We start from the raw sequence: 269,347 nt of genomic DNA, 5'->3' as shown, positions 1-269,347 counted from the left end.
AGTACGTGGTTCTTAGTTGAAATTAATATACATTTCAATTCACTGACAAGAGTAATTGCCGTTTATCGTATTCGTATTTTCCAACTTCGGTAAACGGCGCCAATAAAATAAGTATCTGCTTCACCGGTTGCCATATACCTGTAGCGGTCTACGTGGTATTTTTTAATGCCATTACATCATTTCTCGCAAAAGTGTTTTCTAGTTATTGATTGAAGTTTATAAAATTGTTTTTCGATAAACACTTTAACTGTCGATTGATATATAATAGAGTAGTCATTATGCCAGACTAGATAAGGTTTCGAAAGATCATTCTGAATTTTGGTTGTTTAAATTTTCCTAATTTATACTTTTACTTTATACTGAAGTAAGAAAACACCAATAGCGTAGCCGGCTAGCCGTTTACCGAAGTAGTTTTTTCAAATTCGTTTACCGGCTGCCAATGAAATAGAAGCTGCCTTTAATTTAGGCTATATCCTAGCTTAAGTCCTGCCTATACTCGACAAAGGGGCCTAAACCTAACATCAAGCGCCGGTTACCGCGGTAGTCTTTACGCATGTTCCGATTGACACACATTTTTATTTTGTTATTCTGATTTGTTATAACTTATAGTATTGCCCGAACTTAGAAATATTCACCAGGTCTACGGAACTGGAGCAAGTGTAGTAAATACATTGCCCAAGTGCATCACAACGGTGTGGTGTCACTGAATATAGAACACGAAGCACATGCCGCATTTGTTGCGATGCCAACGCTCTAACCAGTCGGATGACGAGCCGAGTTCAATCGTAATATCAAACAATCGTACCTAATATTCAATTCATAAATAGTGATACTGTAAATGATAAAAAAAAATTATTCAATAATAATAATAAATCAATTAAAAAATATTTTGCTATATAGAGGGAGAACACAACATAAGCAGCCTCGTGAAAGTTGCCCAAACGAAAAACCCTACATCTCCCAGAAAAATGGTGGTTCACCGAGACTAAGCCATAAAGAACAGACAAAAAAAGAAGACAAAAAGAAAGGTCGTAAAGAACCCCAGACCCCTATAATATATGAATAAAAAATATTGATATTCTAATACGTATAATCATTATTATTCCGTTACCTTATATAAATACATAACTTTAAGTTATCAATAAATATAATAATAATATAAATGAATAATAAATAGATAAAGTAATAAATATAATTAATCGTAATTAAAATTACCGATATCTTTTATTTCATCTATTTATCGTACATCCTAATGGGTAGGCCTAAATTTTATGCTTAACTGAAATAAGTTAACACAGTTTAAAAAAAACTATTTCCAAAATTATTTGAAGCTTTTTCATTAATCGAAAAAATACAATAAGGGTCAAAGCGAGCTTTTACAAGGGTAGAATTGCTTATTTCTCACCTATTGATTTGTTTGTAGCAGCATTATGCCACCTAATAAAATAATATACAATACATGTTTTGTCATGTATTCTCTTTATATTAGCATACCCAGCCGCGATTTTTGTGAAAACATAAGCATACTCCAAGCTTTAATAACCAGCTATGTTTATTCACTAATATAGAGACTAGGTATCTCTATTTCTGCAAATGCTCTCTGTCAATTATTTTTACATCCTTCTCGGTAATTACTGTATTTTAATATTCTTCCTGCATTCTTTTTTTAATACAATCTTGCTTTGTGTATTCGATAATTTGAACATGTTGAGTTAATTGAGCCTGAAAATTACAGACTGCTAAGCATAATCCAAGGTCAATCTCCATATTTGATACGCTCAAAAAATTATCTTTAAGTTAATATTTTTCCTGAAATATTAATTTGTTTCATTATGTCTTTATTTTTTTTGTAATGCTGCAAACTCTTCAACACATTAAAGGGTGGAAACTGGCTATTTTTTGAAATATTTTAATAAGCTATATCGTGTAGGAAACTGCTTGGAAGTTGTTATTAAAGCTATGTGCTAACCACAACGTATAATGCCCAAGTCCGGTCATAAACGTTGTTCGAAAACTAAGTCTGTGACACAATCATCATCATATAACTTATATATATATACCCTGAGCACAAAATTAAAATGAGTTAGTAAAAATCATTGCGCCAAAACAGCAACATTAATTATTATCTGTATAATATTACTGCCGCAATATTGGGAAACTATATTAGTTTCATATTAAGCAATTTTGTAGCTGTTGTATCGTATATCACCTGCTAAATCTCAGCTTAAGCCTTACAGCATCAGATTATGTTTGTGCAGCTATTTTTTGATGTCTCTTTTGCATTCGAAGATGTTGAAGTTGTCTCCATTTAACCAGAAATTCAGATTTAAGCAATTCGATTCGTAAGTAGATTTCTCGGATACGAACAGTAGATGAGGCTAACTAAGTTACATTATCGCCAAGATAACCTGTCTGAAAATTGTTAAAAATCAAATTTTGTTAATCAGTGTTTCACTTTTGAAATATTTTGGTAAACTGAAACAATCAATTCCGAGCATAACTGTTAAATTTTGTTCAAAAATTTCGATAAGGTAAAGCGCGTCTATATTTTCATAAATGACCTTTCAGTCCTTGCTTAGTTATAGACAATCATAACTTACAAAGCGCTGCATCCCAGTCAGAAATTTATCTTTGGCCTAACTATGTGATATCTACCGCACATGTTAGGAACAAAGTTGGCCCAAAGTACGTCCGCCATTCAACAACCACAGATATATGTTAGAAAGAGGTCAGGAAATTTGACAATGGGCAATGCTTGGCCCAAGTATGGCGACCGATGATAAGCCTTATATAACCATGCAAGAGCCTGAGAAAAATTATCTTATATTTTTCTCTGGGCCTAGTCTTTATCTGACATAAAACCCTTTCAGTAACATTACTAATAGCTACGATCATTTGCGGTTTAATGCAACGTATACGTTTTAAATGACATTTATTGAAAGTTTTACTTGACAAAAGCAAGAACGCAGGAAATTAGAAAATGAAACGAAGATAAAATACGAAGTAAAATAGGAATTCTTTATAGGTATTTCTTCCCCACTGCTGCAAGACTTGTCCTCTGGCAAAATGTCAGAAATGTTACACTCTAATGCGGCTCTTTTGGTCGTTAGGATATTGTCACAGCAGTCTACTGCAGCCCTCTTTGCCCTCAAACCATCCCAATCTCCCACTTCACTAAATACAAATTGGTGTTAAACATTGACATTAGGTTTAGCATAGACTAAAACATTACACATTTTCAAACATCTACAATAAACACACACGAACCAAGAATGAATGCCAGCAATTTTCAGCAATGATAACAGTAAATGGAAAAGTATTTACCTTTCATCATCAGTTCGTACAAGACTTAGGCTAATAGTGATCTTGTATTTTGGTTACATTCCTCATCTGGCTCACTGGACAGCGCACTGGTTGAGCACTGCTGCGTAGTATACGCTAATCGGCAGCACTTTTCATACAAATCTAATAAAAATAATGGAACAGGTAGTCTAAGTCTCGTTAATCTAAATGAGTTAACACAAAAAAGTTTGCTTCGGGTAAAATGATATTTTTGTGATGTTTTGTTTCTCCTGTTAGCGAGTTACATGCTACAAGATTACAAAACCTCACAAAAATGTCTCAGTAATGCCAACTAAACAATATTTGTATTACCTGCGTATAGTCATACACAACAATTAATACTTAGGCCTATGTACTCACTTGACTGACACAATACATTGCAGCTAAATAACTTCCAATTCATACTAAAATTGGCTGGGATTAAACTGATTTGCTAACACAAAGAACTGGGGGTTAACTTACAAGCATTAGCGCTAACTAACACTAGCAAACAAGTCACGGCTCATCAGATCTAAGGACAGGAATTCAAAACAAAGAAAAAGAATTCCCATGAGGCTAGATTTCGTAAAAAAAGCGCGGAATAAATCAATGCCACGCGATTGGTCAGTGGGAAAGACCTCATTGGTAGAACTATGGGTAGAGTGATGACGTAGTTACTCTTCGGCGTAAAGAGAACAACTATAGTGGTTTGCGATTTGGTCGCCATGTTGAAAATGAATATTGTGTACGAGCTGTTGAAAGCGTGGCAGTGAGTTCGGTTTTATAACTACAAATGATTCCAAAAGGAACAATTTTGCGTTTTTACATAAAATTTCGAAAATGTACGTTCCATCTTATAATAATAATTTATAATTAAGTTAACCGGTTAATTGTTCTACTTGCGCCTTGCATTTTATCGCGACTTATTGTAATATCGAACCACCACAATTATCATTACAATACAGTACCTACTGTGTGATCATTATCATATCATAGCTTACAATTTTCACACCTACAATGTTGGTAATCACCTATAGTCCATATACAATTAATTGTTTCCAATTACCTGGTAGGCTTACAATGACATGCAGAAATAAGGTCTTTTAAGTTTGGTAAAAGGATACGTAAATAACAATACAATATTTTTGATAAAACGTAGGCCTACATAAAAAATTTCGATTTTTATACCAACATTATGCAAGAAAATCTTACTTGACGCAAGGTTTAGAAAGGTACCATGAACCATCGATGGGCTGTTTATGATAAACTAGGATATATGTAAGATTATGTAACTCTTTCTTACTAACAAACATATTACATACATAATCTGTTATAATCAGACATAAGTGATCAATTGGCCATACATAATCTGGTATAATTTCCGACTGGGATAAAACGGAAGCGTTAGAATATAACGTAGAAGCAGACTTTTTTGAAATGAATGTATTAAATCAAAAATAGAATCAATTAATTTGCTTCCACCAAATGCTGGGAGCATCCGTCCAAACTTTTATCAGCTTCTTAAGTTTCTTCGGCAATGATTTTAATGAAAAGTTCAGATCAACGTTAATCCGTTTCAGCGACAAACATTTGGAAGTTTTGTTAGAGATTCGAATCCCCCTGAAATCATGCAGTTATAAAATAGCCCAAAAAGCGTAAATTACATATAGTTACTAACATTTTTAGCAAAATTTCTTGATCAGTTTCTTCAGTTTATGATGCTCTTTAATATTAAAACTACCTTACCTGTTTCCATAAATATTTAAAACTTCCAGTCCGACAAGTTTTACGACCGTACTTGGTACCATTGATATATTGTTTTGTTCGATTGAAAGGTATTTGAGTTGCTGGATACCAAATACGTTTGAAGGTATTTCACACAAATTACAGTTTTTCATCAACAGCACCTTGAAAAGTTAATTTTACAAGTGTGTGCTCATTTGAGATTTTAGACATCTTTCTCAACATGAAGCTGTATAGCGAGGCGTTTTTGTTACTTCGTGTCTATTCGGTATACATTGGGGAATAAAAAGTCAGAGATTTCCTTACTTGCAGTTTTTCCAGATAGGAAAAATCACTGACAATGACTTCAAAAGGATTGTCATCCAAAACCAACACACGGAGTCTTCGCAGATGTAATACTTCTTCAGGCATTTTTCGGAGCTGGCAACTTTTCATAAAAAACAGTAAGAAGGCTTATACCAGAATAAATTCATCATACAAGAAATAGCACGTTAAAAAATCTCAAGTCTTTGGATACTTTTGACTGCCTGGTCACTAGTAGGCTATTACGAAATTGAAAAAATTGCCAAAAAATTTTAGTGGACTTTTGATACTTTCATTCTACGCAGATTGGACTATACCAAAGTGAGGGACTAAGGTAGCTCATACTAAAACGACCAACAATAACGAAGACTCTGTCTCTTGTGACTCTTAAAAAAAATTAGTAGTTTTCCATGCATTTTTTAACGTTCAAACTAATCCGGTAACACTTGAGCTTGCAAAACACGGCATACCCGCCTATGTTTAAGTATTGTAGTCGATACAGCAGTCTGATGTCTGCAAAATCATTGAGATTGGGATTATTGCCGAGCTCCAATGCAAGCAAAAGACTTTCCGTGATTCCGGTACTGGAGAACCTGCCCAACCGAAAAAATTTTACAATATCAGATTTGCTGCAGCGGTAAGCTGACATTGTGGGCGTTAGCAAACAATGGCTTACTTTTTGACGTCACAACTCTTCAGTACAAGAACGCGTAGTTCTTTTAGTTGACCGATTAAACTGACATCTTCAAGAGATTCGTTGTTATTTAATCTCAGAGCTTGTAGTTGATTTAACAGAGTCGAGTTGGCTGGAATTGTTTTTAGCTTAGATTTGCGAAGGTCGAGCGTCCTTGAAATTTAAAGTTGTGTTATTTCATTGCTCATGCATCCGGAAAGTGCCTTATTCGAACAAAACCCACAGTAAAGCGTCGGTCTATCAAGCGTCAAGTTTTATATGAATTATTATTTCAATATTGTTCCCTGAATACCTTGGAACAGTGAGATAGAAAACTGAACTTAATTATCCATGAAACAACTGGTCAACGTTTTCGTCTTTAATTTTAAAACAGCATCCCGAATACTATAGCGTACATGCACCTGCATGTACCGTAGTTAAAATCACAATCATAGGAAATAGGAATCGAATAAATTTGCCTTTCTTACTGATAAGTTTTCCGGACGTCTGGTGATACAACCCAGGTTCGTGGCGCAAGAAAAGATCGAAGAAGCTTCACACTGTAACTTGGTTCGGTTTTTTGTTTCGGTTCTTTCATTTGCTTCTGTGGTATTTGTTTCTTCTTAGATCTGAAGTTCGGGTCCTGGTACATGTGGCCTTCGCATATCACAAAATACTTTCCACATGCTTTGCATTCTATTACTTTGTCAGTCATCGAACTGGCCATTGTATCACACACTTAGTAGTATATACCGGATGCCTTCCTATAAAATATCAACGTAGATACATATAACCTAAGTACGAATAAATCCTACATTGTTGCGTATATAATTAACTTTACACCAGTCTAATTAAAAAATTAACGTAATTGGCGTTACTCCCTTCGCAATTGAATACAGGCTACGTGTTTCTCATCGGACTGCTAAACTAACTTTATAACAATATTGGTTTTCTGTTGTTTGCCTAATACCATTATATAGATTAGGCTACTTAATGTACTTCGATACAGCATCTGAACTTAACAGGCTGAACAATTTGGTGCTGAATACAAAACTATCATCTGTGATAAATTTACTTCAAACTCTTTCCTTAGATTTTCTGTACTTATACTTGAAATTATTCTCGAGCAGTTATTGGTGATTATTTCTTCATGAGTATATATTGAATGAAAAAAAATTTATGCCTTTCCCTTATAAATGTTTCATAGCAGCGTTGTAATTAGAATTTATGTTAATGCTGGGAACTGTCAAAAATGTCCAAGTTATCTTAATGCCTCATCCATCATCGATATGCACTGGTGCATGTATTCGTGTTTAGAAGCACTTCAGTTTAATTCCCTGGAATTTCAACTTTGCTGGTTTGAACCTACTCAAACGTCAAACATTGCGCACTAAGCATGGCAAATGAATCGGTTCAACACGAGATTACCCGTAAGAATTTAATTTGCGGTAAAGGATTATATCTGTATTAAGTCGCTGTTTTCTGATCAAGAAACTTAATGCCGTCGAATACGATTAGTCGTCTACGCTGTACTATTGTTTACCAATCGCCTTAAGCACCCACCAAAAAAACACATACATTAATGGATTCTACTACTTCAAAAGTATAATCGACTTAACTCGCCTTAACTGCGTATGTTTGCGCTACGTGAAGTGACATAGCGGTGTGTTGCAAAACAACACTCATTTGCCATCATCTTTAAATTCGTAAGTTCCATCATAACTTTCTGGGTTAGGCGTCGCTCATGTGATTATCAGCCCTCGCCGTGCAATTTTTACTATCCAATGATAACTCTCAAAGATCCCATTCTGGCTAAGAATCAAAATCTCGTTAAAACTTACATCAAAATAATTCAGATTAACCAGTAATGGGATCTGTGTTATTGAAACCGCAAAACGTTATTCGCGTATCAGTCTACAATTGTTGCATGTATATTATTATTACAATGCCCTTACATGTACTATAAACTCGGCTTCGCTGTTCATGGTAATAATTTTCAGCAATTATTTGGCCGTAATGGGCACTCTGCGTTACGTCACCTCAACATTTTTGAAATACTTAACTTGCGGGTGTTCGTCAAAGTCAATTTAGCATCAGCAGAAGAGACTTTCGTCATTCATGTAACATTATACAGCCAATTTTCACAGGTTAAGAAGTACTGAATTTCACATTTCGATGCACGTATAGCAATTCAGTAATAACAATTAAAGACTTCAAGAATACTTAGAAAGATTTGCCTAAATGGAGTTAGAATTTCTTGCATGGTGTCGAAGCACGGCTGAGATTGATTGGCATAATTGATATAGACTTTAATAATTAATGTGATCTGTGAGAAGAAAAAAATTAACCCTATGCTGGTATATGCTACCACCGCTCTAGAAATCTATACTACTGCTGCATTCATCAGACTTTCTAAAATATTTGTGTAGATATACTGCAGTATATGAAACTCCACAATTGCTGTGCAATTGTTTTCAAGTACAGTCTATTGCCGAAATTTTTCTGGTAGTTTGTTTCTGTAGCATTGTTTTATACAATTAACTACACCGTAACTTTTAACGCTTGGATTTTAAGACATAAACAGTAAATGTTACGCTGATAATAGAATGAATTTTGTTTATCTGTTTAACAGGTGTTTAAAATATAAGTTGGTCACAAACATGCGATAACTACTGTATAACCAATTGATGTTTAACTCAGACTTATCTGACACTTTAGCAAAGTTAGTACTTTTCGGTAAGACCAGATTAATTTAAAAAGGATTTTAATCAGTTAAACCCCAGTATCTTTGCTAAACAATCAACAAAAACCTGCGTTTTTAACAGTACATGAATAATTTTGTCGCATAGAGTATTCTCGATTGATTTGACACGAAAACATAAATTACAAGCAAGAATACGCAAGCTTGTCACTTCTTTTGAAACAAACCTTATAAGCTATAATATAGCTGACAAGCATGAATAAGTGTTGTGACAGAAAAAGAGAAATAGACTTTTTCATCGATGTCTGCAACTGTCATATTAATAATTTATGCTTAATAGAAACGTGAAAATTGCTAAATCAAGCATGGTATTGCTAATGAAGTTAAAATTTTAAAAACGCTTTATAGAAATAATTCAACTCTTTATATATAGCAAAGTAGTCTGATCATATAGGAATGTATAATAGTGTAGTCAAAAGGGTAGAAAGCAACAAAAATACAAAGCTATTTGGCAGTCAATATTCCTATAAAATCATTCAAACGTTAATACGTAATAACCACAAAATGGAAGACTGAGATACTATAGTAATTTTAAGAAATTAAGTACCTTTTTCAAGTTGTGATGGCTTAACCGTTATAATTTGTGAGCTATTCAACTTCAAAAGCTACTTTCAGTACTTTAGGAGTAGGAACCAACACAAACAGCCTAAGATATTTTATTAATTCAATAATTTCGCAAATTTTCACAAATTTTGACTAACTTCCTGCTGTTATCTAGTTGTGGATTACATGTGAATATCTGCATAGCAGGCTTACTGCCGGTAAAATAAACGAAATCTGGAAGAGCAAATCTGCAAAATAACCTGGTTGTGGATGCGCATAAACTTTGCTTAGGGGGAATTGAACTTTCCTAAAATCCACATAGCTTTAAAAGAAATTTCTAAAGTGTCGAAAGCTAGCCAGACAGAGCAGACTTTTAAAGTTAACCTTCGAGGTCAACCAACACCCAAATGAAATATGAGATGCACGTGCAAAGGATTGGTGGCAAACGTTCAAAAGGTTAACCTTAGAAGGATTGCAGTTCAATAGAAGCGGGAAAAGTAAAAATTACTGCAGTCAATTTCGCACTTGAACCACCAAACTTTTTATATATGTGTATACTAATTTGAAATTTGTTTGAAATTGAGAATAAATTTTGTGCTTATGTAGGTGTATATAGAGAGATGTTAACAAACCCACACACACACATATATATATAGAGTTTTAGAAAATGGATTTAAAAGCAGCGCTTTTCAACGTGGTTTGCGAGGTCGTGTGGCTTATTTGTGGTTAGCTCTGTTGATTTATGCCACAGAACTTAAACAAAAGTGGGAAAGCTGATATAATTAATTGTAACCTCTGCCATTTTTGACTTTTTGTGTCGCACAAAAAGCCACTGACGTTCAGTTCAGAAAAAATATGGTATTCTCAAAATTTAGCACTACCTTTACGAAAACAAAAATGATCAGTTTTTTGAATGTTTATAGCGACAACACCGAGTAGGTGACTAACTTGCATACAGGTGCTATCTAGCCCACATTAAAATTGTCAACTTGCGATCAACTCCGCTATTTGACTCATTCATAATAACCGGGTACTGGTCGGTTAAGTAATGAAAGACGAATGTAAAAACAAGTTCAACTAAAATCCTAGAATAACATATTGTCAGTCAGTATAGCTGAAAAAAGATTTTCAGTAATAGTTAAACGCTAAGCAGTTATTGCCAAACACAGTAGGCCTATGTCCCGAAAAACGCAAATTTTCAGCTGATTATGACATACGTGGCGGCAATTACGACTTCACAGTGTAAAAACAAACTGCAAGACTCTAGTGATCTGGTCAGTAGTAGTGCGTGTGAATAGAATGTGTTTGTGGGCAACAAGTAACAGATATTGTTAAAGATTAGATTATATACGTATTTAAGTATATTAGTATAAAAGACTATAGAGAGTCTATGGTTAAAGCGAACTTATCATCATAACGCAAACATCTATTTAATACGGGGTAAAAAGAGGAATTTTAATCAACCTTTCCAAAATGTGACCTCCTCAAAGCGATACTAAATACTCCATTAGGCCCACCCACTTCGAGAATGAATCCGCTATTGTTGAATTCACTTAGTAAATGAAATGTCAAATGTCACAGGTGACATTTTTATGCTGAAACTAGGCGTCAACCGCAACTAATCGCCTCCCTGCGTGATATTGTTCCATGCAAAGAGCTCAGCCAGTAGCTACCCTTCCATTAGTACCACACTTAATTCAAACGTCAACCATGACGCATGTGAAGTTACAATCTTTGCAACCTTAATCATATTTAGCAGGAAATTTGCCGCACATTTTCTGCAATAACTGCTTAACGATTACATATTATTAAAAAATTTTATAGCTCAAGTATATACTTACTGACAGCTATTTTTCGATTAAATTTTGTTTTTGGATTTGCCCTTCACTTTATCTAACCGACAGCTCGATCCAGAACGATTCAACTAGGTCAATTGTAAAACTTAAGCCAATATTCGAAAGCGACCACAGGTATTTCGCCCTATAAGTATAAGGTAACGTAGCCCGTTGTTGTAGATATAGAGTATAGACAGTTTGCTAGGAAGAATGAGGTACAAGTCTAATCCGCTTAATTCGGACACCGGATAACCCGGACAACCGCTTTATTCGGCCAAAATGCTCCGGAACGGAACAAAAGTAAAAATTGAACGTAAAAAACTCCTGTTAATTCGGACAATTCTCCGCTTAATTCGGACACGGGTTGGCAATTCCTATCGTTAGGTTACGACACAATAAACAGTACTTAGTTCGTTTTAACACAAGATGCAATTGTATTATGAGTGATTATGGTGAAACAATGACGATCGATGCAGTAACAATCGACAATGAACTCATATAAGGCCGTGCCAATTTCATAGTCGCTTTTACTTCGGTACAATTGCGTCTATCTTGTAGAACAGAATGGTACAGCAAAGTTTAGCAGAAAAAGTGAAATTGCTCACTAAAGTAAACGAAGACGTTTTAAGCCATCAGTGCCAATTACTGCAGTATAGCCCAGCTGCAATTCATATATTACGCAACAGTACAGTATTTTAAATGCATTGTCTGCCTTTACGCATGACCATGAAACGAACAATTGATTTTCCGCTTAATTCGGACAAAGCCGTTTCTCCGCTTAATTCGGCCAAAAGTGAGCGGAACCAAAGTGTCCGAATTAAGCGGAGTCGACTGTATATACAAAAAATTGATTTTATCTTTTTAAGGTTGAACTGAAGTTAACTTTGAATTGAAAGGTAGAATTAGGTTAGGTTCAGGTTGCTACCGTATAAGTTAATTTTAATATTTAAGCAAGATTAACAAAAAGCTGTAAAAAAAACATTTTTGAACATGCAACTATTTTTCGAAACTCGCGAAATAGCGACAGCCATATTTCAAATATGAAAGTCAGCCTAATTGGGTAACCTCATTCCTCAATTTATTCGTAAGAAACTTCAGATAACATCAAAAGCTTTGGGAGTACATGCAACTGATCCAAGTCTGAAACTGACAAATATGGATGGGAAGTCAATGAAAAACATGCAATACTAACTACAGTTTATCGCAGAAAACCACATGATAGAAATTCAGCCATTGTCAAACCTGAATAAAAAAAAGAGTATCCGCGACAAATGAATCAGTAAACAATTGATGGTGAATCTAGCACAGCACGGTAGTACGATTATCTTTCCTTTTATTGATCTTCCATTTTCCATTCTTTTTGTTATTGCGTTCAACTTTTGGAACGGCTTTTGCAAGCGAAATTTCATTTGTAGGCTCTATGCTTAAGAGCAACGATTCTTTGTCTACGGTCTTAGCAACCAAATATAAGGGACTAAAATGTTTAAAATTTAATATCATTTCGATTTCTACGAATGTCGAATGAACGTCCTTGAGTTTAATTGTCCATGCAGATTGTAGAGATATCGGTAGATATAAGTGCCTTACAGCTCCAAATGTACCCAACCTATAGTGCATCTATATATACGAAAAGCACAGAACTCCTGAGCGCTGAAGCTGTCAGCTCATATTTATTCCATCAAAAGGCTAATAGGCGATCATCCCGGAAAAAGAAGCGTTGAGATAAAACAATGACTGAATAGATGAGACCAGCAGCATTGAATTAATTATAGAAAAATAAGTGAAAATATCTTTTTGTTGGAATTTTTCAGGCCCAATTTGAAATTACATTTTTTGGCGATGATTTTACCTTACAATAGAAAAAACCGAGTTCTATGCAAAGCCGGTTATTTGTAACATCACACTTGGCCTGTGGGTGAGAGACTTTACTAGCCTATGCGAAACTGAAGGAAAAAAATTGCTAGACATATTCTGTGATTAGTTTGTTCCCAATGGAATGCAATAACAAAAAATCGATTAAAATCACTATTTAACTCGAAAAATCGTTCGTTCGAAGCTATTTTTAAGATTTTATATTGACTTAATTTAAATTAGCATCATAATAAGCTAAACCCAATTTAAATCTTCCTTCTAATGTAAGTCTAAGTTCAATTAAAAGCTATTTAAACATATAATTAAAATCAACTTTTGGCATATATACACATTCTGCTAAACAAATTTAAAGATCTTGAAGCATCATGCTTGATAAGATTTTATTTCCTCGTTATGGTTAGGAATACAAATTTTTCCGCTATGTTGGGGGTTGCCATGTTAACATAACGCGTTTTTCATATTTGGTGTTATGTTTTTCAACGTCGTACATTGCAGTTTAACATCACGACAAATCTTATATGAATGTACGTTAACGTTTATATTATAAACTTGTTATATTTAATTTAATTTAGGCTGCCATTATTTCACCGCAAAAATCGTGCGTTCAAAGCTAGTTTTCACAGTTTCTTGTTAACATAACTTACTTGTTGAAACATAGCAACCTAAATGTACCTTCTAACCTAAATCTAACTTCATTAAAATCTTAAATAGCTAAAATCAACTTTCTGCACACCCAATCTCGTAACCTAACCGCCTATCTTTAACAACGGGCTGCGTGACCTACTACGGTGAAATAGTCGCTCTCTTTAATTCATTGATGTTAGGAATAGGTTAGGTTAGCTACACGTTATTGTATATAGATTGTGTTTGTATAATGTGTTTGTAACATGCATTGTATACACAACCTACAGTAGTATGAGATAAATGCAGCAAAATACATTACATAGATAGACAAAACCAGTAATATTTACACATTTTATGAAAAAACAATTTATATACAAAACGAACCTTGTAAGTTTAATCCACACAGAGGTTTCTCGCCTGCGGATTTAACATTGTTCAATTTAATACTTTAACTTGCAAACTAATAAAAAACGCCCGCAAGTGGGGCTAACGCAACGCGGGCTAACTATAAGTATAAGCCCCTTGTCACACTGCAAAGTTAATATCAAGATATAATCCAGTCAATCACAGACGACTTTTTTTTGTATAAAATTATCCCTTTCTGAGAATTTTTACTGCATACATGTACGCTAACTCATTATCAGTTGTTGCTTGTAATGTGTTATTATGGTTGCTATGACTTTAACAACGAACCAGACAATTTATTCCTTTTTTGTCTGAAATTGGAATGCATTAAAGAGAATAAGAAAAAAATCTCACCTGGCTTTTTCGTTACTTATACAGAAATGTGTCCCTTGACCCATCCTTTATAGTTTATATAACCAACTAAGGTCTATGCTGATATATTAACATTTGCTTGAACAGGCAATACGCCTTATGATTTATGATTACAATGATGATAACCTATAAAATAATACATTTAGGTGAAAATAAGCAAAGGAATACAAAACTTACCGCGGCTGAGACAGGATTTTTGTTGCTTAACATATTTACAAACTATAAACTTAGCCTCGCAGGTCTCAATTCTTGTAGGCACCACATACCCGCAAGCCTGTCATGGACTGAGGTCGAATCTTTTCGGAAAGAAGCGTCAGTAATCAATTCTCTCGTGCTGATGTGCTTAATGTGCGTGAAATGATCTTGCTGCAGGAAAACAGTATAGTTGCTTGTTACTGACTAACTAAAATAAACAAATCTCATACCGTACACAACGATGTTGTTTTCCTTTTCCAGACACCGATTTGTTTTAAGTTTATTGTTTTATTTCCGCAATCAGGGCTTTGAATCAATATAGGTATGTTTGCTCATAGGACTAAGACACGAGTTAGCAAACAACGGCATATGGAATAAGCTAACGTAAGATAGCAATTTCAAGCATAAGTCTACCACAAAAAAAAACAGTGCAAAATCAACACATGGCTATAGGCTATAAAATAAACCAATACGTTTGAATTAGAGATTAACAAGTGGAACAGAAGAAAACCATTTATTTTAATCACATTAATTGGTTACAACCACAGCGGATACTTTTTTATTTACTCATATAATTATCACCTAACTACCAAGACTCATTTGGTGTGATGACTAATATTTTTATGTCTATGCTCAAAGAAATTTTGAACTGTGTATTGTATAGCCTATAGGTTATATTTAAGTTAACATCAGACTTTTTATTTGCAGTAAACGTACATTTACATTTACAGATAACAAACACAAGAGCTAAAACAATGTAATACGTTATTTCCAAGCGCATTTTCGGTGCTACAAATGTACTTATGAATGATCACTGTGACAGAGAACTAAGTCATAGACTAACTTATAAGCAATTTTCCTTCCTTGAAATTGAAACACTGTACTCAGGTGTATACGATATACCAGGGGTGGCCAGACCTGCTTCATGCTCGAGCCGCATATTATCAATTTGAGCTTTAAAAGAGCCGCAACACAAACACAATAAAAAATACGAATTTATTCACTCACAACGAAGTGTAGCTATTGATAAACATTAGTGCTGCATGGTGATACTATGAGTCTCCACCTGGGCTTCACCAACTCTTTTTGCAATTATTAGTGTAACCGTAACCGAGACTTAAAACTAGGTCAGCCCTGAGGTACAGCTTCAAACTGACAGTTTACTTAACTACAGTGTACAAGTTAGCACACTTCTGTACAATAATGTCCTTTTTGGAGTGTAATTTGATTATTAGTTATTACTAACAATGAGTCCATTGTTACTACGTGTGATAGAACGCATTGTTTCATAATCTGATCAAACAACTCGTCTAGACCGGGAAAATGCATGTCTAATTCAACAATGCAAATTCATTAAAGAGCCGCAATTAAAGGCTCAAAGAGCCGCATGCGGCTCGAGAGCCGCAGTTTGGCCACCCCTGCGATATACGGTATACATAATAGAGCCTATGTCATTAAGAACAGGATGGACTCTTATTAGAAATAGTTGATGACATATTGATTTTATGTTTAAAATCTCAATTAATTTATCACTTTACAAATTAACAAGTTGAGAGGTGTTCCTTCTATGGATATTGCAGTTCTTTCATGTTGTTTTTGTTTGTTTTTGATGCTTCCTGGATTTGCAAATTTTACCATTTTGGCCTGAAATAAACCACGATTAATCGAAACACGCGTCGCAATCTTTCAGTTATATCATCATCAGCGTCTTGTTGGGTTCGCTGTAAAACACAACATCGAGTTTGAAACGATTAAAAGTATGCACAATTAGAGCTAAATTATTCATAAAGTTGGCCTTACGCGGAAGCAGAATTTGCTTAAAGCCGAAGTAACAAAGTTGGTAGCCTATATAAAGCTTGAAGTTAAAAGAAAAGTGCACTATAATGCACCGGAAATCAAAATAAATTTAGTTCAGCATGCACTTATTGATATAGGCTATACTGAAAAAGAAATCTCTGGTTTACATAGGCACAGCAAGTAATCAGGATTTCACGGAAATTTTGTATAGTTTTATAATTTCTCTCACAAGTTCTGTCATGTATAATTTTTGTTTCGGTGTTATTTGTTTTTAAAATAAAACTGTCAGATTTAATTGAGTTAAATTCTTGATGAGCCAGATTATTATAACAAAAAAAGTGAATTTCTTCCAGAACTTTTGTTTTATAAAAAGACGTTTTCTTAAACGGAGGGCCACCAAAATACATCAAAGAAACAAGATGGAAGTTTCCAGGTCATAGCCGGCTCGCAATATGTGAAGCAACACCTAACCCATAGTAAATAAGTAGATAGTGATGTATCATAAAAACACCGCACGTTGATCAGGGGTGCTTGGATTGCAAGCTACGTTTAACAGCCAGTTCAAAAAATTTCACTAGTAAAAGATATAGGTTATTATGTAGGCCAAGCTGACTTAACTTTACATAGAAACTTGTCTTTGCTTTATATTTAATAAAGTTTCAACAAAGAGCGCTGGGGCAATCTCTTATAAGCCAATATGGGACAGCTGAAAACGGGTAATCATTGGAACATTTTTGAATGGCTTGCAACTAACTCTTTGCGATCGACCGGTCGATCTTGATAAACTTGCTGGGCACTCCTGTGATGCAAACAGTGGTTATGAAATCACCGAGGTAAATACTTATGCAGATGTTTAAGCCGCAAACATTAGTGAAAAAGCATATGCAAAAAAATCTATAGATGGTTCGATTTTTATTAGGGTTTGAGTTTTAGACAATTCGTTGTTAGTCGTGACCAAGATTGTGATTAGTCTTTACAAGAGATTTCTCTTTTATTGAAGTTTTTGACGATAACTGCTAAGTAACCAATAATTAATACATAACGTAAATTTGTTTTTAGAAGTTATTCCGTTTTTTCAGGGTTTGTTAGCACAGCAATACGCAACAGGTAAAGTAACGTTTGGTTGCAAAAACAAAACGTTTAAGTAAATCAATGCATTGTTAGTGGAAAAAGGTAGGGTAGACACTTCGTGTCATGTTAAAAAGTTCAACCGGTTATTATGTGCTCAGCTGTTGTGTAATCATAAATGGTTAGTACGGCGGTACTATAATACCGAATTACTGTACCGCGGTATTTTTTCAGTACCAATATACCGAATCTCTGTAGCGAATTACTTTTTTCTAGAAATTTTAGTCAGTCCCGGAACTCGGTACTTTTCACGTCATTATTTCAAAATTTTAACAAGCTTGTTTTCAAAAATACATCTCAATTAATCCTTAATACCAATTTTAGCATCTGTTGATCTTCATTGATTTAGAAATGTCAAGCAAAATTTCAAACGAGTAACGTCACATGTGTTTTGACCTGGAGTAACCTTTGCCGGGTTCATAATAGCGGCAAACATTGCATTTGCAGCAGCATCTCTTACAAAAAAAGTACCGGTACCGACAAAGTACCAAACTGCTTTTTTAAAATAGTACCGAATACCGAAAACGTCTGTACATTTTTTGCCAAGTACCGTTACCGACGATACTTTCTAAATACCGACTGCCCACTTCTGTGTGTAATCGAACTTCAGATGAAGGCAAGCGAGGCAAAACCAAAGTGGTTGATATTGGTCCTGAGACACGTGGTGCTTGCGGGTAACAACAAAAAAACTAATTCTAAGTGACATAACAACAAATCTATAATTTACTAAGTGTTTGCGAGATCTGATACTTTGATATCAGAATGGTTTCTTATATGCCAGTGCAAGATATTGTACTTAGCATAGATCCATTGGTAACTATAACGTTTTTGTTGCTGGTTAAATTTGTCAGTGATAATTAAATGAAATACAAGATTCATATATACTTGAGTAAATAAAAGAAATCATTCAACTGGATTACTTAAATGTTCTTGGCTCTGATCACGATAACCACTCAGCTGCAAAACGTTTAACGTTCTATTGACCTGATACTTCCACATAAGACGAATTCATATTTAGCAAAAGCTGGAAATCGCAAACCGTCTAAAATTAGCGTGCTCTGTTAATAAAACTCACAGTTGATGGAATAACAAATCTATGATGAAAAGAATATGCATAGACTACATAGCAGAGAACTTGTTGAGAAAGTTTTGCAATCAACCGTATAAAAAAGAAAAAATAGCCTACTTTCTGAAAAGTAAAAAGTTTTGAAAGAACTCCTCGAGTTCAAGAAGAATAAGTAATAAAATCCTTTTCACTGATGCAAATACAAGGTTTTATAGTTGCCAAGAATGTTACATATCATCTGATTTTTATCTATAATGTGCCATAAAATCAGGAGCAAGGATAGAAGTTCTCAAGCATATAGAAGTAATATTATGCAAAAAAGCGTTTAAGTAAGATACTTCAAATGATAATAGAGACAAAATAATTAATAGCAAACAAATATATCCTTATCGTTTAAAACTCGGTTGCTGAAAAACACCCAAAGCATTAACATAACCAGTCTGCGATCACATTAATCGCAGGTTAGCTTTTCGTTAAGTGTATAAGCGGAATTGCGAGCAGTTATTTTAGTTAGTGAAGAAGTTGTTGCAGCACCATCGCCAATAACCCAAGAGCCATTACTCGAATCGGGTTCGAAATCATTTCAGGTGTGCCGCTGCGCGTTCCAACGATGTTTGCACCTATCTCACTGACGCACGATGAAGTTGGGTTGTACGGGCTGAGACGAGAATCGGTCCCTTCTAATAAGATGTTTATCCTTTCTTGACTCACAGCACCTGAAACGGTGAAAACAGCATTAAATTTTATCCATACTCGTAGATTTTCGACGTTACTTGCTACGAGTTTATCAACTCGCTCCACACCGGCAATGTGCACCATGACTTGAGCGCAGTTGTTGCGAACAACCGGTACATCTGTGTTGTACATCACCACAACACGAAGGCGAGAAATCCGCAACGTTTCTGCAACGGCCCTTGTAAACCGGTAGCTGAAAAAGAAAAAAAAACTCAATTTTGTCTGCGCCAAGAAAACTCAACAACATTTTAAGAAGTTATGAAGACAACCAATCAGAAAAAATATCACTTATAAACGCTTGATGTGGTCAATGTTTAAGCATGACGATGTAAAGTGCATGAAAAGTGTACCATATATATAAAACATTTTATACAAACAGTAAAATATTTTACGTAAAATGCAATTACATATGCGTTCATTACGTATTCAGACAATTTTTAAAGTTTTAGAAGATGGTAGTTTTATAGGGAACAAAACTCCGTTTTGACGAAATAACAACATATTGATATAGAAAAAAAAAACAAAATGTAGCCTATATAAGCGTTCGTTAAGATGTTAACATTTTGTCGTTAAGATGTGATAATTTTCGCTGTCATGAAATACATCGTCTGTAATTTCATTATTTCCGATGAATGCTTGTAGTCTATAGTAGCATACAGAATTTGATCCCACGTAACATAACAACCTACGCTATATCGCGAAAACAGTAAAACTATACTTCCGTAGTGGCTTGGCAAATAAAACATTACGTTGCATGGTTATTGACTAGCAATAAGTGGTTAGTCAAAACTTCTAAGTTGGTCATTCACAGAACGCACAAGGTCAACTTACTAATCAAATTCCACTCCATCAGCGTTGTAAGCCAAAGTGAAGGCAACATTGGGAAGAATATTCGCACAGACCTGCCTGGCTGCACCGGCATTTTTCACGTGGAACACGATAGATCGACCAAGAACTATAAACACACGAGACACAAAATTAAAGTTAGGAATGACAATAACAAACATTACATTTCACACATTAACAACAGTATAGGTCACGCTTGTTGTCATTAAGGAAATGATATTTTTTGTTTACCAGTTAAGGAGGTGTGCAGCGGAATGTCTTCGTCGAGGTAGAGTTTCCTCGAACCGTCGAAATCGTGAGTGGTCTGTTACACGAAAACGCTATAATTAACTTAAGATGTTTTTTTCGCACAATAGGAATGCAACTGAAAGTAGAATAAGTTTCAAATTAATTACATGTTTCTTGCTTAGATCGCCGACTTCGCAAGCCAATGGGTTTCTTGGGTTACATTGGGTCGCGTAATCTGAAGCAGTTGCGACCGCCATATACGGGTCAAAATGTCCTGCAATATTGCCATGTGTAGATAGAATATACTAACTCCATCTACTAACCACCGGTTAAAACAAATGTTTTTAGTCCACATCGACAACTTGATTAAGAACAGTGAATGATGTTTGTTTACAACAAATAAACCTTATGTGTACCTTGTGCAAGTCCGCATTCACCTTGGTTTAAGACGGGATCAACATGTACGTGCCAGTTGTGGTCAAGCTTAAGAACACAGTCGTAAGTCGCATAGTTTTTACCTTACACTTTAAATGTTAAAATTGATATTATTTGAATAGAATGAGCAAAAGTGGGGAGTTTGCTTCGAAACTCGGTCTTACCGTCATAGTTCCATTGACGTACGCCATGGATAATTCAATTGACGTCAGAGAGGAGCTTCCATCTTCATAAACTATTTGTCGCTGTTGAATAATACGGAATATTGTACAACATTTCAATTATATATCGCTATTATACGATACATGTCTGAATTTGTATGACTGTTCAAACAGACTATATATTCTTACGAACCAGGTTAACCCAGCCAGTATAGGGAAAACTAAACTTGGCCAGAGCCTCTATCACATAACCGGTTCCGTCACCAGGCTGCATTTGGAGAGAGTTGCATTTCCACCGACTGTAATAACACAAAGCAACGTTTAAGACATGAGCGTAGATCAAAACAAGTTTGGGTGATTGCTGATAATTACTGCATATTAATCGATATACCTTGAATCTGGTCGGTGTATTACAATAGAACGGTCTAAGACGCTAACCAAGCCCGTAGTTAGGGGCAAGTTATTGTCAGCGATGTCAGTCAACGTAATATCATTTTTACCATCTATAAGACCGTATTTACTCGAAAGGTCACCAACTTCGTAAAGGTCATATGTGTTTGCTTGCGCTGGTAAAACTGAAACAAGCAGAATATATCATGCTGAACGAAAATTAAATATATATAATGTACCTTATGAAAACCTGCGTTGCAAACACGCCTGAAGTATTATAAAAACAAGCAACCAACTGCTAGGGATGTTGAACGGATTGAAATGGCCTTCAACTGAGGATACTGAACATTGATCGACCCCGTTAACTCCTTCTGGTATTGGAAGCACGTGAATGTGATATTGACCGGCCAATGCATTCAGTCCAGACACGGAGGAAGTTACCTTTGAAAGCAGCTTAACTTTATTACAAGGAAATTAGTTTTCTTTTCAAGTGCAGTTGATGGAGTCTTAACTATATCTCAATACAGTAGAAACCCTTTCCATTGAAAGGTTTTTCTCCTTTATCTTTTATTGGGAACTTATCCGTTACTTAACAACTGGTAAATTGACCACTGGGTTATAAAATTATAACTGATCATCAAAACCATATATTTTTGATATATCATTAAAACTAACACCTCGGTGCGATCGTATTCGCTATTCTGTACAAAGCTAAGATGACCGGTAACATTTCCATCATTGTTATCTCCTGCCCAAGTACTTGATACCGTGCGGACAGTAGTTGAATGCAGTCTGGTTATATTAGCGCAGCTGTATCTTGGAGCGGCTGCATTTGGATCATGGACAACTATCGACCTTAAACAAACAAAAACGGAAAATTATAAGTTTATGAGTTTCAAACAGGTTTGTTTAAAGACACAGTCTTTCATTGTTTTCTAATACTTACCTTCCAATGACAGAGTACGCGCCTAAAAGCGGTATATTTTCATCGGTGAAGAAATACTTTTGGCTTGTTCTCAAACTGGAACCGATGTTAATTCGACCAAGTTTTGCAGATAAGTCGCCCAGCTCGCAATGAAAAGGATTTTCGATCGAGCACGTTTGAGAATAAGTGGCCACGGTTGCCGCCTGTCGGTTACGAAGTTCAATCGTTAGTTATCAATTTCGCAATATTTAAGTGTTGGATTAGTTCATACCTCTGCAGGATCGTAATGTGGACCGGCACTTACACAATCTGCACCAATTGGATAGACATGGACGTGGTAGTTATGGGACATGGATACACTGCCGTTCTAAAATACAATTCCAATTAATTTGCATTAAACATGAAGCAATATTAACATTTAACAATCACACAAAAGACTCTATGCCATATATTTTCTGTTTGCGTGTAGCCTATACTATAGATATGATATGTAACCTACTAGGTATGACACATAGATACGTAACTATTAGTTGTCAAAGTTGCCAAGGGCTCTAAAATAACTGTATACTGTACACAAATGTCTTATACTAGTTAACACTTTTACAAACCAGATTTGCGAGTTCAACAAACACAGTAGTATCATCGTAGGGTTTATCTTCAACTTGACGTAGGTACATGGTGCCGTAGGCTGGAACTTTAAATTTAATCACTGCGGTTGTCACCTGGCTGGGATAGCCAATTGTGGCACACGCGACCCTAGACACAAATGCGCAAACAATGTGCGCTGTTAAAGAAAAGGCCTAATTGACATTTATGGAAAAGTATGGTTCAATTTAGAAAAGTAGTAATCAAGGCTTAATTTCGCATATTTTTTCGTTAGTTAACGCTGTTGTGTATAAGATAAAATTTTCAGACAGCAAGTAATCATTAATACATTTCCAGATGCACTATTCTTCATGGCAAAAACAGATTTCATAAAACATATCTGAGATACACCCTGCTTTCAGCCATAACTATATCAATACAGTCTACAAAGCTTTACCGTGATGTGTCACTTCTGTGAACGACAATAGACCGACCAACTACGCTATTATAACCAAAAAGAGGCAGATTCCAGTCTTCATATGTACCCATGTGGCTGGCATTCGTCACTGAACCGTATTTTCCACTCAAATCCCCTAAAATAACCAAACAAAAAGTCGATTTATCCTATCTTAATTTACACTGAAATAGAATTAATTCAAACAAAATAAGTTCAGCATATCCGTTCACATCATATAGGTGTGCTTTACAGTATTAGCAAGTTTTATACAGATATCCTAGTTTATACACTTATACACGCAAATTTTATGGTAAACCTAAGGGTAACTGAACCAAAACAGTATGTGTAGAATTACGAGAGCCCCAGGCCAAGCTGTTTGATCTAAATTTCTTTTCAAGTACGAATTCATATTATACAAAATGACATATTCATCGGTGGAACAGCTTATGTTTACCATACTACAGTGTTTGGTAAGAACAATGGAGATAACATTTGCTGCATTTTACCAATTTCATATTGATCAGAAGTTCCATCTTGTGGACTATCTGCAACGACAACACCATAAGGATTGAAGTGTCCGGCAACATTGTCATTGCTGCATCTGTCATCGCTTTCTGAAAGTCTTTGAGGAACCGGGAATTTGTGAACATGGTACTGAGCCGGAATACTCTGGACGAATATGTTTATGCAATTGTAATAAATGTCTTACTGCTGCCCTTATATATAACCTAATGCAAAGTCGAGACAGAAAAAAACACTTCAATTGTAATAAAAGACTTGTGAACAACCAGAATAACATATAAGAACCTACTTGTATTCCAGTGAAGCTAACAGTCGTTAACGTGGGATCAAACGGAGATTTTTGCGTCATCGAAATGGTTCCGCGAATATTTAGCCAAGACAAATCTGCCTGCACAGTTTTAGTGGATACCACATGAAGATTAGCACAAGTGATCATCTCTTGGCTGATGTTTGTTAACCCTAGGTACGCGCCCGCGAGGAAGGTACTAGCAAATATTGCTGATATTTTACCTGGAACAGGTGATGTTGCATTTAAACAAAAACCGTTTATTTTTCAACGCAATGCACCAAGAAATCGCCAAATCGGGTTTTAAAAGAAAACTAAGTTCTTACACAAATTTCTGGTATTTAACTTAAAAATTTAACTATTTAATTTTTAACTCAACTGTATAACAAGTGAACAATGTGGCGCTCACATTTTCCCTAATCAGGTTACAAACGAGCGTAGACATAGGCCTACGACGTTATCTGTTATACAGCGCTGTTTTCAGTTTGACATACCAGAGGAAAATGCAGAATTGCCAACAGCAACTATTAAACTAGTAAGGGGATCCGAAATTGAATTGCAACGTGAAGCGAAGTCGTCGTCCCCAATGACACCGCCATTGAAAGTGCCTAACGTCAAAAACGTTGTACCATTTGGATTAGGTTCTGGATTGGTATAGGAAAGCTCGGATAGTATAAAAGCACCAGTTAAAGAATCCCGCGTTCTGTAAAATACAATTGTTTTTAACCATTCATCTTACTCGTATAAGGGAGCTTGCATAAATTCTGCATCCAACAAGACTATTCAAGCGATAAGGTCAATGATGCTACAATGATCAGTTACTCTCACACGTACCTCATCCATACGCTACCGGCAACGGCTCCATAAAATTTTGCTCGATACGTTTGTGTGTTTCCGTCAAATAAAATAGTACCGCAAAGGTTTGGTGCCCCATTTTGCCCGGGCATAAGAAAGCCTCTGTTGAAAATGTCATCTCCACGGATATTGTTCAACAAGAAAGAGGAGTCGTTATCGAAACCTACGCGTTTAATATAATTATTCTTACCTTAAAACCACTGGGGACACGCTACTATGCTTCTATTAAATTAACGTTTGAAAACATGCATTTACAGGAACTCACTTGCTCGTTCCAGTAAAACGCCACCAAGGTTCGAGCAAACTTCCTGCGCATTCTTTAGCTGCCTATACGCCAAAAAGGTGTAAATTACATGCAATTCGTCTTTTTAGAACACTTATGTTAATACTGAGACCTTGGTGTTGAACATAATATAAATTAATGATTATACTAAAGATATAAAGAATGAAAACAACCAATAAATGAATAACTGTTCAAAGTTGATTAAAAATTTGTGTTTTTCACTAACCCAAATATAGCTGGAAACTGAGTGATTTCAAAAGTTGTGTAATTGGTTATATTTCCTGTGTAGAATTTTACATTAACGTTAATGTTATCCCCTTGTTCTTCGAAGGTAATAGAACCTTTATAGCCAGCGATGTCGATCGTCGCAATATATCTCTGTGTCAATCCCAATTGGACAGCTGAAACAAGAAAGTATTTTTAGGGAACAAACAGCGTTTTTGAGTTAACGTGTGACAAAATTCCGGGCAAGGAGTTATAGGATATCGTAGCCTATTTATAGCGTGATCTTGAATTAATATACAACTATTCAATCACTATATTTAAACTTCGACAAATAGACTCAACACTCAATTATGTTTTCTCAGTTATCATTATCTTATGTGCACAAAGAATTATTTGAAGCACCAAAATATATACTGCCTGTATGTACTCATTGTATTGTATATACAGTATATACGCTGTAACATCAATAAATCTGTGTACTTACCTACTCCAAGAAACAGCAGAAATTGAATTCCATCGGTTCTAACCATGATACTTGTTTCAACATAAATAGATCTTGCATTAAATAGGTTAATGAGCTGCAACTAAACAGAAAAACGTAGATGTACAAACACATATATTCATGGCAGTCACATGAAACCGGAAAATGGTATGAAACGATTATGGATTATGCTATTGCAACCGTTCAGCATTACTGGCTAAATATTTTAATGTTCATATTTCGTCAAAATGTATAATATATGTTACAAGTGCGTTAAAGTGTTCGTAACCCTAAACAAACTTTCTGAAACATCCTATACATGTCTATTCTTATCTAAAGCAAAAAAAATTCACCATACAGCACATGCTGGCTTATGGTAGTTGTACTAGCAGTGCTATAGTAGTATAGTAGTTCCACGATAGTTTTTATAGTAGCTCTTCTACAGACACACCACCTCTGTCAAGATGCGCAACAAATGCAAGAAACTGCTTCTTAAGCACAACCATTGTTTTGGTTTCATGGCTGGCTGCTGACTAATGAGTAATGACATACGTCATGTTGAAAACAATGAAGAAATGACAAACATATATTCACTACGCACAGCTGAACGACAAAATCTGTCCCACGTCGACAGCTATTCGTAATTTCGTATAGGCCCTGAACGAGCCAACAAAGATATCTGGAATTGGAAGCAGGAAGTAGAACAAGTTTAATTATTAAAATAAATTGGTAGTTCAATTAGCTTGTACTGGTAGTCGATGTCACAAATACTTCAGGTATCATAAGTCTCCGACTGATGTTAAATCAACTACAATAGCAACTCATAGCACAAAAAAGACGTCAGACCACCTAGCGCTTGCCCATAGCTAACAATTCACCGAACTAAATGTTTGTTAATGTTTATCATATCTAGCCACAAGTCAAAATTAGACGTGGACGTTATAGCAAACGTAGCTATCGGCAAACAACTACACGCGCCACCCACTATAAGCGCATTTCTGCATGCACTATGTCACTAAGCATCAGAACTAAAACAAACTGAGACCAAAGCTAGTGCAGGGATGTTTTGTCCACATAGTACGTTTTGTCCACGTTTTTTATGAATAATAGGGTGTTGTATTAATATTAGCGCTATAACTCCAAAGTCGCCTGAAAATTTTATAAAAAAAAACAAGTTTACGTCATCTTAATGAACTCAATATATTGCTGTGCTTGCTCCAATCAAGAATAATCTTATTCCAATATTTATGACTTCTTTCTAGTGCATGGAACAATCTTATTCTTTTGAGGTGGTTAATTTATACGTCTGTCTTCACATACATTTTCATAAGCAAACTAAAAAACAATTTCCGCCTGGGGACAAGAAAGTGCAAACAATCGCTCCGGTTCAGTGATCTTGGAATCAATCACAAGTCAGTCAATGTACTCAAAGAACGTCACTGTCCCACGAATTCCAACAAACGTTAATAGCGTTGTTGGTGCAATAATCTTGCTAAATTGAGCCTTGCCAAAGCGGTCAAACATTGGAAAACCATCGTGTAATGAAGTTAATTTAGGAATAATACCAAATATCTTTAGAATAGTATCAAATACATTGATATTTCAGTCAGATCGGTGTAAACTTGATTTGATTATTCCAGCATTGCATGTTTTAAATCGTATACACGGACAACGTTCCTTCTTTTATTTTCAACATGGTGCCGACCAAAACCTTAAAGTTGATGTTACGCCGTTAGAAGCTTCAAAGTTTTCAAATTATCCGTATTCATACTTTGCACTACACCATGAATATGTAGCAGCAAACATCAGCAACATCACATGCTACTCTTATCACGATCAAACACACCTTGCATATTACGTATGGTTACCAGCAATGGTAGCATCATATTATGTCTACTTATTTTTGTATTCCAACTAGCAGCAACCTAGTAAGCCTCAGTTTAAATTATTTGTTACCATATTACTGACACCTGCAACAGTACGACTTGCAACAAACACGTTACATCGTTTCACCTTTTTCACTTCGATCGGTAAACGGAACTATTTTACAGGTGAAAACAAACACCATTAAAAACCATTCTACCAGCCTGCTGCTACACAAACAAAAAACGGTTTTCAACTTTTCAGTTTAAGGTTGGTTTAACTCAATGCGACGCGAGCTTTTTTGAGTCTGACGCGCGACGTTCACGAACTCTGACTTTTCGGGATTGAAAGCTAAAACTTCCGTACATATTAGTCAATTGCTATAGCCAGTGCTACTAACAGTGTTGTTTTAATACAAGCAAGAAATAATTACCAGAAGCAAGTTACTGCAAATCGATTCTGCGTTTTTAATTAATGAAGCGCTTTTTATCGCTTGCTAACCTTTGCTTTGTGACAGAATTATCGGCTCAATCTACAATCTGGCCAAAAGGCAACCTTTCCGCGGTTACTGCAAGATGTATAAATATGCTGGAAATAAAAAAAAGTGGCCAATCAAATTTGCTGAGTAACTAAATACCGCTTTGGATGATAATATCTGTAAAAAGTGTTCATAAAAACGCCACTCTTTCACCTGAAAAAATCGTACGTTCGAAGCCAGTTTTGACAATTTCTTCTTAACTTAACTTAAATGTTATAACATATCTAACTCCAATAAAACCTCAAATGCTTAATTGCATACCCATTCTCCTAACCTAACCGCCTATCTTTAACAACATGATGAATGAACTACATATGGTAAAATAGTTATTTCGAAAAAAAAAAACACACCGTAGTTTCTGTTTAAGAAAGTGCGTTTTTGTTCTGCGTATGTCGGTAAATTAGAGAGGGTCAACCGCAAAAATGAAACCAATTCCAAAACAATATTGTTCATAAAAACGATTGGTTTTATCTCTCGGGTCTATTTCGTCCACAGTCGAAGCCATATCACCAAGGTCAAATCAAGTAATTTTCCTTTTAAGGCTTCTGTCAAGTCGGGTTATTTGGTAAATAAAGCTGGAATTAAGCCTGGTCAATTGATATTCGAAACCAAACCAAACACAAAGTAAAAATTATTTTCTGTTCGGTCAACCGGAAACATTCAGGGTTATTACAAAGTATGCTTCTTTTGGCTGCGCCGTATACGCGGTTGTAGACAAGTAAATTTCTTTTAAGTAACATTTCAATTTTTCCGGACCAAAGAATATATTTTCGTTTTACATTTATCCTTAAACCTGATCAAAAAGAACCGACTCGAATGAAGTCGAACCATTTAAAATATTTAGCCTACTCGAGTCAAGTCATTTATGTGCTTTCTTACAACAGAAAGGGACTCGAGTCAATATTTAAAAAGATTCGATCTGACTTGAGTCCATCCTTGTTGATTACATTTCAAAATTCTATGTAAATCGGTTATGGAATTGTTAATTACATGTAACGGAATGCCTCTTTAGTAAATTTACTAATCCAACCCTTACTTTCTAACCATAGTCTGCCTCAGCTTAAATGCTAAAACAGGACTAAAATTCTGAAATACAACGTCTGAAACAAAGGAACAGACAAGTTATGAAACAGACTGAGATAATGAAAGACGCCACAAGATTTTCCATGGACCACTTATTGAGAAACGCTGCATCAAGGTGTAACTTGAAATGAAATTTGTTTTGTTCATACAAACGCGTCTGGGGCCTTACAACGAGGCAAATTTTTTATATGTTTCTTGATTGATAGAAACGGTGTTTTTACGCCTGGAATGACTTGGCTTCAAATATCATTTGATTTGATTCAGGTGTTGAGTGAACTTGACGGATCACTTGTTCTGAAAGACTCACCTTGAGGTTTAATAAACGGTAAGTCAATCGGTGTCAATTTTTGTTTAAGCGTGGTTAATGCATGCTGCATCAATGGGCTTCAGCAAAGGCGTAAGCAATTACGGTTGTCGTTAACAACACTATAGGCCTATATCAATTTGCAGTAATATCAAAAAGTTTAAACAATGCATCAATCGGTACATATAAACAAACAAGTATTGGAATCGAGGTTTGATCGCCGAGTTTAAGTCATGCATAGATTTTGTAATCCATTTATGCCATATTTTAAAGACAAGTAAGCAAACAAAGTTAAATTAGAATAAGTGGCCAGAGGAGACACTGTAACCTTGATTGCGAAATTTTTGCGTAATACAGCACACAGATATCTTGAATTGGAAGCAGGAAGTCAAACTAGATTAATTATTAAATTAATTTGTTAGTTTTTACAAGAAATCGATGTCAAAAATACTTCAGGTGCCATCAATTGTTGTTGTCAAACCAACCATACTTGATCAATTTATAACATAAGATAGCAAACACCTTAGCGCTTGCCAATAGCCAACAATTCGCCGAATTAAACTTACCTCCATTATGAAAAATCAACGTTGACGTAATGATTTAGCAAACGTAACAAGAGGAAAACAGTTAGGCGCCACCACGGCAAAGGTAAGTCTATACATTTACTTGACGATCGTACTCATTTTTTATATTTCATTTTTGCATTGCAACTGGCAACAACCTAATCTAATCCTAATCAGCCCCAGTCTAAATGACTTACTGTATTGCTATACTACAAACGCGTGCGTCAGTTCACCTTTCACCAAACATGTGACATCGTTTCACGTTCTTCACTTTGATCCGTGAACTGTTTTAAAGGTAAAAACAAACACAATTTTGAAAATATTCTACTAAACTGCTGCTGCACAAACCCAACATTGTTTTCAGTTAGCTGAAAAAAATCTGTTTGCAGTCACGAATTTTGACATCTCCAAAATGAAAGCTAAAATTTTCGAATATATAAACTAAATTACTTTTTCAATCAATCACCAGTTTAATTTTTGTAAAAAATGTGGTGGGGAGAATAAAATTCATATCAGTCAATTTCTAGCTGGTGCTTTGAAATGCGTTCATTATATACAAGCAAGAACTATTCACCAAAAGCATTTAGCTTACCCGTGTTCTGATTGTAAATAAACTATGCCCCTGTCTGAGTAAATCCTACCAGCATGTAAAACAAGATTCCAAACTCAGATCACGTTCACACTTATCATGATAAACGTGCTTGTGTCGTACTGAAAAGTTTTACTGCTAATAATGCAATTGTTCGTGCGCCCGATAAAACGAGTAACGAACGACTTGTGGACTCCAGTTGGACCACACTGCCCTTTATCATATACTATTTCTTTATAAATAATATTATTTACACAATTATCAAGTTATATACCTTTTAAACCTGGTAAGGTAAGTGCACACACGTTTGCATGGTTGCCTTTAAAGAATTTCAGCACAGTAAAAGCGTATCGACTTGATGGATATTGAACGAAATCACAAATTTGTCCCCAACCCTAACTTAGCCAGTTCCATGACAGCAGCACGAAAACGTTTGTATTATGTTTTCTCATTCTACTTTTGTAGTACTACATCAAACAGTAATCCCTTTGCTTATATATCTCTGTCCGGCATCTTTAGCGTATATCGTACCTTATCTATTTTTAACGTTTACAGGCCAATTCTATCACGCGTTTTCAATTTATATAACTTAGACAAGAAGTGGGCAATTCAGCGTAGGTTATATTTGGATATTTATAGATAGATGATCTAAATCTTATCAATTTTTTTAATGTTGTTTCGCTGTTGGTTTTTACAAATTCATCGTGACATTTATTCCGGTAAATCTCTCTCGAAAAGTAGGGACACCCTTCCATATCATGAAACTGTATGACGCTTCTAAAATTATAACTTCGATAAAGCTTTAGTATACTACACATTTTTAGGACTGAAATTGAGCGGGAAGTCCAAAATCAATCTGACCTTAAATCATGTTCAATTTCGATAAGTAGCCTATATAGGTGAAAGAATTTTCCAATATTTTTCGCAGGTTAAGCGGTTTTTACAATTATGACGTCACTTTGTAAAATTTTATGTAGGACGCTTGTAAATTTTATGTGAACTACTATACAGGTGGTCGTAAACACTGTACTAGTATCCATAAATACTTTAGTTACAGGTCAGTCTTGGCTGCTGGTACTAGCAAAGTTTGTTACCTGTAATTGGCTTAAGCTTAAGACGCATGACTAGTTTATGTAGTCATGGACTATCACCTGCAACATTTCTCTGCTGAAAATAAACATCAACTGCAATTAATCATTGACTATTCCTACGAAAACGTTTCCAATCCAAAACACTTATTAGCAGAGGTGGGCAGTCGGTACTTTGAAAGTACCGTCGGTAACGGTACCGGTTGTTGGAAAAAAATAAACCGACGGTTCCGGTACTCGGTACTGTTTTAAAAAAATGGTTCGGTACTTTGTCGGTACTCGGTACTCGTACCTTTTTTGTAAAAGATGCTGCTGTAAATGCAATACTTGCCGCTATTATGACCCCGGTAAAGGTTACTCCAGGTCAAAACATATGTGACGTTACTCGTTTGAAATTTTGCTTGACATTTCTAAATCAATAAAGATAAACAGATGCTAAAATTAATATTAAGGATTAATTGAGATTTATTTTTGAAAACAGGCTTGCTAAAATATTGAAATAATGACGTGAAAAGTACCGAGTACCGGGACTGACTGAAATTTCTTGAAAAAAGTAATTCGGTACAAATATTCGGTGCTTTTTTTCAAAAGTACCGACGGTACCGGTATCAGTACTGAAAAAGTACCGCAGTACAGTAATTCGGTACTATAGTTCCGCAATACTGCCAACCTATGCTTGTTAGCTACGTTGTATTGTATTGCATTGTTTATATTTCGCCATTAACTGTGCGGAGTGAAAGAAATATTAAGAAATAAGAATAAGAAAAGCAAATAATGCATTTGCAGCAGCATCTTTTACAGGAAAAGTACCGGTATCGAGTACCGACAAAGTACCGAACTAATTTTTTAAAACAGTACTGAATACCGGAATCGTCGGTACATTTTTTGCCGAGTACCGGTAGCGTTACCGACGGTACTTTCAAATTCTGACTGCCTACCTTGGGTGTTAGGGAATTATGTACACTGTGCAGCGCTGTACTGTACTTGATTCAAATGTTTGCCATCAAGCATGTTCATTTCAATCTGTGACGTCATAATCGTTTCCCCATTGTAAGTACCAAAAGTTTGCCAAACATTTTTGGTAATTGCCAACTAGGCCTACGAATAAGTGAAAAATCTCCGGTAATTACTCTACTTTGATTCAAGGTCAGTTTGTTATTGTATTTGTTCTTCACTTTGCTTAAAATTTCAAAATTCAGCTTGATTTTCAGGAATTGATGGGACGGTTTTAGCCTCGAAAAATAACTACTTTTAGGGAGTGGCGTTTACGCTGCCGGCAAATAAAATTGTGGCACTTTGAAGCTTTAATAATGAAAACGCGTAAACTTGTTTTCTTGTAACTTGATCCGTAATATTGCCATATTGATATGACTACTCAACGACCACGTAACAGAGTTTTCAGATGAAAGCAAAAATTTCTTTGGTGCGGCAAAGACAAGCTAGACATGTTTGGCAAAATACTATTACGTATACATGCATTATTTTTCGGATCATATCACGATTTCCGGAAAAAATACAATTTGAGACTGTATTTTGTACAACATAGAATAGATCATCAAATGCATATAATGATGTTTTGCAGCGTCATCCAGCGTTTAAAAATTTTTGCACATGATTGTTTGGATGCTTATTTTGAGCAGCAAGAATCTTTATGGCAAGATCAGTTGTTTGCGAACCTTGTCAAGCTATCTTGGCTTATACATTCGTTTAACATACTGTCGTTTTATACACTAGTTTCAGCGCTCGTTATAAAACTTTTACAATTACACCTATTCTCTTCAAAGCTTAAGTTCGATATAAACGCTTTGCTTTTAAAGCTCAAAAGAATAAGACGAGTTTTCATCATAGTGCCGTAATTGACTTCACGTTGCCGTTAATTTTGTAACTTAACCAACATATGTTTTGAACTTAGTGTGGCACGTAACTAGATATATATTTATGTAATCTAAGTGCCGCGTGACTGAAAGTAATTACGTAGTTTTTTTCTGCTACTGCATGCGTTGTTTTATGGTAATGCTGTGATATCATTGTTTCTTATTGATAAAGTAGGTTTATATTAAAATTAATTGCTTGATATTGAGTTTCAGTTTAGATAAATTTGCGTTTCTTTCCATGGAAATCACTAGAACTTCCCCGAAAAAATTCGTCTTCTTGTTTTGTTTTCTGTTGAAGTCATGTTGAAATGTAAGTAAAGATTGTTCGATAAAGTCGTTATTAATCGGACTTATTTTCTGACAATCGTTTTCCCCAGCTTGATTGCTGTATCGTAACTTATCGACGTAGTGTGCGAGTGTGACCTACTTTGCAGGAGACGTGAAAGCAATATTCCTCGATGGCATCGTGTAGTCACTGTAGTGTGATATCACTTTAACAGTTTAGCGGTGTCGCTGCCATACTATCCAAACTCTCTATGCTTGATTTATTGTCGTAGCAACAGTTGTTAAAGAACGGTTATTACACACATCAGAAATATTGTTTTCTGTTATTGCCCGTTTTCGAAAAACGGCTGTTTAAGCCAAGAGCCAGGTGCAGATATCGCACACATTTCAATTGCGTGAACATGGTAGATGTATTCAGGTTAAAATCTATAGTTATCGATGTTTTGTGTGCATAAAATATATCGTAATTATGTAAGTTTTTGTAAGTATTGTCAATTACGTGCAACACTATTTGAAAGAGAAAATATTAAATTGTTGAACGTCGGCATCTGTAATTCTGGAAGGTTCTTGAAGCTCTACTCAACTAATAATGATTTGTGGCAGGTGTGACCATAACAAAACTGAACTTACAAACAAAGCTTTTAAAATTAAGTTACGAGTGCGAGTATTTACCTATAGTGCGAGTTATGGTTCATAAAATGTCATTTGATAAGTCACTGTTTTTGGCTGGAGGACTAACTAAGGGAACCTAAGATGTTTATGGTCTACTGCTTGCATTAAAGCAATGCCTTTATAATACGTATTATAAGGGCATTGATTAAAGCCGTAAACATAATATAAACACGTCTTTATATTATGTTCATTATAGCTCTCTTAGTCCTCAAACGGTGTTTAGAGTTCCATTCGAAAATGGTAAATCCTATAGTTTATAATGCTTGTGCCAATTTACCACTACATGCAAGATTTATTGCATTATTTGTTGATTAAGGAGAACACCGGATACAGGTTACTTCCAAAATAGCACATTGTTTTCCCTGGATTGGAACTTATAAATATACGTATTCTATATAAAGAATTACACCCTGAGGGCAAAACGACTTACTAATTTTGAATGGCATTTTTAGCAACGTATTTGGCAGTTAATAGTATTTAAATACCAAGAATATAGGGGGTTTTATGAAGTTATGCCAATAAAAATTCCATCAAAAGTGCATGTCATTGCAGCCTTAACTTCTATTTACTTGCTAATTTAATTCAGGTCATACTTTAAAGCTATTGTACACATGGTAAACATTCCTGCTCAGTAAGGCTCATCACTTACGCTGCACTTTTGTCGAGGTGTATTTTATAGAAAAAGATTGCAAAAAAAGGAAAAGATTCAAAATGAATTACATGTCGCCAACGCTCCACTTATAATATTCATCTTTGTATGCTTGATTGTCTGAAAGGGTTTGAAAGTATTTCTTTTCGAAGCCGTTGGATCGATCCACACCATCCCATCGGTATCCCGGCATGATTTTAAACCGGTTAGGCGCAGGAGCCGGGCCTTTGTATTTCGGATATTCTAAACAAAAAAAAACGCAAAAAACAACTTGGTTAAGTTGGATTCACAAAGATTTCTAGCGAGCGTATTTTACGTTTTTTTAACATAGACAGCTCGAAGACTCGGTTAAGTTACAAACCAAGTTGCTTGTCATTAACAGTAGCAGAAAATCGAATGCTGGTTAGCACTGTTAGGTTAGGTTAGTTCAGTGTTCGCGCATCACACAACTGGTTGCACTCAAATATCGGTTTCCACTACCTTCAAATGAATGAAGTATGCACAACCGAGATAAAAGGTAAGCAAGCGCTTCAAGTAGTGAATGGAATCCAAAACCCGAACTCTTATTGAGCCCAAAATTTGAAAGACTTGAAAATGCTGACAAATCAATAGTTAAATTGAGGATGACTTTATGATCAGCCTTGTGAAACGGTTACATACTCCAATACATGTGCTGCCAGCCTGCAACGTTTTCACTTCATCATTATTTTTAAAAAACTTTCGTATCCCATTCATTCATGAAATTATTATCATACTGCTGATTCCATGTCAATGTTCTACGTAATGGCGTAATGCTTTGCTATTTGTTTTAACACTTGCCCCTCACCTAAAAGTTAAACGTTTTCATTGAGATTATTGTATGATTTGTCAGAAAGTCCTGCATTGAGTCACAAGGTACTGCCAAAATGCAACAGTGCCTAGCTCTAGACACACACAGCATAACAGCTCAAACATAATGTTTGTGGCTATTTACCTTTGGAGGCTCCTTTTTCTTTTTCTTTTTGTTTTTTCCTGGCCATATAGGCGGCCATCGGGTCACCGTCTCGAATGGCAGCTTTTCTCATCGCTTCAAGATCCTCATCGTCATTGTAACGAGTGAAGGACTTGTTTGACTCATGCAAGGTGTCAGCAATTGCATCTGCCTTCATTGCAGATTGTTTAAGTCTGTTATGAAATCAAGTGAACAAAATGTAGTGTCATATGTGAATGGTTTGTTTATAAGCATATGAAATCTTGAGGTCAGGTTTGGGTTAAACTTGAAGAGTTTGCAATTTGAGGCTCAAGTCATGCTGTACCTATGCTCAAATTATTAAATGTATGAAGTAAGGTTGTACTAAGAATGTATTTAAGAACAACGCAGAATCATCCCTTGGAGTTACATTAATTCTACAGCATGTAAAAGTTTGCATGTGTGCAGTTACAAAACAATAAAATATATCAAAAAGGATGTGAAAGTAATTCGAAAACTGATATGTGCATTTGCATAAATAGCAATCATTAGTGCACATGTGAATAACACATGGTTGAGCAGGCTGACTATTATTCTTATACTTTCATAACATTAAAGCTGGGGGTGCTTATAAAAATCATATGCATGTACTCTTCAGGTTTAAAAAGTGAAAGCCTGAAAAGATCACAGGTTCCTGTCATTAATGTTAATTAAAGTTATGGAAGCAAAGAGTTTCGAGTTAATACCGGTATATTAAAAATACAGACCCTTTGCCCCATTTGTCATATTGCTCTTCCTTTCTTTTCCTCTTTTCTGCTTCTTCTTCATTTTCCTTCCTCTCTTTATTTAAATCTCTTTTCTTGCCACTTCCTCGCTCTCTGTACACAGTCGCTGCAACAAAACAGTATTTTAAGCACAATTTTTACTATGCCAGAATATTACAGATTAAAGCTCTGGATGTTAATTAATGGTTACAATTCTGTCTTCAAGACGAATAAACCAAGAAAGACTTAAAAAGGTTCCAGTCAATAAAATTTTATATTCTCAGATCATTCCTTCAAAGTTTAAACTAACAACTGTTGGAATAACATATTATGCTATGAAACAGCAAAGATGGCAACTCACTGTTATCTTTTGTTTCTTGTGCAAGTTGGTTAATTTCCAAGTCCTTTTTCTTTAACTTGTTCATTTCTAAACGAAGCAAGTCAACACTTGTCAAACCTCCTCTTCCACCACTTTGCATCTTATCCTTTAACATAACAGCCATTTCACATTAAATATAATAATAATTGCAGAAAAATGCAGCTTACAAAAGTTAAGAAACAAAATTGCACAAAAGGAATAATCTTGTTCCATTTATCTTTACTCCATGGAAGCTGGTGATTAAAGCGACGGGCAAGTGCAAAAGCAAACTATTAAGGTCACAATGTGAAATTAACATGCTTGATGGCTGATGTTTGAAACAATTATAGTAGTACCAGCAAAGTGGCTAAGAGTCTTTAATAAAGATCAACTCCACAGGTAAATGATTTGTTGCAGTTGATGTTCAAATTTATTTATCTCGGTACTTGGCAAAAAGTATACTGACGGTATTAGTATTCGGTACCGTTTCAAAAAAGTAGTTCGGTACTTTGTTGGTACCGATACTTTTTATATGAAGGACGCTGTGAAGTGCAATTTTTGTCCATATTCGGGCTCAGCTACTAGTTACTCTACGTCAAAACATACGTGGTCTCAGTTCTTGCAGCTTTGATAGATATTTGTAGATTAAAAAACAACAAGGAATGATAAAAGTTGGCACTAAATTTTCAGTAAAATGAGCTTTTAACAACATACTTCTAAAAACCTTGCAATAATCACTTGAAGTGTACTGAGTACCGGAACTGATAAAAAAATTTTGAAAAAAGGAATTGGGTACTTCTATTCCAGAATTGACGCGGTACAGTAATTCGGTACTATAGTACAGCAGTACTGCCACCTCTATATGTCCTAGTAAACCATTTGTGCTTCAAGCTTTGGCACTGAACTTGACTTGAACCAAGAGCTGAGCTTAGTGAGCTGCAACTTAGCATGTTCCTTTACCAATACATTAGCTGTAAGTTAGGTTAGGCTTTATTAACAAACTTTATTCTGTTTAACCATATGTATTATTGCATAAATATGCTTTAACCATATGTATTTCTTTTTGCCGACACAAAACGTTCTAGTCAAACTTGATTCGAACACCAGGCTCATGGATATTGTTTCTCATAATCATCATGTCATATTTTGTGGAAAATATGGGGCAACATGCTGCATAATAGCTTAACCAGTAAATACTTTAAAAAAAAAACAAGTAAAGTAAGCAGTGGCTGACTAACATATTTAAATTATCCAAAATCTAAATGTATTATATATATATACATATACACCAGATAAACACACCTTGTTCAAGTCTTTGATTGTTGATGGATTTCTTTCAATATCTAGATCTGAATCACTGTCATGTCTTGCTTTAGATTTTGACTTCTTTGATAGTTTTGTTTTTCTTTCATGTTTGTTATTTACAGGCATTCTATCTACACTTATATCAGAGTCAGAGTCGTGCCTTACATTCTTCGAAGACATTTTAGACCTACGAATGTCTAAGTCGCTATCAGAATCATGACGCTTCCGTGTACGTGCAGAAGGAATTTCAAGATCACTGTCTTGATTTCTAAAATCATCATCGTGCCCCATGTTGACAGATTTCCTGGGTAGCTCTAAATCACTGTCAGAGTCATGTCGAGTTCGCTTCTTAACGTCACTTTTATCTCCTTCATCTGACCCAAGTGTTTTCCACATGTTACTCCTCCTGTAGGCATCTAACTTTTTCTCTTCTTCAGTTCGAACATCCACATCAGCAATAACAGGTTTCTCATCTTCAGTCTAAAATAAGAAAACCACAACCACACTTAGTATGACATTTACATATAAGTAGAAAGAAACGTTGCAACGGATTGTTAAACAGCATAATTAAAGCTTGGGTATGCACTACAGGACCAGACAAAAACATAATATGCATATAAATATTTTATGATATTGCACAAATAAGAAACTAGTTTTGTAATTTAATTCCTTTGGGTTAAACAATGCAGTGTGATAGACTTTACAAACTGTAATTGTGGTGTCTGTGCATTTTCGTGAAAATTTTTTCACCTATATTTGCTTTCATAATTAAATACATTCAAAAAACTTTATCATGGGCATACCATTGAGTATTAAAGTAGACAAGCATTTAAAGAATACAAACATTGGATGCTTAGGCCACTCAGTAAATCTACAGAACTATTTAGCATCAACAAAATTTGACCACGTTTTTTCATTCTTTGTTAAAATTCAAAGTTCAAATGTCGAGACAAAGCTTGTTTGCTGCAGTATATTGTTAGAAAAGGTGCTGAATATAGGCCAATTTTATTACATCAAAATTTTTATTGCAAAAGTAAATTGATACTCAGGACTTATTTCCTGTACCATTCTTGGTTGCTAATTCAAAGACCAGAAATTGATAATTTAATCTGAAAGTAAAGTGTGTTTTGCACAAGAATTCAGATTAAGTATCTTCATTTTTACTGTCTTTATTTTGGCATGTTTTGTCATAACTAATTTACAAGTTTTAAGTTTTCAAAAAATATTATCAATTTGTAAAAATTCAAAAATTCCTTATATGGCCAAAATGCAACCTGCAGACGTCATATCTCCAAATAATCCGCCTATACAGTCAGACCTCGTTAATCCGGACCACTTTGTTTCGTCATAAAATGTCGGTTTAGCAGGGTATCCGGATTATCAGAAAGCAAAAATCAATCAATCTTGCAAATGTAGCACCCTGTTCAAAAAGCTGAATGCGCCTTACTCTAACTCAAAGTATGCGTAGGAGTTTAAAGAGTGAAACTGCAACATTATTATGCATAGATAATTAATCGACTATTGTGTTCGTCAACAAACTACTGTGTCTAGGACAATCGTGAATTCTCTTCACTCTTAATAATCCGGTCTATCGAATTTTATTGCTATTTGTGTAGCACATTTGTTCCAAAACTTTTGTGTCAGAGTCGGATAGCGGGGTTTCCGCATTAAAGTCGTAAAATGCATTGGAAGAAATTCGTTTCTGGCAGTTTTGTGTCGGATAACGGAGATTCTGGTTGTTCAGGGTTCGGATTAACGAGGTCTCACAGTGTATGTATAAGCGATATCCTAGGTAATTTGAAAGAAATATCATCACATTGATATTTTAATAATAATCACACATTTTTGCCTCGTTCAAAATACAGGCTTTTATGACAAATAGAATATATCAATAATTTTAGAGGGGTTAGCATTTTTGTTTTCAGTACAACAGCAACTTTCAAAAGAAGCAACAGAAGTTTAGAGTAATTACAATGTAAGATTTTATTTTGTTTCAGACAAGATTTCTTGTTTGAAGTCAGTAATAGTTACAGTAATAATGACATATAGTGGCAAAGTGCTAGTAAACATATGATATTTTACCTCTACAAGTTATTATGCAGCATTTACAAAATAATCGGAATAAACTTAGATTTAGCTTACTAAAAGCTTACTAGCCAGCTCATCAAATTCATCATCCTTTGGAGCATAAGTATTCCAGCCCACATCATCGTCAACAATCTTCATGCCTTTATTTTTTCTAATTCAACAGAAATAATTGAAAAAATACACAAACCTTTTAATTTAGGTATACAATATAACTAACAACCATTCGTTACAATTTCAGACTGCAATGTTATGAAATGTGCAAAGCAATACCATACCTAACAGATTTTAGTGGATCGTTTTTCTTTCGTTTCTTTTTCGTTTTATTGCCTTCATCAGCAGGTGATAAATAACGCTTCAGATATTCTTCTTTACTCAACGATGTCATGTTATTGCTATTATTCGAAAGCCAAATGGGTTTCCAGGTACGAAAATTTTTGTATATAATCTAAACTTAATTGAACAATTTACAATCTTAAACAGTTTTCAGCATTCACAATCAGTTAATATTACAGTCTTACAAATTAGCCACTAGTCTAGTACAGTAATGCCTGAAAATTCAAACTTACAGTAATTTCTTCTGAATATGCTTTTTTGAGTTTCATAATAAGGTTTAATTTCATTGAACTGTTTTCCAAAATAAACAATGTAACTTAGTGAATTAATACGTTGCCTAATAATGTTCAAGCCAATTCTAATAAGTAACCATAATTTAGACCAGGGTGGTCCAAACCTTGGAATGTCAGCCGCATGTGGTCCGAGGACAGATTTTATGTGGCCCACAAACACTTTCCGAGTTTTGTTACACTGTATTTTTCAGTGCAAAATTCGCAGTTATCAAAATACACCTGCTTTTATTTAAATAAGTCGCATTAGCCACAGAGTCTGAGCTACGTCACACATAACAATTGAACAATTACATTAAACAATAACAATTGAACTGCAAGTCAATATGTGATTATTATGCGGCGATAATGCCTTTATATGGCTAATGTCACAGTACAGTATTATGTGACAATACACACATACAATGATTTTAACTTTTTGTTGCAAGCAAGTAGAAAGTATCAAAGAGTGATGTTGGTGAGTGAGTGAGATGCAGCAAAGCATCAAGTTAGATTAAAACAGCAACCTAAGATCTTTGCTGACATTGAAGTTTCCTCATTTGCGGCAGTTTTGAACCACTCTGATTTAAACAATGAGAAATCGGTGTAATGCCAAGCATGAACAATAATAGCATCACTGCACACATAGCGTTAGAAACTCAAGAAGCATGAAGGAAAAACACGAAAAGTTAAAAGCGTTAAATGATTTTCAAAAAAATTATACAATCAGAAAATTGGGTATAAATGTTCAGTCATTAAAAACAATCAACTACAAATTGAACTAATCAGCATTTGGAACCAATGAAATTTTTGTAACATTGGTTATGGAAATCCAAAACATTTTGTCCAATATGATTTGACTGAGGTGGGCAGTTGTTACTTTGAAACAGCGGTAACGGTACTTGGCAAAAAATGTACCGACGGTTCCGGTATTTGGTACCATTTCAAAAAAATTGTTTTGTACTTTGTCAGTACCATTATTTTTTGTGTAAAAGATGCTGCTGCAAAAGCAATGTTTGCCGCAATTATGCCCCATATGCCCTAATTTTCTTATATGAAAATACACTAAGTAGTTTGCTGAACTTATGTTTATATGGATTAATTCTTGTTCTGGCAGATACCTCCTTTTTACTACCTTGTTTTGAGTTATCCAGTTTAAAAAATTTCTGCATAACGTACTAAAAGTTAATGTAGTTTGTTTATTTCCGTTTGAATTTTTTCGGTTTACTCATTTCTTGTGTAAATGTCTAACCAATACTAGGCCTAATTTTTTATTTTAGTGCTGGGAAAGTAGAAGCTTCTTAAAATCTGTCTCTCAAAATTTTAGGTGCTTTCACTCACTCTCACAGACTGGAAAGTATACGGAATAAACAACGCTTGCTTCTGTCCAGTGGTTTTGTTGGTTGAACAGTTCAAAATTTGGCCAATACAATATAAAAACTAAAAAAAAATAATAAAAGATGTATTGTCTATTAAAACTAGCACAAATTCCAAGTCACTGAAGAAATTAGTACTTTAAATGTGCACTTGTGTGGAAAGTATGCAAGGGCAATCAGACTGCCATATTATCCACTTTGAAAACGCTCTCTCTGAAGTGCGGTGCCCTGCCCATGCCCTTCCACTCTCACAACATTTGTGTAAGATTTATCAAATTCCAATTCCTAAATCGTGACTGTGGCGTGCGAAAACTGGTACTAACCTGGTTATGTCATGGTGGTGAAACAATAACATGCTCAAAAACAATAAATGAACAGGAAAAAGCGGTAAAGCCCAAGAGCCGAAAGTAAGGGATATCAAGTTACCGCCCATTGCCCAAGCCCAACAGGCGCGTGAGTGTGGCGCACGTAAAGCGCTAGTAGTATGACCCGTATGGAAAATGACGCGTAAATGCGGCGCGCATAAAACATCTTCAAATTTGCTATTTCCAATTTTTATTGATGAACCAATATTAACGCAGGATAAAAAACATTTTCAAATGGATAGTGACGATAGTAACTAACATTAGCATTGCGCACATTCCTTTACACGACACAGGAGCGCCCATGTCGTTCTGTGCCAATTTTGGTGCGGTATTAGAATCCTTATACTCGTACCAATGGCATATAATGCAGTAGCCTACTAGTAATATATGTCATTTCTCGGACTGAGGAAAGGCTCTGTTCGACTTAAACTCCGCAATGATTCTTCATCGCTCGAGCCCTGGTCACCGAGGTCGTTCGAGTTCCCATAAACAGACAAATTTTTCATATCTATTTACGTACAGATTGAAATTAAAGCAACTCACTGGCAAAGAAAACTTAGGAGACTCCTACAAAAATATAGGTGTGGAACTTGTTTTATATTAGGCCTAATTCTAAATAGGATATAATGTAGTCTAACCTGCGATAAAAAAGAGACACTCTGTATCTACAATACGTTACCTACGTAAAATCGTCTTAGGTAATCTTGTGCGGTTAAGTTAACTTTTCTTATTCTATGTTTTCCGGTTTGCTATCTAATTTTGCTACGTAACCATCGTTTCTAAATAATTTAGCTTCTGCCCATACATTTTTTTTGTAGGTCTATTGTAACTTAGTTGTTAAAGAAGGCCGATTTGTTATTTTTTTATCGTAATTTCGACATCATAATCTTTATTCTCGGACTGAGGAAGTCTTTGCATGTCTTTAACTTGGTGATGTTTCCTCGCTCAAATACCGAGCTAGCCTTTGTGCAAGTTTTGATAGACATGTAACATTTTGGGATGTGTACTGCACTACTTGACATTCTGTAATATCATCCATTAATGTTACATGCCGGCTTTGAAGCTTCTGTCATTTCAAAAACTTTACCAAAGCATACCAAATTGTGCATCCTATTACAAAGCAATTGGCTAAAATACCACACACAGTTATTGTAAAACTTCAGTCCCTAGAAAAAATTCTATCAAAAGTACAAAGGGGTAGTGAAAACAAAAATCATACCAACATAAAACTATGGCTAAGATTTTAAGAATCGAATTGCACAGCAGTACTAAACAAATAAAAAAGTTTTAGATTAGAAAACTTAAGTAGAGTCAGAAAACTTCCAGTATCAATGCTGTAAAGGAAGTTTAAAAAACTTCTGAAAACAGGGCTAAATAGTGGTAAACTCCAAGCCAGTTTCATTTAATAGGAAGAGGCTTTCATTTTCGTGACTTTAAGTGTAGAGTTGCATTGGGTACCAGACCAGATTCTTGCAGTGTTTTTTTAACGTCAGAATGGACCCTTTTCGGGAAAGTAGTTATGATTTCATATGGTGCACGGTGCCTTGGCCTGCAACAACAAATAATGAAAAATCTTTGCAGAAGTTTTGTGGCATCTCTCAGGTAATGATGTAGCAATGCTTTTATTGGCTTCAGTTAATACTTTACCTTTGTTGATTAATATATTTGCGAAGATCACCAATGGTGTCTAAAAATTTCATTTTCAAAATGTAAGTGTTCTTGCCGTTCTCACATTTCACTCGAATAGTGGTAACATCTCGGGCACTTATAGGTCGGATACTTTCTGGCATATTCATTCTACCAGATAATCAAAAATATTACACGATGAAAAAGTATGTAACTAATGTATTCCTCGATTAATGTTTTATTACTATAACACACCTATAGTTTAACGTTTTCACTTTATAAAACATGTTTTTAAAGAGATTTAAGCTTTCGAAAAACATGTATGATATATTTAATTGAGTTGAATGCTGAACAAGTTAGCATTAAAGAGAAGCTTAAGCTCAAAATAGATACGCTTTAAAAATCTTACCTATTTTGCATTTCCTGAACGACATCAGTTTCCACAAGAACAGGCGAATCACTTCCTTTCTCTAAATCAATTGTGAGGGCATCTTTTAGTGAAGATCTGACATCAATCACCTTTCCACCACGCACAACGCTTTTAGGAAGCCTTTCAAGAAATTGGTCGACACTGATTTTCTGTGCGGGTAACTTGCTGGTGACTGTGCATGAAGTACCTTGCCAAAAACAAACTTAGAATTTTATGCAATAAACTAAGGAGGATTTAGAAAACTATAAAGTGTTTTTGCACAGTATTTGCGAAGTTGAAAAGTACGACGTTGACAACTGGTCAGTGGAAACGTTTTTTGAGGAGCCAGAACATTATTAAAAATAGAAGCAGCGGTGGAGGCAAAGCCAGCACTTTTTAATGAAAGCTCCAGCAACGAAAATATTAGTTGCACTAGTTCCAAACTAAAGGCATTTGCATTTTAGTTAATATCTTGGCGTACAAATATTTAGTATTTTTGTTAAGGACATTTGATTATTGTGTGAACTACGTTTTGTTCAACGTTGTTCTCTCACATGAGTGTTAATCGAAAACTTAACTTACTGCATAGCAATATAGGGTAATCATTGCATATAAATATACTGAAGTTATTTTGAAGTTATATTGAAGTTCGACAAAAGCGTGTTTCATTTGTTGCATTGCTCCGCTTTGGATACTATTTACAGTCTATTTTAGGATACTTTAGGAGAGATCAGATATGGTTGCAAAATCTTTTCTAATGTACTAAAACTCCTGCATAATACGACAGCATACTATTGGTGATTTAGTTGTGTCAACAAACCAAAACGATAGACAAGAAACTCAAATAATATGCCAAGGAATCAGAGTAATTGTAAGGTCCGCGCCAGACACATGCACTTTATAAAAAGTAATTATGACCAAGGATATCACTACAAAACAGATTTTGTTTAGGAACGTCCAATACCAAGTGTATTATATTAACAACAATGATGTTTTATGAATAGAACCGTTATATACGACGTATTTTATTGAATTTTGAGAGAATTGGTCCGTTGTATGGGTGTAGGGATCCGCCATATCCGAGATAGAAACGCACCAAACAGAATGGGAAACCACCCGGACCAGATTTTTTATATGTTATGTAAGCATCCAGCATACCTACAGTATATGCGAGGTCGACTTTACAATGAAATACTTATTTTTCAACCAAGGACAGAATGGAGTGGGAACTAATCACAGCTTTTAAAGGAGCTCCGAAGCTGAGCGCATTCATATTTTCCCCGGTTCAACAGCACTATTTGTCATGAACTAAGTTACCTTCTGTGCTGCTGCAATTGGTGTTTGTTTGTTTTGAGGCTGTTGTTGAAGACGTTATAAACTCAGGAAGGTTTTCAGTTTTTTCACCTTGTAATGCTCTTCCTATTCCAGGAAACATTTCCTTTGATCTTGGATCCTTGAATATCACATTCCTGTTGTCGGTTACCTATCATTGTGAAGCAAAAGCCTGCATTAATGACAATCAAGCAAAAACCAGTGTTAAACAATTCTTAATTTATGCTTAATAAAAAGATACGCAAAACTACATCACGATTTCTAAGTTTAAGAATGATTATCACGTTACGCAATTGTCACAAATGAAAACGTTGTACCTTTATAGGAACGCCATCGGGGTACTTTTTGTGCAATTCGGATGGAAAGAAACCATCCATTATATCAGAAAGACACCGTCTAGTTGTGATGTCTGAGTAAGGTCGAAAAGGGCCACTGAACATGACAAATCCATTTGCATAAAGAGTAAGAGGAATAGTATCTTGCACCTGCAAATAATGAAGAGCGACTGGTCTTTACAAGGTTTGATTCCATCAACAAAAGCAATGTATTATTTAAACCTGTGATTTTCAACAACGCTATCTTTGTGGCACTTAGTTGTAGACCTAATGTAGGAGCACCAAACACTTCTCCCAACCTAACCTCCTATATTTATTATCCTTGATTTCTGTAGCTACTAAAAGTACAGTGGGTGAAATTGACATTGGCAAAATTGGAATAATTTGTTTCTTAACTACTCTTATATCAAATAAAAGAATAACCTATTACTACTAGACACCCTTGCTTATTACAGTTTTTTACCTTTGGGTGCTGTGGAACCTCAAATGGAAACTACAAATCGAAATCCATATTTCTACAGATCCCACATGTGAGTGATATGGCTACATTGCAGTTACCTTTAAACGAGCCCCATCTTTTGTCTTTTGAATGATGGATTCACCTTCCCCAGCAATAATATTGAGATCTTGAATGTTCTTGACGATAAGATCAAAATCCACTGCATAGGACTTATCAGGAGTGATGAACTCTAATATTTCAAAAATAATAATTAATAAAACAAATTAACAATAATAGTCTGAGCAACGTTCATAAGGCTATGGTTCTTAAACTTGCTGGAGATAGCAACTTTAACGCAAACATTCCTTGAACCTCTTTTTTAAATTCAAGAACATACGTTACACAAACAACGTGTAAGTCTTGGTATTCGCCAAACCCCACACAGTGACAAGTCCAAACACCTTGAGTTTGATAAAACCCAATTTAAAAAATATTGCTATAGGGCAGTGGTCCTGAACCTTTCATGGTTTATGGCCCCTTTACAGCGATGCTCAAAACCTGTGGCCTGACACTCAAAATTCCTGCTCATCAATAAAAAATACATAGATTGTTAATTGCAAAACACTTTTTATTTCACTGCTGCGTGTGCGGTAGCCTTCACGGCGCTAATTTTTGCACAGCAAGCACTGCTTACTACGTGTTTCTCCGGAAATTAGACAGGGCTTATGTTATTTTTCGCTTAAAAATATGACACCAGGGCTTATTTTAGAGGATGTCTTTTATTTTCATTTATTAAAAACAAAGTTGAGAATTATGTTTATTCAAACTTCAAACGCGTAACTTCAGGTCATTGCACATTTGCGCTATCGACTAGGTCTTATTTTAAAGGTAGTGCTTAATTGCTTATATCAAAATCATTGTTGAAATTCAGGCTAGTTCTTATTTTTAGGGTAAGTCTTATTTTTGGAGAAACACAGTAGTAGCTAACAAATCCTTCTGGGTCCAGAGAGCCAAAGATTGAAAAATGTGAGATACTTGAAGTGTCCCGCTGTGCCCTGCATCCCGCATTTCCTTATCTTCCCCTACTACTACATTATAGCTCAGTAGTGACTAGTGAGGTCTCAGCTCATGGCCCCCAGAAAATGCCCTGTGGCCCTCCCTGCAGGATCATGGGCACTGTTTGAGAAGCCCTGCCAAAGAGAAACAATAAATTACCTGGGTGTGATGAATTTGCAAACATTGCAACTGGTGAATCTTCCTTGTTGCCATCGATGTATTTGTCGGTGAATTCAGACTTATCACCAACCCATATCATGCCATAGTCAGCTAGAAACGTCTGCAAAATAAAAAAAGATTTCATATTTCTACATTTCATGCACGTTGTATAGTAATGTTTATAAAATGCTATTCATTTTCATTTAGAAACTCTAATTAAAGATTCTCATCTTGATAAGAGAGTTTGCTTATGATAATAAAATCATCCTTCAGTGATCCTTCAGGAAAGCTGACATTGCCATTTCTGATAGATAATTAAACCCAAGAATGATAAAATATCATCACTGCATACTGATTCTTAAGCACACCAACCTCCATTTCATGTAGCTGGTGTTGCAGAAAGCCACATTTTGCTTCTAGCTCACTTACTCTGCTTGGACTATCATTTTGAAATATTTCTTTGTTTTTATTTAACAAAGTTAGCTTTTCTTCAAGAACCTAGATCAAACAATGCTAATCATACAACAGTAAAAATCAAGATCGATGTGTGATTTCATTATCGATCAAACACTACATTATAAGGTGTTATATATCAAGTTTATTATAATTTGCTTTATCATAATTTTTTTGTTATATTATTCATGCTGTAGAATTTTATCTCATAAGTATATTTTATAAAGTATATTTTAGGTTTAACTGCAAACACATATGGAACTAAATATATTTAAGCAGACAATGTACATAATTTGAAGCACCTTAATTCTTCTATCTTTTTCTAAAACCTCTCTACTGTAATAAGACGTTTGTTTTTCCAGTTGAGTAATTCGTTTCATCATGGTACTTATCAATTCCAAGTCATTTGGAGGTGTTGCTTTTTAGACATGAGAACAAGAAAATGTAAGTGATAATTCCAATATCAACGATACACAAACAACTATGGAAAATCCATGACTGAGCTAATAGAGTAAAACGAGCATTAAATTGATCTTTTAATTCAGAGAAAGTTTTATCTTATGGTGGTAAAAACAGAATCAGTTTTTTTCCAAGAAATACTGCTACCATAATGTGCACGTCAAATATGCTATTTAAAAAACCATGGCAAAACTACACTTTAAAAAATTTGCAAAGTCATTCAAGTTAGAATCAAATTTGAAGTAAGTAAATCAGATATTAAAATAAGCAACAAAAATAGAATTACACGTTTAAGATCTTTGGGCAACGCAAAATAGCCTATTTTGTTAGAAGCCTCAATGAAAGATGCAAAACTAAGTAAACACAAAAAATTGGAGCAATGATTTTAAAAATGTCCAAAAGCAAATACTTAAATACAAATCAACCTCACGTGGTTTTGATAAAAACATGACTTTTTAAAATATTCACCTCGAGATGCATTTCCTTTTACCGGTTTCACAAGAGGATTAAACATTGGAGAAGATCGGGTATTAATAGGCCCCAGTATACTCCGTGGTGTTAAACCTTCTAATGGGGAATCAGCAGAAGTGACTGATGCAAAGTCCATAGATGAATTAGTGCTGAGTGGAACGAGCTGAGGCAGTGAATCTTTACTAAATTCATCATGCGATTGTCGTTCATTATGCCTGCTGAATTCATCAAGCAACTCTTGTTCTTTCATATATTCTGATGAACGTAATGGCATGCTTCTTTTCCTATTTAAGATAATCAGATAACAAACAAAATCATCAATTTATAATCCAAATAAAATATATGATCAAATAACCTACAACCCATAAAAATTTTCAACAATGTATACAAGATTAATTGTGAGATTTAGGTAGACCAAAATACAACGTGTTTCCAAAATCATGAACAGTATTAGCAGAAACATATCATCTACCACTACATATCTTTTATCAAATGAATGCTTGCCATCAAGGCAGAATCAAGAATACTTTTGTTAACAGAAAAAATCACCAAGCGATTAGTCTTACTTGACTAGCATTATGTTAAAAATCAATACGAGCAATGCTTTGATAACATATTTTTGTGCAGTACTAATCTGAAATAAACATACTTGGTATTATTTGCATCAAGGTACTAGGAATTTGCATTAGTACATGCTCATTTACATCTCAGCAAAACTCCAGGCTGCATGACAATACTATTGTAATCAAATACTGTTAATGTATAGTGGTAAGGTAAAATAATACGTTGATCGCAACATCAAGCAGTGAAGTGTTTTTTTTATGAAAAACAAACTTGTAAACTGAAAAACTCCAAAAATGTGACACAATGTAACTTACAGGTATACAACCAAAGTATTTATTTGCAAGCTTAACTATCAAAAACTTACCCAAACTTTCTTGATGGATTTGAATATGCTTTCTTACTTCGGTCAAGACTACTTAAAGGTGAGCTCATAATTTGCTAAATTAATGGTTCTTAATAAAACAACTTCAACAAATGAAAAAACCTATAAGCACTTGCCCTATAAAAAGTATTTGAAAACGTTTTATATAGATAACAACATAAGTAGCAGAGTTACTACTACCTACTAAGTTGGCAAGTGTATGTAAATGATAGCTCCTGTTATGACAAATGACACTGAATGCTAGAGTGAGGTGCAACACATTGAATTTCTGTGGTGAACTCGCCAGATTAAGATAGAATGAACTTAATTGTGTTCAAATAGCTTGAAGCACTGATAATAACGAAACTTTATGGTTGTACCCACAGTGTTTTCAAGATGTTTTTGGGATCGAAACAGTCTCTTAAGATTCTCAAACCCCTCTCAAAATTCATACTTCTTCAAATCAGCAAAAAGTTAGTTATTAGTGTTTAAAAGTCACAGTCTCTTGAAATTTGTTAGTGGTTGCCCAAGTCAAACTTTAAAAAAAACATGTTGTAACAATTTTCAATAATGGTTTCTTTCCAAGCCGTGTCATTTTAATTACGTTTCTAGTCGAGTCAATTATGTTTATCAAGTTAAAGTCTTAAAGCCTCTGATTCCAAGTCATAAAGTCACAATTTACATCATATATACTTTTTGTTATACATTGATACCATTGATATTCAAAATATATATACATACTTTGATATTCTAAATATTCGTGATGTACTTGCCTATTTGCAATGCACCCTTAACATTTAAAATTACCTATACATGACATTTCTGTAAATTAAATAGAATATACTGCAGTGTGATTTTTAAACAAAATATTTCACAATTAACAAACCGATTCTATGACAACTTAGATTAATTTTGTTGGTAACTTGAGTCAAGTCAAGTCTTGAAGTGGATAGGTTAGACTACCGCAGGCCACCCACCATCGATTGTTGTAATGACTTGATTAGCATTTTCAAGCATAATAAAGTAGATTACAGCATGCTACAACTGTTTGACCAAAGAATAAGCTGAGCAAAAGATGCATTAGAATGTTATACCTAGCCTATACATAATATAAAACTTTTGTGTGAAACTTAACTTGTTAAATTTTTTTGTTTTGGCTTTATTATTGTATTCTATTGTTTATTTTTCTTCGCTATCTGAAAGGGAAAAAAAAATAAAATGCTATCCAATAGGCCTATAGTGTGATAAAATAACAATGGCTGTCAGTATTTCACTAGGAAAAAATTGTGTGTTTGAAGTTATTTTTCACAGTTTCTTCTTAATCTAACTTAAATGTTATAACACAGTAACCTAAACCGAGAAATCTACCTTTTGGTCTAAATTTAACTCCAATAAAACCTTAAATAGCTTAAGTCAACATTTTACATACCCATTCTCCTAACAGGTTGTGACATACGATGAAATAGTCATTTGACTAACAATTCCACCAGCAAATAATGAACCGGAAAAACAGCAAAACCCAAGGAATTAAAACATACAAGACAGGAATAATGATAAAGATGGCTAATGGTTGACACGGTCCTACACCCAACATACAATAAACAAGTTCAGAAGGTGAAAAAAATAAAAAAACAAACAATGCCACGAAACACAACCATACATGCAGATATAGGCCTATAGAATAAGTGGGTCTAGTGCAGAAGTGCATAACCACAGGATGCCTTTGCAAACTAGACCAGCTGACCCTAGCTACTCAAGTTGTGACAATATCTGATTGTGCACTTCTGCAAAAGACCTGAATAAATTAAACAAAATTGGATAGTACGTAATCTGAATCCTCCTACTTTACTTTAGGTTCCAGCCTCTCCGGTGAGACAATGATTGTAGCCTCTGGAACGATAAACGCTGAAAAATGTGCAGATAAAAAATACAACGAAAAATTGTTGTTTATAAATGTAGTCATGGTGGTTAACCGCTGGTTGGAGATAAAGATCATAGAAATCCCAAAAATTAAAGCAATACTCCTTAAAAAAATTAAAATAAAATAATGCCATAAAAACAAAATAATAATACCTACACCTAATAATATAACATAATACTGTACATAATCAATACAAATCATACCATTGGTAACATGGACACGGTTGTCACTACTATTTCGGCGGAAAAAGTCATACGTGCGAAGCGATTTTTAACAGTTACTTAGACTTAAAAGTTATAACATAGGCCAGTGTTTCTCAAACTTTTTCCGATCGCGTACCACTCATTCGTTTTTTTTACTACACTGCGTACCACCTGGCTCCTGAATGACTTACTTTACTCAAATGTACCGGTATTTATAGTTATTACCGTTATTACTATACCATAACACCAATGAATAACAAGAAAACACAATATAATTTGATAGATGCAACTGTTTCTTCTGCTCAAGCTTGTCTATCCAGGGTAACACATTACTCACAGCACATCGAAAATCATGTTCAGCGGTACGCGGTACCACTTAAAAAGCTCTCGCGTACCGCTAGTGGTACGCGTACCACAGTTTGAGAACCACTGACATAGGCTAATACAGTTAACCTAAATTTCTATTCCATTTAAGGGACCAAAATCCCATTTCTATGGCCAGCACAGAGCACGATAGCGGTGCCATCAGGTACGTATTCGGATGCAATCATGACATGTAGCCTATGCATTGCGATTAATTCAGTGGTATGAAAAATATGAAAGATATAAAGAAGCTTACATCTAGGTTGCAAATAACAGTTAGGCCTATGTATAGATGGAATATACCTGTAGATCTGGCTATCATTAGCCCACTGTGTAGGCCGACATAAATGATTGACTTGGTTGTGTTAATTCTTGGTTAATTTACGTTACAGCAAAAATATTTTAATTGCATAATTTCATTTACTTACAGTACAGAGCATAGCATCATTAAAGTATTTTTAGTATAGAATTTTGTCGGAAGACGGTTATAGACCCGATTTTCAGCCGAAGACTTAGGCCTACGCTAGAATTATCAACGCTCAGGGAGAGAAGCAGTCTTTTCGCAACCACTCGTCAAAATAAGTGAGAAAAATGAACACCGAAAGGGATAATGGAGTCTGCTTAGTTCCGGCGCGAGGCCACCTTGCTAAAAATGCGTGAAACGCAACAAATTTTGAATTTTTGTCTCAAAAATTGCTTAACTCGAATGTAGGCTATTCTAGTACTATACATACAAATAAGTGGGCAGTCGGTATTTTGAAAGTATCGTCAGTAACGGTACCGGAACTTGGCAAAAATTTTACCGAGGATACCGGTAGCCTATTAGGTACTGTTTCAAAAAAGTAGTTTGGTACTTTGTCGGTACTCGATACTCGGTAACGGTACTTTCTGTAGCATATGAAGAACACCGTTACAAATCCAGTTTTTGCCCCAATTATAATAATAATAATCGCCCTAATTATTATAAATAGATTTTTTATTTTTTTGTTGGATTTTCAGGGCTCATTGAGAGCCGCAAGAAGGCTAGCTTGGAGCCGCGGTTGGGAACCACTGGTCCAGACTGTCAAAGTGTTGAATTTAGTTAAACAATTTTAGACATGTCGTGTTTAAAACTACCACAATAAGCAACCAGTTGTGCAGATAACAAATGAGAGCATTTCGTAACTTTTCGTCTTTTCGTTATATCTTAATAGGCTACATGAGTTTCTACGCTTACAGGAGAGCCCTTTACTTTACAGCTAATTTTCCTGTAAAATTAGTACATTGCCTTTAAACACCAAATTCAGTAGAACTAAGAACATTCCTCCAAAATACTTTCTTTGTGCTTTTACATATTTTTTATTTGAATGTCAAGACAACGTTTTTATGCCGTCTTGCTCATTCATTCCTTTCAACAGTTTTTCTTTCTTCTTGTCATCCAGTTCTTTTTTCTTGTCTATACAGGCCATAGCAAACATTTTAAACTCTTTGTAATCAAGTTCTTCGTCTCCTGAAACGTCAAATTCGAAAAATATATCGCGAACGGAATGATCTTTCAAGTTGAAAAGAAAACCATATTGACCAAATTCATCTGCCGATATTGTCCCACCACCATCCTCGTCCATCATTTCAAATACTAATTTCGAATGCCGAAAAATAAACTGCTTTTCTACTCTGTCTTTTAGCGCTATCAAAATGCATACAAGTAAATAGAACTCTTGAAATCCTATATATCCGGTAGCTTGTTGATCAAGCATATCCATAACGAGGAGAATCTGTCTTTTATCTAAGTTGGTTACTTGTTTCAAAAACTGGCAGAACTGGATATCGTTCAGTTTGCCTTTTCTATGTACGTCCAGGTAATTGAAATATTCCAAAACTAAGCGGGTGTTCTTCACTGTCAGCAAGCTAAAAGATCTATCTAAATGCAAATAGTCAAAAGTATTTGATTTTACTTTCATGTTTTCGGAAAACTGTATTTTAAAGATGAATTTCAACAAAATGTGATATTTTTCCCTCAAAACTTAAAGTAATACATACGTTGTGATGTCACAAACGACCTCTGTCCGGTCACCGATATTAGAAGAAGTTTTCTTTAAATTTTAAGCAGTCGAACCGAAAATCGTTTAACTCAGGACCGGTTCTACTTCGGTTCAGGTTTGCATCGGCCGCACACACTCACTCCGCTCCGGGTTCGAATGACAATATTCAGCTAACCATTTTTAATTTCTTCAACTACACTGCCCAAGTAGCAATTTGTTACCTCAAGGAATTTCATCTTGAGTGATATTCCTTAGTTTAGGCTTTCTACGTTTTGAAATAGGAAAAGAAAACACGTTTTCTATAAGTCTTGAATGAAATTATTGTACCGAAAATATGGTTACAATAATCGAGAAAGAATCGACTCCGGTTCGGGTTTTTTCTCTTAGTCTTCAATAGTTTAGGTTCGATTTGGGTTCAGACAAATTTACTATATAGGGCTATGGTTCCGGTTCGGTTTTAAAAAAATATCCGCTCAAACCAGTTTAAAGGTTCAGGTTTAATACCGGTTCGACACCCTGTTTTTAACTTTAAACTTTGCTTTAAACTTATTTAAACTTTTACCTATACAAAGCATTTGTTTCATTAAGTTTTTTGGGTTTTTATTAGCCCTAATGGAAAGAAAACGGATGTATCCTGTTACGAACTTTACCGTGCAATAAGATAGATGAAATAAATTCAATTTGGTTAAAATTTCGAAGTGTCTGAAGTAAGGACCGCGTAGGATTCAATTCATTTGATTGGTAGCGCAAAGCTGTCACACTTTATATCTAAAATCTGGAATAAATCACTTATTGATAAACAGTAAAAGTCATATGTAGCAAATATAAATTGAATTTGATGTGGATTTTATCAGAAACTAGACAAACTCTACACTTTGCTTGAAAAAAATAGTTCTTTATTTTTCAATTACATTTGTATTGGGCCACAAATCCTTAGGGACACTAAAGGTCTTAACTTAATCTGGGCCTGCTCTTTGGGTAAACTATCATCGTAAAGTTTTAATAGGACAAAATTCTTTTTCAATTTGAAGATAAAATTTTCCATGCCATATCACACTATACTAAAAGACTAAAAGCTGTTAGAACTGTAAATTTTCCCGATGAAAGCTGAAAAATACAAATTTTTCGAACTCTAGTAAAACTTGCTAATTTGGGTAAACCCCTTATATAGAATGAAAACAACAGCTGTTTGGTTAACAAGGGGTCACTTCTCAATAGGGAGAGAATTTCAAGCGGGCAACACAGTGTTTATGACGATGTCCCGCACTCAAAGCGTCATAATAAAAAAACTAAGAAATGTTCCGTCGATATGGGCTGGTTTGTTATGGCTTTGGCGATAGCTGGTTGCAGGTCCAGGCTAAGTTGTGAATTTCGTGTCGGTTGGAAATTTTGGTTTTTTGGAGTATTTTTCCTAAAATTTTAAGATGATTGTTATAGAAATTTTATTACAAGGATTCTGTCCAAACTAAGACTGTAGGTAGTCCTACCTTAGATCTCGTTGCAAGCCAAAATTTAGGGTAGGTTTATGATGTGGATTTGCGATAGTAGCTTCTTGATTTAGGCTAATGTACTTTGCATTGAAAAGCCTATATCTTTAAATTAGGTCATGAACCCTTAATAACTAGGCAGGCTACTATAGTTGGTAAAACCTGGAGGTCCGGATCTCGCAGATGTTAGATTAAATAGCCCATACACCCGCCCGGAAATCAATAGTGCATGGCCATGACCAGGTTTTTCACAATTAATTGAGTATCAGAAAATCAATGAGCATAAAAAACTGGAAGTTAACTTAAACACTCCCATTACTGTAGTAGGCCTGCATGTTCAGTTATTTGTGTTTGTTGCTTTAAGTAACGGCTATGCTAAACTTCACCATTATGATCTTGGAAAATAAATAATCGGTTAGTTTCGCCGCAAGCTGGTCTATGGCAAGGGTTTTAATATTATTTTTATGTAGGCTCATTACTGGAATGGTTATTGCACCATGACACCATCTATCATAGGTATTTTATGAAATGTTGAAAAAGTATAGAATGCTTTGCAATGTTGCGATAGCATTTCCAGTAATTACATAGCCTAGCTACTGTTTTAACCTTGATAGCCAAAATTTACTTTTTGAATGTTCTAATCAAATAGACTCTTTCCGAGTTACTATGTCTGGGTGGCAAGATATTTTTGATTGCCAATACCTAACGATGGAAATTGTCGACCCACTTTGATTCTATTTTAAATTGCAAACGTGTTAGGCATCGGCCGGTTTGTTTCTCGTGGCAGCTGCACACCCGAGGTCAATTTTAAGTAAACTTTCTGCACACTTGACTATGTAATATATATAGTAATATAATAATAATAACTATGTAATATACATACCTGCACATACATAATGGTTTAAATTTAATTTCATTTATAAAAGTTTGTTCAAATGGTGTATAACCTTATGTGGTCATTTTTCATTTGTGGTACCTACCATAGGGAGATGCTATCTCGCTATAGCGAATTGCTTACCACTACCGGCACTACAGTTTCATATTGAGATGAGACCACACACACAAAGTCTGTGCAGCTTATTAGTGTATATATTCGACTATGAGTAGTTTTTGCAAGCAAGTACTATAACCATAATGTATTGCACAAAGCACGAGTAAAAACATATTCGTAGCAGAGAAAAGGTCACATGCAACACTGTAAAAAATGTTTACGATCATCAAAGTGTTACTAATGACCCATAATAATTGGCCAAATTTCGATTAGAATTGATGAACATTTTCTGATTACTGAGTATATATCCGATATTGGATTACTGGATAGATAAATTGATTCAGTAATGTATAGTTGCAAGCGTTAGCCTAGAATTGCACCGGGGAAAGATTAAATAGGTGCACATTTGGCTAGTCATTGTACACCTGAGATCTCGGCGAATTATGCCATGAAATATAGACTGTGGCATCAAGTTGCTAAGATTTCACTTAAGTAATTAACATATGAATTTCTTTTCACTATGAAGAAAAAATATTGAAAATATGTTTCTTGGTTCTTATTTTACAGCAAATCCTACACACTGGACTTGTTCGACATGACTATGCTACCAACCTGAGCGACCAAATCATGCTTTGCTCAGAATGTTTGCAATTTAAAAATGAATCAAAGTTTGTCTACAATTTCCACTCTTAAATATAGGCAATCAAAAAAATCTTAGCACTCAAAACAAGATGATAGCTATAACTCGGAATGGGTGTATTGTAACTGTATATTTTTAACTGTGATTGAATGAGCTGCGTACTTACACACAGTGGAACAATCATCTTTGTTTTCATTTGGTGGATCTTTTTAGGGTACACTGTCCTTAACAGAATTACAACCTAACAGCTTATTAGTTAATACATTTTAAAGTCGTGAAACAGTTATGGAGTCCCTTCCTGATGTTGATGTATTTGTTGGCAATATTGTGTCCATTGATTTTGCTGCATATGAGCTATGGCTGGAACAAGCTGAAGGTAAGCTTATAAAACAAATTACATTCTAAAGGCCTATATTGTGTGTTGATGTATATTAATTTTTCAATTGGATAAACAGCTGAAGAAGCCAGAGATTATCTCATGAAACTGGATAAGGATGAACACAAAGAAAAAGAAGGAAGAGAATTTCTATTCTACAGCTATGTACTGGATCAGTTTCGCATATTTGGAATGTTAGAGCCAATGCTGCACTACCCAACAATGTTAGCAAACCAAATGACATATCAGATATCTATGGATTCTCAAAAACTTGTGATATCCAAGTAGGATGTTATTTTGTCTTTTTGTGCATTATGTGAGATTGTTAAGCTTGTATGATTATATTCTTCAATAATGTCTAAAACTTTTATGTATTGCTGATCTATTAAAAGGTATTATGCTTTGGATGAAGTTGTTGTAAGAGAGTTCCTTGGTAAAAAACTGAACAAAAGCACTCGTCGGGATCTTGATGAAATTTGTGCAAAAACTCAGAAGAAATTAAAATATTGTCAACGACAGGTAACAGTTTACATGTATGCTATTCTTTAATTTATTGTCCCTTGCATGTACTTTAATGGTGTTGAGCAGATGCCTGAATTACATTGTTGCTTGCTTGTATAGGTTATTTCTAATTTTGCCGATTTTCTGTGTGAATGAGGTGACACCAACGCGTCATTGGCTTTCTAAATTGTAGCAAATCTAAAGAATGAATGTTAATTTTATGAAATAGTGATCATTTTTGTTAACCAGCCAGTTCTTTCTAATCTTTGTTGTCTTTATGATATGCCACAACTGGACTATTAATTATTAGTTATCAAACAAGGAGAATTAAAGTTTACTTTGCTTGCACATTGCTGTTCTAGAGATATGTCGAACATGAGCCCGAAAGCTCGCCGCGAGCCTCACCAACTTTAAGTGTATTCACAAACTCGAGGTTTACTGCCAGATTTACTCAAACCTAAACTTTTTGTGCAAAAAAGCAAGAAATATACTGTTGTCGGTATTGTTTTCAAAGCAAACTTAAAGATTTATACTGCTTCGTAAAATTTGCTCTACAGGGTTAGTTATTTCTACACTTATTATGTAGTATTTTGGCCCAGTTTATGACATTTAACCTCATCAATGGTTCGAGCAAGCTTCCTCTTGTTTTAAACACTCACTGCACCCGCTACGGAAGTGATAATGTGCTGCGCAGGGTGTCACACGCAATCTTTTGCTTTGTTTATTTTATATGTGTCATACAAAAATGCATTTTTAGTTTGACAACTGTCGAAGGATATTTAAGGCGGTGGAAGACATGTCTGGAAGTTTAGTAAAGAATATACAAAAACACTTTCAGCTTCCTCTCAGTCTATCATGGTAAGCAAATAGGTATATATGATGTGTTAATTTTTTTATGACATTAATGTCTGACAGTGCTAACAGTTTGGATGCCTTAAGGCTTAAACAGTTAATAATCTTTTTCATTTCTACTTCTACTTTTTATGGATGTGCTTTATGCAAACTTGAATATCCAGGGATTATGCAGCAGTTGTGTTTTTGGCAAACCATCGATTTGACTGTAGCAAACGAAAACTTTCCTGTTTAGGATTTAGAGATTTTGTTGAATGTTCGAAATTCTTAATTGAATCCTGGACACATTCACAAACAGGTAAAGAAAGTTTAATAAATAGGAGATAGACATACTCACATGACTTTTTTTTATGAATTAGTGATATCACAGTACTTGGATTTTAACTTATAGTCATATTCAGATTGCACAGATTTGCCACAAGAGATTGATCCTGAATTTTTGCATGATCTCAGAAGCGTTAAAATCTTGGTTTCAGAGCAAAAATTGTTTGACAAACACAAAAACACAACTGTCAATAAAGCAAGGGAGTTACTGCATCTGGTACAAATTTTTTAGAAGTTCTTATGTTACTAACTATTCCTGATTTTATGACATCATTTTCTATTAGTCCGAGCTGAAAGGATCAGATGAGTTGGCAGGTACACAATGGTGTGAAGCATCATTTCGTCCTCTGTCAAGAGGAATAGTTGGAATTGCTTCATGTTTATACAAATCGAAGGAAATTCGAGACTATTTCATTGATATCTTTGAAAAGGTAACCAATTTCTACCACTAGCTGTACTGCATGGTGGTGGTTTGAGACACATTTGATTCCATCATATTAACCCTTGAACCACAGGTCGTTGAGCCATGCAGGACATGTGGATGGGACAAAGAACGAGTAAACATGTTTCTGCAGTGCTATGCAGCAGCAGCAAAGCAACTTCCGCAAATAGAGCAGCTTAGCTTGACATGGGACAAATATATCAAAACTACGACAAAATGTATTTTGCAAATATATAAGAAATGACAGCAATGATTTTTTTCTTATTTTGCGAATCAATGGTGAATTATTTCCATTGTTTTTATGTATATTATTCTTCAGTATGTGTTTGTATACAAAGATTAATGTTTTCAAATCTTTTATTGGTAATAAACTTAACTTCAATTGATAACAAAAGAGCAAAATGCTTCTCATGTATTCTTTGATTTTACATCCTTTTCTTTTTCTTTGAAAGCAAAGTTCCTTCTTCAAAGCGGTTTTGTAACAATAAGGACGGCTGAAGGAGTTAAATCTAAAACATACAGACAAGATAATTATGCTTATTTTATTATATGGTTTAAATTCTGACACAGTTACCATAAAAGCAGGTATTGACATTATTGAGATTACCAAGCATTTGCAAAGTCATTTGGTGCTCTTCCTCAGTAAAAACTTTTTTTGGAAATGCTGTCATCAAATTAAATGGTTCATTACTTCCATCCTTGCGATTCAAATCAATAAATAAACGCACTGCTGAAAGCTGTTCTTGTGCACTGAACTTCTGTACCATTTGTGAACCATTTGGTAATCGTATCTGCAGAGATTTCATCATGACAGAAATAGCCTTTGAAGCAATGGAAAGCGATCATTACCAAAGATAAGAACTGCTCACCTGTATCCTAGCATGGGTGTGCTCAGTTTTTGAAGCAGATTGGGTAGAAGTAGCTTTTCTGTCGATGCTAGCTTCTTGTTCAACTTTTACAGATTTCTCTTTTTCTTGCTGAGCTTTTTTCTCGGCACGATCTCTTGCAATTTGTTCTTTTACGCGTTGTCGAGCTAACATATCTTCTCGCTTTTCACGTTTACGAATTTCAGCTTGTTTCTGAGCTTCCTTCCACTGCAGTCTTTAAGGGTGAGTTAAAAACATTAAGCGATAGAAACATAAGATAGAATACAATGATTAAAAAGAAAATGGCGAAAGCATTACTCAGATTTTATTTTGGAAAGATCTTGACCATCTTTCCTCCTCATTTTTTCCATTTCTATTTTATCTTTCTTTTCTTGAGCTTCTTTTTCCTCTCTTATTCTATGTATTTTCTCTTGAATTCTGCAAGTTATATATAAATTGAAGTTAATGCTAAAGATAAATATCACTTCAACCTTTTGATAAATTATTTATAGGTGAAAGAAAAGTTTTAAAGATTAGCACTTTACCATAATTTTTAATACAGCCAATCAACCATGATGATGAATATCAATATCAAAATGTTTTTACTTTCTGGCCTGTTCTTCCTTTTCTTCAGGTGAGAGAATCGTTTTTTCAAGGGGTTGTTCAACTTTTTCAGTAGATGCTTCCGGAATTTGCTCATCTGTCCATGAAATGCATTGAAAGTGACTTATTTGATTAGGTGGGCAGTTGGTACTTTGAAAGTATCATGAGAACTTTTGAATAATATACTTCAAAAATCCTTTGAATAATCACTCAAAAAGTACCAAAACTGAATAAAATTTGTTCAAAAAAGTAATTTATTAACAGTATTGAGTACTTTTTTTGAAAAAGTATCGGTACTGAAAACGTACTGCAGTACAGTTATGCGCTACTATAATACTGCAATATTACCCACCTCTGCTTATGTGTTACTGACCTGCTGTTACCACATACAGTACATGCATGCAATCCCAAACGCTCTCATAAATATCTTCATCCCTAACCTATCTTCAAAGTTAAATTTTATCTGTATATGTGTTGCATATATTTATATTAAGCGCATTTTACATATAATTCATGGGCTGTGCAACCTACTAATCACCTAGCAAAATCAGTAACAATGGCCAGTGTAACTACCCGTATAACATCATGGTGCAATCTGTCTTTTCATTCTATATGATATGACCTTAATCATTCTGGTACACCAGATGAGCAACGAAATGGCATATACGCAATTTCTAGCCATTTTTCCTAATTTCAGTGAAATGCATTTTCAACTCTTTTTTAACATTTGTGGCAGTATTTTTTCACTTAGGCGAGTAGCATATAAATTTCTTTATTGTGAAGGAAAAAATATTACCTAGCTTTTGTTTCTCAATTCTTTGAATCCTATGTACACTTGACTGCAATATGGCGTCTGGATATATGATAAGCGAAGTATGCAACGTAAAACCAAATTTACTTCTAGTGTTTTATTTTAAACTTTGCTTGAAATGCATGGAAAACTAGTTCCACTCAAACTCATTTTATGTTGTATGCTTCGCTAACCACATATCCAACAAGTTTATTGTATAAAATTTAAACTGCAGTAACATAAGAAATATCATATTTTTTCCTTTTGGAGTGGGGAAATTCATATGCTGTTCATCTGAGAGAAATTGTTACAATACAATGCTCAGAATGGCAATCTCCATTGCTAAGTAGAGGCAAAAAAAAATTTTGCCATCTAAAATAGTTAGCAGCGGTAACTTGGAATGGGTCTATTATAAATGTCAGTACTTAGATAGTTAAAACTAACCTGTTCCAGCAGCACCCTCTTTTCCAAGTACATGACCCTTTGGTGGCTGGTACGGTTCATCAATATCTGCATCTTCATTGTGTTCTAATAACCACTCCATTGCTGCTTGCACACCTCTGTCACCGATAATTGTCCAAGCCTTTTCCCTTATGACCACAGAAAACAATATTCACAGCAACCACACAAATTTGGTTAAGGTCAATTACTTAATAAATGACTCACGCACGGTTTCTAAGAAATCCCATTTCAACTAGTGTGTCCACTCCAGACATGCTTCGTTTCAGTTTAAAATATGCCCTTCTTGATACTTAGACCTCATGAACAAGCGTATAGAGTGATGTTGCATTTACAAGCTACTAACAACAGGTCTATTCGGCTATAGCTTCTACACAATTGTACTGTAAATCAGCAACTGGACAAACTGAAAATATTAAATATATGTACTCATAATACTTAAAGCTTATAAGTTTTAGTGCAAACTTTTATAATGATTTTGGCAGCTGGGGCAAGATAAGTTATGAGCTGGACTGCAGTTTCTGTTTGAGTGTTTAATTTCACTCAAATACTGAAATTGGTACTGCAAAAAATGGAATTCCCTTCCCGTTAGCTGGCATGAAACTGCTGGGAACAGACTTCTTTCCATGCATTTTACCCCTCTAATCTGTAAACTTCGCTATCTGACATGACAATTTTAAAGCGTATACGCCAAACCAATAGAAAAAACAAATTCATAATTCAGATCACGAAAAATGTTACATATTTATACGTAAATTTTCCATACTTCTACTGCTCCAGTGCTTGTTTTAGACAAAGTCATTGACCAATCATCAAATTTTTCCATGACACAAAGTGGTCTGAGTTAATGAGGTCTGACTGTATAACCAATAAATTACAAATTTTTTCTTCAATTAACTTTTGCCTAAGTTTAAGACAAAGGTAGTGAAGTACCAGACTATCACTAACTGACTAACCTATAGTTTAACCTGTTTACAGTTTGCCCAAAGCTCAATTGATGCCCGGTAGTACACTGATCTGGTTGTCCCCTATTAGACTGGTTAGAGATAGAAAAAAAACATGTCGCTGAGACATTGTGCTTACTGTTCTGCCAGCCATTGACATGATCAACACCACATACCGGTAATACTTTCAAGAACAATAAAATATAGCGTTGTCAAAGAAAAATTCACAAATATGTACAAGCCAAATCTTCTTATGGCTAAGCAAGAAAGGGGCAAGATAAGGATTTCAAAATTACTTGGCATTTGCGCCATACTAAATGAGTCTTATTTCAAATTATAAGCAACTTGTCTTTAAGTGGTTTGCTATGTTATTGTTATTAAAAATATGCTCAGCTCAATAATTGTAGTGTTGTGCAGGCTAGGATATAATCAAAGTAAGATAAACTTCACACGATTGTAATCGGTTATTATTTTACTAACAATGGCCGGTAGTACAATTCTGTGACGCCATACTTTTTTCTTAATCTTCAACAGGAAACGATTGTTCTGGTACGCGTTTTATCTTGCTACATTGCATGAAAGCTTTTGTTTTAATGCCAGGTTGGCAATCCTGTGTCAGTTAATAACTCACGAAAATTTGGGGACTCGTCCGAGATCTTATTTTACTTAGTACTTATAGCACAGCTAACCAATACGGTGTCTAAGGTTGAGGCTGAAGAACTAGATAGAACTATGCATAGGCCTAATTAATTTAATGAAAATGAAACAAAGGAATAATTTGCTTTTAAGTTTTTTGCCATGTAAGTTGGCAATTACCATGTTCTCAGATACATCTTGCAAATCGTCTTTGATAGCGTCTTTAGTGAAGAGCACTTACTTTGACTATGCTAGGAAATTCGTTTTACCTTAACAGTTTAAATAAAAGTAGGCATAATATTTTTCTTGGGACAAGTTGGAAAAGCAGGCCAGGTCACTTCATAAAACGCATTGTGAATGCATTACATAACTACACTACAACGATAATGGTAAAGTGTGCCGATCTTGCGCTCTCATAATGGGGAAATCCCTAAGTTTAAAAACGATACGCTGCACCATCAGTTTTCTTTTGAATAATGGTCGCCTATATCTTCTTCATTCTTTTCGCCCTCGTAGTCCTCTAGTTAACGGCAACGGTAGCCTAGCTGTTTAGGCCTACCTGATGAAGAGAAATCTTCAGACCATGAAGGAGTTACTAGTTAGGGAATGTGGCAGAGCAAGTACCTTGTAGCCATAGATATTATATAAACAATCATGGACATCGGAAATAAAAATTCTAGATGCCCGACTCACGTACAATGGAAATATAAACATATTTATGTAAACCTGTTTATATTTCCAATGTGTGTGGTCATAATTCAGACTCAACAAAAGTCGCGACGTACAAACGGCGAGATAAGACTACGAAGTTCCGGTGTTTGAATTGCCAGCTGCTCAATCACAGGCCAGCTAAATATTTGTCCCGGTCAAATAGAAGAGGCAACCATTAAGTAAGGATTACGATTAGGATTTAGGAGGGGGCAATTTGACCGTTTAAGGATCATCACACAGAATAAAGCGGGATGCAGAATGGTACGGTCACTACTAGGGTAGAGACCATTCACTTTGAATCTTATAGCGCTGGGTACGCATAGCAGGGCGGAAGCTCCATTGAAATGCAAATGAGTTAGACAAAGAGTTTGTAGAAATTATATCCGATAAAACTAGTGTTGGCCAGCCAACTTCAATACGGATCGAAATATTAACGCGGTTGTTATAGAGGTGACAAATATTCCTAGCCAGGTCTCGCTTTTAAACTTATACACAGTAGGTCCACCCGCTTCGTCAAGGATTAGCCCATAGGAAAGGGAAAAAAGAACGCACGGATTACCCATTCGTATGGGCTAAAAAGAATATTTCCATCTCTTAAAATAATTGTTGGAAGGTTAATCGTGTTGGAATGAGTAATCCAACCGAGCGATAGGTCGAATAAGTAATCCAGTCGAACTGCTGTGGCTGGTCATCGTACGGTACGATTGGATGGCTTAGGCTACTGTTGTAGACTACTGAGATCTATACCGGTATGTATGGATAAGGTTTGTATAGTGATTGATGCATGTTGGAATGCCTTGCACAAACTATAAACGGATCTCACTAAAAATCTGAAAAGGCTGAAATGAACAAAATAGCCTAGTTTTCGATTTCAGTTCTTTCATGCGTTTGGTGTGTCTGGCATTAACGCTGCTTAATCGGTCCTGTTTCGTAGACAAGATATAGGTTATCTACCTCGGGCTTCTACTTACTGAATGTAGAATCCAAGCAAGTTCTAAAGACTGCTTAATTGTTGCACAGTGCAATGCACAATGGTGTTTGAACTGGCAATCCAGCCAACGATAGACCGGTACTCTAGTAGCCAAAAGTCACTTTTTTGGGTTTGCAGTGCTCATGCAATGTATTAAATTGAATTTTGGTAATTGCATGGTGCTTTTATTCAGCATCAGGTTGAAATAGTTTTGCATTCAAGCTGGTGTGATTGCATCAATTATATACAGGTGGCATACCACTGCTGTGGCATAAGGTCAAAGCGTTTCACAGCAATCAACATGGTTTTCTTTATTTGGCGGCTAGGATAGAAGTATAACTTCATATGTCATTTTAGTTCGCTTCCATTAACCTTTGTGGTAATCTTTAATTGCTCCAGCCCCACTTATCTGGCTAGCTCTTAAGCAAGTTCGGAATGATACACATATGTTTTTTATTGCTTGAATTTAGGTATGTTTATCAGAAGCACTGAACTGGAGCAAGCATTGGTAATACCCCAAGGGCATAACAATGGTAGTGCTACTGGGTAGTGAACACTGCCTAATTGCCAGCTCTAACCATTCGGCTACAAAGCTGGCTACTACTCAACATTGCTGCTTTCTTACATAACGAGCTTGCAGAGTACAGTGATCTTGTGTGATTGTCAGAGAACTTCGAAATCCTGAGTGGAGTGAATGAACAACTTAACATTGTAGTATTTCAAAAAGGAAATCCATCTGATATGCAGATCATAAGCAAAAGGCAATCATTTAATTTGTCTTGACTTTCGATAAACGAAGGTTTCAATCGTTCTCAAAGAGTGCTATTTGTCGATTATATGCATTCATGAGTTTGCAGATTATTACAAATTAAAAATGATAATAAACGGCCTCTAGAAAATAAATGTCTTGTGTAAAAATATCCCTGTTTTACCATCAGCCTGCTTCCTCTGAGCAAGATGTTATTTGGCAACACAAACTAGATGTTTGAGCTTGAGTCAAGTAACAACTGGGTAATGCTGCCATCCAAAAATTGATGACTATGTATTCCATGGGGAACATGGGGATACAATAGCTGGATATGTTGTAATCTTTATTTTGCAATCTTCTTTGTGCTACGTTCACAAGTTACACTGTTTGCCATTCCCTATTTTTACAGGGTTGAACAGAAACAACCATCTCCAGATAGCAGGCAATTAAGTCCCCCACGCCATCCTTAGCAGTGTAGAGCCAGTGAGCAATGGGTATCTTGATTTTATTTATCCGGCTTGCTTTTTTGCTGAGGCAAATAGTTTTGGGAGGAGCAATCAGAGTGGCTCCGCTTCATAATGTGCAAGGTAAAGAGTGACTCTATCGCACTGAAGCCCAGCAGGTTCAATGCTCACAAAAACAGAAAAATTGTCATGCTGTGGGGTTCTATAGGTCTACATCCAGTCACAGGACGCTGTTTACTATAACAGTGTAGATTTGGTGCCCAATGCCCGTTAGTCATTTTTTGACCAAAGATTTAAATTTTCTGCAAGGTGTCACAAGGTGAGCTGTTGATGTTAGCTTTAAGCTCACGTTTTGCTACCTTGGTGTTAGGGTAAATGGATGCTAACACTCATTGGTAGCTTTATTCTCCAATTTTGGATATATGCATTGGCCAAGGGTCAGCTCACTGTTTCCCAATTTTTGGCCGAGTACCCGATCTCTTGGTGGGTCGTTATTTAAGTTCACTCACCACTTGGCTCAACTGTGATGGGTAATTAATTATAAATTATTTATCTCCATTCATTAAGAACAATTAGTCTATTGGCAAAGATGCTGTCATTATCACAGTCATGTGTCATGAGGCAAGGTCCATATCTGCTGGGGACTCGCTCAGCATACATAACTTGCTCTGTTGACATTGTTTGCGCTTACTCAGTCATGTGAGTCACAGCAAGAATGCTGATATACTTCAAGACCTTCTATGGTAAACAAGCCACTAAGCGATACTGTGTAGTTCGTACCGCACTACACATCAGGGATGTTTTCAAACGTACCCAAAAAGGACAGGCATCAACGCAGACATCTGGGAAGTGCTTGTTGATATGCAGATCATGCTGTTAGTAGTGGCATCAAGTGAGATTAGGAGAAAATAATTTAAAGAGAGACAACAAAACATAGTGACCAACCAGCAGTCAGAGTAAGTCAGAGCACACGCTGTGGCAAAAACTGCTGTCCGAGAATTTTTCTGCTAATCGATGTAAGATGCTGCGCTTAGCGAAATTGATTACTTTTGAATGTGCTTCATTGCTTTTTAACTTAAGACAAAAGAAGGTTTTGTTAGATTATGCAGAGTTTTTTTGATGGTAATAATTATTGTCAACAGTAAAATATTTTGATTTGATTTCGTATTTTAAATTCTTAAATTAAAACTATTTAAATTTTTTAATTTGTTTGGAATGCAACATTATCCACCACCAAACATTGTTTGCCAGCTGAAATCTTCTGTTTGATGCACATTGTGAATGACTGAAACTTGGTTATTTTGGGAGAAACTTCACTTGGAAGTAAATACATAATGCATGAAGTTGTTTAATTTGGAAACGTTTTTTCATGTGTACCCCTTTACTGACCTTTGTTGTTGTTGTTGTACCAACTTTACCCTAGTTTGGGACCATGAAATTCTGAAGCCTGTCTTGACTTTTTTATTATCTGTTTTACATATTCTTGTAATTATTTCAAAATATACCACTACCTCCGACTAAAAAGTGTCAGTAAGATTTGTTCTACCTTTCCAAGAGAATGTTTAGAGTTATTACTGAAATGTGTACTTTGGCTCTAGTGCTCTTGATTTGAATCTTAGTCCATGCGAAAGCAACCATCTCAAGTGGCTGCCATCAAAATTACGACAAATAATAGGTTGTTGTTGTCTAAACGATTGCTTTTCTGCGAGGATTGAAAACAGCACTTCATTTTGGTGTAATGTTTTCAAAATAAAACTCAATTTCTTCCTGAAGCCACCTACTTTGTATGCTTTTCAGACCAAACATTTCAATTAAGAAAGTTACGATTAGCAAAGTTTTTGAAGGGCACCGGTTACTACAATATATATGATATAATGGATTTTAGTTAAAACATCCTCTTAAAAGTGCTTGTAAACAACTTGCCACCTCTTAAAAGCCATCCACTTTGAACAGTAATGCTGGCAATTTATTCTCAACTGCATTTAAGAATGGCCTATTTAAACAAAAATCTGGTCAAAGAAGTTGTGCAGATAAATGGCTATTTACTCCGAAAAACAATCGCTTATTACAAACAAATATCAAGTAAATTGATTTGGAACATTTGTCATTTCATGTCACAGCTACTATCGCTTATATTTTTACATTTTTATAGCATCAATGCCCATAACTTGGTTTTGCTGAGACAGACAATGACCTCACAGATTAAGTGTTTAATTCACATCAAAGTATGTGCATATAAGCTATTAGCCTAAAGAACATTGTGATATTGTAATACTATAGTGCTGTAGGAAAAGACTTACGTGTACCATATACATAAAAGGGTTGGCCAAACTTCTTGATAATCTTTGAAGCCTTTATGATTTGAAAAGGAGTTGCAGTTGGAACATGGCGCTTACTGTTGATTACCAAGCACCAAGAAAATCATATCTGTGCACAGTAAATTTTTGACATCTGTAAGACTTTAGTGTTGAGCGTTTGCTTTTAATGCAACATGTGCCCTAAGTTATATTATTTATTAGGACAACTATCTTTATGTGTGTATGTTCTATTCTTAATTCATATTGAGTGGTGATTACTTCTTACAAAACTAATTTTTATCCAAACAGTTTAGTTTATTGCATGTTTTAATTTTTGTAAAATTGTTAAAATTTTGTCGTACTATTTGCTCTTTTCTGAGTAACATGGCAAGCACTAGAAGATCTCGGTTAGTTCTTCATGTATAATAGCTAACTTATATGTATATATCTGTTGTATATTTAATTCGATCTTTGGTCATAAATAAGTAAATGTTAGTAATAGTATGGCATTTTTTTCATGTCACTCTGTTTATTTGCATGCAAGTCACTAAAAGTGTTAATAAAACGCTATTCTGAATTGCCGTCCAGATGGACGTAAGATATTTCGTGTAGATACAGACAAGCTGTGTTTTCAATTTAAAAAAAAAAATTTTTGTGTCTCACTTATTAATGATTTGATTTGCATTGTTCAGTAAGGACATTTCACAAAGCCAGCGGGATATGCTTATATCTTTGTGGGAAACAAAAGGTATGAGAACTGCAAAGTCAGAGCACCTCAATGAAGCAACCATTAATACTGGTTTAAGTAAAAACCAAATCAAGGTTATTCATCGTAGATTAAAGTTTTATTTGCCATAATTCATACTTGCTATAGTTATCAGCTCTTTCAGTATTACCGCAAGCTGTAGAACTGCACTCCCTGCTTTACAAACAAGTTACAGTTCATTACTGTAACTCTATGCTGTAATTTCCGCATGAAGTAGGCTATTATGATAGAACTCTGGTTGAAAGATGCCATTACGTACTTTAAGTTCAAAGATTGCAACAGTTGTCTTCGCCAAAATAATCTTGTTGGCTGACAAAAAGCTCTGTTCCTTGTCCGGGACAACTCTCCAACTTAAAGTAGTTATTGCATGTTTATTGCATGATCTTACAAAATGATTAAAGTTTGTCCCTTTCTCAGATCTCTTGTATGATGGTATGTTAAACTGCCACTACTAAATACTTTTGCCGCTTGTTTACTAGCGTTTTGACAACTGCTGTGTTTTAGCGCTGGATTTACAATTACAATGCATCAATAAGGCGAAGGGTTCAAAAAGTTAAACCTTTTCGAAAACGAAGAATCACAGGCTACAATCTATTTTGTTCTTCCATTAAGAAACAGAATATTGGTATTTTTAATACAGTTGCATGATTTCTTCCCAAATTTTCAAGGGAGAAGCTTCTAGACAGCATCACATGTGTTTCATTTAAGATATGTACAAGGTCTGATATTCTGGCTGGTTTGCTTAATTGATCGCTTGCTTCATTGAGTCATTAGCATTATGTCGTTAAATGCACAAATGTAGTTCTCACTGAAAATAATTTTCATTGTTTTTCACCCGATAAATTGCATTCATTGATTTCATGCTTACTGTGTTCGTTACTAAATTTGCATGTCGTAATTTTTTTTTCTCGGTTTGATTGTGAAACTTGTGTCACAGTGTTAGTTGGATTAGTGAAGAGCATGATACATAATGAATGATGCATGACTTGAAGTGCATGCTATTTGTGACCTCACATGATACGTGTGTAATGAATTTCCAAAAATGTGTTTACTGTTATGTTGGTTATTAGAAAGCCTTAGATATCGAAGATGTTAACATTGATTGACGCTGTTAAATCTTAAGAGGTGTAAGCTTCTACTCAACTTCAAAATTTACATAAATGAAGGTTTCACTATGTTAACAGCTGAACAATGAAAGTACTAGTTTAGACAAGTTATCAAAGTGTTTTGCATGAAGTAAGGTCTTGCCTGTTTTCAGTGTTCCTTACTTTCAATTTATGTTCATTTTTTTATAAAGCTTTCAAATGTTCTGTACTAATTTTTAATTGCTGTTTTTCAAGATTTCAAACTCTGGGGTAGCAGGTGGAGAGAACTTCCGAAGCAAACGAAACAAGTTTGGAAAGAGAAAGCAAAGACCTTCAATTCTGAAAGTTCCATACCACCAACTGAAATGGATGGAAATATGAAAAAAAAACTTAGACAAAATGCAATTGCTCGAATAATTCAAGCTGTATGTTGCTGTTCATATTATACTATGGTGTAACCGTGCTGTACACGAAACAAAGGTAACTTGTTCCTGTTTTAGTGTGGTGAACTTGAAGAAATTGGTGTGGCGGTTGGTGGAATGGCATTTGTTAACGATACATTCAATGCATTTGGAAGCAGGGATGTAAGGCCATATTTCTTGGAGCCAAGTGTTCAAAGTGGCTTTATTGAGATTTTACATGGCGGAAAAGGTAATTTTATGTAATTTACTGTGATATTTCTAAACATTTGTAAGAACATGATTAACTACAGTTACATTTACTGCAAGCATATATTAAAAGGAACTTTTATAGCACTTATTTTTTAACTTTAACTCATTGAAGATTTTTTTTGCATATGAACCTGAATGATATTAGTGTCATTATTAATCACGTTAATCATAAAGTATGAAAAAATTTTCATTACAAGTAACGTATGCTATATATTTGTATACAGCTTGCAGTACTTCAAGACAAAAAAACACCGAATTGCAAATGAAAGTTCGAAAAATTTTTAATAAGAAATATTGTAAGTCTTTTTATGACAACAAATTGTCTTTCTTTAGCCTAACGGTGTGAAATAAAAAATTTTATTATTAGTGTTGCGTATTTTTCCAAGCAATAGAATGTAATACAATAGAATTGATGCTAATTGTTTTATCTTAATTATATTAAGTTGTGTTTGTGCATGCCTTGGTATCTTTGCTCTGGTGCTTTACAGGTGAGACAATGCACAAATCCAATGGACGTATGCCGTATGCTAAAATTAACGAGTTCAGCATCACTGGAATGCCTTGTGGAATCCCCTTTCGAAATCCTGGCAGTTATGGTCCAGTCGATTGCCAGAAAATTATAGATGAGCAAGAAAATATTATAATTATGAAAAGGGGGTAAGTGATGGGATTTCTGTAATCTTTGCATGCATAAAGGGATTACATTGCAAATTTTACGCTGTGCGCTTTCTGTTATTCTTGTTGCTCTTTATAGTAATTTGGAGCTGGCAGAAAACAATTTAGTTCTTTTGGTGACAACGGAAGAATGTGAAAATGAGGAACATTTGCACTTTGCTGAACCAACACATAGAACAGTAGATTGGTAATTTGTTCGTGATTCAGTGTTATATGTATAACGAGTAAAAATTCCCGTATTATACGGAACATAAGGCGCACTTTAAATCCTTTTTTCTCCTCATAGATTGATCGTGCGCCTTATAAGCCGGTGCGCCTAATGTATGGATCATAATGCGTATGCGCATGCTCACAACGTATTTTAATGAGCTTTATACGGTAACACATGTGCCTTATAGCCATATGCCCTTATAGTCCGATACGCCTTATGTATGAACAAAAAACTAATCAAAGCAATTTATTGACAATGCGCCTTATAGCCCGGTGCGCCTTATGGTCCGTAAAATACAGTACATCATTTGGCAGTTTCGTTTTGGTAATGTTTGTTATTTTTACATTGCCGTACAACGGTGCAATGATTTCTTCTGACCAACCTATTGTGCTAATATACTGTACAGTATATAATTATATCACACACGTATTGATGAGCGGATAGTTACTTTTCGCTAATTTTCCTTATTTGTACAGTTAGATTTGTAGTGTGCCTCTTTTATAGTCTTTTATTATTAACGTAAGTTGCGATCATTCATTCCATTTTAGCACCTCATCCTTTATTTATGTCCGCATTTTCGTCATTGTATAAAGTTAACATTCGTTAAAATTGTTTGTTGTTTTTTTACCTATTTCACCGTCTTCAATATTTTCATAATTTTGCTTTTCACTTTTTGACTGCGCTTTCGGAAAATATACTGTGCTGAATCAAAGCATTTTTAGTGATAATGACTCACTGCTGTATTTTGGTACATTGATTTTCTATTAAGGCTTAATTTAACATTAACGTTTAACTTAATTTAACAAAATTCCATAGTAATATGGGGGTTCAATATCACTTTTCGTGACACTTTCACTAAAAAGTAGTTGCAATATGTGCAAAACTTTGATATGTAGCCTAAACGAGTCAAACTTGTAAACGATTACGTTAAAAGTCAATGAAGTGACGAATACAAATGGACGTAACATGATAAGAGGTTTCTTTGATAAGTTGGTCGCATGCTAATTTTGATGTGGCCACATTAAAAACAGAAGATCGTGATGTTAACTTCAAAATGTTACTCACACCTTTTTAGGAAGGTTAAATTAACCACTTTAAAAAGGACGCAACCTAACAATGAAAATTCTATGCAATATAAGTTGAAAGCTCTTATCTCTTATTGACGTGTGGGTCGAACACATTTCATCGTAATAATCTCTTCTGTCGTATGATATGATATTATGACCTGATATTATTGAAGAGGTAGGCGAGCTCAATCGCTGCAAGGCTATAAAATTCAAGTTTGTCATAAATATCTCCAACAATATCATGTCGGAATTTAAAATGCTTATTAACACTCAACATGCGTTTATAAAAGTAGCCTATAACCCTTTTGTTGTATGACATTTTGATCCTCTTTCTGGTTCACATGGTAAAACAAGATCAATAAAACGCATTTTTAGATCTTTTTGCCGGTTTTGCCAACTATTAAAATTATGAATAAGTTTAACGAAAAGAAAATTTTCTCAAATGGTTAGTTTTTTTTTATTAAATCTGTATTTTAATAAAATATCAAAAGAGAAACCTTGGCAAGACTTACAACCTACTGTTATTATTTATTGCATCGCTTCAGCAATTATAACTTTAAAACTTAGTGACACACCACATCACGTCCTTTACCGCCGTTCTTTTCTCTTGACGCTCTTTTCTCTTCTCTTGCAGAGACCCAATCCCAAGAAGCTAGCGCTGTGGACAGATCTATAAGCTCAATACTATCAATACTGCTCACAGTGTCTTGAACAATTTCGCTGGCCGGTCAGCTTAGTCAATACGCCCGCGCTTTTTCTCATCCAACACATTCGCCACGCAACTGACTGAATGCGGAATACACGAAAAGAGGGACCAAACTTGTTGGAAAAGAAGTGTCTGACCTTTAGAGGTTAGAAACCCCTGATGGCGAAAACATCTCTGGCCATTTCTCTCCAAATGACTTCGCTGCTGTGCTCTATCAAACAAAGCCAAGCAAGGTTCTGGGTCACAAAATTTCAAGAGCTTTTATCATCGTGATTTAGGGCCCGAAGATTTGTTGCCCCTATCTCTTTTGTGTGTCCTCTTGAAAGTCCGCAAACGCTTGGTCTACCCCTGCGTCGAAACCATAATCGACAACTTCTCCCCTGGTTGAATTCCAGGTCACCCGTATGACCCAGAACATCGCGAAAAGCTTCGGGATTAACAAAAAGGCTGGTGCTGCACTTCATAAACTTACAGCTGCCTATGATACAGTATGGCACCGAAGCTTTGCCTGCAAGCCGCTGCGTCTACTCCCAGACGAAACAGGTACATAATCCGTATAACCATGGAGCTAGTTTACAAACGGAGCTTTACCTTCACCCCAGGTCACAATAAACGAAACAAGCTATGACGCCTTAAAGACGGGATCCCACAAGGATCGATGGCACTCCTTCTTAAACATCTACGCGCTCTTCTGTCCAGTCCCCAAATAAGTCGGAATAACAGTTCGCTCACGTTTTGTCGAACTCGAACAGTTGGCTCACGTTTTGTCGACAACTTGAGTCACTACGCAAGAAACGAATATCCCGGATCGCCTTGAAAAGACAAATGATAGCTTTTGCTCGGGCACTAGGCTGCTACTCTCCGTAAAAAAGCTATGGTTTTATCGTTTTTGTTTATTAAGCGCTCTTAAACGATTAAGGCACACTTAATAATAAAAATTAAAAAAAATCTGCTCGTGTAAATGTCGGAAAGAAAAAAACACGGGTTTTTATCGGAGGAAAAAACACACACAAAACACATCTATAATCTTTAATTTACAGTTGCATTAAGGTCTGCTGGATTGGGTTCGTAGGTGTGTTCACATTTTTCGCATTGGAATGATTTAAATCTGTTATTGATACGTATTATCGAGAAGTTTGTACAAGTACATCTAATAAAGGCTGTTGTACAACGTTCACAGTAGATCGGTTGATGGAAATTCGGAGTTGTTTTCCGTGAGCTCTTGTTTCTTCGGATTCTAATAAGCTGTCCGCATGAGCAAGGGATCAAGCGTGATAGGTTAGGTGGTATCGAGGAAGCATCGTGTGGAATTTGTTCGTCCATAAATCCTGGTTCTTCTTGTTGTTGTTGTTCATCCGATTCTCCGCTTATGTTTTTTCTCTTGTTTCCTCGGATCTCGCTGTGTTCTCGCTCCGAGGATCCCTCATAGGAGTCGGGCTCCCGGCTATTTTCTTGTGGATTCTCTGTTGTGGGTCGACTCTTTTTTGCATCCTTGGCACTCTCTCGTTCTGTTCCTCGTCGCAGTTCTTTTGTTTCGGCAGCAGCATGGTCCACTGTGCTACTTTTGTTGGGGGGTGTTGCTGGTTTTTCATCGTCTGGATCTATAGCCCGCGTAGGTGTTTTCGGAAGTTCCTGTTTAGTCGTGTTGTCGGTACTTGGTTGTATCCTGTTGGGGCATTCTTTGAATTTGTGGCCCTGTTCAGTGCAGTAAGAACATGTTGAGATTTGCCCGTTGTAACTTACCGCACATCTCAGTTTTCCCAGGTATAGGTACGATGGGTGTTGGTGCCGCTCCATCGTCTTCTTGTTGACTTTGTATATCCTTCTTCGGTCTTTGATGCCATATTTGTCGACACCCAGTCGGGCTGGGGCTTGGATTTCGAATTCTTTGAGGATTTCGTCGAGGTCTTTCCACGTTTTAGGTCGACGTGCATTGCTCCTTTTTGCAATCATCGTACTCTTCCTTTCCGACAATTAAAGGCGAAATATTTGATAGACTGCCTACTGCCTAGGAAACGTGTCTGAGGCAAAACAAACATATGGCAAGTATATATGTAATGAACGTTTAATAACTGAAATGCGTACAAAAAATGGAAACAAATGCAGTTGAACGTAATTTTGTGGCATAACTGACTCAAGGACACGGGTTAAAACTAATTAGTTTAAGCTTCATCTTCGTTATCTGAACCTTCGCTTTCCGAGCCAAATTCAGTTAAAATGTGTTGAAGCTCAGATAAATTTATTGGTGATTCACTTTCATCATCTTCTTTCTCCATTGGGTCCAATTTTGCCATATTGGAAGTGCCTAGCTTCTCATTGAGCAGAGGTGTATTCGCTTGAAAAGGTACTGTGCCCTTAATGTCATTTATGAAAGAAAGAAGTTCGATCTCTGCTTGCAACTGATGGGTAACCACATATGGTTCCACAACCTCACAGCCTTCTACAAGATTAGACAGTATGTTTATTTGCTTTTGATAGAAGTTCATCACACTTGTCATATCTTCTTTTAAATGACACATTTCTTCTTTGCACCTTTCCCGAATGCAATGTTGTTCCTTGATTTTTTTTTCAATAAAACCAGGTATGTTTTTAACTGGCCCAGACCCGACAACCATTTCAAAAGTTATGCTTTTCATTTCATTTTGTGGAACATTCTGGTATTTATTATACATAGTAATCTGATGACGAATGTTGTTGTTAACCTTCCTGATGCTTCGCACTAGTCGTTGAACAATTGTTTGACCAGCTGAAAAATCATCATGTACAAACTTGAAAATAACAGAACAGTAGCTTTATCGATAATGTAACCCCATGCATAGTGCATGCACAAATTACCTGGGTATTTTTGAATCAAAGTAGATAAAAATTTTCTTTCGATATTTAATTTATAAATGTTCTCCAAAATTTCTGCTCTTTTTTTCTTCACAGCACTTGACAAATATTTAAGCATCATATCATCTTTTACATCCCAACGAATCAATATACCGTTTTCTACTTCAACTTTGGAAAGATGACTGTCAAGTCTACAAAACAATGCATACAATATGTAAAATAGAAGAACATGCAATACATCGATGAAGAAAGCATATATCATGTCCTGGCAAACAATACTCTTGGCAATTGAACTCCCATATACTGTATTTTCACCATCATTGTGTGGGTTTTAACTTTATCACAGTAAATTTGGTGGATACACTGTTGTTACTGTTTTATAAGCTTTTCTAAGGGTTTCTGATGTTGCAGCAGTGGGAAGTAACAATATTCGTTTATGTCTGGGGAATTATTGTAGTAACTCAATTTAACATTGATATGTCCTTCAGCTTACTTAGCAATTTGGTCAACTTTTCCAGAAAGTATTTCAGACGTTATTTCCTTGGTCAAATCTTCAACTTCTTCTCTACAAATTAACAAAATTATATAGTTTCCTATACAATTATACAAAATTCTATTCCTAAAGGATTCAGTACTTAAATTTGTATGTTCAACAGTTTCGCAATTTTCACTTTTGCAATACAACCCACAAACAGTAACTAGCGTGAATTTTATACACCACAAAATTGTATTGAAAAATGTATCATTCAGAAAACATTTAGTCAACTCACTTCAACCAATAGTATTCTTGAAGTTTAAGTGAGTATTCTTCTACCCAAGAAAAAGATGCCATTTCTGCAGAAGAATACGGCTCTGGTTGCAGAGCTATTGCTTTTAATTGATGTTGTGTTAATGTTCCTGTAAGGTTTATTGTATAATGTTATACTCTCATTTCTGAAAATAAATAACATGGAATATAATAATTCAAATATATGATACAAATACAAATATACAAAGACACATAATCATACATACCACCAGGGTAAGAAGCTGCCATAGCTTCTAATTCACTCTTGGCCAATTCCATTTTGCAGCTAGCTCTCTTCAGCTTGTTCATCAATGCACAACCTTTGAAACAGAGCTTAAAGCTTGTCATATTTGTTTTAGTTATTTAGTGCATGTTTGAAAGCTGAAGAAAAAGAAAACCTAAATCATGCAAGTTTACTTAATTGCGTGAAGATATCTTAAGTCAATCTGGACCAAATCACAAACAAGGCTTACCCAAATTTTTTTTGATTTTGCGCCCATAATGAATCAAGCCATCGGTAAGCAAATCAGTACGATGTTCCGGTTTCATCTCTTTTGAGATTTTGTTAAATCCACGAAGGTATGCCCATAATCGCTCCACAGTTTCACCATCCGTAAGTCCAAACCCGTCCAGGAACCTCGGGTTGAATTGTTTCTAAATTTTAAACAGAACAAAAAAACTGAGAGATAACTATCTCATTACACTTGAATACATCATTATATAAAGATTTTGTCATACAGACAACAAGTTTTTCAAAATTAGACCTTGATATTTTCGCTGAATTTCTTGTGCTCAGTGTAATAAAACTAAAAGACTTTGACCTAACAGTTGTACAATATATAGGTATAAAATATCATGTTTACCTGACAAGAGAAAATATGGCCATATGAATGAAAAACAGGTACTGCAAATGTTATTTTATTAAGAATTGCAAAGTTTTTTCGGACCTAAATAATAAAATCATATTGGAATTCAGAAAGAAAATCACAAAATCTTAATTATTATTTAAACATAAATGCAGTATTTTATGTAAGCAAAAATGATTAACTAACTTGCACATACAGCATCGTCTGCAGCATGCACTAACATTAAGAACACTAATGACATGCAATCAATGACCCAGGAGTAGATTGCTTACAAATAAAATATGTTTCGAAAAATGGGTTGTATACCTATAATTTAAACGTATATCAATGTTGCCATACTAACACAATATCATGTGTAAATTCTTAAAGGTATACCTGAAGATGACCTTTCAGTTTGCAAGCTATGTCATAGAAAACTCTTATTTTATTTTCGTTTCTTTCCAGAAGTTTTTCAATAGCTAAAACTGCATATGCTAGCCTGCAACAGAATCAGTTTTAAAAACATTGTTTACAATTACTAATACACAAATTCTACATATACCGTAGTAATACACCTTCCACAAAACAACTAAAGCAAGAATGTACACTTTACCTTTCACCATGTTTTAAGTCAAAAAACATTGTCGGAAACTCATGTTTACAACAAACACCAAATACACCTTTGATAGCCAGTTTACTGCTTTTAGATTTCGATCTAATGATGCTGCCTGCTTGAAAGTCATTGCAATTTTTGGACTAAAAATAATGATTCTAATTAATGCATAAGTATGCAGCATTTATTCTTATAAATACGCATTAAATTCCTTGAAATGTATAATAGGACCATAACAATATGATTGGAAATCAATTGTTGAAGTTATGTACTTGATTTAATATTTTTAATGCATTTTGGTACATACTGTTAAGAAATAACTTACAGCCGAGCCATATTTGTTTTCATCATAGGTGTCTACAAAGCTGTCGACTTCATTTTGGTTTAAAAAAAAAGATTGTTTGTGGTGAGGATCACAGCTTTTACTCCCAGACAAAATTCTTCTCACCAAACCAAAATTTGCATCTAAGCAATATGTCCGCATACCTTCAGGATTCTACCAACAAAACGCAGTTAAAGCCAAGCATTTACACTCGATCAAAGAGGCCTGGGAACTTTCAATCACACTTCTTAGCTTTACCCCTTCACATGCTGGACACAGGGTACCCGTATCTATATCATCAGAAGAGACCAAACCATGCAGATGTTGCAGCTTATAGACATGGTGTCTATATGCCTCAACCACTTCTTGTAGCAAAACTCTTGACAAAGACTTTACCTAAAACAAAAAAAAACAAGAAACATCCACAGGTTGTTTCGGATTTTCTTAGAAATACAAAACACTAAAAAGTGCTAACCCCTGCTGTATATCCAGGTACTCGCAAAAATCTATTTTCAAGAGCATGGCAAAATCCTTCAGTGGAAAGATGTTTTTCGAGACACAAGGCTCGAAAGTATTCCAATAGGTCAATGGATACTGCTAGTTTAGGCTTTTTGGGCGAACAGGTCCACAGATTTAATCTTAACAGAGTTTCAGGCTCACTCTCACAATAGCAAAATTGTACAGAAACCACATTTTCAAAACCTAAAATGCAAACTTTGCCAATGAACAAGAAAACAATGGATGAAAGAATGGCAGAGATGATTTATAATAAATGCAAAGGAATAAAAAAAATTATACCTTTGTAATCAACCACTGTAAGGTGTCGAGTGTAACTTGACTGACATTCATGACCATCAAATCTCTTCAAAAGTCGTACCGGAGTGACCATTTTGCAAAACATGTTACCCTGTAAAGTGTAAATAATACCATTAACAATGTGTTACAAGTAATATGTTGACTAAAATTGCAAGAGGGTGTTTGGATATTTTAACTAAGTGATATTGGTACATACACAAGAAATACAGGAATAGTTCTGTAAAAAAACTAAGTCTGTTTTAATCAACGATTTTAACAGGGGTAGAAGCTTACCGCTTAATTTTGTTTTCCTATGTGGTCAAATACCACAACAACACATTTTTTTGGTTTCGTGTAACATAGCTTCTACACTGAAATATTTAGGCTGTCTCAAAAAGCAATCATTTACAACCTTATCTTACTCCAACTGTCTTCTGTGATACATTGTGAGCAGAAGCAGCTAAACTTTAACGAAGAACTGCAAAACGTTTTCCCTAAATATATGCTTAACTTAAAATCTCCTTCACCACTTTAATTCTATAATTTCATCATGCCTGGATGCTTCACTTTGTTGCACAGAATTTTTTGTTCCAGATTTGTCTGAATAACTGCCTATCATTGATATAATTGATGACATTGAGCGATTTGAAACAACTTACAGCTAAAAAAAGAACAAGCACAAACATCATTCTCCAGCTACCAGTCTTGCTATTACTGATGTGGCAGAGACCTGGAGATGTTTGAGCATTTAAAAAGGTGTTATTAGTAAGTAGTAGTGGTATAATGGAAGGGCTCTGAAAAATGTGTTGGAGGGGAATCTTTTGAAGGCCATGAAATAAAATGTGTCATACATATGGCACCAGTATTGTCTTTTACTTTTTATACTTCAGATACATTTTTGACACATTTTGTATTTCTCAGCTGTGAAAATGTTTTCAACAATATTGTAAACAGAGATCTAAGTTCAACATTATTCGATACATTCCGGTAAAAATGTAGGAATAATTGCAAAGATACTTCGTTTACAGTATTAACCCAAACAGTTTTTACATTCTACTGCACAAAAAGCAACTATGACATTGTTGTCTAGACCAGTTTAAAGAAATGTAAGCTACTGTTTCTTTTCCTCTAATATTCTGCCAGTGACCACTTTTTCTTGTGGTAATTAATTAAAGGTATGATAAATTATTTTATGTAGACGAATGTATTTAACTTATTATATATATACATTTGAAATAATTATTGTTGATTATCAACAGACAAATTAATAAACATTTCTTAAGACTGCCTACAGCACTAAAATGTTTACAAACATTAATGGCCTTTTATATCCAGATAAATGAGTGGTCTTTTTGTGAATAACCTTTACAAAAATAAAGATATTTGTATATAATTATTATTTACCATCCATATGTCTGGCAAATGATACCAAACAAAAGAATGACAGTTATCCCAGCACTGACGACAGTAATATACATTTGGCCCACAATCTCCACAACGAATTATGTTGGCAACTTCTTCAAAGCATACACAGCAAGTACGTCGCTCAGGAGAATAGAGGGTTATGGACAACTTAAACAACTTTTCTTCAACTAATCGCCAATCTGAAGACAGCTTCTCTCTTCTGATTTTGTAATTTAAATTTTCTTCCAACTCTGTGATAACATGAAAATTAAAATGCAGTATTCAATATGACTGTTAAGTGATTATTTTCAGAAAAAATGTAGCATAAAAATGTGAAATATATTGTAAATCTCCTTATATTATTTCTTTCATTCACCTCCACAAGAACTGTTAACATTACTAGTGCTTGGTATTTCAGGATTTGTAGCAGTTAGATCACCTTCCACAGAACCTCTTGTAACTATGTGACTGTTTGCATTGGGTTTCAACGCTGGACCAAATGTTTTGCCAAAGAGGTAAACGGGTCGTTTTCTTTTTTTGGGTTCTTTTACCCAATATCGAAACTTAGCTTTTGTAATTCCCTATGCAATGGAAAAGATATATCAATATATTGATTACTCTAACCACTATTATTGCTGCCCCATGTAGAAAAAATAACAGGACTACCCTGATTTAGATTAACAAATTCTTGGTATTAACGCTTGAGATTGGTATGAAAAGAAACTAATTACTATCTTATTAGCTATCCCATTTAAACAGACGTTAGATAAAAAACGTAAAAAACATAGTAAAATATAGTAAACGTACTTACTCCTTTTATTTTTCCCATTTCTTGACACGTAGGTCAAGTTTCCATTTGCAGTAAACATACAGGCAAATTCTTGTGCTATAGATATTTTTGTCTAACAATAACAACAATAAATTCAATCCTACAAAGAGGGAGGGGTTATGTAAGAGTATGCAATATTCATTTCAAAGTTAGATCACTACTAACTCAGTTAGATTTTGTAGTGTAATTTGAATCAGCTGGGAAGCCTATATCTGAAAATAAAGCTAAAAGGAATACATTCAAATGTATATATAAAATATACTGCATATGATTGCACAAAAGTTGAGAATAACTGGTCTCAATAGCTGTCTCAGTTAAGAAAAAATTATGATCCTATGTCATGATTCATAATTTACAATACAGTGTTGCAGATTATAATTATTATTTAATGTAACTATATTAGCGACTTTTTCAAGTACTGTATGTATAAATTACCAAACTTACCGGTGATACGAATAAACAAGGCATTAACATGGAGGTACATACCATAGTGTAGTCTATTGTTTATGATACCTGCATACCATGGCAGCGACTTGCTTGCCCAGACAATTTGATATGATATATGCCACAAACATAAGGTATACATATCTCAGCAATATATTTAATACTTGAAAGTTCTTATCAGTGAGATGTGAGTCATCCACATCTTTTTGGGTCTGTTTAGCCAGTGGCAGTAGCCTACAATATATACTCATAAACAAGAAAACGTTTTCGTGCAAATAATTTTTGTTCATAAAAGGATTGCATAGGTTAGTAATAGCCCATTGGTTAAGATCTGCTCATGTAGACCAACAATATATAATAAAAATTGAGTAAAATTCTATCTGCTTATGAAGTAAGTAACATGGAATTCTAACATTTTAAATTAAATTTAAGCAATTTAAAGTAAGTTAAGTCTTGCACCACACTTTCTACTACGGTAACCAGCAAATATTTACAAGGTTCATTTCATTACAATTGGGTACACAGGGCCTGGAGAATGAACTATGCAAGACTCACAGGAGCTCAACCTGCTGACCCATGATGCTTAATCTAGCCCTTGAAATCCTGTAACGGTAACAAAAGTCTGTATGATGTGTGGAAGACCTTGATTTTCAAACAGTCAGTACTTATAAATTAGCTCCTGCACAAAATGCCAGCTCAAAGATGTAGCAGTTAAAGCACCTGGCTCAGCTTGCTACCGCTCGTAGTTAGCTATTTCAAATTCACTATACAGTTTCAAATTCGAGAAATACAATATAAAAAATTCAAATAAAAAAGTTGAAACTTAGACAAAAACAAGTTCAGTTACTAAACTCTAGTCACGCTGCGCAAAGATAAAGGTTGTGATTCTGTAACGAAAAAGTTGATTATTCTGTCTAACGCTGTAACCGTTAAGTTGAAAAATTCCAATGCATGCAATCAATGTTATATTCACAACTACCCAACTGTGAACCGTAAATACTGAGAAGCAAACCTTCCACGTGACAGACTAGCCAAACTGCCATTTTTCATATTTGTATTTTCTTACTTCGGCTACTGGCACCTAGTGAAATAAGTGTCTATTTCAAGACCCAAGTAGACTGGCAAAATACAAATAGCGTAAGCTGCAACCGACTAGGCATGTACAGTTGTAGTTTTTTTCTGAATTTAGAATCTGACCACACTGAAATCATTGCACCTTTCAACGAGATCTTAGAAGTGCAAGATGGCTGAAACTAGAATGACTAGGTGGAGGATGAGTAGGGGTGGGGTGGGGTACACTTTGCAATTTGGTTGGCAAAATCTAGAAACTGTAGCCTGTGTTTGCAAGAGGTAGTGTTTACATGTGAAATATTCGGGTGCAGCAAGCATAGTCTTTAAAAACCTTGATTGTGTAGTTGCCACGCATTCCACAATGGGTATAACTGGCAGTCGGTGAGATAGATGTCACCCAAATTGCAAAGTTAGGCACGAAAGCACCCAATATTGTTTTTCATAAACGTTAATGTCGCATATTGGGCTTGACAGCTTTCGGTGAATTTTCATACTTAATGATGTGGAAAAAAACTCCAAACTCAATTACTCAGCAGTTCGGGATGCTTACCACCACTAGCTGACAATCATTTACAAACATATTTAATATTCTACTGAAGTGTGTTTCAAAGTTAGTTATAGGGCATATAGGCCTTCTTGCAAACATTTTAGTGTGTCGGTGCAGTACTGGAATACTGGTAGCCTGTACTATACGGCCTACACTATATACCTATATAATCTGTAGGCATAAGTCATTTCATTACAAAGGACATTATGTAGGCTATAGGCCAATACAGGGTCCTGTATTTCAACTACCGCCAATTGTTTTAGGCCTATGTAGGCCAAGCACCCTAGCTTATATGCGGGATGACACTATTTATTACACTGTAGATGCAATGAAGTCACTGTAAATTCACGTATGCTGTCTGTTTTCTACACAGCTACCAGCAATGTGACGTGCCCAAATGGATTACTCATTCCAACACGATTAGCCTTCGAACAATTATTTTAAGAGATGGAAATATTCTTTTTAGCCCATACGAATGGGTAATCCGTGCGTTCTTTTTTCCCTTTCCTATGAGCTAATCCTTGACGAATGGGGTGGTAGGTCGTAGCAGTCACAAATATTTGCCATGCAAGCCATACGGCGGTTGCAATCGGCCGAATTCCTAGAAATTCAAAACAATCACTTAAAGCTTAAAGAACTGTTATAACTGTATAAAACGTCAAAAGTAAATTTAGTTGAACTTCCTGTATTACGAGATACAAAAAGGGGTAGCCTAAATAGGTAATTATGCTGCAAAGTTAAATCTTAGAAGACGAGTAAAATTCAATGGGGATTTACTGAATTAAGAATGTTGTAAACCTACATCATAGCATTTTAAAAAATCCGTTTTGCCGTGGATGTGATAGCAAGGAAAAAGGTAGTACTTAAAAAATCTTTAAAAAAACTTTAGGCATCCAAATATGTATTAACATTGTTTCATTCAAGTTCCAATAGAAAATTTTCAAAATAAGATAAATTTATGACTTAAACATGCTGCTGGTCCTCGATACCTATATTTCACACTTTGTTGTAAGTTGGAATGGATTTAATGTAACGATGTTATTTGTAAATATGGTCCAATTCGAATTCAACTAAATAAACTATGTTTAGGGATGATTCAACAGTAGTTTTTTTTGTTCACTTCTTTTTTTTCAAAAATTTAACAACTTTTTTTGATAAATTTTTCAACAAATTCCGTTTAAGTTTCTTTTTTTTTAGCATATTATACATATAGGCCTAACTTGCAATCCCGTAAGCTTGATTGCTGATGTTGAAAAATGATAATCCTGTAAAACCAAATATTCAGTTGTGAAGTCAGCTAATGTATTAACGTTACACCAAATAAAACACGGCCGATTGGCAAAATAGCATACTAACATAACTAAATCGTAATTGTCGTAAATATACATAAACATCCAATGTCAACCCGTTTGATTTGTTTTATTTCACAAAGTTACAAACTAGCTTGAGAATGAGAGAAACAGAACTAAACTTTTTTTCATGTCATGAAGCTGCCTTTTTCTACCTCGTCAGCTTCAATCACATTGTCTGTGCATTAACTAAGAAAATACAATAAAATAACGCATTCAATGCGTACAATCATATTGGTGAACTAAACTTTTTTCAAATAATGCAATAAGCTTGAACAACTATATGCATGCTGGCTATGCTAAAAGTTTAACCAAGACGTATTACATTATATCCGCTATATGCAAACGTTTTTATATTTGAGCTCAAGCTGTAGCCTAATTAGTAATTAGATCTTACCCTCATCCGCAAACCTGGATAAAATATAAAATACAGTATAAAGTGAAAATCAATATTTAAGCATCACACTTGAAACAACATTAATTTTACCAGCTTGTTCAATTCCAATTGCAAATATAAACTCTAAACTTCCAAATTGAAGAATTTTATTCGAAACCAGGCTAACGTCCAAATTAGCATTTTTGTGTTTTCATGGTTCAAATAATAATGACTTATATGATGTCGTTTCGCCCAAAACTCCAAATGTCGTCGTCGTTGCGTGTCTACAGTCGTGGTAATTCCCTTTCCTTTGTAATAAATTCCTTTGCTTAGATTTCGTGAGCCGTGACCCAGTTTGCTACCATGTGCTTGTTAACGCCCAGTTTTTTTGTGTCATATCTAGTCGCGTATCAGCTAAAATCCCAGCCAATTTAGTGTAGTGTATGTTGCAGTTGTTTGACTGACTTTGTTTAATTGATTGTTTGCATGCAGTATCATAAGTTAGTTGCCAGTAAACTTGTTTTAATGTTTATATTTGTTAGCCACGTGATTGAAATCTAATTTACCAGTATTGCCGATTATTGCTATCGTTTTTATTTTAACAGGATAGTGTCATTTCCCTTACTTAGTCCTTGTTTGTGTTTTCAGATTATAAGTAATATTACCCTGGGATCTGTACCGATAGAAATCACACGTACCGCACGTACACATACGAAATTAACCTACGTTCCTTGCTCTCATTTGTAGCTGTTCTGTTTCAGTGATCACTTTCAAGCCGTTCAATATAAGACTTTCAACAAATCGTGTGCATTTCTAATATCCAGGGTAGGACAGAATTCAGGCTTTGCTGGCCCGAAAGACACCACTTAGGTGATCAGCGTCTATAAATTTGCCGATTAGAATCAGTAATTCTCATTGGGTATAAGCCTATAGTTGGCTATATTTCAGAGAGTATCAGAAACTTTGGAGGTTACTACAATCATAAAATGTTCGAGTATATTTATAAATATTTTTACCACCTATTATTTTTTTAAACTTTAACCGAACTGTAACTTGATATTATTATTTAGACATATTTTGAATGATCATGTCGAGATCAGGCACTAGATAGCTTTTCCTACAAAAGACACGGGCACATTATGCTCGTAAAGTTTTCTATTTTCTTCTTTGTTTAGCAAATTTTTGTTTTAAAAGTCAACTTCTGGTCTATTTCATATACACAACATAGTAGCTTTAATTTCACTTGCATGCAAAAATTACAAACGACTTACCTGCTTTATTTGTTTCATTATGCATGCACTTTGAAACTGCATCATTCTTACATGTTTTCATCCAATTCCATATCGATCGCTTCGACGCTTCTTTTCACTTTCCGGTTGCTGAAGTATCGATGCTTTCCCCAACCTTCTGTGCTTGTAGTAAGCAAAAGGCACATCAACAAAGCGACGATGATCACCTTGTTCATATTTTACCTTAAGTTTCTTAAGTTTTTGTTGCTTTTTTTTGTTGCTTTAAAGATAAAGCTTACATCAAAATTTAAATATAACATACTGTAGTGTTAGCGTTTGTTATTAGAATTGTTAGCAGCATTTGTGCCACAAGTAAGCATGATGTACACTGCATAGCAGTTATATAAAACACCAAATGGCAAAAACTTTTTTTCCGAAAATAAAGCATTTTTCAGCAAACATTTACTGGGTAGGAAAACTTCCTTCAAGTGACTTGAAAGACAACGGAAAAGCTTCACATAAGCGTTTTGTCATGTGGGCAAAATTGATTAATTACAAAACTTGATTAATTGAAACTTTGCATGGGTCTTCACTAAGCCGTATTTTTAACTAAAAGAAACATTTGCATTTGTAGCCGGATTATTTTTTCTCTTCTGTTCCTTAAAATTAAAATTTATCCTCCATTTATAATTCTCGCTGATACGTGATGTCTTGTCGTGTTGAAGTGGAACATCCTCTCAACTTCTTCAATAGTTTCTTATCGGCTAGTTTTTAATTTGTATATATAATGCATAAGTTTTAAACTATAAAGTAGGTTGGCCTAAATATTTGCATTTTTGACTGTAGCCTATATTAACACGTTTTTCTTGATGACCTGGCTATTGACTTTTGCACCTTTCGTCGCTTAATTAAAAATCGTCACGTTACAGACGAGTGAGGCATTTTCGTGTTAATTTGAGACAATGTCGCTATACGTATACTATACTTTTCAAACTAACGTGTACAACTTGTCGTTTTTTGATAAATATTTTTTCTGCGTCGTGTTATGTTATTTCCTACTTTGACTGTTCCATGTGAAGCAAAAATGTCCTTACACCTCCTTAGTTCTCCTTAGAACGTAGCTGAAAGGTTGTAACTTATTGACCTTAGTTAGCTGTTATAAATACAAAAAATACCTGCTTGCTATTGCCTATAAAAGGAACCATTTGGGTAGAACTAATCGTCCAGTAATTTTTTCACAATTTTTTCTCGACGTTTAGCAAATAATAGGATAAGTGTTCGTGAATACTGATACTAATCTAACGTTTAGGTAACGTTTATCTAAGTTGTCACAAACGACAATATTCGCTGAAAGTTAAGTTATAGGTTTAGTGTGCATGGGCTAATTTTGATTGCAACAGGCCAGCCTTCTGATGCATAGAATGTCATTTATAAAACATTGTAATTTGTAACAAGTCAGTCTTCAGAAGCTGTCATTTGCAGCAGGTTGGTCTACTGAGGAATTTGAAAAGTGGTTATGTGTCAAAAGTCAATCTTGTGATTACTCGATACGCAAAATGTCTTTGAACTTAAAAACAAAATAGCTTATAAAAAACTTAAGGTAGCCTATAACATAAAATGAATAAAGTGATCATCGTCGCTTTGCTGATGTGCCTTCTTCTTACAACGACCATTAATTGGTTGTCATAGGGTAAAAAAACTAAAAACTGGCAGCATCCAGAAAGTGAAAAGAAACGTCGAAGCGATCGATATGACATTGCAGGAAAACAAGTAAGAATGATTTAAAGTGCACCCAAAAATGTAAAGCTTAGCTAAGGTATAAAAACTGATATGTGGCAAAAAAGCGGCGTTTGGAGTATACCTGAATATCTTATGAGCATAGTACATTCAGAATACACTCGAATGCATATTAATAACGTATAGCTGACTTCTTATTTGGTAAACTCTAGAATGTATTATACTGTATAGGCCTACGCCCGTTGACAAAAACTAGCTAGTACAACTCATTAATTTGAGGCTTAAGAGTTGACATCTGAAAAACTGATAAATTTAATTTTTTATGTTAAGTGTGGCATCTAAAAATTAATTTTAATTCTATTTTTTATTTTACCGTTTATTCAGGTTTGTGGATGAAGGTGATGGGTTTTAATAATAACAGCTTCAGTTCCAAATTAAATACATTTGCGAAGTGGACATAATACAGTAAAGTATTCCTTGGTAGCATAACCAGCATGTACAAACTTGTTCAACTTTAGTTCATTATTACAATAAAGTTTAGTTCACCAATACGACTGTATGCATCTATTGTCTTTAAGTATTTCCTTATTTAATGCACAGACGATGTAGTTGAAGTTGGCGAAGTAGGCCAATAGCAGACGGAAGGCAGTTTTATGACATCACAATATAAGGTATTTTCTGCTTCTCTCCGTTTCAAGCTAATTTGTAATTTTCTGAGACAATGCAAAATAAACGGACTGGCATTAAATGCATATTTACGAGTTAGTTATATGATACAACTTATATCAGTATACTATTTTTCCAAAAAACTGTGTTCTACTTGGTATAACGTTAATAATTGATTTTACAAAGGAATATCTATTATTGCAGGATTTTCACTTTTCAACATCAACAATCAAGTTTATGAAATTGCAAGTCGTAGGCTATGTATAATATGCTAAAGGAAATAAAAGAAAACATAAACGGAATTTATTGGAGAGATTATTTAAAATAAATTGTATAAAATTCTGAAAAAAGTTATGTGAAGAATAAACAAAAATATTGTAGCCAATCAACTGCACAAAAAATTTACTCATATTAGATTTGAATATTACGAATTCACACAATTAATCAGAAATTTATACGTGAGAAAAATTTTTGGATTTGTAAATAGAAAACAATTTAAAAAATTTAACAACCTTTGAACACATCAATAGGCCATCATATATAAGCTTACAGAATTTTTATTAAAATTTATTATGGTTATGGTTGTGGCTTGCCACTGGGGGCGCAGTTGACCACGCAAAATTTGTGCTTGTTGCGAGGTGAAGTGGGGTCAAACTGTTTTGTTGTGTAATGCGATATCTGTAGATATACACACATATGATCAAAACGCCAATAAAGAAAGTACACACATAGTAAGAAATTCGATGGTGGCTGAACCGTGTTAACCCGACATATAATCAGTAATATAAAAGCAAGACATAAGAAAAATTATTAGCAGAAGTTGTACCACAAGTAAGCATGATATACACTGTATAGCAGTTATATAAAACACCGAATGGCAAAAACTTTTTTTCCGAAAATAAAGCATATTTCAGCAAACAATTACTGGGTAGGGAAACTTCCTTCAAGTGACTTGAAAGACAACGGAAAAGCTTCACATAAGCGTTTTGTCATGTGGGCAAAATTGATTAATTACAAAACTTGGCTTGTTTTTAAGTTTGCCAACAAAATGAGTGGACTAAATATTTGCATTTTTGACTGTAGCCTATATTAACACGTTTTTCTTGATGACCTGGCTATTGACTTTTGCACCTTTCGTCGCTTAATTAAAAATCGTCACGTAAAATCATTTTCATGCTAATTTGAGACAATGTCGCTATACGTATGCTATACTTTTCAAACTAACGTGTATAACTTGTCGTTTTTTGATAAATATTTTTTCTGCGTCGTGTTATGTTATTTCCTACTTTGACTGTTTCATGTGAAGCAAAAATGTCCTTACACCTCCTTAGTTCTCCTTAGAACGTAGCTGAAAGGTTGTATTGACCTTAGTTAGCTGTTATAAATGCAAAAAATACCTGCTTGCTATAGCCTATAAAAGGAACCATTTGGGTAGAACTAATCGTCCAGTAATATTTTCAAAATGTTTTTTCTCGACATTTAGCAAATAATATCACCGAGAGAAACTTTCGCCTCTTAGTATTACAAACCGTATGGAATAAGTTTGATAACTAGTTTTAAACGTGTTGTTATTTGAGCAAATTAATTAATTAAGTGGGAATTACGAAAACAACAGAATTTTCAAACCGTATGGAATAACTAGTTTTAAACGTGTTGTTATCTGAGCAAATTAATTAATTAAGTGGGAATTACGAGAACAACAGAATTTTCTGAGTATCGCAATTTCACCAAACGTTCTTGTCTACAGCTCCGCTGCAAAAAGATAACAGAAATTATAGAAAACATTGTGTTTATTGGAAACTAATTCATATGAACAGTTTGTGACAAATTCAGCATTATTTGCAACATCATCCACTGCGGAACCAGAGAATAACGTTTTTCGGTGCAGCGTATTACTCGTAATAGCTACCCCAAGTCATCTGCAATGCAAAATATAGTTACAATCAGAAAACTGAACAAAGCTGTGATAATCATGATCATGTGTATTGCTACTCTTTGTCGTCAGACATACCATTGGGCCTTTCTTGATGCCTACAAAAACAGTTGTTGTTACCAGATTAAAGCTAAGCCTTGTATGGTCTATAGGCCTATCACATTAATAATACCATAAACATTTTCGCTTCTTGTTGTATGGTTGAACAATTCAAACGTTATGGATTGGATTCACTTTAAAACAAGCAAACTGTCATGGGTGCAGTTTTTGCGAATTCCTGCTACTTATGCAAAGAGTACTAAGGCTCACCGACTTCTTCTAAATGCTGATGATCTGCTTCTCTTTGCTTTGCTTCGACCTTCAAATGGATACAAAAAGTAAAAAGAATTTATTTTATCTTCATATTTACTGCTACAATATTTAGCTTTCCGTTTATACAATAGGTCTTCTGGTGCTCATGTGCTACAGCTATACATGCTCTGTCATTTGACAATGACTTGTTCTACTTAATTCATTTTATACGTGCCTGTACCATGCTTATATACGTACATTGCTCGCAGGACAGAATTGCATTCCTTAAAACAAGTTATTAATGCTTCCGTTTTAGTTTACATTTACTAAAGACACTGAAGCACAATTCCATGCACATCAATAGCTCAAATTATTAATCATTAAAAGTGTTGTACATGTGTAACATCAATATGCTATCGCAGGTGAAGCTTTTCGATACACTTCTATTTCAGAATGTTTTGTCAATGTCAATGAACTTCATAACTTACATTTATATAGTGCTCTTTCAATACTACTAAATATCCTAACTACTAATTTGGTAATAAGCACGCTCATTTCAGTTACTGAACGATGTTTCGTTTCTAGATTTCAGTGACCAATCACCATTGTTATGCTACACACACCTATAAGACCAACGGAATTCTCTTCGTATTATTGCAACACAGACGCACTGCCTCGACACTGGATGTGTTACAGAATAGGTGTATTTCAGAATTTTGCGTATTAATTTTTGATCTTTCTTCTTCCTGAAACTACAAAAATTTGATTTTCCAGATTTAAAACCACTGTAACTTCGAATTATAAAACCATTTGGTAAAACTTGCATATCGAATTGATTTAGCAAGTATATACTCTACCAAAATCGAAATTAAATTGGTTGCTTAAAGCGAGAATGCTTGTAAATCTTGCAAAATAAAACTGAGTAGCCTAGTTCACAAAAATCATAGATGTCGTATTCCAGCTATAGATAGTCTTAATCAGCACCTGAAGAACTTCATTAGGCCAAAAATGAGGTAGTAATTAATATTGCACTTTTCTATAGGGATATTTAACATAAATTGCTAACTCTTACCAGGAGATACAAAACTTTCAAAAGTTTGTTTTTAAACAAGCAGTTAAAATTTATTGCGACTTTAAAGTGACAGGCTTTAAACAAAGCATAAACCTTTTCCTCGTCAGCTATACTTTGATGAAGCGAAATGAGAAAAGTAAGCAGTTATGGATTTGCATAAATATCAGTTTGTTCTTTAACCTGCACCAATTCACTCTAACGCTATCCTTTTTTTGCTGTCTTAATCGAAACTTGACCAGCTCGCTCGACTACTTTGGTTAAAAGTTGAACAAACGAAAAATTTGCTTCTTTTTCGAGATCATAATAATCCGTATCGAAATCTTCTATTTCGATCTGTAATATTAAGGGTAATTTGTGTCAGCCCAGCCAGGATAACCAGGAACCGGATAGCCTTAGCCAAAGAAAGGAACGCAAATATAATTGTCGAGGTGCCAAGATACAAAATAATTCAAACTCTGGAGGATTGGATTAGATAGAATGTACGCCTAAAGAAGGATCTTGTCCAGAAGGAGAATATAGACATATAGTCGGCTTGTCGGCTCGGTGACTGAGTGGTTTGAGCGCAGGGGTTTGAGCGCAATAATCACGCGGTTTATGTTCCGAGTTCGATACCCAGTGGTGCAATGTTGATATGATGTCCTTGGGCAAAGCAATAACGACGCTTGCTTCTCTTCCGTGGACCTGAAGGACAAATCTAAATTCAGGCAATATAATATGCTACGTCATAAAAATAAAAAAATAAAAACTGTGTGACAATCGGAACTTGCATAAAGGCTAACTCGGTAACCGTGGTTCGAGTTATGAGGTATCATCGCCGGGATTAAGTCGTGGAAAGACTTTATTCAGTTCGAGGATGAATTTTTATCTTACCATACATACCTACCTAACCGGCCGCAAAGGATAGCCTAGTTGTGTACGGTTGATTGAACCTTTGGCGAGATTTATACCGTTCGCTACTTATCACTGTACACATTCATATTTGCAATTGTTTCTTAAAAGATTGAGTGTGAAAATGGAGCTTACAAAAACTGTATTGGTCGAATGCCATAACATAACATTAGATTATATAACCCAACAGTAACATTTAACGAGCTGCACAAAATATTTACATCAAAATAACTATAGCGATTATCTGTGGTTTGTAATGTATAGATGATCTGGTTTAGCTACAGGTAAAAAAATTTCTCCTGTTTTTGCAGCAGAAAAAAAGGGTACTATTTTACATTCTATGCGCACATATAGCCGTTAGGCTCCTAGATAAAGTGTTCGGTGGCATCATCTAGTGGTTGTCTCGTTAGTCTTCATAGATAGAGGTTGTGAAATATTCGTGCTTAAAAACTGCATCGTATAAGACTAATCCGCAGCTCGTACAGAATTGGTTAGGAATACTGTTACAGTTAGGCTACTGTATCTGTTTCTGAGCGGGATAAGTAATTTGTGTATTGGTGAAATGTTTTGTTGTGGCCGGAAATTTCTAGAGCAGTCGGTAATGGTTCTCAATGTCAAAATTCTATCCCAGTTCAGTGCATTTTAAAGCCACCATATGTCCATACGCCGTATTGGTGATGTTTTAGCTCTTAAATCTGTCTTCCACGTATTGGTTGAGACTTGATTGAGAATAAAGTTAAGTGTATTTTCGCCTTAACTTAGAAAGAGATCTCCTCAGCCTTGTACAACAGGAATAAAATGCGACGTGTAACACAATTGATGTTTAATTCAAAAAACTTGTATAAATATAACAATAAGAATAACAAGGGAACTTGCAAATTTTGGCGACCTATGACTAACCTGCGTAGGCTAATACAGAATGTAGTGTATCGCCATACTCATTTCATACACAAAATGTTTGCAATAATTCTTCTCGGCATTCTTGGCATTTGACTTTACAACACCATTCAAAAGTGCAATTACATTTTGTCTGTTTAACAATTCTTTTTCTTTCAAATCCTCGATCGCAGCACATAATACCGCACCCATCTGTACCTTGGCTAGTTTCGTTACACAAGCGTCCACGAGTTCCATACGACCCCAGTCTCAAGTTCTTTTCACAATAATCAGTTTCACGTTTTTTTCGAATGTAAACTAAGTCATTAGCGGTGGGATTAACATGGTCTTTTTGAGCCGGACGAAGTTTCTTTCCAGGTTTCACCCGTGGTTTTACGGCAACAGCACCATCAAACTTCTCTTTGAGAATTCGACTGACGTTACGAAGTCTTGGCATAGCTCGCCAGCACACATTTTGCGTGCAAGCGCCTGACAGGCCATGACACTTGCATACTACACGATTGTTGGCACGAACCGTCTGAAAAATCAAAGGAACTTATTAACAATATGGAAAGCAAGTTTAAAGCAAAATTATTTTGCAGTTTTTTTACGTATATAACAGACACCGGTTTTTTGAGTTGTTTTATTATAGCCTAAGCAAAACTGCCTTCCCGTAAAGTTTTTTACATTTTTAACGCTCAAAGTCATACGGTAAAAAAGTTTTTGCCGTTTTACGGCCTTGACTAATGGTTTGAAAATTTCCAACAAGTCGTAAAAGCGAGAAACAAGATACTTTATACATATTCACTAATCTATCACCAAACGGTTTTCAAGTATCCAATTTTAATCTAAACTATTATTATCCGGCCGTGTGACGCATTATTCGCAATGCAGTTAACCTCCACTTGACTCCTAATCGGATGCGCAAAAGTCCATACATACTAAAGGTTCTCACGCCGTCAGTCAGCTTTATCAAGACACGCCATGAATTATGCCGTAACAGTGTTAAAACGCTGAAAGATGCTGATACCGTAATTCCACAGACATTAAAGCGCTTCGCATTAACTGCACTTCACTGCAGGTTAAAGGTTTTGAGCTGCGGAAGGATCCGCGTCACTGGGAAACGAAAGCGAGACGTCAATCAAATATCTGTCGACGGAAAATGATAAGTGCATTTACTAAGTACGTATTAAATTATTTGTAACAGGTGTTGCAGTCACGATTGAAAAGCTACACGAATTTCGTTTAAATGTGAAGAATGTCACACTTCAGCACTTATCAAGCTCAAGTGGCCGAAACCCGGGTGCAATTAACCTTGCAAGTGCGTCGGTTTCCGTATCATATTAACGCTCCTGAACTAGGTCATAACCCTCGAAAACAGCACAGACTTTAGGCTGAAATAGGTGATAAACGTTCCATATAGCTTAAGCGTTTTGGGCTTAACCGGATAATGTAACGTCTATACACATACAAATTTCTATTGCACATGTCCGATTAAGCTACTAAACATAAGTTTATCTTGAGGCGCTGCACAGCTGGCCATAAGCGGAGAATGATCTATTACATTATGAAATACGACGCATCTAGTCAACTCCATTCGCTAATAGATGATTTTGCCCAACAACGAAAAGGTGTCACTAATAAGTAATAAGCCGTAAAACCTCTTAATCGTTTAACATGTTTAGCTGTCACATAAATGTCAGCGAGTGATTACCCTTCTGCCGGCTTCACCGTTGTGCAACATTAGTCTGGCTTTGGCTGAATTCGGTTTTGATTCAGTGAAAAACTCTTTTGAGATGCTGTCGCCAAACCTTATGTTGTCCGAACATCCTCCCCAGTGGTTAGAATCTGTCTAAAAATTATGGCAAAGGTTAGACTATATCTAAAATAACTTTGAAAAACAATGAAAATGCTGTTAGAAATCATGTCATACTCTTTTGCCTATCTTAGCGCATCCACATTCTTCAGGAACATCTCCGGAACTACAAGCTCTGGTAACTTCATATGATACACTGGCTGCAAATATTGAATGGATGTAAGCAGCTTCGCGATTTGCTGTAAAAAGATAAACATAGGAATATGCCAGCCATTGGAACGAAATAATAATTTCTTTCAATAAGTAGCCTGTCTGAGTAATGAAGCCAATTACGCCAAACAGAAACAGTAGTTGTTGTTGCTGTGAAAGCTGTGGCACTGGCATCCTATTTCTTATCTACTTGACCTAGGCTTTGGCCTTATAATAACTTAATGATTTTTCACCGGCAGGTTGTGCTAAGAGTCGGTTTTGTGGTTTTGGTTGTCTGCACAAACAAACCGGCGCGATTTTCACACCTGCTTGTCGTGTAATGCCTTTAGTGAGGCATTATCTTACGTAAAGACTTCGGATGGCGTGGCACTGTCGTGGTAAAATACTTGAAATTGTCGTCACTCATCGTCACGCCAAATATTTCGGAAAAACATTATACGCTTACAAAAAAATTGTACTTACGGTATTTATGCAAAACTTTATGATATAATCTCAAAAAAAATACAGCACTACTCAAACTGTAGCCTTCATATTTATGAAAATAAAGGCAATCGCCAATTTAAATTGCAAAAATACATCAATAAAATTAGCTTAGGTGAGGTAAATATTAACAGCCGTGTTTTAAATCCGTGAGAACTAGCCCGTGAGCTCAAATGGACATTATTTGAATTGCGGGTTGATGACCTTAAAATAAAACGGTGAGGCTGCTTTATTACTTGAATTTTTCAAACAGACCAGCAACAATAATTGTCTTCTTCTTTGACAACGGATGACACAAACCCATATATGATTTACTGAGCGATTAATTCGCTGTCGGCAAAAGGGCACAATTAAAGTAACTTGATTGATGATATGTCTATAAATGGAACTGACCGGCACGCTTATTCCGAACTCTGGGCACAGAAAGATGCAGATTAATCATTTGTATTGGAGCGTCACTCCTTTATACGTTATTAACAAAACCCCTTTTGTTGAACTAAACTTATTTGTTAAGTCTTGTAGTAGGCTGTCTCACGTATTCAATAATTTCGACAGGTCTTGGCAAACCTTTATGATGTGTCATCTGTTAATAGTAAGCTACTTAATAACTTTAACTTTTCTTGTACAGCTCAGAAGAAGAAAGTGCAATCCCGTAAAATTCGTAAAAGAAAATGCTGGAACACTCATTGAAAGATTATTGCTCAGAGTTAACAAAGTTATGTATTTGATTAAAGTTTGCAACTGCAAAGTAGAAGTGCTAAAGCGTTTACCCTTTTTCCTCAGGTATCCTATTTTACTAAAGAACTCGATTTGTAAAAGAGCTCATCTTAAATTTGCCCCACAAGACACGTTTTATTTGAAAATGAAAAATGTGCACTATTTAAACGCGACATCTCGTACAATATCGCTCAGCAAACACATTACTTGTGTGCTCTGACCATTCGAATAATGGCAAAGATAAGTGATATCTATCGGAACCAACTTTCAATTCCTGAAAACATGTTTACTGGGGCATCAGGTGCAACGGATATATCAAATCTAGCCTTGTGTAGGCGTTCGCTCATATTTAACTCGGAAATGATTGATAGAAAGGCTGGGTTGACAAGGAAATGACGCCTATTGTACGTAAAAGACCTTGCGTCTTCATTGCGTTGAATGCGTCAAAGAAAAAGGGTGCACGATTTACAAACTTAAACGTTTTCTCGATATTATTTCTTCGAATTAAGAGGAACTTTACCCACTATGCCACAAAAGTCACTTACTTTCAACACAATTTCATGGGGCGTATATTGCTGAAAGAAATAAAGGGTATAGCCTAAAGTGGGACTTGTGGCGCGGAAGACGTTTTGCAGAGAAATCGATCGCGCATAATTTGCAGTATATTTTCTGCAACAGAATATTTTCGGATACAACATATTATTTAAGACACTTAACTATATGATATGTAAGACAATGCACGCCGAAATCATTTAGACACGTGATATGACGACAAGAAAGATGAGCCTTGTATAATGTAATGTCCTTAACTTCAACATAGGTTTGATACACTATACTTGAAAAGAATTTATTTCTTTTTTTGTTAAAGATGAAAACGAAGCCAAACAATAGCCCAAGTCTAATGCATAAAAGAACGTTTTGTAATGCGACCTTACTTGCGTGCTAAGATAGAAATCGTATAGGCATAGTTGAAACAAACTATCGGATATGATTTTATCCTCGTAAGCCGGTAAGTGTCCATTTGAAATCACGGATAATTCGTGGGGATCATTACATCACGTTCAACGAAAGCTTTGTTTTGACAAATTCTGAAAATTGGCCCATCCCCCTTAAAAGGTGGTTTTGAATACCACTTTTGCCCTAAACTGAAATGCAGTTGACGACCGAAAAACTTCGCCCAAAATTAAGTTTCACGTATCCGTTTGTTGCTTTGATCTTTCATGCATTAAACCAGCCACGAATTCATTAAGAACACTTTACGAAGTTTATGTTTCGACGGAGGCGCAGCTGTGATAGATTTTTAGAACTGCTGTTTTACCTAGAAAGGGCGTTGTCTGTTGTTTGTTTCTTTTGCTAAGGACATTAAGTAATCAAGGCCCAATCAATGCTGGTTTTGTGCACCTAATAAGGGTCCTCTAACCCATGGGACACGCGATTGCCGTCTAGAGTAAGGTGATACCCACACATACTTGACATTATGGGCGAAACCCGACAAAGAAATAATCAATATAGAGTTTTAGCAGGGTTATATTTCCTTACCCACTTGTTGTTTACCATTAACGCTGCGCGTGCTGAAGCGATTAACGTTGTTGGATTTTCAAAAATGTTGTAACCACATTTCGCCTAGTGTCAATTACTGGACAAGGTTGCAATACGGACCGTGTTCTTCCGACGCAGTCACTGAAACAAGGGTTTTACAAGCAGTTGACCATTCAAAAACGTATAAAGTACGTCAAAATTCTAATCTTACGACATTTCAATTCTCATCCGTGTGAGAAAAATAACAAATTTTAATGAGTTGAATTTCATACATTCTTACACCCGATTAAACCAACTAAAACTTGTCGTTTTGAATGGTGTACAAGTTTTAGACTTCCTGCGTAACTGATTTTAGTCCAAATGAAGAACTTCCTTCCTAATGAAAAGATCTCCAAAGTCATCGTGATACTTGTGGGAAGATGTATAGACCAGGTCAGGTAGTGTGTGTAGATGGTATGAGTGTTTTTATAACGTTTGATCAGTTAAGTGTTATGGTTTTATACACCCCTTAAAATACTGTATAAGGGATTTTTCAATGATAATATTAAACAAAGCACTTTTTGTTTCATACCGAGTGTTCTTATTTTTCACACTAAAATCGACTTTTTTAGAAATTTACAAACCATCGCCATTTTGAAATGTAGGTATTTTTGAGACCTTCCGTTTTATGCATTATTAGTTTAATTTTCCAAGAATGGTGAAAAAAACAAAACTTTCGATAAATTAGCTGTGGTTGGGTACAATGCTTTCCTAAGTAAAAAGTCAATGCAAATTTTAAAAATCGCAAACACTTACATGATTTTATAATTGGCTTGAAGGCATGGTACTTGGGCGCAGCTGGATAAATGGAACAGTTCCATCTGCTATTTCTGCAAACATACATATTTCCAGTCAAACCTCTGTTTAGAAGTTTGCAAAAAATACACAATTATATTAATAAGCTCCTTTGCTTATGGGTAAATTTTCGGTGGAATTACAACAGCAGAGGAAACTTGTTAGAAAAAATATGATTTTTGTTCTATGTTACAATCAATGACTGCCATGGTACTTACGGTTCCAAACGTTATAAAATTACAACTATTTTCTAACCATTCAACTAAAAATTACAACTTTTGTATCTCGTTTTACATAAAAACAATGGCAACATTATCCAGCATATACAGTAACACTCATCATTAGAGAATAAAACTGTATCTTTATACCTGAATTGGTACTGACATTCACGAACGCCATTCTGCAAGCCTTCGCTTACTTTTTGCATTAGCGTGGGATGTCTCAAGCAGAATTCGCTTTGGGAAGGTGTCATTAAACGAAGTGAGTCGCAATATTGTTTGGCGTCCACATCTGCGCGTTCTTTTCGGAATTCTTCGATGGACGGTACTGTGAACAACCTAATAAAATATCATTGTGTAAACTGTAGGTGTATAGCTTCTTCCAGCGGTCGAATATAGATATGTAGGCTATAATATACAATACATGTTAATGACGATTGTATAAAATGCTGTTTTTGCTATTCAGTAACATAAACTGTATCATAACGTTGTGATTTTACAGTACATGTACAAACAACTAAATTATGTGAGCACCTATAAATTTATAGTACTTCGTGAAGTACAGACGGCCTGCTATATATGGCACAGGCCAAATATGTAGCGCAATGCATGTCTCGGTAATAATGAAGTATAACCTCTCCGTTCATATCACAATTACATTGTTTCATTTGCAATGTTGTTTGGTGGTATTAGACATATTTTCCCTTACATTATTCTGTTATCAGTTATGAATATTACACAAAATAAAGGAAACCAGAAAAAATGTAGTGATGTGTAGCCTATACGTCGCGATATTTGAACATGTATGACTTTCACTGTGAGGTGCCAGATGTCAGTCCCAACACTACGTTGCTGATTTTACAGTAATAATTATAGCCCATTTGTCTCATAAGCGTGGAGCGCAACAGGTCAGAATAAGTGTTGAGTATATACAGATATAGGCTATGCGTAAAACGTGCACACCTTCCGATGGACCTTGCAATTAAGAGCTACCGGTACTTTTGGGAACACGACTGAAAATCAACAGTAAACAACACATTGTTTACTGAAAACACACTTCTATAGCTTCGTTATTTACTAACTCAAATGCAACATTAGCGCTTTTGTCGAAGGCTATATCTTCTAAATGTATATGTTTTGTTATTACAAATATGTTTTATAAACTTCTTCTCGGTAAAACTCGCGCAGAAGATGCAACAAACATAATAATTAATGTCAAATAATATAGTTATGCATTTATTTTGGGAGCTTTTCATGCAATTTATTAACGATGATATGATTGATATTAACTGGCAAATTGAGGTAATTACACGACAAAACGCGAGCAGTCAACATGAAGTACATATAGATCTCAAGGTCATAAGTTGTGCATAATTTCCCAAGATCTTATTCAATTCTAGACAAGCCAACTATTTCAAAAAGCTTGTGATCGTAGAGCCAAACGAAAACTTATTCGCTAACTTAGTGGTTTCGTAGTTAGCTTTAAAAACGTTGAAAAATGATTAAGTTATGTGTTGTCGATGAAGCAAACGAATACAATCGCATCCGTTCTTGGGGTGACGTAAAGTTCTTGGTTGAGGATCGAGAAGACAATGCGTCTTATACATGAGCAACAGATAATAGCACATAAGTGTCAGATCAGGGATCATGTAACGCACCTTTTAGATTCCAAGACGATATAAATAGACGAAAATCTTGCCAATTACTCTCCGTGTTGCCAAAATAGGATCAGCAATGACGTAATCATCGAAAGATGATGGACTTGTGCCCTTGTGCCCTTTGAGATTTTATTTTATGGGCAATAAACTACATATCGGAACCTTCTTTGAGCAATAAATATTTCGGACGTATTGCTCCTGTGAAAATGAGTCAGTTACCTTTCATTTAACGTCTCACGCCGTACCCCGCATTTGTTTCGGCTGCCTTTTAGGTTGCTCTAAGTATACGTGACAAAAACGTTTGATCTTCCAGCAATATTTACGGCGAAGTAAACAAACAGGAGCCAAATATGTGTCCATCGGCCAAATGACTTCCCATTCATTGCCTACGCTTTGTTTGTTTTATTACACTGCAGCAGTAAACCGGTTGAAGTCATACAAAACTATACTGTCATATGTCATGGATACAATAGAACTCGGAAAGTGATTAAGAGAAAGTAATTTTTTACTAATTTGCCTTTAATCAATCTGCTATAACGATATAGGGTGGTCACTGATTAAATAAAACATAAATTTTGCAATCGATTTCTTCGGAAACGCTTGAAGATCTATAAATTATACACGCCTAGTGATCATTACTCACTTTTCTTTCTGTAACCAAATAGAATTCTGTGGGGTTACTACTGTTAAATTTAGTTAAGTTGAGTAGAGTGGAAATTACCCTTCTTGTGACGCACTCGCAGAACTTGTCGTTTGTTATGTGAACATTTAAATATTGTATGCATTTTAAAACGGTGCCTAATTCAAAGGACAGTGAGAATTGTCCGCTATCTACCATTTTCTAAGGACTACTCATATTTAATTAACGACAACATTTATATATACAGCAAACACAAAAATCTGTGAAATTTAATTACTATCTATATTCAACTATGATGCAACGTTTCGTGCTATTTAAAAAGTTAGTTTCGACGACAATCAACGCGACGTTCCAACCATAAATGTTAATTTTATATTGCCGCACTTCCAGACAGGTGCAAATACCACAGCCCGGAGCTGCTTGTTCTCTTGCTATATAGTAGCTGGCACGCAAGGTGAACAACAAATAAAGTATCAAGGAATTCCGTTGGGCAATGGTGGGAGAAAATACCTCGTAAATGGCCATAAAAAATACCATCGCCCTGAAAAGCCGAGGTTAATGAGCCAAAGCCCTTTAACCTGAACTGTCCAGCTTTCTTTGGCGAAATAGAAAGTCTTTTTGACTGGCGTAATTAGCCTTCTTGTACTTTGTTAAAATCAGCACAAATTTGGAATCTCGATGACTTTTTTTGTAGTTTATTTCATTAAAACTTACACTTTTTATTTATCTACATGTTTTTGCTATGATGAAAAGAAAGAAAAAACACCATTCAATTCTATTCTACTCGAAATTTCATTTCTATGTGTTTGATTTGCGCAAAACAAAAATTGCTAAAAATAAATAAATAGATAGGCCAAAATATCTCAATAATTTTATTTCAACCAAAGATGTTTACATTTTTATTGGTTGCATTTTTATAAAAGCTCGTTTGTTGAAATCGTAAGCTCTCTTGTTTTCAACGCAGCTGTAAAAGCAAGAGATAAGACGATTAGAATATTGTCTTTCTATGCACAAAAAGCTATAAAGCGCTTTAAACCATCGTCGTTTGTCAACACATTAGCGATTAGCCGAACAAGACAGCTTCATGTCAATAACACATATATTAGTAGGTTGAAGTGTGTTGGAGCTGGCGAAACGTAAAATTAACCAGGATTTTATTTAGATATATAACAGCAATGATTTTGTCTTATATATCTATCGTATCGTTTGCTAAATATTAACAAGTGCATTCATCATTTTCGTTCCCTTCTATACGTGTTTCCAATTTTCCAATACACGACACTGTATATACTGACGGAACTTCTGATCCGTTTTGAAAAATCATGTTAATATTTCAAAACATGAAAGCGCGGCAATAAAAAAAACGAAATATTAATTTTTTGTTGTGAGTTGCGACATTAATAAACATGTGCAAGGGAAATATTTTATGAAAGGGAAAAGTCTAGACGACCTTCAAACAAAAGTAGGCACACGTCTGAGCAATCATCACCCAATTAGAAACGCCATCTTTCAGCGGTTTCAAACATAACCTCGGCAGCTTCGTTGCTACAACGGCAATCGAACGTGACTTTTTCGGAGTAGCTTACGGCCGGGAATCTGAAAGCCTGAGAAACAGCCTATACAAGACTATAAATGTTGACGATCTGCCGAAGAGCTCGATATTTTCCCATGACTATATGGGGAATATTATTGTTTGTCACACACCTATAAAGTCATATAATTCTCGATCTTGGTAAGTATGCCTTTTAGGATTATTTGTATTTAATCCAATTCTTCCGCAGTTATGGAACCACGACACTAGCATAAACGCGTGTAAAACTCATAAAACTGCCTTAATAGGGCATAGACAGAATTATAGTATCCGTGCGGGAACCTAAACTTTTGTCGGTGTGGCGGTGCAGAGTTTAAAAGTTTGGAGAGTAAATCCATAAATCGCATCAAGATTTGGAAGTATGTGACAACTGGAATATCGCAACACTTATGATATTCATAACAACGCTTGAAAATAATCACAAACAAAGAGAAACCAGGGCTACAACCTTTGCATTATTCAATACAATGTCAGTCGTTTTGGACGCTCATCGCAATTTTCTTAACGCTCATAAGTTAACAGGTTCTTAATAATATTAAACTTCCAAGCTTGTCAATTTTCTTAGCCCTCTATTGACATGATACTCACACTCATTAACACAAAGTATAAGCTTTTCGTGCACTAAAAATTGCAATTTCAAACATACCACCATGTAGCGCTGGTGAGAAGTGCACTCCAACTCCATATAAAGTAGGTCAAGAGAATTGAGAGACGGTTTTTCTTGTGTATTTTCATCGAAAATTCTTCTGTTAACCTTGAATGTCATAAACATTCAAATTTCACTTTTAGGCAAGAGTCACCCTTGCAAAAACTAATCAGTTTCTAAACAAAATGATCAACAAAAAACTTACAAACAAGTTTTATTTTTACAATTTGCTTGGTTTTAATGATTTATATTTTTATACTAATATTTTGTTGATGAAGTATAGTGTCTAGTTTAGAGAGAGAAACATTTGTTTCGGCAAAAAGAGTCCTCTATTATCCCAAATACTGTGCAGAAATCAAACTTTGTTCTTATAGCATTGCATCTCCATTTACAGAAAAATAAAGTAAACGCTCTTTAGCTTAACACATCGTTTATCAAATTTTTTAAACAAGAAAGAATGACCCTTTTAAGTAATTTTCACTGTACAACTGAAATATAGCTGATTTGCTGAAACTGATTAACTTTAAACTCTTTTTGATTTTTTATTCTATTTAAACTTTCCAGGTTTTGCAAGGTATTCTTCGGTTTTGGACTGGAAAATTTCATCTATGCTACCTCTAACATCACACACCCTTCCTAAAAATTAACCTCTCCTCACTAATTGTGTTGAAAAATACAAATTATAGCTGACTTGAACAAACTTTAAATGAATCAGAATTTGACCAAAGCATTATTATTATTGAAGATATTTTGCAATATCCAGGTCATGGCGATGTGTGATCGTTATATGACAAACCCGAATATTTCGCACATCTTTTTTGTCAGAAAAACGTCTGTCGACATGTAAGCATTACTCAATCAAAACATGTCTGTGTGAGCTCGTCGTTTGAACGTAATTAATCTTACACAGCAACCGAGGTTCGTAGCGTATCCCCGCACTGGTCGTCTAACACGTTAACATTTTAAAAAAGATTTATTCGACGGGATTGTTGTGACAACGCACGAACTCACTGCTTTAAAAGACAGAACTCTGCGAGGCACGAGTATACGATTTCGCTATCACTCAAAATGAAAAATGTCGAATGTTCATAGCGAAGCTGTGCTCTGTAGTCATAGCAGATGTTGTATAGTCTTTTGTACGAAATGCAATAAACCTTATATATGGCTTGATGAAATAAATAACAGGTTTTTCCATAAAAACGCATTTTGTATTCTTCATTGCAAAACATTTTAGAAATGGAAATCGCCAGTGTATATATAAGCGATCGTTTACAAATATACTCAATCAAGTCTACGTCAAGCCAAAACAAATGAAAGTCAACAACCAAATTGTGCAGATTTATGTAACATGGCACTTATTTTTAGCAAACGCGTCTCTGCGAATTTAACGGATAATAATTTACCGGGTATTGAGAACGAAAGCTGCCGCTAAACTTCATGAATAATCCCGACCCTTCAGATAAAATGCAAAGGCAAGACACCACAGTGGTGTGCAGCACTATATTTTTTACCACGAAGCCGTGTAAATGCGGCTGTGGTTTACTAATCCAGCGCATGTTGAGCGTTTTTATACCCCGAGCGTATGACGTCATTAAAAGGTTATTTTTTTCGATCGAGCCTCATAAACGAAAATCGGTATGTGAAAAATGTTGCTTTTACGCTTTTCATCATGAAAGACGTAAAAATCAAACAAAATAAATTTATTTTATCTTGATAAATTTTATAGACCGAAAAATTTCTAAACATTTGTATTTTTTCTGGGGTGTACGTATGCTGTGGACGATAAATTTAATCGTTCCATCGTTACGGAGGTTTTTGCCCTGACGACAATTACGTCATGCAACAAAACAATGCTTTAAAATTTAAATTAATCGATATCGTTTTTAAATTCATTGCACTGTTATTCTTTTCCTTAAACTACAGCTCGGATAATCCTGGAATAAAATCAACATCGGGAATTCTTTCTCATCAACAAAATCCAACGAACTCATTGCATGCTGCCCTCAAAATAATTGAAAGCTGTCCACAAAAGAGTTTGGGGGTGTAACGTCGTTATCTAACTTTTGCAACTTGCTTGCTACTCAGATTATTAAGTAATAATGTTGACATTACAAATAGTTTAAAGTAAAGTTTTCCAATTTGTATGAGCTTAAACATAAGCATGACCTCGGCAAAAGACTCCTTTGATCTATGTTTGAATTGATCGAGTAATTCATTGGTTACTTTTGCTCTTACAGTACTGAACAAACCTCATCATCTGAGACAAACATAACAGTGTAAAAATAACTTTCCACCCTATGTCTTTTGTTGCAACCTTGCACGCCTACCAAAATACACGAAGCGTACCTTAAAACAGCCTTTAAAACATTCCAGGCTCAGGCACTTAAAAACTTTGTACGCGAATAAACGAAAAGGAAATAGAAAAAATATCTTTGGGAAACAATTTTTGGTAGATTGAAGCGATTGGCGCAACGACGTTGGTTTGGAAAGTTTTCATTTCTTTTCTTATATGAACAGCATTCCAGGCAAACCAGCAATCATGATGAAAATCACCGAAATGGCCACTGTACACATTTCAATAACCTTTTCTTAGGGGTTGCCACCAGTAGGCGGAGCAGATAAGAGTACACGACCCTTTCGGGCGGTTCGTTGTAATGTGTGCAAACCATGTAATCGACAGAGATCTCCTTTTTAAACATCACTTGTAAAGGCTAGGCATACCATGGCAAATACAATGTTGAATTTAGGCATGCACTGACATATTTCCAAATGTTTTGATGTGTTTACCCTGACAAATAGTCTCCAGTTAATGGTGAGTTTGATATAAGTCTTTTCCGTTTTTGGGTTAGTTGTTAAGGCAAAGGTTATGTATATACGTAAAATCGTTGTTAGTTTATACCAAAATTTTCAAATTTTTACTTTATTACGCTGGCATTGCTGTTTTGCGAAGCATTTTCACATAATTTTTAGGTTACTTCCACAATTCTTTTACGCTCCACATTCCAGAATTCCACATAGAGTGGTAGCCTAATGATATCGATATCATTGAGTTTGCTCGAGTCACATATTTTAGTGACTTGTGCTTCTTCCAAGGAATTACACACAAAAAAGGTTCGACTTGAGTCAGCATTAAAAAAAGCCTTGACTTAATTTTATTCATTTTTCGTTGATTGTGTGCATTACGATAACATAAATCTGTTTTAGTTTGTTTGAAAACATTAACTAAAGTCACTTTTATTAAATTACTTGACTTGAAAGCTGGAGAGTCTTAAAAGCTATCTCACTTTGACTTGTGACTCAAGACTTGTTTACGACTCTACTTACTGGTTCAGTTTTTAGAACAGAATATTACCAAACACAGCTACCCGAATGAGGATCAGCTCATGGGGTAGCTGTGCCTCTGCGGGCTTTACCACTACAAATTTAAATTATCCGTAATACATAGGTTGTTTTAAAAGTAGTCAAACTTCGTGAAGGTGCAATTGAAAACTAACTTATTTGTTCGCCCCCTCATTCACAAAGTTCAATAAAAATCCCTTCTAGGTGTCAACTTTTGGGTAGTATGAATGTAGTCTTTAGTGTCAATAGCTCAATAGCGCCACCACTAGTTTCAAGTAGGCTATTTACGTCTTCATTACTACGAACATAGATAAAGAGGTAATTTGATTGTATCGGAAAAAGCCATTCAAACATGAAGACATTAATACAAAATAGCCTTTATCAGAAAATACTTGTAAATTCATTACCAGTAAACCGTTCGGCTGGAAAGATAAGCATCATACTCATAGTACCGATAGTGTTACTCGATGTGTGAGATGTCATCCATTACGTCGCCTGTGTGACAAACCAAAGGTTGAAGAGATACGGAGATGAGAGTAAAATTCACGTTTAACATGATTTGAAGTCAATCATTCTCGACATCTCACTGAAAACCAGTTTAGCCTATTAGTCAACGTTTCTCTTGATCACGTTTGGCAAGTTTAATGGTGTGGAATCATGATGATAACAATTGAATCTTGGTCTGAGGAAAGTCTTGTTACGACTTAAACGTGGCGGTGATTTTGAGATAGCTGTTCTGTAGATATAGATGAATACATGTACATTTCATAATCTATTGGATTGCCTGAATCAGAAACAGTTCACCAGGATCACTGAACAGGAGCAAGCGTTGTTAATGCCTTGCCTATGGGCACTACCACGGGAGCGCCACTGGGCAGCCGACTAAATACGAGCTGCATTGCTGGGAGCTCAGCGCTTTAAACACTCTGCTACCAAACTGACAAGTATCCGGTTTATTGCTAGTTCCTTTCACGTACGAAAATATATCAACTATGGTGTTAAAACGATTTGTATTGCATATAATACGAAACCAAATAAATTTACAAAAAGGAAAGAGATGATTACATGTGTTAAAATGGTGAAAATCAAATAATATCCTAACACCAGGATTGTATTCCAACAACCATTAACTACTGCGTCTTCCCACCACAAAAAATGACTCTAAGCATGGTTTATGAGCATTGCACATTTTTCTGACAAAAAGGAATTTTTTAGTCTTGATATTGAAATTCATTGTACTTCATCTAGGTTTTGGGACAAAACGAATAAAAAATATCATAAAAAGAAATGTAATGCAAACTACTGCTAATGCAATCCACAACCACCAGTTTGTTCCTTTGTGCAAATGAGACTCAAGACGAGTTGATTCGTGTTTTAACTGAGAAATGTTTTCTTCTGCTTTCTTTGAAGCTTTATGCAAAACCTATCATCGATAAATTTAACATAAAATAATCAAAATATATTATTAACATGAAGCTATTTAGTGTTAAATGAATTGAAGCATTCAATGGTTGAAGTAGTTTAAAAATGTCAAGTCTATTATGTTAAATATAGCCAAGTTGTACCACAAAACTTCTATAAAATTATTTTTACTAAGCAAACATATGTCTAATTTGTCTATTGTAATTGGAACATTAATAAGAACAAGGAAGGAAAAAGTACAATATACGTGCCAGGTTAGAAATGTACAAATACCTTGCATATAGTGTATAAATGTTTTCAATATTTGACATGCTTTTTTATTTTACATTTTAGGTTCAACAAATTCGCTTAACTAAGGTTCACTTTTAGGTTCAAATGAAACCTAGCTATAGGGCAAACGCAAAAGCGTTTTAGCTTGGCAATAGCATTTTATTCTTTTATCAAAATTATTGGCCAAAAAAGAATTGGATTTTAAGTCAAAATCAAGTCAGAAAATAATAGATACTGTCCAATCACAAATTTAGTGTTTGTCTGTGTTATGTCAGAATAAAAAAAGAGCAAATTTTTATTTCACTCTCGTTAAATAAGTTTATACATTTTCAAAAACATGTCTCAAATTAAAAAAATTGAATCAAACAATCAAACAGATTACTAACACTGCACAAGCATACTTTAAATTTCAAAACTTATAACAATTGATATTTTTGGAAGAAGACCACGAATACTAGTTGCTTAGCTTCGAAAACCCTGTGATGTAATTTTACATGCAATGTTATGTTTTAAAAAATAGGCTTTTAAATTACTGTTTATATGACATCTCCCAATTGAAAGTGGTACGTACTAGTGTATACACACACAATGCCAATGATGTGGTACACACACACTTACCTTAGTGTCATCTCTGATAATTTTTCCAGACACAGTAATATTGTGTTTGAGATTGCGAGCAATGGAAATCATGTCCTCAGCAATGCGTTCATGTTGATCTTGCTGGATGCGTAACATTTCATCAGTGTTATGTGATTTTGTTGGCGCACTATGCAAAAAATATAACAGCTAACTACACTGCAACACATACAAAGAAGCATTTTTAGTTTTGATGAGTGATGCCTTGTCAGCATTCAATACATAACAATAAGTAAAATTCTGTTAAAAATTAATTTACCTTCGTTGTCGCAAGTTGCCTTGTTTGTCGCTTTCCTACAAAGGATAGTACCAACCATAACTTGATCACAGAATGCTCATATAATCAGTGTTACCATAATTACAGTAAGTAACAAAACTCAGTAGAAACAACTAATTGACCACAAAATATTTCATAATTTTTTTACCAGCAGTACATAGCTGTTGCAATAATACACAGAAAATTACAGAGAAAATTTCAAGGTAACTTTCCAAAATTACCTTTGACATCAATTCTTTTCTCATTTCACTGCTATATTTTGTTGCAGCAACATGCTTGATGTGTTGACCTACAAACAACAGAAATATTTGACAATATTACTCACACTCAATGATATACCTCTTGCTTAGAAATAGTGTTGGTACCGATTGGTGAGTAAAATATAAACTAATATGAAAATTAAATAAAGCATAAATCAAAATATAACTTAATAAAATTAGCGTTAATTAAATGAAAATTAGCATATGTGTACAAGCGCGTACTGCGCAAGCATAAAATGAAGAAATCGGCTATATACAGTTTTGTGCTAACTTCAAATATTATGTAATGAGGTCCAATCTGGCTAAACGATCTTAGTAATCTAGGAAGTCCAAGTGGACCTGTATATTTTGGAGACAGTCGCAAAAAAGGGTTGTCAATAGCTAGTTAATTCTTGGATCAATTTTCCAAAAAATCTTTCTTCCTTGCATAAGCAGCCAAGGTTAGATTTCATAACATCCTAAATTTTAAATTAAAATGTTGATAAATTTGTTTTTTAGAAGTGAGTTTTTACTGCTGGAAAGATTGACGCTGGAACCCATAGAACACTATGCGAATTGCATTTTGCCTTTCGTTCTATTCTGAACATGATTTCGAAGTATCTTGATTTTTTATCTCTGAAGTGTACTTTAATAACAACCTTACCTTGTACGTTTATTTTTTAGTTTTACTTGTATTTGTATTTATGTTTACTTCAATTCCCATTAACTTTTAATCATTTTTTAAATTTTTTTTGCAAGATTTGAAGCGGCACTGACACCCATCGTAGCCTTGATCACATTAACCCAAAAAGTTTACCGAAATGTTGGCACAAAGTTAAAGAATTCTAATGTAACATGAGTGTTGCTAAACATCCGTATATAAACGCAACTAATTAAATAAGTAATTAATACGGCACTTGCAAAAAAAAAACTAAACTTAATCTTTTGGTTGCAGTCTTAAAACGTTGTGGTTTCCGACCTTTTTCACTTCAAATTGAAAAATTTCTCTAAATGTTTTTTAATGCTCACTCATTTATAAATTTTTTTCATTGTCCACTTCATGAATTTGAAGTAGATTGCGATATGTCAAGAACCAATTGAGATACAATACCTATGATGGTGTCATGGATATGAAGTCATCAGGTTTCTATCTCCTGTAAGAGACTTTTTGCTCTAAAACCATCTGATAAATTATAACTTAGAGAAACTGATATTTGGTTAAACTCTTAACAAGTTGTAAGCTACATGTTGTTAAACCCCACGTAATCGTAGGCGTAGGTGTTCCACTTTGTAGGTCATTGACCTTAGCATTAAACTTCCTAACTAAAAAATAACAAAAACAGGAGCATGGACAAAAACATATCCTATATTTTTGGAAGTATTAGAACTGGTAGCCATGTATTAGAACTTGGAAGTTTATCTCCTGAATTATAAAGTAGATCTAGTTAGAAAGTAGGTCACTATAAGATCAAAACCTATAGATCTTGTGCTTAAGTCAAGGACCTACAAAAGGAATCTAATATAGAGCATCGTAAAATGTTTACCATAACATTTTATTTTCAACAATGATTTATCTGATGATTTTTAAGGTAAAAAATCTCTTACAGTACATGGAAACTTGATAATTTCCTTTCTGTGAAGAAAGGAATTGTTAATTGTTAATACTAAAATTGTTAATATATATACCTTAATCTCTTTCTGAGATGCAGCAGTTAACTTAAACTTCACAGTACAGACAATGCAAAATTTTACAAAGGCAAGTCCATGTTTAAAAACATTTTTGAATTTGATATTAAGAAGACCTGAAACCACAAAAACTGACTGGGAACAGAAGTAAAAAAAATAATTTTTCTGCAAAATTCTAATTATTGATTGACAAGACGGTAATTAACAAATAACATTTATTAGAATACTAAGTATTTAACATAATTAACATGAAACCTTTGAGCTAAAATAACCTGTTGGAGATGCCACCACACTTGAAATTGTTTGAGATTTAGAAGGAATAAGAAGTTGATTTGCTAACGCTTTTTCAGCAATTGATGGCTGTCATTGAAGATAATAAAATACACAATTATTAACACAAACTTGAATGATTAATTATAAGTGTTGAAAGCCTTAACATGTTGACTGCCAACTGTGAGTATTCTAATGGAAGAAGGATTGGCTTCCACTTTTGATCACACTACTTACGGCTTTCTCTCCAAATTTATTTAGCAGTTGATATATAAATTGTCAAATCTGGGAATGGCACAAAGGTTTCTTCTGGTGGATAAAACAGATTTTGAACTTTAAAAGTTGCAATTTGTTCAAAACATGATTTGAGAACAGAAAGTTTTTAACTTTGGCAAAGTCAAACTAAATTTTGACTCCACAACAGTCAACATGCTCATCATACCTTCCAAAAAATACATTATGTTATGTCCCATATAAATGTTTTCCCAATAATGATATTTAAACATAAAATAGAGGCAATGGCCTGGAAGAATGGAATGTTCGAAAGTGAAGAATTACAGAATACATGCTCCCTGAACTTGGGAGTGGTTACTATAATCATAATGCATAATAATGACAACGTTTGGTAAGCTATAGCTTAAATACAAAAATTGGAACTTGAAAGTGTTAAAAATAAAGCTAGCATGCAGTATGCATTGAACTAGCAAAGGAAATCTATTTTTGGCATTTTGGCAAACTTTAAAAGCTTTGTGAACAAAATGATTTGTGTACAGTAAATTTATGCTTGTGTCAAAATATATGCTAAATATCACAAAACCAATTGCTACTATACAAAGGTTGAAATATTAGAACCGTGGATTCAGTAATAGCTAACTTTCCAACATTCCGCAAATTAGTGTGCCCCAACATACCAGTTTCTTTGTGGCAAGAAATTCTTTTAAAAAATTAATTTTTTTGTTGTACTCTTTAAGTGTTTCATCATTTGGTTGTCTAAAAACATTTATAATTAAATAAGATTAAAAATATTTATGTGAAACGAAAGCGAAAAAGTGTCACCTATTTCCTTGCTTGCTGGTCTCTTGCAACAATTGCTCTAAGGTTTCAACATACTAAAAAACATAAACTTTAAACTGGGGTTTAATTCTAGTACTCAGCACAACAAATAAATTAAACTATTATAAAAGTCATTCCAGACAAATTAAACTAACCTTAAACACTCTGATTATGGTTAATCTCAAACAAAAATATGTTAACTTAATTCTTAAGCATATCATGCAAACCTTCTTAAACAATTGGGAAACAGTGTTTTTTTGGAAGCCTGCATTTATGACAGATGTTACAAATTATTATCGTATACATTTGTATTTGAGAAATTCTGTTTAGAGCCAATATTGTTATCTTAGGTTTTGCTTATCATCAGCGGTAGCACCTTGGCTATAGAATAATATGAACTGGTATGGTATAGTGCAGGGATGGCCAGACCTGCTTCATGCTCGAGCCGCATATAACAAATTCCAGTTTTAAAAGAGCCACAACACAAAACAATAAAAAACACGAATTTATTCACTTACAACGAAGTGTAGCTATTGATAAACATTAGTGCTGCGTGGTGATACTATGAGTCTCCACCTGGGCTTCACCAACTCTTTTTGCAATTATTGGTATAACCGTAACCAAGACTTAAAACTAGGTCAGCCCTGACGTACAGCTTCAATTTGACAGTTTACTTAACTACAGTGTACAAGTTAGCACACTTCTGTACAATAATGTACTTTTTGGAGTGTAATTTGATTATTACTAACAATGAGTCCATTGTTACTACATGTGATAGAACGCATTGTTTCATAATCTGATCAAACAACTCGTCTAGACCGGGAAAATTGCACGTCTAATTCAACAATGCTAATTCATTAAAGAGCCGCAATCAAAGGCTCAAAGAGCCGCATGCGGCTCGAGAGCCGCAGTTTGGCCACCCCTGGTATAGTGTCATAATCCTTATCCTTTGACTGACATAAGTCTTTGCAGGACAACTTCAAATTATGCAGTATGCTATTACAGTGAGTTAATCATCAGAATGCAAAAAAAAAACTAAGAGAAAACCTAAAAACCTAAATTTAAGTTGCAATTAAGTTTGAGATTACATATTTACAATTGAAATAGAATGTATATATATATGGTATGTAAGTAAAACATCAAAATCAAAACAAATTTGATGGCACACTAACATCTATGAGCGTTCAGCATTAAATCACAAATTTTCAAGAAGCACTGCTCTTATTAAATGTTATATTAATCAAAAGAGCATATACAAGAATTATAACCAGCAACCTTTTAACATTTTGCTATAAAAGCTGTAAATGCTACAAGCAAAAAAGGTTCCTTCAGCGGCAAAAATTCCAGGAATTATATCTTAAAACTTAGAACAATTTTTAATTTGTTTTGATTCTAGAACTCTTTACCATAAATAATTTGTGATAAAGGTGTTATTTTTTTGGTTATTTTGTATTGAATAACTCGTAATGCTCATCTCAAATCACCTCTGCTGTGTATTAAAAACCCATGACAAAACCTTTATCATACCTTTTCCAGGCGCCAATCATCATCCTCATTTTTTGCAGCCATTTCTTCACATCGTGCCAAAAGTCTAATCAAATTGATTTCATTTCTACTCATGGACACACGTCCCACGTTTACAGGTGGCATTTCAACTTATATATATACCATTAGAGACCTTATCAGTGAAAGTAGCAATTCACAGGCTATGCACATTTAACAGCTCACCTAAAGGGTTGCACGGAAAGAGAGAAAATTATTTTTGCCAAATAATAATAGATACGTTACAGAAATTAACAGTAGCTTGGCATGGGACGGCAAAAGAACTTGTGGTAATCGACGTCTACCGCCCCAGCCCTCAAATTCTATAACAAATCAAATAAAAGTAAGGCTATCCTACAGGCAAAAAATAAATGTTAGGCTACAATAATAAATGGAACAAATAAATACATAACACATGTTATAAGAACATTCACTTCAACAGCACTTGCTCTGCAGCAATTTAGATCTCAAATGTTTAGAGCATTAGTTGCATTGATTTAGTTTTTTCAAGTTATTTGATAATTTTTTTCAAAAATTGGCACCGCTAAATATTAAGGTCTTTCTTTCTTTCTCTGTTCTATTACGGCGCAAAAATGACCTGGTGTTGTAGTTATGTACTGTTTGTATTTCACAAAAACAATTGCTGAAAAATGGGGAAGGGATTTGGTATAGTAGTTATGCTTATGCATGAATTTACCTGTCCGTAATTGATAGGTTCGGGAAATATTTAGGATATCATTTTGAACATAGAGTTTTTTAATTTAGCATATTTATTACTAAAGGTTAATTAGTCTTGCTATTTTGTTGAGTGATATATCTAAAGGTTTTAAATTAGTGTCTGCCTGTCTGGTGCAGATCCCCAGTCCCAGACTATTAAACCATACTGTAACACACTATAAACTAGACCAGGGCTTCCCAAACGGGGTCGCAAAATGTAACTTTGGGGTTGTGTAACAAATTCAACTTCTATCAATTGAAGTTTACCCATCATGCCACCGCGCATGCATACATTTGGCGTGTTATGTTAGCTGCGTCGGAATATTGCCGATCCTACATTAAACAATCAGTTTTTAATAACAACGGATAAGTTACCAAATAAATAATATTAGTATTGTGCGAATTAAATTATGCGCCTATGACGTGTGACCTTAGTCCTTATCCGCCACATTCATACGACATAGGCGCATAAATATTTGGCGCGTTGTGGAAACTCGTTGAAATATGTCCAATTCCTTATTAAATAATTTATTACTGATAAAACCACCGTAAAAGTTACAAAAATACTTTGCTGCAAATACTAAAACAATACTTTAGCATTATGCCAATTACTTTACGAACCATAGTATTAAAACTTCACACGCCACATTCAAGGCGCATAAATTTTGGCGCGTTGTGGTAATTGCCGTTGAATATTTCCACGTTATTAAATAATTTAATTTCTGGTAAAACTGCAAATATTATCAAATGAAAAATACTTTACCATTACGCCAGTTCCCTTACATTGGACCTATAATTAAATTGTTGTTCTTGTCATGGAGCGGATTGGCGAGTAAAGTTTACGACTTTTGAGGCTACACCTCTATGTCATGGTTCTCAAGGCAATTTTATTGTAGCTTACACTGACTAATTATTGTCCTATACCAAAGGTGGGCAAACTGCGGCTCACCGACCTTGTTTTAGTGGCTCTTCTAGCTGAATAGTAATATCCATTATTGTTCATTACTTATAATTATCCATGCATTGTTTACCATATTTGTATTGACACTATTGATTTTACTGCTAGCTGGTGTTTGCAGTTTTCCGCAAGTGACTTTTTCATTGAACAAGTTTTCCCACCCCTGTCCTAGGCAGTAGCCTACATCCCTATTAGTATGCTTTTATCGCTGGACTCCCAAATCGCTATGATGCGGCCCGTGTTTGGTACTTAGTGGCACTTCCGTTGTGATGTCCTTGGACAAGGTATTAACGATGCTTGCTCCTGTTCAGTGGACCTGATGGACAGTTCCAAGTTTAGGTAAACCTATATAAAAAATCTAAAAACCAAAATAAAAAATTTGTGACTATCGAAACTTGCACAAAGTCCAGCTCAGTAACCGGGACTTGAGTGATGAGGAATTATCACCGGGTTTAAGTCGTGAAATGACTTTCCACAGTCTGAGGATAAAGATTATCACACCATGCCATAATCTGTAGTCTAGGCTCTAGAACTCTAGATGACTGGTTCTAACTTCGGGCAATACGATTCAAGGAAACAAATAAAAAACGTGTGTGTCTATCAAAACTTGCCCAATGGTTAGCTCGGGGTTCGAGCGATGACAAATAATAATAATCGACTAGTTTATATCGTGCAAAAACTCTTCTCTGACGAGAAATCGTGCATGCAAAGACACAAATTTTAGCGTGATGGCGTGCGCTGAATCCGTAATTCTTTGTTTATTTATTATAAATTCGCGTTTAAATAAACAGCTTTTGTTTGTTTATTATAAATCGGCATGAAGTTAAAAAACTTTGTCGTGGACGTTGATGAACCTCCTGAAGTCCTGCGTACAGCTGCCACAATTTCCACTAAGACTACGATAAATGGTAAACGTGTGGCACCTGCCAAGCACGCAGGAGATTCATCAACGTGCAACCCGAATTGTTTTGAGAGTGACTAGGCCTATTTCACCGTAGTTCAAAAATCGCACTAGAGTAATCATTTTTCGGCTACATACCTTGAGAAAATAAGCATTCGGTAACCGTTTCTCGTTTACACAAGTTCTGCTTTACCACTTCGGTTACCGTCAGCCGTCTCACGAAGTTGAAATTCATAATCAGCGTAACCGGGAAAAACTTTTTTCCCAGTAACGTTATTAGAAAATTAAATCTTAGGTAACTGGAGATTGTATTAAATTTACCTCAACTATTATGGATACCCAAGTAGCCTACATTTCTAGTCGTGGAGTAGCCGAAAAACAAAAACGAAGTGACTATTTCACTGGGGCCGTTCACCAAAGTTGCAGAATCACAATACGGTGACGGGCAGATTTTTGCTAATAGGTTTATTACTCTCTTTTTATACGGGGACAAGAAGGGATGATGGTGGCGTCTTTTTTAGGCACGTATGCCAGAAGTCTCGGTTTCGGTTCTTGCTGATTTTTATTATTTTTTTTTCGTTGAAATTTATTTTTAATTTAATTTAAGCTTAGTCATGAGAGGTGAGAGTTTGAATCGGAGGGGATTACTTTTAAATTAATTTAGATTTGGAAAAAAATGTGATTTTTAGTTGAAAATAGTGTATACAGTATTTCAATTCGCAGGCTAGCTTAGTAATTTAATCAAGAGAAGTAAGAGTTTGGGTCAGAGGGGATTAGTTTTAGGTTAATTTACAATTTGGACAAATTAATACGTGGTTCTAAGTTGAAATTAGCGTGCATTTCAATTCACTGGCTAACGTAATTGCCGTTTATCGTATTCGTATTTTCCTACTTCGGTAAACGGCGCCAGTAGAATAAGTGTCTACTTCACTGGCCGCCGTTTACCGAAGTAGCTTTTTCCAAATTCATTAACCGGCTGCTGGTGAAATAGACGCAGGACGCTGCAAAACGAAAAAGTAAACAAATTGACTAACCTATTTCATGGATTCACCATGATATACTAAAACATATGTTTTAGGATAGGCCTAGTATGGTTTCAAACTGTAGCGATTACGTTGGTTTGCGGAATGGGTAGGCCTCCTTGGGCTACCCAATAACACTCAAATTAGGTATGAGTGATACTTGTTTCTGTGAGTTATGTTCAGTAGTTCTGGAGGAAATTTCTAATTTCAAACAATTTGACAAAAGTAAATTTTAAAAAATAAATAAAAATATGTTTGATCGGAACAAACTCATTTATTCATTCATTTTATTTTTCGTCTTCAATGTCAGAGACGAAAGAACTTGAAAAATGAAAAGCTTAATAACCAGGCCTAAGACGTTTTCCAGCTTAAGGATAAAAATTCTGATACGCTACAATACCAGTAAAAAGGGTCAACCGTACATCTTTTAATTTTTTGCAGTGATTGGTCAATTCAATTCACAGTCGTTTCAACCCTGAACGATTGTTAATAAAACTCAGCGATTCAGATTTGACACAAAGACTTTTTACGTTTTTTGCTTGCTTAAACTTGCCATTTTGTTGGTGAACAAGCAAATAAATCTGTCTTTCACTTATTCAAACTACCATTTCTTGCAGCCATTTAACTAGATTCACTGTCGGTAATAGATTTGGGATGAAAATCAAATTACTCGGACTCTTTGAGTCTGAATGTCCACTGGTCATTCCTCGATCGAGTAATGAGTACTCGCATATGACATCACAATGCATTTTGGTGTGACACAATAAGGAAATTGCTTACATTAACTACATGTCACAAGCAGCCCGTCATAGCCTGCTTACAGTAAACTAAACTACGGTGTGATTGCAAAATTTTTATGGCTTCATTGTGGGCATGAATGTTGACCTTTGAAATCATTTTAACGTTTTTATAAAAAGCTTTTTATTTTAACCTTTTATTCTGTTAAACTCCTTCCACCTACTGTATTTTGGCTCTTGCGTTTTTGTTATACTAGCCGTACTAGCTTATCATAATGCACTTTTTATCATTTATCTTATCGTTTATTCTTAACTGATAGGAAAATATTATATCTAGTAAAAATATTTTTAATGAAGTATAGTACTGTACTGCTATTGTACTACTTATATCAAGCACAATCGTTTGCCTAATTGTTAATCATTGCTTATTCAAAATTAATACGTTCATGTTTAAAAAACAATAAAAACCACTTACGTTTTGGTTATTTTAAGTAAAGCATTCGTACAAAAACAGTAAAGCTTTGTTTTGCGCACATAGCACTTCACTCTAAAAGTTATTACCGCCAAGTCAGATAGTCACCTTCACGTAAAAACCTTGGTGATAAACTGCATAGACTCTTGAATGATGGCGGCTTGCCATGGTCTTCGCAGAAGTGTCCAAACGGATTTTGCACACAATTGTGCTAATTATACCAGTGTTTCCCAAAATTTTTTCCGATAAAGCCCCCCTGGACAACTTACTGACTGCTAAACGACCATTCAACAAAAAAGTAAAAACTAATGTATAATCCATTCGAGAAGCGGGAAAAAAGCACACGCACGCTTGCAAAACCAGCACTAAAATTTGCCTGAAATTTTTACAATTACTCGACGTATAATGGGTCATTTTCAACAACTAAAACATTTCTGACACGACAAAACATTCTCCTTTAGAACTTTGTAATCGCTTTTCTTTAGCTACATCGACAAACGAATGAATCGAACATTTACAAGCTTAACTCTTGCCATTAAATCAAAACTAATAACAGGCATTATTACACTATCCAGTACTCGTACTTATACTTAGTAACTTAGTACAGTGGTTCCCAACCTTTCTACACCAGAGGACCCGTAAAGATTTTTAAAAAATGTTCTCAGACCCGCACCAAAAGATCGTAGTGAATAGAACAGATATTTCTAACCTTTTTGTTAACCAAAGTTGTCGTTGCGTGTGCGGTATCAACAAAGGCCAGATACGCCACTTTTACTGCTGTGAATCAGCCAGGCGTTAAATGAGTTTTTCAGGTAGTAACAACTTTGCAATACTTATGATTCCATATTAAAACTAGCTTGGGAGAAAGTAAGATACTTTGTGGACCGGCAATTGGGAACCACTGCTCTAGTAGAAGCCGATCACAGCGATTCCAGTTACAATGGCAACACCGAGTATTGGTATACTCGTCCGAGTAACGCAAATGATTTAATACCCAATTGAATACTTAGACTTGACTCAGCCCAGTCCTGGTCAATCATACAAACAAAATCTTAAATCGTTTTGCAATTGATGTTTTTACTTCATTCGAAAATAAAAGATTCGATTTAGCACATCCCCGGGATTCAACTCATAGACGAAGAGCTCAATAAGTCGACCATCTGTGAGAGTCAAATGGTCGTATTAGCTATGTGGTCCCATTAGTGGGTTTCACTCTGGAGCCTGATTTCACAACTGTGCGCAAGAACTTAAGAATAAGATGTATTTTAGAGATCCTATTGTTAATATGAAATGTGGAATAGTCATTTAATTTAGTATGTAGTACATGTTGTTACGTAACACGCTTATTAAATCACTTGCAAGAGTGCTACATCGGCTAAAAAAGACCTTTTGATAGATGCTTGATTCAATGCAACCATTGACATTTTGTTTTGCCTAAAAGGTGTAATAAGATTGTTCGTCAAGTAGACTGTCACCAATTCACTAACTAACTTTGTTTTCAAAATACTAATGTTTGTTGATCATGTATCATAGGCTAAAAAACACAACACATTTGTGTACTAAATTCGGGAAACCATGCTGGTTATTATTATTATAAAAGATAAAAGTATAGTTTTTTCAACATTTGCAAATATTTTTCCATTTGTTTGTTAACTTAGCAATCTGTTTGTTTTAAAACAGTTAATTAACTCAGCAACTGACAGTGCTTGTCTCATGGTAACTATGATGTATGATTCATTTCCTTTAGTTATGGTGCAATGAAAAAAAATAACATTTAAGTTTTTCTGTCAAATCAGAATCGCTGAGTTTTATTAATAGCCCTTCAGGTTTGAATTGACATGGAATGCTTTTTTCCATCTGTGCTAGTGCGGAGCAAAAATTACAATGCTAGCTGTTTAAGTTATAGCACAACAAAGAACATGCTTACGAAAACCATTTCGGCAAAACCGGTCAGAAGATTGTTTCAGGACTGTGGTCTCTTTTGGTCAATTCTTCTTTGCCAGATTTTTCTTAATGAAATGTCTTCACTTGACTCGAATCTTTGAAAGTAACTTGATGCAAGTCATTAAATCCTAGTTGTTAATTTATTTACAAACTGAATTATAGACGTTTGATTTCGTTGCTAACGGTCGGTTAAAGGTATAGCCAATGATATGACTTGATTTGACTTGCATTATATTTTAACTTGACTTGATCCAATTAGTAATTTGACTCGACTTGACTTGCATCGAGTCTTAAAAAAATGACTTGGTTACAGGCTTACAGCACTGGTTGGCTGCACTTCTAGGTTATAATGTGTTAATAACAACAAACATCTGTAATTTAATGAGCTGCTGGTTAAGCATGGTTAATCTCACCTGAAAGTTATTTAAAATTTCCGACATAATTTGCATACTTTTTCTCTTAGGCAGCTATGTTGTAGACTGCATAATTTTGTATATTTAATTGTAGTCTGGTTTTATTAGTTTTTTTGCTAGGAATCTATGCCATTTTCATTATGATGAATCAGCAACCAAGACCACCGTACCATGCTCAGCCATCGCCTTATTATGGTAGCCGTGTGAGAACAGGTGGTGTGCCATCACCATACATGCAATCTCGTGCTGTTGTGGATCCATCAAGGAAACGGCCAACATCTCATGCTGGTTCACCTGCTGCACCTGTTCCTGGATCAAGTGACATGAGAAGTAAGCAGCCGATACAGAAGAAAAAGAAACTCTCTGACAAAATTCTGCCACAGTCTGTAAGAGACCTCGTGCCGGAATCTCAAGCATACATGGACCTACTTTCATTTGAACGAAAATTGGATTCTACAATCATGCGTAAACGACTTGATATACAAGAAGCTCTTAAGCGTCCAGTAAAAGTGAAGCGCAAACTCAGGGTATTCATTTCTAACCAATATTGTCCTGCAAAATCTGATGCTGATCCCAAAGACGATAGCGCAAAAGCTTCATGGGAACTTCGTGTTGAAGGAAGGCTGCTAGATGATCCGGCACATGGTAGTCGTGAAGGGCAGAAGCAAAAACGCAAATTTTCTTCATTTTTCAAGAGCCTTGTCATCGAGCTAGATAAAGACTTATATGGCCCAGATAATCATTTAGTTGAATGGCATCGCACTTCCAATACCCAAGAAACTGATGGGTTCCAAGTGAAGCGTCATGGAGATAAAAATGTTCGCTGTACTATGCTATTCATGCTCAATTATTTGCCCCCCCAATTCAAGCTTGATGGTCGCCTTGCTCGACTTCTAGGAATCCATACACAGTCTCGTCCAGTTATCATTCAAGCTCTATGGCAGTACATTAAAACTCACAAGTTACAAGATGACCATGAGCGAGAGTTCATTAATTGTGATCCATATTTGGAGCAGATTTTGGGAAGACCAAGAATTAGATTCGCTGAGATCCCCACATTATTGCAGCCTTTGCTCCAGCCTCCAGATCCTATTGTTATTCAACACGTTATAAGTGTGGACTCAGCAAAAAAGCAGGCTTGCTATGACATTGAAGTGGAATTGGATGATACGTTAAAAGCCCAAATGAGCTCATTTCTTTTATCATCGTCTAGTCAACAGGATATAGCTGACTTGGAACGTCGGATCCATGATACGGTTGCAACGATCAAGCAGCACCGCATTCAGAAAGAATTCTATCTGGGATTCTCAGAAAGTCCACAGGAGTTCATTTCTGATTGGATTTCGTCTCAAACTAGAGATCTTAAAACCATGACTGACATAACCGGGAACAAAGAAGAGGAAAGGCTGGCAGATTACTATTACTCCCCCTGGTCTCAGGAAGCTGTGTCAAGATATTTTTACTCCAAAGTGCAACAACGTCGTTTGGAGTTGGAACAAGCCATTAAAAGCTCGAACATGTGAAACTTAAATTGCCTTTAAAATATTTGTATGAAAGTGGAATAACTTTTATATCAGTTGTCTAAGAGAGTCCTGAAAGCCAAACTGAAGTGTGAATTCTTCGGGACTTATGGTTTTGCATGAATACTTTATTAGTGCATCATAATTACACCAACAAATGAGACTCAGACAAAGCACCATTGTTTTACTGCCTCCAATCAACTATGCAGTAAAACATTGTTTTATCTCAAAGAAGTATTGTAAAACATTAACATCTATTACATGTAAATATGATCTTTACGGTGAAAGTTCATTAACTTGAAGGGATCAGGACTTATGAATCAATTTCAGTTATTTGAAATTTGGCAGAAAATAAATAACTTAATGTGAAAACAATAACTAAGCAGTAAAAAACTAATTGACAAAATTAACACTTGGGCTTTTAACACATTCTTAGCACCATTGAATATGTGTAATACAGCGTGCATTTAATGATGACTTATAAGTATCACAGCGCTTCCTCGATTATCCGGTCCAGTTGGGACAATTTTTTCAGAAACGTGACGGGATAAGCAAAAAAAAACGGATAATTGAATTGTTACATTTAAGTCGATACGAAACGAAATCACAACACATTTATGGTAGGCCTATTGTATAAAAGCTGATAGAAGTTAAGTTTTTAGCAAGAAATTGCCCGCTTGACTATTGCAATACATCACTGTTTCGTTTCAAACGATTCGTCCAACGGCTAATTAAAAAGCCACCTAATTTTGAAATGCTGTAGCAAAATAGAGCGACGGGTTAATCGAGGAAGCACTGTATTATGTTTGAGATATTGAATATAAATACAAATGACTTCTAACTACTGAAGTTACTTATATTTACCATTAGAACATCTATTAATTACAATCTAACAGAATTATAATAAGCTAACAAGAAGACAGTTGAAAAAATTAATCAAAGTGTAAGAGTTGTACCACAACGATGAAAAAAATAGTTTAAGAGCAGCAATTAGCATTGATTTGATATTTTACTATCACATTTAATGATGACTTTTTTAATGCTGCTCTTGCTTTGGTGCTGACAAAACACTCGGACTTAACCAAAATTTTGACTTATCATAAATCACTTACATGCATTTTAATAGTTCTTTGCTGAAACCGGTAAACTTGCTTGGAGTTGTCCAGGAATTCAACTAAAGTGAAATCAAGTTAATAAGCTTTCACTATATGTAAAAGGACTTTTGTGTATTATAAAGAAAGCACTGTACAACTGTTATGTTACTGTAATCTACAAAACCGGAATTTTCTTGACACTTCAACTTCATGTATTATACGGTGTATATGTCATGGTGTGATATTTGCTGTTTCATTGGCAAGTGTAATAACGAACTCACATGTATTTTGCAGAGTGGCATTTCACTGTAACCAGGCGAATGGATGAAAGAACTTTACAGCTTATAAATTTTTGGGTTTTAACACCAGTATCGTTAATATTTCGTGGTCTCCTCTGCATATCTGTTCTTGTTATTTTACGACGGCTGTTTGTTTATGGAATAAAATGTCGCAAAGTAGCAGTTGTAGTATTGGGTGATATTGGAAGAAGTCCACGAATGCAGTATCATTCTCTTTCACTTTCTGAAAATGGCTTTTCAGTGAAACTGGTTGGTTTTTCTGGTGAGTTCATTTGTAATGCATGGTTAAAGATTTACAAGTATCACTAAGACCTGTTGTTTGAAGTCATTTTGCACTGATTTTTTAGCCAGTAATAAAATTCTGCCCACAGGTTCAATACCGCACCACCAAGTCATTGATGCCAGAAACATTGAGATGTACTTTGTGCGAGAAGTTACATCTGGGAAAGGCAATATATTCCATTAGGCTTTATAAATTAACAATACATCCGAGTTTAGCATTGGTACAATGGACCAAAATGAATTAAAACTTTGTTACATGTATTTACACCCAAATAGAATAACAACTCCTCGCAATAAACTTGTTGATAGTAACCATCATATTCCTCAGATCTAAAATTGCCATTTTTTTCTTATTCAGGTTTGCCAAAGGTTGTCTGCTATGCAGTAAAAGTTATCTTGCAGAGTTTTTACCTTATTTGGACCATGCTTTTCAGGGTTGGTGCCACAGAATTCATAATACTTCAAGTGAGTGCCAGATAAATACCACCAATCGCCAGATAATCAGATAAATGTCACAAACTATATAAAAACTGTTTATTTGGTATCAATTAGAATCCACCTTGTATACCTGGCCTTGCAATATGTTGGTTACTCTCTCTTTTCAATGGGAGCAAGTTAATTATCGATTGGCATAATTATGGATATTCCATACTCTCACTAACCCTTGGAAGGTTTCATATTCTTGTGAAGTTAGCAAAATGGTATGATGTTACAACTTTCTTTGTAATGATGACACTGATAAAATAAGGTTTTCTTTTCTGGTTGTCATGCTTTTGTATTTCAATAACAAAAGATATTAATTATTTGATGTTCTTTTATTTCAACAAGGTATGAAGAAATGTTTGGACAACTTTCTTCTGCCAACTTGTGTGTCACAAAAGCAATGGAACAGGACTTAATGCAGAAGTGGAATATCAGGTAAAAATAAGATTTAAATTAATTATCATCTGTTTTTGACTTGACTCTTTTCCACCACTTGTTTTAGCGCAGAAGTGATGCATGATCGGCCCGCATCAATTTTCAAAATACTTAGTATGAAGGAAAAGCACGAGGTAGGTGAGCATCCACCTTTCCTGTTTTCAGTTCGAAGGTGATTATGCCACAAAATGTATTGTCTAATTATTTTACAGTTATTCTTGAAACTATCTTCTGCTTATCCTGTGTTTAAATGCGAAGAAGCTTTGGTCAATTCAACAAGATTCACTTGTTGCCACAACAATGAAGTTATATACAGAAAAGACCGACCAGCTTTGGTAGTGAGCAGTACGAGCTGGACAGGTGGAAAACTGTTTTGACGTAGAAAATAAAAAGCGTAATGTCACATGCCTTTATGAAAGACAAAGAAAAATTTAATACAAGTTTTTTTCAGAGGATGAAGACTTCTCGATTCTATTGGCTGCATTGGAAGGTTGGTTGTAAGTTTTACATCAAACCTTGCCAGTTATCATTTTCTCCTAACATTCTTATTGTGCAGTGTTTTATAGAATATGAAGCTCTTGTTGAAAGAGGTGTGCTAAGCTTACCACACATAATTTGTGCTATCACAGGTAAGAATACATAAATTAATATATCTATTACTAATATTTTTGTTGTGCTCTTTAAACTTAATTAATGTTTTTTCAATTAATAACCAAGGTAAAGGCCCGATGAAGGCCTTTTATCAGGAACAAGTGGCTTCTAGACAATGGACACATGTGCAAATTATAATGCCTTGGCTTGAATCTGAGGATTATCCAAAACTCTTGGGTAAGATGTGATATTGTAATAATATTGCTTGATGCATCAAAGGAAAAATTTTGTGTTAGGTGACAGTCTGACTGATATAATCATATTCATGTAGCTTGCGCTGATCTTGGTGTTAGTTTACATACCTCTTCTAGTGGCCTTGACCTCCCTATGAAAGTTGTGGATATGTTTGGGTGTGGCCTTCCCGTGGCAGCTATGGAATTTTCGTGGTGAGAATTAAATCATAACTGCCATAAATTTTCACCTTCGAATCTCCATTTATTTATATGTTTTTTTTATGCAGTTTAAATGAGCTTGTCCAGCACCAAGTGAATGGTTTGGTGTTCAAGAATGCCACGGAACTGAATCAGCAAATGCAACTTGTTTTCACTGACTTCCCACAGAATCAAAGTCTACTGCTTAATCTTCGGAAAAATGTGGAACATTTCAGAAAAACTACATGGAATGATTCGTGGAACAAAATTGTTTTACCTCTGTTTAAAGAAAGCCATTAAAATTTCACCATACTTGAATCATGTCAGCTGAATACTAGGATCTAATGCTGTTTTAAACAACGTTGAATATTATACACTGGGGAACAGATTTGAAAGAAAAAATTTGTTGGCTTTGATTTTGCACTTGATTTAGGCTAATTCCGATGTGCTGATTTAAAAAATACCGCCAATTTTCTTCTATCACGTCAAGTTTTTGCTCTACAGCATACATCCAAAATATGCAACTTTTCATGACTTTAGCCGTATTGCTTTTCCATACGTAATAGGAATGCACAAGCTAATCATATAGTAAGTTGCACAATCATATACAAGGGTCAACTGAATTATTAGGCAAAAAAAGGCATAGGCATCGACAGTGTTTTGTGGGACCGAAACGGTCCCCCAAATTTCTCCAGCGGTTTCCCAAAATTTGGACTTGCAACTTACTACTACTATTTTTTGGTATCACTTGCAGTCTCTTAAAACTACTTAGCGGTCACCCAAACCAAGCCTTAAAAAAAAACCTGGGCAATTTTGCATCAGTAACTGTCAAATGTCTTGAAAAGATTCCACCAAGATCTGAAGGTGATGGAGGAAAGATATCAGGGAAGATGGGACTTACATATGCTGGCTGACTATTGCTGGAGTATTAAGCGAGACTGCCCACAGCTTGAACATGCCAGGAAAAGCTACAAGCGTAAATTTTTGCCTTAAAACTCGCACTTTATTTGTCATGCAGAAGCAATATCCGTTTTAAGGAACAAAATTGAGCTGTACAAATGTTTATTTGAAAACCATGAGTTACTTTCGGTTGCTTGTAGTTCTTAAAACGTTTTATACGTCTTATACGATGTCTTAAATGTACTTTTTTGTGGGTTATGAAACAAAGTGGTGGGTGCCTAGGTCGAAAACTTGACATGATATAGAAAAACTTAGTCATTTTTGGATTCAGCGCCCAAAAGTTAGTCAAAAACAATTGTTCGATCGAAGTCAACAAAAATTGTGTTCCTTATTGCTTATATTATATTGTTGTATATACATTATACAACTTATATTGCCAGCCCACTAGGATAAGCTAACGTCTACAAATTTAACTTATCGTCAGAATATATTGTAATTGCACAAATAAAACAACAAGAAAACAGTATTACCACAAACAAAACACCAGCATCATTTATATAAAATGAATGGAGTAAAAAACAAACATTCTTCCCCACACTATACAGTTAATTTTCTCTTCTATCCAGGTGGTGCGTAGTATACTATATACATTATACAATACAACAGCTTTTGCCATTATTTCTTGGTAAAACTGGTTCCACATGAGAAACAAATACGGATAATAAAGGAAGAACATTATGCTCAAGATGAATAATGAGAAAAATTTTAGTTAAAAGTTACACACAGATGGAGCAAACAATTATAACAATATTTACAAAAATAATCTGCACCATATATTTTTTAAACTTATTGCGACTTCTTATTGATGTCTTCATATCTGGGAGGTGCCTGATCGGTACTGTAGTGAGGAGGAAGTTGGCTTTGGGATGCTTCCATTTCTTTAGCGTCTACAAATACATTTAACATGTTTTCATTCACCCAAGTTATGCATTGAACCTAATATTATCAAAATATCCACACAAAGGATATTAGACAACAGGAATCACAAAACATAAGCTGTAAATAGTTTGACTTATAACGATATTGATTATTATCATGATACAGTAGCTATTTCAATTGTCTTAAACATATTTAGCAAGTAAAATAGGTTTACATATGAATTTTTGTTTAATAATCATAATGGAAGTTTAAAACGCCAAGATTGAGCAACGTTTTTGAAAGAATACTCTGGACGCTACATGTTATGCGTTTGTTCTGGTTGCCGGACAAAGCATTCAAGCAAATAATCGATGCCACTGATGGAATTTTTGCATGTTTAAACGCAAAAACGGCAATCATGAGTATAATCTTGATTGGTAGAAAAACTAGCCTCCATTTCAAGAAAATACTGGTGTTTGTAATAAACGACCAGGCATGAAATGAATTCATGAACATGAATGAATTACACAACATTGCTACAATTATTAAATATTAATGAACTTTACTTGTTGCACTGTTAACATTTGGGTTGTAAAATGTCTGCTGAGGATAAGCAGGAGGATTGGGTTGTGGTTGGTATAATGGTGGTGCAGATGGAGCAGGAAAAGCATAAGCATTGCTGGAACCAGCAACGGCATAACCTTGTATGGAGACAGCAGGGCAGACAAGCACACTTGGAGCTGGATACATCATCTTAGGAGCTGTGAAAAGAAACAATCTCGTACCAAAGGCTGATTTCAGTTAGGTGTTACAAAAACTGAAATAAATTTAGTATTGTTTGTAATGTTAGGTTATGATATGTACCAAACACTTACGTTTAGTTGCTAAGTCCACTAATTTTTCACCAATTTCTATTGCACCTCCATCTTTAAACACCATTTCAAAAACTGCAGATCCTTCCCACCCACCTGGTTGTAGTGAAAACAATATAGCAACAACCAACATTGCGATTTTACATTTATACTCAGATCTCGTTTATCTGAACGACAGTTATGCATGGTATTCAGATAATCGAAAAAATAGTACAATGAATTTTTTTTTATAAAAGGTTATGTAATGTAACTTTTTATATTGTTGTATCCATTGTACAATGAGTTAACAAACTAGAACTAGCCTTCATTAACATCCAAAAAAGAATAAATAAGATTGACAAATTTATGAAAGGAATTTGAAAAATAGGTCAATGACTGCGCCTAAAACAATCACTTGTATGTGACAAGTATGAAAACTTGACATATAAATATACTTATCGTAATCTGAATTAGCTGGTGTTTTTTTAAATTGATTTAGCATATATCCATTTTTTAATTTCCGAGTCGGACAGTGAAGTTTATGGATTGAATGATTGGAATGCATGGAAAAAAACAAAAAACATGTCTTCAACATTTTGGAAAGTAGTGTTCAAAGTGAAGTGAAGCCAAATTATAATCGTTGGTGAAAAAGGACATTTAAGTACAACCAAACAAATAAATAACCAGTAACAAATTATGTTAAATCATGAACACATTCTGTCTAGTCCCACATAGTAAACACTTGAAGTGAAACAACCAAAAACACAAATAGAAATTTAAAAAAATCAAGTTTGTTGATATATATTCGACCAATGATGAACAAATTGAACCTAAGAATTTTAAACAAACCAACATTCCAGCCTGGCGTTATTTCTGCTTTTAACCCTTTAATTTCAAATTTCGGTCATAGATAGCAACACTGCTTTCAAACATATCCAATCAGTTATGTGACAAAGAGATAAGAAGCAAAATGTTCAGTTACAGTGAAAAGTCTTAACGTGGACCCTAACCTCAAAGTTATGAATTTGATATATACAGGTGTGAAACCACTTTCAGTACACAGGCTTGGTACTGAAAGTGGTTTCACACGTATATCTCATACGGTAAACTACAAAACTTGGACTATTTAGCTTATAAGCCTATTCTGATTCATATTAAAGTAATCCAACTTCTTGTTACATTGTCACAAACATCACAGAAGAAAACTATAATAATAAAAACAGTTGGCTTGAGAATTATGAATGTTCACTTGGTTTTTCTTAGATTTCATGAGATTTTTTGGATTTCCTTACATTTCTTCATATTAATGATAAAAAATTGCATGCTAACTAAAACATTTAAAAAATCTTTGTTTCAGATAACTCAGGGACCCAAGGGGACCTAGAAAACCTAAAGAAACCAAATGATTTGAAGAAACCGGTCCCATTCCATAGGATGGGAAACCTTTGATATATAAAACACGAAAATTAATAAAAACAAATTTGATGAAAGCTTATACCTTGATTTTCAGCAATAACTTTTCCTTGTAAGTAGTTTGCTCCAAACACAGGTTGCTTTATCTCAAAATCTTTAATGTTTTTAAATGGCATGCTCAGTTCACGTAGCATGTCCGACTTCTTTTCACTAATGAATATCAACTGAAAGGCAAAAATACAATTTCTATACAATTATATAACAATTATACAATTTAAGTCCATGGCTTACACTGAGCCTGCTGCAAGCATGATTTATGCAACTTAAAAACAAACTTACCCGAAAATTTGTAAGATATACATGACCACGTTTTGATCCTTTCAAATGCTCACATGAATGAGTAAACTTCTTAAATGTAGCTTCAACTCCATCACTCTCTCTAAGAATCCTTCCAATTGCAAAACAAAAGGCAATCAAAATAAAAAAACAAAACACAAACTATCAATTACCACAAAAATGATGTTTATTTCATAATTTGTAAATAATGGGCCGAAAAAATCCCAGCAATAGTGGGCAAAACTCCACTAAAGCATTTCATTAATTCTTCAAAAATCAATCAAATTATAGCTGACTTGGGTTAAGCCAGAATAGTGAAAAACAAATAAAATTGTAACTGTATATGTAGTAGAATTTATCTATAACGGTTTTGTTTAATGTCTATTCAGGTATTATATTAGTCACACTTTGCTAGTAGCAACTGGCTTGAATCTTCGTTCCCACCGTGCTTTGGACAAAAAAATAAAATGATTGGATGGTTGATAGACATAAAAACTCGTCTGTAATGTCATCTCATACAAGGCCACCTTTATTTTGTCACCTGGACATATTACGCACTTTTATAACAACTTTTAAGCAACAACAACCAGTCATTATTGAGTTAAGACTACTGCTTGCGAGTTGTCTTTTGTTTATTCTGCTACATCTTTTGCAGCGGAAACTCGACGGATTTGCACAACTCTGCAGACATGCTACTCATAACAACATCTTCAAACAACAATTGGAGGGAGGTAAAAGGGGGGCCGCAATGTGTTGAAAACCAATGACTATCGACATAATTGAAATGCTTTGGCTGACATTCAACTTCCATCATTCACCCCGTAGCATTCGTAGCTTAACTATATGTTTATTAGGGCCATGTTTAAAAAGTTCAAGTTAAATAGAATACTCCCATTCTGTATCAACCAAAAATAAACTTGCACAAAAACTTTGTAACCCTGCTCATAAACCCCAAAGTTTTCACTTAAAAATCGCTAAATTTGAGAATTCCCAAAACCATACTATGAGAAATCTAAAACATTTTTGTATAGTATTCTTCTAAATGTGACATAAGTAAACATCTTTAAAAGCAGTTTTCTATCGTATTTGCATTTGTAAACTTTGCATGATTGTCTCAGCACTTATAATACTAAACACCTGCAAGGATGAATTCCATGTGTTAACATTAAAAAATGTTTAGGTCTTGGCAAAAGTACACAGCTACAGTATGCATTTGTATACTAGACCCTAGGTACTCAAATTTTGATGTCATTTGATTGTATGCTCAGCACTGGACCCAACAGAAATCAGGCTTAAAACAAGTGCACGCAATCACGTAGAAGTTTGCATCTTTGCAAACATGATTTCTTGTCGAAAACTGCCGTACTTTCCAATCGAGCTTGTCACCATAATTTAGTACTTAGAATGTTAACTAGTGGACAGACTGCAACCAAGATCTTGGGCCAACCAGTACAGGTGATATATACGGTATAACAGTATTGTACAGTTATAGGCTACCAGCCACGGCAGCGGTAACTAATCGACACAGACCACTTACATTTCACCTTGAAACAAGGCAATTCCTCCAGCAACATTTTTATTTAATGACATGACTCTTTAATATCTTTCTACAAATAACCGAGTGATGAATACTTTTTACTGACTTATTTTCTTCACCCAATGTTTACCTCAATGTCAACCTTACTCCTTCAGTAGATTTATACGTATGTCGTATGTGCAGTATAATAAATTAAACAATCATAAGACGCAGTAATGAAGAAAATGGGACAGACGTCACTAAATGTGGCGCCACTAGGTTATACTGTTTTTATACTGGTGCGCTTGTTCTCACATTGCTCTTTCATGATTAGTCATAGCTTTTGTTTTTCATCATTAGCGCGGTGGGAAAGAAAAATGCCAGATGGTAAATAGCATGTGCTAACTATTTCAAAAAAAAGTAATAAGTTCAGCGGTAAACTCCAGAGGTAACCACGGGGCTGGAGTCGACTCCGTCCAGTGTTTGCATGTTTTAACGAAGCTGGAGTTGAAAATCAGGATGTAGGCGCTAGGTAATTCACAGAGAGGTTGCTAGACACTAGCAAAGCTATGTTTTCAGTTGAATGGTAAAAAATGACTTGATGAATGTCTAATTTTGAAGTTTAAATAAGAACTTGAATTGGCAGCTATCATGATTTTTCGGAGTAGAGGCAGGAATCGGAGTTGAGTTTATCGGAACCAGAGCTAAAGCATGAGTCTAAAATTCCGACTCCGTTTACCGCTGGTTAACTAGATTACCAATATGGTTGGCCATATGTATTAAAATTCGCTTTTTCAACGCATTTGAATAGATTGCGATTGCGAGGTGGGCTTACATAATATCATCTTTTTCTAATCTACATAAATGATTCTGCAAGGTGCTAAAAATGCGAAAGTTATCATGTTTGCAGATGACACTGTGACAACCGAACCACAACCACGTGACTCTATGATGCGACATAAGCCTACGTGTGGAAAACATCTGCATCAGAAATGATCATGTGAAGACCGCGTGATCAGAAACAAAGAGAAAAGACCTTACTTCAATTGAACTGGTACAACAATTTGTAAACACATACATCGCGGATCGCGGGTCTCTTACAAAGATGTTCTTTGGGCAAAATTGACTTGAATAATTTCTTTTTTCTGTCATTGTGTCATGTAATAGGCCTATGTTGTTGCAGCATAGTTATTGTAATCACTTGTGTGTAACTGTGTATACGCCATAGTCGGTGTATCCATTATTTATCACAAATACTGTAGTCGAAGGGAATGTAGAGGCATGATTTCCTAATGAAATTATTATATATTTTTATTTGATTTGTACTGTCTATCTTTTAGTGCACTTGTGAGCCTCAATGTTATTGTTGCGCCCTTTCTTGGCCACAGAAACGGGATTCCAGTTCCTGGGATGGAGTTTCTTTGGTGCAGTTTTCTTTAAACATCTATTTCTTGTGCACTTAAGATATTCATTGTAATTTTAATCTGACCATGTCACTTTATATATTTATTTCGGCTATTAATATGAATGTTTTTAATGTAACATGTCCTCTACATCATCCAACAGTGTAGTTGTTTCGTTTTTTTCTGTTATTTTGGTCCTAAATTCTTAGGAATAGGAGCTTAGGAATTTTGTGTGGGTTTGGTGGCCATGCTAACCTACCATCTAATAACACTACATTGCTATCTCGCATGTTTTAAGGCCTTGGGCTGTGTCATTTTTTCCTGCTTGTGTACTGTTCGTGAGCACATGGTTTTATTGTGCTATAACTACAACAGTTAGCATCGCAACTCTCACTCCACACAGGTAATGGTGAAAAATAAACACTACAATACAATCTTATACTATGCGAATATTTACCGGTCCTGGTGTAGGTAGGCTTATATCACTGGATTCCCTTCCACACAACGTAGGCGACATCATGGAAATCAAATCATGATCATATTATAAACTTTATTTGACATAGTAATAAAACACTAGTTTAATTTGTGTTTTGGGCTGTTTTAATCGAAAGAAAAAGGACTCTAAATTATAAATTCTGCAAGGATTTTGCTACTCCGCTACTACGTTTTAGTTCGACGTTGCAGTTGATTTTATTTTGTTTTACAAACAATCAAAAGACTTGGGTTAATATTGATATCTTCAAAATTGGTATACATAGCGTTTTGTAATTCAGAAACGGTTATTGATAGGGTAATGGTTATACTCAAAGATAATGAGACACATTGTCCCGACTAGGGGCACTTGTGATATAGGCCTATCTCATTGTTGTCTAACTGATTTCTATAGTGTTATAATGTTTGGCTTTATTTAAACCATGACGTTTGTATTTGTAATAGGTTTTATACAAATTTATTATGATACGAAGAAAAAAAATACAAAACTCGTATGCTTACATAAAACAATCATGACGTTTCGTCTGTTATGAGAAATATTAGATAGGACAGAAAAAACAATTAAAAAGGACTGTATACAACGCAACTAAAAAGCTCTTTGGCAGCATCGTCAAATAAACACTTTTTCCAAATTAGTTTGCATACGGAGGCTATACTTCAGAAAGAAACAAAATAAGATAATTTGACGTCATGTGACTTATGCCCTATGGCCTGCCCTATACCACGCAACATTTAAGAAAGTTCGCCTACCATGTTTTGCCCAGAAAAACAAGTTAAGCTTTAGTTTATGTTCAACAACGGTAACTGCAGAAAAGAAATGCCCACACAAATTTGTAGAAAATCATTTTTCTTTGTTCGTTCGATCAATCAATTTATTCGCCCATTTGATATAAACGTTGCAAAAATTAATTCAAATTTGTTTTAAGTAGGCCAAAAGTAATCTACTGTTCCATCTTGATTTACCCTGGTTATTTAAAACAGGACAAAAAAGTCAGTTTTCTTTTGTAAGTAAATAAATAACATAATAATAAATAACAAAAAAAATTGATCAAAAATTCATGCAGTTAACTTAAAGCAATACCTTATCTAACATAATCCATAAAAAGGTTAGCCAAAGTCTATCGTGTTTTTGAGTGAGATCAAGTTTCCCAAAAGTTTCTCATCATGGGTGAATTTATCCCATTAGCCTAAGTCTTTCATTTTCAATGGGTTTGTGACAGACTGTGAAGTTAAGCTACAATACTTTTGTTGGCTGTTTGTTTTTTCAATATAGTACAAATTGCTCATGTATTTTTGTTTATCCAAAATAAAAACACCACTGTATATTATAAGTTATAACAAAACGACAAACTCTAAGCACTCATTGTCAGCACTCCCCTGTAATCTGCGTTAGCCTATACCGCTACTGCCCATTACCGCCATTGTTCAATGTCCATTGCCATTTTCAACATCGCCCAAATAAGCAAAAACAGCATGCATTAAAATGAAAAATTTCGTTTCATAAATATTGTTTACGTGAACAGCGTATTTAGTTGTTTCGATGGTATTGACCACCGGTGTGAAACTGCAGCAACTTCCTGTTATGTAACTTATAAAATACAGCAGGCCTATTACATCTATAGTAGTTGTATGCAGTTGTTAGGATATTTACTACACAGTAAGCTATTTTCGTTCCATACTGTCGTTTGTCTTTTATTCAGATAACAGCCTAAATTAAAGCAAAAATACAGGTATAATTTAACTTGCAAAGATGAAAGTGTATTCTTTGTATAGCCTATGCAAAATGCAAGTACCTTTGTAGTTGATGTACTACCAATGACAGGTGTCTTGCTCGTGCTTGGACGCTATAGTTAGCTAAATAGTCTTTCAAAATGTGTCCATGCATAGTATAGGTGACCATTAGCTGTTTGCACTGTTTCCAAGGAAAATTATGTGTATAAACTTTGGGTTATAAGGGTAAGAATTTTTATTTGAGGATACTTCTGTTTCTATCGTGTTTCTGTAGAAGCTTTAAGTAGACAGACACGCGGCTTGTCACTGGCTTTTTCGGCGGTTGCAAGATTGTTATTGTGCAGAGTAATGAAGCTTAACGTTTATTCTTGGGGAGTAGGCCTACTGGAAGCCCTAATGTAGAAATAATTATCTTAACAAGGAAATTCACATTTTTGAAGATTTTGCAGGCATTGCATTGGCAAATTATTTCCTATGATCATATCTATCAATCATAGATAAAGAAGTGTCTTAATTGCTTAAAATTGTCAAATATTAACCAATGCACTGCCAAAAGATGTATAACTAAAATACACACAGCATGTCGGGCGATTGTGTGACTTCTTACAATATTTCTGAGGGACATATTATTTACTACCGGGATAAAAAAGACATCTATGATTCGCAGCAAACTTGCAGTGAGACTACTGGACTGGCGTTGGCAATCTTAAGAGATCAAGAGTCTTTTAACTCAGTCATATCTCATTACCCACAAAGTCGTCAATGTAAATCCGATTACTATCGTGTCGGCTTACGTCGCAAGAATTCGGAAACCTTCTACACCTGGACGGACGGCAGGCGCTATAACAATGAATTTGGAACTATCTTCAAGTTTAACGATAATAATTCAAATGATTGTCAGTCTGTAGCAATTTACAGCAAAAACAGAAATATAAGTACGACCAAACTTCATAGTTTTCCTTGCAATGAAAAGATCTCTTTCTTGTGCTTCTCTCCAAAGGCTGTGTATACGCGGACCTCTATAAAGACACAATCAGCATTTAAAGCCCAAACAAGTACATCTCAACCCAGTACGAGCTCGACATCAGACACATGGCTAGCAGAGCAGCAAGCAAAAGAAATTGGTGTCGGTTTGATAGCTGGTCTAATAGCATCGCTGGCTCTGGTTGTTTTGTTGCTGGCGATAACCGTCTATTTGGTCCGCAAGAAGAGATCACGCAGTGGGTCAGAATCAAATCACACTTCAGTAACCATACAACCATCCACAACTGCAGATCGACGCCCAACCACAATTGAAGCAATTTATACGTCAGATGACACAATGCATTTCACTGAAATTCAAACAAAAAACAAAGCAAAAGAGATATTTCCAAATCCAACAGATCAAGTTCATTTACAGCATTACGAAAACTGCAATGATGTTGGAAACTCTACATATGAAAACGATGCAGCAGAATACAACAGCGGCAACACGGACGTCAAAGACCTATATGCGCAAGTGAATAAACCTAAGGATCAAGAGACCGTTGTTTACAGCATGGTTAATAAAAACCGTTAAAAGGGGAACTAAAATTGTCACTCAACAAATTTAATTGAATTTTGAAATAGCAAATAGCCGTATAGCGCAATCTACGGATTGGCTGTTAAGTGTTCTTGCAACAGTTATGCGTTTATGTGTAAACCGATGAGATTAATATTATATCGTAATTTCATCAATGTCGTAAATTGTTTCTTTTGTGACTTTATCTGACAGTCACAGTAAATAACACTTATGATAATTTATAATAAACTACTGACCTTGCAAGACCATAACAGAACCCCATTGGTGTTTGGGCGTAGCCTACCATGCGCAGAGAGATTCCTTAACGCATTGCTTTAGCTGAATAAGCGTAAAACGCTTCCTGTCGCTTGAATAGCTTACTTTTCAGTCTCCCTTGTACGTATAGGCCTACCGCTTGTTTGGTAACTCGCTCACGGAAATCGTGTTCTTTAGGTGTGGTGTACATTTTTAAACTGATGACAAGGCGATAATTTGGAAAATCTGCTTACACTCTGTTTAATGTAATTTTAATGCTATTTAGAAACTAGGAATATTTTAAAAAAAAGGGTTATTAATCTATTATACATTCTGCGACAGTAAACTTACTGTGTACTATTTATGATGTATACACATACAGCCTCTGGCAGGTATGCACGAGAAAATATTGTTTCGTTTCATTAAAGTTCTTAAAAATTACTGCAAAGCCATACACTTTATCTTTAAATTGTTCATTGAACAAAGATCCATTTAATATTGCACATAAAACATCACAAAAATGTTAAAGTCGGGCTACATGGTTATGCTATTTACCGAGTGCAAACCCACTTTTACAATATGTAGCCTATAACAGTCGAATTCACAAGGGAGGTAAACCAAAATTATGACAGTCGACAGCCCATCCCTTTTTCTCGCGTCTGTAAGTAGAAGGGTTATTTGTAGGTAGCTGCAGGGTGATCATCGTGAAAAACTTCTTCTAGAGGTTGCCACCAAACTCCTCCGGTACCGCCTTCGGATGGAGGTGGTCCTTCCCAGTTAAGAGATTCCTGACAGGGCTCGCATACCTAAGACAAAATTTTTGAGGTTTTAACCGGAAAATGTTAAACACGAAATATTCTCAGAGAAAAACTACCTTGACGAGCATAAAGCAATAAGACATACTAAACAATTATACATAGCCTATGATCTAGGCAACACGCAGAACTTCCTTAAATGTGTTGGAAATATTTTATTTAGGCTACCTTCCACCATTCTCGAGTGACTTTGTCGTCAGCAATCGCTTGCGTGTCCATTTCGTAATCGGTCCCAACGTATTCGTAATGGGAAAATAACACTCCTAACTCCTTGCAATAGTATATGGTGAAGTTTCGAATGTTGCTCTTCTCTAAGCGAGCAAGCACACCTGGCCACACGGCGGCATGAAGCTTTTTGTACTCTTCCAGTTTTTCAGCACGTAGGTAAATGACACCACCATAACGTTTAGAAGTTTGTTCAGACATGTTAATTTAAGGCAGTATTTGACAATATCTACAGGTACCCTGAAACATAAATTAAGCAAAAACCGGTTGACGACATAATATTAACACAAAACAACACATTAGAGTTTATAAGAAAATGCATAAAGCATTCACAAAAAGATGTTGTAATTAAAACAGTGGGTGTTATTGGATCAACCATGAGTTTAGCACAATTTTCCTGGGCAACCTAAAATTAATATGTAAAGCAGATTAATAAAAGTCACTTGAGTACAAACGCTAATAGAAAGGTAGGCTATGGATAACAACATAAAACAAATGCGCACTGCACAAGGTCATTATAACCACCAGTTATACATGCAAGTATGTTATATGCTGTGTGGTTACAACAGGGCTTGATTAATTATTATTTGAATGTTTACATAAAATAGTCATGGTGTATAGAGAAAAAATTCATTGCGGTACAGATCATCTGACAAATGCGTACGACCCTTAGCGTTTCTTTTGTTTCGTGCTAACGTTAATTCCAGAGTTCTCTTGCTTCCGTTTGTACTTGTGATACATTTGAAAGTGCGTACATTATATGCATTCCAGTGTCTTCAGTTTTTGAGTTAAATTATGTAGTGGTTTTTCAAGCTTGAAAATCGTGATGTGTTCTGGTCGTTAGTCGAATTAAAATGAGATGCGATGGTAATGCAGTAATCATTTAAAAATGGACATTGCTCGTGAATGTACAACGGTTAGAGTAATAATTACCAATTAAGCCTGAGGTCTTGAGAGTTATACGATCGAGTTCAGGTTTAACAGAAATTAGTTAGGACATTTACTATCTTACTCAGCCTTTTGTTGTGACGTTTTGAGGGTCGCATTCACAAGCTAACGTTAAATAACAACTCAAAAAATCATGCAATCCTAAACTGTTCACATGAAAGCTAAAATTCGCGTGGATAATATTTTACCAGTTATTTCTTGAGAGTATCAGGTTGGGCGTAAAATGATCAGTATCCAGATAACAAAGAAGTTGAAAAGCATCACAAAATACAAGTTTGAACAGCGAACTTCTTCAAGTAACTGTAAGACTGACGAAATTTAATGAAAAATAAAGTACTCCTTTGCAAAAATATCACAGGCAACAAATGGAAAAATAAGCGTAGACGTAGACACACAAAGAAATTTATCTATGCCTTAATAGGAAATAAAACACATTTAAAAAAAATTTGAATTAAGAGAAACGTTTACCAGTCGGGAGTAATTTATCACTGGCGGTTAGAGCATGAATATGTTATTTTAATTTCATATTACAGAAGTTACTGTTAATTTCCGTATCACTGAAATAGCATCACGCAAGGTAATATGCGTTTAGGAGACCAGTAGATTTATGTAACAGAAAAGTAACACTTCGGATATTACACAAATATTATGATTGATAATTTAATTAATTATTTGTCAGTATATTTTCAACAAACAAATATACAACAGAGAAAATTGCAAGGGTTTTGAGGTTTCTGTATACAACCATAATTTCTAGAAAACACCATAATTTGGTTTAGAAATTTTACTTCTAGCGATTCGAAGTGAGCACATTGTGAACACAGGGCAAGTGGCAAAGCAGATGTTTAACAGCAGGTTTATAGTACATTACACTGAGTAGAAGTACATAATCAAGATACACTAATAAAGCATTATTCAAAGTAAGTTGTTTTATAATTTTTTTTCTGTAGTTTTCAAAAACACCTGTCATGGATAGACATTTGAAAGCTTTTCTAAGAAATAATGTGTCAGTGAAAACGAAAAATCAACTAATTCAAAATAGATGTGAAAAAGCATATATACAGGTTAGACTTTGTGCATTTGATTCTGAATTATGTATCATAAAAAACATCACGTTGAAAAATTAGGTTTTGCAGTTTAAAATGTTTCAACGTTTATATTATGACTGCTTAGTTTTTTTTCCGAAAACTGGTCATAAAAGCTGTCATGGCAGTAATGAAGTCTTCTGAAACATTTTTTATGAATATCATTTGCTCATTACGTTTTAGCGGTAAAATGTTTTGTGAAAAAAATTAGGTAATATTGCTGTTGTGAATCACTTTGAAGAAAAAATTAAGTACATAAACAAGTAAGATTGATGAAAAGAAAAAAACAAAACATAAAAGTCAACTTCACTTGTTGTTTCTTAAAGCTAAAAACAACATAGTTACTATCTAGCAAGAAGAGCAACTTAAACAGTTAGTACGTTCCTGTCAACTGCAAAAGGATTTGCCATTCTTGCTAATCTTGCTTGATTTAACAACATTTTTCCGATTAACAAGATAATTTAATTCTTCTTTTTCAGAATCTAGATCCATGTCTTCATCCGTGCTGGAACTGGAACATCTGTCAGAATCAGAACCATTGCAAGAAGCTCTTCCATATTTGGATAATGGCCTAAGTGCCATCGGAAACTCTGGTCCAGATAAATTGCCATCATACACTTCAACTTCCTGAGAACATTTAGAATGTTTTTTGTCAGTTGCAATGATTCCAGCGCTTATCTTTTAATCTCTCAATCGTTGGTAAATTCATAGGATTGGTTCATCAAAATTCTTGTACATTGAAACTTACCTTCCTGTAGCCCCACTTGCAGAGCATGGCACCAAAACTTAGGCAAACAAGGGCCATAACCAACTAAAAATAAATATTAAAAGACTATTAGGAGATAAGTATATCTGAATTTTCTTGCTGACACAATTTGAAATTTAAATATGTTCATGTTGAAAATGAGGATAAATCTATCAACAATCATACTTTAAAAATAATTGCTGAATACTCTCCATTGTGCACTACCGTATGCAAGGAATACTCTATGACTAGGTGTTTCATCACGATTAGAATGCCAGAAACGAAAATGAAAGAACTTTAAAAACTTCACTGCAATTAAAAAGATATGTAACAACGTACAGTAACCACAAGCCATCCAATAACATTCAAGAATTGCGTTCTGGTGAATTCTTCAGCACCAAACTTCAAAGAAATAATAGTTTCAGTGCAAACTATAGCACTGAAAAACAAACCACAATCGCGGGCTAGTTAGTTAATCCATTAGTAAATATTTCACAGCGCCATAAAAAAACACTTGAATCATTATAATCACTTACACACAAACTGTACAGTTTTAAAAAAGTAATTAACAACAAGAAAAATATCCACACTTACATGTAAACCCAAGTTTGGGTTCCAACTCTTTTGCATCGGGTGTCAGTGAGATAAACATAGTACTGCCTACATAAGAAAAGAATGATATTTTAAAGAACTCCCTACTTAAGAAAATCATGCAGGAATAGGTAATGCATTTCTAGCTTGGGCAAATACGTCTTTTTCAGGAAATAGGTTTGCGTGGTTTCCTTATACATACAGTACTAGACTAGGGCTTGCAACCCTTTGGGTGGTATATTGTCATCTTTTTAAGAAGCCTAGTTTCATCACTGCATTGGTTTCTTATCAATTACTGATAATAATTATTACAACATCGCATACTGAGTAATGTAAGTGAGCCAGACACTGATCGAATTAGAAGGTATAATAACGGTTACTATTAAGCAATATAATTCGGCATGATGAAAACATAAATCCATGATCAGTACAACTTGGCTAACACCTATAGGCAGGGTTGTCATCGGTCTTGACTTAAAAATAAGGATGACTAGGAAACGAAAGAAGAATACTACATTAAACTGTGCACACCAGAAGAAGGCAATCAATGTTCCTAAAAAGAAAATAAAACGAGACAGTATTAGATTTTTCTTAATTTTGGTATCTCTTTGGTACAAAATAGTATACTAAAGGTGTCGAAATGCCCAAAATAGGAAGCTCTGACCTAAAAATAAGACAAAAATAAACATTTTTCTTAGAAATAAGGACAGAAATATTTTCCAAGACACAGACCTTCAAAATAAGGACAGTATGGCAACCCTGCCTATAGGGGATTACAAAATGTTAAATTTCCGAATGACGGAAACAGGTAATAACATATAGACATGCACAAAACACACATTCACACAAATAAAATGAGTTCCTGCATTCTGTATACAGCAGTCGGTACCCTCATTCATGCAATTAAAATATATGCACTAAAAACTCGCACATTAAATTTCATTTACTTTTACTTATTCCTTAAAACTCATTTTAGTAAATTCATTTCTTTAACCTGATAGCAGGTGCCGAGCAGATGGATATCAATCCTATTCGACCCCAACAAAAAACATGGTTTGCTGGAAATCTCAGGAAATGTTTCAGAAAAAATGTGTTGAGTTCCGATAGCTGAAAGCACAAGGTAGACCAGTGGTGGTGGTGTTATTTGCATATATGAAAAATTTCTTCACCTGTTGTCTAAACTAGTGTAAGTAACAGTATAATTCGGTTGATACATCCACAGTATAAAGCAACTGTATGTTGCATCTAAATTGTTTGGGATTAAATTTTCCTATTCATTTCCCGTTATAAAAAACCCATTTTATACGCTTAATACAACCACTTTCAATTCCTCAAGTAGGCTAATTGTTCTTTACTGTGTAGGTAAATGGCTATTTACTGTGAAGAAACAAAACCAACTATAAAATATATCTAATCTATTTTAAAACATCATTTCATCATCATTCACATTTATCTATCTAAAGTTCTAAACTATTTTAAAACATCATTCATTGCAATTAAAGCAGCTTTTTATTGCACCTGAACTCCTGAAGTGTTTCGCTTGTTCTAGCCTACGTGTCGAATAAATACAATACAATGCACTGATTGCATTTTCACCATCTGGGTCTGGGAGTTGGTCAGTGGCAGTTTTAGAATAAAAAAACGTTTATTACAACCACTGTTTAATATATCTAAAATCAGCGGGTTATGAGGTGGATGTATTGACCGAACTATACTGTATTGGCAAAAGTATCCAATATTTTCATGTCAAATGCATCTGACTTACCACAAAAAGCACAAGAAGAATGTAAACTCCTATGACTCGCATAACATTAGAATTAGGATCAAGCCATCGTAATGGTGACAACTTCTGTGGCATAAACTGCATGGCAGCTCTTCTTAGTTTACCTGACGTTGAATGGATATCTCTACAAACACAACAAAACAATATAAAATGTAGCAGAACTGAAATTCTTCGATCTTGGTGCCTCACAACTCACAACAGGCTATCTCATACGGTGGAGATTTAGAATGAGCCATTTCTTTAAATTTATTATCAAAAACAATAAAAATCTGAATACTATGCACAAATATTGAATATTTTTGTTATTTTCTTAAATCACCTATCCGCCTATCCGATTCTTGTAAGTAAATTCTAATTTAAGTTTTCGCAAAAACAAGACATCAACAAAACATTGAAGTTTTTGTTTGTATGATCGATCATAAAGACAAATAAAGGGTTGCAATAAATTTTAGTAGTATAAACAAAAAAAACAGATTCATTTTTTCATTCAAAAATAAAATGACAATTTTACACATGATTGTGTTGCTTGAAAAGCAATTTGATAAACGAGCTTAAGCAAAGTTAGCAGATTGGTATCTGCACGAGCATCAAAATCTATTATGTGTATTCTTACGAATCTTTTTCAATTTGACCAATCCCTACTGATGATAGATGTACATTAATGTAAAGTCCGATTTAATTATGCAAAGGATAAAACTCGAAATAAAACGCAAATTTTGCATACTTTATTGATTCCCATCTGTATTCCCTCATTTCAAGAAACTTACAAACTTGAATGCCGACCCAAATACCTAATCCATTACACAACAATACATCTAAAAATATTTGATCCCACCAACATTCTTTGAAGTTTGGAAGCAGATGCATAAAAAACACCTAAAATGAAGTATAAATATTAATCACAAAAAGTAAAGCAAAACAATCTCCCACAAGTCAATAAAAATTTGAAAACATAACACAGATTCTGTCTATTGGTTAATAAAAACTAAAAATAAACAAAACATTAAGTTTTGAAGGAAAAGATTTTAAAAACTTAATTTTTTTGTATTTAACAACAAATTAGAACACATATAAGAATCGAAAAACCTTAGAACTAAACCAAATAGTCTGTTACCAGTTATAAACATAGTAGATAAATATAAAATGTTACCTCTGTTAATTCCCATAAAATGCTTATTGACCAACACATGACATAGCTTCGTAGCAGTAAAGCCTTCATTGCCCAACCAGAAAAATGTGCAAAAGCAAATATATCAAGACTTGCATATAATCTGGCAGCGGTGACTTCTGAGCAATTTACTGCATATTCCTGCAGTTATTAGATGTTTACATTTCAGACAACTTTGTGTGGTTGGCTGTCCAAAGATATTAATTAAATATTACAATCAAGCAGTAGATATCGCTTCGTATGACCATCTTGTGATCAGATCATATTAAATAAAACCTATTGCTGATATAACCATTAACTAGTCCAGGATCAACACGATTAGCCACAAAAAAACCTAATAACAAGTTCTAGTCATTAGCAGATATGCTGTGTGTTTTATGCCAAAAATATAAATAAACACTAATGTCACAAGTGCAAAACAAAAAAAACAAGTCTGACTACATTACGGACCAATGTTCCCCTGTCATGTGACTGCAACAAGTATGCATGCAAAGTTAGATTACAGAAAAGACATAATTAATGCATGCAGATAAAATGAAGTCAGAATTTAAGATTGAAACTAAACAGTAACATACCAATGTAACAACGTATTATGTGGTTGGGAAATACGAGAAAGGAAAAACATAGTTACAAGATATAAAGTTTGGTCACATCAAACATATATTTGAAATGAAAAAACTTAGACCCTTAATAAAACTGATCATAAAAGTGTCTGTTCATATTAATTATCCATGTTTACGTTAAGTGGCTTATACTGCAATGTGTATGAGTTTAACTTAGAAGTAAACATTGCATTGACATATACCGGTAATTATCTTCTTATAAGACTTAAAAATTGCAGAACTATGAACATACTTCTATAACATCGACTTCTCTCTTAACATGTTTAAGGTCATCATCCAACCATATCATTATACCCCGAACTTGCTTGATGCTGAGAAAGGTCACAAACACTAAGCACAGAAAATATAAAACACTCCAACCAAAAATGATTCTCCAAACCTGAAAGTAAAATTAATTAATTATTTGATGTTGTATACTTCCAGATAAATGAAGTATGCAGCTATGCTTGTAAGATCAATATACAATAGCCTCGAAGCAAGCACTACTCCTTTGTGGGTGTGTGTTTTCATTTGTCAATGCATTATACTTGGGTATCCTGAAGTAAGACCATGAATGTCCAAGAGTGGCATATAAATCAATCACTTTATTAATATGGTGGCAGTGGTGCAAATAAATGGAATAGCAAACCAGAATACATTATAGATGCGACCAAGCTTAGCCTAACCTGTTATAACTTCATAACCAAAAAGAAAAAAGCAGAATAAAGACAATTTATATGCAGCATGAAACAAAAATCGGCCGATATGTTAACTCAATTACCGCCGCAGCATCAGGTTTATTTAACAACGCAAACCAAGCTCAAATACTGCAAAAGTAAAAGCAAGTTTACCTACTTGCCGCCAGAGCAACAATCAAGGTCAACAAACTTCAGTGAGCAATTATTTGGCAGAGCCAGAGAGAGTCCATGATGTAGTAAGTAAAAGTGGTGCATATTTTTTAGAGTGTGAATGTGCTTATGCAAATGAACTTTACATAAATGTAAAGCCAGAGCTCACTGCATTACTTAATGTAAATGATTGTAAAGTTTAATTCCAACTTCATACTTTAGCAAATGTTAACACAATATGCCAGAAATTTGTAAGAGGACAAAAGCAAGGAAGTTGACTAAACACCAGTTTCTTTATGTTATTAGAATGAATCCACGATGACTAAATACAATCTGAAAAGTCAGAGCGGGAAAAAGAAGCAATTCAACTGCCGGGAGTGATTAAAGTTGGATGACCAAGAACATAAAAAAATTGTAAGTTGAATAAAACCTTCTTTCACACTTGGGTTCTATGGAACAAGACCAAAAGGCAATTGCATAATTATGGCCTTCTTGGTTGTGGTGCAATTGCATTGGCACATTCAAATCGGCATGATGACAAATGACAACTATGTCAATCAAACAAGTAATTACTTTCTTAAAACATTGCTTTGCAAGATATGGGATCACAAAGATCATATCACAGATAATGGACCCATGTTTCAGGTGAAATTCAAAACTTTGTAAAATAGTGGTGCATCACTTCCTCACCAACCAACAAATGGTAACTTAGCTGAATTGGGAGTAAACGCCATTACTGTGAAAGTATGCATAAACAAATAACACACCACTATCATGGTCAATATCTAATTGGTCTAGTGATTAGGACGAGATGCGAGAAACATTTTTTCTGTATTACAGACCTATGTTGTTTAATAAACCCTGTCTTAATGTCAATTTGCAGAAGCAATACTTCCACTGCACTGTCTCCAAACACAACTATGATATCGTAAGCATGCAAAACTCTATTGTTAGTTATGTCGAAATCCAACACTTTATTTTTAGCACCTGAAAAAAAGAGGATGGTCCAGAAGCAGGGCAATTGTTTAGCAATTTTGGTACTCTTGTATTAATTTAAGTAAGATCACGGTATGTCGTCATACAAGTGTGTGTATAATAGAAACAATGTACATATTAATACTAAGAAAAGGGATCATGATTATGAATCTGTACATAGGACACAGGTCTTCCTTTAATGACTACAACAAAAACAAATCTATCTTTTCTCAAAATCATTAAAAAAGTAGAACCAGTGTAACTGTAAATTCAGCCAATGCTCGTCAACCCATTTATCCCCAGAGAGAATGAAATCCACCTCTTTGGTGGGGTGATTGTGTACAAAAAGTGTTATAATGGTAGTGTGCTGTATACATGCATAATGAGTTGCTGCAAAATTTTGTTAGGCTGCACAGATTTCTGTTTGGTTATAGAGCGCATGTAAAATTTATGAATAAATCTGACGTTGTTGCTAACAACAATGTGTTGTTTGAAAAAAATGAATGAATTGTTCACATTGCCTTACAAAACCGTGTTCTTGTAAAAATGTTTCCTCGTATTTAACATGCTAGCGAAAACAGGTACTGGTTATTTGATGTTTTGTAGTTTCAGTGCGATTAACAACTTATGCTTGTAAGATCTCTATAAATTAGCCTCTAAATGGCCATGTTGCTCCTTGTGTGTCTTTACTTGTCAAGATATTACTTTTTACACATGATTAATGTAGAGTAACAATGAATGTACTTCCAGAAATGAATTTAACACAGAAATAAATAAACCAGGTTATTAACAAAATTTTCACACTGGGTGTGATGACATTTATGATGAACACACTTCAACTTGACAAAAATGTTATTTAAATGCACATTATTAAGGATGAAACAACATAGATGATATAAACCGATTGTTATATTGAGAATTTTATATCTTTATTATATCACATAGCTATAAGTAAGATGTTTATGTAGAACTCTATTGTTGTGAGTTTACCACCAAACTGTTACGTGGCCAATAGCTCATCAGTAGATGCATGTGAAATGAATGATGTCAAATGTGCGCATACTGTAATAACTGTTAACTTTTTATTTGTTTTTAGATGTATGTCCTATTTTTAGTTAATTAAAACCCAAAAACGCGGGTCTCTAATTGTTTGCTTATTACACTGATGATACCATACTGTACATGTTTCAGTCTGATAAACTGTCTGTAACACAATAAAACCTGTAACTAAATCATTGAAGAAATAACAACACAGTGTAAACTACTTACAGTCAAATCCGGTTAATTGCATTCTGGATAATCGCATAATTCGTTTTATCGCATAAAGAGCGCAAGTCCCAAACCATAGTCGATCATTTGTAAAGATAATACTTCGGTTTATCGCATAACGATTTATTGCATAATCCGCTTAATTGAATAAAAATGAAGGTGATTTATTCGATTATTCAAAAGTTTTTAAAAGATAAAATTGAAAACAACGCGCACTGGGAGCGCACACGCAATGCGTAAGCTTTGTGACTTGTACTGCGCTTTGTTACGAAACAATCAAACCAACAATGCTCAATTTAAGCATTAACACGTGGCTGTCAATACACACACATTAACATTCGCACTGTTTTAGTTTCATTTAAGCGTTGCGTTAAGATGATGCCGCAATATGTGAAGAAGTTTTACAAAATAAACAAGTTGAAAAAGACGACAACAATAAAGAAAGCTCTGCTGACGCAATCGCTGTGACAACACCAAAAAATAAAGAAGTTCTGCATGTACTTCATACAATTCGCCAATGACTACAGTTTGAAGGGGCGGACATGGCCACATTTGTTCGTTTAAAAACACAAATGCAAGAAAGCATGTTTTCATCTTTTGCGTGCGTGCTTGAATGAATGGATGATGGCAATACACAATAAACGTTAGTGTTTTGCGTGTTGACGTCTTTACACGTGACCAGCTTCGCACGTCAAGTAAGAAAATAAGTGGAATTTGCACTTTCGCATAAACGCATAATTCGTTTAATCGCATAAAAAGGCTTGGCAAATTGACTATGCAATTAACCGGATTCGACTACTAGTATCTAATTAATTAATACAATATACACAAATACGTAATATTGTGATTTATCTAATAAAGAAACAAAAAAGCTTACAACTGGATGAGGTCTGGTGAATGGGCCGTTCGGAAATGCTAGAATACTAATCACCATAAAAAAGAAGATAACAGCATACAAACCATACCAAATATTTTTCTCTTCCATACTTTCATCTCTGTAAATAAAGCAAGTCAGTTAAACATCAATCATGCTTGAGAGTTCTACCAGCAAACCTTTGCTTCACTAACCACTAAGTAATACAGTACATGTTCTATGTACAAACTAACTTATAGCCAACATGAGAATGCCACAGTCCCTTACCTTGTCATGACAGTATAGAGCAATGTAACAATAATGACCAAGAGCAGCGTTATTGTATGAGGTTTGTAAAAGAATTCAAGTGTTATGTCTTCCACCTGAAAATAGCACATTTGACATAAACTTCAGACAATATGTAAAAATCTACAGATACAAGTGTAACCAAAGATAATAACTGTCTTAGTCTAAAGAATGCATGTCTTGCAATCATTTTCAAATCGATAACTTTTCATGCAAAATTGCTGATTCATATACTGATATATGTCATTCAGGGGCGGATCTAGAAAACTTAAAGGGGTGTATTCCGTCCAACTTAAGTTTTGAAAGTGGGCATTCCCCAAGAAACAGGAATTTTGCCAAGTTTATTTTACTGTTGGTTTATTTGCTTTCATATCACCATCCATAGCATATTGGTCACTGAGCTAAAAGTATATGCGTTTTTTTCATAAGATTGTTCTTAGTCTAGCTCCTTCCACTGCATGCTTTTTTTGTTAAATCACCCAAAATATAAAACTGCATGCAAATTAACAACAGTTGTTGGATACCAGGGGTAACGCGTTTTGTTGAGTGCAAAGCTCTTTGGTCATTGAGACTTTCACAAAATAAGGGATGTGTTTGCAATGCATTATCCGAAAAGTGATTGTTACATGACATGCTTCATTGCCTAAAACAGCATGGTCCAACTACTTTTGACTTACGGGCCACTTTACAAAAACGTGACAACTTGCGGGCCATTTCCAATAAAATGATAGTGAGTGCGTAATCGAAATTGTTAAACAATAGCAAATAGAAATTTATTGCAAATCTCTATCAGTGAGATTCCTGTGGTCGAGTTTCTCTGATACTATCGTTTCTACATCAATTCCAATGTTAGTGGTAGCAAGTCGGAGACTATCTTCCAGTGTTTCGTCTATCATTCGATTTCTGTTTTTAGACTTGACTTGCTTCATTCTAGAAAATGTACTCTCACACATGTATGTGCTTCCAAACATTGAGTGCATTTTTAATGCAAAATTTTTCAGTTTGGGAAATCTATCCTTGCTGACTAATTTCCAGAAGCACTCTGGGGTTTCATTTTTCCTTGACAGCAAGAATTAGTTGCACTGAAGCTTGCAGAGTTCGAGCTGAAGTTCTGGTAGCTGTGTTTCCACATTAACATCCATAGGACTGTTATACAAATGGAGATTAGGTTTTAATCTGTCAAAATCTTTAAATCTATTCTCAAATTCACAAGATAAAGCCTTAATATCATTCACAAAACGGGAGCATTCTACTTCATAATCATCTACCACAAGTGCATGCAAAGAATCAAAGTGTGAAAGATCGTTATTTTTCAAGCATATTCAGCAAAAAGGTGCAGTTTCCTCTGGAAAGCTTCAATGTGTCTAACTAAATGTGAAATAGTTTGCTTTCGCCCCTGCAAACTTAGGTTTAACACATTCAAATGCATTGTCATGTCTGTAAGGAAAGCAAGATTGTACAGGAAGTTTTTGTCGCATAACTGAGTTTGGTACATTTGTGTTTCACCCAATTGTTCTGTTTGAAGAAATGATAGTATTTCCTTCCGAAGACCAAAGAAATGTTGCAGTACTTTTCCAGCACTAAGCCACCTGACATTTGTATAAAGTGGTAAATCACTGAATTCTGCATTTAACTCTTCTAGAAACGTAAGGAAACGCCTGTGTCTGTGTGCCTTGTTGCCGCCTCTAACTAAATTTACAATGTCGACAACTGTCTTCATGATATCACTCGCTTGTAACATTTTTCCACAGAGTGTTTCCTGGTGGATGATACAATGTAGTGTTATACAGTCCACACCATTTTTCTTAAGCAAACCAACTAATCCTTTGTTATGACCAGTCATAGCTTTCGCGCCATCAGTTACGATGCATGAACATTTTTCAAACCCTCCATAGCAATGAATAACAGACTCGAGGGCAGCATAAATATTTGAACCTTTCGTACCTTCATTCAAGGAACACATTTTAACCAGTTCTTCTTGCACAGTAAAATTGTCATCAACAGTACGTACGAATATAAGAAGCTGACTTGTGTCACTATATCCGTACTCTCATCCAGTTCCAATGAAAAATATATGCAGCTTTCTATTACACTCTTCAGTTTTAATGATACATGTTCGCCAAGATCACGTACTCGTCTCGCAATAGTCTGATGAGACAGTGATACAGTTTCAAATTTTCTGGCAGCCTTGTCTTCCCCAAACACCTGTGCCATTTTTATTGCACCTCGTTTTACCAATTCGCCATCTCTAAATAATCTATTTTTCTTTATCATCATCAGAGCGATTTCGTACGATGCTACTGTACTTGTTGTTTGTGGTTTTATGAAATTACTCAGAACTTTCTTTTCTTTCTGATATTCCCTCTTAAGACGGATAGCAACATCAATTCGTGACTTCCCAGAATATTCTTCATATTGCATTTTGTGCAGCGTCTCATAATGTCGTTTGACGTTATATTCCTTCATCACTGCAATTGTTTGCTTGCATACAAGACATAATGGCTTGCCATTATTCTCAATCATAAAATAATTTTTCAACCACTCTTCATTAAATACTCTGCCTTCGTCAGCAAGCTTTCTTTTCTTATTTGTTTCCATTTTATAAGGTTATACAATCCTTTCTAGCAAAATTTAGAAGATTTTTAACTTAATTCAAAGTTTAGACAAAAGGGCCTATACTGTTTCGATCTATCAGGTCTCGTCAGTACAACTGGCTTCTTGCAGTTACTAGTTGCCTACCTAGTAGAACGAGTTTGTTCATTCACATCTGTAATGCCCACTATTATGACGTAACACACAAATGGATGATGCGATGCAATGATGCTGTTGCAATTATTGGATTATGCCTAATTTCTGACTGTTGCGCAATAGCCAGTATTAGGGTTTCAATTTAAAAGATACATAACATGAAAACTGTGGAATATTTAAAGGAAACAAAAACGTCTGGAACACTAGGTACATATCAGCCTTTAAGAAGCCCAGTTGTACTGACGAGACCTGATAGGTCGAAACGGTATAGGCCCTGCTGTCTACAACTTTGAATTAAATTTTTGATACTTTTTATCCATATGCTATACTTGTTCTAATTGAAATAAATTAAATCAATACTGTGAAAGCTCGCGGGCCGCACGCGGGCCTGTAGTTGGACCACACTGGCCTAAAATATTGCTACATTGCATACCGACGCGTTTAAGTTCAAGGCTATATTTGTATTGCGCCATAGACTTTGATACAATGTGTTTAACAAAACAGAGAAAACAGGTAACACAAGGGAACTTGTGTAAGAAAATTTTATTGACACAAAATATAAAAAGGAATTAGAAATAAAAAATTCCACATATATTACTGTATGCATTAATGATATTTGAGTATAATAAAACAACATGCTCTAAGAGTCTAAGGACATGTCTAGTGTCTTTTCTTTGCTAATGGTTAATGAAAACAAAAAGATGGCCGCTTATGACACATCCAACAAAGCTTTCAGTTAAGAAAAACAAAAATAATGAACTTTAGCCCAACACCCACCACGGCCACAATTTCTTAATTTACCATCATTAATGAAATTACTGGGGCACATGTAGTATCATAACTAAGATGACAATTCACCAAAATGATGTAAGTGTAATCAATATACGGTATACAATGAGTGCAGAAATAGATGTGATTTAATAAATAAATAAAGTGAGATAATCATGATGATAACCATTAACCAGATAACTGTATTGTAAAATGCGACCTAATATATTCGGTTCTATTTTGTCCATTTCTGCTAAAGCACAGTGTTGTCGCCCAAGTCTGATATAAGTTTACATGCTCATGTACGAAGGTGTAGAGCCTTCAAGTACCGTTATGCATTGTGTTTACCGTTTTTCCTGAAAATTATTATGTAAAGTGAAATCCTGATGCAATGTGTAAAAGCTAACATGAGCCACTGAAATGCTTTATGCAAGAAAATTTCATTCCCATCAGACATTGTTGATGTGTCGATGAGGTTTCAATTGGCGTTCGAATGCGTTTAAACTAGGTGCGAGTATTTCAAATAAACGTAGGAGACAAAAATTGGCAGAGAGAAAGACCAATTCCCCAAACAGGGAAAGGAGAAAAATGCTTGCATCTTGTAATAATAGCATTTTAGAAAATGCATTGTGCTGCATGCTAGCATTGGAACGAATTAATAGTTGTTTTTAACCAGCAAAATAAACTTTTAAGCAGTGCACCCAAAAATTATTTAAACTGCCGAGGGTGGTGTTGCAACATCTCCACACCCCAAATGTCAATACCTGCTGCTCATTGATAGCACGAAAATCATATCGATAATTGAATCTTCGATTACTATTTCTTCTGTTGACACTTTTTCGCATACTTAGGCTAATTGCATAGAGCACAATAAATTACAATAATGCTAAGTTAGAAAAAGTATATATATATTGGTTAGCAACAACAATGTATCATTGGCAAATTATGTTGTTTGAACTACTGTTATGTATAGGTGATTGAAAAATCTTGCCAGCCAAAAATTGGCAGTCATGACTCTAAAAAGGTCTATTCTGTTTGTCTGTATAGGAAATCTACTCTGCAAATATTTGTTAGCTTTTTTTCGTCAAACGCTTTCAGGAAAATATTCTTGCAGTCTTGAGTAAAATGTAGAGTTTTGACCTTTTTTGCTGTAGCTGTTAAATTGGAGCTGAAATCTGGTAGGCTTACGCATTATAACTAAAGAGTTTAACTAAGAGTGTTTTAGTGATTAGCCTATTTATTATTAATCCATCATTTTGCAAATCCAACTTGAATGACATTATTGATGACTATGCATGCAGCCTAAATCAAAATCATAAAGTATTTGATATTGTCTGCTCTTTATTATATTGTCGTGAATATTACCATTAGCCAAATACATTACCATATTAGGCTACCAAACAAAACTTTTGATCTAAAATGGCTTACTGCATTTCAATTTCAACACAATTACCACACATGCTGCACGGCTTACAATAATTTTTTAGCACTAGCCTATCAGATGTGCTTTACAATTGAGGACAGCTTACAAACAAAGGCGGTTTACAATCTAGTATGATACATATGGTAGGCCTAGGCTATACTTTACTCAGCATTCAACCGTATGATTTGACATGACTTGCAACTCGAGTTTGCGAGTTTATGACTCTGCTAGGCTAGTATACAAGTGCACAACCACAGATGCTTTTGTATACTAGACCCTAGCTACTCAAATTATGACGTTATCTGGTTGTGCACTTGTATACTACACCCCAATACTACATACTAACTCGGCTAACTGCGCTAGCCTCAAGTCAGGTTCATGCTGCTTTTCTGCTGAGTGAAAACCATAACTGGATTTCAATTTATGACGTTACAATCGCAGACATGTAGCCTTCACCATCCTGCCCGCTAGGTTGCGGTAGGACACCATGTTTAATTGCCAAAAAAATTATTGTGCTTTTTTTTATTCGCTGTTCGCATTTCGATTCAGTCGTCTTTTAGACAAGAATGCACGCAGACGCTCTTTTGAGACGTCTACCCGCGTCAAGTCTTTATATTAATGTCGATTTCTGTGGTCTTTGATCAAAGACTTTTTATGAAGCACTGTTTTAATTTTTTATGATATTGGACATTAGTAGCCCATTAGCCTGCTGCATTGAATAAGATTGAAGAATTTATCAAAAAAATAGTTTTAGGGTATTTATTAGTCTACGAAAGTTGGATCATTACGGTGTTGGAATTAATTAAAATCGGGAACCATGTATAAAAGAGCTGTTAGTATGTCAGAATTGGAAGCATTGGTTACCGCTTTTGCCCATTACCAGTAACGGAAAGACCGGAGTGTGACTTGCCTTGTGTTAAGACTTGAACTTGATAAACGATACTCACGAAAATCAGTGAAGTTTTCGAATGTACCTGAACGTTTTTTTTTTAGAAATACATAGTAAAAACCATGATTCAAACTTTTTTAACAGAGGCGCAAAATAAACACTAGAATTTTCGGTCCAAAAAACAATTTTAGCTACTTTCATGTTAGTTTTTAACCAAATTCTGCACACGACCTGAGACGTTGAAGCACGTTAACTGCTAGGGTAATTCCCAGGCTAGAAAACAAAACCAACCATGCTGCCTTCTGATTTGTCTAAACATGTTTCTTAAAGCTGTACGTAGGACGTCCAACAAAATCATAGAAATCTTAGATTTAGGTCTTTGACGCCTCCTAAAAGTTATCGTTCATAGTTAAATGTAAACGTTACCTATGATTAAAAATTTATCAAAATAGGATGATTAAAGATCCACTATATGTAAAGCTGCCTCGGTCTTCCTTCTGCTCCAATGTCTGTCTACTCATTCCTTAAAATAAACTCCACTTAATTATGGGCCCCGGAAACGATATACTCGCCAAACACTCTCTGTTTGGGCTTATGTTAGTATATAGTATATTAAACAGGAACGAAGTCACAGGGCATTTTGGCAACATTGTGAGATTCTAATGTCATAAACTTTTCAGGAAATAATATTCTGTACCAAGTTAAACCTTTGAATTTAATTACATAAAAATCTTGTTACACGGTCATCTCTATGACAAATTTTATTGCTAGTTTTACACTAGCATTAGTTTTGCTGTTCCACTGATGTATTAAAAGGTATAAATAACCATACATCAAAGCGTTTCTTTTGCAATAAACCCTTTCACGGAACCTGAAAATGACAGCAATGTTTGGGCCAGTAAACAGTTCAAAAATGGTAGGGTATTGACATTTTATGCATAATATTGCAGATTAGCTTTCTTCTTAGCTTGAACTTCAAGAATTCCTTCCATATAGTCTTCATGTGTTAAATCAATGGCTTCACGTCTTAAAGCAATCATACCCTATCAAAAAATATGCATATAATATTTTATGGAGTAAAAATGCAAATATTAACACAAATATTGTGATTCAAACATACCGCTTCAACACATACAGCCTTCAACTGGGCCCCATTGAAATCATCTGTACACCGGGCAAGCTCTTCAAAGTTCACGTCACCACTGGAAAAAACTCTTTAATTTAACCTTCAGTTTAGTGTTAGTCCGTACTATGGCAATAAAACATTATTCAAAACACAACAAAATCCTTTATACGAGTATTCTGCTAAAGCTACTAACCTGACATTCATTTTTCTGGAATGGATTTGCAAAATGCGTGCTCTAGCCTCTTCATTTGGAACTGGAAATTCAATTTTTCTATCTAGACGCCCGGACCGCAAAAGAGCTGGATCCAAGATGTCAACTCTGTTTGTAGCAGCAATAACCTTCATATCAATAATAATTCAATGAAGGGTGTTGGAATATAAAAATAACATGAAATTATGACAAGTGCACAACTAAATTCAGTGGCATTGCAGTAATATGTATTACGCTAACCATTTCCCTTGTACCTTTATATCATTATTTGGCTCAAAACCATCTAGCTGGTTGAGAAGTTCCAACATGGTTCTTTGCACTTCACGATCACCTGCTTTTTCACTATCAAATCTGCAAGAAAAATCTAACTTTAGCCATTATGCTTTAAAGTTTATGACAAAAATAAAATTGTTTACACTAAAAAAGCAAGAAAAGCTGCTAAAAACTAATCATCATAAGTTCAAAATCATGAAAGCAACCTTTTCGTTCCAATAGCGTCTAACTCATCAATAAAAATTATCGCTGGTTTGCGTTCTTTTGCTAAAGCAAAAGCATCTCGAACTAACTTTGCCCCATCTCCGATGAACATTTGCACCAATTGTGGCCCAGCAAGTTTGAGAAAAGTAGACTAGTCACAAAATAAACAACTTATATTTTGCGTTAAAAAAATAAATATCACTCTTACAATTTTATTTTAACACACCAACATAAATAATGAATATGATTTAAAAAAAAATGAAAAACCTATACAGTTTTGTTAAAAAAATATCAAAAGAGATCATTGAACTGAGAATGTACTTTTGTTTGTGCAGCACATGCTCGAGCAAGAAGTGTTTTTCCTGTACCAGGTGGGCCATACATAAGAACACCTTTAGGTGGCTGTATTCCAATTGCTTCAAAACGATCTTTGTGAGTCATGGGAAGTACCACAGCTTCTATAAGCTACAAACAACATAACAGTAATAGAAATACAGGGCGAACCATTTTAAGTGTGAGCAAGGATGGAGGACGAGCCATTTTCATTAAACAGTTAACTTTACACACTTCTTGTATTTGCTTATCCAGTCCACCAATGTCCGAGTACTGTTCAGTAGGTCTTTCATCAACCTCCATAGCTTTCACTCTGGAGTCGTATTCAGTAGGTAATTTCTCCAGGATCAGATAAGAATCTTTATTCACACCCTAGATATACGACATAAGCCACGACAATGCGTGAAATACAACTCCAATTAACAACTATTTTAATGTGCAATTATCATACCACAAGGTCTCCAGGTGTTAAGTCTTCAGCTTCAACAAGTCCAATTATTGGAAGAAAATAAGTCTGAAATTTAAAAAAAATAGTTAAAAACAATTACTTTTTCAAACAGAAAAAATGGGGAAAATACCTGTCGAGTTGAAGTCTTGATAACTGCACATTTTCCTTTCCTTTGTGAGTCAAGATCAATGTTACTTCCATCCTCCTTGGCTTGTTCATCAGGGTCAACATCAAGTAACTGATCAAAAAAAGATGTCATTTAAGGTTATGGTGAAAACTGTGCCAGTATTCATAGTTAACAATAATAATAACAAACTTAATATGTTGATTGTAAGAGGTTGGTCAATCACAAAACCTTGCTTTGAGCATCACACTTTAAATGACAAATTGGAGACAAAATGCTAGCATGAACTTCTTATCCTCAGACTGTAGAAAGTTTTTGGACAATTAAAGCTTGGTGATGAATCTTCATTGCTCAAGCCCAAGTCATCGAACTTGTCTTTGTATCAATTATGATAATCAGTGTACACACATTCTAATTTTTTTGAATAGTATTGTTCAAATTTTAAACTATTCAACAGGACCCAGGTCACAATACTGTGAGCCCCACACTTTAAGGAACTGTCAAACAGAATAAAACTAAAATCTCTATGATTCTTATGTAAGCATTTAAATAGCTGCTTAGATGTAAATTTTTAGTCCAAAAATTCTGTTGTCGATTTTGTACCACAGTTAAAAAAGTTTGAAACATGTTTTTTGATGGCATTTTATGGAATGTTAGTCCAAAACATACCAAAGTGAGACGAAAAATTTCAGAGTGCCCCCTTTGGTGGGCCACATAAAATGACGCATTGGGCCAAGCCCACATGCCAGGAGTTTGACAATACAGAGTTGACATTTCTGCATACATACCTCAATAACGTTGGAGACAAGATAAGGAAGAGTTTTATTGACTTTAATTTTTTCAGCATTTTCTTTGATTTTTTCTTTCATAGATTGCAACTCATGTGATATTCTCATTGTTTCACTTTTCATAATCTTTGTTGAAATAATTTTTATAAAGTAATAACAGTCAGCTATAATTTTAAAAACATAACCACAGTAGGATAAAAAGGTCATTTTAAAATACTAAAAATCCACTTTTATTTCGTTGTCCAATAACTTTGTGCGACTAATTATTTCATTTGTACTCATTTTCTGGATTTCTTCACCCAAAGATTCCTGGCAAAATAAAAAATAGTTTATTGAATAAAACGCTGATAACATGCAAAATTACAAAATGTCAAACAGCTTTGAAAGAAAGCAGAGACAGTATGACTGTGAAGCCAAATTTGCAAGTGCAGTACAAATATTTAGTTACACTTACAATACATTTAAATACAGTACTGTTTATTTTTGTATTGTTTATTTGTATTGTATTGCATTTTTTATTTTTACAGTGTACTAAGTAGGCTTATATATTGGTCAACAAAGACTAGTTCTTTGATTTTTAGCCTAAAAAATTTTTTTTCTAAAAAAGCTAAATGCAAATAACCTCAACATTATCCCATATTGCTTGATCATCTATAACGTCTCCATTTGGTTTTTCTCCAACAGCTGGGGGAGTCATGTTTCATTTACAGTATACAAGCAAAACGTACTCTCAAACACAATTGAATTAAACACGATGACACTAAAACATAACTAATAAAATTGCATGCTTTGCATTTACAATCATTTAAATTAATTATCAACACCATGCCTGTAACTATCATTGAAGTTTATACTAAGTTACTAATTATAGTTTCACCATTTATCGTTGCTAAGTTAGTAAAGCATGTGCAAATAGACATGTCTGTCACATATCTCTTTATATACCAATATGTAGCGTGATCTATTAATTAGCAATCCATCCTAAGGAATATTTGATAAACTGTTAGCTGGTTGGTAAGAATTATTTCTCATCACTTGCAGCAGTAGGCTACACAACTTAACAAATACCAGGCTACAGTCCATATCAGGCATTAACAAACGTTTTTCACAAAGGGCCAGATAGAAAAAAATACCAACTGTCAATTGTAGTTAGAATACCCGCTTTGTTCAGTAGGCTACTTGTAATATAATTAAACTCCTTTGAGCTAAATACAGTGTTCACCATTCAACTATTTGCTTATACAGTCGAACTTTGATAATTACATACAGTGTGTACACTCAGGGACTCTAAAAATGTGTTGGTTACTTCTGTAGTTCATTGTAAGTTTGTAACTGTCTATAAGTTAGGCCTATTTAAGGATAGAACATGTAAATTTATTACAACTCATCATCCATCATGACATTGATTCAGTGAGAACCCTAGGCTTCACAATAAGGTGCTCTCACCTGATGGTAGTCAATGAAACCTGCAGTGTGCTCCTTCTGTCAAGCCTACTTCGTGATTTTGTGTTGGTTGCTGTGATCACAGAAAAATCAGCTTTACATAGATAGAACGTTGGAAACGTTAGCAGGGTTTTTAGTGCTCTTATAGCGAAGTCAGGATATTCTGACTTCGATTTAATGGCTTGATTTTCATCCAGAACAATGGTGGAATCACTGTCTCAAATGTACATTTAAGGTTACCAAACTGCTACATAGTGTATTGCTTCTACTTGGCCCAGTGACAAATTCCTCACGGACATGCACCAGGTCATGGCCCGGTGATTGCTGACTCCTGTGTTAGAGTACCGGTATACAGAAAAGTGTAAAGCGAGTGTAAAGTGTAAAACACAATGAAGCAATGCATACTGCTATATTTTGTCAAACGCCATCTTAGTCACAGAACAGTGTTAATATGTAGGTACCATAGTGGAAAGCAGCTGCACCTTCAACATTTTTCAAGACTGTGCTGTGTGCACCTGAACGCCACATTTTTTTAAGGTCGCACATTTATCACCGAAAGAGAGAGTCAACAGGCTTTGTATGTTAGGCTAGTGTTGACTGCAAAATGCACGTGGCGCTCCCGGTCACTTCGATTTTTGGCACCCTGCATAGATCTAAATCTCGTCGAAAAGTGCATTGCTTTCCAGTCTAGTGTAGATACATGTGAACTAACTTTGATGATTGCTAGGTGTCGGAAGTTATATGATAATGATAAGAAACAAAAACAAAATTACACCCGCAATAAGACTTTTTCCTTCTTCAGATAATTCCTAATCCGATACAACCGCAATCTTGAAACATAAATTTCAAAAGCCCATACTTCCCAGCCAGAAAGGTCTTTGCCTTTCCATGGCTGCTGTTTTTATCACAGCTTCATTATACCATAAGGTCCGATAGGTAGTTTACGGAAAAACATCCTATGTTGCTGATTCAAACCTAAATAAAACATCTTTATACTCAATGTAAAACATTAAAATTTATACCAATACATGCAAAATTTTGTCCTATATAACATACTTTAGTCGTTTAGCCAATAATTTTACAAGTAATTGTAACTTGTTTTGTAGTGTACTCAGTTTTTCTTTGAATGGAGCCAGTCTATGTTAATGTCTGCAAGTGTACGAAAACAAAATTTTTCAATTTCATATGTATTCATGCTGGAATTGCCATTTTCTGATTGAATTGTTGGATTTTTCAAACATAGACATTTCAGCTGTTTTAACATTAAATTTTTGGAAAAATTTTATCAGTAAAATCAGCCTTAACTTTTCTTCATACATTGTCGTTTCAGTCATGCAGTGGTTGAAAACTTGGTCTACGATGTGTAGCATTTCCAAAAACGAACGGGAAGTTGTGTGTTACATTAAATATAAGCAAAACAATACAAGAAAAAAGTAGCAGACAATGTTCCAGAAATTTTGGTTAATGATGTACCCGTAGTTTTCCACTGTGAAGTGCCTAATTGTGTTCCGTCTCTGGATAAATACTAGACCGATATACATCTAAATCTTTTTCAGGCATCTTGCTTGTGGATATTCCATATTTAGACGCAGATTGACGTGGCTATTTACAAACTTTGTCTTGTGGATTCTAAAGGGTCACTGTACCTATCTGTTGACTTTATTTGTGTTACCTAATAATGTTCCAAATGATGGATATATTTTTCTTTCTATTAACAGGCGGTAGCCTACAATATCTTTTTTCAAATATTAGAAAAAAAGCTACAACAATATCAGGCTGCTTCTTACACTTTGGTCGCCAACGAAATTATTAGGAGTTCAAGCAAATTAATAGTGAAACTATTAAAATTAGGATCGTCAGGGTGTGCACTTAAGTTTTAATTCTTTGATTAGTATTTATTACAACTTGGTACTCAATAAACCTAATTTGCTATGTTTGTTATAAACCGGCCAAAAAATGAAAAAAACTGGTGTGCCGATTGCGAAAATTAGGCAGGTGCCAGTTGAGACACTGGCCCACGGCCACACAAGCCTACGAGCTACAGTAACAAGGTTGGGCTACTGGTAGCCTACAAATTCAGGCAGTGATAGCCTAGCTTATTTGCTTTTCCTTCAACCACAACGAAAATTAAAAAAAATATAGCCCTAATCAGTAATCACGCTTCATAATTACCTAACTATTGGGTGATAGCCTAGATCAGGGCTTCTCAAACTTTTTTGTTCTGCGACCCCATTTTGAAAAAGATATTTCTATGCGACCCCATTATGGGGGACATTCACGTTAATGACATTAAAAACATGACATTCAAAACTGCTTTAAACTTTAGCCTAGGTTTCTTCAGAAATTAGTTACTAGGCTACTCTGAAATCATAATGCGAGCGGTAAGGTTACTTTTGGTCAGCACGTTACAGCAATCATAGCGTAACAATGCATCAAATTAATTATTTCATTACGACCCCAAAATTTCATTACGCGACCCCATTTGGGGTCGCGACCCATAGTTTGAGAAGCCCTGGCCTAGATAACCACCAAACCTACTGCATCGAATCAGCATTGTCATGACTTGAATATAGGAATGAGGAAAATGACGGTTCAGCAAATGGCGGAACAAAAATTGCGGTACAGTATTGTAAGACAACGATGTAATGTGCAAACCTGACTTCATTGTGACGACATAAAGTTTATTCTCATTATTATTTTGAATCAGCTGTTTAATTATTTTACTTAACGCTTGTATCAATTTAAACAGGGATAAAATATAATAAGTGCTCCACCAATCTTGAACTAGCATATCTTTAACTCGATTTGGAATCAATTCCACCAACTTTTTGTACTTTTCAGCAATTTTTGATTACACATCTGAATAATTGTCTATATGAAAAACTTTACCGTGGTACAATCCTCTTTTAGCAAATTAAAATAAAAAACAGAATATAATTTGGCACTCTGAAGGTTAACTTTATATTTTTCCACACGAGCTTTCGTAAGCATAAGCTTGCTTCTTCAGGTCTACTGCGAAACGGCAAAAAATATTTCAAAAGTGCTAAGTAAAGATCTGCTTGGAAACAACAAACGCAACTGCGCGTAATAGATGCATGCATCCAAGCAATCACAAAATACTTAATGACGTAACGAAACAAAATAAAGTCATTTGGTAAATGAAAGGAAAACGGATATAAAGCTGTATTAAAGTCAAATAATGAATATTCATTTATAAAGTCCCATAAAACCGGCATCTTAGTTAAGGCCGTCATTAATACAATTAAAGAAGTAAATGGTGCGCTGTTCCTCAATTCTGCAATCAAGACGGTTATTAGAAATTAATTTTAGTAATACGGTAATGCGTAAGTCGTTGATGTTATGGCCCGGTCAGTTGAAATATACAGCAACGGGTTTATGGTTATGTTCATGACGGAAATTACTTCTGTGACCCATGAATTGTTTCCTAAAGGTTGATCTTGCTTCTCACACGTAAACTACCTTGAGGCAGCGTTGACGGTAGATGGCATAGATGACGTTAGTGCTATTGCATTGGAATCTACCACTGATGCGATGCATAAATCCATTAGGGCCGACTACTCGATCAGTTGTGTAGATGTAAGAACACATTTGACATCTGGTGTCATGGCAGGGGTATGTTCCCACTTTTTCAAATGTGTCGGGTAATTTGCTCGACATCAGGACATTTCTGAGGTTGGTAGGTTGTCGGTAAGCTATGAAAGGTTGGTTTGGAAAGAAAGCATTGAGTGTAGGATCAACATTGACAATACCCTGTAGATCTTTAGCAATACGCTTTATGGTTCTCAGTTGTGGAGAGAATGTCATGAGCAGTGGAATCCTATACGAGTCTTGAGGCTTACGTCCGTATTCCAGGAGCTTATGGCTTAGTTTCTTAGAGCTTATGGCTTAGTTACTGCTCTTTTATGAGATCGTTTCGGTTGTCGAGTTTCGCAAACTCCTGGCGAAAGTTGCATAGTTGTTAGGCTTGGTCTGAAATGGAAGAGCAAATACGGCAGTATCTTCATGCTTGACTGTAAACAATAGATTTACATATAAGAGGAAGGTGAGACCTGTTCGGTTGAAGGTAGGTAATAAGTAGAATATGTAGGTTTATGGTAACGTGTAACATTGTACGCATTACGAGTAATGTAGTATTTACTAGTATTTGTGGGCTACAGTAGTCAACGTACTTGCTTATTCGACTAACAACGGCAGCCGAGTTCTTGACGTTTAGCTCACAGTAAATGCCGTTCGCGTTCAGTGTTCGATAACCAGTGGCGGAACTGTAATACCCTTGGGAAAAGACTTATTGATAATTTCAATTGCTCTTGTTCAGTGGACTTGGTGGACAGTTTTATATTCGGGAAATACTACATATATAGTCAAAAAAACAAAATAGAAATGAGTGACAATCGAAACTTGCACAAAAGCTAGCTCAGTATCCGAAGACTCGAACGATGAGGATTGCCAGGGCCCGGGTTTAAGTCGTGCAATGACATTTCTCAGTCCGAGGGTAAAGATTATCATATCATACCATCATAGACATCGGAAATATTTAAAAAATTACCATGGCATATTAAAAAAATAGAACTTTTAATATACCTTGCTATGACGCACGCACACCCAACACATGCCTTTATATTGCCGATGTTTATGGCTAACATTCAGAAACAGGAATGATGAAGCACCATGACCAGGCAAAAAAATGGTTCCATGGTTTGAGCAGTTGCAGCACTCAGCAGCAGCAGTTGCAGAGTTTGGTCTGTTGCAGCAGCAGGAGCTGAAATTATGATTATGTAAAGTTGGAAAGGTTTTTGCTTTGTACCGTCAACATAAATGAAACGTTCACAAAGCTGTGTAGTTGAAATGACACTGTGATATTAGCAGCGCTATAGGCTATAATCATAGGTAGGCAGTACCGAATTACTTTTTTCAAGAAATTGCCGTCGGTCCCGGTACTCGGTACTTTTGACGTGATTATTTCAAATTTTGAAATTCAAATGGGGGGCATAATAGCGGCAATCATTGCAATTTGCAGCAGCATTTTTTACTCAAAAAGTACCGAGTACCAACAAAGTACCACATTACTTTTGTAAAATAGTACCATGTACCAGAACCGTCGGTACATTTTTTGCGTAGTACCAGTACCGACTGCCCACCTCTGGCTATAGTGGTAAATTGAGTGATGCAAATTAGAGTTTCTTATCAATCTTTATTCTTTCACTCTTTTTACAATTGTTTGTAACTTATACTATAGGCTAGTGGCTAGATGCCTTTATCAGGCATCAACCGGGCAACTTTTAGCGTTCAGTGCTCCAGATAAGTATGATACACCAATAAATGGAATACCAAAATTTGCACCACGTCAACGCAGTTACGTACGTATAAATTGGAACTGTAGAGTATAAGACAAAACAGCTACTCTACCCCCAAAAAACTTGGTGCCTCTGAGCATTAAACAGACTTTCCAGTATGGAATTGCAGCACTTCAAATTTGCTATAGTCTTGCATCCGCTTAGAGAACACTGGTTGTATTACTTCGTTATTCATTGTTTATATGGTTATAACTATGTAGACAACTATAGGCACTTAAGTAATTGATCGGAAAGCACAGCATTTTTCGACAAGAACTTGTGCCTGCACAGATGCAAATTTTGGTGTGATGGCGTGCACTCAAGATTCTTTTTTCGTTTGATTTTAAAGGTCTTTAAATTCCTGTTAAAGGAAATAAATTTAAATAGTTTTAATCCAAATATAAAACTATGGTGGCCATTGATTTCTTGCCAGCTGACTTTGGCTATGTTTTGCTTTGTATTGTATATTGCCTGATCATGAATGTTTACCTTGCGATTCAAGTGGGAAAAGCAAGAAAAAAGTATGAAGTCTTTTATCCTACCATGTATAGTGATAAAAGTCAAATGTTCAACTGCATCCAGCGAGCTCATCAGAATACTCTCGAGCAGCTACCAGTCGTTTTCATCACTATGCTTTTAGTAGGTTTGGTTTACCCCAAATTTGCAGCAATTTGTGGTGCAATATTTGTGACATCACGCTTCTCTTATGCTTGGGGATATTATACAGGAGACCCAAAAAAACGACTAAACGGAGAATACGGAGCAGTAGGCTACTTGGGCTTGTTTGTTGCTTTGGTCTACATTGCTATTCGCCAACTTGGCTGTTTTGATGCTTACCTGCCATAAATGAACAATCTGCTGGTAAATTTTGTTTGGTATAATTAAGAGGTGAAGTGAAGGAGAAGTTATTTTCTTTTTGGATAGATTGTGTCATGTTATATAACAAGTCATGACGTTTTATTGTGTTTATTTTTGTTTTTTGCCAAACTTAATAGTAGTTTTATATATAATTTCCTTATCAGTAATAGCTTACGTCATTAATAGCTCTATCAATGTACCTTTAATTTTTTTAGAAAAAGAAGTTAAAATTGGTTAATTTTTTTCATATGAAATACTTTTAATTGCATCATTATCATTTTTTCCAAACATAATCTAGCATTGTAGTGCATTCATAAAATGTAACTTATTGTATTACTGAGGGCTGAAGATCTCAACTCTTTTGAAACTGTTTATTTACAATGTATTTGCAAAATGTGTCAAGTTAATAAGTATATATTAAAAAAAAACGGAAAATATAACAAAATGTGTTAAAAATTTAAAGTAAACCCTTTCATTCCATGATTGACATGTCCAGTTTGAAAGTTTTGTCTGCCCTACCGCTATCCTACAGTAACTACCACATCAACGCCAGTTTTCAGTTTTCAAATTATGTTTTTGAATTATTTCCAAACCTGATTGTTACGTTGCACAATTAAAAATTAAGCAATATTCTGTATGCTCACAATTTTGCACTCTCTCATTTGTTGGCTCAATATTTTTGTCAAAAAAGGAAGCTTAAACAACGGTATATACGGTAAATCAGTGAAATAACACTGGGAGACTGATGCCTATATATAAGACTCCAAAATAAGGCAATGTTGATGTAAAAATAAGTTATGTGGAACAGGTATTATTTCTTAGCAAAAGAAATTTTTGTTGTAGGTGTTTTATTGTATTATTTTAACAATCAGTTTCTGGCTCGGCTTCCATTCAATGCCAAATATAGTTGAATATAGTCAATGCCAAATAGAATTTGAAACCAGACAAAGTTGCTGTGTATGTGTACCACTACTTCTGAATCACATAAACTGTATTTGAGAAGTAGTAAGCAATTATATGTTAATAAAGTGATTGCTATGGTGCGCTGATGTGACATTTATAGATGTATTAGGGCAGTTATATTTGACATCACTAAATGTGTGGACACAGCATTGCACCCAACTAAATTACATCCACACGGAATAAGCGGTGTACCTAGGGTTTTAATGCCCGGGAACAGAGGCAATATTTGCTCCTTCCCTTGTCAAAATAAATGGGAAAAGCAATCACAACTATAACGAAATTTGTTTACTTTCCATTCTTGACCACCCCGTCGCCCGTCCAAGCGCAAGTAATGGAATTAATTAGTAGGCTACAATAATAGCTGGCAATTTATAGTATCCAATTTTAAAACGCCGTACAGAACGATTTTCATGCCATCTAACCATTACTAAATTTACTAGTAATTATTTAATTATTATTAATTAATTATTTAGCTTGTATCAATTTAAACAGGATTAAAAATATAATAAGTGCTCCATCAATCATTAGCTAGCATATGTTTAACTCCATTTGGAATCGATTCTACCAACTTTTTGTACTTTTCAGCAATTTTTGATTACACATCTCAATAATCGTCTACATGAATTTCTTTACCGTGATACAATCCGCTTTTAGCAAATGAGATTTGATTGTAAACCACAGATCTTCAGTAGGATTCAAAAGTGGGTCAGTTCCCAGGCCAATCCAAGTTTAGACAGAGGGGCAAGTTCAAAAACAAGTAAGGCGTCTTGTCCGCGTAGAGTCTACGTGTCACACTCCCGGCCCGCTTTACAATAAAACTCGGCCCGCAATGCGATTTTATACATTTAACTATTTATGGCCCGCTAGATCATTGTACAGTAAAACTTACTTTTTTGAAGCAAGAAACAAGATTATAAAAAAACGCACAACACAGCAGCACAGCAATTGCCCCATCATACCATAGTATAAATCGATTTATTCTAATGCTTGTAATCTGGGCTGCTTTTTTCTTTAATGTTTCTTAAGTCTTTAATGCTTTTGCAAGGAGATGAATGAAATATAATGGTGTACGAGAAAAATAATCAAAAATCGTCAAAACATCAAAAATTTGGTGTTGTTTCGCTGCCTGTTCCAGTTCATGTACTCGTGTCACGAAACGTTCAATCAAGTTTTATCCTTACGGCCCGCGGCGTTAAATAAGTTTTGAGTTTTGGCCCCTGGTGCTATTGAGTTTGACACCCCTGGGGCATAGACTATTCGAAAGGTAGGTAGTGAACAAAGTAGGTGGAATACAAAGTAGCCTACGCAAGACTAATACGTAAAATAAAGAGTAACAAATATGCCAGACGAGCGACCTGAAATACAACGAGAAAAAACAGAATAGTAAGTTATTAACGTGTGACGGTTGTAGTGATGTATTAAACTACAATATGTGCATATTATTAAGAAAGCTGTATTCTCTTTGGCTGGGATTATGCCATTCAAACATTCACATATAATTTTGCATTATTATATGTCAGATAGCTTTTGAAACATAAAATAGTTTGCTGGATTTAAAACAATAGATGTGGTTTTGGTAAGTGCCTTTCAAGTGCTTGAAGTACACTTAGCATGTTACGAAATAACACTTTTTCTTGTTGACACAGCTCTGTGACGTAAAACTACTGTTAAATTGTTGGTGATTAAAATTGAAATATTTTTGTGACACATTTATATATGACATTTGACTGGTGGCTTTATCTGATTGGTTACAGCATAAAGCGATAAAAAGAAATGATTTTAGTTTAATCGTTCACTTCTGGCAAACACCCTCTTCTGAAAAGTATGTTTTGGGAAAATGTACATGCATGGTTCCTTCAAATATGTAATTAAAGTACGACCACATTTAGGAATATTCGAATTGGACTTTTTATAAATGTTGTGCTGGCTGGAAGAAACAACATGCGATAAAGTTTATCGGATAAACAATATCATAAACCAATGGTTCCTAAACGCAGGTCCGCGTAATTTTTTTGCCGGTCGGCAAAGTATTTTACTTTATCCCAAGCTAGTTTTAATATAGACGCATAAGCATTGCAAAGCTATTACTCCCTATAAAACTCATTTTATGCCTGGCTGATCCACAGCAGCAAAACTGGCGTATCTCGTCTTCATTGATACCGCAAACGCAACGACAACTTTGGTAACAATAAGATTATACATATCTCTTCTATTCACTACAATCTTTTGTTGCCGGTCCGAGAACATTTTCTTAAAATCTTTACCGGTCCCCCGGTGTAGAAAGGTTGGGAAACATTGGAATAAACAACAGAGTCAAAAGTTAAATAGATAAAGAGTTCAAAAGGACATTTAAAACCTTTGGCTTTAGATAATTCCAATACACTAACATAAACCCAGTCATCGCCATAATGGTGTCCCGATTCTTAGTGAGGTCGGAGTTGAAATATCACGCTGAGATGAGTGCTTGGCGAGGTCGGTAAAATTTCGGCAAGGGATGGTTGACTCAGTACTGCCCACAGACATCGTATAAGTTGTAAATAAATGCACTTTAATTGCAAAGTCTTCATAAACCTTGATCAAGATAATGACGTAGGCTATAGAGGTTCTCGTATTCATACATTACGATCATAGTCTTAGATATTGTATTACATAGCATTACACGTGTAACATTAAAGTAAAATAAAAAAAGGATATAATTTGGCACTCTGAAGGTTAACTTCATATTTTTCCACACGTGCTTTCGCAAGCATAAGCTTGCTTCTTTAGGTCTACTGCGAAATGGCAAAAAATATTTCAAAAGTGCTAAGTAAAGATCTGCTTGGAAACAACAAACGCAACTGCGCGTAATAGCTGCATGCATCCAAGCAATCACAAAATACTTAATGACGTAACAAAATAAAATAAAGTCATTTAATAAATGAAAGGAAAACCGGTATAACGCTGTTTTAAAGTCAAATAATGAATATTCATTCACAAAGCTCCATAAACCGGCATCGATGTTAAGGCCGTCATTAATGCAATTAAAGAAGTGAATGGTGCGCTGTTCCTCAATTCTGCAATCAAGGTGGTTATTAGAAATTAATTTTCGTAATACAGTCGAATCCGCTTAATTCGGACACCGGATAACCCGGACAACCGCTTTATTCGGCCAAAATGCTCGGGAACGGAACAAAAGTAAAAATTGAACGTAAAAAACTCCTGTTAATTCGGACAATTCTCCGCTTAATTCGGACACAGGTTCGCAATTCCATCGTTAGGTTATGACACAATAAACAGTACTTCGTTCGTTTTAAGACAAGATGCAATTGCATTATGAGCGACTATGGTGAAACAATGACGATCGATGCAGTAACAATCGACAATGAACTCATATAAGGCCGTGCCAGCTTCATAGTCGCTTTTACGTCGGTACAATCGCGTCCATCTTGTAGGACAAAATTGTACAGAAAAGTTTAGCACAAAAAGTGAAATTGCTCACTAAAGTAAACGAAGACGTTTTATGCGATCAGTGCCAGTTACTGCAGTACAGCGCAGCTGCAATTCATTTATTACGCAACAGTACAGTATTTTAAATGCGTTTTTTGCCTTTATGCATTACCATGAAACGAACAATTGATTTTCCGCTTAATTCGGACAAAGCCGTTTCTCCGCTTAATTCGGCCAAAGGTGAGCGGAACCAAAGTGTCCGAATTAAGCGGATTTGACTGTACTGTAATGCATAAGTCGTTGATGTTACAGCCCGGTCAGTTGAAATGTTCAGCTACGGGTTTATGGTTATGTTCATGACGGAAATCACTTCGGTGACCCATGAATTGTTTCCTAAAGATTGATCCTGTTTCTCCCACGTAAACTGCCTTGAGGCAGCGTTGACGGCAGATGGCATAGATGACGTTAGTGCTATTGCATTGGAATCTACCACTGATGCGATGCATAAATCCATTAGGGCCGACTACTCGATCAGTTGTGTAGATGTAAGAACACATTTGACATCTGGTGTAATGGCAGGGGTATGTTCCCACTTTTTCAAATGTGTCGGGTAATTTGCTCGACATCAGGAGATTTTTGAGGTTGGTAGGTTGTTGGTAAGCTATCGGTAAGATTGGTTTGGAACGGTAGCATTGAGTGTGGGATCAACATTGACAATGCCCTGTAGATCTTTAGCAATACGCTTTATGGTTCTCAGTTGTGGAGAGAATGTCATGAGCAGTGGAATCCTATACGAGTCTTGAGGCTTACGTCCGTATTCCAGGAGCTTATGGCTTGGTTTCTTTTTGACTTTTTCAATTTGCTCTTTTATGAGATCGTTTCGGTTGCCGAGTTTCGCAAACTCCTGGCGAAAGTTGCATAGTTGTTAAGCTTGGTCTGAAATGGAAGAGCAAATACGGCAGTATCTTCATGCTTAACTGTAAACAATAGATTTACATATAGGAGAAAGGTGAGACCTGTTCGGTTGAAGGTAGGTAAGTAGAAGAATATGTAGGTTTATGGTAACGTGTAACATTGTACGTATTACGAGTAATGTAGTATTTACTAGTATTTGTGGGCTACAGTAGTCAACGTACTGTTCGTACGTTGACTAACATCGGCAGCCGAGTTCTTGACGTTTAGCTCACAGTAAATGCCGTTCGCGTTCAGTGTTCGATAACCGGTGGCGGTACTGTAATACCCTTGGGAAAAGACTTATGGATACTTGCTCTTGTTCAGTGGACTTGGTGGACAGTTTTATATTCGGGAAATACTACATACATAGTAAAAAAAACAAAATAGAAATATGTGACAATCGAAACTTGCACAAAAGCTAGCTCAGTATCTAAAGATGAGGATTGCCAGGGCCCGGATTTAAGTCGTGCAATGACATTTCTCATTCCGAGGGTAAATATTATCATATCATAACATCATAGACATTGGAAATATAGACTCTAAACATGGCATATTAAAAAAAATACAACTTTTAATATACCTTGCTATGACGCACGCACATCCAACACATACGTTTATATTTCCGATGTTTATGGCTAACATTCAGAAACAGAAATGATGAAGCACCATGACCAGGCAAAAAGCAATGGTTGCGTGGTTTGTTTGTTGGTTGCAGCAGGATAAGGAGCTGAAATTGTGATAATATAAAGCTGGAAAGTTGTTTTACTTTGTACCGTCAACATAAACGTTCACAAAGCTGTGTAGTTGAAATGGCATTGTGATTAGCAGCCCTATAGTCTATAATCATAGGTAGGCAATACTGCGGTACTGAAGTACCGAATTACTTTTTTCAAGCAGTCGGTCCCGATACTCGGTACTTTTGACGTGATTATTTCAAAATTTTAAGAAGTGTGTTTTAAAATATACGTGTTAGTTAATCCATTACACCAATGTTAGCGGCTATTGATCGTATTAAATCTAGAAATGTCAAATATAATTGCAAGCGATAAACGCCACATATTTTTTGACCTCAAGTATAGGCTAACCTTTACCGGGGGCATAATAGAGGCAATCATTGCAATTTGCAGCAGCATTTTTTACTCAAAAAGTACCGAATACCAACAAAGTATCACACTACTTTTGTAAAATAGTACCATGTACCAGAACCGTCGGCACATTTTTTGCGTAGTACCAGTACCGACTTCTCACCTCTGGATATAGTGGTAAATTGAGTGATGCAAATTAGAGTTTCTTATCAACATTTATTCTTTCACTCTTTTTATACTTGTTTGTAACTTATACTATAGCCTAGGCTAGTGGCTAGATGCCTTTATCAGGCATCAACCGGGCAACTTTTAGCGTTCAGTGCTCCAGATAAGTACGATACACCAATAAATGGAATACCAAAATTTGCACCACGTCAACGCAATTACGTATGTAATAAATGGAACTGTAGAGTATAAGACAAAACAGCTATTCTACGCCAAAAAAACTTGGTGCCTCTGAGCATTAAACAGACTTTCAAGTATAGAATTGCAGCACTTTATTTGGTTTAGTCTTGCATCCGCTTAGAGAAAACTGGTTGTATTACTTCGTTATTCATTGTTTATATGGTTAGCTCTGTAGACAACTGTGGGCACTTAGGTTCTTGATCGGATAGTACAGAAGTTGTCGACAAGAACTTGTGCCTGCACAGACACAAACTTTGGTGTAATGGCTTGCACTCAAAATTCATTTTTTCTTTGATTTTAAAGGTCTTTAAATTCCTATTAAAGGAAATAAATTTAAATAGTATTAATCCAACTATAAAACTATGGTGGCCATTGATTTCTTGCCAGCTGACTTTGGCTATGTTTTGCTTTGTATTGTATATTGCCTGATCATGAATGTTTACCTTGCGATTCAAGTAGGAAAAGCAAGAAAAAAGTATGAAGTCTTTTATCCTACTATGTATAGTGATAAAAGTCAAATGTTCAACTGCATCCAGCGAGCTCATCAGAATACTCTTGAGCAACTACCAGTAGTTTTCATCACTATGCTTTTAGTAGGTTTTGTTTACCCCAAATTTGCAGCAATTTGTGGTGCAATATTTGTGACATCACGCTTCTCTTATGCTTGGGGATATTATACAGGAGACCCAAAAAAACGACTAAATGGAGGATATGCAGCCGTAGGCTACTTGGGCTTGTTTGTTGCTTTGGTCTACATTGCTATTCGCCAACTTGGCTGTTTTGATGCTTACCTGCCATAAATGAACAATATGCTGGTAATTTGATTGTGTCATGTTATATGACAAGTCATCACGTTTTATTGTGTTTACTTTTATTTTTTGCCAAACTTATCTCTTGGCTAAACTTAATAGTAGTTTTTTGTATAATTTCCTTATCACTAATAGCTAACGTCAATAATAGCTCTATCAATGTACCTTTAATTTTTTTTTGAAAATGAAGTTAGTATTGGTTAATTTTTTTCTTATGAAATACTTTCAATTGCATCATTATCATTTTTTCCAAACATAATCTAGCATTGTAGTGCATTCATAAAATGTAACTTATTGTATTACTGAGGGCTGAAGATCTCATCTCCTTTGAAGCTGTTTATTTACGATGTATTTGCAAAATGTGTCAAGTTAATAAGTCAAAAAGAAACGGAAAATATAACAAAATGTGTTAAAAATTTAAAGTAAACCCTTTCATTCCATGATTGACATGTCTAGTTTGAAAGTTTTTTCTGCCCTACTGCTATCCTATAATAACTACCACATCAACGCCAGTTTTCAGTTTTCAAATTATGTTTTTAAAATCTTTTCAAATCTGATTGCTACGTTGCACAATTAAAAATTAAGTAATATTCTGTATGCTCACAATTTTGCACTCTCTCATTTGTTTTCTCAATATTTTTGTCAAAAAAGGAAGCTTACACACCGGTATATACGGTAAATCAGTGAAATAACACTGAGAGACTGATGCCCAGATATAAGATTCCAAAATAAGGCAATGCCGATGTAAAATTAAGCTATCTGGAACAGGTATTATTCCATAGCAAAAGAAATTTTGCTGTTGAAGGTGTTTTATTGTATTATGGTAACAATCAATTTCTGGCTCGGCTTCCATTCAATGTCAAATATAGTGAGAGTTTGGAACCAGACAAAGTTGCTGTGTACGTGTACCACTACTGCTGAATCACATAAACTGTATTTGAGAAGCAGTAAGCAATTATATGTAAATAAAGTGATTGCTATGGTGTGCTGATGTGACAATTGTAGATGCGTTAGGGCAGTTATGTTTGACATCACTAAATGTGTGGACACAGCATTGCACCCAACTAAATTACATCCACACAGAATGAGAGGTGTACCTAGGGTTTTAATGCCCGGGAACAGAGGCAACATTTGCTCCTTCACTTGTCAAAATAAATAAGAAAAGCAAACACAACTATAACGAAATTTGTTTAATTTCCTTTCTTGACCACCCCGTCGCCCGTCCACAAATTGCGAAGCGCAAGTAATGGAATTAATTAGTAGGCTACAATAATAGCTGGCAATTTATAGTATACAATTTTAAAACGCCGTACAGAACGATTTTCATGCCATCTAACCATTACTAAATTTAGTAATTGTTTAATTATTATTATTAATTAATTATTTACCTTGTATCAATTTAAACAAGATTAAAAATATAATAAGTGCTCCATCAATCATTAGCTAGCATATGTTTAACTCCATTTGGAATCGGTTCTACCAACTTTTTGTACTTTTCAGCAATTTTTGATTACACATCTCAATAATCGTCTACATGAATTTCTTTACCGTGATGCAATCCGCTTTTAGCAAATGGGATTTGATTGTAAACCACAGATCTTCAGTAGGATTCAAAAGTGGGTCAGTTCCCAGGCCAATCCAAGTTTAGACAGAGGAGCAAGTTCAAAAACAAGTAAGGCGTCTTGTCCGCGTAGACTGTAGAGTCTACGTGTCAAACTCCCGGCCCGCTTTACAATAAAACTTGGCCCGCGATGCGATTTTATACATTTAACTATTTATGCCCCGCTAGATCATTGTACAGTAAAACTAACTTTTTTGAAGCAAGAAACAAGATTATAAAAAATAGCACAACACAGCAATTGCCCCATCATACCATAGAATAAATTGATTTATTCTAACGCTTATAATCTGGGCTGCTTTTTTCTTTAATGTTTCTTAAGTCTTTAATGCTTTTGCAAGGAGATGAATGAAATATAATGGTGTACGAGAAAAATAATCAAAAATCGTCAAAACATCAAAAATTTGGTGTTGTTTCGCTGCCTGTTCCAATTCATGTACTCGTGTCACGAAACGTTCAATCAAGTTTTATCCTTACGGCCCGCGGCGTTAAATAAGTTTTGAGTTTTGGCCCCTGGTGCGATTGAGTTTGACACCCCTGGCATAGACTATGCGAAAGGTAGGTGGTGAACAAAGTAGGTGGAATACAAAGTAGCCTACGCAGGACTAATACGTAAAATAAAGAGTAACAAATATGCCAGACGAGCGACCTGAAATACAACGGGGAAAAACAGAATAGTATGTTATTAACGTGTGACGGTTGTAGTGATGTATTAAAGTATTAAACTACAATATGTGCATATTATTAAGAAAGCTGTATTCTCTTTGGCTGAGATTATGCCATTCAAACATTCACATATAATTTTGCATTATTATATGTCAGATAGCTTTTGAAACATAAAATAGTTTGCTGGATTTAAAACAATAGATGTGGTTTTGGTAAGTGCCTTTCAAGTGCTTGAAGTACACTTAGCTTGTTACGAAATAACACTTTTTCTTGTTGACACAGCTCTGTGACGTAAAACTACTGTTAAATTGTTGGTGATTAAAAATGAAATATTTTTGTGACACATTTATATATGACATTTGACTGGTGGCTTTATCTGATTGGTTACAGCATAAAGCGATAAAAAGAAATGATTTTAGTTTAATCGTTCACTTCTGGCAAACACCCTCTTCTGAAAAGTATGTTTTGGGAAAATGTACATGCATGGTTCCTTCAAATATGTAATTAAAGTACGACCACATTTAGGAATATTCGAATTGGACTTTTTATAAATGTTGTGCTGGCTGGAAGAAACAACATGCGATAAAGTTTATCGGATAAACAATATCATAAACCAATGGTTCCTAAACGCCGGTCCGCGTAATTTTTTTGCTGGTCGGCAAAGTATCTTACTTTATCCCAAGCTAGTTTTAATATAGACGCATAAGCATTGCAAAGCTATTATTCCCTATAAAACTCATTTTATGCCTGGCTGATTCACAGCAGCAAAACTGGCGTATCTCGTCTTCATTGATACCGCAAACGCAACGACAATTTTGGTAACAATAAGATTATACATATCTCTTCTATTCACTACAATCTTTTGTTGCCGGTCCAAGAACATTTTCTTAAAATCTTTACCGGTCCCCCGGTGTAGAAAGGTTGGGAAACATTGGAATAAACAACAGAGTCAAAAGTTAAATAGACAAAGAGAGTTCAAAAGGACATTTAAAACCTTTGGCTTTAGATAATTCCGATACACTAACATAAACCCAGTCATCGCCATAATGGTGTCCCGATTCTTAGTGAGGTCGGAGTTGAAATATCACGCTGAGATGAGTGCTGGGCGAGGTCGGTAAAATTTCGGCAAGGGATGGTTGACACAGTACTGCCAACAGACATCGTATAAGTTGTAAATAAATGCACTTTAATTGCAGAGTCTTCATAAACCTTGATCGAGATAAAGACGTAGGCTACAGAGGTTCTCATATTCATACATTACGATCATAGTCTTAGATATTGTATTGCATAGCATTACACGTGTAACATTAAAGTAAAATAAAAAAAGGATATAATTTGGCACTCCGAAAGTTAACTTCATATTTTTCCACACGTGCTTTCGCAAGCATAAGCTTGCTTCTTCAGGTGTACTGCGAAATGGCAAAAAATATTTCAAAAGTGCTAAGTAAAGATCTGCTTGGAAACAACAAACGCAACTGCGCGTAATAGCTGCATGCATCCAAGCAATCACAAAATACTTAATGACGTAACAAAATGAAATAAAGTCATTTAATAAATGAAAGGAAACGGGTATAACCCTGTTTTAAAGTCAAATAATGAATATTCATTCACAAAGCTCGATAAAACCGGCATCCCTGTTAAGGCCGTCCTTAATATAATTAAAGAAGTAAATGGTGCGCTGTTCCTCAATTCTGAAATCAAGGTGGTTATTAGAAATTAATTTTCGTAAGACGGTAATGCATAAGTCGTTGATGTTATGGCCCGGTCAGTTGAAATATACAGCTACGGGTTTATGGTTATGTTCATGACGGAAATCACTTCTGTGACCCGTGAATTGTTTCCTAAAGGTTGATCTTGCTTCTCCCACGTAAACTGCCTTGAGGCAGCGTTGACGGTAGATGGCATAGATGACGTTAGTGCTATTGCATTGGAATCTACCACAGATGCGGTGCTTGAATCCATTAGGGCGGACTACTTGATCCGTTGTGTAGATGTAAGGACAGATTTGACATCTATAGTGTCATGGCAGGGGTATGTTCCCACTTTTTTAGATGTGTCGGGTAATTTGTTCGACATCATCAGGAGATTTCTGGGGTTGGTAGGTTGTCGGTAAGCTATGAAAGGTTGGTTTGGAAAGAAAGCATTGAGTTTAGGATCAACATTGACAATGCCCTGTAGATCTTTAGCAATACGCTGTATGGGTTTCAGTTATGGGGAAATGATGGTGGTGTGTGGATTTTAGGTTTGGCCTAATGCCAAGACTAATAGTCTTACTGTTTGACTCCGAGATAATTGTCTTTGACTCCGTTGCGTTTACTGTCTCTATAATGTTCTTCAAATCAACACCAACTTCATAAAGTCTAATTGTTATATTGTCCGAATAGGTTGTATCGAATTAGCAACATTTATACCATCTTTCCACATTTAAACATCGCTATAACTTGAATTCAATAATGATTCCAATTCCGAATAATTCAGCAATACTTCAATTCAGCAGAACAGAAGAATTAGCTAAACGACAAAAGTCAGGAGAGCGATTTAGACCAAACATTAGCTTTTATACTCCCGTATTTTAACCAATGAGCGAATGCCAAACTAGCCATACAATGACACGTATCTACTTGTCTATGTTACATTCTAAGCTTTTATCACAAAGAATTCAAATCGATTTACATCGGGTACAGAAAACCACTTGACACACTTAGGGTGGGATGCACCACAACAGATCAACTTGATCAAGGATTAAGGATTAAACCAAGATCATATGATCCAGGTTTTAAGTGGATCCTTAATTGTCATGCACCAAGTCCGATCTGGTCAAGATCATGTGATCGACGCATGATCTTGATCAACGTTAAAAGCCTAATGATTTGGAACCGAGATTATATGCAGACTGCATGACATCCCATTGTTGAAGACAGCAATCACAGCATAAGTTAATACAGAGATAGATAGGCCAAGAACTTACTGACAGATTTATAAGCAATGGACATCATTAGTTTGTTGATTGGCATTAGGCATCATTAGCCTGGGTGTCTATTTGTTTATGAGATCCTAACCCAGATGTTGCCCTAGGGCCTAGGCTATCAGGGATATATCAGGCAAGCTCAGGCTTTGGTATTATAGATAGGCTACCATAAAGTTCGTAATATTTTAAAATTGTAACTAGGCTAGGCTGCCGATAGACTGTTTAAATTGTACACGTACAGGTAAATTTGAACGGAAGAAAGTTCTGAATGGTTCTACAGTTCTATACATTGTGTTGCTGAATTTATAATACTGTTTTGTTTGTGTATAAACCTAGACTTAATTTTGAAAAGTTTTGTGCGGTTCAGGTGGTGTAATTTTCATCATGGGAAGGAGAGTAAATTTTACAGTTACGGAAAAAAACATTTTTATTGACTTAATGAATAAGCCTAATTACATTAGTGTAATTGAATGCAAAAAAAACTGATAGTAAATCTTTGGAATCCAAGTCCACTGCTTGGAAGGAACTCTGTGCAGAATTCAATTCAGCATCAAGTTATTGTTTCCGATCAGTTGAACAACTGCAATTGCTCTGGAAAAATTATAAAGCTCGCACTAAGAAAAGAGCTGCGGTTATACGCAGAGAGCGGGCTAAAACTGGATAACCCGGCAAGCACTGGATTGGTCAATGCCGATTAAGTCACCATCTGTCCGCTGAAAATGTCCTGCGGCATAAAACCGTAAAGTAGTGACAAGTTGAAGAATTGGTGGTATGCAGTGATTACGATTTGTGCCATGCTCTAAATCAGAGGAAATCATCCCCAAAAGTTGAAGAACTGAATCCTTTCTAAAGCGAAAACGTTCGCGAAATTGCTCTTCTGTAAAATTTTCAAATGGGTTTAGTCTGTCTTTCATGTTTCTTCTCGGTGGTGTCTCAATAAAATGCTCAATAAATTCAATACAATCCATTGTAATATTTGCAACGTTTTATTGCTAAATCTGACAGAAAATGACACAATAAACAAGGTAACATAAGGTAAGGTAACTAATCTATGTTAACAAAGGTTAACCGATGCTTGGTCTCATAGTTTTATTTGTATTCCACAAAAAATCTAGCTAACGCTTAATCTCTCTGCTATGTAGGTTGCAATTAATAATAAAATGAAATAAAGCAACGCAAGCCTCTGCTACCTGCCATATAAGTTCAACGGTTGATAGGCCTACCCTTCTGTAGTACTGTATTACTGCCATTGCATATAATATTGGCTCAAAGGCTAGTAGCACTTCCAATACACAACCTATAGCACTCTCCAATACTTCCATAAACTTGCTTTTCATCAATTATTCACATTGATCTAGACTTAAACCTCCTCGTCAGTAGGATTAAATTCAAGGATTAAATGCCTTATTTTAATCCTAGATTTTCTCTGATCGTCGCTGGTGCATACCGTTAGTAAAGATCAACAGTAGTTAATCGCGGATCAAAAGTAATCTGTACTTGATCGGGTTTGGTGCATCCCACCCTTAACTACGCCACATGTCGATTTGTACTAACATTGAATAAGGATTACTAGGAACAATACATTTCAAATTTGTTTAGAGTTTGACTAGAAACAAAAAAATTGCTTAACAAATGCCAATTATAGAACTTGTTATAATTTGTTATTACGATCGCCACACAGTTGTGGAGAGAATGTCATGAGCAGTGGAATCCTATGCGAGTCTTGAGGCTTACGTCCGTATTCCAGTAGCTTGGGGCTTGGTTTCTTTTAGACTTTTTCGATTTGCTCTTCTACGAGATCGTTTCGGTGGCCGAGCTTCCCAAATTCCTAGTGTAAGTTGCATAGTTGTTAGTCTCGGTTTGAAATGGAAGAGCAAATACGGCAGTATCTTTATGCTTGATTGTAAACAATAGATTTACATGTACTGTATAAGGAAGGTTCATACCTGTTCAGGTGATCAGGTAAGTAAATAGAATAATATTTAGGTTTATGGTAACGTGTAACATTGTACGCATTACGAGTAATGTAGTATGTACTACAGTAGTATCTGTTGGCTACAGTAGTCAACGTACTTGCTTATTCGACTAACATCGGCAGCCGAGTGCTGGACGTTGGGCTCGCAGTAAATGCCGTTCGCATTCAGTGTTCGATAACCGGTGGCGGTACTATAATACTCTATTGCAAAGCTTTATTGATACTTACTTTTTGTTCAGTGGACTTGGTGGAAATTCCTATATTCGGGAAATACGACATACATAGTAAAAAAAAACAAAATAGAAATATGTGACAATCGAAACTTGCTCAAAAGCTAGCTCAGTATCTAAATATGAGGATTGCCAGCCTGCCAGTGCCCGAATTTAAGTCGTGCAATGGCATTTCTCATTCCGAGGGTAAATATTATCATATCATATCATCATAGACATTGGAAATATAGACTCTAACCATAGCATATTAAAAAAAATACAACTTTTAGTGTACCATGCCATGACGCACGCACTTCCAACACATACGTTTATATTTCCGATGTTTATGGCTAACATTCAGAAACAGAAATGAAGAAGCACCATGACCAGGCAAAAAGCAATGGTTACGTAGTTTGTTTGTTGGTTGCAGCAGTATAAGGAGCTGAAATTGTGATTATGTAAAGCTGGAAAGTTTTTTTACTTTGTACCGTCAACATAAACGTTCACAAAGCTGTGTAGTTAAATGGCATTGTGATTAGCAGCCCTATAGTCTATAATCAAAGGTAGGCAATACTGCGGTACTGAAGTACCGAATTACTTTTTTCAAGCAGTTGGTCCCGGTACTCGATACTTTTCACGTGATTAATTCAAGATTTTAAGAAGTGTGTTTTTAAATTAACGTGTTAATTAATCCATAATACCAATGTTAGCGGCCATGGATGGTATTAAATCTAGAAATGTCAAATATAATTGCAAGCGATAAACGCCACATATTTTTTGACCTCAAGTATAGGCTAAACTTTATCGGGGGCATAATAACGGCAATCATTGCAATTTGCAGCAGCATTTTTTACTCAAAAAGTACCGAATACCAACAAAGTATCACACTACTTTTGTAAAATAGTACCATGTACCCGAACCGTCGGTTTATTTTTTGCATAGTACCAGTACCCACTGCCCACCTCTGCATAGTGGTAAATTGAGTGATGCAAATTAGAGTTTCTTATCAACATTTATTCTTTCACTCTTTTTATATTTGTTTGTAACTTATACTATAGGCTAGTGGCCAGATGCCTTTATCAGGCATCAACCGGGCAACTTAGGCTATAGCGTTCAGTGCTCCAGATAAGTATGATACACCAATAAATGGAATACCAAAATTTGCACCACCTCAACGCAATCACGTATGTAATAAATGGAACTGTAGAATATAAGACAAAACAGCTATTCTACGCCAAAAAACTTGGTGCCTCTGAGCATTAAACAGACTTTCCAGTATAGAATTGCAACACTTCAAATTTGGTATAGTCTTGCATCCGCTTAGAGAAAACTGGTTGTATTACTTCGTTATTCATTGTTTATATGGTTAGCTCTGTAGGCAACTGTGGGCACTTAGGTTCTTGATCGGATAGTACAGCAGTTGTCGACAAGAACTTGTGCCTGCACAGACACAAATTTTGGTGTGATGGCGTGTACTCAAAACTCTATTATGGCTGCCTGCTTTAACCGTGAGTTGATGGTGATGTTTATTGATTGTTTGTTTTATTTTAAAGGTCTTTAAATCCCTGTTAAAGGAAATAATTTGGAATCGCTTTAATCCAACTATAAAACTATGGTTGCCATTGATTTCTTGCCAGCTGACTTTGGCTATGTTTTGCTTTGTATTGTATATTGCCTGATCATGAATGTTTACCTTGCGATTCAAGTGGGAAAAGCAAGAAAGAAGTATGAAGTCTTGTATCCTACTATGTATAGTGATAAAAGTCAAATGTTCAACTGCATCCAGCGAGCTCATCAGAATACTCTTGAACAGCTACCAGTCTTTTTCATCACTTTGCTTTTAGTAGGTTTGGCTTACCCCAAATTTGCAGCAATTTGTGGTGCAATATTTGTGACATCACGCTTCTCTTATGCTTGGGGATATTATACAGGAGACCCAAAAAAACGACTGAATGGAACTTATGGAATGGCAGGTTTATTGGGCTTGTATGTTGGTTTGATCTACTTAGCTTTTCGCCAACTTGGCTGTTTTGATGCTTACCTGCCATGAATGATCAATCAGCCAGTTAATTCTGAGAAAGTGAAAGCAAAGTTATTTTCATTTGGGATAGATTGTGTCATGTAGTTATATGATATCATGAATAATCATGGTTTGTTTAATTTTTGTTTTTGCCAAACTTAATCAAGTTACGTTTTGGCTGAATTTTTTACTTGACTTTATACTTTACTTGTTACGGTAAGCTTATGTTATTCATTGCTCTATAAATGTAATGAGTTTTACGTTTTAGAAATTGAAGTTATGTTAATGAATCCTTTCTGCATGAAATATTTTTAATTCTATCATTATTGTTTTGCCAAATGTAATGCTTTCACAAAATGTAATTATTTTATTGTCTAAGGATTTAACTAGCAGTATGATTGCAAAATGTGGCAGTATACTCTGTTTTAGGATTTGCAAAACAAACAATTACAAACTTACAGTAGAGCTTGCCTATGTTTGCATTTCAAAAAATTGAAATAAGTGCCAACTACAATTATCAACGAATCACTAGATGACTAGATGTTTAAGCAAAATGTGCTGATTTGAAATATATAAATATAAAGCTTTGGAACAGCTTCCAAAATAATAAGTATTCATACCAAGAGGAAGTTGCAATACTTAAAAATATCAGATTTTTTCTATACATGACATGTCAATTTTGGAAAGTTTTGTACCATTTTTATGCACTACACAACGCTAACTGTAATGACGTCAATGTCTGTTTTCAAATTCTGTTTGTGGGAACTGCAAACTTGAGTGTTATTTACACTTACAGAAATTTGGCAGAAATGGTTTAGATGTATGAATTAAGTAATATTCTTTATGCCAGTGTCATTATTAATGAACAGAACCACACAAGGATTGAGAGGCAAAGTATAATATATTTATATTATACTAACAAAAGATATAATATAATATATTTTGCTGCATTACGCCAAATTAAATTAAATGTCAACAAGCAGTGTGAATTTTCTCAAGACCAAAAAAGTTTTGCTCATACAGGATTTCTTATGTGTAACATGCAATATCTATAATTATATGTATTATGTAACAATAAAACAATGTATATGTGGACAATGTTGTTGGTATTTATTGACAGGCGTTGATTTAAACCGAATATAGGATGTTGGTAATTCACATAAACCAGTTTATGTTTTTGGAAATTCTGCAACCCAAAAAAGCGGATATGAGTTCGGGGTAATCTTCCTCCCAAAAACGAATCAGTCTTATCTTTTGACTAGGGTAGAAAAATTATGCCCTGCTAATTCACCAGCTTAAATTTGGTGTTTAATTAAGTTGTGTATTCAATGACTAATATTCGTATGTATCATACGAGGTAATTAACATTGCTGCAAATATGTTTGCGACCAACTGTATCAGCACAATTATCGGTATCCCACAATTAAGCTGAAAAATAAAACAGTAGAATGAACTCTACAATCAATGAAACGAAGGGAAATTAGAATTGTGGGCTTTACGTTTCTTCGCAGGGCTTGACTGACAATAGAAAAGCGTGCTCTTCTCAGCTAACACAGGTTAGCCCTTACTACAGAAGTCACCACAAAATAGTCTTTATTTCACCACACAAAACAACGCGTATCTGTGGTGCCGCGTAAACACAGTTATGTACAAAGTACAATAACGCAGATATCGTCTATCCCTCGCAGCTGTTTCCACGTGCTGATCTTTCTAAGACTCTAAGTGGTCCTTGTTTTTGATATCTGTTGGCGTCATAATACGAGTCTTAATCGCAAACTCACTGGGTTCCAGCCGCCACAAAATATCGCTTGTCTTCAATTGGCTCGATAATGTGTGGAAATGAAACAACTAATGTAGTTTGGCGGAAAGATTTCGTCAACAAGTGATAAGATAACGCATAATTATGTAGGCGTCGAGCCAAATTTGTTACAGGCATTGTGCAGTAAACATGTCGCAGAACTAAGTACAAATTTGGCGCCCAGAGATTGCTGTCGAATTTGAAAAAGACTTACATGGTAGAAATCCCAACTTACATAAAAGGAAACAAAACTTACAGGGAAAACAAGGTTTCTAACCGATTACTAAAGCAAAGTTCCGGCGTATCACACAAACTTTTCATACGGGGAACGGAAAACACTGTAAGTATTTTGACATAAACTTTTTGTTTGCGTCTTTCATGCATGGAGTAAACCATCCTTCATTAGCGTGTAAGACGCAAAAAGTTCGCGTTCAGTATAAACCAGCATTTACTGGACAAATCTGTATGACTAAAAAAACAGGAACACTAATATTTTTATCTTCGACCGCTCGAAATGTAAGAAAACATTTTGGGATAAATTAACCCAAATACAACTTGCGGGTTTTTTTCGTTTTGTTCCATAACCAGCGAGTTAGCTTAATTCAACAAACGTAAAATTCACTCGCAAAAGATCTCTGTGGAAAATGGAAATCAGGCAGTAAGTCCTTTCAAAGATGTCTATTACTTCAGCGTTCTTCCTTGTTTTGACAATGAATACTTTATACCACAAATTTTGTCTTCAATTTAGACTATATGTTCAACAGGAAAATAAGAAGAAGAAATTATGTTGTAGCGAAGGGAACTATAATGCTACTAAAAATGATTTAGTATAATTCAAGCTTAATTATGTCGCTACAAAATTTTTTAATTGTTCTCTGAAAAATAATGTTCATTGTAAAATATTTGTCAGATGAATTTTAGCATGATTATACCACTAGCAGTGCACTTTTATTTCATTTTTGCCAAGTTTGACCGCTCCCATCGCGTTAACACGAAAATACTTGAAGTAGCTTAGGACTGTTTCACTGTTAGACTCTTAGAGAGCTTAGCCTAGCCCTGCAGTAGGGCTTGAGTCCATCGTGTATAAGTGACCTATTGTTGGAGAACATGATTCGGCCTAGGGAGGACTCTGGTTGAAAAGTTGAAACATGAAAAAGAAATGATACGATCAATTGATCATCTTACAGCAGTATACAGTCTTGTTTTACGTCAAAAGCGCGGTGGGATTGAAATAATCAAACAAATTTTTAAGGCTCGGGCAGTCGTAACGTTATTTACTTCTTCGCCGCGCCAGAAAAGTAATATCCTGCAAACTGTCCGTACAGCAGGCTTGTTAGTATAATTACAGATTTAGGCATATCTAACACCCAATCAAAAGTCCCTTTGGTCTGAATAAACTTTCATCAATTCTTATCGACATTTAACAAATCTTTAAGCCGAAATGGGATGATTATAGCTGGGTTGTAACCAAAAGAGTGGGTGCTAATGTTAATTTAATACTTTTTGTGAAAATTTATTTGTACTTAATTATGACCATGTTTGTGATGGGCCTAAGAGTTTGCTTTTGAAGTTATATTCAATACATGCTCATGTTATTTGTATTATTTGCAGAAAATAAGCTGAGGATTTTAAATTAGTTCTTTAGTCATATTTAGTCATATCTGAAAATCCAACATGGCAGAAGATGATGTGCCTGTTGAGGATTTGAAAGCGTTGGAGGTTAAAGCTGGTGATGAAGATACACCGGGATACAAAGCACCTGCTAAAGTGGATTTGAAAACTATCCAAGCGCTCGACGCCGATGATGAGAGTTTGGTTAAATACAAACAAGATTTGTTGAAGGGTGCAGAAGGTATGGTGTACTGTGTGTTGAATTCTGTACAAATTACCGTAAGGTCAATCCATACCAGTAATATAGTCAAACAAACTATTTCATCCTACACAAGTTTGTGTGTAATTATTTTGCAACTCTTATTGTAAAAAACAAATGAAACAATTAATAGATTTCCACGTTCTTTTGTTGTTTTATCTGTTGTTTAACCACACCATAATGATAAGCTCACTGCAGGAAGTCTCACCTTCGTATCAGAACATATGATTTGTCACGCTTTCGATTTTATGCCAATAACATGTTTTGTTTGATATTGACCTTCTCAACTTTGTTGTGGTGACCCATGATAAGTTTTAATGTCTTCTGTCACATGTAATTTTTTTTTTAATTTTCTGAATTGTAAGAAGCTTGAACTAACTAACTTGAAGAAGAATTATATGCAGTTGAATTATCATTTTTATCTCCGGTTTCTGTCAAACAACACTTGGTTTCATTCTTAACATAGCTAAAGTTCAATTTACATGCCTAGATGTTTTTAAAAAATTTAAATGTACCTATTGAATAAGTTTCATCAACCACTGTATTTCTGTCCATGTCCCTTATGGAAAGCTACACTCAACAACTGAAAACACAACGACATTAAGCAATAAATTAGAATGGCAATGACATTGTCAGCACAATTTGTTTCAATTCTATTGCAACTTTTATTACACATTTTTTTTAATGCAATTTTATTTCATTAATCAATGGCAATTCATTTGTTATGTTTATGTACTTGTAAAAGTACTTGTTATCACCTGTCAATCAAGCATTGCAGTAAATTATTGACTAGATAATTAAAGATAATGGCCCTTCGCCAATGTACATATCGGCCTATATGTATGTATATGTCAATGAAGCACATTCAATGCAGATTTTGGCTGAGGGGTAAAGGGGCAGTGTATAAATGCATGGCCCAGTGCCAATGCAGACTTCCTTGCAACATAACTTGGAAATAAACAAGAACAGTTTCAGATTTACCAGAGTGACAAGATCTCATTCAGTGTCAGGAATAGTGATAAAGTAGCTATCTTTGTTTGACCATAATTATTTAGTTATGCTTTGTTTTTGTGTGTACAGTTCATTAGGCATGTTCTTAATAAAGAAAATTGCCTTTGCTAACATCCATACTAACCGCATATAACTTAATCCCACTGCAGAATTTTTGATAATTCGCTAATTAGTAATTATACACCAAGTAGTCAATGTTATTTAAAACCCTTATTGTTTACATGTGTACCGTGTATACTCAAGTATAGGTCTACCTCATGTATAGGATGGCCCCTACTTTTTTGCTTAAAATCAGTGATATATTTTTCTCTCTTGTATAAGTCGACTAGCGTATTCCCTAGGTGTTCCTTAGCCTAGCAATAGAAATATTATTTAAGTTGCTAGACTTATGTGTAACAAAATATGATAAGTACTGGTTGGATATTATGCAGTAGATCTTACTAATTTGTCAGTTTGCCTGTTACTTCATTTAGTTCTAGCTGAGAATGTATTGCTTTCTGTGTTACCAAGTTTGGCTAAGTTGGTTTTGTTAAAGTAACCATCATTTTTATGAACAGAATGTATATTTCATCTAAGTAGTCAGACTTACAAAACTTTGCCAGCATGATTACATAGTAAGCTTTTACCTGCTACGAATACATTGTTTCGCTAATTGTTTACAATCCTTGCTGACGTAACATAACCCTAAATGCATCACAATTCGCGTCCATGATCCTATTGGTTTGTTACTTTACACTGCTTTTGTCAGCTTTAGCCTACATTGTGATGCACAATGGGGTTATGTTACATCAACAAGGATTGTAGACAGCTAGCGAAACAACTCATGTTTAATCATAACAGGTTCAAAGTTTGCAATGTAATCAAGCTGGCTCAGTTTTTAAAAGTCTGACTATTTTGATGACGTATTGCATAGTTAGCCGAAAGGATTGCGAGTTAAGCAAATAGACAAAATGACATGAACATGATAATAAATAACAATAGGCTCTCAGCTGGGACCGAGCAATATGCGGTGACTTAAGCGAACTGATAATGTAGTCAATGATAACTTAGTTGAGTTCTACTTTAATTTTAAATAAAAACACTTATAATATGGTGTATTACAGACCAGCTTGATGAAGGAGGCCCAAATGTTCTTGTTAAGAAATTAGCTATTTGCTTTGAAGACAGGGACAATATTGAACTTGATTTAACAGGTGACGCAATTGAGTATTTGGGTGTGCTTTCTCCACGCCGTAAACTACCGGTACTAAATTTTGTGCTATATATTTTAAGAATTTTTTTGTAGTATATTATCTGCACTATGTTAGCAATTTACTTAGTGTGTTTTTTGTGAAAGAAAGTGAAAATACTTTTAATGGTGGGCTATTTAGCCCCAAATTTTCACTGAAGAGAGAACCTGACACCTGGAAGTTTCTGAAAGTATTTGATCAAGCCCTCAGGGGAGGGGGTTGGGCACACTAAGAGCAAAAAACATAGTTCCAGATCCCCCTTTTTCAATTAATTTTAAGCAGCAAAACTAAGAGTTTTCAGAAATTTGTTGAACAAATGACACATGCATTCATTTGTTCACTTTCAACTATGGTTCCACAATTACCAATGTAAGTTGATCAACAATGGGTTAACAGCAAAAGGATGTAATGTAATTATATAAACAGAGCGTTATTTCTAGACCAAACTATTGTAAGTGTGGATGTGTAGTAGCAATAGACTTTTTACATTCCTTAAACAATCAGTGTTTGAAGCTGGATACAAACACTGTTGTCAGTAAAAGTAGCCTACAGTTTGGAGTTTTAGTATCATACTTCTAATGCTACAGTTATTTTTGCAATGACACGTGACATCAAATTAGCTTACCTGATTCACACCCCAACATTGAACAAATGCACATTTCTGCCTTTTTGTTTTGTGTTTCCCAACCTTTTTTGATTCATGGCATCCTTTTTAACTTTTTCAGTAAAAAAGTGAAGCAGAACCTTAAGTAGTGTACCATACGGACGTAAAACTTTTTAACTTGAAAAGTCTGCTTTGCTTTGCCTTCGGCAAAATGATCGAGTTGTTTTGACTTTAGGTTTGAGTTTGCATCCCTGGTTGCAACGTAAGACTTTGCAAAGTGTTGCAGATGAAATATTTCATATGAATCTCTTTTAGTGTACAGCAGCCACCATATTAGCGGTGGTATCCCGAAAATTCTAAGAATTGCGGTTATAATTAGATTCTCAATTGTTAAAAGGTGAGAACGGATTAAATGATTAGAATTGTCGGGTTTAAGTTGTTTGTTACCATTAGTTGTAAGGGCTAAGGTTGCTAAATAATGGAAATTCTGAAAATATGTGTTCACTGCACCCAATTTTTCTCAAAAAATAAGAAAACAGTTAAACCTGTCATACGTAAAGTATTTAAATACACCTGTTGGGCTTTTTCATATATAGTTTTTCTAAGCCCATTCTTCTATCATTGGCAGATACTATGAAACAGAACGATGCAGACCATTAAAAAACAGATATACTTTTTAAAAAACAAGAACTATCAAGAAAACTCTTGCTTTGCTGGAAGTGATAAGGAAACTTATAAAAAAAACATATAACTTCTGAAACAATCGTCATTTGTCAGCAGAACCATGGACAAAATAGTTTTTTGAAGTGTAATCGAACCCTAAACAATTTTGTAAAGTGGAAGTAAACTTGTAGCCTATATTTTTAAGATTAAAGAGAATGTTATTGGTTTTTGCTGTTAGTAGATTAATACCGCATCAATTTTGCCAACTTCTTTTAGATAACTTGTGCTTACCCCGCGCTTACAACCATGTAACACATTCACGTATAGCAAATCAATAAAGGAAAAGTAGGAGAGAACGGTGACGAAACTCATGCTCAATGCAACTGATTGGTTACGTAACGAGGCTTAGTTTGCTCAACATTGGTCACTAAAAAATTATACATAACCAGTTTTGTATGTTTGTCACAGATGTGAACCCTCTTCTCTTGAATTTCAAAAAATGTTTTTTTTCATTACACCTTATTGTCTATTCTCGGGTTAGGGTCATATTCAGGGGCACAACTAGAGGTTGGTTAGACGGCATGCCTTCCCCATTCTTGTAGGCTAGCCATGTTGATTAATAACGCAAGGTTTGCAGGTTATCTATCCAGTGAAGGTTAGTAGACTTAATAAAACTGACGGCGCACCTAAAAAAATTTTAAAAGCTACTGGTTTAAAGTGAATATACATTCATATATTTCAAAAATGACTTTATTTTTGTCTAAAACGGCAAGCCCCTTTACAACATACTGTTTCCTTATTTTGAACCCTGCAACTTGTTCTTGTTGTCAAATTCTCGAGCTCGTTGTTTTCTTTTAACTCCTTGGCAAGCGCTATGTTCTCTGCACAAGGTACTAGAGAGAAAGATGCCAAATTACTGTTAAAGTTTGCCACTATTTCACCAAAAATTGTACGTTCAAAGCTATTTTTCATAGATTCTTGTTAACCTAACTTAAATGTTGTAACATAGTAACCTAAACCTAACCTAACTCTACCTTCTAATCCAAATCTAACTCCAATAAAACCCTAAGTAGCTTAAATTGACTTTCTGCATATCCATTCTTCTAATCCAACCGCCTATCTTTAACTATAGGTTGCGTGACCTACTTTCGGCTCTGTAATTGTTAACAATGGGCTGCGTGCCCTACATAGGGTAAAATAATCAATTTCCAGATTATATGCATGTGCTTACAGTTTGCATCCTATTTCATATCGATCTTTTATTTCTTTTAATTTTTTAACAAGATATTGGTGTTTCAAAGTAACAAAATGTATTATTTTGTTCAAAGTTGCATCTATTTGGATTAACAGCGAAGCGATTTAATTTTGTGAAAGCGACAATTAAGTGCATTTTGCTAGGTGTGTGTTTGCTCGATTTGTTCTCGTAGACAGGATCATTTTCCAATGTTGTGTCGGGTGTCCGCATGAAAATGTTTCAATTACAGCTGCCACTATTGCACTGAAAAAATGTGTTTGTAGCTGTTTTTCACAGATTTTTGTTAATTAGTTTAACTTTTGTTTTATATTAAATGTGTTTTGTAATTTGGGTTTTGTGCTGACACTAATAAGTTTTTTAACATCCTTTTGTTGGTCCGTAATGCATGTTTTTGCTCTCGACGCCTTGTCACATTTGACTCTCAAACTTGTGGAAAATATTGTCACTAACTGCTAATATGTTTGCGACCACCTGCATCAGCAGAATTTATCGTCGCCCACATTGAAGACGAAAAAGCAAATGAATGAATCTTGAACTTAAATTTTAGGTTGCCACTATTTCACAGGAAAACATTTTATGTTTAAAGCTATTTTCCATGGTTTCTTAGCTATCTTAAATGTTATAACATGGCAGTCTAAACCTAACCTAAATCTTCCTTGTAATCTACATCTAATTTCAGTTACCCCTAAATAGCTTAAATTGACTTTTTGATATCCATTCTTCTAACCTAACCGCCTATCTTTAACTATGGGATGCCATTCTTATAACTGTTTTCCTAACCTAAACACATATGTTTAACAACAAGCTGTTAAAGATGTTGTTACTCGCAATTCCTTTTCAACGTTTTCATCAGTTAGTTTGGAGTGAAGCTAACTCTTTGTGAGATTCAGTTTATAAAACAATTCTTCGCAGCAGTAGGTGCTTCCAATGCTTCCATGTTTCTGCAGTTTCAGGGAAAATCATCAGTATTTACGTAGCGTTGATAAAAGTCAGCCATTGGTGTGTTAAGATAAATACATTTTAATGTATCATCAATCTGAAGTTCAATTATTTTATGTTGAAAGTTACTAGGAACAGCCGCTGCAGTTACATTGAAAGGAGTGGCAAAATATCCAACTCCATTTGCTTACATTTCATGTCCTGGAATCTTTCACTGAATGCATTAGAAATCTTTTCACATTCACGAGCATATTCAACTGTTGTTGAAGGCTTTTGTTCTTATAATGTGGGAAAATGTGTTGGGTCATTATTTTGAAGTTGTAATCCACAGCTGTAATTTTGTTTCAAATGATTTCACTTATGCAAACATGACGTTTATAAGCTGGTTAGTTCCCTACAGCTTCATATTGAGTGCGGAATGATGCTTGCTGATGTCAACCTTAAATACGAGATCACACCGCCATTGGCTATCACTAAGTTCAGCAACAGGGTTTTCCTGCATATTCATGAATTGACCGACTTCATTTCGTAGCAAATAAAAACGCGTTAGCATGTTACTGCGACTCATCCAGCGAACTATGCAATAGTAAATAAGGTTATGGTGATCTGCATTCAAATCTTCCAATAATTTTTGAAACTGGTGGTGTTTCAGGCCTCTGTTTTTGATTAAACTGATGCGCGTTACTACTGTTGACTTGACATTACCCGGCTGAACTGACTTTGCACACAAGTTTTGTTGAAGGATGATACAATGGCATCCAACTAAGTCATCTGCAACATGACTGCGAAGGCCGAAGAGTCATTTCTTTTTTAACAAGCACTGTTATTCCTTTTTGTGAACCAACCAGAACTTTTCAAATGGAAGATTAAATTTGCACATTGCCAAGAGATTTTTCTCAAACAATCCTCACCACGTGTAGTTCCATGCGTGGGTTACAGTGACAACAAATCTTCTTGTACTTTAAAATCAGAAATTATCCCTTGAATGAACATCGCTAGCTGGACTGTATTTGTTATGTCGGTACCCTCATCAAAGGCCTGTGCAAAAAAATTGAAAGATTGGAATTTATCCTTCAGTATTATTTCAATGTCATCTCCCATTTCCCAAATCCGATCTGAGATGGTTCTTCTTGACAGACTAACTTTTTGAAACAATTTGACTTTGTCCGACACTAACAACTTAGCAGCTGTAAGAAAACATGCTTTCATAGATTCTCCTTCCGTTTGTGGCTTCAGCTTCTTTGCAATTAATTTGCTTATTTCATAACTCGTTCAAATAATATCATTATCGGTTTTGCAGTACCTTTGCAAAGTAGTTTGCCGTGCTCTTAACTACGTTTTAAGAATATTAATGTTATCCTTCCGCGCCTGCCCTTTTAAATTTTTCAGATTACTATAGCAGAAGTCATAATGATGTTTCAGATATGATTTTTTCTTTGCTGCTGCATGTTTGCCACAAACAAGCCACATAGGTTTTTCACTTATTTCAACAAAGAAATAAGAGTTTGTGGTTTCTTTCTGAAACATTCTACCCTTATTATCAGTCTTTTTTCTCAGAAAGCATTTTGCAAGATTAAATTTTAAATAACAATACTATAAGGATGTAACGAGGTGCTCTGTAAAAGAATGCAATTTGTACTCTAGACCAGGGGTGGCCAGACCTGCTTCATGGTCTAGCCGCATATAACATATTCCAGTTTTAAAAGAGCCACAACACAAACACAATAAAAAACACGAATTTATTCACTCACAAAAAAGTGTAGCTATTGATAAACATTAGTGCTGCGTGGTGATACTATGAGTCTCCACCTGGGCTTCACCAACTCTTTTTGCAATTATTAGTGTAACCGTAACCGAGACTTAAAACTAGGTCAGCCCTGAGGTACAGCTTCAAACTGACAGTTTACTTAACTACAGTGTACAAGTTAGCACACTTCTGTACAATAATGTACTTTTTGGAGTGTAATTTGATTATTACTAACAATGAGTCCATTGTTACTACGTGCGATAGAACGCATTGTTTCATAATCTGATTAAACAACTCGTCTAGATCTGGAAAATGCATGTCTAATTCATCAATGCTAATAAATAATTCATTAAAGAGCCGCAATCAAAGGCTCAAAGAGCCGCAGTTTGGCCACCCCTGCTCTAGACTAATAGCTCTGAAATTAGTTTACAACTAACACCACAATCACCACATGGTAAATGATTTGTTACTGCAAGCAGAGACTATCAAGTGACTGTTAGGTCACAAATATAGCAAGTGGTTGAATGTGTGGCAATTTTTAAGGAAATTTGACATCATTATATGGTTGAATGAGGAGGATGTTGAATATAAATCGTCAATAATGTCAAAGTTATCTCAAGGGAATACTTGTAAATAAACATTTCATGTTTTTAACACTATGTTGTAAACTTTAACAAAATTCTGACGAGGGTTACATTAAATAGTAAAGTGGGCCGCAGGTTCCCCAACCCTGGCTTAAAATAATTATTTTTACAATTTAAAATAATTATTTTTACAATTTAAAATGAATATTTAGTTTCATACCATTTCAACTAGATATTCATTTTAAATTGTCCACTTGATATTAATCTTTTTTTGAGTTTGTGGATTTGGAAAATGTACACTGTTCAGTTTTTCTCTTTGTGAAATGTCTTAATTTATAGATAACTAATTTTTACTTTAGGTGATCTTTCTGCTCTTAAGAAAAAATCAATAAGAATCAAAGAGGGCACATTATACAAATTGAAGATTTCTTTTAGAGTAAGTAATTTGCAAATATGCTTCTATATTAGTTTGGTTTTTGCACTTTTGAAACAACGAAAATTTCATGGAGTTACTGCTGGATGATATTTAATATTGACTTATGTTAAGGTTCAACGTGAGATTGTGTCGGGTCTTCGCTTTTTTGTTTCGACAACCAGAAAGGGAGTGAAAGGTTGGAATGTTTACAAATAGAACAGACACAAAAAATAAATCTATTTAATGACATTTGCCTTCACTGTATAATATGTATTGCAGTTGACAAATCATCCTATATGGTGGGAAGCTATGGTCCAAAGAAGGATGAGCAACATTTCACCATTGCAAACTTTGAAGAGGCTCCGAAGGGCATGATTGCACGAGGTCATTATGTTAGCAAAGGAAAGTTTTGTGACGACGATAAAAATGTTCACCTAGAATGGGAATGGTCATTTGACATAACCAAAGATTGGTAACAAACAACAAGGACCACACTTTATTATTCAATTAGAATGCTGTATATGCCTTCTTCCACTCATGTTTAATCCAGAATCGATTGGTGTCAATGTGAAATGCTTAATTCTATGCCTTCCATAACCAACATGTTTGTTTCATTTATGATGGAATATCAAACACTGCAATCACAAATCATGCAAAGATTTTGATATTAAAATGTGCAGTTATCTTTGTTATTTTATTTTATCTTATTTCACAACTGAATATATTGACAGTGATGTCTGTCATATCCCTATTGTCTTATATGAATAGAAAATGTTATGTTTTCAAGACAAGTAATTAAAGCGTTATCATAATGAGTTTTACAGGATACTCTGAATACATTCTCAACTAGCCTATGTAAGGACGTAAATGACTGACTCATCTTACCAACCCACCAGTTGTGTAATTTCCTTCCTGTTTCTCACTGTTATCACGTATAGACCGCTAGTTCTGGCATTAATAAATGCATATCTGTTATATCCAAAAATCTTGTATAAATGCTAATATTGTCAAATTATTCAGTTAAACTTTTGCACTCAGTATCTGTTTGTGTACTGCATCTAAAGCTATGGTACCAGTATGTATGCATAAGCAAAATGTAGATAAAGCCATTTCAATGTTTTTGTCACAATTTTTTTTTATTATTTCATAAGTCAAGTTAAAACAGTTTTGAAGGAAATTTTCAGTAGCTCAAATGCTTCCATTTAATAAAACTGTTTGTTCAGTTATCTCCAAACGGCACCGCACTATGGTGACTGGTAGAGTTGTGCGTAATTATGCACAAATCTGAATAATATGGTGGTTGTTGTAAAAAACATGAACCATGCGTTACTGCAAGCAAATTCAGGCGAAATCCTTTATTTTGAATGAATTAAACTCGGTAGCAAGATGTGCTAACTTTCAGTTATATGGTAGATTGAAAGACTGGGTAAGGCTGCCTGACAATAAGCAAACAACAACTTGATTTTTCACTTAAGTTATAAGATTGTAATATGAATCGTTTGCTTGGAAGGTATCTTGACAAACCGAAATAAACATTGCCTTGGCTGCCGTTCTTCCTAATAGTTTTAGGTAATTGAACTGAGTTTGAAAACGGTTTTTACTTACTGAAATAGACAATACACACTTGAACTAAAATGATGCATTTAGTATGCCAGTTACTGCATGGTAGGGTTAACAAGTAAATTAAAAAAGTCTGTGTGTGCTTGCCTTCAAATTGCAGTATGAACATCCTCATCAACCAAATATTATTATCATCAAAACTGAACCATAAATACGGTACTGGAAAAAACTAACAGCAACATTAGTTCAAAATATAAAAGTTAACATATTCTTTTAATGAAATCATTTAGGCAATTTTGAACTTATTTCAGTGGTGAAATTATATTCCATTATTCATGTAGAAATGTGATGCCGGCGTAATTGGGTTGGCTGCAAACAATGTCTTCACAACGAACGTCTCGATTTTTTAAGGATAGCATTCAATTGATAGTAAAGTAGTTTTATTGGAATTCTGCGACAAGATGCTGGCACGTGGCAGTGTTCACATATTTCATAATATAGCAGCAAACCAGACAGCAACAATGCATAGTTTGATTTTGAAGAGACGTGTAGTCTACACCGGCCATGCTTTAATCAACACTGTCTAACATTGCTTGTATCAGCCATTTCCAGAACTTTCTCTTTCCAGTAGGGACAATGTTTGGTCAACGATTTCTGTTGCAATTTCATCCAGCAGTAACTCCTTTACCTGTTACATATGGCCAAGCATACTACCAAGTCAGTAACAAAACAGCAATGCAGAAACTATAATAACCATTTTTAACCTATGACGTTCAAAAGCTTAGAGTAATTAACATTCATAAATGGCAGTTTCCAACCTGATACTGCAGAGATGCCTCATACGCATATAAGACACTGGTATCATATAACATAACAGAGCTCCTGGACAAGCATAAAATACAATTTCTGACACGGCAAATGGCTTCACGATCATCCATCTGGACAGGTTCAGTATCAACTACAAATCCACCATCACCTTAAAAGAAATAAAGCAAATGTGCAAACATGAAAAACTTTCACATACAGTCTCCAATACTAGATATGTGCCACATGGAATCTGGCAAATGACACAAATGAATATGCTTTCGACCTATGGACAACTCTTACAACTTTAATTATTCCAAAAACCTTTAAGGTTATTTCTATGTACGAAACTTTATTGAGTAATCTTTGTTTTGTTATTTCTTACAACAGAATTCAAACTAAAATCTGTAACACTAGTATTTTTGTGAACCGAAATCAATTAAAAGCTATTTTTCTGTAAATTTTGGATTCGTGTATGATTTAGCACATACCTACTGGGAAATATTGCTACATAATAACTATCTTTTGTACCTGTGGTCTTTGTCCCATCCACAGCTGTAGAGTTTATCCATATATATCCATTATTTGCAAGAATAATAGTTACACCACAGCTAAGATTGTGTACATGATTTTTTCTTCGCTTTATGAGAGATGGTGACACAGTGACGCAACACCCTTGTCCAAGCTTTCCATATTTTAAGCTTCGGGTGTGTAAGGAAAGCATACCATCTGTGTGAACCTGGATTTTAAAGCATTATTCATACTTTAAGAGCTTATAGTAAGAGTTGTTGGTAACTTACTAAACAGTTACCTGTTGTACTTCAGCACTTATCAAGTCACCTTCCTTTAAATATTCTCGCATTGTTAATTCATCTGCTGCTGATCGACGTCTAAGCTCACCTCCAGGTAAATTTACTGAAGACAGATGTAGTACAGAATCTAATCTTGAATTTGTTTCAACCTAAAGATTGTGTTTTGAAACACAACAGACTTACTTGAGTGACAACTACATACAGCTGGTAACTTACCACTACCTATAGGCTATAGTCATTCAATTTCAACTATTTACAACAACAAAAAAAGAATTAAAATTACACAAAACAAGCTAAATTTACCTTCCATCGTTTTTGCTGCACCTCTTTAATCCTACCAACCACGATGTCACCCACCTCACCATTGTATCTGGTTTTCAATGCTCGAACACATACTAGTTTGTTGATACGCTCAACAACGCCAGCAACAGATGCATAGAGTTTGTGATCCTCTTCATCATCATTGGTATATGTTCCTATTCAACAAATGTGATTGACAATTTCTACAAAACAACATTTTAATCACACACGAAAATATATATACTTAGAAAAATTAAATGGATTTTGAATGAACATTCCCAAAACTCTTGTTTTGTTAAATATATTTTTTTTCTTCACTTATAATTGAATTAGGAGAAACTTTCCAACTTTTGTAAGCAATAGTCAGAACTTTTTCAGTGTAGTATGCAATGACTTGAAAACTTTCAAAAGATATAACCGTTGCACAAATATATATTCTCAAAACCAGAGGTTTTAAAATTTTTTGGAGCAAAGACCCCCACCCCATTTTGGGTTCAGTACAAGCTTGGGTCCAAAGAACTTGGTTTACTTTATCAAGTGATTTATGGTACATAAATTGCCAGATTTCTTTAAGTTCTTCCAATTTGATTTCCACAAAATATAAATAAGTACTATGTACAAATGTATATATCAGAGATTAGAAAAACATTCGGAAATGCAAGATTCTGTTGCTGAGGTGACTCTTTAATTCCATATTAGGGTCATGGCCAGAAATGTTGCATTACAGTATTTGCAATTGCTGTAACAATTTGTGTTCTTACAACTAAATGTTCAAAATTCAAACTATATATAATGCTTGTAAGGTGGTCAGAGGGGACTGCAATAGAAACTAAATTTCTTCAATTATTCCCGTGGATAACACAATTTAAGGTTATGGATAAAAAAACATTAACCATATTACAAAGAACTCTTGAAAATTACTAAGCCTGCTTGAATAATCACAAAACAATCTACAAATTTTACTTTCAGGAAATTGTTTTTATAATACCATTGATTATACATTGTTCCTTTTGTTCTAATAATAAAAGTGATTATCACATAAAATTTGTTTTCAAGAAATTCAGCGATCTTATAACCTTGCACTGTCTAGAATTATGTCTAAATCATTGCATGCACACACTGCACATTTTTTGGAAGTGACGTCTATGTCTCAAACGAACCTTTTTGCAACTCTTCAAGCTTAACAATAATATTTCAATTGAAAAGATAACCGTCTTCATTTTAAAAATGAGGTTTGTTTTATTTCAAATTGGTCATGGCTTTACAACAAAACAAAGACCTTCAAAGATGTAATAACAAAACTCTTTACATTTTAATGTTTTTTAATTTGTCTTTAGTAGCTCCACAGTTTGATTACAGCTTTTTTGCCGACTAGCATTTTGTTCTGGAATATGCAGAATGTCAGCATTAAGCGTTCAAAATGCATGTATGTTTTATGACTGTCTGTTTTTATTACCTGCTTGCATAATTTAGCATTTTTTTATAACCCACTAGTGCAGCGGTTCCCAAACTGGGGTCCGTTAAGCAGTTTCAGAGGGTACACGGCATGAGAGTTGCGCTATCCAAAACCAAACCAAACATTGATGAGTTAATTGCAGAAAAACAAGTGCACCCATCCCATTAAACGCTTACCGTATTTGATAGTTTTTGCTTTTTCTTTAGTTGGTGTGGTTTTTGCATTTTCCCCATAGCATTCTTTGATTTTTATAGGGCCACGAAATATAAAAATAATTGCAAAGGGTCCACCAGGCAAAATTTTTAGAAAACTTTGGGAACCGCTGCTCTAGTGATATCTAATTGGCCAAAGCTTACCACAGAAAATTGCCTAATGATGTTATTGTTCATCCTCCCTATGTAGTATTAGACCCACAATCATCCACAGACTTGTTTAAAAACCTTTGCTTTTAAACCACATCAAAAACCTATTTCGATTAAGTACACTATCACTCACAACCTGTGAGCGATGAAATAAAAGAGAAAAACTCACCATGACCACGCATATAGTCAGCATCTTCTGTTATTACACTGCCTGGTGTAATTAGAAAGGAATTACTGCTAAGGGGAACTTGTGCATTCAGTCTCTTTTTGCTTGGTAGTCTTATTACTATTGAGTTATTCATGTTTTCGATATTCTCTAAATGAGAAGAAAATTTAGTTACACCAGTTGAAAATCACTGAGAGCCACCGTCAGTGAAATAAGTTAAATAACATCGCTTTGACAAATACGGTTTCACAAATTAAAAAATGTTATATATTTGAGTGAGTTTGTTTCTGTGCAAATATTTACAAATCAGGTGGAATTTTAATAGATGATATACAAGTTGTTTCAAATTTTACATCTGCAAAAGATTTGGTGAAGCACAAGTAACTGAAAAAACAAAATCAATAAATAGCCTTACGTTTTCGACTCTACCTACATATAGCTACCCTAACTTGACAAGGGCATGTAAGAATATTAATAACCAATTTAACAATGCAAAAAAAGCTTTCAATATTTGAATTAGTACAGTTGCATTTAACTCAGGTTTTACCCATTTTAAAACAGTATTCAAATATTGTTTATTCTCTCAAGATATCACCATTACTACAGTATAATTAAATATTTTTAAAAATGTATAACAAGAATTTCCTAGATAAATAAAAAAACTTTTTAGTGGTAGAAAATAAAATCATTGTTGTACATTCTTTTTTATAAAATTGTTTAACTCTTCATGCAAGTTTTCTTCCCAGTTTTTTCCAATATCTTCCATATTTTGATGAATATTGCTAAATTCTTGTAAGGTATTGGTGGCAATGGTCTGCATTTCTTTTACAGCATCCAAAGAGGCAATTTTTTCCACTTCTTCTTTCACTTGAGCAATAACAAATTCAATTCCTTGACGTCCACGTATGGCAGCAGTTTTCATTGTTGTACCCATAGCATTTTCCAAGTAACTTGTAAATGACAGATTTTTACAAGTAACGTGCCACTCTTGCTTTAGAAGGGTAGATGATGGGTCAATCTTGTCAGGAGTATAAGTAAGCTTTTCTGACACAACTATATAGTCCATGAAATTATAATTTTGTGAAGTAAGCTGATAAACTTTTTGCTTTGGGTCAACCACTGAAAACTCCACAGCATGAACAATTTTAGTAACATCAAGTCCAATGAGCTTTGAGATGAAGTCGGTATATGCATTGGACCATATTGATGATATAATGCGTTTGGAATACAACTTCCCATCCTTATCTATCTGTCTGTCAATTATGTCAGTTCCAATGACATTTGGTGATTCTGGATTGGGATATTTGCGTAAAGCAGCTTCCACTACCTTTTCCCATGAATGGCTAAACACATGTTTATCACTAGATATCCAAACCATTACCTTAACTGAATTTAGTATTGTTTAACAATCTTATATAAGAGGGCTATATCTGAATAAAAGAATGAAAATATATAGGCTACTAAGCATTGGGTTACAAAACTGTGCTATACGACGTTTGAAAGTTGTAGACTATAAATTTCCACAATTGATATGCCTAAATATGAAAATACAATTTAGGCCTAGTCTATTTCGAGGTCTTTTAAATCATGTTTTTAGGCATAAAACCCAGCTTTTTGCGCTTTTCATGCCTTTTGATGAGGGTCACTAATACGGGTATGTTAGATCCTGCGTTTAGAATCATTTTCCCCGCCCCTCAACACAATTCTAAATACACCACTGTGCAATCGTTTGGCGGCGGAACGTATCTAACTTTTCTGTGGCGAAAATATGGAAAATACTGCATTACACATATGCTTATTCATTTGTCAGGCTAGCCTATACTACAGCCCTGTAGTAGTGTAGTGCTATCTAAAGTATATAACCTAGGCCTACGCCACACTAAACTACAATCCACCACAACCTTCTCTGACTAAGTGTATGGCTTATTGGATTAGTAATAGTTACGCAACCAACCTTCAGGTGACCGGCATATAACGTCATAATTTGACACGTGATTCACTATTGCGAAAGGCGATGTTCAGCCTGGTTACAAATCAAAGTCCGTCCGCCACCACCATACCAAAAGGTCAAAGGTAGCAACGATACCTGAACGAAATCTCACCATATCAAGTTGGCCTAGTAACAATGCTGTTGGCTTAACCAGCTCTGCGCAGAATGTACTCAACTTTCCTATTTCGTATTGTATCGTTTCTTTTTCGTCATCGTCAGTGGAGGAACGAAAAATAAAATGCTAACCATTATAATGTAGAAACATCACAGTTCAGCCATAAAACAATGACGGAAAAAGCAGCCAAGCCCAAATTCTGAAAACGTGCAAGAATGATGATAGCATGAGATAAACACGATCAGTAGCACGGTAACTAACTCCAACGTGCAAATAACAATAAAAAAAAAAAAAAAATAAGTGTTCCTGTTAAATTTCACCCGATTCGTCTGCTTTCCGCCCATTGAAATGGGTGAAAATGCGGTAATATTTTCCCATTCGAATGGTAGGAAGTATGCCTTTCTTACCCTAGAGCAGGGGTGGCCAAACTGCGGCTCTCGAGCCGCATGCGGCTCTTTGAGCCTTTAATTGCGGCTCTTTAATGAATTAGTATTGTTGAATTAGACATGCATTTTCCCGGTCTAGACGAGTTGTTTGATCAGATTATGAAACAATGCGTTCTATCACACGTAGTAACAATGGACTCATTGTTAGTAATAATCAAATTACACTCCAAAAAGTACATTATTGTACAGAAGTGTGCTAACTTGTACACTGTAGTTAAGTAAACTGTCAGTTTGAAGCTGTACCTCAGGGCTGACCTAGTTTTAAGTCTCGGTTACGGTTACACTAATAATTGCAAAAAGAGTTGGTGAAGCCCAGGTGGAGACTCATAGTATCACCACGCAGCACTAATGTTTATCAATAGCTACACTTCGTTGCGAGTGAATAAATTCGTATTTTTTATTGTGTTTGTGTTGCGGCTCTTTTAAAGCTCGAATTGGTAATATGCGGCTCGAGCATGAAGCAGGTCTGGCCACCCCTGCCCTAGAGTAAGAGATGTGCATTTGGAATGGGGAGATGTTTACTTCGGCAGAAATATGGTTTGTGGGAAACCCCATTGCTAAAAGCAGGTCCATTTTAATGGGCAGAAAAATAGACGAATGGGGTTCACAAACCATACTTGTGCCGAAGTAAACTTCTTCCCATTCCAATGGCTTATATCTTACTCTAGGGTAAGAAAGGCATACTTTCAACCATTGGAATGAGGAAAAAATCCCGTACTCTGGACCATTTTAATGGGCGGAAAGTAGACGAATGGGGTGGATTTTCTTAGTCCGATTACAGTAGGTATGGGGCAAAGTGCACTTCTTTGTCACAGAAAAATATACCGCTTAGTATAGTTTATATATTATAGTTTCATAACTATGAGAAATCGTTTTTTATAAACATGAGGAAACGCCACCCAGAGAATCAAATCGCCTCCTAATTTTGAAAATTGATTACAGGCTTAGTGCCTCTTTGCGATATCATACTGCTCCGAGGTTGAGAACCATTGCGGTAGAGTGTAGGAATTACTGTATGCTTCTTTTCTGTGTATTATATAGAAGCATTGACCTTGAAGTTCAACTTTTATTTTGTGTAGTAAGATGTCTATAGGGTTGTTGTGCTTGATTGATTGCTTTACTCAAATCCAAATACTGAAAGCTTTTAAAAATGGTGGTATTAGGCTATAATATAGCCGCTATATGGTCGTTATTAAGTAAAGTCTTTTTGCACAATCTTGTACCGAAAATCCTATAAGATGGTATGTTAGCATGGCCACTAAACACACAAAATAATTTCTTAGTTTAACAGATTTAAACCAAATATCCAATGGCGGCTCGTGATTTTTGTAATTGGAAGGTCTGCAGCTAGCCTATAGGCCTAGTGTATGCCTAGCATATATTTAGGCACTTTTAAACCTTATATTTTTGGTCCCTTTTAAAGTAAACGAATTGAAAGTAAAAATCGGTATCTCCAAAACAATCGGAAGGACTGCTTTTTTGCCCAATTTTTTATCATAAGATGCCACACCTTTCCTATCACAAACACCGGGGGGGGGGGCTTTGGCCATGAGTCACAGTGCACCCAAGCTGCTTCCATGCACACTGGAATGTTGCTTCTACACAACTGAAATCTTGGTGAACAATTCCAAACTGCAGAGTTTGGATGCTGACCACGTAACATAACCTTATGTCTAACAAAACCAAAAAGGCTAAAAAATGCAATCCAGGGCGCTGCTCTTGCAATAAATGAGTATCGTATTCCGTGTTTGATACCCAGTTGTGCTATACTGTGGCAAAACTTATAATAGCCTTGGACAAGGCATTAACGATAATTGCTCTTGTTCAGTGGACCTGGTGGACAGTTCTAAATTGGGCAATACTATATAAAAATCCAATAACCAAAATAAAAAATTACTTCATTTACGCCTTCAAGTCAGAGTGAAAAAGAACAAGAGACCCTGCCAAAAGTAAGAGATCAGACTAAAAGTGGTCTGAAACTAACAACTACGAATACACACAAGAGTGTCAATCATACTGCATTGTTGTTAGTCTTTTTCAGACAACAAAGTGCAGTAGTTTACTATTTTTAACATAATAATTATGCTACATATGGACGAACAATATAGCATTTTTTGAAAAGGCGATTGGCTTCTAGCTTTCAAGTACAATAACTAGGATTAGGACTTAGTAATCGATAATTAAATAGGAGTGTAAGTTTTGATTGCCATTTCATCTGGCAATGATCCCTCTGGTGGCTAGAACTCGTTTTGAACATCAGGTAGTTGTAATGTGTCTAATAAATATATGTATGATACATGATTTAAAAAATGGTTTGCTGTTTTATTGCCCAAATCCTTAACCTGACTTGTGTTTTTGACTCCGTAGTAGTCAATGTGTTGTGTCATCTTATCTTTCTAGGTTTGAGTGAGTGCTTAAAATATTAATTGTGTATGCTTAAATGATTAAGTCCATTGCAGTGGACTGAAAATGGAAAAACAACACCCACTGGTTGGAAAACGTTTCTTTATAGATCCAAAAGTTGAGAAACACATGAAACTAAAAATCAAGGACGGCCTGACAAAGCTTGGCGGGGTATGTTTGGTTTTATGACATAGTGGAAAGCATGGCAACAACACTCTCCAGATTTTTGATAATGGTCTCCCCAAGACGTTTATTTTGTTTTTTCTCTTTATTAGACACATAACAGCACAGTAACTCCTTTTTTATAGATCGCTCATATACCGCCTAAAAGGCAGAGCCCAAAAGTTTTGTGTACGTCTGGTAACCTACCAGAATGCAAAATGCACCATTTTGCACTCAGTGCTCCATGTCCTGCACCTTTCAGATATTGTCAAAAAGTGCTGCACCTTTCAGATATTGTCAAAAAGTGCCATTCTTTTCAGCCCAGGATGCATGAAGCTTATTGTTAGTTTGCGGCGGGTAAAATATGTATTTAGACTCGGTTTTATAGGTTACATTGCCCAATCCTTGACACCCGGTTTTTATATTTACTGTAAGTGGCGATGTGCAAAATAACATAATTTTGTTTTGCACCCAGAGATTCCAATTTAATTTTAGAGTAGGTTTGAACTAGTAACAACTACACACGCTTTTCATAAACATCTAAATCTAGCTTGGAGGTTGAAAGACAATAACAGCCTTGACAGATTGTTTTAGGAAATACAGTGGGACCTCGTTAATCCGGACCCCGATGAACCGGAATCCCCGCTATCCGACACAAAACTGCCGGGAACGGATTTCTTCCTATGCATTTTACCCCTTTAATCCGGAAACCCCGCTGTCCGACTCCAACACAAAAGTTTTGGAACAAATGTGCTAAATCAATAGCAATAAAATCCGATAAACCGGATTATTAACAGTTTAGCGAAAATGATTCACGATTGTCCTCATACAGAATGTAGTTAGTTGACGAAACAATAGCCGATTATCTACGCATAATAACGTTGCGGTCTTTATTGATTCAAAAGTACAGTACTGTACAGCATTGCGCTTTATAAAAAAATTTTGCTGTGCTATTCAGTATGCCTTTATCAGAGCCACCATCTAAACGTTCAAGAATTGAAATATCAACCGAAAAGAAGCAGCAGATCTGCCAATACCAGCGGGATCATAAAAAGGCAACGCAAAATGAGATTAGACAGCATTTCAACTTAAAATGGGGAATAAATGTAGGAAGGTCAACAATTTCTGACATTCTTAAACAAAAGGGAAAATGGCTATCATCAGATGACATCAAGCGTAAAAGCCTTACAAGAGCTAGGCCCTGCAAGGAACCAGAGTTAGAAGCCGCTATTTTTCTGTGGTTTACAGATGTCCGTTCACGAAATCTGCCGGTTACATGCGACATGCTAAAAGAAAAAGCCAAAACTTTTGGAGAGCAACTCGGTGTTAAAGATTTTGCTTATTCAAATGGCTGGTTGAATCGTTTTAAGAAACGACACGGAATAGCATTGCAAAAAGTGCACGTAGAATCTGCTGCAGCTGATGTTGTTGAAGTTTCAAACGGTAGGGAAACTTTACAACAAATCATTGCTAACTATGCTTTACAAAACGTCTATAATATGGACGAGACAGGGTTGTTTTATCGCTTGGAGCCGGATGCAACACTGGCTACAGGTCCAGTAAAAGGGAAGAAGAAAAATAAAGAGCGGATAACAGGGGGTCTTTGTTCAAATGCAACTGGATCAGATAAGCTAAAGCCTTTGTTAATTGCAAGAGCAAAAAGGCCCCGCTGTTTCGGAAAGGATTTTGATCCAAACGTGTATGTCACATATAGACACAACAGTAAAGCTTGGATGACAAGTGTGGTATTTACAGATTGGCTTAAAGATTTTGACCGAAGTATGATACAGCAAAAATGTAAAGTTCTGCTTCTTCTTGACAATGCTGCCAGTCACATAGTTCCAGAAGATTCAGAAAATGTTCAGGTGCATTTCTTACCACCAAATACAACGGCTCATCTTCAACCAAATGATGCTGGGATAATACGAAATTTCAAGCTTTACTATCGAAAAGGATTGACCAAACATTTCTTGCAGTCCATAGAAAATGATCAGCCTATGGCCATTAATCTTCGGGAAGCACTGCGCTTGATCAGAGAGGCGTGGAATTATGTTAAGATGCAAACAATTCAAAACTGTTGGGAGCATACAGGCATCATTCCCAGGGCCTCTTCTGCTGAGATTACATCGGCAGCATGTGGGACAGAGACAGAAGTGGTTGAAGAAATCCAAAGAGACATGGAAGGATTCCATACAATCTCTAGTGAACATCTCATGTCTGTTTGCGACTGGCTAGACGTTGATACTGGGATTTGTACTGGCGAAGTTTTATCCGATGAGGCCATTGTTGAAATTGTTAACCCACCCACTCAACGCGACAGTGAATCCGAAAGTGACCATGATGAGACAGAAAGTCCACCTCGTGCAGTGACAACAAACGAGGCCATATCTGCAATTTCTACTTTGATTTATTACTTTGAGCAACACTCTTCATTGCCGAAAGTCACAAATTATCTTGACAGTGCGTGGGCTATGAAAAGGAACATACAATCTTTCAGTAAAGAATCACTCGTGCAACGTGAGATAACAGACTTTTTTATGTAATAAATTGTTTGTTTTGATTTCACATTAAGTTTCTGTTCTTGCCATCTTGCGATATTGATGCATTTTGATAAATAAAAGGGGATTAAGATTGCGGAGATAACTTAGTGATTAGAGCAGGGGTGACGGACCTATTCGTTGTGGCAAGCCACTTTGTCAGTTACAGCTGAGTAAGCCGCACAGCTTTTTAGTCATACTATGAAACTGTACAGTATTTTAAAACGAAAAAATAAATTGTTCATCAACAGTAACAAACAACGCTTCAGCGGTCGCAAAAAATACCTACAGTATCATCGGTTGAGTGCGGCAATCTATTGAAGACATACTGCTGCAACTCAATCGTGCTATCAGCTTATGATATCGCATTGCGCAAAGATTAGAAACAGGTCAAAGAAAGTTCAAGACTGCTGGTCCCGCCGGAATGCTTCGCCATGCAAGAGCGGTTGTCATACCGTTCGTCACTTCTGGCTTAGAGCATTCGTCTTTAATACGGTGGTTCTGGGGTTCGACACTGGGTCGGATCATACAAAAAATATAATTTTATTTTAGTTGCTGTCCAGCCAGAAACTCGGTACTTAGAATTGGACTAGGGTGCATACTGCGTTTTGAACACGGTGCTGCATTTGCAAGATTGATTGATTTTCTCCTTTCCGATAATCCGGAAACCCCGCTAAACCGACATTTTTTGACGAAACGAAGTGGTCCGGATTAACAAGGTTTCACTGTACTCTCTAATATTTCTTTATTTTCTTGACAGGAAGTCTGTGCATTATTAGTGAAGTATGTACAATATTTGGAGTAAATTTATATAAACTAAAGGTTTAAGGATAAATTCATTCAGATTTTTCTATATAGATTTCTTGTTTGTTTAACTTAGCCAGTTCGTTTCCTTGCCTGCTTAGTTAAGTAGAACAAACAGAAACAGTGCTGTTTAAAGCGAAATCTTTGCTAGAATCCATAGTACAGAGTTTCAGTTTAAATGCACATTTTTGTTGAACTTTTACATTCTGCTGTAGATAGTTGTCCTCTTTATTATGTATGAGCAGAATGTAAAAGTTCAACAAAAACGTGCATTTTGTTGTGATTATAGTTACTTGACTCTGCTTACAATAATCTGCATGTCAACTTATAACCTCTTACTTTAAAAGTTATGTTGATACTGTGTTAACCTCAACAGCGTAAATTTAACAAAAAAACAATTTGGTTTTTGCTTTCGAAATTACAAAAGTTACAACATACAAATATACCAAAAAAGAATGAAGTTCTGCCTAAAAAAATTAAACTGGTCTCATTGTTCATCACAATTGGTAAACCTATGAAATGTGAAAAAGTCAGCCTTTCTGCATAGTACAAACAAGAACGGTCCTGTTTGACGTGGTGTCATGGTCAAATCAAACATAGCTAGTTTTAAAGGGGTACTCTGCTTGTAAATTAGACTAGTCATCATTTAAAGATGGCCAGAAGTTTTGCTCGTCAAAAAGTCAATGTGAAGTGGTCAGGTAAGCTTGCTGGATTGGTCAAAATGTCATGCTGTAGCATTTATCAGTAGGCCTGACTTGTGCAGGAAAAAAATTTTTTAATCGCAATCAAACGTGTCACCTTTAAAAAATTGGTAATTGGACCAAAATTCTCATCTTTCATCTTTAGTGAAATTCTTCAGTTGTTCCTTGTAATGGTCAACCAACACCAGGTTAAAGGTCATGGTAAATTCCATAAAGTTGGTATAATTTTGTATAAAATTGTCCTAGAGAGCTCAAATAGTCAAATTTATCGCATATCACTTGAAATATCATTAATAACGGTTACTGGTAAATGATCTTTTCTTATTTTTACCATGATTAAATTAAAAGGATCTAAGTGTAACCTGAATGAAAAGTTAATATCTAATCGGAAAGTTGATTGTAACAAAATATTTTGTCTAGTGACTACTGCTATAACACTACGTAACAAAATTTGAAAAAATTTTTGTTTGGCTACATTTATTAAGTGTATCTGTATGATTTTCAAGCGCTGATTTCAAAAATGCTATCAGTTTTTTTCTATCATCGATCGTTTTCAAAATACAAAAATTTCCGTTTTTTGTGATTTTCCATTAACTGTAGGTATTTTATGCGGTTATGATCTGTGTCTGTCAGTACTATCATGTTGTAAATGGGCGTCCTATTTACTTGAGAAAGTGAATGGGAGTCTCAGCCTGTTAAATTCAGTATAGTCTCATTAGAAAGTCATGTTTAGTGTTTACAAAGAGATGTATACCACATGATTACATTTTGTAGAGTTAAGTCTTGTGTAAATCTTAGATTCAGTTCATCTTTTAAATAGTAGAAATCAAAATGTCTAGTAGACAGTGCAGAAATTTAAGTAAGAATACTGCCTCCCCCACAGGAATAGGCACTTGGGATTTTCTGTCTACTTTGACGTTTTTGAAGACCTTTGCTATTGCAAAGATGTAGAAGGCCTGTTTGGTGCTGTTGGAATAGATCATGATCCTACTCAGTGGCGGCGTTTCATTGACAGTTCTACCAAAAGTCTTAACCAGTGTTACTTCACAATGGCAACATATACCCATCAATTCCACTTGCTTATTCCTTACAGATGAAAGAAGATTATGAAAACGTCAAGCAACTGCTCATTAAAATCAATTACACTCAGTTTAAGTGGTATGTTTGTGGTGACTTTAAAATGTTGGGAATTTTGCTTGGTCTGCAGGGTGGTTACACAAAATACTCTTGCTTTCTGTGCTTGTGGGAATAGTAGAGCTGACGGTGAGCACTATCAGATGAGAAAATTAATGGCCGACACGGGAAAAACTAAACCCAGGAATGTACAACGTTATTAGGGAACCTCTTGTAAGCCGGGAAATAGTTTTATTGCCTCCACTTCATATCAAATTAGGTCTGGTAAAACAGTTTGTCAAATCTTTGGATTTTCAAGGACAAATTTTTCAAGAAATCTGTTCAATGTTTCCCAGACCATCACTTGCCAAATAAAAGGAGGAATATTTGTTGGTCCCCAGATAAACACAATGTTAAAGTGTAAAAGCTTGGAATAAACAATGAATGAAACAGAAAAAGAAGCGTGGCAAGCATTTCGAGGTGTGTTTGATGAATTTTTGGGAAATAAAAGGGACAGAAATTACAAAGAGTTGGTGGAGAAACTGATCAAAAGTTACCAAAACATGGGTTGTCGCATGTTTTACAAACTTCATTTTTTATGTTCGCATCTGGATTTTTTTCAAGAAAATCTAGGTGGCTTCAGTGAGGAGCACGGTGAGAGACTTCATCAGGATATTGAGCCAATGGAAAAACGATATAAAGGCCGCTGGGATAGTGTAATGATGGGAAAATACATTTGGTCCTTAGTAAGGCAAGAAAGGAGTAGTCATAAAAGAAAAACTCGCTCAAAAGTACATTTTTGAACGACTCTTACTGTTTGACAAAACTATGTTACATTTATCTTCAAGCCTTCCTTATTAACGTTTTTAAACTGGTTTTTGCGTTTAATAAACCAAACAAAACATAGATGTGGAGCTAAAATCTACTGCAAGAGTAGAACACGATTTGCTGTACTTACAGCTACATTAAATTTTAATATCTCAAAAAGTAATGATGGTACGAAAAAACTAACTGGATTTTTGAACTCAGCACCCAAAAATTCATAAACGGGCATTAAAAAAAGTAGCCAAACAAAAATTGTGTTACGTAGTGATAATACATCAGAACATTGAAAATTCCATAACCGGTCAATATTGATAAATGGTACTTGCGATAGGCTTTGCTTTGAAAAAACAGTTATACTAGCATATTGCCAAAAATTAATGCAAAAAATAATGCCGACTGTAGTTACAAAAATTACATAATTATTTATTGATATTGGTTTTACTCGCTGGCCTGATTAAAGCAAGACTGGCAAGCACAGCTAAATCTTATTTTCAGTAAGCCGAAATAATATGGCTACTTTTCCATTTTAGGGTGTCTATATTTTCTATTTAGTGTCCAATATTATCTAACCTTTGCAATATCATCTCCCAACAAGAGAGATTTTCGAATTTTACATACTTGCTGATTTAAAATTTGCCACAAAGTAACTAATACAACACAACGCTATAGTCATAAATGACAATTTTCAAAATTTGGGATTACACTGAATAAAATTGGATAGCATCACAAACTATTTTCTATGTCATAATTAAATGCTTTTATTTGGCTCTCTGGTGATCTCTTAATACCCAATGTTACCATTAGAGGTGCACCGAATTAATTTGGCCAAACTGGGTAAAACTCGCCAAATTTAGTTTTCAGCTAAATATATTTCCAGGTTTGGTTTTCAGATTTGGCCGAATATTTAAAATACTTTAAAAATGCTCTCTTCAGTGATCGAAAACTATAACAACAGATTCTACGATTTTTGTCCTTATTTGGCGTATGTAGCAGGAAATCTGAGTATGTGATAATTCAATTGAAATGGTTTGGCTCCTTTTTTGAATAGTTCAGTTTCGTACCAAATCTAAAAACACGATTTGGTACACCCCTACTTGACATTGTGTCAAGAGCTTACCCACCCCTAACCTAAACAAAGTAATCGAATAATGTATGTACGATAATAATGCATGCCATGTAATCATAAATGTAATCTTTTTAAATTGTAATAGAGTTTACCGTACAGAAACATTGTTAATAATAATGGTTATGTTTTTATTTATTTTGTAGAAAGTAGAGGAGTTTTTGGATGGTGGCATTCATTTTGCTGTGACCAGCAGTAGCAATTTGGAAAAAGTTTCAAAATGTCAGTGCATATCTTGAGCTAAGTCAGTGGTTCTCAACCTTTTTTCAAGTCACCCAAATTTTGAATGCTACCGCCTTGGTGACACAACTTTCAACAAACATATAATATTTAAGGTTTTACATTCATTCATTCGGTTTGTATTATTGATGCACTTGATTTTAATTTCGAATTTTGGTTTGGATATGAATTTCATTGATGGATTATGACAGGTGACAGTAACTCATCAAATCCAATTGCCACCCATTGGTTAGGAACCACTGCACTAAGTTATGATCTTTGTATAACTAAATTTTTAGCGCATGTTTTCTATTTTGAGTAATAGTTACATTAGTTGCATACAGCAGTGTTATCACATTTCTTACATCAATGATGCAACTTTTATTTTTTGTTCAGACAAAGGGCAGAAAGTTGCAGAGCAAAGTCCATTCAACACATCTGGGACTCAAAAATCAATTAATACCGTAAGTATATGCCTATTGCATAATTTTTGAGTTGTTGCAACTTGCAATCTCTCCTTAACGCATTACATAGTGTAGACTTTCTGTTACTGAATGGACGTTCGATATATTTAACTTACTGATTATTTGTAAATTATAAAGAATAACAGATGGAAAGATTTGGCAAAGAGAGCTGGTGCAAAACAAAATTCATCAACGAATGTTGTTGACACGGCAAGAAAACTGGGTATAAAGCTTAGAAGTACCAGTGGTAAGGCAAAAATATGGCTGTTAGTTGATTGGATAACTGTATCATTCTAAAATACCAGTACATGAAAGGTTATAGTCCAATGTTTCCTTCTTGTTAAGTGAAAAATTACACAGTAGATATCACAATGTCAGGATACTTGACATACTTGAATACAGCATACTATTTCACCATTGTGGTACAATGTCAATACTCAATATTACCATGCTGCTATTTGATACTTATTTACTTAATATAACATTATGTTGTTTTACTTTAACAGAGGTTTGGCATTGGCTTGCAAAGCAACTAGCTTGTACAGGCCCTCCAGATGCTGGTATGTAAACTGGTTTTTTTAACTTATAATGCAATTTTACAAGTCTTAGCTCTATTAATTGCTATTTTATTACCGGTGTCTTTTTATACTTTGTTTTTTGCCATTCTGTCTGTGAGGGTAATAGTACAAGATCTGAGGAATGTTACACTGACATTATAGGCCATAACAAAAATTGTTAAACCGTGTCTTCTTAAAACAACCTCTCTGGGTAGTTATTCTGGGTAAATATGGGTAAATAACCTTCTCTGGGTAAATATTCTTGCAGAGCTTTAGTACAAAAGTAGGTTGTTTATTGATTAATGCTTCATTTGCTAAATTCAGAAACACATGTTTGTGACATTTCCTTCTGCAGGGCCATCTTCTCGACCCATTGAAATAAAACTCAAGGAACCATGTTTGAAAATAGAAGATGAAAAAAGGTTGATTATTACTAACTATTGGTACTGTTTGATGATAACCAGTTTAAACAAGTTATTAATATTTTTTACAGCAAACCTATTTATGATGAATTTGAAACTTTTTCTCAACTTAACCTTTCAGTAGCTGGCAATAAATGCCCAATTGTGAATGAAAGTCTGCCAATGTACAAGTTAGTGCAAATTATTTTTTGCATTTTTGTTAATTTTTTTATTGCAATTATAGGCATTCTTTCAAGGTTGCTGAATATTGAGATCATCATAATTTGTAGCAAATTAATCATATAACCTTTTTACATGTGTGTGTAAATTTTAAATTACCGGTAGTAGTCTACTTCCCATGAAACAAAAATATGCAAAATGAATGTTTTTTTGTAGGAAAACGACAGACAAGAAAAAGCTTGCTGAGAAAAAAGGTTTTTGCGAATGTTGCCAGCGTTCCTACTTAAATGAACGAAAAGTAAGAGCTGTTCATATTAGTACCATATGGCTATGCTGTTTATGTAAAACTGTTTTGTATTGAAAGCACCGCAAGGATGTACAGCATATAAACTTTGGTGAAGTGGCAAATCATTATGAAAAATTGGACAAGTACATCACAACAAACAACTTAGATTTATCGTCGTAAGTCTGTTAACATTTGATCTATCTATATAGCGATAGTTTCATTATCATTTGTGTTGACATCCATTTGCAGATTTTTGAGGCGCCAGGTGATGTTCTTACCCGTCGAACACGAAGCTGACAGAGAAGAAAATATAAATACAAAGCATCGTCACGATCGTATATGTTGTCAAGACTTCAAGCCAGATATGTCTTCTTTGACATCAACATGTGAAGAAACCAAAAATAGATCAGAGGGTAAAAGTTTAACAACTACTGAATCCTCTACAAAACATTCGAAGTCTTTAACAAGACGAACCAGTCCAAGAAAACTGGCTAGCATCAAAATATCTTTAAATGCAGAGCCTTGCAATACTTCCGAAAATAAAGTTTTGGAATCAAGTTTTAAAACAACTCCTCATAAACAAAGCCAGATGCCTCAAATAACAACAATTTTGACTTCAGAAACTGCTGTTTCAGATAAAAGAGTAAAAAAAAGTAGTCCAAAAAAATTCCTTCGATCAATGAAAACAACCAACAAACCTCAGATTACAAACAAAATCTGTGATGTTGATCACTATGAGCAGACCATATCTTTTGAGACGTCTCCAGTGACTCGTTCTAAACTTAAATCCCATCATATGTACACAGATAAAACCTCGGCAACTATTAAACTAGAGGTCTCCGAATCTGTATGCACTCCTAAAACAAAATCTCCATGTCATGCTCTAACCAGAGTGGGCAAACGAAAAAGAAGTCCGATGAAGGCAAAAACTCCCCATGACAAGCTTAACTCTTCTTCAGAATTTGCTTCACCTGTTTTCTCAAAGAGTTCAAGACGGAAATTGGATACCTCAACGGAGATACCTAGCGAAAAATATGGGTTTACTAGGACAAGTCAAGCTACACAATCAACTGATGATTTGATAATGTTGTTAAACTCGTCAACCCGAGATTCTCTTCTTGGGTCAGAGTTTTTAGGATTTGAAAGTGCCTAAATTTTGCATTTAACAATTCTATTCTTTTCTGTCTATCTACTATCGCAACGCGTTATCGATTAAATTATGCATCATCCACTTTGCTATACCTTATAAGTTTTCTAATTGTGTGTAGTTATCCCTGCAGGTCGAATTTTATAGTGTTTATTTTATAATAATTATGCGTTTTGATCATAAAATTGACTATTTATCTATATTATGTTCCATTGGCCCGTTGTTTAAGATAGGCACTAAGTAAAGAAAAGCAGTAGCTTAAGCTTGATGTTGGTTATTTAAACTTGAATTCAAGTTAAATTTAGGTTCAGGTTTCAGTGTGGTAGTCAAATCCAGGCGGCAGGGCCCTTCCCTTTTATTTTAGGAGATTTTGATTCCAAATCAATTGATTTTGAACAATTCCTCTTTTCTGATTTTGCCGCTCTTTCTTTAGCCAGAGTGAAACTAATTTAAAGTAACATCGAAGTGCTCAAGTTAAATCACAAGTCTTCTGTGTCATGTTTTCCGTTAATTAGACATTGGTGTTCCCTCACCAATATTTTAAAGTTTCATGGGTAAGGTTAACAGGAATTTTTTTCTGGTGGATTTGTGGCAGCCTTTAAATAATGACGTTATGAGATAGGTCACTGTTTAGCCCACGGTGGACCAAATGCCCCAAGCTTTCAGATTTGAAATCTCCAATCCGAGGTTTAATAAGGTTGCACGGCTTTTCGACTGACCTTGGACAACGGGCTGAACAAATATTACAAACAACGTATCTGGTATCGTATTGAACGGTAAGAGGGCTTTGAATCAGTCACTTCATTTATTCTGTGGCTGATCAGGTTTTCGGAACACAGATGCAAATTTATAAACGTAATGACAAGTAAGGGTATACAAAGAAAAGTAATCAACGAATGAATTTAATTTAAGGAAAACGGGAACTTAATGGAAAATTTCTAAAACTTGGGGCTCGCTCGCAATGCCTTCTAATTTCAAACAACTTCACCACAATCAAAGGAACAGTGTGAAAGCAAACTAGTATATTCATTCAAACGGCACTGGCTGACTAGTTCACAAAATTTACGTGACGTCACACGAGTGCTAAAAATAGAACTTACTGTACTAACGCTCTACCAGTGAACACTTTCGAGAGTATCGTTAGTAGCCTAGTATAGAGTATAGACTTAGGCATAGACCTATGTCTAAAATAAAATTAAAAATAAGATATTGTAGTAAGATAATGTAGTATCGTTGTATGCGGAAGCAACGTTTTGCTTTTGTTTGACATTTCAACAAGTATCTAATGCATGTACTTGGTAAAAGTATTATGAATATAAAATATGTTGCTTTACATGTTTATCATTTTGCTGTTTAAATTCAGATTTTTCTCGTATTTTACAAGAATATTGCAATCTTTGATGATTTCCATACAGTAGTTACTGTAACTTTGTAAGTTTTGTTTGGTTTAGGTTAGGCCTATCTTGTCGGACTGAATCCCCTAGTCTGGACTTAAAACATAGCTCTTAAGGCTCTTAATTTTGGAAGTTATTTGAGATTAACAAATTAGGCTGAACAAGTTGCAAGACCTACTTACGGTAGTCAGTTAGATATTGCAGTGTTTGCTGGTATGAATGACTAGTTTAGCCCACCATATACCCATTCGAGTTGGTTCAGTTGGGCAGAAAGTGCCTTCAGCCAACACATAGCGGCAGTGTAGCCTATGACTATATACCAACATGTAAAATCTAGGCAAAGTTTGGTGTGACAGGGCGCACTGAAGTGTAAATGTTATGTTTATTTATTATAAAATGATGTTCAAACAACCGACTTTTTTTTGTTTATATACCGGTATTATAAATCGATGTGAACACAAAAGAGTTGGTGCGCGAGTTTATCAGTCTTGTACTTGCAGGTGCCACACTTTCCACTATAGTGCACAAGATACTTTTTATCTTCACGCTGATTTAATAAAAATAAAGAAAAAAAATGTGGCTTTTGAACACCAGTTTGTAACAAATAAAAAATTTAGGCTTCAGTGCATAACATCACGTCAAAGTTTGCACCTTTCCACACACGATTTCTCTTTAAAAACTGCCGCACTTTCCAACCTTTGACACAAGCTCAAAAAGTTTAAACATCTCTAGCCCAGGGGCTGGCCAAATTTGTGTAACTTTCGCTTGTTGTAATATGGCAAGCCATGGTTGTAAAAAGGTCTATTCACATGTTAACCTAGTAACAAAGCGAATCACCACGGATATTTCTTACAAGGTTACAATGAATGGGTTTTTGACTGGTTTTGAGACAACAGCCCTAGTATATCCTGGGAGCTACAAAAATTAATGAGCATGAAGTTGGCAATTGTTGTTTACCTACATTCTAATAGACAAGTTTTTGGGACATCCAGTCTGAATCTAATTTTATTCCTTTTATAAACGCTTGTGTTATGTGAATATCTGAATGCTATGTTCTTTGTGATATGTTAAAAGAACACTTTGTATACATACATACTGTGTGGACTAGCAGCATTATATGAAAATTTTGTATATGAAGTGGTTAGAAGAATCGTTTAGCATAAAGCAGTATTCACATTATTTTATTTTGCGTGTTTGAAAGGACTATCTGTACACTATACACTACATTAAAATAACCTGAGCGAGGCACAGTTGCACACACTTTAAATGAAAATTGGGACATGTTTAGACCGACAGTTATTAGGCTAGTATTTGTAAACAAGACTTATTTTGCGTTCTACCTGCCTGCTGGTAACCTAAATGTGCACGTGTATATGTATGCAGTGTTACCCAAATACAATACCCAATTTTTAAATAGTAAAATAATATATTTTACGTACATCTAAAGAAAGCTTAACAGGAAAGAATGTATTTACTGGTAACTCGCATACTACATTATGTAGTCTGTTGCTAATACACAGTAACGTCGCTGGGGGAACTGTCACTCCTCAGACAGTTGCTTTTGTAGAATGCAGAGCTTTTTCTCGAAACATTTTAAATATAACGTACCTTTTCGAATTTTCTTTACACTCTTTCAAATTGGTTTACCGGGCTAATGTTCGATATACTAGCCTTTGAAGCATATGGGTCTGAGAGTACAGTATACCCAGCTGAGTTGCATCTGTATTTTTTTGAATATTTTAATGCGAATTCTGAAATCAAGCTTCGGGTATAAGATTAGATTCTTTGGTTAAACAGAATTGAACTCTCCAAGTTAAACGGCTTAATTAAACAAATTAAGTCACAATAAAGAGAGTTTTTGTGACAATCACACCCTTTTCTTCGTCCTAGCTACACTAAGCACTTAGTTAAGTCCCAGCTATTGCTCCATTGTTGATCTAAAGTTAAGTATACACTGGAAGTTGTTTGTAAGTGACCCAGCTTTACAGATTTAAGCTTAGTTAATCACATGATATTTAAACTATATATGTATATACAACTTCTTTTTAGGCAAGTACAATATAATGAGCAATTATAGACTGATATAACAACAAATAACATATTTTCCATTTAAGCTACGTTACCACGAGTAACAATTTAAAATTATCACTTTCAGTGATACTTTACTGAAAACACAGTGATACTTTTGAATTACTACTGTTGGAGCCATAGCTTTACCCTTAAGAAGTTACGTGAAGTAAAATTATTTTAAGTTTCATAAATTAATTAGTGGATATATTATTTCTATTCTACATTTTTGTTTCTATGCAGGTAATCCCATATGAATTAGTTCATGTACACAGTGATAATTTATCCTGCTGTGGTGAGAGGGAAGATTTCTTGGGACAAGTTTTGACTATTCGATTGTTCAGTGGAATACATACATTTAAATAAATCTGTTTTTGTGGGAACACTGTGGAGGAGTTAAGTAGCCAAGATGAGAGACCGCTTATCAGATTTAAAAAATGTAAGTTGTCCAAACAATTTCAATGCAATGTTCAAATGTGATTAGGCTTGTATGCAGCTCATACATCTTACCTATATTTCAAGTTATTCTGATATACTGAAAGCTATATTTTCAAGTTTTAGTTACATATATAAGAAAATGAAAAATGTTGTTTTTGTAGCCTGTTATTGTTTTGGACAGAGTAAATAGTGGTACTAAGCCTAGCAGGGCTGTTCCATGATATTGTTGTGTTTGTTGTAATATCGCTAAAGTTTACAAAGTGCAAAGAAACAGGACTAGCATACTTTGTTAGTTAAGTATTTACCGTAAATGAATTCTGCAGAAACTAAAGTCATAGTTTTACACATTGTGATATGTATATTTTCATGTGTTTACTTAAAAACGTTTTATACATTCAGTTTCATTCTAAATAAATTTAGAACATGAGCGGTGAGATTGAGGATGATGAAGATGAAGTATCAGTCACTATTGAACAAGATAACATGAAGGAATTTTTTACTCAAGTTTGTATTAAAATTGTTATGTTTTGGTTGACTTCATTAATCGTATGAACTTATAATTAGCCGGAATTGCTGCTTTAAATTTAAAGCTGCAGAAGGTTTTCTAGTCTACTGCAATAGTTTTTAGACTTTTATAAAACATGTGTTTGGTCCAACGTTTACAGTAACTAGTTGAATTGAAAATAAATTTTTACACGGATTAGTTATAATATAGGATAAAAGCAAAATATTTTGTGTATCGATTCTACTAGTTTCACATTCATATTATGTGCTGATTATTTCCAAAACTCAAAATTACAAAGTTACACATCTGCATTGCAGCATTGAAATTGCATCATTGACAGATAGGAAATGCTGATCATAACAACCGGTCTATTGCTGCAGATCACTGTTTGCTGCTTTCCATAATGGTCAAATAACTTTTGTAGTTGCAAAAAGTGTGACATGCACCACCACACATAATGTCTGTCTCAATGTTGAGTACAATTTTTTCCAACCATAGTGGCAAAAGTTTGAGCTAATAGGGTTTAGATAAGTAATGATGGTAGTAAATTGAATTTTTTTAAGGTTATTTCAAGCTTGTTTTCATTCTATCTACACAAATATTATTTGCATACCCTGAAATTTTTTAGCCTTTGCTCTTACCTAATATGAACATTACATTATATATATCAAGCAACTAAGTGACAACCATTAAACTTTTCATACATCACATATATACTTACATATTCAAATATACTTACAATTGGTGAATAGCAAACCCATGCTTTAGTAGAGTTGGAATTGCCAGGCAACACAATTTATACATCTTTTTCAAAAATACTTTGATTTGAGAATGATTTATCATTTGTTAAGACTATTTCATATTTGAATTACCGTATTATGTTTTATTTCGATAATATAGAACAACATTTGCTTAAGATAATGGATGTTTTTGTAGGTTTATGTTGGTTTTTGTTTTAATTGAAAAATGTCAAAAAAGGTCAAGTAGCTGATAACGTATTCCGAGTCCAATTTTTTCTAAAACTGCACTATTGTTGAATGTAGTAAGCAATTAGGGTCATCCTCTTTGTCATCACTGCTGACAAACTTTTCTTGCTTCGCCTCACCCTATGATGATACATATTCAGACAAATGTGCATCCAGTTAGTTATCACAAACAATTATGAGAAGTTGATGAAAATGAAGGTTCGAGGATCTCGGTTTCTCAAACAAGCATAAAAGATTTCTATCTTTTGGGTTCTTCTTTTCGAAGATATTTACAATTAACTCTTTTTTTGTAAGATACCTTGGGTTGAAGCTTCTAATACCATAAGTTGGCTTTAATTTCTTTTGTTTGGGCACAATTTTTGTCGTTCTGACCGTTCCTTTCAAATATTACTTATAGCCTACTATTAATTTTTCAGGAAATAAACTTGTTTTAAAACCAACTTTTAATTGCCAAAGACTGAATTTTAGCATCTAGCATTTTTGTCATAAACCCAATGGAATTGTGTTTTACTTGCACATTTTTGATATGTCATATAATTTTTTACATTTAAAACCTATACAATAAGCAACCAAATGTGCAAGTAAAGAGGTAGAAAAGTTTCGAGATTAGTTGGCCAGTGCGACATTAGAGCATCTAATAAACTTTACATGTTACCATACGAAATCTCTCACTTTAATGATTTAAGATTGCGCTGATTTGAGCCACAAACTGGATGATGGTCAATTGCAGCAAAACTCCAACTAACCAAACGCCCAACCGGTGACAGCAAACCATCTCAGAAGAACGATTGTTGACTGCTTTTAACGTTGGCATGAATCATAGGGTGTGAGGATCCCTGCTGTCTTTCAGTGCAGAGCAGATAGCCAATCACATCATTCATTGCCCCCTCTTTGTTTGAATGGTGTATTTATATCAACCTTAAAAAGTAACTTTTTGTATCATAATTCCTTGTGCTCCCTGCCTCAGCACTATCGAAATGAAGTTGCTGCTAGCATAAAAGATCATAATGGAAAGAGATTACTCTTTTCTCTTTTGCTAGTGAAGTATTTTATGTGATAATTTAGTTAAAAGTGGCTGGTTGAATTATCACAATATTTTAGATACTTCATAGAGATAATTGTGCACAGAGAACTTTCGTGTTTATTTCCGTGTTAAGTACTTTTTTGGCAGGCTAAAGACAAATATTGTAATAAATCGTATTTAACATTTGAACCGCATTTAATAAATTTTCTTTATATTATGATCTATAGATCTATTTGTTCACCTTCTGAGTAACATAAACTGCAGTTTATAGATTCATAATACTGTATAGTCCATGCAAATCTTATCGTTGTTTAAGTTAACGATTACCAATGATGAATTTGTAGTTAGAAGTATAAAATTGTTTTACAGTTGCCCTCTCACCAGCAATGAAACCAAAGAATTAACATAAACATTCCTAACATTCTTTGAGACGCAGTTGTATAGGAATGATACTAAAATTTCATGGTCCATTGCAGAGAACTGCTTGTCTGTTGTGACAGTTTGCCTAACAAAAATAAGCTGAAGTGTCTGGCACTTGAAATTTAATTTGCATCAAATGGAAGTCATAAAATGTAATGTTATTATCAAAAGAATGATATTATAATGAATGAATATGCCCTCTGTTACTAAACAAAAATTAATTATAAATTTTGTTCCTGATATTATGGTTGAGAAGACGTTTGTTGACTAATTGGAAAGGTTTAATCATATTTTTTGTAAATTTTTCTTTTTAATTGCTTGTTATTTGTGGTAACTCATGAAAACAATCGGTTTAGAATAAACTATCATGGACCTTTCTGCTGATATTATATTGAAAGGTGCTGATGTTATGTTCAAACTGCTCAACCAAATTACAGTGGATGCTCATATACAACAATATTTTGCTTTTTTAGGTTGAAGAAATACGAGGTTACATTGATATTATTTCTACTAAAGTTCAAGAAGTGAAAGTGAAGCACAGCGATATATTGTCAGCGCCTCAAGCTGATGACAGTAAGTGAATTGCTCTACAGTACAGTATGTTCGGAGATGTGCAATTTGAATATTGCACATGGAATGGAATATGTTGTCAAAAGCTAAACCCAATCCTTTTTGCATATAAGCTGAATACTTGAAATATCAATTTTCAATATATTGCTGGGATTATTTGTGTAAAATAAAATCTTATGGAATACTGGACATAAGCGTACTTGCCTGGAAAATATCATCAGGAATAAAAGGGTTCTTTCATTCACTCATTAATCTTCATTAGTGAATTGATTTTTTTCTCATATTCTGCTGCAATTTTAACCATCATTTATCTTTATCTATTTTGAGACATATTGATTGCTAAAGTTATTATAGCAACTACTTCACGCCTTGCTGTTTGATCTACATTCTATAAAGTATGATATATGCTGAATTTACGCATTTTTGCAGCGTCGTAAAACGTTGTATATTATCCCTCATTAGTGTAGACACAGGCCAAAGTAACTTTTACTGCTTTGGCAGGCATTATTTTCTTGGGGAATTTGAAACCTAGGGAATTGTGTCATTACCTTTTATTGATGTTTCGTTTGTGAAGTGCGCAATAGATTTTCAGATTGCGGCTAAGTAGCTGTTTTATGCTTAAACGAAAGTTTCCCATGGACGCGTTTATTGATTATCTTGTTTCTTGAATGTAATTAAGGAAAATACTACGAATTAAGTTAAATTGAAAATCTGTATTGTGCAGGACATTTCTTCACATTGAATGTAGAAATACTGTACTTGCTCCTCATCTTACGTGAATTACACTTGGGCTGGTACGAAGTGCTTTTTTAATTACTTATAATTAGTGACTAGTCAACACTATTGTTTAGTTAACGTATACCTAAATAAAGCACCGACATACAACGCATGCAGCGTATCGAAACCTCGATGTTTAGTGTAATGACATCGTCGATGATGTAATCGTATAACGCGAGTGTAGTGCTGAATAACCTTTCTTACGTTTTGGCGCAGTACAACGTAGATTTATTTTATGAAGCTTGACGTCTTTGGTGTGACAATGATTCTCACGTTTCAGTGAATGTTTGACCAGTCCAGCGGAAAGTCGATGCGACATATACGAGCGAGCTGGAAATGCGAATAATGGATGACCTAATTTGCTTTATAAAATCAGTGGGAGTGAGCTATTATATAGCGCAGTTTGGTTTTATAGTCTTCTGTTTATGTACATCAGGGCACGTGACGCGTATGTGCTCGTTTTCTTCAATAAATAATCCACAGACGGAGTCAAACGTAATCACACACTTGCGCTGGTAAATATTAGCTGAATGGGCGAGCTTACCGAATGTCCGTACGTATTTTATCACAATTGCCGTCAAGGTTTACGTAATTGATTTTGGGTTAAACTGCTTAATGTTGTCCTGACTCCTTGGGTTTGTTCGGATTGGAACGTCGTTTCCGTTGGAAAAATCGGCAAAATATTGATCAACTATGGAGTGAAGTTTGTGTACTGGTGTGGATTCCGTTTCACACTGAGGTTGTCAATCATGCATACCGATAATTGTATGTTTTAGCATCCTGTTACCTCACTAATTTTTGTAATGCAATGGCCTTGAAAACGCCCTACTTCACTGATTATAAGGCACTGCGCTGTCTTCAGCCTGTTGCATATAATGATAATCCATTTACCGTGCTGTGTTAAGCTTTTCCATGAACTTTATCAGTAAGCCATAGTTTTGAGTTTTGTACACTGACTAAGACATTAATATGCATTTCTGCTGTCAATAAATTATTTATGTCTTTTAGTTTCTTTGAGATATGTTTACAACGTTTTTCCCAAAATCCTTAGGCACTTAAGCACTTTGCTACTTTTTGTTCCACTCCAGTGTTAAGCTATCTTAATGCTCAATGCTCATGGATCTTACTTTCAATAAAAAACATTTAAGTTAACATTGTCGTTCTCTTACAGCAGTTAACTCAGTTAAGTCGTTGCAAAGGTCCCAATACCAGTCAAGGGACTTTCAAGAGGTTGGGTACCACTCTCTTTACATATTTTCTTCCATGGTCGTGTTTTATTTATGGCCTTGGTCAGTTTTTGAATTACCCAACTGATTAAAAATGAGTTGAACAAAATCAGCACTTCTTTCGAATTGGAGTTGAAGTCGAGTAACTTTACTGCTCTGCTTTCTGCTTTTTCATTTAGGCTGTCACTATTTCACCGGAAGAAATCGTACGTTCAAAGCAATTTTTCATAGCGTCTTGTTAACCTATCTTAAATGTTATAACATAGTAACCTAAATCTACCTTCCAATGATCTAATCAAATCTAATACGAATTAATCCTAAATAGCTAAAATCAACTTTTGCTTTCCGATTCTTCTTACCTAACCGTCTATTTTTAACAGCCGGCTGACCTACTTTGGGTTAAATAGTCACTCTCTTCTAATCAATTGATGCATAACTGGCTGCAGTCGGTCATATTTTATTACAATCATGATATGTTCCGTTTACTAACATATACTGTATGTATTTACACAACTAAATGGCTTGTTGTTGCATTGTGTCAAATTTCACTGTATTAAAAGTATTTTCTACCAACATAATTTATGATCACAATACTTCAGGAATTTGAAAATGATTTCTTTTTTTTAATAATAGAAACCAAAGAAGAAATGGAAGAATGCATGGCTGATATCAAGAGGAATGCAAACAAAGTTCGAGGAAAACTGAAGCTGATTGAGAGAAACATTGAGGAGAATTCCAATGCCGTAACCCCAGCTGACCTACGTATTCAAAAAACGCAGGTACCATGGTCTGAAAGGTAGCTCTGTTTACGGCACTGTTAATCATGTTCCTTTTTACTAAACGTATGCTGCATTGTGAGGAGCTTTGCAATTTTGTTATAATTTTATTGACCAAATTCATCAAAAATAGTAATGATATTTTCCCCTTGTATCATTTTTTAATTAAATTTTTTGATTGTCTGTGCTTGACAAAACATGCCGTCTTTGCCAGTACCGACGTACATAACAACAGCGATATTTTTTCCGTAATTTATATCAAATAATTTTTTCAGCATTCCACACTGTCTCGTAAATTCATCGCAGTTATGACCGATTACAACACAACCCAAAACGATTATCGCGAACGCTGCAAAGCCAGAATTCAAAGGCAGTTGGAAATAACTGGTCGGCAAGTCTCCGACAATGAACTTGAAGATATGCTGGAAAATAGTAAAGAAGGAAGTCCAGCAATATTTACCGGAGGGGTAAACCATTTCTTTTTGATTATTATCTTTGTTAGATTATGTTGTTGTTTGTGTTATGCTTACATATGTTGAGAAGACCATAGAAATGTTTCTTAGATCATAATGGATACTCAACAAACAAAACAAGCAATGAATGATATTCAAGCTCGCCACAATGACATCATTAAACTTGAAAACAGCATCCGTGAATTGCATGACATGTTTATGGACATGGCCATGCTAGTCGAACAACAGGTATAATAATTATCATGAAATCTTTTTTATGTTCATGTGTTCAACTTTTTATGCTCAAACCTTTAATAGCCAACCGCCTTGCTTAATATTTCTATTAATTTTCTAGCAACAAACTCATTAAAATTAATTCTGAATTAGTCAAGCATAAACTTTTTATATTAATATTTTAGTATTGCCTCGAAAATTAAGGGTTCATATTTGTAATGAAATTTATAACAATACATATTTTGATTTTAATTTTTGTTTTAAATGCTTACTGAGAGTATCAGCGGATCCAAGATTATTATTAGCATGGATAAGTTTTCAGGTAATCGGCCGTGGGTGTGACGTTGTCGTGTTCTGCATATAAGTGGTATAAATGTCTGTTTTCTGTGGAAACAATCGTTATTGTTGAGAGATCAACTAAATCTGCATATGTAGTTCTACAATCGAGGTGTAAAACCTTTGAAATTCAAATCATTTTTCCTACTCGTCCTGAATTTTTTTTTATCCTGCCTAATATGATCTTTGTTGTTGTTTTCGATATATGTATCTTCATGTATTTATATCGTAGTATTCTTAACTTTCTCTTTTCGTTTTGAAGGGTGAAATGGTGAACCAAATCGAATATAATGTTATGAACGCCTCGGAGTACGTTGAAAAGGCCCGAGAAGAAACTAAAAAAGCGGTTAAATATCAAAGCCAAGCACGAAAGGTAAATGTGTCCGCTTCCTTATCATTTTGCCCTGAAAACTCTGCCCCAAAAGAACTAACGATGCGTCCATAAAAAGTCCTTTTGACAATAAAAGGGCGAGATGATTGACAGAATAGAGTATAACGTCGAACACTCTGTCGACTACGTAGAGAGTGCAGTATCAGACACAAAGAAAGCGGTCAGGTACCAGAGCAAAGCAAGGAGGGTAAGAATTCGCATGTGTGCTCTATGTCCTGTCACCAAAGCATGTTTCTTAGTTTGTGCAGTAGAATATCGTCCTTAACGTAGACTTTGATATCGTAGTTGCAAGTTCGTATCGTTTTCTCAAACATTTTGACGTTTTGTGCATGTTCCGTCTGTGTCCATTCCCTGCTGTTAAATCAAGTGCTGTGTTCCATACGCTCTCTCTGATCTTTAACCTTGCCTATACTAGTGGGTTGCGGAAGGTTCAGTGCGCGGCGACATGAACATTAACCTTAGATTTCAATACAACGACTGTTACTGATAGGTTTTGGAGCTTTTTCAAGGCAATTACCGAGTTTTTATACTTTTAATTCAGTGTTTATTATTTTGCTTTCAAAACTTGTGCGTTGGTTGAGGTTTGCCTTGAGATACATGGGAAAGTTTTGCGGTTACTTTGTGAGAAAATTCTGGTGAGTAATTCTGTCGTCAGTTGCATAGGACAGATAATAATCTAGTCAAGTTCTATAGGCCACATAATTCCAAAAGACAGATAAGTAGGAGAAAATTAGCTTATTTTCCACCGATTTGTCAGAAAAAAAGTTATTGAGCTATCACATCGTGTAAGTATGATTCCTTTTTGTTCTGATTTATACGTAATGTTCCGTTGATTATGGTGTTGGTAGAATTAAAATTTTTAGTTGGTTTTCTTTGGGAATAACCAATACTAAACACTTGTTGCATTCTTTGCAGAAAAAGATAATCATCATTATCATATGTATTGTCCTTTTGGCGGTGATAGCTATCATTATCGGCGTTACTGTTCCGAAATGAAGTTAAGGTAAGTTCCTTTGCTAAAATTAACAATACGCATTTAATAATATAAATGGCATCATCTTAATGAGTGTGTGAGCCACATAAACGTAAAAATCTTTCTCCCTTATCTTCAAACCTATGGAGGTAAAGTTAGTGGTATAGGGCTAAAACATAACTTGAAATGCTTTTGGAATAAAAATAAAACAATAATTGATTAATATCCATGAGCTGGAAACTGACAAAGTGAAAAATCCGTACTTGTTGAGTTGATGGAGACACCATGAAAGAATATGACGAAGTTCTAAAATTTCTCCGCGGCTCGCTGTTATTTCGACTTCTGGTCCCAAACCTCTTAAATCTGTTAAAACTTTTTCAATTATAATAACGCTAGTCTACTACTGTGTGTTCCAATTGAAGTGTGCGGCTAGGTTATAGAGCAGTGATTCGGATGTCATATCTACCTCCAATTAGTTTGCATTAATGCCTATATGTCATAACACTTTCCTAACCAACACACAGCAACAAACGCGCAGAGGTTTCGTTTTGACAACTCGCCCAGCCAATTGGCAAGCTAACTCCCTTTAACTGATGAAAAACAATTACGTACACTATAAGTGTGAGAATATGAGCGATTACGATATTTTTTTAATTCCTAGTACACACACTTCTAAAATATATGTTACTGGGGTTCTAGCGTTTGTATTATTGTTACCTTCGGGCATGAGGGGTTAATCATCATCTAACCGTTCATATAAAACAGTGAGTCAGGAGACCAGTAGATGGAAGATTCTAAGGATTGTGGAAGGTGATCGGTCAGGACTATGATGTTATTATCGCTGCTTTGGGAGGCTGCAGATAGTAATCCTTATTTTTGCTCTTCGCACTGCCCCTTTAGACCTAAAACAACTGCCTCGTTAACGCCATTAACATGAAAATCATTTTGCGTATAGCTCCGTGCCATTACTTTCAAGTTGACTCTTAAAAATATAACATGTATGGCACAATGCACGTCGATATTCCTGAGTTGCAATTTGCAACCTTCTTTTTAGCGGTTCATGGCCGCCTAGCCAGGAGGTTAAGAGCATGGAGTGAACCTTTGTACCCTGTATGACAGCCGTTGAGTTTATTGATTGCTTCAGTCCGTCCAAGTTCTGTCGATTTATAAATCCAAAGGGATTTCGATCTTTACTCTAATCAATAGCAAAGGAAAACATTTTGCACAGCCAAGCCTGTTTAGTAAATAATAACTATCTTTTTTGCCTAGGAAACGGAAATACTGTTTTCAGTATGAACAATTTTTCCCCGTACAAAAATGTAATTTCGTGCGGTTAATTGTTATAAATCAACCTAAAACTTACTTCTAAAGCTGTCACGAACCGTAATTCACTATGTATTGGAAGCCTTTATGTATATTATGAATAACTTACATATTACACCAATCGATTTTAATTAAATTTTTTTTATCACCATGCAGGTTGTCTTTCGTCGTGATTCGCAAGCTATTTGTTCGTAATTGGAAGCAAATTGCATGAAAGCTACCTAACTTTCAGAATGCACTTCATCATTGACGTGCAGTCCAATATACCATCACTGTAACAGTCACCTTCCGGAGACTCTCGCAAGATTTTTCACATTTGCTATGTGACATCCGCCCTAAACAGCGTTCATTGTAATGAACTTTTAACGTGATTAAGAGTTTTTAATTATTCGGCTTTTCTTACTTTTGCTTCCGAACACAGTATTACGTCGGCCTAAATTTGTAAATTTTTACGTTTTTAACATACTTTGGTCAAGATTTTGTAACAAATCTTGGAAGCGCTGATTTTTCGACAATCAAAGACTAAATAATAACAGTTTATTTGGTAACAGAAGAAAGCAATTGCCTTCGCCTTAAATTGTATCCAACTTCCTTTTAAGAAGCATTTCTTGTTATAAACGAAGCAGTAAGCAAAATGTTACGATTTGGTTGTATACATAGTTGCCAGATAGGCAAAATGTTGTAAAATATCCCTATGCTTAATTGTGGATGTAAGCGATCGTGAAAATTGATCACTGTTTTTGAAATACTGATTGCAACGAACTCCTTTAAAAAGCTGCAACTTGCATCTTATTGTAAAAATATGATTAAGGTTACCTGCTGTAGCTGACTTGATTTAATATTGTCGTTACTGATAGTTTAATTTATTTTTATCGGCTTGTTTTTACGTTTTTCTGTTTTTAAATATCCTTACATGCGGATTATTTCATCTATGCGCCTGTTATTACTAAACAACCATATTTTGATTACTTTAGTGCATCCCACATTCTGTTGGCCTTATTGAATTGGTTGTTTATTATTTATGCGAGTCAGCCATGTTACCGGTCCCAACTGGTTATCATCATTGGACCCACATCAGTGGGCTCCCGCTATTCTTCAAGCTGAATTTTACGCCTTGATTTTTTCAGTTTTTTCTTCTCTTTGTAAATCTATAGCAATTCTGCCGAAGTGTAAGTTTTGTGTTCAATCGCCACTCATTTAAATCACTTTTCATTGTACCCTACAATATGAGTTCAGTGAAGGTTTACATGAGATTGAAACTTAGTTCACGTGGTAATTATTCTAAGTGCATTATGATAACATGAGAGCAATTACGGGTTGTTGTTCCAAATGACCATTTTCGTGCAAAACGTTGCTGTTCTCTGTTGCTAGTAATTTCGCGTCCAGGAAGTAATTGCCTCATCCGCATGTAGTCGAAATGTGCTAGGCATCGTCTTTGTTATAGATTTGGTTTTGTGCGCAATTCTTTCCAGTGCTTTAATCTTTTCGAATTTAAGGGCAAAATTAGTCCTCTGCATAAGTCCTATCGTTCTTGTACTCGTTTTGTTCTTACAGTTGTTCGCGTTTTAATAATTCTAATATTCTATATTATTGTTGTCGTCCATCTTAACGAATGTGTTCTGTAAACTGTCTAGGAAAAAATAAAATTTAACCAGTTGTACGATATGGTTTTGGCTGCTCACGTTGCCGCACTCGTCGCCGACTATGAGCAAGGCTATCAAAGGCCTTGCAACGAGTTGCACAATTATCATCGCTGTTACAACGCGAATGAACGGTTCTAAATGTGATATACAGTAATTTGACTACGTGTTGTTGAAGTGAAGTGCACATCGTTTGTTTGTCGTGATTTCGTAGCATCGTACAGCATGTCTTTCTCACCAACGAAATCTGCATGAATTCAGGTAATAATATGTTACACGTACACTTTCTCTCTTACTGCAGGTTAGCCTATATTTGTGGAATTACAATATTATAAACCCTTTGACTCAGAGAAGTGTAACATTTTGCTTATTTCTGCAGAAGAAGATTTGCATCATCGTTTGTTGCGTTGTGCTACTCATAATTATCATCGCCATAGTTGGAAGCCAACTGAGCTAAGGGTGGTTTCCCATACCAGAAGCGCGTCGAACAAAGAAAGAATAACAATTCTGACATTTTTGCAAAAATTGTAGTTTTACCAATTGCATATTTTGGGTGTATAGTTGGCCATGTGGAGTGTTTCAGCACTAGAAAAAATTACAAGTATCAGTCCCGGGAAAAATGATTAGCAGAGTTATCATACTTAACAGGAGTTGACCGCGCACAAATTAAAATTTTTTTTCGTATTTGAAACTTTCATTAGATGTTTGACGCTCACTTGTGTACTAAAACCTGCAGGATATGAAATGTATTTGCTGTAATCACTCGATTAAGCTTATGTATTGTTGTGTTGTAATCGATTATTCTCTGTATTAAACTTGTTCATTTTGCTTGTTATCATCTCCAATCAGCCCTCGAAATTCATTAATCATGTTAGAATGAATGGTAGACTACTTTCGCACATTTGCAGTCTGTCCACGGTTCCAATCATCATAGGCTACCTGATAAATACGAAATGTTTTTTTGTCTACATTTTCGATTTTGTGTGGCACTTATATTATTTTTCAGTTTTGAAAAGTAGGCTATACTAAGTTATTGTAATAATGTTCTAGCATCGTAAGAAAAGGCTTATCGCCACAACTGAAGCCATTTGTGTCTGATGCTGCTCTGTGTTTCGGTGTTGTTTATTTCTCTTTATTATAATTGGTTATTGAAACGTTATTCTTTATAATCCACTAAACAATAAAATTATGTTAGTTGACGTAGCTTTACGTTACGAGGTGTAGGACAGTGTGTTAGCTAATGTAGCCCTACTTGAATTTGCAACACGAATGTCAAATACGGTACAGTAATTTTGATTTTTTCTAACGTTGTTGAGGAGGTTTGTATTTCGGTTAGCTGCGATTCAAATAAATACGCGCACGCTGATTGCTGCTTTTAACCTTCACACAATATCGCAAGCCTCTTTTTCATGCTACTGCAGATTCGACATTGTAAAGAATCGACACGAAATAATGTTTGCTTGAGTTTAATTACAAAAACATCTCAAGCTTGAACGTACCCACTATCCATGCCACTGATAGATGTTTAAATTAAACTGCGCCATGAAGCCTACCGCCTTGCCGCATGATGATGCTACTGCTTTCGACATTTGGGTTGCGTGCTATTCAAGTATCTAACAACATATTCCCTGCATTCATTCGGTTACAATTTGGCGGAGAAATGTTATTCGTAGGTTTTTTGCGAAAAATATTTTGAGTAAATCGTAAATTTGTGAGCAGACGCAATTTCCTTTGTGAACATTACAAATGTTAAATTCATTTGCTGTTAACATTAAAAATGAAAAAGGTGTTCACTTTTACTTCTCTACTGTCACTCGATTTCATTATAATGTAGAACTGCTCTGATGCTTATAAAAACGAGGAATAATCTCTCGTATCAGGAATGTTTTTTTCTTGGTGAGAGCATTTGGCCTAATAGCCTACTTTGCGTCAGTAGGTATAGCCTATATATATGATATAACTTATAATTAGTTTAGACTGGACAAATTACGACATAAGACTTGAAATCTGGTGATATAACGCATGAAGCCTACATATAAACTTATAGGGTAGTAGCCTTCACCAAGCAACAAGTATGAGAAAGATGGAAATTTAGCCTAACTAAAATTCTTAAAACAGTTTCGGTGACAATTGTGTGTAGCCTACTTACCATTGAATTTTTGCCATTGTACCAGCATAACTCAGGCGACTATAAAAAAGCTTAACCATTATTTACCTAACGACTTCCCGATTGGAACCGTCACTGAAGAAAGTATAAGATGTTTGAGGTGAATACATAGGCGTCGCCTTTTCGTTAGGGAAAAGTCAAACAAACCAGGATGATAGGCAAACTTTGATGATTAATAGCAGCATTGATTTGCCGGTAGAACTTGTACAATAAAAGTGGGTTCTACCCAGGAATCGTCACTCACTTAGAGTTATCAAGCACCGAGAGAGGTTGTAAAGGTTTTATTTTTGTGTATATGAAAGAAGTTTATTAACCGGAAAGAAAGGTATGAAAACTAAATTCGATCATGTAGTTTTAATCTAGCAGTTGTTGATTTAGCCTATTGATCTAACTTACATTAATTAATATTGTATCAACTTAATTTGGTTACATTTAATACGACTTTTAGAGATCGGGAGCTTGTAAGATCTGATGGATCTGCGTCTGTTTTTCGTCGCAGGATTGCTGACGCTGGGTATATGCGTTCAAGGTGAGATTTTTGCTAAAGTTTACAACATATTCTTTCAGGAAATCAAACGTTTGGCCAGCTATATGAAAACTGTACGCTATGTGTAATGTATGAAATTCCTAATTGTTTTATTTGCCAAAGAGAACATTTTACTGTACGGAACCGTGTTTTTCTGTAGAATACAAATAACACATTTGCTTTGGGAAGTAGCAAACAGGGATACAGCTTGCCAAAACTGGGCATTTCGATCGGCCAGCTGTAATCGTATAACTTAGTTTTTACACAATTCAGAATTGATTTATAAATGTGAAACAGTAAACTTGTTTGATGAATTTCAGAACGAAATACGTATTTCTACTATACTAAGAGGGATGACGTAAGACCAAATTGTTTCTGTTGCCTTTCGTTCACAAACCTCAAAACACACAACGTAATTCAAATAGACACTTTTTTGTCTTATTTGCTGTCAATCTTTATTTGTAAAATAAATTTTTGGTTTGGTTATTGTTTTTTTTTACTGACGTCCAATTTTATTGATGCTTAAGTCTTATGGATCCTGTTGGCGGAAGGTTTCTCAGATAAAACATACATGCGTGTGTTAAAATGGAATTTTGACTTTCTGTTTACCTTGGTGTTTCATTGGTGTCAATTCCTTTTTACAGTCTTGCGTAAATTAGATCTTCCTTAAATTTTATGATTTTCTGGTTACCACAGTGGACATTTTTTGGTTAATGTGTTTTCCAGGATATTTCATTCATTTTTATTTGGCTTGTTTTTCGGACAAATGCCTCCAGTTTTTAATATAATAATTGATTTAAAACCACAATTAATTTCTATTCTTTATTAAGAAGTGCTCGTTGTATTGAGGTTTAATAAGCATTCTCGACTTTATATGGGTCTTTTATTTCATGAAGGAGCACATTTTCCTCCAGAAAAAATCGAAATTGTTACGTTTGAAATGCCCATAATTCATTAATTTACTTGTAATTCTTCGTTTGTTCGATGGCGCCAGAAAAGTAGCTGTTTGATTATTGTGGCTCTCAGAAATGTTTCACATCCATGACGCGTTTAGTGTTAAGTTACTGCCATGGTAACTATATTTCTGGAAGACATCTGCGTCATTGAAACGTAATGTCAAACGTTTTTTCAGTATTTACGTAAGTTTTATTAAAATGTCGGTATGCTGTATTCAGGCGTTTTAAAATAGTTTTTATTGTTTCACATAACAAATACGAAATTATTGAATCACAACCAAAACGGCTAACAAGGGCATTTACTTTAACTTGATTATCTACGTCATAAAACTTTTCACCTTAATTCTATGCACGTCAGCATCACGGTCTTTATATTTTACTCTGCATATTTATTCAAGGGGCGTTCTTTATTGTCTGGATCGCAGTGACTGATGAGAGAATGTGTCTTGACATGCTCCTATGTTTAACGCTCAGCACTTAGAACAGTTTTGACTACCGTTTTGAATATGTTGTCCTATCTTAATTTTATACAGCTAACTATACACGGTGATAAAAGTATTAAATAGCTCCAAACCAGGGGACCTCATACCTAACTTTTGCATATTTGTACAGGTATTACGGAAAATCAAAAAGAATTTCGAAAAAAACGAAATGTTCCCATGTAAGTCTTTGCTTGATTTCATGAGTTTTGTTCAACAGATGTAGCATTTAATATTAATATTTTTATTTAAATTAAAAAATTTTAACGTTGAGCACTTAATACCATCGCGTTTACTTATCCGAAGCTGCGAAGATTACTTTCTAAATTACCCCACTTTCCAGAAAATTACCAACATCACTGGACCAACTCCAGATCCAGTCACAATCGCAATCACAAATCCAGATATCAGGCGACATCACATGTGATCCCGCGTGCGAACACGGAAGTTGCGTTTCGGGAAACAAATGCTCATGCGAGTCTGGCTGGAGCGGTCCAACTTGCAGTGAATGTAAGTATTTATACGCTTGGGTTGTTCTGACTTGGCACTAATTTAGGTATTCCTTTCTGCTGTTCTTACTTGTGCAAATATCCTGTCTCAAATTTCTGACTATTGGCTACTTTTCAGTCGAGTGCAGCAACGTTTGTGTTCACGGACGATGTGTCGGTCCGAATACTTGCAATTGTAATACAGGATGGGGCGGTGACTCGTGCGAGGAAGGTATTGTCTTTCGTTCAAATGATGTTAATTCCTAGGAGTGGAAAATTCGTCAAATGTTTATAACAAATTTATTGCAGCTGACGCCGCTGGTTAGTGGTTATTTATTGACTACAGTGTATAATTTGTTTTTCCGCAGCCGTTTGTGATACGGAATGTTTGAACGGAGGCAGCTGTGATGCACCTAATACCTGCACTTGCAAAATTGGATGGTCAGGCCAGTCTTGTGGTTCACGTAAGTTCAATTTTTTAGTTTTAGTGAATTGCGTCTTAATGACTATAGCTATTGCCATAAAGCAAAAACCAATCTTTAAAATATGCTAAGATGTGTCCATTCCATCGCTGACTGCATATGCACTATACACTTTTTAGCTGTCTGCGAAAAAGAATGCCAGAACGGGGGATCTTGCGATGCGCCCAACAGGTGCGTTTGCGCTGATGGATTCGACGGAACACTTTGTCAGATAGGTATACGTTAGTTTCACTTCGCCGGTGCCGTAGGTTCCTTGCGAGTTTGATTTTTCAAAACGTGCTATTTCTACGATATCTGGCAATTTGCTGATACTGGTATTTTTTCTTAGCTTTACCGAAAGATTGTAAGTTTCCATTTGAGTACAATGGAAATCTTTATTCGGCGTGCACTACTGTGGGGTCCACTGATGGAAAGGCATGGTGTTCCACAACCACTGCATTTCAGGACAACTGGGTTTCCTGTGACTGTAAGTGAAATATTTTGCTCTTTATTACAACAATTATGCAATTGAGTCTAAACTTATTGCTCTGTGTTACAATATAACATCTTCAACAATACGACAAAGTTGTTCCTGAAATTGTTGACGAAATAACTTGCTGTTCATATACCAATGATAAAATAATATCACTACTGGAACAAGTTGAAAATGACACAATAATTAATTCTATTGAAGCTCCAATTATTAGTATGTTTTTTCCCAACTAAATACGGTATTAGACTTATTCTAATTTTTTTATTTTGTTCCCATATTAACCTTGTTATTTTGACGTAATTATTATGAGCGCACTTGTAAATTGGTGAATTACAGTAGTGATATATCTAAGGTTAATGTGTTTTATTTCTTTTAAATACTAAATGGTATTGGATGATTTATTGATATTTGTTTATAGAAAGAGGTTTTCTGAGCTTTTTGAAACTTTTAAATCTGCTTTTAAGGACTTAAACTTGCTTTGGCAATTGTTATGAAGTTATCCTATAAACCTGTCTGGAGCTCGTTAGTTTTTCTTTCTGAAAGGCAATACGTATCGTATACGTATATTAGTTTGATTTGTAGGCGGACGAAAAATTTTGGTGATAAATAAATATTCTTTACTCATGTGGAGAAGGGTGTTACCTTGAGATTGAGCGATACTGCGCTTTAAATTGTCAGCTACAATAGAACAGGGTAGTCCTTTCTCCAACAGCATTGGCGACACATTCAGCGAGGAGCCGCCCAGTTGGCAAAGTGTAAAATCGCCCACGTACACACCATCGGCAAACAATGGTTTTATTCGTATTTAGTAATCACAGCACGAACTTGGTCGACATCTCGATTGTAGTTGCATCTCTTCTAACTGTCAAATTGTCTTGTATAAAACTGTGGTTATTTTGTAATTATTTTTATTTGAGTATCTCAAAGAGCAAACGCAAAATTAATTATTATACGAAGTGAACGAGTGGATATCTTGATCAGTTTACATATCCTAGCTCCATTTCACCTCTATCGCTTTTGAGCCAGGTGTTACATTTACATAAATCTATACTACCGCAACATTACATTTATCGTTTGAATTTGGTATTGTGCAACTTATTTGCAGACAACACCCTGTGTAATTTCCCTGGGGAACTGTTGGAGATTCCTGGTGACTGCAAGCACTACTACACATGCACAGCTGACGGTGTTTCTCTTACGGCTTGTCCAGTTGATACAGTTTTTAATGTCTACGCTGGCGGATGTGACACTCTGCAAAACACGCCGCATTGCCAACGTATGTAGCATTCAAAGTAGCGTGATATTTATTTTCTTCCCTTGCCAGGACCAATGCACTATTAATTGTAGAATTATTCTTAATGAATAGACACCTGCGCTAAGGAATGTCTTAACGGCGGAAATTGCGTTGCCCAAGACACGTGTGAATGCCCTGAAGGATTTATTGGAAATCAATGCGAAATAAGTAAATAATTATCAACTTTAATAATTATTATACTATTACCTAAATATTTTTTTAATTGCCGTGTTTTGCTTGATAGATATCGAAGAAGCGTTAGAAGGCAGCGGTGAACGTAAGTTGTTTTTTATGTGCAGTATAATAGGCAGGGTTGCCATACCGTCCTTATTTCTAAGATTTGTCCTTATTTTAAAGGTCCGTGTCTTAAAAAATATGTTTGTCCTTTTTTCTAAGAAATGTCCTTATTTTCACTTTCGTCCTTATTTTTAGGGCGGAGGTGGGCACTTTTGTCCTTATTTTGGGCATTTTGTCACTTTTACGATACCATTTTGTACCAAAGAGATACCAAAATTTTGAACATGCAGATAGTGTCTTGTATTTTTTTTTTTTTTTTTAGGAACATTGGTTGCTTTCTCTTGTTGTACACTGTTTAAGGTGGTATTCCTCGTTCATTTTCTAGTCGTCCTTATTTTTGAGTTGAGACTGATGGCAACCCTGATAATAGGCCATCTACCTTATTATAAACACTTCCCTGCTAAAATAATTTTTCACGTCTTCTAACATAAAAGTTTTGGTTAATATTTCCTTAATACTGGTGAGTTACGACCCATTTTACCACGTCACCTTTTTGTGAGGGAATGACTAATCGTGTACCATGGGTTATTAAAGTAACATTAAAATTTTATGCGTCTACTGTGCAGTACTTTTCGCTGAAAATATCGCAAAACAGATTTTTCCGTCATGTTTACCCGTCACTATATATCCACTAACACCTCAATCGTTATCACTAACTTTAACGAGCTTATTACGTTGTAATATGTTTATCGAAAATGCAATACCATAGGTGAAACTACCAAAAACTTTATATTTTGTGAGACGCTATAGATCTAAGCGTACAACATTCTAAATTTCTAACAGTACATCGTCGTAAACCACAAGATGTACGTTGTAAAACAATCATTAAAATTTACCATCTTTTATGGGACACCATCAATATTTAACCAAATAGCATTACTCGAACTTCAACATCCGAAAAATATCGGGTTGATAAACAACTCGTAGGCTCCAAATAAAATCGACACGTACGTGGTGTATTGTTCCTGTTAGTTAAATTGTTCACAATTGTATGAAGACATTAGAAACAACACGGTTGGTTGTGGGTTACTGCATTGTTGGGGCTGCTTACTCAAATGTGTCATGTTGTTGAAACAACATACGATCAACATTTATTGCACCGAATAGCAACATGCTGAAAAGATTAGTACTCGCTCAACAACAAACAATTCATGTTTTTAAATTTTGACATATGTTGCTATTAATAGCATAATTGATTTCATTATGTAGGCTATTACAAATAAGCCTACTTATTACTACTTGTTCCTTATTAGTTACTTAATTTTCTAGTTGCTCACGATAAGTTCTATGTTTTTCTCGGAAATAGAATTTTAACAATTTGCCCAAGTTTCTTTCTTAACCTGATTGGCCATAGAACAGCGCGGTATAATACTTACCCATATCTTGTGTACTGTGATTATTCCAGTTTAGGTAAATTTATAAGGTGGACCCGTTTTAACTAGATTTTCAAAGGGGCTTGTGGAAAAGCATTTAAAACGGTATGATATGTGTGATTTTTAAAGCAATTTATAAACTATAAATGAAACAGCTAAAGATTTGGGATCTGGTGATCAAAAGGACGGTTCTGGCGCAATACGTAAGACAGTAGTTGTGGAAAGTAGAAAGTTTTAGTGGTTACTAACCTTAGACTTGTAATGGTTAACCTAACCGTTGATTTCGGTTGAAAGTGGATTTGATTACCACGAATATGAACAAAGGCTCTATGTTGAACATCATGTTCATGGAGTAAATAAACTTTAACTTGCCTGAAAGTTATGCTAACTTTTTTTCGCCAAAATATAGCAATTTTCAGGCAGTAGTTATTTTCTTATTAACTATTGGTATCAGTAAAATAGTAACATAATAGAAGATGTATTACAGTAGTGTATACGTTAACAAATAACTCTTTAGAGCTCTTACAATCATTTACATTTTACCATATGCATCTGATTCTTTGGCATGCCAAAATATACTGTAATGAAAGTAGGCCTCAGAGATAAAGCTCTAAGATTGTTGCATGCATTGATTTTTGTTTCCGTGTAATACTGTATCGTTTTGTATTTTTCGTTGTTGCCTTCTGAAACCACCACAAATTATCATCATATGCTTTATATCAACCACTACTTCCACAACTAAAACGTGTTATTCTTTCTGTTAGCTATCTTACCATTTCCAAGCACAACACCAAGGGTGTGCAATGCTTGGGGAAAAGGAAACTTTTACACTTTTGACGGACTACTCTTCCCCTCCGACGGACGTTGCGGTTACCAGTTGACAGGCGACTGTGCCAGAAAAGATTTCAGCGTGTCTCTTCACTATGATGCGGACACACTGGACTCCAAACTTAAAATTGACCTGACTGATGGCCCCGCTCTTGAACTTAGCCAGGGAGTCGTTACCTACAACGGCAAAGAGTAAGCCAAAGATAGCAACTAACTAAAAATACCTTAATAATATCCAAGTTTTCGTTTTCATAATGTTAACAAGCAGATTTTGGGACAGATTGAATGCGGAGTTTTGATGACAGTTAAGTAAGATTGAGACTATATCAAAGACCTAAACTTTATCAGGATCGAGGTGCCTAGCGTTGTTGGAGAGCTCCACATCTTCCCTGTCAAGAACACTGATTACGTCATGGTAAACGCTCATGGTCGTGGCTGGCTTGTTGCTTGGGATCAGAAGGACAACTATTTCTTCAAGATAATCGATCAGGATACATGGGCGGGAAAAGTTTGTGGTTTGTGCGGAAACTTCAATGGTGACTTATCAGACGACTTGACACCAAAGGGCGGAGGTTTGTTTTTCAGACGTCGGTTATAGTTGGACGTTTGCTTAACTTGGCTTTGTAAAGTTTATATCATCTTTTCAATTCACAGCCAAAGCTACTGATGTTTCATCTTTCATGAACAGTTGGTCTCTCGATAGTGAATGCAGTACCGAGACAAGCAAGGACTACTGTGGGTACCTAAACAAAGACCAACTCGCGGTAAACATGATAGTTTATATATGAGGCCAAGCATTGTACTGTGGAATGTTCCCAACCCCATCTCTCTTCATAGGAGGTCGTCAATGCCTGTTCCGTGGTATATAGCGAACTGCAAGCGACATCATTTGCGGGATGCCCAGTCAAGGATGACGTGTATGAGGAGACCTGCATGTGGGCTCTATGTCAGTGTGCTTCTGGAAATTACACTCAATGCATTTGCGATGCTACTTCCCAGTTTAGCAAACTTTGCATTGCATCTGGTGCACACATTGAAAACTGGAGAACTCCAGAGTTTTGTGGTAATTTTCTGTTCTGCACTTGATTGTATTGGATTGATGTTATGGCATTAAAATTGGTTTTTCAACTACTTGCACCAATTGAAAACTAGCCTGTCATTTTTTGTTTAGCAAAACCCTGTCCGTCCAACTTAATATACAAAGAATGCGGAAGCGCCTGTCAAGCAACCTGTCACAACAAGAACCAGGACTTGATGTGCACCTCCCAATGTGTGGACGGATGCTTCTGCCCACCAGGCACATATTTGGACGGTGACAAGTGTGTTAAAGATGAGGAATGCTCTTGTACTCACCAAGGCGTCATATACGCGTCAGGAGACAAAAGAAGCGGAGAATGCGAGGAATGGTTTGTACAGTTTTCTTTATGTTGTTTCTGTGCGTTGTTTCACATCAACGAAGGCGCCTGCATGTTTATTTTTAGGGCGGCAAAGTCATGGAAAAAGTATAGGTGTAAGATATGGATTACCATTGAATCGTATAAGACTTTAATATTAGTGAAATATTTTCGCCCCAGTTGCGTAAGTTTTTCTGTATATTTGCAATAATGCGACTACTTACATTGGGAGCACTTCCGAGTCCATAGCAACTGTCATAAATGAAATAGCATAAAAAAGTTCAGCAAACATTAAACTTTTTGTTGCTTTCAGGAGTTAACAGTTAACAGTTCTCGTTTCATGCTATTTTTATTCTCTTTCTTTTTGCGGGCGCCAGGTTTTATAACGCCTTAGGTAAATTTGGAAATTACGTTGTATTGTTCCTATCAAAGTTCCAATCTATTATGGAACTGGTCTTACGCAAGACTTACGCACGTAAATAAACAGAACGTTCTTGCGCAAAGTTTACCCTCTTGAAATATTTCACTCTTCAAGGTATATGACAGTCGCATAGAACAGTAAGAGGTTCTCTGCCGCTCTTAGATGATTTTATTGTCACAGGCAGATTTACCAAAACGAATTATTTCTTCTTTTTTGAACAATAACTTTAAGAGTTGACTCGTTTAAAATTTCAAGGTTTCGCCGCACACAGCAACTTTAGTTCGTATACTGCAAATTAATGAAAATTTTCTGATTTATTATAAAAACTTTGCGGACCTTAAGCCTACCCAATTTAACTCAATTTAATACAACTTACGTAACTGGCGTATGTTATTTGCAACAGATAATGTATATATTATATATGACACAATTACTTACTTTTTCTTTGTAAATCCAAGTAAATGCTTTCATTGTCCCAATTTCAGCACCTGCTCAGGCGGTTTATGGTCATGCGATGCTGTACCATGCTATGGTGAATGTGCAGCAACTGGGGACCCACACTACAGAACCTTCGATGGGTTGTCATACATGTTTTCTGGCCAATGTCAATATGTGCTCTCTACCGACGCTTGCAACACCTCCAACTATACTTTTGCGGTATGTAGTTAGATGTTTGTCGTGTTTAGCTGCACCTGTTTAGTATTTATATAGAATAAAACTGAAACATTTCTAAATTTTCAGATTGTTACTGAAAATGTGAAATGTGGAATTGACGGAGCTGGCGTGTGCACAAAAGCCGCCACCCTGGTTCTTAGAAACGATTTTGCTGAAACAAAATACCATCTTAAGCAAGGCGGTGTGGTCGCAGTGGGTGACAACGATGTTCTTCTACCCTACAATCACGGTGCGAGAATTGAGTAAAATTGTAACTTTTTTGATCCAACTCAATAATAGGATTAAGTATGCCATCGCACGTCCATCGGGGGCTGGCCATAACGCCATGTTGCATTAATATACCGTCATAGTATAGGCGTGCAATTGTATTCTTATCCAAATAACATACGGATTGCTCTACAATATACATGTTTCACAAGTATTGTGTTTTTACAATTATTGCAGGGGATGTGAAAATTAACTTCCTGTCCTCCATAATGATTCAGCTAAAAACAGTCAATGGTATTGAAATAGAATGGGACGGTGCCATGAGGCTTTACGTCAAGGTGAGTTGACCAAAGGAAATAACAACATTCATTTGGGATAGCATAGATTAAAATATTCTAAAATTTTTGTTGCGCTTAGCATGTAATAGATGGAAAACTATTTAGCTAGATCAACACAAAATGCGTTGGACTAAAATGTTCGTGTTACTAAGTCGTGTTTAATTGTAGTAGTGATCATTTTGATTTCACGCTCTTGTTTTAAGCTTGACCCGTCATGGAAGAACTCGGTTTGTGGAATGTGCGGTAATTTCAACTCCAAATCAAACGACGACATGAAAACGCCGCAAAATAGCATTGAAACCAACGTTGGTGCTTTCGGAAATTCATGGAAGGTAAGGCATAGCGATCAACACAACAACAACGTTATGACGATCGGTATAATTGGCCTATAAATAATGATTGGACGTAATAATGGATCTAATAAAATATGATTCTGATTACAACTTTTGTAAAATCACCCAATCTTGCCTTCAACTATACATGAAGTGACTGACTAAACTAATACGCAATTGCGACTACAAATCGAATGATGGACTTTTTATGTAGACTGCAGACAAATTCACAAACGTAAAAATCATCTATTAAAACCTGTCGTGTTTTGCTTTCTTTTTAGGTTAACTCTGAATGTCCTGATGCTGATTGCCCACGGGAACCAATCATTCCCGAGGCGTGTTTGGTAAGCCACGACAAGAAGTCCTACGCTGAAGAAGTTTGTGGTGTGCTGAAAAGTGATACTTTCAAAGCATGTCACGCTTTTGTCAACTGGGGAACATATTACTACAACTGCCGGTAAAGTTGTCAATTTATTCACAGAGAACCTAAAACAAAATTTTCTTCCACCAGTTCCTGGTGTCGTTTGTTTCACGCGCGTTGTTTTACAGAAACGACGTCTGCAACTGTGGTGAAGGAAAAGAATGTATGTGCGAATCGTTTGCCGATTACGCCAGAGCTTGCGCTGAAAAGGGCGTGATCGTGGAGTGGAGGAACGACACTCTTTGCCGTGAGTGATCGCGCTATTCTTCTCCAAATTTAATCATTCTGTTTTTTTCAAACCATAAATACTATAACCTTACAAGTTGTGATGTAAATTTTCTAATTCGAACACAGAATAAGCAACGTTTAAGTTCATCCATTATGAAAATTTGATAAGTTTTAAATGATTTTATCTATAGTATTTAAAGGATTAAGCAATTTTTTGGTCTTCGCGTAAACTTTTGTGTGTTATAGTTTCGCTGTTTAAGACCAATTCTTATGCTCAACATTATAATTATAAGCTCATGTTTTCAACGTTTACGTAATAGCCATGGAATGCGACGAAGGCATGGAATACAAAGAGTGCGCTGGATATTGTGAGGCAACTTGCAGGTCAATTGGAGATGCCGATAATACCTGCGAGAAATCTTGCCATCCGGGCTGCGTGTGTGCTGACGGCCTCTACTTGTCAGAGGATGGTACGTGCATTGAAGCGCAGGACTGTGGCTGTTATTACCTGGGCGAAATGTACAACCCTAACGACCAGTTAACAACCGGATCGCAGACATGGTGAACATTTTCAGATTGTATACTGCCATGTCAGTTTCTTAAACATTGCGACTTAGAAATTGTAGCAAAAGTTTTTTAGTACGAGTACATACAACATAAAAATCTTAATTTATCACATTTAATCGTACACCATAGCACCTGCAAGAACGGGCGCATGGAATGTGTGCAACCGCCTGAAGAGGAGACTTGCGTTGCTCCTTTGAATTATGTCAACTGCTCTGCTCTTCCGAAGGGAAGCAGAGGGATTGCCTGCATTCAAACCTGTCGAAATCAACAGCAAGTTTGCACTGCCCAGCATTGCGTGTCCGGATGTGGTTGCCCGGAAGGTACAATCAAAGGTAAGTCGAATGTTGACTGTCTATGCGTAAGTCAATTATTAAAGCCGTGCACTTTACGTCTGTAACAGTAAAGTGTTTATTGCTTCACTTTAGACGAAAATTTCGGTACCTGCGTACAGCCAAGTAAATGCTCTTGTTTATCCAACGGGGAGATTTACCAGCCAGGTGAATCAAGACCAGAGGGTGATTGTAATACTTGCACGTGTACTGGTGGTTCGTGGTCTTGCACGGAAAAAGCTTGTCCGGCTGAATGTTCATCGGTTGGAGACCCTCATTACACTACTTTTGATGGGCAGAAATTTGACTATCAGGTGTGAATTAGCTGCCTGTGATCAATAGAAAATTGAAAAACATTCAATATATAGTTGACTCTAATATTTTTTTTGTTATTTTACCGTGATATATTTTAAAATTAGAAATAAAAATCAATTTGACTGCCGACAATTCTGCAGAAATTGTTTTTTGTTTGCTAATGATGCTAGTATAATTATTTAGGGAACCTGTTCTTACGTGATGTCAGAGGATTTTTGTGGAAACGAAACGTCAGGAACTTTCCGTGTTGTAATGGAAAACTCTCCTTGCGGCAACAACGAAGTTTCTTGTCCAAGAGCAGTGTCGTTTTATTTGTACAATAAATTGATTTACCTGAAAAAGGGAACAGGCGATGATGTGAGTTTCGCATATTTCTGGTATTTTGTCCAAATTCATGCTTCTTTTTACAAGTGTTTATGTAAAATTAAAATCGTTTTATGTTATTTAAAAAACAATTTAGAGTATTCAAGTTTCTGACTACCCGGAAGGTCCAAGCCCTCCTGCCGGGTTTTCCTACAACGTTCGCATCGGATCTATTTACTACATTGTTGAGACCAATGTTGGAATTGAGCTATTGTGGAACCACGAGAATGCTGCCAAAATCCACTTGCAGCCCAATTACACAGGAAAGGTGGGGATACATTGCCATTATTTGAACGATTATAGAAAATTTAAATCATTTGTTTTTTTAATATTGCGTTTGTCTTAGGTTTGCGGTCTTTGTGGAAACTTTGACGGTGACATGAACAATGATTTCGCCCTGAGAGGGGGTAGCGTGGTTGCGGACCCCGATGAGTTTGGCAACGATTGGAAGGTATCAGTTTTTAGTATTTTTTATAACAGTTAGTTTATTTAACAGTAGGTTTATTTCTGCTTTCTGTGTCTCCTGTTATTGCAACTTATAACTTAATGCCACAATTATAACTTACGACGAAAAAATAGGGAATAAAATTTAACACAATCTGAAAGTTTCGCACTTAAATCTGTGTAAAGTTAAACGGTGTTTTACTCAAGTTTTGAGTTAATAAACATCAGCCAATTTGCTGTAGATAAGTGAAACATGCCCTGATAGTGTGGCGGACCCTCATCCTTGCCAAGAAAACGCGGAAAGAGCTCCTTGGGCAGAAAAGAAATGTAATATTCTCAATAGCGACATATTCAAAGATTGTCACGCAAAAGTTGATCCAAGCACTTATTACGAGAATTGCCTCTACGACACCTGTGGCTGCGACTTCGGAGGAGATTGCGAATGCTTTTGTACATCGGTGGCTGTTTATGCACAGGTTGGTTCTTGTAGGCTTGTTAGTTTAATTTAAAGTATTTAAACGATTCATTAGACTACTCCTGCGGATGGTTCTTTGGAATATAACATTCATATTGGATTATATTACCGTTTTATAATTAACTGAATGTTAGTAGTTGTTTCGGTTAACTATTTGAAAAAGATTGATTTACTTGATGTTATGTCGACTTAAGGAATGTGCGGCAGCTGGGGTGTGCATAAACTGGCGAAATAACGAAGTGTGTCCTTTGATGTGTGAGTCATACAACCCTGGATTCGGTACCGGTGTTAACGAAACTTGCGAATGGAAATATGAACCATGCGGAAACCCATGTCCGCCAACCTGCAACAACAGAAATCCTGATTGTGCTTGGAAACAATTGGAAGGGTGTTACGTCACTTGCAACGAAGGTTTGTAGTGTAGTATTTTTCTGACACTTCGAGCACATAACGCCATTTTCAATAAACCAGTTATGGCGAGATCCTTTTCTGTAAAAAGTAACATGTAATTGGTGGGCTAACTGAGTTTTCATTTCAGAGGAAGTATGGGATGAAGTTAACTTGAAATGCATTCCGGAAAGTTCTTGTCCCACTACTACACGTCCAGATATACCAGTCACAACTACTACCCCGACTACACCTAAGACGCCTCCCCCAACCACGACAACAACAACCACCGTCACCACCACAACAACGACACCGCCACCGCCAACACCATGCAAATGTGTGGAAATAAATGTGAGGTTTTCATAGGAAAACTTGGCATGCCAATACTAGATGTTGATATCGAAGCCAAAAATCAGGCTTTTTAAAAATATTTGTCTTACAGGGAATTGCGCATGAACCAGGTGATACGTGGCCTCTTCGGGGGGATGAGTCATTGTGCATTGATGTGACTTGTGTTGAGGAGCAGCCAGGTGTTTGTAAGACAGAGAGCGAAGACAAGCGTGTTCTCTGCACTGAAGCTAACAAACCAGTTTGCCAAAACGGTAACAAGGCCGTTCAGGTTGAAGATGGTTGCAGTTGCAAATGGGAATGCCAATGTCAGTACAAACATTCAATGTTTCAATCAATTATATCTCTTAAATGATCGTTCCATTTTTATTTTAAGTTAGATCACTTCGAAGACGTTTCACTGATAAGAAGTCATAATTTTCTAACAGTTTATCCATGTTACAGGTTACTGCTTTGGACAAGGAGATCCCCACTTCTTCACGTTTGATGGATTTTATTACCCCTTCCAAGGCAATTGCACGTTTGTTTTGTCACGTGACATGAATGGCTACCACACTAATCACCCCCACGAATACGAGGTACAAAAACCAATACACCAGTCATACTGTACATTAAGCGTGTGCATTGGTTAAAAGGCCTGTCAGCAGTGCTTTTAGGATTTCATTGAAGGGGAATTAAAAGTTTTCAAAAACTGGGTATAGAAGTCCCGCGTTTCTCCACCTTGCTTAGAATGCGCGGAACTCAAAAATGAAATTTTGATTTTTTTTTCGCCTAAACATGCCATGAAACGCCCCGAAATGAATTGTATTTTCAAAGTTATACTTTTACATACCATTGCTGGCAGTTTATGATGCAGAATTTTGAAACACCATAGTTCCTCCTGTTGTATATTTTCCTAGTTTAAGTAGTGGCAACTAAGAAAAACGTAAAAACATCAATGGCCCTAAAAATTGGGTTTCTGATCGTCCAATGTTCCCCCAGCTACGCTAGTGCATATGGGTCAGGTTTCATGTATTTTTCATTTCCGTTGCAGATATGGATGGAAAATGTTGCATGTGAGGAAGCTCCTGACACAACTTGCACAAGGAAGATAACTATTATCTATGACAGCACACACCTCGCTCTATACGAAAACTACACTGTAAGGATTTTGCCATCAGCGAAGTAGCTTCCAAGCTCGTTTGGTTGCTATTATTTTTCATTTCGTTAAAATTTGTTGCTTCCTGTAGTTTACTGTCAATGGGTCCAGTGTCAAGGACAAATCCCAACTTCCAATGACAGCCGACGGCATCCATGTTGAACTCCGGGGTGTCAGTCTCTTCTATGTTACGATCAAGGAAATTGATCTCATCCTTACCTATACCGGAGTTGATTACAGCTGGAGTCTTAGTGTTCCATATTCGAAGTATTTTAACAGAACAGAAGGCTTGTGTGGTAAGTAGTCCTGTGATGCCACTAGTTAGTTATAAGTGGTTTCAGGCTTAGTATTTCTTACGTTGGTTTTGCTCCATTTAAACCAAATCGACAAAACACTTGCCACAAACCGCTTGTTTTTCTTTGCAGGTGTGTGCAACAATGACCAATCTGACGATTTCACAAACCGCACTGGGGTAGTTGTGACAGACATAGAAGATTTCGGAGACAGTTGGTTAGTGAAGAAAGAATCCGAGAAATGCATCAATCCTCCTCTCCCTTGTTATCCCCCTCCGACCCCGGATAAAAACTGTGATATCATACTATCTGACGTATTTAAGGTAATGTTAAAAGAGTTATTGGTTGTTCGCGTTCCTTTAATTTTATTGTTTTTAATACATTTTATAAGTTGCCGTATAGCCTATAATTAATTATAGATTATAATCTGTTCTATAGTTTAACTTCTTTAACTTTATAAGAAGTACTATATATGGATACAATATAAATAGCAAATGTTGAACCGAATGATTTCGACAACTATATCGATCTTATAGTTTTAACAATGTCGTGTGTTATTTTTTTCAGAGTTGTCACGCTGTTGTAGATCCGCAAATATTTTATGAGATTTGCCAATATGATACCGCACGCTGTAATACCAACTATTCATATTGCGAAGCACTATTCGGCTATGCCAGAATATGTCAGCATGCGGACATCTGCGTGAATTGGAGAAGCGACGATATATGTCGTGAGTTGTCTCACTTCCGTATTTTCGAAGAGTATAGTGTTGTCTCTAAATAACATGTAACCAGTCAAAGTACTGCGAATTGGAGAGATGTGCTGCACCGAACAAGAACTCAAACATTAGCCCGAACATCAATCAGTTGTTTACTTTCATGAATTGTTACGAATTCTGCAGACAAATTCGGAACTAATCCCTCGTACTTACTACACCTTGTATGTGACAAAATACTTACGAAAATATAATTAATAATTTTTAGCGTAGAGGTAATACGGCTTGTTTACAATAGACTACATGCTACAAGATGATTTTTTGCTCATTAGCTATTTACAAACCTATTAAGGCGCAATCACCAGTCCGATTTGATATATGAGTTTGTATTAACAAAAAACGTCTGTTATTCGTATTCCAAAGAATTTGATTTTTGTTCTGTTTTTGCACACATCCCTGCATGTGTCCATCTGATGTAGAGCCGGGTTGTTGTCAAAAAAAGTTTTCTGAGGTTGCAGATATGTTTTTAGTCTTATTTATGCCTTAATATTTTAGCACTGGATTGCCCACACGATAGGTTTTATCAAGCGTGCAAGCCAAATTGCGAACAAGAGTGTTCGAATTATTTGAGTGGCATACCCTGCGAGGATGAAGAACTGACTGAAGGTTGCTTCTGCCCTCCAGACACCGTCCTATTTAATGGAGAATGTGTAGAGTCCGCAGTGTGCACTGATTGTACTGACGATGACGGCAAGGTCTACGAGGTATGTTGAGAAGTGGTTAGCGATACCAAGCGATTTTCATGAAATCTAGTCCCTGAGAACTTTTGTATAGTTTTGTTTCTATTTTCCTATTACATGTGTTATGTTTTACGTACAGTATGGAGAGAGTTGGGTGCCGGCTGTCGGTGACTGTACCATTTGCTCATGTATGGAGGATCAAAACATACTCTGCACCACCAAGGAATGTCCAGATGGAACCAATGAAATTCCAGACTGTCCCGCGTGCTACGTTGCTGAAATGGAGAGGGGCTCTGATCCCTGCTGCCCAACATATCAGTGTGGTACGGTATTTGTTTCTTTTTTCTAAAGCAAGTTTTTAAAATGTAAATGCATTGGTTGAACAAAGTCAAACGTTTTTAAGTCAAAGTAATTTGTAAAATGCCTGTTAAGTGTATTTCACATTAATCGATCTTGATTATTTGATATCGTCGGATTTGATATTACTGTTAAAACACTGGCTTTACTTTGTTTTATTCAAATGTGCCATTTATTAAATCCTAGTATACCGTCATAGTTGAATGAACGTCTCTTTTCCACATAAAACTGAACTGATGTGTCATTCGTGTGTTGTTTATGTACAGTGTGCAATTACAAGCTCGGCAGTTTGTTTGGATATATCAGCGACTTGGCTGAGGACGAAGGTAGCGGCTTCAGCCACGAAAAAGTTTGTGGACCAGTGCACTTACCTCGTTGCGAACCCGGATATATTCCACAAAGAACTAACCCTGATGAATGCATTCCTGATTTCAAATGCAAATGTAACGCTACTCTACACCCGTGTTCGGCCAAACCCACTTGCAGTGATGTTGAGCATTTGGTCACCACAACAGGCGAATGTTGCCCTACTTATACTTGTGGTGAGATTTCATTATTTCTCGTACTGTATAAAATTCTGTTTTGGAGAACAAACTGAACTGTAGTTTAGCCTACGTAAAATTAATCTCTGACGTCTTCGACTTCAGAATGCAACAAATGTGAAGAAGATACTACTGAATGTTCGGCGTGTGAAGACCGTTGGGTCGAAGTTGATTACTGTGGATGCAAAAAATACAGCTGTGGAAGAAAGGGAGTGTGTAACTACAATGGCACTCTGCACAAGGTAAACGCTAGCTGCTGACGTTGGAGGTAAATGACCGTACTTCATGTCAATTTAATCACAATCTAATATCGGATTTATCATCAATTAGCCTAATTAAAATGGACTTATTTTTTAGCCCGGAGAAGACTGGGGATCTGCAGATCCATGCGAAACTTGTACTTGCTACGATACAGAAATTGATGGTAACGGATGTTACAAACATGAATGCTATAAGATGGCCTGCGACGTATTTTGCCCGGACTGCACAACATACACACCAGTCCCCGGTCAATGTTGTGGAACATGCGAAGTCAATGGGTGTGAGTACACCAGCGCTGATGGTAAACACGGATGTCAAGCGGTGAGTATGTTTAAAAATATAAATCGCAATCGGATAATTCAAATTTTATGTTTCGATAAAAAACATTTCTGTGCAAATTTCCAGGTTGATGCCATGACCATTTTTATATATCGATTCAGGTTGATGAATCATGGGAAGATATGGAAAAATGTGTTGAATACACGTGCAAGGCCTACATTAATAACACCGTGAATGTGGTTGAAACTCCAATAAAATGTCCAATTTACGATATTCCCGAATGTCCTGCTTGCTATGAACCACGGAGCTTCCAGGAAGATTGCTGTACTGTCATCCGCTGCGTACCAGCCCAGTTATGTTGTGTGGGCGAAGGACCTTCAATTCAACTGGTAACTGATACCCAAAATACTTTTGACGTGTTATGGCATGTTTGTATGGTATGTATGTGTGATAGGTTTTTATTGTACTTTATTTCTTAGCCTGGTGCTGAATGGAATCCAGACTCGTGCACTGTCTGTAAATGCTTGAATTCTGTCAATGAGACGTCAGGCTTCCATGATGTGGAATGTAACAACGTACCGTGTTCTTCATTCGACAAAGAGCAATGTTTAACAGATGGCGGTAATGCAGTGCCAACTGATGATGGCTGTTGCTGGAAATGTGACAACAAATGCATAGATAACCAAAACAACACATACAAGGTACAATAACGGCAATCTAAAATTTATAGACAAAAACACGTCTTCATTGTTTTAAAGCAAGCTATTTATTTTCACACCACTTGGGAAAATATTTATATGTTAATAGTTTGGCGAAGTCTGGCGCCCTGACAATTGCACTTTGTGCTCGTGCACCGTTGGACATGAAATCGTTTGTAGCCAAGTCTCTTGTCCTCCGGGCTTCAAAGAAACAAAGCAACACTGCGCGCCTTGCGAGGTGTCTGTGAGGAAACTTACAACTGATCCGTGTTGCCCCGTGTATGATTGTGGTAAGGTCCTGAATGAGCGCGTTAACTTATATTTCTTTACTGATAAACGTAACAACGATGCAAAACACATGACGGCTTCTTGCTTGACATATGAATGCAAATAACCTTTAATATATGGAAATCAGTTTTGTGGTATCTGTTTTTATAAACTAAAGTCTTGTATTCAGTGTGCAACTACGCTCTTGGTCAAGGGGAACCTAATTGTGATGCGGTCGAGGTGCCAAAATGCCCTCCCGGCTCTATTCCCAGGCAAACAAACGAGGGTGAATGCATTCCTGAATATGAATGCGTATGCAACAAATCTGTCAGTCATTGCCCCGAGCCTCCGGTCTGTGGAGACTTGAAGCACATAGTTACTCAAGATACTGAATGCTGTCCTATTCAAACATGTGGTGAGAAATATATCTTTGTCCTTTTTCGTTAAAACCGATATGGAAAATCATTATACTGATAAAAATTGTTCCTTCTAGAATGCAAAACATGCCAAGACGATACCACGGCGTGTTCTCCCTGTGAACAGGCTGTCATTAATACTGATGAATGCTCATGTCGTCACACCACTTGTCATCCACAAAACATTTGTATCGTCAATGGCGCAGCTCATACGGTAAGGTTAACCTCAGAAATGACATTATAGACAGTTAGACAATTAATGAAATAAAATACTTGTCGTTAAGCTGACTATTAAGTTTGGAAATGTGAACGGACACACAACACAACTTGCGCAATTCCCATACTTTTTTATTTTATGAATATGAATTCTTTCAGGTCGGAGAAGTTTGGAATCCTGATGCATGTACAACTTGTACTTGTACAAACAATGTCGATACTGAAACATCGTGCCATGTGGAGCATTGTTTTGTCGAAACCTGTGACACAATATGTCCTAGTTGCCAGGAATACGTCACAGTTGAAGGTCAATGTTGCGGTGAATGTAGAACAATCAGATGCCCGGTTACAAACCAAGATGGTACAACAGAGTGTAAAGAGGTAAAACATGTGATACGAAGCACGTTACCGTTTCACAGACACTCAGTAGTTGTAAACTAAATTAATGTTTCCAAAATTTTAGCCGGGAGATATGTGGCAATATACAAGCAACTGTACCGAGTACATTTGCGCAAACGGTCCAAGTGGAGACCTTAAACCATTAAAGAGCAATTTTACATGCCCAAAAGAGAATATACCAGAGTGCTCAGTCTGCGAAAATCTGATACAATACACTGAAGACTGTTGCACTAAGTTCCGCTGTGTGCAAAGGGATGTTTGTTGTGACAGTGGTGTTGAAAAATTGGTGAGTGAAAAGTGAGAAAAGATTTTGAAGTTATTTTGTTTTGCTATCTTTTTGATGTAACCAGTTATATATCAAAGAGTGATTTTCAATTAAAGATTACGTAAAATGTTAATATCGTGCTTCTATTTTAGCCTGGTTCGACATGGGCACCCGACACTTGTAATATCTGTCATTGCTCAGATGATTCAAACGTTACATCCGGTTTCCATGTCGAAAAGTGCTTCCATGTACCTTGTCCTCCATTTGATGCAGAAGCTTGTGAAACTAATGGCGGAACTGTAATAGCCACTGATGACGGATGCTGTACGAAATGTCAAGTGTCAGACTGTTATGAATGTGGCAGAAGAATAAGCACAAAACTAGAGTACATGATTGTGGAAGAATGTGCTTCAACGGTGCCAGTGTCGTTATCATATTGCGACGGTTTCTGCCGAGGTAGTTATTTTTGGTCTTCTGTTGTTGGCTCCGAAAGCCAATGTTCATGTTGCAATCCAACAGCAACAGCAAACCGTGTTACTACTATGATGTGCAAAAATGGCACAGAATTTGAATACAGCTACAATGAAGTTACGTCATGCGGTTGCACATCTTCCTGCCAACCTATTCCCCCACCAGACGAGCCAGTCATTACATCACCCATTCCGCCTAAGCCCACACCAGTATTTACTACAGAGCCGCCAGAAGAAGGCTCTGGCGAAACCACAACCCCACCAGTTGAGGCGCCATCTGCCACCACAACAACTCCGCCTAAACCGGTACCAACCACCACTGAAGAAGAAGGATCCGGCGAAACCACAACCCCACCAGTTGAGGCACCATCTGCAACCACAACAACTCCACCTAAACCGGTACCAACCACCACGGAAGAAGAGGGATCTGGCGAAACCACAACCCCACCAGTTGAGGCACCATCTGCAACCACAACAACTCCGCCTAAACCTGTACCAACCACCACTGAAGAAGAAGGATCCGGCGAAACCACAACCCCACCAGTTGAGGCACCATCTGCAACCACAACAACTCCACCTAAACCGGTACCAACCACCACGGAAGAAGAGGGATCTGGCGAAACCACAACCCCACCAGTTGAGGCACCATCTGCAACCACAACAACTCCGCCTAAACCTGTACCAACCACCACTGAAGAAGAAGGATCCGGCGAAACCACAACCCCACCAGTTGAGGCACCATCTGCAACCACAACAACTCCGCCTAAACCGGTACCAACCACCACTGAAGAAGAAGGATCCGGCGAAACCACAACCCCACCAGTTGAGGCACCATCTGCAACCACAACAACTCCGCCTAAGCCGGTACCAACCACCACGGAAGAAGAGGGATCTGGCGAAACCACAACCCCACCAGTTGAGGCGCCATCTGCAACCACAACAACTCCGCCTAAGCCGGTACCAACCACCACGGAAGAAGAGGGATCCGGCGAAACCACAACCCCACCAGTTGAGGCGCCATCTGCAACCACAACAACTCCGCCTAAACCGGTACCAACCACCACGGAAGAAGAGGGATCTGGCGAAACCACAACCCCACCAGTTGAGGCGCCATCTGCAACCACAACAACTCCGCCTAAACCGGTACCAACCACCACGGAAGAAGAGGGATCCGGCGAAACCACAACCCCACCAGTTGAGGCGCCATCTGCAACCACAACAACTCCGCCTAAACCGGTACCAACCACCACGGAAGAAGAGGGATCCGGCGAAACCACAACCCCACCAGTTGAGGCGCCATCTGCAACCACAACAACTCCGCCTAAACCGGTACCAACCACCACGGAAGAAGAGGGATCCGGCGAAACCACAACCCCACCAGTTGAGGCGCCATCTGCAACCACAACAACTCCGCCTAAACCGGTACCAACCACCACGGAAGAAGAGGGATCCGGCGAAACCACAACCCCACCAGTTGAGGCGCCATCTGCAACCACAACAGCTCCGCCTAAACCGGTACAAACCACCACGGAAGAAGAGGGATCCGGCGAAATCACAACCCCACCAGTTGAGGCGCCATCTGCAACCACAACAACTCCGCCTAAGCCGGTACCAACCACCACGGAAGAAGAGGGATCCGGCGAAACCACAACCCCACCAGTTGAGGCGCCATCTGCAACCACAACAACTCCGCCTAAACCGGTACCAACCACCACAGAAGAAGAGGGATCTGGCGAAACCACAACCCCACCAGTTGAGGCGCCATCTGCAACCACAACAACTCCGCCTAAGCCGGTACCAACCACCACGGAAGAAGAGGGATCCGGCGAAACCACAACCCCACCAGTTGAGGCGCCATCTGCAACCACAACAACTCCGCCTAAACCGGTACCAACCACCACGGAAGAAGAGGGATCCGGCGAAACCACAACCCCACCAGTTGAGGCGCCATCTGCAACCACAACAACTCCGCCTAAACCGGTACCAACCACTACGGAAGAAGAGGGATCCGGCGAAACCACAACCCCACCAGTTGAGGCGCCATCTGCAACCACAACAACTCCGCCTAAACCGGTACCAACCACCACGGAAGAAGAGGGATCCGGCGAAACCACAACCCCACCAGTTGAGGCGCCATCTGCAACCACAACAACTCCGCCTAAACCGGTACCAACCACCACGGAAGAAGAGGGATCCGGCGAAACCACAACCCCACCAGTTGAGGCGCCATCTGCAACCACAACAACTCCGCCTAAACCGGTACCAACCACTACGGAAGAAGAGGGATCCGGCGAAACCACAACCCCACCAGTTGAGGCGCCATCTGCAACCACAACAACTCCGCCTAAACCGGTACCAACAACTACGGAAGAAGAGGGATCTGACGAAACCACAACTCCACCAGTTGAGGCGCCATCTGCAACCACAACAGCTCCGTCTAAACCGGTACCAACCACGACAACCTTACCTCAAACAACTACACCCATTCCTTGTTACTGGACCAACTGGACCAGTTCTGACCGGCCTAAACTCCCTTATAGAGATGACGATGAAACATTTGAGCATTTAATTGAAAATGGTTATGAAGTATGTCCTTCACCAGTGAAAATCAATTGTAGACCCGTCGGTGGTACAGTAGAAGATTTTGAAAAAAATCAAGAATGGCAAGAAGTAACCTGTGATGTTGAAACCGGACTATTGTGCTTGGGTTCTGAACAGACAGTCCACCCAGTATGTGAAGATTATGAAATACAACTCTATTGTTGCCCTGAATCTCCAAGTCAATCCCAGTCACAGAGTCAGTCTCAGTCCAATAGCCAGCAAGAGGTGGATTCTATTGAAAAACAAATCCAAAGCATTTTAGATGAACTTCAAAATGGAGAAACGCCATCAACTGCACAACATCTTTTCCCAGGAAATGGAGGCGGACAATCACAATCTCAGATTCAGGTTGACGGAAATGGCGGCATTCAGTTGCAGGGACAACACCAAATTATGCAAAATATTCATGAATTGAACAGCGAGGAACAAAAAATTGACAGCAGTCTTCAACAATTGATTGGAAAGTTAAATTCTGGGTCGCTAGATTCCGGTAGTGAAACAGAACAAGTCCAAGCGCAACAACAAGTGCAGCAGCAAATTCAGAGCATAAATCACGAGATGCAACAGGTACTGTATGTCAAGAAAAAGTTTTAATAATTTACCAAAAAAAAACATTTTGACTGTAATTTTTTTAACTATATTTTTTAGCAATCAGAATTACAACACGACACAGATTCGAGTATTGATCAGCAAATCAAGTCAGTCTTAGATAGCATCAACTCAGAAAATTCGGCAAAATTGCCTGCCGCTTTACCAAAGCAAGCCCACAACGTTGTCAATCAACTTAGTGAAAACGCCGCAAATGAAATTGAAAGTGATCAGGAAATGAATGCTGACATACAGGTGAAACACTGATGAAATATAGCGTACGATACGTACATACATACGTACGTATGTACGATTGTGGTTGTTGATAGAGGAATTCTAAACTTAATATTTAATTTCCTATGTCACAGAGTGCCATCCATAATCTCTTGCAAACCAATTACAACGCTGAAAGCGCCCATTTACAAACTTTGCACGATAAAACGATTAGTGAACTGCAAAATCTTGAACACAACGAAAATCATTTATTACAAGAGGTACACAGCATTTTTCTAAAATTAGATTTATATAATATCTTTCTTAAGTCAATTATCATTTGGTATGCAAAAGGTAAGATTAACTTAGTTCTTCTTGATTTCGTAGGAACAAGGTAGGCTAAATCAACTGGAGAGTATCAATTCAAACGAATACGCTGCGCTTGGGAACGTCGTTGGAAATCATGTTCAGAGCCAGCAACAGAGGCAAACGCAGTCTCAGTCTAAACGTTCCGAACTAGAAAGAGAAATTGAAGAGTTGGCTGAGCAGTGGTAGACAAGTTATGTTAAACTTAAGTCGAATGTTTTAATGTTGTTAGTTTTAAGCTATAGTTATCGCTGAACTGTAGATTACCAGCTATTTTTGCGCAATACTGTGTGGTTTCACACTAACGGCCAATGCGGATGGTTATTAACTTAACATGGTAGCTTAATTGTTGTGCTTATATAGAGAACTGTACTCCTGGCATTAGTTACCATGATTTTTTCATACACTTTCCGAATTAATAATATTTGTTAGAAATACCGCTATGAATACGTTTGTGTCTTTTATCTAAATTTGCACATTTGGTTTTACCGCTTATTTTGTTTGCTGACATGAATATTTGCACTTTTTAATAGTTTGCAGCAAGTAATGGTGCATAATTCCAGTTAATTCCAAAACTAAATGTATTTATTTGATGAAATTTAATAAAGTAGCTTTCTGCAATCGCATGGTCGAAGAAGGTAGGTAGACTATTATCCATCTCGGATTCCCGGTTTGCATCTTTTGAAGTGTGTTTGTAATAACTGCAGGCTACTAATGCCTTTCTATAGCATGAAGATCAGATAAAATTCCTGAAGTCTCAGTAAAGTATATGGGCGTATTTAATTTGTGGTTTCGGGTCGGCCTGAAAGTGTTCAATATCGAGTTCGTTGATCATTGTTTGTGTGTTAATTAAATTAATATACGATTTGATGAACAATTCAATAACCGATAATTAAATAAGATTGGATAAATAAACGCAACTGATAGAAATTCACAATAAAAAAACAATCAATTACTGACCAACGTAACTGCCAAAATATGTTACAACGCACAATATAACGAAGGCATTTAATGTTTGCAACATTGCACGATATAAAATTGAAGCGTTTCATTTGTAGTACGGTACCTCGAGCAGCGACTAAGTTTATAAAGTCAGACACGAAAACAAAAACAAAGGATAAAAATAATAATAAATTTTACAACAAATCTGCAACAAACACACGAGTTAACAAGCACCATTGGCGATAAGAACAGTAGCCGTAGGTTTTCAAAACGTTGTGGGTCGTGCTCACAGTGAAAGGCAAATATAAATTTAAAACGTACTCAATCGAATCATTCTGGAAATACAGTTTAAAACAGATACAAAAAAGCTTTAATACATCACTCCTGAACTGAATCAAACTACTGTATAGCCAATAAATATGTTTCGAACACAAACTCATCGGACCAAAGGCAATCAAAGATAAAATACACAACCGTCAACCGTAATAATCATTTTTTATGCGTCCGCATAACGTCAATGCAATAACCGTCCTCTAATTCCAAATCCTCTGATGTGCGAGAACCATCGATACGTTCACCATCAAAGAAAAACCGCAACTTTGTTAATTCGTGATTTATGGCAGTGGCATACTTTGTCATGGCGATATCAAACGGTTCATACTGCAAATAAAAATAGACCATGAATATAAACAAACACAATTTTGTCATTATTATATTCTTGTCGCTCCATTTGTCAGACAAGAAGTTTGAATTCAACTGACCTTATTGATGCAGTAGGTTTTTTTAATTTTCTCAAATTTACATTGAAAGTGTATATTGATGCAATTAGCGTAGGTAGTTTCCTTTTGTGCTTCCTTCAGTACTTTTTCATCCATTAACACACCATCTAAAACAAGAAACAATGCATTTTATGAAGAAAAAACTTTATAGATAACACATTGATTACAAATTAGTGTTTCAGATCTAAAGGCATCACATTACTTTTGATCATAAAACTATTTATGACAACCAACACAATTTAAATGACTATGCTATAGCATTTATCTTCGTATACCGATGAAGTCAGCAACCGATAAACCAAGACTTTCAGGGGTGTCAGTCTCATGAATTCTTTGATCATGCAGAGTTAAAAGAAAATGCTTTTCCATATGGTTGGTTTCTTCAGATAGCTTGCAAAACACTTCTTTGAATGGGCAAGTCTATGACAAAAAAGGATTTCAAAAAATTAACATAGACAAAATGTTCAAGTGAAACTCCTTTTACCCATTTCCCTGAATAATTTCTGTATTTAAATAACAAATGGTCAAATGCAAATGTACCTCTGCTAGAAAAACAAAAGTACATCTCGCTGACTTACCTTTAACACTGGGTATTTATAAACATGTGACTGAAATCTTATTTTTACCATCATGTATGAATGTGAATTTGTTGGTGACGTTTCCACAGACTGTACATCCTGGTTTATTGATTGGTTAATAGAATCATTGCGAGTTTTCAGAAGTACAGATGCGACGTTACTAAAATATATACGGAGCAATGTAAGTTATAAAGTTCTATAGCTATACACTGACCACTGTTATTTATAGGAAAATCAGAAACAGATCCAAGAGGAGGCCGTTGAAGATTCATTTTTTGCTATACTTTCCAGCTAGTCATAGATTTAATTACATTAGCTCTGCAAATTTTGTTAAAACCATGATTGTCTCACTATTACGCTAAGATGTAAAGACTTTAATTACAATGTGTTAACATGGAAATTTCAGTTGACTTGACGCAAGTCACAGCCACAGCATTAATCAAGAAAGTGACATCAATGTACGTAAAATCAGGGCAATTTCATGTTTGGCCAACATAGAATCACAACTTTTGTCGAAAACTACACACCAACGCTTTGCTAAGATAAACACCGTTTTCAATGAAATTACTAAACCTGCGTAGTGGTTTGGTTTTGTCAGCCTAGGTTTAGGTTTTGTCATGGTTGGTACTTTAGCTGCCACCAAAGCAATTGTGGACAACTTACATTGATCCATCCATTACATGATCCAAAATGAAATGAAACGGACATGTCTGGCCAACGAAATTTGTCTAGTTCTTAAAATTTCTTAAATTTTTGTATTGAAATATTCCATTAGTTTTGCAGTGTAATTATTAAAACGTTCCCCATAATGATTTCCTGGATCCGTACCTGAACAAATAACAACCAACCAACTGGATATAATGAAATTACCATAACAACTTATTTCTCTTTCTTTTTATACTTTTACTTTGCTTCTTTACTGATGCTGAGCTTCCTTCATCAGGTGGTGGAGTTAATGGTGCGGCTTTCACTGGACTTCTTGTTATTGTGCAATAATAAAAAAATGCAAGTTATTCACTCATTTTACTTTGTCACTAGCTCAGTGGGGATAAAAAAGCAGTGTTAGTTACAAACAGCAGGTATTAATATATGGGGGAAAATGACAATGCCTTGAAGGTTTAAAGCAGTGGTTCTCAACCCCTGGGTCGCCATACGTTGGTTTGGGTTGCCGTTGCCAATTAAACTAGTCCAGAAAGCCATTCGATAACTGAGTACCTTACTCTATTCACTGCATATTGACGTCATAGTCCATCGTTGCGGAAACACAAGTGAAGAAGCATGGTGATGATTATTTGCTGTGAGACTTTAGATTATCTACGTTCGAGTCAAGGCTAAATATTTGTAAATACCAAATTTTGGCGCTGAAAAATTTGGGTCACCCCAGCATCGCTATTTAATATTTGGGTCGCTGCAAAAAAAGGTTGAGAAGCACTGGCTTAAAGCATGCATAAAAATTATGGTGTTGACTTGCTGGTGACAACTAACACGGCTACTAAACCCTAATGTCTGTTCAAACTAACAGTCTAAATGTTAAAGCAGATTAGTCAAATATTCATATTCGATTATGGCATATATGCAGATCTTACAATTATTAACAATACATACAAGTCACCAACAATTTGCACATCGTCATCATCTGAAAAATTGTTGGAACTGTCCAGGTATAAAAGAGTTGTATCAGTGATTTTCTCTTTACTAGCTGTCCTAAATTTTGAAATAGACGGCCCTTGTAAATCTAAAAATTTTAAAGTTTACTGGAAATAAATTTTTAATACAGTATAAGGCATATCACTTTTAGAAAACATACAATATAATCAAAGATTTTATAATCACATTTCCTCAATAAGATTATAACGCCCATCAATAAACCCTTTAGGGGCTACACCAGAGGTAAAAAACAGCCCAGGACCCTTCTTTCTGGCCGCTATGGAGAGAAAACAAAGGAAAAAACATGCATAGGCTTCAGGTCCAGCACGAAACCGGCCGGAAATTTGTGAAACGTTTTGCTATTATTGTTTAAGTACGGCAAAAAGCGAGGAAATCGAACATGTAGGAGCCTTACTCCGGCCAGCAAAGCAAAACCAGCAAGCAAGCATTGATGCGACCTCCTAAATTTCAAATTAAAAGCTCTTGTGACATAAAAATTACCAATCTGACGTAATATGCAACATATAGGCTAGGACTAGGTCGTTGTGATTATGCAATGTGTAAGCGAATTGAACTACACAATGATGTAGCCTACCTCGGGATAGCGCATAACAACAATGATAAATTTTGGAAATAAACACGCTAAGGTAATGTCTCAAGGTTTATGGTTGAGCATTAAATTTTTAAAACGGGCTATTTCGCTGTACGTACATTACGTGACCTGGTATTAAAGGTTGTCGCTTTAGCAAGGACAATTACTGGTGTACAACGATATTATTTCAATCAACGGGAGGTAACAAAAATGCTTTGGAGCACAGCAGATGAACACACAATAAGTTGTATGTGGAGTAGCAGACGAAAACAATTACAGTAAAAGAAATCTTTTTAACAAAGGAAAGGAGCCATCTAGCTGTAATCTAGTATGTATATTACTGCATAAAATTTCACTGATTGATCCAGAATTTATTCATACTTAATACGTACTAATATAATTATATAAACTAAGACATGTTTTCATAAAATTTCAATCAACAGTATAGATGTGTTACCCTTTATTTTTTCAGGAATAGCTGTTTCTTGATTAACTTTTTGAATTGATGGCATTACTTTATGAGAATAAAGATTAACATCTGGCTGATCTTCGCTAATAACCCTTTTTCGGCGTCTGACACGCTTCCTTAACTGCGGTATTTCTTCTTCACTGGAGCTCATTTTGCAGCTTTACAACAATACAGTAATGTTTTAGAAGCCCTCTGTTGTTTATCTTGCAAGAAATATTTTATTTTACTATTTGGCAAAGCAGTATGTGACAGATCTGTAACAATATCAATTTAAATAAAATTTAAAAACGTTTTCCAATCAATCAGAATGTTGTTCGTCCTAAAAAAATCTTATTTTCTTTAAATACACTAGTAAACAGCTCATCAGATCCACCATTTACTACAGGAAGAACCAACAAAAAACGGTATAATTCCATTTCACCAATGTCCATTTTAAATAATACTTAAAGTAACAAAACCAATCTTTAGTGTATGGTGGTACAAGCTACAAGATAGTGGCACCGATCCAGAACAATCCACGTAAATTTTTAGATAAACCTAACCTACACTAACTGCAATTACCCGA

At 35.5% G+C, this 269,347-nt stretch overlaps 25 protein-coding genes and 1 long non-coding RNA gene across 44 annotated transcripts; 10 read left to right on the top strand and 16 right to left on the bottom strand.

Moving 5' to 3' along the window:
• Positions 1-2,915: 2,915 nt before the first annotated feature.
• On the bottom strand, positions 2,916-14,542 carry LOC143444129 (uncharacterized). 3 transcript variants are annotated; one of them, XM_076943255.1, is made up of 10 exons: positions 14,435-14,542; positions 14,060-14,092; positions 6,529-6,804; positions 6,044-6,214; positions 5,838-5,960; positions 5,371-5,491; positions 5,068-5,228; positions 3,703-4,941; positions 3,325-3,465; positions 2,916-3,174 (listed from the first exon to the last, which is right to left on the bottom strand). In XM_076943255.1, the coding sequence occupies exons 3-8, from the start codon at positions 6,765-6,767 to the stop codon at positions 4,785-4,787; spliced, it is 972 nt and encodes a 323-aa protein (XP_076799370.1). In that variant the 5' UTR covers positions 6,768-6,804; positions 14,060-14,092; positions 14,435-14,542; the 3' UTR covers positions 2,916-3,174; positions 3,325-3,465; positions 3,703-4,784. The 3 variants fall into 3 exon arrangements, with proteins under 3 accessions (XP_076799370.1, XP_076799372.1, XP_076799371.1); XM_076943257.1 differs by having other exon boundaries at positions 2,916-3,169; XM_076943256.1 differs by lacking the exon at positions 14,060-14,092 and having other exon boundaries at positions 14,435-14,454.
• Positions 14,543-15,301: 759 nt separating this feature from the next.
• On the bottom strand, positions 15,302-26,213 carry LOC143459244 (uncharacterized). Of its 2 annotated transcripts, XM_076956300.1 has the most exons (23): positions 26,056-26,213; positions 25,573-25,747; positions 25,329-25,390; positions 25,043-25,226; positions 24,703-24,911; positions 24,212-24,432; positions 23,907-24,069; positions 23,401-23,536; positions 22,967-23,114; positions 22,630-22,725; positions 22,380-22,561; positions 22,111-22,288; positions 21,730-21,874; positions 21,435-21,618; positions 21,237-21,342; positions 21,047-21,127; positions 20,864-20,930; positions 20,615-20,721; positions 20,451-20,523; positions 20,205-20,328; positions 19,442-19,566; positions 19,200-19,354; positions 15,302-16,368 (listed from the first exon to the last, which is right to left on the bottom strand). In XM_076956300.1, exons 1-23 carry the CDS (start codon positions 26,099-26,101, stop codon positions 16,279-16,281), a joined length of 3,057 nt encoding a protein of 1,018 aa, XP_076812415.1. In that variant the 5' UTR covers positions 26,102-26,213; the 3' UTR covers positions 15,302-16,278. The 2 variants fall into 2 exon arrangements, with proteins under 2 accessions (XP_076812415.1, XP_076812423.1); XM_076956308.1 differs by lacking the exon at positions 15,302-16,368 and having other exon boundaries at positions 18,535-19,354.
• Positions 26,214-35,556: 9,343 nt separating this feature from the next.
• Positions 35,557-41,568, bottom strand: LOC143459129 (BUD13 homolog). Of its 2 annotated transcripts, none has more exons than XM_076956125.1 (7): positions 41,300-41,568; positions 41,090-41,175; positions 38,934-39,416; positions 37,635-37,758; positions 37,277-37,400; positions 36,534-36,724; positions 35,557-35,803 (listed from the first exon to the last, which is right to left on the bottom strand). In XM_076956125.1, exons 2-7 carry the CDS (start codon positions 41,144-41,146, stop codon positions 35,628-35,630), a joined length of 1,155 nt encoding a protein of 384 aa, XP_076812240.1. In that variant the 5' UTR covers positions 41,147-41,175; positions 41,300-41,568; the 3' UTR covers positions 35,557-35,627. The 2 variants fall into 2 exon arrangements, with proteins under 2 accessions (XP_076812240.1, XP_076812232.1); XM_076956117.1 differs by having other exon boundaries at positions 41,079-41,175; positions 41,300-41,567.
• Positions 41,569-41,572: 4 nt separating this feature from the next.
• LOC143459108 (UBX domain-containing protein 11-like) lies at positions 41,573-51,190 on the bottom strand. 3 transcript variants are annotated; one of them, XM_076956096.1, is made up of 12 exons: positions 51,035-51,189; positions 50,756-50,829; positions 50,104-50,390; positions 49,479-49,594; positions 49,096-49,221; positions 48,724-48,844; positions 47,628-47,758; positions 47,052-47,219; positions 46,720-46,885; positions 45,403-45,610; positions 45,015-45,164; positions 41,573-44,916 (listed from the first exon to the last, which is right to left on the bottom strand). In XM_076956096.1, exons 3-12 carry the CDS (start codon positions 50,378-50,380, stop codon positions 44,787-44,789), a joined length of 1,593 nt encoding a protein of 530 aa, XP_076812211.1. In that variant the 5' UTR covers positions 50,381-50,390; positions 50,756-50,829; positions 51,035-51,189; the 3' UTR covers positions 41,573-44,786. The 3 variants fall into 3 exon arrangements, with proteins under 3 accessions (XP_076812211.1, XP_076812203.1, XP_076812219.1); XM_076956088.1 differs by lacking the exon at positions 50,756-50,829 and having other exon boundaries at positions 51,035-51,190; XM_076956104.1 differs by lacking the exon at positions 50,756-50,829 and having other exon boundaries at positions 46,807-46,885; positions 51,035-51,190.
• Positions 51,191-54,789: 3,599 nt separating this feature from the next.
• LOC143462900 (EF-hand calcium-binding domain-containing protein 9-like) lies at positions 54,790-55,480 on the bottom strand. Its single transcript, XM_076961213.1, has one exon. The coding sequence runs from the start codon at positions 55,456-55,458 to the stop codon at positions 54,868-54,870; it is 591 nt and encodes a 196-aa protein (XP_076817328.1). The 5' UTR covers positions 55,459-55,480; the 3' UTR covers positions 54,790-54,867.
• A 2,714-nt stretch (positions 55,481-58,194) lies between these two features.
• Positions 58,195-61,892, top strand: LOC143465026 (acidic fibroblast growth factor intracellular-binding protein B-like). Of its 2 annotated transcripts, none has more exons than XM_076963154.1 (8): positions 58,195-59,033; positions 59,113-59,257; positions 59,426-59,552; positions 60,292-60,392; positions 60,551-60,684; positions 60,788-60,927; positions 60,995-61,141; positions 61,226-61,892. In XM_076963154.1, exons 1-8 carry the CDS (start codon positions 58,943-58,945, stop codon positions 61,394-61,396), a joined length of 1,056 nt encoding a protein of 351 aa, XP_076819269.1. In that variant the 5' UTR covers positions 58,195-58,942; the 3' UTR covers positions 61,397-61,892. The 2 variants fall into 2 exon arrangements, with proteins under 2 accessions (XP_076819269.1, XP_076819262.1); XM_076963147.1 differs by having other exon boundaries at positions 58,335-59,033; positions 59,113-59,317.
• LOC143465042 (UBX domain-containing protein 1-A-like) lies at positions 61,492-64,292 on the bottom strand. 2 transcript variants are annotated; one of them, XM_076963168.1, is made up of 7 exons: positions 64,078-64,292; positions 63,856-64,001; positions 62,625-62,718; positions 62,337-62,456; positions 62,022-62,253; positions 61,760-61,943; positions 61,492-61,661 (listed from the first exon to the last, which is right to left on the bottom strand). In XM_076963168.1, the coding sequence occupies exons 1-7, from the start codon at positions 64,125-64,127 to the stop codon at positions 61,618-61,620; spliced, it is 870 nt and encodes a 289-aa protein (XP_076819283.1). In that variant the 5' UTR covers positions 64,128-64,292; the 3' UTR covers positions 61,492-61,617. The 2 variants fall into 2 exon arrangements, with proteins under 2 accessions (XP_076819283.1, XP_076819292.1); XM_076963177.1 differs by having other exon boundaries at positions 64,082-64,275.
• A 2,399-nt stretch (positions 64,293-66,691) lies between these two features.
• Positions 66,692-74,760, top strand: LOC143450958 (uncharacterized). 4 transcript variants are annotated; one of them, XM_076951660.1, is made up of 7 exons: positions 66,693-66,910; positions 71,333-71,462; positions 72,747-72,916; positions 72,992-73,142; positions 73,387-73,458; positions 73,651-73,819; positions 73,917-74,760. In XM_076951660.1, the coding sequence occupies exons 3-7, from the start codon at positions 72,857-72,859 to the stop codon at positions 74,026-74,028; spliced, it is 564 nt and encodes a 187-aa protein (XP_076807775.1). In that variant the 5' UTR covers positions 66,693-66,910; positions 71,333-71,462; positions 72,747-72,856; the 3' UTR covers positions 74,029-74,760. The 4 variants fall into 4 exon arrangements, with proteins under 4 accessions (XP_076807777.1, XP_076807775.1, XP_076807774.1 ...); XM_076951659.1 differs by having other exon boundaries at positions 67,602-71,462; XM_076951662.1 differs by lacking the exon at positions 71,333-71,462 and having other exon boundaries at positions 66,692-66,910.
• Positions 74,761-77,870: 3,110 nt separating this feature from the next.
• On the bottom strand, positions 77,871-86,655 carry LOC143454129 (uncharacterized). The gene is made up of 16 exons (XM_076954984.1): positions 84,231-86,655; positions 83,796-84,000; positions 83,420-83,670; positions 82,019-82,127; positions 81,696-81,922; positions 81,479-81,616; positions 81,224-81,394; positions 80,899-81,041; positions 80,682-80,784; positions 80,304-80,387; positions 79,914-80,094; positions 79,668-79,760; positions 79,424-79,550; positions 79,147-79,218; positions 78,657-78,844; positions 77,871-78,567 (listed from the first exon to the last, which is right to left on the bottom strand). The coding sequence occupies exons 1-16, from the start codon at positions 84,246-84,248 to the stop codon at positions 77,984-77,986; spliced, it is 2,694 nt and encodes an 897-aa protein (XP_076811099.1). The 5' UTR covers positions 84,249-86,655; the 3' UTR covers positions 77,871-77,983.
• A 3,844-nt stretch (positions 86,656-90,499) lies between these two features.
• Positions 90,500-91,969, top strand: LOC143464606 (uncharacterized). 2 transcript variants are annotated; one of them, XR_013118522.1, is made up of 4 exons: positions 90,500-91,034; positions 91,386-91,466; positions 91,602-91,672; positions 91,872-91,969. It is a non-coding gene; the product is annotated as an uncharacterized LOC143464606 (long non-coding RNA). The 2 variants fall into 2 exon arrangements; XR_013118521.1 differs by having other exon boundaries at positions 91,386-91,672.
• A 4,696-nt stretch (positions 91,970-96,665) lies between these two features.
• LOC143460159 (protein Wnt-4-like) lies at positions 96,666-107,290 on the bottom strand. Its single transcript, XM_076957571.1, has 6 exons — positions 107,077-107,290; positions 102,692-102,880; positions 102,285-102,358; positions 98,661-98,782; positions 98,442-98,579; positions 96,666-97,265 (listed from the first exon to the last, which is right to left on the bottom strand). Exons 1-6 carry the CDS (start codon positions 107,163-107,165, stop codon positions 96,795-96,797), a joined length of 1,083 nt encoding a protein of 360 aa, XP_076813686.1. The 5' UTR covers positions 107,166-107,290; the 3' UTR covers positions 96,666-96,794.
• Positions 107,291-111,408: 4,118 nt separating this feature from the next.
• On the bottom strand, positions 111,409-118,015 carry LOC143459783 (vesicle transport protein USE1-like). Of its 2 annotated transcripts, XM_076957062.1 has the most exons (8): positions 117,796-118,015; positions 116,272-116,324; positions 116,127-116,205; positions 115,218-115,305; positions 113,242-113,309; positions 113,003-113,037; positions 112,726-112,873; positions 111,409-111,838 (listed from the first exon to the last, which is right to left on the bottom strand). In XM_076957062.1, the coding sequence occupies exons 1-8, from the start codon at positions 117,916-117,918 to the stop codon at positions 111,656-111,658; spliced, it is 777 nt and encodes a 258-aa protein (XP_076813177.1). In that variant the 5' UTR covers positions 117,919-118,015; the 3' UTR covers positions 111,409-111,655. The 2 variants fall into 2 exon arrangements, with proteins under 2 accessions (XP_076813177.1, XP_076813185.1); XM_076957070.1 differs by lacking the exon at positions 116,272-116,324 and having other exon boundaries at positions 117,796-117,999.
• Positions 118,016-121,287: 3,272 nt separating this feature from the next.
• LOC143452016 (SWI/SNF-related matrix-associated actin-dependent regulator of chromatin subfamily D member 1-like) lies at positions 121,288-127,883 on the top strand. Of its 2 annotated transcripts, none has more exons than XM_076952864.1 (2): positions 121,288-121,402; positions 125,095-127,883. In XM_076952864.1, exon 2 carries the CDS (start codon positions 125,115-125,117, stop codon positions 126,495-126,497), a length of 1,383 nt encoding a protein of 460 aa, XP_076808979.1. In that variant the 5' UTR covers positions 121,288-121,402; positions 125,095-125,114; the 3' UTR covers positions 126,498-127,883. The 2 variants fall into 2 exon arrangements, with proteins under 2 accessions (XP_076808979.1, XP_076809056.1); XM_076952941.1 differs by lacking the exon at positions 121,288-121,402 and adding an exon at positions 121,535-121,555.
• Positions 127,859-130,427, top strand: LOC143451928 (chitobiosyldiphosphodolichol beta-mannosyltransferase-like). Its single transcript, XM_076952748.1, has 12 exons — positions 127,859-128,149; positions 128,259-128,336; positions 128,528-128,634; positions 128,722-128,870; positions 128,998-129,087; positions 129,155-129,221; positions 129,300-129,447; positions 129,539-129,577; positions 129,654-129,716; positions 129,805-129,915; positions 130,010-130,124; positions 130,199-130,427. Exons 1-12 carry the CDS (start codon positions 127,870-127,872, stop codon positions 130,407-130,409), a joined length of 1,458 nt encoding a protein of 485 aa, XP_076808863.1. The 5' UTR covers positions 127,859-127,869; the 3' UTR covers positions 130,410-130,427.
• A 1,056-nt stretch (positions 130,428-131,483) lies between these two features.
• LOC143452156 (WW domain-binding protein 2-like) lies at positions 131,484-136,242 on the bottom strand. Its single transcript, XM_076953052.1, has 6 exons — positions 136,065-136,242; positions 134,531-134,639; positions 134,277-134,415; positions 132,803-132,895; positions 132,494-132,688; positions 131,484-131,956 (listed from the first exon to the last, which is right to left on the bottom strand). The coding sequence occupies exons 1-6, from the start codon at positions 136,115-136,117 to the stop codon at positions 131,856-131,858; spliced, it is 690 nt and encodes a 229-aa protein (XP_076809167.1). The 5' UTR covers positions 136,118-136,242; the 3' UTR covers positions 131,484-131,855.
• Positions 136,243-139,573: 3,331 nt separating this feature from the next.
• LOC143444290 (uncharacterized) lies at positions 139,574-141,486 on the top strand. Its single transcript, XM_076943479.1, has one exon. The coding sequence runs from the start codon at positions 140,250-140,252 to the stop codon at positions 141,225-141,227; it is 978 nt and encodes a 325-aa protein (XP_076799594.1). The 5' UTR covers positions 139,574-140,249; the 3' UTR covers positions 141,228-141,486.
• Positions 141,487-141,853: 367 nt separating this feature from the next.
• Positions 141,854-142,712, bottom strand: LOC143444291 (L-rhamnose mutarotase-like). The gene is made up of 2 exons (XM_076943481.1): positions 142,448-142,712; positions 141,854-142,270 (listed from the first exon to the last, which is right to left on the bottom strand). The coding sequence occupies exons 1-2, from the start codon at positions 142,703-142,705 to the stop codon at positions 142,139-142,141; spliced, it is 390 nt and encodes a 129-aa protein (XP_076799596.1). The 5' UTR covers positions 142,706-142,712; the 3' UTR covers positions 141,854-142,138.
• A 32-nt stretch (positions 142,713-142,744) lies between these two features.
• Positions 142,745-159,005, bottom strand: LOC143444289 (phosphatidylserine synthase 1-like). The gene is made up of 12 exons (XM_076943478.1): positions 157,958-159,005; positions 153,660-153,754; positions 153,396-153,513; positions 149,680-149,826; positions 148,807-148,965; positions 148,381-148,532; positions 147,639-147,780; positions 146,868-146,980; positions 145,877-145,942; positions 145,622-145,721; positions 145,286-145,348; positions 142,745-145,164 (listed from the first exon to the last, which is right to left on the bottom strand). The coding sequence occupies exons 1-12, from the start codon at positions 158,036-158,038 to the stop codon at positions 144,925-144,927; spliced, it is 1,476 nt and encodes a 491-aa protein (XP_076799593.1). The 5' UTR covers positions 158,039-159,005; the 3' UTR covers positions 142,745-144,924.
• Positions 159,006-160,202: 1,197 nt separating this feature from the next.
• LOC143465233 (26S proteasome regulatory subunit 6A-B) lies at positions 160,203-163,772 on the bottom strand. The gene is made up of 12 exons (XM_076963427.1): positions 163,635-163,772; positions 163,241-163,321; positions 163,013-163,138; positions 162,231-162,338; positions 162,104-162,166; positions 161,887-162,024; positions 161,641-161,784; positions 161,322-161,470; positions 161,097-161,193; positions 160,825-160,970; positions 160,626-160,707; positions 160,203-160,548 (listed from the first exon to the last, which is right to left on the bottom strand). The coding sequence occupies exons 1-12, from the start codon at positions 163,707-163,709 to the stop codon at positions 160,438-160,440; spliced, it is 1,320 nt and encodes a 439-aa protein (XP_076819542.1). The 5' UTR covers positions 163,710-163,772; the 3' UTR covers positions 160,203-160,437.
• Positions 163,773-191,178: 27,406 nt separating this feature from the next.
• Positions 191,179-200,999, top strand: LOC143459464 (rho GDP-dissociation inhibitor 1-like). The gene is made up of 5 exons (XM_076956677.1): positions 191,179-191,415; positions 193,548-193,637; positions 199,825-199,901; positions 200,013-200,076; positions 200,160-200,999. The coding sequence occupies exons 1-5, from the start codon at positions 191,238-191,240 to the stop codon at positions 200,354-200,356; spliced, it is 606 nt and encodes a 201-aa protein (XP_076812792.1). The 5' UTR covers positions 191,179-191,237; the 3' UTR covers positions 200,357-200,999.
• Positions 201,000-201,863: 864 nt separating this feature from the next.
• Positions 201,864-205,479, bottom strand: LOC143459300 (exosome complex component RRP4-like). Its single transcript, XM_076956429.1, has 6 exons — positions 205,344-205,479; positions 203,360-203,532; positions 203,056-203,205; positions 202,776-202,983; positions 202,259-202,416; positions 201,864-202,128 (listed from the first exon to the last, which is right to left on the bottom strand). The coding sequence occupies exons 1-6, from the start codon at positions 205,474-205,476 to the stop codon at positions 202,039-202,041; spliced, it is 912 nt and encodes a 303-aa protein (XP_076812544.1). The 5' UTR covers positions 205,477-205,479; the 3' UTR covers positions 201,864-202,038.
• A 546-nt stretch (positions 205,480-206,025) lies between these two features.
• On the bottom strand, positions 206,026-207,207 carry LOC143459379 (PRELI domain containing protein 3B-like). Its single transcript, XM_076956554.1, has one exon. It carries the CDS (start codon positions 206,716-206,718, stop codon positions 206,026-206,028), a length of 693 nt encoding a protein of 230 aa, XP_076812669.1. The 5' UTR covers positions 206,719-207,207.
• Positions 207,208-210,261: 3,054 nt separating this feature from the next.
• On the top strand, positions 210,262-221,075 carry LOC143458259 (uncharacterized). The gene is made up of 10 exons (XM_076955301.1): positions 210,262-210,465; positions 217,706-217,781; positions 218,175-218,242; positions 218,381-218,489; positions 218,749-218,802; positions 219,155-219,221; positions 219,293-219,391; positions 219,597-219,678; positions 219,745-219,842; positions 219,916-221,075. The coding sequence occupies exons 1-10, from the start codon at positions 210,361-210,363 to the stop codon at positions 220,817-220,819; spliced, it is 1,662 nt and encodes a 553-aa protein (XP_076811416.1). The 5' UTR covers positions 210,262-210,360; the 3' UTR covers positions 220,820-221,075.
• A 3,446-nt stretch (positions 221,076-224,521) lies between these two features.
• LOC143452518 (syntaxin-like) lies at positions 224,522-237,544 on the top strand. Of its 2 annotated transcripts, XM_076953526.1 has the most exons (9): positions 224,522-224,713; positions 225,133-225,216; positions 228,121-228,220; positions 230,854-230,999; positions 231,272-231,463; positions 231,560-231,697; positions 232,281-232,391; positions 233,325-233,412; positions 234,862-236,365. In XM_076953526.1, exons 1-8 carry the CDS (start codon positions 224,684-224,686, stop codon positions 233,403-233,405), a joined length of 882 nt encoding a protein of 293 aa, XP_076809641.1. In that variant the 5' UTR covers positions 224,522-224,683; the 3' UTR covers positions 233,406-233,412; positions 234,862-236,365. The 2 variants fall into 2 exon arrangements, with proteins under 2 accessions (XP_076809641.1, XP_076809649.1); XM_076953534.1 differs by lacking the exons at positions 232,281-232,391; positions 233,325-233,412; positions 234,862-236,365 and adding exons at positions 232,486-232,596; positions 236,725-237,544.
• Positions 237,545-238,675: 1,131 nt separating this feature from the next.
• LOC143469880 (von Willebrand factor-like) lies at positions 238,676-264,396 on the top strand. 4 transcript variants are annotated; one of them, XM_076967779.1, is made up of 55 exons: positions 238,676-238,837; positions 238,961-239,041; positions 240,607-240,655; positions 240,817-240,983; positions 241,101-241,193; positions 241,330-241,425; positions 241,563-241,658; positions 241,772-241,909; positions 243,021-243,191; positions 243,282-243,377; positions 243,454-243,486; positions 245,035-245,082; positions 245,644-245,899; positions 246,056-246,279; positions 246,362-246,471; positions 246,545-246,770; positions 246,879-247,113; positions 248,008-248,179; positions 248,264-248,426; positions 248,642-248,742; positions 248,946-249,074; positions 249,356-249,531; positions 249,624-249,742; positions 250,044-250,284; positions 250,420-250,622; positions 250,716-250,933; positions 251,118-251,291; positions 251,395-251,565; positions 251,644-251,748; positions 251,984-252,217; positions 252,411-252,627; positions 252,755-252,954; positions 253,046-253,259; positions 253,396-253,529; positions 253,985-254,092; positions 254,181-254,385; positions 254,515-254,705; positions 254,950-255,112; positions 255,653-255,861; positions 255,977-256,160; positions 256,461-256,736; positions 256,842-256,978; positions 257,094-257,318; positions 257,438-257,665; positions 257,756-257,977; positions 258,084-258,264; positions 258,432-258,656; positions 258,735-258,871; positions 259,033-259,254; positions 259,337-259,558; positions 259,690-260,245; positions 260,804-263,175; positions 263,257-263,451; positions 263,565-263,690; positions 263,797-264,396. In XM_076967779.1, exons 2-55 carry the CDS (start codon positions 238,984-238,986, stop codon positions 263,962-263,964), a joined length of 11,619 nt encoding a protein of 3,872 aa, XP_076823894.1. In that variant the 5' UTR covers positions 238,676-238,837; positions 238,961-238,983; the 3' UTR covers positions 263,965-264,396. The 4 variants fall into 4 exon arrangements, with proteins under 4 accessions (XP_076823894.1, XP_076823886.1, XP_076823869.1 ...); XM_076967771.1 differs by having other exon boundaries at positions 260,339-263,175; XM_076967754.1 differs by having other exon boundaries at positions 259,690-263,175.
• Positions 264,397-264,764: 368 nt separating this feature from the next.
• LOC143469900 (NFATC2-interacting protein-like) lies at positions 264,765-269,055 on the bottom strand. The gene is made up of 7 exons (XM_076967789.1): positions 268,771-269,055; positions 267,680-267,809; positions 266,945-267,052; positions 266,075-266,234; positions 265,772-265,916; positions 265,479-265,603; positions 264,765-265,377 (listed from the first exon to the last, which is right to left on the bottom strand). The coding sequence occupies exons 1-7, from the start codon at positions 268,931-268,933 to the stop codon at positions 265,207-265,209; spliced, it is 1,002 nt and encodes a 333-aa protein (XP_076823904.1). The 5' UTR covers positions 268,934-269,055; the 3' UTR covers positions 264,765-265,206.
• Positions 269,056-269,347: the final 292 nt, after the last annotated feature.

The sequence above is a fragment of the Clavelina lepadiformis genome, chromosome 1, assembly GCF_947623445.1.
Source record: "Clavelina lepadiformis chromosome 1, kaClaLepa1.1, whole genome shotgun sequence".
Classification (NCBI taxonomy): Eukaryota; Metazoa; Chordata; class Ascidiacea; order Aplousobranchia; family Clavelinidae; genus Clavelina; species Clavelina lepadiformis.
The sequence above is the reverse complement of the archived record's forward strand: the minus strand, read 5'-3'. Positions and strand labels throughout refer to the sequence as shown.

Excerpts from the sequence above, each read along its gene's own strand:
- LOC143444129 (XM_076943255.1), bottom strand. The coding sequence starts at position 6,767 with ATGGCCAGTTCGATGACTGACAAAGTAATAGAATGCAAAGCATGTGGA. Across the intron at positions 6,215-6,528 it reads GACGTCCGGAAAACTTATCA|GACGCTCGACCTTCGCAAAT; the intron begins GTAAGAAAGGCA and ends TTAAATTTCAAG. Across the intron at positions 5,229-5,370 it reads CCTATCTGGAAAAACTGCAA|GTGCTGTTGATGAAAAACTG; the intron begins GTAAGGAAATCT and ends TAACTTTTCAAG.
- LOC143459244 (XM_076956300.1), bottom strand. The coding sequence starts at position 26,101 with ATGGTTAGAACCGATGGAATTCAATTTCTGCTGTTTCTTGGAGTAG. Across the intron at positions 24,070-24,211 it reads TTAGCTTCACTGGAATACAA|AGTATTCCGGCTCAGTACCA; the intron begins GTAGGTTCTTAT and ends ATATTCGTCCAG. Across the intron at positions 16,369-19,199 it reads TGATTTCGAACCCGATTCGA|CGAACCCAACAAGACGCTGA; the intron begins GTAATGGCTCTT and ends TGTGTTTTACAG.
- LOC143459129 (XM_076956117.1), bottom strand. The coding sequence starts at position 41,409 with ATGACATCGTTGAGTAAAGAAGAATATCTGAAGCGTTATTTATCACCT. Across the intron at positions 41,176-41,299 it reads GATCCACTAAAATCTGTTAG|AAAAAATAAAGGCATGAAGA; the intron begins GTATGGTATTGC and ends CTGTTGAATTAG. Across the intron at positions 37,759-38,933 it reads CAATCAAAGACTTGAACAAG|GATAAGATGCAAAGTGGTGG; the intron begins GTGTGTTTATCT and ends GTTATGTTAAAG.
- LOC143459108 (XM_076956088.1), bottom strand. The coding sequence starts at position 51,102 with ATGAGCTCACCTTTAAGTAGTCTTGACCGAAGTAAGAAAGCATATTCA. Across the intron at positions 46,886-47,051 it reads CCGATGGCGTTCCTATAAAG|GTAACCGACAACAGGAATGT; the intron begins GTACAACGTTTT and ends TCACAATGATAG. Across the intron at positions 45,165-45,402 it reads GTTCAGGAAATGCAAAATAG|AATGAATATGCCAGAAAGTA; the intron begins GTAAGATTTTTA and ends ATTATCTGGTAG.
- LOC143462900 (XM_076961213.1), bottom strand. The coding sequence starts at position 55,458 with ATGAAAGTAAAATCAAATACTTTTGACTATTTGCATTTAGATAGATCT.
- LOC143465026 (XM_076963147.1), top strand. The coding sequence starts at position 58,943 with ATGGAGTCCCTTCCTGATGTTGATGTATTTGTTGGCAATATTGTGTCC. Across the intron at positions 60,685-60,787 it reads CTGGACACATTCACAAACAG|ATTGCACAGATTTGCCACAA; the intron begins GTAAAGAAAGTT and ends AGTCATATTCAG. Across the intron at positions 61,142-61,225 it reads TCATTGATATCTTTGAAAAG|GTCGTTGAGCCATGCAGGAC; the intron begins GTAACCAATTTC and ends CTTGAACCACAG.
- LOC143465042 (XM_076963168.1), bottom strand. The coding sequence starts at position 64,127 with ATGTCTGGAGTGGACACACTAGTTGAAATGGGATTTCTTAGAAACCGT. Across the intron at positions 62,457-62,624 it reads AAGGAAGAACAGGCCAGAAA|AATTCAAGAGAAAATACATA; the intron begins GTAAAAACATTT and ends TATAACTTGCAG. Across the intron at positions 62,254-62,336 it reads CTTTCCAAAATAAAATCTGA|ACTGCAGTGGAAGGAAGCTC; the intron begins GTAATGCTTTCG and ends TCACCCTTAAAG.
- LOC143450958 (XM_076951662.1), top strand. The coding sequence starts at position 72,857 with ATGGATGGAAATATGAAAAAAAAACTTAGACAAAATGCAATTGCTCGA. Across the intron at positions 73,143-73,386 it reads GATTTTACATGGCGGAAAAG|CTTGCAGTACTTCAAGACAA; the intron begins GTAATTTTATGT and ends ATTTGTATACAG. Across the intron at positions 73,820-73,916 it reads ATTATAATTATGAAAAGGGG|TAATTTGGAGCTGGCAGAAA; the intron begins GTAAGTGATGGG and ends TGCTCTTTATAG.
- LOC143454129 (XM_076954984.1), bottom strand. Across the intron at positions 81,617-81,695 it reads TACCTGGATATACAGCAGGG|GTAAAGTCTTTGTCAAGAGT; the intron begins GTTAGCACTTTT and ends TTTTTGTTTTAG. Across the intron at positions 80,095-80,303 it reads GCCATATTTTCTCTTGTCAG|AAACAATTCAACCCGAGGTT; the intron begins GTAAACATGATA and ends TTTAAAATTTAG.
- LOC143460159 (XM_076957571.1), bottom strand. The coding sequence starts at position 107,165 with ATGAAAATACACAAGAAAAACCGTCTCTCAATTCTCTTGACCTACTTT. Across the intron at positions 98,783-102,284 it reads CAAGCCAATTATAAAATCAT|CAAATCGCGAAGCTGCTTAC; the intron begins GTAAGTGTTTGC and ends ATCTTTTTACAG. Across the intron at positions 98,580-98,660 it reads GCGCTAAGATAGGCAAAAGA|ACAGATTCTAACCACTGGGG; the intron begins GTATGACATGAT and ends CATAATTTTTAG.
- LOC143459783 (XM_076957062.1), bottom strand. The coding sequence starts at position 117,918 with ATGCCACCTGTAAACGTGGGACGTGTGTCCATGAGTAGAAATGAAATC. Across the intron at positions 116,325-117,795 it reads ATGATTGGCGCCTGGAAAAG|TATGTTGAAACCTTAGAGCA; the intron begins GTATGATAAAGG and ends TATGTTTTTTAG. Across the intron at positions 111,839-112,725 it reads TTATCAGAGATGACACTAAG|GTTTTGCATAAAGCTTCAAA; the intron begins GTAAGTGTGTGT and ends TATCGATGATAG.
- LOC143452016 (XM_076952864.1), top strand. The coding sequence starts at position 125,115 with ATGATGAATCAGCAACCAAGACCACCGTACCATGCTCAGCCATCGCCT.
- LOC143451928 (XM_076952748.1), top strand. The coding sequence starts at position 127,870 with ATGTATTTTGCAGAGTGGCATTTCACTGTAACCAGGCGAATGGATGAA. Across the intron at positions 128,635-128,721 it reads CAGAATTCATAATACTTCAA|AATCCACCTTGTATACCTGG; the intron begins GTGAGTGCCAGA and ends GGTATCAATTAG. Across the intron at positions 129,717-129,804 it reads CATAATTTGTGCTATCACAG|GTAAAGGCCCGATGAAGGCC; the intron begins GTAAGAATACAT and ends TTAATAACCAAG.
- LOC143452156 (XM_076953052.1), bottom strand. The coding sequence starts at position 136,117 with ATGTCATTAAATAAAAATGTTGCTGGAGGAATTGCCTTGTTTCAAGGT. Across the intron at positions 134,640-136,064 it reads GCCTTGTTTCAAGGTGAAAT|GATTCTTAGAGAGAGTGATG; the intron begins GTAAGTGGTCTG and ends TGCAATTGGAAG. Across the intron at positions 134,416-134,530 it reads TATATCTTACAAATTTTCGG|TTGATATTCATTAGTGAAAA; the intron begins GTAAGTTTGTTT and ends TTTGCCTTTCAG.
- LOC143444290 (XM_076943479.1), top strand. The coding sequence starts at position 140,250 with ATGTCGGGCGATTGTGTGACTTCTTACAATATTTCTGAGGGACATATT.
- LOC143444291 (XM_076943481.1), bottom strand. The coding sequence starts at position 142,705 with ATGTCTGAACAAACTTCTAAACGTTATGGTGGTGTCATTTACCTACGT. Across the intron at positions 142,271-142,447 it reads TCACTCGAGAATGGTGGAAG|GTATGCGAGCCCTGTCAGGA; the intron begins GTAGCCTAAATA and ends ATTTTGTCTTAG.
- LOC143444289 (XM_076943478.1), bottom strand. The coding sequence starts at position 158,038 with ATGCGAAAAAGTGTCAACAGAAGAAATAGTAATCGAAGATTCAATTAT. Across the intron at positions 145,349-145,621 it reads TTGGATGGCTTGTGGTTACT|TTGGTTATGGCCCTTGTTTG; the intron begins GTACGTTGTTAC and ends ATTTATTTTTAG. Across the intron at positions 145,165-145,285 it reads GCAAGTGGGGCTACAGGAAG|GAAGTTGAAGTGTATGATGG; the intron begins GTAAGTTTCAAT and ends AAATGTTCTCAG.
- LOC143465233 (XM_076963427.1), bottom strand. The coding sequence starts at position 163,709 with ATGACTCCCCCAGCTGTTGGAGAAAAACCAAATGGAGACGTTATAGAT. Across the intron at positions 160,708-160,824 it reads TCCAGAAAAATGAATGTCAG|TGGTGACGTGAACTTTGAAG; the intron begins GTTAGTAGCTTT and ends AGTTTTTTCCAG. Across the intron at positions 160,549-160,625 it reads AGGCTGTATGTGTTGAAGCG|GGTATGATTGCTTTAAGACG; the intron begins GTATGTTTGAAT and ends ATTTTTTGATAG.
- LOC143459464 (XM_076956677.1), top strand. The coding sequence starts at position 191,238 with ATGGCAGAAGATGATGTGCCTGTTGAGGATTTGAAAGCGTTGGAGGTT. Across the intron at positions 193,638-199,824 it reads TATTGAACTTGATTTAACAG|GTGATCTTTCTGCTCTTAAG; the intron begins GTGACGCAATTG and ends TTTTTACTTTAG. Across the intron at positions 200,077-200,159 it reads AACCAGAAAGGGAGTGAAAG|TTGACAAATCATCCTATATG; the intron begins GTTGGAATGTTT and ends TATGTATTGCAG.
- LOC143459300 (XM_076956429.1), bottom strand. The coding sequence starts at position 205,476 with ATGAATAACTCAATAGTAATAAGACTACCAAGCAAAAAGAGACTGAAT. Across the intron at positions 203,206-203,359 it reads TGCAGCAAAAACGATGGAAG|GTTGAAACAAATTCAAGATT; the intron begins GTAAATTTAGCT and ends CACAATCTTTAG. Across the intron at positions 202,417-202,775 it reads GGATGGGACAAAGACCACAG|GTGATGGTGGATTTGTAGTT; the intron begins GTACAAAAGATA and ends ATTTCTTTTAAG.
- LOC143459379 (XM_076956554.1), bottom strand. The coding sequence starts at position 206,718 with ATGGTTTGGATATCTAGTGATAAACATGTGTTTAGCCATTCATGGGAA.
- LOC143458259 (XM_076955301.1), top strand. The coding sequence starts at position 210,361 with ATGGAAAAACAACACCCACTGGTTGGAAAACGTTTCTTTATAGATCCA. Across the intron at positions 218,243-218,380 it reads CTCAAAAATCAATTAATACC|AATAACAGATGGAAAGATTT; the intron begins GTAAGTATATGC and ends TAAATTATAAAG. Across the intron at positions 219,843-219,915 it reads AACAACTTAGATTTATCGTC|ATTTTTGAGGCGCCAGGTGA; the intron begins GTAAGTCTGTTA and ends ATCCATTTGCAG.
- LOC143452518 (XM_076953526.1), top strand. The coding sequence starts at position 224,684 with ATGAGAGACCGCTTATCAGATTTAAAAAAT. Across the intron at positions 228,221-230,853 it reads AGCGCCTCAAGCTGATGACA|AAACCAAAGAAGAAATGGAA; the intron begins GTAAGTGAATTG and ends TTTTAATAATAG. Across the intron at positions 231,000-231,271 it reads TACGTATTCAAAAAACGCAG|CATTCCACACTGTCTCGTAA; the intron begins GTACCATGGTCT and ends TAATTTTTTCAG.
- LOC143469880 (XM_076967754.1), top strand. The coding sequence starts at position 238,984 with ATGGATCTGCGTCTGTTTTTCGTCGCAGGATTGCTGACGCTGGGTATA. Across the intron at positions 246,771-246,878 it reads GAGAACTCCAGAGTTTTGTG|CAAAACCCTGTCCGTCCAAC; the intron begins GTAATTTTCTGT and ends TTTTTTGTTTAG. Across the intron at positions 258,657-258,734 it reads CTGTCCTATTCAAACATGTG|AATGCAAAACATGCCAAGAC; the intron begins GTGAGAAATATA and ends TGTTCCTTCTAG.
- LOC143469900 (XM_076967789.1), bottom strand. The coding sequence starts at position 268,933 with ATGAGCTCCAGTGAAGAAGAAATACCGCAGTTAAGGAAGCGTGTCAGA. Across the intron at positions 266,235-266,944 it reads AAGAGAAATAAGTTGTTATG|TAACGTCGCATCTGTACTTC; the intron begins GTAATTTCATTA and ends TATATATTTTAG. Across the intron at positions 265,604-265,771 it reads ATCGGTTGCTGACTTCATCG|ATGGTGTGTTAATGGATGAA; the intron begins GTATACGAAGAT and ends TTCTTGTTTTAG.